At 42.8% G+C, this 226,717-nt stretch overlaps 1 protein-coding gene and 1 long non-coding RNA gene across 4 annotated transcripts; one reads left to right on the top strand and one right to left on the bottom strand.

Annotated features, from left to right (window-relative positions):
* The first annotated feature begins 5,722 nt into the window (after positions 1-5,722).
* On the top strand, positions 5,723-14,608 carry LOC135538785 (uncharacterized). The gene is made up of 4 exons (XR_010455485.1): positions 5,723-6,004; positions 11,359-11,552; positions 13,733-14,339; positions 14,473-14,608. It is a non-coding gene; the product is annotated as an uncharacterized LOC135538785 (long non-coding RNA).
* A 13,723-nt stretch (positions 14,609-28,331) lies between these two features.
* afap1l2 (actin filament associated protein 1-like 2) lies at positions 28,332-169,219 on the bottom strand. 3 transcript variants are annotated; one of them, XM_064964699.1, is made up of 19 exons: positions 168,922-169,219; positions 148,780-148,908; positions 124,017-124,100; positions 122,296-122,387; positions 98,297-98,402; positions 92,985-93,199; positions 79,229-79,408; positions 78,811-78,897; positions 76,247-76,331; positions 72,702-72,806; positions 68,800-69,011; positions 67,221-67,366; positions 66,909-67,023; positions 57,366-57,623; positions 56,532-56,886; positions 44,593-44,766; positions 37,102-37,289; positions 32,275-32,424; positions 28,332-28,910 (listed from the first exon to the last, which is right to left on the bottom strand). In XM_064964699.1, exons 1-19 carry the CDS (start codon positions 168,935-168,937, stop codon positions 28,884-28,886), a joined length of 2,724 nt encoding a protein of 907 aa, XP_064820771.1. In that variant the 5' UTR covers positions 168,938-169,219; the 3' UTR covers positions 28,332-28,883. The 3 variants fall into 3 exon arrangements, 2 of the variants coding, with proteins under 2 accessions (XP_064820771.1, XP_064820772.1); XR_010455486.1 differs by lacking the exon at positions 37,102-37,289; XM_064964700.1 differs by lacking the exons at positions 148,780-148,908; positions 168,922-169,219 and adding an exon at positions 131,571-131,648.
* Between the last annotated feature and the right edge of the window lie 57,498 nt (positions 169,220-226,717).

The raw sequence follows: 226,717 nt of genomic DNA, 5'->3' as shown, positions 1-226,717 counted from the left end.
AGAGTCTCCCATCTGTCCTGAGCTGCCAGAGTCGCCCGTCTGTCCTGAGCTGCCAGAGTCGCCCGTCTGTCCTGAGCTGCCAGAGTCGCCCGTCTGTCAGGAGCTGCCAGAGGCGCCCGTCTGTCAGGAGCTGCCAGAGCCGCCCGCCAGTCAGGAGCTGCCAGAGCCGCCGGTCAGTCAGGAGCTGCCAGAGCCGCCGGTCAGTCAGGAGCTGCCAGAGCCGCCGGTCAGTCAGGAGTTGCCGGAGTCGTCCGTTACTCCGGTGCTGCCGGAATCGCGCTTCATTCCGGATCTGCCGGAATCGCCCGTCACTCCAGCGCTGCCGTGCATTCGGGACCCGTTGCTAGGGTCCCCAGTCCGAGGTCGGTGGCAAGGGTCGTCGCTCTAAAGAGGCCACGGAGGCGGGTTAAGAGGCAGACAAAGACTATGGTGGAGTGGGGTTCACGTCCCGGGCCAGAGCCGTCACCGCGGACAGACGCCCACCCAGACCCTCCCCTACAGGTTCAGTTTTGTGGCCGGAGTCCGCACCTTTGGGGGGGGGGGGTACTGTCACGTTCTGACCTTAGTTCCTTTGTTTTGTCTTTGTTTTAGTATGGTCAGGGCGTGAGTTGGGGTGGGCAGTTTTTTTGGGGTGGGCAGTTTTCTTTTTTCTATGATTTGGGATTTCTGTGTTTGGCCTGGTATGGTCCTCAATCAAAGGCAGCTGTCAATTGTTGTTCCTGATTGAGAACCATAGTTAGGTAGCCTGTTTTCGCCCTTGAGTTGTTATTGATTGTTTTCTGTTTTGTGTCTGCACCAGACAGAACTGTTTCTGTTTCATTTCATTCTCTTTGTTGTTTTATTCTTTAGTGTTCTGAGTTATAATAACTATCATGAACACTTACCACGCTGTGCATTGGTCCTCCGATCCTTCCTACTACAACCGTTACAAACAATAAAACAATATTTTATAAATATTAGATGATGCTTACCCGGACACACTTGTCTAAATTAATGGGTCATGTGAAAGAAATGGTATAACCCCAGCCACATCTTAGAAACGATATAGCGAAATGATTACTTGCATAGTAGCAATATCAAAAATAGATAGTGTCAATGCCAGTAGAGAAAGAACAAAATAATATACAGTTTGTACTAGAACAATACGATATCAGTGATACTGTTGATAGATGAGGTAGTTATATGCATACAATCAGGGGTAGTGTCTGAGCAGCAGGATACAAATATGAATAGTAGCTGCAAAGTATGGTATGTGTGTTAGGAGAGAGTCATGTGAATAGAGGCACTGCAGATGGTGCTGATGATGGAATTTTTATGTTTGTGCTTTTCTTATAACTAATCTGGTGAGATTTGTTATTGAAGCAAGACCAAAACAAAGAAAAGAAAACAACAACAGGTTGGGCAAAACTTCAACTTCAATTCATTTGAAAGAACTATCATCCATGAACAATATCTGTTTTTTTCCTTTTACAGACAGGCATATGAAAATAAATCAATTTGCATATTAACCAAAGATACCCTGGGGGAACTGGTAATTCCCAATTTGGACACGACTCACATCGTGATTCATGCATCTGAAAATCACAATAACATTGCCTGTTAAATCAAAAATAAACAAATTAGAATAACAAATCAAATTTTCTTGAAAACTTCATAAGGAAATAATTGTATCCCATAAGGTAATGGGAAAATAGACTAGAGACAGCTCTCTCTCTGTCCTTCTCGTGGTCCGAATCACACATAGGACTATTGATAAATTCTAAACTTCTTCCTAATTATTTGTTTTGACATTTGACAACAATGTCTGCTGTCTTTCTAGGGTGATCAGGCCTCACCAGGAAGTCAGTCAGCCCTATTAAGTGAGTGTTTCTTTTCCTGTACCTGAGACATTATTTAAAGATATTTCAAACATTTTGTGTATCAGGTTTACATTACGTTTTCAGTTAATTTCTTCTAATCAACAGAATTTACACGTGTGCAACCAAAACTCTGACAATAGAAACGTTCACTTGTGTACAGCATCCGTTCTAACCTGTGAAGAACCCACTAAAACTCAGAGTTCTACTAACAAATATGAATTAATAGGTGGGTTATGTGTGGGTGCTGGCATGTGTGTGGCAAAAATTGTAGGGTAAACACAAACAAAATGACCAGGCCTTCCTTAATTTGGGAGGTCCCTAAACAGCTGGATCCAGGCACTTTTAACTGCTCTCCCAAGGCCTTGCCACAGGAAGCCTTTCAAAGTGAGAGATACAGAATCATTAATCAACATGAAAAAAAAACTTGGTAGCAGACATTCCATCAGTCTTGGAAGAAAGAATATAAACATGTACTTAGTTTTCACTATGCTACATTTGAATCAGTCCTAAAAATTCTTAATCATTAATCGAGTTTACTTCAGCTTGGGCAAGAAGTCTCAATAAACCCATGTCTATACAGAATTATATTTCAGACACATGAAAGTCCGTGTTGCCCAGCAACAGCCCCAGAACATCACTGCTCTAGGGGAGATCTGCATGGAGGAATGGGCCAAAATACCAGCAACAGTGTGTGAAAACCTTGTGAGGACTTACAGAAAACTTTTGACCTCTGTCATTGCCAACAAAGGGTATTTAACAAAGTATTGAGATATCCTTTTGTTATTGACCAAATACTTATTTTCTACCATAATTTGCAAATAAATTAATGAAAAATTCTACAAAGTGATTTTCTGGATTTTTTTTCTCATTTTGTCTGTCATTGTTGAAATGTACCTATGATGAAAATTACAGACCTCTCTCATCTTTTTAAGTGGGAGAACTTGCACAATTGGTGGCTGACTAAATACTTTTTTGCTCCACTGTATGTATGGGTGTGGGTGTGTAGGTTGTATATTATTATAATTTTTCTATTCTTAATTCATCAGATCATCATAATAACCAACTATACTCAGTATTATATTACTTTTTCTCTAGTAACCCAATATACATTTGTATTACATCACAAATTCCTCATCGAGACTAGTGTTCTATTCATACAGGGGTTTAGATATTTAAATTACCTCTATTTAACAGCATATTCGGAAATAGTTCTCTCTTCTTTCATATCTCCATACATAATAACGTTATACATCAAACTCCACTGATGAGACATGTTAACCTCATGTAATCTAAAGTCATGTTAACCTCAGAGACGTTATCATCGTTACTGATGAGACATGTTTTCCTCTTTACTAACAAGACATGTTGTCCTTGTTACTAACGTGACATGTTATCCTCTGAGGCATGTTATGAATTAGATTTCTGAGACATGTTATCCTCTACCTGTAGATCCAATGGCGGTGTTGGACAGACTCTAGATTACGTTACAGATTGAAAAACTCAGCTCACAGAACTGGAAAACTCACATTCACTCTATATTCACACTGGAGCTAGTCCCCTGACAGCTCTCATTCACTCAATACTTAATACCTTAATACCTAAATTTCAACCATCCTATTATTCACATTTCAATCTTATTATCCAAATTTCAATCTTAATAGTAATAATTTCAACCATTTATTATCCAAATTTCAATCATAATCATAGTTATCATGTCCGTGGGGTAAGCTTTAAGTTTGTAAACCATTTCTCTTTGCCACTTTGAACAGAATTAACATCTGTCATGAATAGCATGTCCGCTTCTTCATCATAATTTTGACCACTGCATGTATCCTGTTCTAGCAGATTGACAGGCTTACCAGGATATGTGAAACAGTGCAAAGTACAATTGACTGAATATTGGTGTCTGATCAATCTAAAATATCGCAGAGTGGAGTAATAGTCTATAGAATCAGTGATAATTTTATTACATTTTTATTACATTTTACAAGGAGGATTTTTAAAGATATATTTAAGTGTCACAAAACCGTTAGAATCAGAGGACTCAAAAAATACTGTGTAGAAAAGTTTAGGGAGGAAGTGGGTAAAATTGACTGGTCACCTGTGCTTGATAGTGTATGGGGTGGACAGTGCTTGGGAAGCCTTTAAATGTAGATTCCTTGATGTGGTGTCTCCCATTAGACTGGTCAGGGTAAAGCAGAGATCTAGCCCTGGGTTTAATCATGAAATTCAAGAATCTATTCAAGCAAGGCCTTTAAAACTTGTTTTGGACAGGGGGCAGTATTTTGACGTCCGGATGAAAAGCGTGCCCAAAGTAAACTGCCTGGTACTCAGGCCCAGAAGCTAGGATATGCATATCATTGGTCGATTTGGATAGAAAACACTAAAACTGTTAAAATAATGTCTGTGAGTATAACAGAACTGATATGGCAGGCGAAACCCAGAGGACAAACCATCCCCCAAAAGAAAATTCAGCTTAGCAGTTAAGTTCAGTGGCTATCACTTTAATCATAAGGCGAAGACCTCCCAGATTGCAGTGCCCAGGGATTCCAATAGACAGTCTTTAGAAAGATTTTCAGGCTCTTTTTTGTAAAAAATGACCCAGAAATTGTATTTTTTCTAGGTGGCTCCCATTTTGGCTGTAGTGTTTCCAAGCGCTTGGAAGGGAGCGCGTTCTTTGGTATTTTTCTCCGGTATAGACAATAATGATTCTCTGTCTTAAATGTATTGTTTATTTACATATTAGGGTACCTAAGGTTTGATTACAAACGTTGTTTGACTTGTTTGGAAAAGTTTATTAGTAACGTTTGGGATTCATTTTGTATGCATTTTGAAGGAGGGAAACTGGAGGTATTATTGACTGAAGCATGCCAGCTAAACTGAGTTTTTATGGATATAAAGAAGGACATTATCGAACAAAAGGACCATTTGTGATGTAAATGGGACCTTTTGGAGTGCCAACAGAAGAAGATCATCAAAAGGTAAGGCTTTTATTATATCGCTATTTCTGAGTTTCGTGTCGCACCTGCCTGGTTAAAATATGTTTTCAATGGTTTTGTAAGCGGGGCGCTGTCCTCAGATAATCACATGGTTTGCTTTTGCTGTAAAGCCTTTTGAAATCTGACACAGCGACTGGATTAACAAGAAGTTAGCTATATTTTGATGTATTACAGTTGTGATTTTATGAAAGTTAAATGTTTATGATACTGTCGTTTGAATTTCGCGCTCTTCACCGGATGTTTTCGAGGTGTCCTGTTAGCCTTTCCCAAACAGGTTTTAAAACATGTAAGAACTCTCAAGAGCAGCATGATTTGGCCCTATGTAAACGTCACAGAAATGAAGCACAGAGGAGGATGGATGAAGCTAAGAGGGGTTACTTTGCTGAGGAAATCATTGAAAATAATTCTGCAGAGCTGGACTTTGGGTTAATTTCTGAATAACTCACGTCAGAGAATTCGGTAAAAGTTCAAGCATAATCCTTTACTCAGGTATAACATGTTACAGGTTACAACATCCTAATCAGACACTCACAATGGACCTGTTTATATATCCTAGATAGGTGCCCCATCTCTGGGTTGGCATTATGCCCATTATCTTAACTTCTTATAAATAGCGTGCCCAATTTCAATTTCCTGCTACTCATGCCAAGAATATAAGATATGCATATTATTAGTAGATTTGGATAGAAAACACTGAAGTTTCTAAAAACTGTTTGAATCGTGTCTGTGAATATAACAGAACTTATGTAGCAGGCAAAACCCCGAGGACTAACCGTTCAGAATGCTTTTTTTAGGTCTGTCTGTTCAGTGAGTTCTCATTGGGAAACAATATTTCTTAGGCACTTGTTCCTCTCGTCCTCTATTGAAAACATATAGACCCGTCTTCAATTTGATCGATTATTAACATTTAAAAATACCTAAAGTTGTATTACAAAAGTAGTTTGAAATTTTTAGGCAAAGTTTTACAGGCAACTTTTGAAATATTTTGCAGTGACTTTGTCCAATTTGGAAGCTGTTTTTTTCTGGATCAAACACACCAAATAAATTGACATTTTAGATATATATGGACGGAATTAATCGAAGAAAAGGACAAATTGTGATGTTTATGGGACATATTGGAGTGCCAACAAAAGAAGCTGGTCAAAGGTAAGGCGAGTTTTATATTTTATTTCTGCGTTTTGTGTAGCGCCTGCAGGGTTGAAATATGCTACTCTTTGTTTACTGTTGTGCTATCATCAGATAATAGCTTCTTATGCTGTCGCCAAAAAGCCTTTTTAAAATCTGACATGTTGGCTGGATTCACAACGAGTGTAGCTTTAATTTAGTATCTTACATGTGTGATTTAATGAAAGTTTGATTTTTATATCATTTTATCTGAATTTGCCGCACTGCATTTTCCCTGGCTTTTGTCCCAGTGGGAAGCAAGCGTCCCCTATACCATAAGAAGTTAAAGACCGAGTTTATGTGGTCAAGTCCACTAGATCAAGAGTCCAAGGGCCCTTTCTTCAATTGTAAGGAACTCAAGTAGAGTAACCTTGAGGACAATATAGTACAGTAAAGCACAGTTCAATAGAGCACAGTACAGTAGAGTGCATTAGAGCACAGTAGGGTACAGTACAGTACATGCAGTACAGTAGGGTACAATACAGGAGAGTACATTACAGTAGGGTATAGTACACTGCCCTACAAAGGCAAAACACAGTATCGAAGTATTTGGTAAAAAATCTTTGGCCAGGTATATCTTATTAATGTGGTACTTTTTTTCTGACACAAGAGCACGCCAGTTGATCAGAATACAGTGCATTCGGAAAGTATTCAGACCCCTTGACTTTTTCCACATTTTATTACTTTACAGCCTTATTCTAAAATTGATTAAATTGATATTTCCCCCCTTCATCAATCTACACACAGTACACCATAATGACAAAGCCACATTATTTTAGCAAATTTAGGACAAACGAAATCTGAAATATTACATTTACATAAGTATTCAGACCCTTTGATCAGTACTTTTTTGGTAGTGATTACAGCATCGAATCTTCAAGGTATGGACGCTACAAGCTTGGCACACCTGTATTTGGGGAATTTCTCTCATTCTTCTCTGCAGATCCTCTCAAGCTCTGTCAGGTTGGATCGGGAGCGTCGCTGCACAGCTATTTTCAGGTCTCTCCAGAGATGTTCGATCGGGTCCGAGCTCTGGCTTGGCCACTCAAGGACATTCAGAGACTTCTCCCTTATCCACTCATGCATTGTCTTGGCTGTGTGCTTAGGGTCATTGTTCTGTTGGAAGGTAAAACTTCGTCCCAGTCTGAGGTCCTGAGCACTCTGGAGCAGGTTTTCATCAAGGATCTCTGTGTACTTTGCTCTGTTCATCTTTCCCTCCATCCTGACTAGTCTCCCAGTCCCTGCTGCTGAGAAACATTCCTACAGCATGATGCTGCCACAACCATGCTTCACCGTAGGGATGGTGCCAGGTTTCCTCCAGACCTGACGTTTGGCATTCAGGCCAAAAAGTTCAATCTTGGTGTCATCAGACCAGAGAATCTTCTTTCTCATGGTCTGAGTCCTTTAGAAGAGTGTTGTGCCTCGACACAATCCTGTCTTGGAGCTCTACGGACAATTCCTTCGACCTAATGGCTTGGTTTTTGCCCTGACATGCACAGTCAACTGTGGGACCTTATAGACAGGTGCATGCCTTTCCAAATCATGTCCAATCAATTGAATTTACCACAGGTGGACTCCAATCAAGTTTTAGAAACATCTCAAGGATGATCAATGGAAACAGGATGCACCTGACCTCAATTTCAAGTCTCATAGCAAAGGGCCTGAATAGTTATGTGCACAAAAAAACAAAAACCTGTTTTCACTTTGTCATTATGGGATATTATGTGTAGATTGATGAGACATTTTTTAAAATAAAACCCCCCACTTAGAATAAGGCTGTATACAATGCACTGAGTGCATACATGACCAAAAGTATGTGGACAACTGCTCGTCGAACATTTCATTCCCTAATCATGGGCATTAATATGGAGTTGGTCCCCCCTTTGCTGCTATGACAGCCTCCACTCTTCTGGGAAGGCTTTCCACTAGAACATTGCTATGGGAACTTGCGGTTGGGGTTGGGCACTGATGTTGGGCGATTAGGCCTGGTTCAATGCCAGTCAAGGTCTTCCACACGGATCTCGACGACCCATTTTTGTATGGACCTCGCTTTTGCACGGGGGCATTGTCATGCTGAAACTTTTGTTACCACAAAGTTGGAAGCACAGAATTGTCTAGAATGTCATTGTTTGCTGTAGTGTTTAGATTTCCCTTCACTGGAACTAAGGGGCCTAGCCGGAAACCATGAAAAACAGCCCCGGACTCCAATGGCGGCAAGCTCTACACCACTCCTGGTGTAAATCATTGTGCATGGTGATCTAAGGCTTGTGTGCGGATGCTCGGCTATGTAAATGCATTTCATGAAGCTCCCGAACAGTTCTTGTTGCTTACTGAGGCAGTTTGGAACTCCATAGTGAGTGTTGCAACAGAGGACAGACGATTTTTACACACAACGCTCTTCAAAACTCAGCGGGCCTGTTCTGTGAGCTTGTGTGTATGTGTCCTACCCCCTTCGTGGCTGAGCCGGTGTTGGACCTAGACGTTTCCACTTCCCAATAACAGTACTTACAGTTGACCGGGGCAGCTCTAGCAGGGCAGAAATTTGTCGAACTGACTTGTTGGAAAGGTGGTATCCTATGATGGTACCAAGTTGAAAGTCAATGATGGTGCCAAGTCGAAAATGACTTCGGCGGAAGTTGTGACATTGGGCTCGACAGACTTTCTTACGCTTTGATGTAAGCACTTCTCAGTAGTTGGTACTCAGACTTAATGTATGCAAGTGAGTAACACGCTCTGGGGTGAGGCTCTCTTGCATGCACTGAATACATTTAATTAAATCCCAGAAAACACACCCACTGGGTGGAAGACCAATTTGATCATGGAGTTCAATAGTGTTTTCAGTACATTTATCTAAAGCCATACCTTTGAATACGGTGTTTAATTTGAATTTTCAACAGATTCAATGGAATATATCAAGAGAAGGGGTCCAGAATATTAGGGATCAATGAAAGAAATCCATTAATAAATCAACTCTGCAATAAAGGGAATCTGATGCCTGGGCCCAATGGCAAAAATGGGTTCATCAACAGTTCACATAAAAGCAATTTAACAATGGGTCAATTACTTTAACCATCAATTAAACATTTTTAGACACAATAATAAACAGTTATGGTCCCCCAAGTGGCGTAGTGGTCTAAGGCACGACAACGCAGTTGCTAGCTGTGCCACTAGAGATTTTGGTTCGAGTCCAGGCTCTGTCGCAGCCGGCTGCAACCGGGAGACCTATGGGGTGGTGCACAATCGGCTCAGCGTCGTCCAGGTTATAGGGGAGGGTTTGGCCCGGCAGGGATGTCTCGTCCCATCACGCTCTAGTGACTCCTGTGGCGGGCCGGGTGCATGCACCCTGACACGGTCACCAGGTGTATGGTGTTTCCTCTGACACATTGGTGTGGCTGGCTTTCAGGGTAAGTGCGCATTGTGTCAAGAAGCAGTGCGGCTTGGTTGGATTGTGTTTCGGAGGACACATGGCTCTTGATCTTTGCCTCTCCCGAGTCTGTACAGGATTTGCAGCGATGAGACAAGACTGTAACTACCAATTGGATACCACAAAATTGGGGAGAAGAAGGGGGAAAAGTAAAAAATATATAAAATACATATTTTTTGTGAGACAGTAATTTGTGCTTGCCAAATTGTACACCTATTAAGCTTGGTTGAATTATGGTTTAAAAATGTATTTCAAATTATCATAAGGCAAACTCTTATTCCATCATGTAACATTGCAAGTGTTTCACTGTTGAGCAACATTTTGCATAGTGCCAACTGTCAAATTTGGTGGAGGAGGAATAATGGTCGAGGGCTGTCTTTTATGATTCTGGCAAGGCCCCTTAGTTCCAGTGAAGGGAAATCTTAACACAACAGCATACAATGACATTCTAGATGATGACATTCTGTGCTTCTAACTTTGTGGCAACAGATTGGGGAAGGCCCTTTCCTGTTTCAGCATGACAATGCCCCTGTGCACAAAGCGAGGTCCATACAGAAATGGTTTGTCAAGATCGGAGTGGAAGTAGGCCTATTTCTCAATCTTGCTGTATTTTTGAAGGCACTTTACTACACTTGTGGAAATATTTCATAGATATATTTACCTTGTTTGGCACAGATTTGCTTTTTGAGATCAAATATTTCCAGCACTGTGTAAACACTGTATTGGTGACTCTCCAATAAGGAGAGTGCTGATTCAGATGACCTGGTCTCCACAATCACCCGACCTCAACCCAATTGAAATGGTTTGGGATGAGTATGACCGCAGAGTGAAGGAAAAGCAGCCAACAAGTGCTCAGCAGATGGGAATTCCTTCAAGACTGTTGGAATAGCATTCCAGGTGAAGCTGGTTGAGAGAATGCCAAGCATATGCAAAGCTGCCATCAAGGCAAATAGTGACTATTTGAAGAACCTCAATACAAAATATATTTTGATTTGTGTAACACTTTCTGGGTTACTACATGATTCCATATGTGTTATTTCATAGTTTTGATGTCTTCACTATTATTCTACGATGTAGGCAACAGTACAAATAAAACTGAAAAAACTTGAATGAGTAGGCGTGTCCAAACTTTTGACTTGTACTGTATCTTCTAGTAATTGTCTTGGGGTTTTATATGACTTTTAAAAACAATATCAAACCTATTTATCAAACCTGTTTTCTTTTGTATAGGTTACATTTTCAGAACATACACATTTATTATAATACTCATCTGGGCCATATATTGTCTAAGATATGTTATACCATATCTTTGTAGGAATTTTTTATTTTACCTTTATTTAACTAGGCAAGTCAGTGAAGAACAAATTCTTAACTTCAATGACAGCCTAGGAACAGTGGGTTAACTGCCTGTTCAGGGGCAGAATGACAGATTTGTACCTTGTCTGCTCGGGGGTTTGAACTTGCAACCTTTCGGTTACTAGTCTAACACTCTAACCACTAGGCTACCCTGCTGCCCCAATCATGTATTTAATTGTGTTTGCCACATAAGGAATATAAGTCAACACTGACATATGCCAAAACAAGCTACAAAACATGCAAAGAGACAATGTTTTCTTTTTTTCAAGGTTAGACTACCAGAGGTGTCAAACATGTGGCCCCTTTGGGTTTATATTTATTTTATGTTCCTGAATACCATCATGGTGATTTTGCATTTATACGTTTATCAGTAATGTGGTCATTAGTATTATTACAATTCGCTTTCTATTGATTGTAATTTTCTCATTTGTATTCCTAATAAATTATGAATAATTTAGCATTGTTTATTTATATGTATTCACCCTAGAAACCCAGAAGCCAGTGTTTAAATTGGAACATAGTTGCCAGCTAACCAATCGTTGCATTTTTTTTGCAGGAACTTGAACACATGCAATGTAAATTCTGCAAATTTGTCCACTTCAATCAAGAGGTCCTTCTGAAACACTGTCAAATAGGAGGAGCAAACTGGCCCCGTCTTTACTCTGATTGTGTCTGTACCTTTAACTACGGGATTGGTGTCCCTAAACCGGGACGGTTGTTGCTATGGTGGGCTGATGTGACTACAATGACGTAAGTAACAGCCAACTTTCCAGGACATAGACATGTCTTATATGGGTAGAAAGCTTAAATTCTTGTTAAAATAACTGCAGTGTCCAATTGAATGTAGCTATTAGGGTGAAAAAATACCATGCTATTTTTTTAAGAGAGTGCACAACCACAAAACACTTTTATCACATCAACTGGTTTGGTACATTCACCTCTGAAGGTAAATAATGTACTTACAGTGGGGCAAAAAAGTATTTAGTCAGCCACCAATTGTGCAAGTTCTCCCACTTAAAAGATGAGAGAGGCCTGTAATTTTCATCATAGGTACACTTCAACTATGACAGACAAAATTAGAAAAACAATCCAGAAAATCACATTGTAGGATTTTTTATGAATTTATTTGCAAACTATAGTGGAAAATAAGTATTTGGTCACCTTCAAACAAGTAAGATTTCTGGCTCTCACAGACCTGTAACTTCTTCTTTAAGAGGCTCCTCTGTCCTCCACTAATTACCTGTATTAATGGCACCTGTTTGAACTTGTTATCAGTATAAAAGACACCTGTCCACAACCTCAAACAGTCACACTCCAAACTCCACTATGGCCAAGACCAAAGAGCTGTCAAAGGACACCAGAAATGAAATTGTAGACCTGCACCAGGCTGGGAAGACTGAATCTGCAATAGGTATGCAGCTTGGTTTGAAGAAATCAATTGTGGGAGCAATTATTAGGAAACGGAAGACATACAAGACCACTGATCATCTCCCTCGATATGGGGCTCCACGCAAGATCTCACCCCGTGGGGTCAAAATGATCACAGTGAGCAAAAATCCCAGAACCACACGGGGGGACCTAGTGAATGACCTGCAGAGAGCTGGGACCAAAGGAACAAAGCCTACCATCAGTAACACACTACGCCGCCAGGGACTCAAATCCTGCAGTGCCAGACGTGTCCCCCTGCTTAAGCCAGTACACGTCCAGGCCTGTCTGAAGGTTGCTAGAGAGCATTTGGATGATCCAGAAGAAGATTGGGAGAATGTCAGATGAAACCAAAATAGAACTTTTTGGTAAAAACTCAGCTCGTCGTGTTTGGAGAGCAAAGAATGCTGAGTTGCATCCAAAGAACACCATACCTACTGTGAAGCATGGGGGTATAACATCATGTTTTGGGGCTGTTTTTCTGCAAAGGGACCAGGACGACTGATCCATGTAAAGGAAAGAATGAATGGGCCATGTATCATGAGATTGAGTGAAAACCTCCTTCCATCAGCAAGGGCATTGAAGATGAAACGTGGCTGGGTCTTTCAGCATGACAATGATCCCAAACACACCGCCCGGGCAACGAAAGAGTGGCTTCGTAAGAAGCATTTCAAATTCCTGGAGTGGCCGAGCCAGTCTCCAGATCTCAACCCCATAGAAAATCTTTGGAGGGAGTTGAAAGTCCGTCTTGCCCAGAAACAGCCCCAAAACATCACTGCTCTGGAGGAGATCTGCATGGAGGAATGGGCCAAAATACCAGCAACATTGTGTGAAAACCTTGTGAAGACTTACAGAAAATGTTTGACCTCTGTCATTGCCAACAAAGGGTATATAACAAAGTATTGAGATAAACTTGTTATTGACCAAATTCTTATTTTCCACCATAATCTGCAAATAAATTCATTAAAAAGCCTACAATGTGATTTTCTGGATTTTCTTTTCTCATTTTGTCTGTCATAGTTGAAGTGTACCTACGATGACAATTACAGGCCTCTCTCATTTTTTGAAGTGGGAGAACTTGCACAATTAGTGGCTGACTAAATACGTTTTTGCACCACTGTACATTCAGTAATATTGCTCTGATTTGTCATGTCTGAGGGTCCCAGAGATAAAATGTAGCATAGTTATGTTTGAAAAAATACATTTTTATATTCAACTGTATGAACTGCGTTCTACAGTTTGAACCCTTGCTGTCTCTGTTTTTATATATACAGACAGTATTAAACGTTTCTAAAAGTGCAACACAGAATATATTATTTTTGTTATTGTTGATATTTTGCACTTTTCCATATTTCATATGCTTCAATATGTACTTAACTCAGAGATAATTACTAAACATAACATAAAAATCAATGGTATTGTTCAAGAACTTATTGATGCAATATTCTAAACAAATCCTTTCAGCTAAGGCCTTTGATTAGGTTTCTCTTTGTTGCCATCAACAGATCTGTGTTGAAATTAAGTGCATCACCAACGTGAAACTGCTGGAGACATTCAGAGCATCTTTAAACCAGCACTCGCCTCAAACTGTACCGAGCCAGAAGGGGAGCTCTTGGACAGGAGATCCAAGATGTTGTATATTAACACCTGACTGCCCTTGCTTAGAGCCTAGTCTAACCTTGCCATTTTAGAACACAGGTATATCATATCCTGGTGAAAGCCAGACACAACTCTATTTATAGGACAGGAAAATCTTCCGGGCATGATTTTCAACCCCAAAAATTACTGATCCATTTCACTTCCCTCTCAGAATTGACACTAGCTGTGGTTTGTTCTGGACTCAGTCTGCCAATTTAAATGTGCGGGTGGTGTATGGTAGGTCTAGGGAGTACCTCAAAATGCTTAATCTTTCAGCAACGTATCACGTTTTAGCAATATCTGCATTTAAGGTATCATAAATGCCACAAATTACTCACAAATAAATCATATTGTTTTCTTTTGCGTATTGTTTTTCCGACCTCAAACATTGTGGCACAGAGGAAGATAATAGTCCTGGAAGGCCTCCCCTTGTTTGTTCGCGAAAATCCAGCAAAGCTACTGAAGACATGCGTGGTGAGTGTTTCATTAAAAGCACCTCTGAATATTTGAAACAGAACTTCATTATAAAGCAGAATTCATTGCTTGGGAAATGTAGATTTTACACTCATTTGGAATGCTTCGCACCCTTTGTCCTTGTTTTAACCAGGACACTGCTCCAGAGAAGAGCCAGACCAGAGGCGTCGAAGCTGGCATCCTCACGGTTATTGTGCTGGAAGAGGCTGTTGTCTTAAAAATATCTTCCAGACCTGCCATCTGCATTTGTTTACCTGTTTGGCCTCAACTTCGCCTTGAAGATACGTTTTTTTGGGTACTCTAAGTACACTTTTGAGGTAATTGAGAATGTTTTCGTGGACCTGGGCATTCAGTGCTCTGCAAGGGTTAGGTTCCTCCAAACCAAGTTCTTCCTGTGACTAAGCGGGTGATTTGTGATCAAAGCAACGGTCTTTGAAACTCAAGAAACCCATTTGTGCAGTTGAGATCTTCCTATTCTTCTGCTAAAAGACTGGGTCTGTTCAAGACTGGGACTACCTGCTTGACATGTTTTAACTAGCTAGGTGAACACCTTTTAAGAGTTTTCAGTTACATTGACAGAATGTTTGCCCTACAACCTGTTGGAATAAAAAAACTAAGGGTTTTGTTCAGTGAGGTTGACAGAATATTTGCACTACAAACAAGATTCCTGAATGTTTCATATATGCAACATTGGGCTTAAGGAGTATGACTTTGATCTGGTTTGAAATGCATTCTTAGGAGTGTAGTGTGTTACCACTGAAGTCCAGCATTGTATATTTGCTACATTTCCAGAAAAACAACAAAAGTTTTTATTGTGAAAACTGCACTGTTTTGTGCACTGCGCTTTTGATTTGTGAAATTTATGGGTGTGGTTTTGGAAAAATCAAATGGTTCAAAACTACTTATTATGTGCATTGGTTGCTCAGTGGATTGTGGTTATGCATATAATTGGTACCATTGGAAAGAAAACACTGAAGTTTGTAGAAATTTTTAAATAATGTAGGAGAATATAACACAATAGATATGGTAGGAGAAAATCCAAAGAAAAACAAACCAGAATTTATTTTATTTGAGAGCCCATGCTCTTTCAATGGAACGTATAGGGAAATTAAATCTAGCTCCCAGTATGCAATTCCTATGGCTTCCACAGGGTGTCAGTAGTCTTTGTTCAAGGTTTCAGGCTTGTATCTTCCAAACGAGTAAGAAATTAGTTTTACTACAGGGACGCAGACTTGGAAATTCTTTAATGTGCGCGCGATGAAGAGGACGCGCACCTGCTAATATCGCTCTCCTATTGAACATACTTCTTTCCGTATGAAATATTATAGTTTAATTACAATTTAGGATATCTGAGGATTGTATAGAAATGTATTTTGACTTGTTTAAACAAGGTTATGGGGTACATTTTCGGATCCCTATCTTGCCATGTTGAACAAGTGGATTACTCAAATCGATGGCGCCAACTAAACAGACTTTTTGGGATATAAAGAAGGATTTTATCTAACAAAACAACACTACATGTTATAGCTGGGACCTTTTGAATGACCAATCAGAGGAAGATTTTCAAAAAGTATGTGAATATTTAATCGCTAATTGTAAATTTATGAAACCTGTGCCGGTGGAAAAATATTTTGATGTGGGCCACTATCCTCAATCGCATGGCATGCTTTCGCTGTAAAGCCTACTGTAAATCGGACAGTGCAGTTAGATTATCAAGAATGAGCTTTTAACCCTTTCATGCGTTAGTTCCAAATAATTTTAACGGTCGCGCTAGCGTGAGATTCTCTATGCAGGTGATAATAGAACGTTCTCTCCATTACAGAATGTGATTGTTACGCAACTGTACATTTAATCCGTGCTGCCGTCAAACCAAAGCAAACAGTGTGTTTTTATTTATAGACTATTTTCAACTTGTCCATTTCAAATTAGTGTTTTATTTTTTAAGAACAGTTTGAATTGAGGTGTGTTCCGCCTCATTCATTAACATAAGTAGTCATTTTTACTTTTGCGGACCAATACATTTATTTTTACATTTCTGACCCAGACAAAATTCCTCAAACACTTCCCAATTCTTTGTGCAGTTGAATGCACACACGTGTTCACATTTTCCGTCTGTTGCCTGCATCGCAGTCATAGTTGTTTTCTTATCAATAATAACTTTGGAAATGTGTGCGCTTATATCAAAGTAAGTGCCTTATTACGTTATAATAGTTTATGCATGTCGTGTTATGTCTTTTCTACTGTAGCATAATATTTGTGTATATTCCTTATAACTGTGGACACGCGAGGTAATGTTACTCATTTCATAACCTTTATGGTGTTATACTCAATGCTTAGGTAGCTAGCTACATTATTCTATTAGCTCTTGGAAACAATGCTAATTGCGTCAGAGAAGTATTAGCATGTGTTGTATTTTGAAGCTACCCTGGCCTCATGACTCCCAAGTGGCGCAGTTGTCTAAGGCACAGCATCTTAGTGCTAGAGGCGTCACTACAGACACCCAGGTTCAAATCCAAACGGTGTTTCTATCAAAGTAAGTGCCTTATTACATTATTATAGTTTATGTATGTTGTGTTATACCATTTCTACTGTAGCTCACTGTGTATGGAGCACAATTGGAAGCTTCCGGCGCCGACAGAGATGGCCGCCTCGCTTCGCGTTCCTAGTAAACTATGCAGCTTTTTTTAACGTGTTATTTCTTACATTAGTACCCCAGGTCATCTTAGGTTTCATTACATACAATCGAGAAGAACTACTGAATATAAGATCAGCGTCAACTCACCATCGGTACGACCAAGAATATGTTTTTCGCGACGCGGATCCTGTGTTCTGCCTTACAAACAGGACAACGGAATGGATCGCATGCAGCGACCCAAAAAAACGACTCCGAAAAAGAGGGAAACGAGGCGGTCTTCTGGTCAGACTCCGGAGACGGGGGCGGTGTTGCACTCTACTGCAAAGATAGCATGCAGAGTTCTGTCCTACTATCCAGGTCTGTACCCATACAATTTGAACTTCTACTTTTAAAAATCCAACCTCTCTAAAAACAAGTCTCTCCCCGTTGCAGTCTGCTATAGACCACCCTCTGCCCCCAGTTGTGCTCTGGACACCATATGTGTGTCAGGACCCGGTTTAGAACCTGGGTCTCCGGAGTGAGAAACAGTCACTTAACCAACTGAGCCACGAATAGACAGCAGAACCCAGAAGATGAGGCAGACACAGCAGTACTTAAGACGGTGTATTTAATAAAGAAAAAATCCTAAAATACAAAAATGGCAAATCCAAAAGGTGGTAGGTAAAACACAAAAGAACTCAAAAGAAACTCACCAAAAATAAACAAAAACAAAAAACAGAATACCACAAGAACGTCACCCGGAATCGACAAGAGCACACAGAACACTAGGGCAGGGTGCTAACATACAAACACAGAGCACAGAACTGAGGGAAACAAAGGGTTTAAATACAATCAGGGGAAACGAGACACAGGTGCAAACAATAATGGGGATCAAGGGAAAAACACAGGGACAAAAAGCACAATGGGGACATCTACTGACAAAAACCCGGAACAACCCTGGCCAAATCCTGACAGAATCCCCCTAGGAACGGCTCCTGACGTTCCTACCAGCTCTCTCAGGGTGGAGGACCCTGAACTGACGAATGAGGTCAGGGTCCAGGATGTCTTTGGCAGGAACCCAGGAGCGCTCCTCAGGACCGTAGCCTTCCCAGTCCACCAGATACTGCCAGGACCGCTGCACCCGGCGGGAATCCAGTATCCGGTGGACGGTATAAGCCGGCTGGCCTCCAATGACACGAGGCGGAGGGGGAGGTCTGTCTGCCGGGACAAGGGGAGAAAAAACAACAGGTTTTAACAATGACACATGAAATGTGGGATTAATCTTAAGGGATCTGGGTAAGTGTAGGCGATAAGAAACTGGGTTAACTCTCCTGGCAACCTTGAAGGGACCGATGTATTTTTGGGACAGCTTGCGAGACTCCACCCGTAGAGGTAAGTCTCTTGTGGAAAGCCAGACTCTCTGGCCGGGGCGCAGGGTAGGCCCGGGACGGCGACGTCTGTTGGCTTGTTGTTGATACCTCTGTGAGGAACGTATCAGATTAAGACGGGTCTTCCTCCACATAAGCCGACAGTGTCTGACGAACCTCAAGGCTGAAGGCACTCTGACTTCTGCCTCCTGGTCCGGGAACAATGGAGGAGCATAGCCAAACTGACACTCGTGCGGGGACATACCAGTGGAGGAGGAGCGCAAGGTGTTGTGCGCGTATTCGGCCAAAACAATAAAGGATGACCATGTGGACGGGTTGTCACGAGTCATACATCGGAGGGTGGTTTCCAGCTCTTGATTCATCCTCTCTGTTTGGCCGTTGGACTCCGGATGATACCCTGAAGATAGACTGGCAGAAGGCCTTCCAAAACCTTGAGGCGAACTGGGGACCTCTGTCAGAAACCACATCTTGAGGAATGCCGAAGACTCGAACACATGATTAATTACCAACTCAGCCGTTTCCTTGGCAGAAGGTAACTTAGTCAGAGGGACGAACCTGGCCGCCTTAGAAAACCTGTCGATTATGACTAGGATAGTAGTATTGCCATGGGATGGAGGAAGTCCAGTAATAAAGTCCAATGAGATATGGGACCAGGGTCTGTGGGGAACAGGTAAAGGATGAAGGAGTCCTTGAGGGCGGAGGTGAGAAGATTTGCCCTGGCAGCACACGGGGCAGGCATTGACGAAAGTGGCAACGTCTTCTCTTATGGTAGGCCACCAGAACTTACGCTGGATGAACTCCAAGGTGCGACCTACGCCCGGATGACAGGTGAGGCGAGAGGAGTGCCCCCACAGAAGGACCTGAGTCCTCACTGCCTTGGGGACAAACAACCGATTGGCAGGGCCTCCTTTAGGGTCCGGTTCGCTAGCTTGAGCACGTCTCACGGTATCCTCAACTTGCCACGAGATCGGAGCCACAATCTTAGCAGCAGGAAGGACAGGCATGTCCGTGTCATCTCGAATGGCAGGAGCGTAGACTCGGGACAGGGCATCCGGTTTGAGATTCTTCGACCCGGGCCGATAGGTGAGGATAAACTGGAATCGATTGAAGAAAAGAGACCATCTAGCTTGTCTAGAGTTCAATCGCTTCGCCTGCTGGATATACTCCAGATTTTTGTGGTCCGTAAGCACTTGAAACGGGTGAGAAGCCCCTCGAGCCAGTGTCTCCATTCCTTCAATGCCATCTTAACCGCTAGGAGTTCACGATCCCCACATCGTAGTTCCTCTCAGTCGGGGTAAGCCGGTGTGAGAAGAAAGCGCACGGATGAAGCTTCTTGTCTTCACCCCTCTGAGACAGGACAGCTCCAACACCAACCTCTGATGCGTCTACCTCCACCACAAATGGTTCATCCGTAGTCGGTAGTATCAGGATGGGAGCAGAGAGGATGCGCTGCTTGAGTCCTTGGAAGGCCGTCTCAGCTTCTCTTCCCAAAAAACCTTGCATTGCCACCTTTGGTTAAAGCTGAGAGAGGAGCTGCCACCAAACTGAAGTTCTTGATGAACTTGCGGTAAAAGTTTGTGAAGCCCAGGAAACGCTGAACATCCTTAACGGATTTGGGGGTGGGCCAATCCGCTACCGCCCCTACCTTCCTAGGGTCCATTTGGATTCGACCGGGTTCCACTACAAATCCCAGGAATTGTACTCGGGATGAATGGAATTCACATTTTTCCGGCTTAACGTACAGATGGCTGTCCAGGAGGTGTTTGAGTACTTGTCTGACATGCTTAGTGTGTTCTTGAAGGGAGCTTGAAAAGATGAGGATGTCATCCAAGTAAACAAACACAAATATGTTAAGCATATCCCTAAGCACATCGTTTATGAGCGCTTGGAACACCGCTGGGGCGTTGGTCAGGCCGAAGGGCATCACCAAGTATTCATAGTGACCAGTATGCGTGTTGAAAGCGGTCTTCCACTCGTCACCAGGTCTGATCCGCACAAGATGGTATGCGTTCCGCAGGTCAAGCTTAGTGAAAACAACTGCTTCCTGGAGCAGCTCGAAGGCTGTGGCCATAAGGGGTAGCGGGTAACGGTTACGGACGGTTATGTCATTGAGTCCCCGGTAGTCGATGCAAGGACGTAACCCACCATCTTTCTTGGCCACAAAGAAAAACCCTGCTCCCGCCGGGAGGTTGATGGACGCATGAGGCCTGCTTCCAGAGAGTCCTTGATGTAGGTATCCATAGCAGCTCGTTCGGGTGGAGATAGGGAAAAGATCCGACCCCTGGGGGGCAAGTGCCCGGAAACAGGTCGATGGGGCAATCGTAAGGTCTATGGGGTGGTAGCATGGTGGCCCTCTGTTTGCTAAACACCAGTTTGAGGTCATGGTAACACTCGGGAACTCGGGTCAGGTCGATGGATTCTAAAGACTCGGGAGTAGAACTCGGGGAATTCTGGAAAATACAAGTAGCTTGGCACGTAGGACCCCACTGCTTGATAGTGCCCACAGACCAGTCGATGTGAGGGTTATGGCTGTGAAGCCAGGGGTATCCAAGGACGAGAGGGAACTCGGAACAGGAGATCAAATGAAAGTTCATCAATTCCTGGTGTTGTGAAACTGAAAGTCTCAAGGAGGTAGTGACATGAGTGACAAGTCCAGATCCCAAAGGGCTTCCATCCAATGTAGTAACCCTCATGGGGTCACTTAGAAGTTCAGAGGGAACGCCATTCTCCTTCGCCCAGACACCATCCATGAAGTTACCTGCGGCTCCAGAGTCTACCAAGGCTTGAAGGTGAAGCTTGTGGTTGTCCCAGGAGAGGGTGACTGGAATGAGCAGACGGGAGTTGGACGGATGGGAGGAGGTTATGTTTCCCGTTACAGTTCCCCCGGTCTGTACGGGACAGAGCGTTTCCCTGGAGCCCGGGACACGTGGAACGGAAATGGCCCGGTTTGCCGCAATATAGACAGCGTCGCTCCCTCATCCGGCGGTCTCTCTCAGCCTGGGAGATGCGTCCAATCTGCATGGGTTCCGGTGGAGCCAGTGATGATAAAGGTGGGGACTCGGAGCTGGGACTGATAGGAGCTAGAGGTCTACGGTTGAGTTCTTCTCTCTCAGACGCTGGTCAATGCGTGAGGCCAACTTGATCAGGGACTCGAGATTGTCCGGTGGTTCACGAGTGGCCAGTTCATCTTGGATAGTGTCGGAAAGGCCTTTCAGAAAGCACACCGTGAGCGCCTCGTTGTTCCAGCCACTCGCTGCTGCCACCGTGCGGAACTGGATGGCATAGTCCGTCACGCTGCGCCAACCTTGATGGAGAGTCAGGAGCTGTTTGGCTGAGTCAGAACCACTGCTTGGGCCTTGAAACACTCGTTTGAATTCCTCAGCAAAGGCAGAGTAGCTGGCACAGCAGGAACTATGGGCATCCCACACAGCAGTAGCCCAGGCCAGGGCTTTTTCCGACAGCAGGGTGATGATATATGCGATCTTAGACCGGTCGGTGGGAAACGACGAGGGTTGCAGCTCAAAGGAGAGAGAACATTGAGTGAGAAACCCTTTACAAGCACTTGGATCACCTGAGAACCGTTGGGGAGGTGGAAGACGAGGTTCAGCCAGGGGGTTAACTGCCATGGGTACGTGAACTTGAGGTACTGGGACGGGAACTGTTGCCGGGGTAAGTCGATCAGATATTTGCTTAATGGAAGTCAGCATCTCCGACAGAAGATGAGAATGTCTAGCCATTAAGGCCTCTTGCTGAACCAGGGCGGCTTCGTGGCGTTGGACAGTCTCCTGGTGGTGGGACAGCGTGGCAAAAAGGTCCTGGGAACTGGCTGCCTCTGGGTTCATTTTTGGCTCTGTGTTTCTGTCAGGACCCGGTTTAGAACCTGGGTCTCCGGAGTGAGAAACAGTCACTTAACCAACTGAGCCACGAATAGACAGCAGAACCCAGAAGATGAGGCAGACACAGCAGTACTTAAGACGGTGTATTTAATAAAGAAAAAATCCTAAAATACAAAAATGGCAAATCCAAAAGGTGGTAGGTAAAACACAAAAGAACTCAAAAGAAACTCACCAAAAATAAACAAAAACAAAAAACAGAATACCACAAGAACGTCACCCGGAATCGACAAGAGCACACAGAACACTAGAGCAGGGTGCTAACATACAAACACAGAGCACAGAACTGAGGGAAACAAAGGGTTTAAATACAATCAGGGAAAACGAGACACAGGTGCAAACAATAATGGGGATCAAGGGAAAAACACAGGGACAAAAAGCACAATGGGGACATCTACTGACAAAAACCCGGAACAACCCTGGCCAAATCCTGACAATGTGAACTGATTGCCCCCCATCTATCTTCAGAGCTCGTGCTGCTAGGCGACCTAAACTGGAACATGCTTAACACCCCAGCCATCCTACAATCTAAACTTGATGCCTTCAATCTCACACAAATTATCAATGAACCTACCAGGTACCTCCCCAAAGCCTTAAACACGAGCACCCTCATAGATATCATCTGAACCAACTTGCCCTCTAAATACACCTCTGCTGTCTTCAACCAAGACCTCAGCGATCACTGCCTCATTGCCTGCATCCGTAATGGGTCAGCGGTCAAACGACCCCCACTCATCACTGTAAAATGCTCCCTGAAACACTTCAGCGAGCAGGCCTTTCTAATCGACCTGGCCGGGGTATCCTGGAAGGATATTGATCTCATCCCGTCAGAAGAGGATGCCTGGATATTTTTTTTAAATGCCTTCCTAACCATCTTAAATAAACATGCCCCATTCATGAAGAACCAGGAACAGATATAGCCCTTGGTTCTCCCCAGACCTGACTGCCCTTAACAAACACAAAAACATCCTATGGCGTTCTGCATTAGCATCGAACAGCCCCCGTGATATGCAGCTGTTCAGGGAAGCTAGAAACCATTATACACAGGCAGTTAGAAAAGCCAAGGCTAGCTTTTTCAAGCAGAAATTTGCTTCCTGCAACACTAACTCAAAAAAGTTCTAGGACACTGTAAAGTCCATGGAGAATAAGAACACCTCCTCCCAGCTGCCCACTGCACTGAAGATAGGAAACACTGTCACCACTGATAAATCCACCATAATTGAGAATTTCAATAAGCATTTTTCTACGGCTAGCCATGCTTTCCACCTGGCTACTCCTACCCCGGTAAACAGCACTGCAACCCCCCACAGCAACTCGCCCAAGCCTTCCCCATTTCTCCTTCTCCCAAATCCGTTCAGCTGATGTTCTGAAAGAGCTGCAAAATCTGGACCCCTACAAATCAGCCGGGCTAGACAATCTGGACCCTTTCTTTCTAAAATTATCTGCCGAAATTGTTGCCACCCCTATTACTAGCCTGTTCAACCTCTCTTTCGTGTCGTCTGAGATCCCCAAAGATTGGAAAGCAGCTGCGGTCATCCCCCTCTTCAAAGGGGGGGACACTCTTGACCCAAACTATATATAGTCACCCCCAAAACCAATTCTTTCTTTGGCCGCCTCTCCTTCCAGTTCTCTGCTGCCAATGACTGGAATGAACTACAAAAAGCACTGAAACTGGAAACACTTATCTCCCTCACTAGCTTTAAGCACCAACTGTCAGAGCAGCTCACAGATTACTGCATCTGTACATAGCCCACCTATATTTTAGCCCAAACAACTACCTCTTTCCCTACTGTATTTAATTTATTTATTTTGCTCCTTTGCACCCCATTATTTGTATTTCTACTTTACACATTCTTCCATTGCAAATCTACCATTCCAGTGTTTTACTTGCTATATTGCATTTACTTTGCCACCATGGCCTTTTTTTGCCTTTACCTCCCTTATCTCATCTCATTTGCTAACATCGTTATTAGACTTGTTTATACTGTATTATTGACTGTATGTTTGTTTTGCTCCATGTGTAACTCTGTGTCGTTGTATGTGTCGAACTGCTTTGCTTTATCTTGGCCAGGTCGCAATTGTAAATGAGAACTTGTTCTCAACTTGCCTACCTGGTTAAATAAAGGTGAAATAAATAAAATAAATAAATAAAATGTACATATTCTTTATCCCCCTACACCTGTGTGTATAAGACAGTAGTTTTGGAATTGTTAGTTAGATTACTTGTTGGTTATTACTGCATTGTCGGAACTAGAAGCACAAGCCCTGCCCTGCCTTTCTAAAGTCTTCAAAGGCCAAGTTAATAAACAGATCACCGACCATTTCGAATCCCACAGTACCTTCTCCGCTGTGCCATCCAGTTTCCGAGCTGGTCAAGGGTGCACCTCAGCCACGTTTAAGGTACTAAACGATATCATAACCGCCATCGATAAGACAGTACTGTGCAGCCGTCTTCAGCGACCAAGGCTTGGCCAAGGCTTTCGACTCTGTCAATCACTGTATTCTTATCGGCAGACTTTCTCAAATGACTGCCTCGCCTGGTTCACCAACTAGTTCTCAAATCAGAGGGCCTGTTGTCTGGACCTCTGGCAGTCTTTATGGGGGTACTACCTGGCTCAATTCCCGGGCAGACTCTTTTCTCTGTATGTATCAACAATGTCGCTTTTGCTGCGGGTGAATCCCTGATCCACCTCTACGCAGACGACACCATTCTGTATACATCCCTTCTTTGGACACTGTGTTAACAAACCTTCCGGGTGGCGCAGTGGTGAAGGGTGCTGTACTGCAGCGCCAGCTGCGCCACCAGAGGCTCTGGGTTCATGCCTAGGCTCTGTCGTAACCGGCCGTGACCGGGAGGTTTGTTTGACAACTACAAATACCTAGGTGTCTGGCTACACTGTAAACTCTCCTTCCAGAGTCATATTAAACATCTCTAATCCTAGAATCGGTTTATTCTATTTCGCAACAAATCCACCTTCACTCACGCCACCAAACATACCCCCGTAAAACTGACTATCCTACCGATCCTTGACTTCGGCGATGTCATTTACAGAATAGCATCCAACACTCTACTTAGCAGACTATCACAGTGCCATCCGTTTTGTCACCAATGCTCCATATACCACCCACCACTGCGACCTGTTTTATGGATCAAGCCTTAGCAGTCATTCTGATCTCATATCCAATAACCAGTGCTCTCGTTTATGTTGCTGTCTAGCGGTTCTACATTTGCGATGCACCCACTCGACTGTCCACGTTTTTATGTGCAATGGTCTTTTGAGTTGAACATTTGGTGTGTGTATTTTTAAATTTAATTTATATGTTACAGCACTTTGGTTTCAATAATAAATATATTGAAATGGAACCAAATTATCTGTTTGTGTTAAGCCTATTTAAATCGGATAGATGGTCTACTACGGTATTGTTCGTATGTGATAGTCTGCCTGTAACCAGCCTGAGTATTCCTATTGTATTCAGAGTAGAGAAATTAATCAAATTGGAAAGGAGCTATTATCAGGCTGGTTAATGCGATGCATGTCTGTTGAATTTGGAAAATTCCACCCGCACTCGGCCCCGCCCCACCTACTCAGTCAATCAGGTGTTGCGGACGTGGAAAATGGCATACTTTTAAATAAATGGTATGTGCTAAATAGTATGCGACGATGAGTATATAGAATGCAGTTTAAGTATGTAGTACGCTAGTATGGGTATTCAAACACATTTTTAAAAACTTTTAAACTCGGGCATAACAGAGATGCTAGTTTTAGGTCCCAAGAAACAAAGAGATCTGCTGTTGGATCAGACAATTAATCTCGATGGTTGTACAGTCTCCTCAAATAAAACTGTGAAGGACCTCGGCGTTACACTGGACCCTGCTCTCTCTTTTGACGAACATATCAAGAATATTTCAAAGACAGATTTTTTCCATCTTCGTAATATTGCAAAATCCTGAAGCTTTTTGTTTAAAAAATTATGCATAAACGCTAATCCATGCTTTTGTCACTTCTGGGTTAGACTACTGCAATCCGCTACTCTCAGGCTCCCCGGATAAATCACTAAATAAGCTTAATTTAGTGCTAAACACGCCTACTAGAATCCTGTCTAGAACTCCAAAAATGAATCATATGACTCCAGTGCTAGCCTCTCTACATTGGCTTCCTGTTAAGCTAGGGCTGATTTTAAGTGTTACTGCTAACCTACAAAGCATTACATGGGCTTGTTACTACCTATCTCTCCGATTTGGTCCTGCCATACATACCTACGTATGCTACGGTTACAAGACACAGGCCTCCTTATTGTCCCTAAGCAAACAGCTGGAGGCAGGGCTTTCTCCTATAGAGCTAGATTTTTTTATGGAAGGATCTGCCTTTCCATGTGAGAGACGCAGACTCGGTCTCAACCTTTAAGACTTTACTGAAGACTCATCTCTTCAGTAGGTTCTATGATTGAGTGTAGTCTGGCCCAGGGGCGCAAAGGTGAACGGCAAGGCACTGGAGCAACGAACTGCCCTTGCTATCGCTCTCCAGAGATTCTCTGCCTCTTACCCTATTACAGGGACTGGGTCACTGGCTTACTAGTGCTCTTCCATGCCGTCCCTAGGAGGGGTGCGTCACTTGAGTGGGTTGAATCAAAGACGTGATCTTCCTGTCCGGTTTTGCGCCACCTTGGGTTTGTGCGGTGGAGAAGATTTTCATGGGCTATACCCCTCTAGTGGTGTGGGAGCTGTGCTTTGACAAAGTGGGTGGTTTTATATCCTGCCTGGTTGGCCCTGTCCGGGGTATTGTTGGAAGGGGCCACAGTGTCCCCCGACCCACCCGTCTCAGTTTCCAGTATCTATGCTGCAATAGTCTGTGCTGGGGGACAAGGTTCAGTCTGGTGTAATATCTGGTGTAATTCTCCTGTCTTATCTGGTGTCCTGTGTGAATTTAAGTATACTCGCTCTAACTCCGCTCTCTCCCTCCCAGAGGACCCGAGGCCTAGGATCATGTCTCAGGACCTCCTGGCCTGATTAAATCAAATGTATTTATATAGCCCTTCTTACATCAGCTGATATCTCAAAGTGCTGTACAGAAACCCAGCCTAAAACCCCAAACAGCAAGCAATGCAGGTGTAGAAGCACGGTGGCTAGGAAAAACTCCCTCGAAAGACCAAAACCTAGGAAGAAACCTAGAGAGGAACCAGGCTATGAGGGGAGGCCAGTCCTCATCTGGCTGTGCCGGGTTGAGATTATAACAGAACATGGCCAAGATGTTAAATTTCATAAATGACCAGCATGGTCAAAAAAAATCAGTCGTTGTCGAGGGTGCAGAAAGTCAGCACCTCAGGAGTAAATGTCAGTTGGATGAATCCTGGCCGTCCCCAATCCACCTGGTCACCCTGCTGCTACAATTTCAACGATTCCGCCATGCGGCTAGGGAACCCTGACCTGGTCACTGGACGTGCTACCTTGTCCCAGACCTGCTGTTTTCAACTCTCTCTCTCTCTCTACCGCACCTGCTGACTTGACCTCTGAATGCTCGGCTATGAAAAGCCAACTGACCTGTTGCACCTCTACAAGCACTGTGATTATTATTGACCCTGCTGGTCATCTATAAACGTCTGAACTGCTTGAACATTCTGGCCTTAAATGGCCATGTGCTCTTATAATCTCCACCAGGCACAAAGAGAAAAAGACTGGCCACCCATCAGAGCCTGGTTCCTCTCCAGGATTCTTACTTGTTTCCTGCCTTTCTAGGGTGCTTGCAAAGCCACCATGCTTCTACATCTGCATTGCTTGCTATTTGGGGTTTTAGGCTGGGTTTGATTGAATGCATCTTCTTTCTGGAAAGAATTAGACTTGAGTATTTTTTGACTGAAACAAATATATATATTCGTAGCTACAGTATGCAAATATAAAAATGACTTGTTTATATACAGAGAAATGTGTTTGTCAACATGATTATGATACGATGTATGAATTGTTTGTCTTTTTAAATCTGATTTACGTTATGAATTTATAAATAGAGGAGTATTCATGAAGACCCATTTGACTGTGCTGGCAACTTGAAATTAAATTACATTATGAAATGCATATAAAATGTATCAGCAAGCCAGTATATGTCAGTACTAAGTTTTTTTTATTTTAATAAAAGTGCAAGTTTTAGCTAGCATACAAGTAAAAAAGTAAACAGAACAGTGTAATATGTATTTACATCTTGGCTATCAGCCTGTACCAAATGGTAGACATGGTAGGGGGGTCGTCCCCTTGTGGCATGCTGGTGTAAGAGGAAAGTGGCTCCATATTTCCAAAAATAATACTGTATATTATTAAAAAACCTCTTTAAACATATTTTTAAATGTGACTATATGAAAATGTGACTTTATGGAAAAAAACAACTTCAATCGTTTTTCAAATCTAGAAATGTCCAGTGGCATTGGTTTTCCAGTAGACAGGTGTGCCTGGTCTCTAATTGGCTTTCTGTGGAGCCATTAGTTTCTGTCCTATTCTCTGGTTGGACAGAGGCAGGTGTAGGGGCAGGGAGGTGGTGAGGGTGGTGTCCTTTCCTTCCTAGCCCCCCAGTGCAGCCAAAGCATAGCACCTGACCTGGCCATGGGTCATAATGATGACCTCAAATGTCATCAGAGATCAAAGGGAAAGTCTTGCTCACCCCTAGGTGGTGGATTTCTTCTCCCATTCCTGTGTGTGCAGAGAGAACAGCATTAATACCAACCATGATAGTTTCTGTATGTTACATTGTTTGAAGCTATTAAGTTGTTATCATGGCTCTTCATATAGCTCCAATTATTTAATTTGAGACGTTACATTTCTTCAGCCATATCCCTGAAAACAGGCCCCATACAAAAATAATTGTGCCTTTAAAGTGGTGGTCACCAACCTTTTCTGAGTCAAGATCACTTTCAGAGTCAAAATGCAAGCCGAAGTCTTACCGCTCAGATAAAAAAAATCATGACTTAAAAAATGTAAACCTATGCAGCATTAACCTAATAAAAACAGTTCTGCAATGAGGTTTGTGCAGTAGGCCTAATACATTATCACAGCATATTGGCTATGCTTGCCCTTCTCAGACTATATTATATTTCAAAACTTGAGCTACATGATAACAAAATTTATCAGTTTTATTACTTGCGAAGCACTGCTGAGCATACATTTAAATAATGTACTTTATTTTACCAGACTACTGGTACCTGCATGCAGCCGATGGTCAGTCTCAGCAGAGGGAAGGAGAGAACAGCAGAGGGTTCGCCTCTCAAAGTCCCTGCTCTCTCCCACCGGTGAGATTGACCAGAAAGAAGGGACAATGTCTTCCGCATGATGACGAAACTTGAGAAGAACCACATTATTTCTGTCTCAGCCACAAATGAATGTTGTTGTTCCTTTGAAGTTAAATATTCCTCAATATTAAAATAGACACGACGAGCCGCTAATAATAAAAATGCAGGCCTATCAATATACTTGGCTACTCATTCAATGCAGCTGTAGTGCTGGTTGTAGGGAGAAGCACATTTGTAAAGGTGTTGGAAAAAAACAGTGTTGACAGTGCTGAATAAAAACTTAAACACAAACTCACTCTTTGCTGTTTTCTTTGACTGTCTCTCTCTGGTCATGGTTTAAAAAAGTTATGAAATCTCACGAAGGCGAGTAGCAACTTTGCTGTGGGTGGGGTTGTGGAAGCTGCAGGCACAGTGATTTGAGCTATCCAATTGGTCAGTAGTAGGTGTTTTGATTTAGCTCTCCATGTCCAAATCATATGGTTCAAAATGGGGACACTTTGCCTACCCGGCGTGTAGGGCAGTTGATTCAAGTACACCTACCGCCAACAGCCCAAGACGAGAAAAAAAAAGAGAAGCTCAAGGCTTTAATCGTTGGATTTCCACAGAAATGTTTGTAGATTGACTGATTGGTGACCACTGATTTAAAGTACTGGTTCTCAAACCTCTCCTCAGGGACCTCCAGACGTTTTCACACTTGTTGTAGCTCCGAACTAGCTCACCTGATTCACTCAACTAGTCAAGAGCTTGATAAGTTGAATCAGATGTGCTAGCTCAGGAATAAATCAAATACATGGAATGGCTGGGGGTCCCTGAGGAGAGGTTTGAGAACCACTGCTTTAAAGGATGTCAATCTCAGAGGCAGTCTTGCATTTTGCCTCCTTTCCTCTGGCCAGTGTAAGAATAGTACTGAGTCAGAGTAAATGTACAGTGGCAAGGAAAAGTATGTGAACCCTTATGAAATAGTTGGATTTCTGCATAAATTGGTCATAGAATTGGATCTGATCTTCATCTAGGTCAGAACAATAGCCAAACACAATCTTCTTCAACTAATAACAAACAGTTATACGTTTTCAAGACTTTATTGAACACACCGTGTAAACATTCACAGTGCAGGGTGGAAAAAGTGAACCCTTGGATTTAATAACTGGTTGACCCTCCTTTGGCAGCAGTAACCTCAACCAAACGTTTTCTATAGTTGCGGATCAGACCTGCACAACGGTCAGGAGGGAATTTGGACCATTCCTCTTTACAAAACTGTTTCAGTTCAGCAATATTCTTGTGATGTCTGGTGTGAACGGCTCTCGAGGTCATGCCACAGCATCTCAATCGTGTTGAGGTCAGGACTCTGACTGGGCCACTCCAGAAGGCCATCTGTTGTTGATTTACTTCTGTGTTTTGAGTCATGGTTCTGTTGCATCACCCAACTTCTGTTGAGCTTCAATTGGCGGACCGATAGCCAAACATTCTCCTGCAAAATGTCTTGATAAACTTGGGATTTTTTCCCGTTGATAATAGCAAGCTGTCCAGGCCCTGAGGCAGCAAATCAGCACCAAACCATGATGCTCCCTCCACTATACTTTTAATGTTGGTGGGCTGTGCCTTTTTTTCTCCACACAGTGTTGTGTGTTCTTTCCAAACAACTCAACTGTAGTTTAATCTGTCCACAGAATATTTGGCAAGTAGTGCATGGAACATCCAGGTGCACATTTGCAAACTGCAAACGTGAAGCAATGTTATTTTTATTTTTTTATTCTTCTTCCGTGGTGTCTTCCCATGAACACCATTCTTTTTTAGTGTGTTACGTATCGTAGACTCGTCAACAAAGATGTTAGCATGTTCCAGAGAATTCTGCAAGTCTTTAGCTGACACTAGGATTCTTCTTAACCTCATTGAGCATTCTGCGCTGTACTCTTGCAGTCCTCTTCGCAGGGCGGCCACTCCTAAGGAGAGTAGCAACAGTGCTGAACTTTCTCCATTTATAGACCCTTTGTCTTACCTTGGACTGATGAACATCAAGGCTTTTAGAGATACTTTTGTAACCCTTTCTAGCTTTATGCAAGTCAACAATTCTTACACTTAGGTCTTATGAGATTTCTTTTGTTCGAAGCATGGTTGATACCAGGCAATGCTTCTCGTGAATAGCAAACTCAATTTTTTTGAGTGATTTTACAGGGCAAGGCAGCTCTAACCAACATCTCCAATCTCATCTCATTGATTGGACTCCAGGTTAGCAGACTCCTTAATCCAATAAGTATTTGGAGAAGTCATTAACCTAGGGGTTCACATACTTTTTTCAACCTGCACTGAATGTTTAAATGATGTATTCAATATGGAAAAATTAAATAACTTCTTGTTTGTCTATTGTTGTGACTTAGATGAAGATCAGATAAAATTTGATGACAAATTTATGCAGACATCCAGGTAATTCCAAAGGGTTCACATACTTTTTCTTGCCACTGTATGTGTGTGAGTAAATTAGTAAAAATGTGTGTTTGTGTGTGATCATATCAACAACATACAATACATTAAGAACACCTGTTTTTTCCATGACTGATTGACCAGGTGATTCCAGGTCAAAGCTATGGTTCCTTATTGATGTCACTTGTTAAATCCACTTCAATCAGTGTATGGTCCACCAACCAAAGGACATCCATCCAACTCAAAAAGTACATACATCAATGACCTTTAAAATGTGGGTTCCCCTTCATTATAGATCCAAATAAAGTACTCAAATGTCTGTGTGGGGGGGACGGACAATAACCTCTGACCTTAGCCTTCTGCAGGACGTTGCCTTTGCTGGATGCCATGATTGACAGGGGTCTATTCTTTAGCGCGGTGGCGGAGTTGACAGGAGAGGAGTCCCCATAGTTTGTGGGGGGAGAGGGAGTCTGTGGGGGACCCATGGATACCGCTTTCGCCTGTAACAAGAAAGTCAAGAACTGAATGCTTATTCTGAATGTTAGCTAGTTGACTTAGTGATGCTGAGGGGCATACTTCAATGCAAGCTAGATCTACTCAGGGTTCTCTCAAGATTCCTAGCTTCAGTTAGCTTCATATTCCAGCTCAGGCTTCATCCGTATTACGACATTGGATATTGCTTGTCTGCCAGCCGCTAACTCCAGTTGGCTTGTAAATGCACGTGCATGTCGCATGTGGCTAGTCGAACGCCAAACTCTTCATTGAGACTAGAGGTCGATTGATTATGATTTTTCAACGCCGATACCGATTATTGGAGGACCAAAAAAAGCTGATAATGACAATTACAACAATACTGAATTAACACTTATTTTAACTTAATATGATACATCCATAAAATCTATTTAGCCTCAAATAAATAATGAAACATGTTCAATTTGGTTTAAATAATGCAAAAACAAAGTGTTGGAGAAGAAAGTAAAAGTGCAATATGTGCCATGTAAGAAAACTAACGTTTAAGTTCCTTGCAGAGAACATGAGAACATTTGAAAGCTGGTGGTTCCTTTTAACATGAGTCTTCAATATTCCCAGGTAATTAGTTTTAGGTTGTAGTTATTATAGGACTATTTCTCTCTATACCATTTGTATTTCATTAACCTTTGACTATTGGATGTTCTTATAGGCACTTTAGTATAGCCCGTGTATAGCTTCCGTCCCTCTCCACGCTCCCCTACCTGGGCTCGAACAAGGAACACTTCGACAACAGCCACCCTCGAAGCAGCATTACCCATGCAGAGCAAGGGGAACAACCACTCCAAGTCTCAGAGCGAGTGACGTTTGAAACGCTATTAGCGCGCACCCCGCTAACTAGCTAGCCATTTCACATCGGTTACACCAGCCTAATCTCGGGAGTTGATAGGCTTGAAGTCATAAACAGCGCAATGCTTGAAGCATTGTGAAGAGCTGCTGGCAAAACGCACACAATTGCTGTTTGAATGAATGCTTACGAGCCTGCTGCTGCCTACCATTGCTCAGTCAGACTGCTCTATCAAATCATAGACTTAATTATGTCATAATAACACACAAAAATACAAGCCTTTAGGTCATTAATTTGGTCCAATCCAGAAACTCTCATCTCGAAAACAAAACATTTATTCTTTCAGTGAAATACGGAACCGTTACGTATTTCATCTAACGGTTGCATCCATAAGTCTAAATATTCCTGTTACATTGCACAACCATCAATGTTATGTTATAATTACGTAAAATTCTGGCAAACTAGTTCGCAATGAGCCAGGCGGCCCAAACTGTTGCATATACCCTGACTCTGCGTGCAACGAACACAAGAGAAGTGACACAATTTCGCTTGGTTAATATTGCCTGCTAACCTGGATTTCTTTTAGCTAACTATGCAGGTTTAAAAATATATACTTCTGTGTATTGATTTTAAGAAAGGCATTGATGTTTATGGTTAGGTGCAGTCGTGCAAAGATTGTGCTTTTTTCGCAAATGCGCTTTTGTTAAATCATCCCCCTTTTGGTGAAGTTGGCTGTCTTTGTTAGGAATAAAGTCTTCACACAGTTTGCAATGAGCTAGGCGGCCCAAACTGCTGCATATACCCTGACTCTGTTGCAAGAGAAGTGACACCATTTTTCCTAGTTAAAAGAAATTCATGTTAGCAGGCAATATTAACTATATATTTTTAAACCTGCATTTTTACTTTGTGTATTGATTTTTTAGAAAGGCATTGATGTTTATGGTTAGGTACACGTTAGAGCTACGACAGTCCTTTTTCGCAAATGCCACCGCATCGATTATATGCAACGCAGGACACGCTAGATAAACTAGTAATATCGTCAACCATGTGTAGTTAACTAGTGATTATGATTGATTGTTTTTTATAAGATATGTTTAATGCTAGCTAGCAACTTACCTTGGCTTCGTACTGTATTCGCCTAACAATGTAATCAGGTGGTTAGAGCGTTGGACAAGTTAACCATAAGGTTGCAAGATTGAATCCCGAGCTGACAAGGTAAAAATATGTCGTTCTGCCCCTGAATAAGGCAGTTAACCCACCGTTTCTAGGCCGTCATTGTAAATAAGAATTTGTTCTTAACTGACTTGCCTAGTTAAATATCGGCCAAATCAGTGTCCAAAAATACAGATTTCCGATTGTTATGAAAACTTGAAATCGGCCCTAATTAATCGGCCATTCCGATTAATCGGTCGACCTCTAATTGAGACAATGCTGAAACATCAATACATGGGAGTTTCTTTGCCACATTTGGCTTTTAGAAGTGCCATCATTATTTGATTACTTATTGTTAACCTCTCCTTTTTTAAATTTTTGCCTAAAATGACATGCCAAAAACTAATTGCCTGTAGCAAGGATATGCATATTCTTGGTACCATTTGAAAGGAAACACTATGAAGTTTGTGTAAATGTGAAAGGAATGTAGAAGAATATAACACAATCGATATGGTAAAAGATAATACAAAGAAAAAAACAACTGTTCTTTTGTAATTTTTTGTACCATCATCTTTAAAATGTAAGAGAAAGGCTTACATTTTCAAGTTTCAAATGCATTCTGTCATTACTGAATGTTTGTGATAGGTATTAAAACTTCTTGTGACTCCCCATCCCGGGTCCGGGAACGTAATCGTCGCCTGACACTAATTAGCATAACGCAACGGACATAAATATTCCTAGAAAAACTTCCTATTCATGAAAATCACAAGTGAAATATATTTGAACACAGCTTAGCCTTTTGTTAATCACCCTGTCATCTCAGATTTTCCAAATATGCTTTACAGCCAAAGCTAGACAAGCATTTGTGTAAGTTTATCATAGACTAGCATAGCATTATGCCTTGCTAGCAGCAGGCAACCTTGTCACGAAAATCAGAAAAGCAATCAAATTAAATTGTTTACCTTTGATGAACTTCGGATTTTTTCACTCACGAGACTCCCAGGTAGATAGCCAAAGTTAATTTTTTCCCAAAATATTATTTTTTTAGGTGAAATAGCTCTGTTTGTTCTTCACGTTGGGCTGAGAAATCGCCCGGAAATTGCAGTCACGAAAACTGCGAAAAATATTCCAAATTAACTCCATAATATCGACAGAAACATGGCAAACATTGTTTATAATCAATCCTCAAGGTGTTTTTCTAATATCTATTCGATAATATATCAGTCGGGACAATTCGTTTTTCAGTAGGACCGATTGGAGTAATGGCTACTATTTTACACAAGAGTCACCCTGGGAGCCATCATGTGACCACTGACGCAATGTTGCCGCCTACGGCTATTCTTCAACATAAATGCGTAAAACTACGTCACAATACTGTAGACACCTTGGGAAATACGTAGAAAGCGTACGCTGGTTGATAGCACATTCACAGCTCAATAGGGACTCATTGGAACGCAGCGCTTTCAAAATATGGGGCACTTCCGGATTGGATTTTTCTCAGGCCTTCGCCTGCAACATCAGTTCTGTTATACTCACAGACAATATCTTTATAGTTTTGGAAATGTTAGAGTGTTTTCTATCCAAAGCTGTCAATTATATGCATATTCTAGCATCTTGTCCTGACAAAATATCCCGTTTAAAACGGGAACGTATTTTTTTCCAAAAATGAAAATACTGCCCCTAGAGTCGCAACAGGTTAACATGACTATTTTTTAACACATTTGATTAATAAAATATTTAAAATCAGTCGTCTACCTCAAATGAAGGGGATGATGACAATATATGCGAGAGGGAGGGAATCTGATTTCACTGGTCCTCACCTCAGGCACTTCATTCAGGATAAATGGATTTATTCCTGAATTAGCCTACCCCGGAGCAGGTTACAGGTAGTTCTGAAGGATTTGTTGCATTAGAAATTTACCTGGCTAAAAGGTGAGCCACTTTCGTGGTACAGGTTATCCCAAGTTGAACGTAGAGTTGACCAAAGTTACCGCGATAACTCCTCAAAACAGGTATGTAGTATAGGGCTCTGCTTTGTGACACACTCTTTGGTATATGCAGGATCCAGGGTAAAGTTTGCCCTGGGTAAAGTTTGCCCTAGGTACAGTTCTAGGATCAGCTTCCCCTCCTCCATTCCTAATCTTAAAGCCAGGCACCACAGGCAAAAATTGTGATTTTGCTTCCATCTGTCAATTTTCTAATTTTGGGATATTTTGCAACTGTAACTTGCAATAATGTAACTGTAACTTCACCCATTCGAGTGTTTGAACTTGTAACACGGCTGCAACGTCTATATGCAAAATATGCATACATGTGAATAGTGTTTTTTTTAAATAATTCCATAAAATTACAACATTTTGATAAGCTGTTCTGCAAAAGTCTGACCATTGACTGTCTTATCACAATAAAACAAAAAATATTCTGCCCTGAAGCAATGTGTTGAAAAACTGATTATTGTAACATGCAAATAAGGGCATATGTTGGCTCATTTGCATATTTTTATTTTAAATAACTAAAACATTTAATACAAAAATATTGTTTTTATGTATACTTCCAACTGGTAAAGTTTCAGTCTGATTAGAGTAAATCAAAAAATATATAACTATTAGCCTGTGGTGCCTGTCCTTAACCATAAGTGGGGGAAATGCGAAATTTACCCAAGATCAGCATCCAGGGGCAAATTTCTTATAGGCAGTGTTAACCTACACACCATGGGTGTGTCCAGGAGGCTGCTGTCCAATGTGGTGCCCAGAACGAAAGGCCCCGCCTCTGCTTTTCTCAGACTCTCCTTCACATCCATCAATCGTAGCTCCACCTCCACCCGACAATGCTCCGCCTCCCGGCACGCCTCCTCCTTCTGCTTCAGACATGCATCCAGGGAGGCCTGCTGCTCCGGGTCTGAGTAACATGGACATGTGTCAATCAGAACGTCAAACCTGACATAATTACATGTGGATGCCAATCATGATCTCAGTGATTGAGAATGTTTTTAAGTGACATGCTTGTTTACTTTACAGCTTACATATGGCATATGCAGAGGGAAAGTCATGAAACAAGCATCATGTTAAACCATGTTAACTGTTTCTTACTAAAGGCTAGAATAATTAAGAATTTGATAAAATGTGCACCTTTTTAGTATGGGACAAAAACACACAAAACAAAGATTACACATGAAGTTGTCTTTTATACTTGAATGTTTTAAAAAACAGCATAGACACTAAGTAAATGCTTAATTCAATCAGATCCTCTTTAGCTGACATTTTGCATAGCGGGTGTTTTGAGTGTCGGAGGTGGAATTGCGTTAGAGCTGTCAAATCCACAAGCGGCTCCCGGTGTTATACCTATTGCGGACATTGCCATTCGATGCAACAAAACCACACCGACTTTATCATCCGGCAAATCCCATGCAGCCGCGTTAGACGTTGCAGCCGTGTTACAAGTTCAAACACTCGAATGGTGAAGTTTTATTGGGCACTTTCGTGCGGATCCATTTTGTCAAGTCGGTAACCAAAGTTGGTCACTGCCTTTCAAAGTGTGTTACATTTGTGCCTACATGTTGACTGCATTAACTTTACAATGTGATCAAAGGTCATGCAGTTTTTGGACGAAGTCGCCTTCAAGTCGCTGTACTTGCTTCTCACCAACTGCAACATGCAGCCATTGCCTGGCTAGTGAGGAGATACTATATGTCAACTAATCAATAGGGTGTTTTTGGTTGACCCAAACAGGAACCAATTTTGCTACGATTCTACAAATTAGAGATAATCCATTTGTTTTTTACACTGCTGCTACTTGCTGTTTATTATCAATGCATTGTCACTTCACCCCTACCTACATGTATAAATCACCTTGACTAACCTGTACCCCCGCACATTGACTCGGTACCATTACCCCCTGTATATAGCCTTGTTATTGTTATTTTATTGTGTTACTTTTATTAACTTTTCTTGAACTGCACTGTTATGCTAATATTTACATATGGTAACACCCTGATATTTAGTCCTGCAGTTATGACTGTAACCATCGACAGACATCATAGTAAGTATTTCCCCCCCACTTTAGTTGCAGAGATACAGAGAGGACTATAGTCAATGGAGAGTGCTACAAAGCTAATTAGAAGAGCATAATATGATGCTGTCAGACGGTGACAGTACTGCATACAAGGCAGTTGTCAAATTAGATTGCTTCCCAGGCATTGAGTTAGGGAAACTAGAATGCATCAATCATGCCCACAAGAGGATGAGAACAGTGCTTCGTAAACTTAAGGAGGAGGAATATGGGGGAGTGGCACTGATTCACTTTAGATGAGTGTCTTATTATTTATTACATTCGAGTCATTCGATCAGCGACACAGTCTACACTGTATACCGCCGTTTTTAACTTATAACGCAATAGGGATAATAAGAAAGGGAGTGGTTTGTGACACTCGATAGCAGCCGCTCACTGATATGTCAGCTCATACTGCAGTTACACCTCCGACACTGCCAAAACATCAGCTTTGCAGATGTCCAAGGTCCCTGCCCTCAGGCCTTCCTCTCCAATGCGTTTTGAGGAGCCCACTGGGAACACACTGGTTAATTCAACGTTGTTTCAACATAAATTGTCAACAGTTTTTGGAATCAACGTGGAAAATACATTCAATTTTTTTTTTAAAGTCTTCCATCAGTACTGTTTTCATTTCAGCCAGCATTGTAAACATTGAAATTAGGCTAAAACTTCAACTTAAATCCATTGATTTAACAACTTGTTAGTCAAGTTAAGTCAATCTAATTTCAACATAATAATTATGTATACATTGAAATTGTATTGAAAATTACACATAGAAACATAAAAAATATTTTTCATCCTATATTCAACTGAGTATACAAAACATTAAGAACTTTCCATGACAGACTGACCAGGTGAATTCAGTTGAAAACTATGATCCCTTATTGATATCAATTGTTAAATCCACTTCAATCCGTGTAGATGAAGGATTTTAAAGAAGGATTTTTAAACTTTGAGACAATTGAGAAATGGATTGTGTGTGTGCCATTCACAGGGTGAATGGTCAAGTCAAAAAATGTTAGTGCCTTTGAACGGGTATGGTAGTAAGGTGCCAGGCGGAACGGTTTGTGTCAAGACCTGCAATGCTGCTGGATTTTTCACACACAACAGTTTCCTGTGTGTATCAACAATGTCCACCACCCAAACCATATGTGTTATAGCTTTACACCCCCTGCTATTTTGTGGATAAAGAGTTACCTGTATAACAGAAAACAGAGGTTATTTAATGGAAGCCTCTCCAACATAATCCAGGTAGAATCCGGAATTCCTCTGGGCAGCTATCTAGGCCCCTTACTTTTTTCAATATTTACTAACGACACGGCACTGGCTTTGAGATAAACCAGGTCATAGTTGTCTCACCTGGACTACTGTTCAGTCATGTGGTCAGATGCCACAAAGAGGGACTTAGAGGGAAAATTTCAATTGGCTCAGAACAGGGCAGCAACGCTGGCCCTTGCATGAACACAGAGAGCTAACATTAATAATATAACTCAATCAAATCAAACCTTATTTGAAGTGCATTTAAAGTTTGATTTGATTTAGTGGTATTCTTTAGCTTTGATTTTCGGTTGAGATGGAGATGTGTATCCAACATATCAATTATGAATTTGTAGACAAACTGGACATTGAATTGTGAACTCAACAAAATATCAACATTTGAAGGAGATGTATCTTCTGCTTGAATAGTATATTTACAGTCTTGTGATGCACTGATATGAATTTCATGTAACAGCGATTTATCGATACGTACGCTATGACGCTGGTAAAGTTGCCTAGAGCACCTATAGTGCTGGTCATTAAAGAAAGCTAGCTACCTCATGGATGCAAACAATGTTCTTCCCCAAAAACATAGCGAAATAATCTGTTTCACTTGCTATACTTAGCTAGCTAACTATATAGCTAGGTGTCATCTAAAATAACCCTAAGTCAGTTAAGTCAGTTAAGAACAAATTCTTATTTTCAATGATGGCCTAGGAACAGTGGGTTAACTGCCTGCTCAGGGGCAGAACAACAGATTTGTACCTTGTCAGCTCGGGGATTTGAACGTGCAACCTCTCGGTTACTTGTCCAACGCTCTAACCACTAGGCTACCCTGCAGCCCCACATCTGCTATGTGACCAATACAATTTGATTTGATTTAAATGTTGGCTGGAGTGGTGTAAAACTCGCCGACATTGGACTCTGGAGCAGTGGAAACAAGTTTTCACCATCTGGCAGTCCGACGGATGAATCTGGGTTTGACGTATATCAGGAGAACGCTACCTGCCCAAAAGCATAGGCAAAATGGTAAAGTTTCGTGGAGGAGGAATAATGGTCTCGGCTGTTTTTCATGGTTCAGGCTCCTTAGTTCTAGTGAAGGGAAATATTAACGCCACAGCATACAATGACATTCTAGACAATTCTGTGCTTCCAACTTTGTGGCAACAGTCTGGGGAAGGCCTTTTCCTGTTTCAGCATGACAAATCCCCCATGCACAAAGTGAAGTCCATGCCCATGATTTTGGAATGAGATGTTCGACGAACCGGTGTCCACATACATTTGGGAGCCAGGCCCACCCACTGGGAAGCCAGGCTCAACCAAACAGAATGAGTTTTACCCCACAAAAATAATTTATTACAGACAGAAATACTCCTCACTTTCATTAGCTTTCCAGGTGGCATGTCTCAGATGATTCCGCAGGTGAAGAAGCCGGATGTGGAGGTCCTGTGCTGACGTAGTTACACGTGGTCTGCTGTTGGACATACAGCCAAATTCTCAAAAAATTATATTGGAGGCAGCTTATGGTAGAGAAAAGAACATTCAATTCTCTGGCAACAATTCTCTGGCAGCAGGTGGACATTCCTGTAGTCAGCATGCCTATTGCACGTTCCCTCAAAAATGTAGACATCTGTGGCACCTGTGTAATGATCATGCTGTTTACCATAATTTCCGGACTATAAGCCGCTACTTATTTTCCAAGCATTGAACCTCACGGTTTATACAATGACGCGGCTAATTTATGGATTTTTTCCGCTTTCACAAGATTCATGCCGCCAAAAAGCTGAGCACCGTCACATAATGTGACGTAAATCGAGCGCGCTAAAACTTCCCATCATTCTGATTACGGTAGTCATTTTGTCACCCCCATCATGGCAAAGACACGGAGAAATGCATATGATGCAGCTTTCAAGTTGAAGGCGATCGATCTGGCTGTTGGAAAAGGAAATAGAGCTGCTGACAGCGTGGAGCATTGTCAACAAATCCACTATCATCAACGGGTTTCGAAAGGCTGGACTGCTGCGTGTTGAAGAGGGCAGCAATCCAACATCGGATGAAGCAATTCTGAGGCTATTCAACTCCGACACCAAAGGAGATGACTTCAGTGGTTTCAGTGCACAGGAGGAGGAAGATAGTGACCATTGACTTTCTCGGTAGGCTACTGTTTAATTTTTGTTACAAGCCGTGTTTCGTTAAAGCCTATTTATTTTTGTTACAACCCGTGTTTCGTTTAAAGGCTGTGTATAGTTAATTTGTTTCAATGTACCACCGGTAGGCACCTGCGGCTTATAGACATGTGCGGCTTATTTTTGTACAAAATACATATTTTTTAAATAATTCAGTGGGTGCGGTTTATATTCAGGTGCACTTAACCTCTTGAAACTCTAGGGGCGCTATATAATTTTTGGATAAAAAGACGTGCCCGTTTTAAGCGCAATATTTTGTCACAAAAAGATGCTCGACTATGCATATAATTGATAGCTTTGGAAAGAAAACACGCTGACGTTTCCAGAACTGCAAAGATATTCTCTGTGCGTGCCCTAGAACGGGAGCTACAGGCAAAACCAAGATGAAACGGCATCCAGGAAATCAGCAGGATTTTTGAGGCTCCGTTTTCCATTGTCTCCTTATATGGCTGTGAATGCGAGAGGAATGAGCCTGCCCTTTCTGTCGTTTCCCCAAGGTGTCTGCAGCATTGTGACGTATTTGTAGGGATATCATTGGAAGATTGACCATAAGAGACCACATTTACCAGGTGTTCGCCCGGTGTCCTGCGCCGAAATTGGTGCGCAAACCTCAGCTGCAAGTATTTTTCCATGGAATTCAGAGAAGAAAGCAGGCTTCCACGAACGATATATCAATGAAGAGATATGTGAAAAAACACCTTGAGGAATGATTCCAAACAATGTTTGCCATGTTTCGGTCGATATTATGGAGTTAATTCGGAAAAAGTTTGACGTTGTTGGTGACTGAATTTTCGTTTTGTTTCGGTAGCCAAATGTGATGTACAAAACGGAGCGATTTCTCCTACAAAAAGATTCTTTCAGGAAAAACTGAACATTTGCTATGTAACTGAGTCTCCTCATTGAAAACATCCGAAGCTCTTCAAAGGTAAATTATTTTATTTATTTGGTTATCTGTTTTTTTGTGAAAATGTTGCGTGCTAAATGCTACTCAAAATGCTAAACTAGCTTAGCATACTCTTACACAAATTAGTGATTTGCTATGGTTCAAAAGCATATTTTGAAAATCTGAGATGACAGTGTTGTTAAGAAAAGGCTAAGCTTGAGAGCAGGCGCATTATTTTCATTTTATTTGCGATTTTCAGAAATCGTTAACGTTACGTTATGCTAATGAGCTTGAGGCTATAACTGGATACAGTTTTTTTTTCATAGCCAAACGTGAACAAAACGGAGCGATTTGTCCTACACAAATAATATTTTTTTGAAAAACTGAACATTTGCTATCTAACTGAGAGTCTCCTCATTGAAAACATCTGAAGTTCTTCAAAGGTAAATTATTTTATTTGAATGATTTTCTTGTTTTTGTGAAAATGTTGCTGGCTGAATTCTAGGCTTATAGCTATGTTAGCAATCAATACTCTTACACAAATGCTTGTTTAGCTATGGTTGAAAAGCATATTTTGAAAATCTGAGATGACAGTGTTGTTAACAAAAGTCTAAGCTTGAGAGCAAATATATTTATTTCATTTCATTTGCGATTTTCATGAATAGTTAACGTTGCGTTATGCTAATGAGCTTGAGGCTATAAATAGAATCCCGGATCCGGGATTGCGCGACGCAACAGGTTAATAGTCCAGCAATTACGGTAATCAGTTTCTTGATATGCCACACCTGTCAGGTGAATGGATTATCTTGGCAAAGGAGGAATGCTCACCTAGGGGCATAAACAAATTTGTGCACAACATTTGAGAGAAATATGCTTTTTGTGTGTATGGAAAATGTCTGGGATCTTTTATTTCAGCTCATGAAACATGGCATCAACACTTTACATGTTGCGTTTATATTTATTTTCTGTGTATTATGAATTTAGCTATTTATAGGGCTAATGGTAACTACTTTTAAACTTCTAATGATCCAATCAACCATGAACGATTGACAGTATGCCTAGCTTCAAGTTGAAATGGTGTCCTTTGGGCAAATCAGATGCCAATGTCGCCTCCATAAACCCAACCTCACTCCAAATGTTCTTTCACATAAAGCTTGTGTAACAAAAGTTAGTTACTTTAAACTATTCTATGTTATTAGGTAGTCTACGCAAATGAGTATGGAAGCTGCTCAATGTCTAAATATGATGGTTCAGCACAATCAAACTCAGATTGTTTCCAATGCTAAGCAGGATACATAGAAGTAGGCATCTGGATGGTAGACTGTTCCCACTGAAGTGCATTACTCCTCATATACCAGTAAGAGTCACTGTTCATTTGTTGGACTGTGGTGTCACATTTTATTTCAATATACCCTTCTATATTTAGGTTGATGGCATGACGTTGATTCAAACGTACCATTGAATTTAACGCAAATTCCACGTATACATAGTTTTGATGATTATGTTGAAATTAGATTGATGCAACAACCTGTTAATCACATTTAGTCAATGTAATTAAGTTGAAGTTTTACCCTAATTTCAATGTTTACAATGCTGGTTGAAATTAGATGAAAACAATACTGGTCGATTACTTTTTTCAAATCCAATGTATTTTCCACGTTGATATGTTAACAAATTAGGTTGAAAAAACGTTGATTAAAACCAATGTGTGCACAGTGGGAGGTGCGGAGAAAGGAGGCAAGCAATGGAGGAAAGATGAATTGAGAAAGGGACCTTGTGTAAAGGCTAACTATGTGTTGTGCTCCAGCACAAGGGGTTGATGGTGTACCTTGGCAGGTGCTGAGTTCCTCCTTGGTCTCCCTCCTCTCCTTCTTCAGGTTGACTAGGCTGCTCCGTATCTCTTCCTTCTCTCTCTCCAGCCGGTCACGCTCTTCCGTGAAGAGCCGCATGTCCGCCTCCGTTCTGTTCTTCCCCAGTTTCACCTCGATGGCCCCAGGGGTGGCTAGGAACCAAGAGGAAGAAAAGGAAACATTTTACATGTACACTGCATGCACAATTAATAGGCTTAATAGGCAAATTGTATTCCTCAGGATTAATTTTATTGTTGAACAAACAATGCTCTCAGTCAATCCAAATGCTGTTGAACCTCTAACCTGAATATTTAACAAAGGAAATGTTTTGTCTTTCTCAGGGAAATATATACGTGTGCACAATTATTAGGCAACTAAACGACAAAAATAATTTATCCCAACTCACTTCAGTGACCAATATAGCCACCCTTCTTTTCAATAACTGCCATGATCCTTCGGTCTAGGGAGTCTGTCAGTTTCTTGATCTGTTCACGATGAACTTTCACTGAAGCAGCAACCACAGCCTCCCAAATGCTGTTCAAAGAGGTGTATTGTCTTCCCTCAATGTAAATCTCACATCTGAGAAGGGCCCACAAGTTCTCAATAGGATTTAAGTCAGGTGAGGAAGGGGGAAAGGTCATTATTCGGGTATCTTTGAGGCCCTTGCTGGCTAGCCAAGCAGGGGAGTACTTGGATGAATGTGATGGAGCATTGTCCTGCATAAAGATCATGGCCTTCTTGAATGCTGAGGACTTCTTCCTGTACCATTGCTTGTAAGATACTGCTCGTAAGATACCACTGGAAGCATCTTCCAGAAACTGGCAGTAGGTTTGAGAGTTAAGTTTCAGTCCATCTTCACCCCGAAAAGGTCCATCCTTAATGATAGCAGCCCATACCAGTACCCATCCTCCGCCTTGCTGGCGCCTGATTTGAAGTGCCCTGTGTCCATTACTGATCCAGCCATGGGCCCATCTATCTGGTCCATCAAGAGTCACTCATTTCATCTGTCCATAAAACCGTTAAAAAAATCTGTCTTCAGGTATTTCTTTGCCCAATCTTGACGCTTCAGCACTTAACACCTTGTACTTCTGGACACTCCAGGCAGGTTGCAGTTCTGGAATATGGTGGCACTGGAGGATAATGGATTCCTGGTAGCTTGACGTTTAATTCCTCTCAAGCCTTTTGCAGTTCATTTGCGTCTTTTCTTCTCCATGGGTTTTTTGCACCCCAGTTGACTATTGACAACAAAACGTTTGATTGGCCGGTGGTCACGCCTCAATAGCTTAACTATTTCAAGGATGTTGCATCCATGTGAAAGGCATTTTACAATTTTTGACTTTTCAGTGTCAGTTAAATCTCTTTTTTGGCCCATTTTACCTGAGGTAATGAAGCTGCCTAATAATTATGCACACCTGATATACATATCATCTGAAAATGATTACATCTGATGAGCATTCAAGTTTATATGTTTTGGAGTTAGAAAATGTCCATAGAAATAATGATAAGATCAGAATACTCACTTGCCTAATAATTGTGCATGCAGTGTATGTAAATTGTGTACGCAAAATGTGTATGTATATGTAGCAAAAAAGCTGTAAAGAAAAACTAAGATATTTGTCCTCCAAAGAGGGGGGGTGGTGGAGGGAATAAAAAAAAGATATGCCTGAATAACCAATTGACCTCAGAATATCCATATTGCTTTCACCAACATTTGACAAATGATATTGACTTTTGCACACTGATAGATAGATCCATAGGTGCATAGTTCAGGTAAAACATTCCAGATGGGATGAATAGTGTATGATAAAAAAAGTCTGTCTCAAGTTTATTGCCTGTCAGTTTGCACACACTTTTTTAACTGTGTGTATAGACTATCCTAGCCTATACTAACAAAATAAACATGAATTCACTTTGATCGTAATGGGATCAACCTTGGGATTTTGTATTTATTTTTCATTTCTCCTTTATTTCATCAGGTAGGCCAGTTGAGAACTGTCACGGTTCATGAATCCACTGCCTCCGTCTCTCTCTCTCTCTCTCTCTCTCCAGTGTTTGTGTGGGCGTGGTTTCCCAATCTCGGCCTGATTGTCTGCGCCAGCTGGAACCACTTATCTTCCCTTTATATGTTCTGTTACCAGTGTTTCTTGTTGTCAGATCGTTGTTTCTTCTCTGAGGTTGTGTCGTGTGTCCGTGCTCTTCTCTTGTGTGGATTCTCTGCTGTGCTCCTTCCTACTCATCCGGACACACTCCCCTGGTTTTCTCAGCACGTTATGATCGGAAGATGCGCCCGAGTTCCTGGGTCGGATTCCTTCTGAGTACAGTCTGTTTGTCATGTTGCTGCTGTGAACTACATTCATTAAAACCATCGTTGCTTGCATCTTGCATCCGCCTCTGTGTTGTAACAGAACGATCTGACCAGACCATGGATGCAGCGAGTTCAACGAGTCTGACCGAATTCCTTTCCCGCAGTATCACGAGAATGGATCAACAAGAGGAGAACATCTCCAGCACAGGTCGGGCAGTACAAGCCCTTTCGACGCAGGTATCCCAGCTGACCCAACAATTGCAACATCTGAGGGGTTCCGCTGCGACACCTACACCGGCAGTTCAACCCGCCCCGCCAGAGCCGGATTCCCAGCTAGAGCCACGGCTACCGACACCAGAGGGTTATTCAGGTGATCCTGACTATTGCAGAGCCTTTCTTACGAGATGTTCCATGCATTTCTCGTTGCAGCCACGGACCTTCAACCGTGAACAGTCTAAGGTAGCATTCGTACTCACACTGCTATCAGGCAAAGCGTCTCTCTGGGGAACGGCGGTGTGGGCGAACCAGGACCCATGCTGCACCTCTTTCCAGACACTCTCCGAGGAGATGAGAAGGGTCTTCGATCGGGCCGTGGCGGGTAGGGAGACGGCCAGACTACTCGCTGACCTTCGCCAAGGAGACCATTCAGTATCGGAATACTCCATCCAATTCCGCACTCTGGCTGCTGAGTGTCAGTGGAACGAGGAGGCGCAGTGGGACATGTTCCTGCATGGGCTGGAGGACCGGATCCAGAAGGAGATTTATGTTCTGGACCTTCCCAGGAGTTTAAATGGACTAGTGGAACTAGCCCTGAGGGTCGACGCTCGTCTGAGTCGTATTGGCCGCCGAGCATGCCCTAACAGACCGTATAACGACACGGAGGGCTGGCATGCCAGCGTCGGGAACACGGCCAGTTCAGCTTCCGCTCACGAACCCATGCAGCTGGGGAGAGCTCGCCTCTCCCGGGAAGAGAGGGAGAGGCGGAGATCCCAAGGACTCTGTCTCTACTGTGGTAGAGCGGGCCACTTTATCCACTCCTGCCCGGTAAAAGATCAGGCCCGGTAGTAAACATGAGGCTACTATCGGGTGGTGTCACCACAGAGAAGACCTCATCATCTACTCTCCTCCCGGTAAGACTAAGATGGACCACCCACACGCACGACACCCAAGCCTTACTGGACTCAGGAGCAGAGGGTAACTTCATGGACTTCAAGCTCGCTCACAAACTCCAGATCCCTATCACCTCACTCACGCACAAGATATCCGTCAACGCTCTCAATGGTCAAGAACTCCCCAACATTTCTCACACCACTGAACCTATCACACTCATCACTTCTGGCAATCACACTGAGACACTATCATTCCTACTCATGGACTCACCCCTTGCACCATTAGTTCTCGGCCACCCTTGGCTCACCCAACACAACCCCAGAGTTGACTGGGGTCATAACTCTATATCTATGTGGAGTAACAAGTGTCTTGAGTCCTGTTTAGTGTCTGCTTGTTCGTCTGTGTCTGATTCTGTGTTTCTAGAGGAGGCAGTGGATTTGTCTAACGTGCCCGTTGAATACCTCGACCTGAAGGAGGTGTTCAGTAAGTCCCGTGCTGCTTCCCTTCCTCCGCATCGTCCCTATGACTGTGCAATAGAATTATTGCCAGGTGAGTCTCCGCCTAAAGGCAAGTTATATTCACTTTCTGTTCCTGAGAGGGAGGCTATGGAGAGATACATCTCTGGTTCTCTGGCATCTAAATTCATTCGTCCTTCCTCTTCTCCAGCGGGGCGGGGTTCTTCTTTGTGGGGAAGAAGGACGGATCTCTGCGTCCTTGCATTGATTACCGTGGGTTGAATAACATCACAGTGAAGAATACCTATCCCTTACCGTTGATGTCCTCCGCCTTTGAAAGGTTACAGGGAGCATCCGTGTTCACTAAGTTGGATTTACGTAATGCATATCATTTGGTTCGCATAAGGGAGGGGGACGAATGGAAGACCGCGTTTAACACCCCCAGAGGGCACTTCGAATATTTGGTCATGCCTTTTGGGCTATCCAACTCCCCAGCGGTTTTCCAGGCACTCGTCAATGACGTGCTGAGAGATATGATTGATCAGTTCATATATGTTTACCTGGATGACATACTGATTTTTTCTTCTTCTCTCCAGGAACACGCTCAACACGTCAGACGAGTGCTTCAGAGGTTGTTGGAGAATGGACTTTTTGTCAAGGCGGAGAAATGCATTTTTCATGCACAATCCGTTCCATTCCTAGGTTACATCGTCTCGACTGAAGGTATTCGCATGGATCCCGACAAGGTTAAGGCTGTGGTGGATTGGCCAAGCCCAGATTCCCGTAAGGCCCTACAGAGGTTTCTGGGATTCGCCAATTTCTACCGGCGTTTCGTTCGCAACTTTAGCCAGATAGTCGCTCCTCTTACCGCCTTAACCTCTCCCAGAGTGACGTTCAGGTGGTCCGATACAGCCGAGGCTGCATTCGCCAAACTCAAGAGCCGCTTTGTTTCGGCTCCTATCCTCATAGCTCCCGATCCCTCGCGTCAGTTCGTGGTGGAGGTGGACGCTTCAGAGGTGGGGGTAGGTGCGGTACTTTCCCAACGTTCCTCTTCTGACGACAATATGCACCCTTGCGCGTTCCTTTCCCATCGGTTATCACCTGCGGAACGCAACTACGACATTGGCAACAGAGAGTTGTTGGCAGTGAAGTTAGCACTGGAGGAGTGGCGCCATTGGTTAGAGGGTTCGGGGGTACCTTTTATAGTTTGGACCGATCACAAGAATTTGGAGTATATCAGAACCGCCAAGCGACTCAACTCCAGGCAGGCGCGGTGGGCACTCTTTTCGGACGTTTTGACTTCTCTCTCTCGTACGCCCGGGTTCCAAGAATGTCAAACCCGATTCCCTTTCTCGCATTTTTGACCATTCCGAACGCCCATCCACTCCCGAGTGCATCCTACCCGGGACCCTAGTGGTCTCCACACTCACATGGGAGGTTGAATCGAGGGTCAAAACGGCCTTAGAGGGGGTCACGCTTCCGCCCGGTTGCCCGCCTAATCGGTTGTTTGTGCCGGAGGGGTGTCGGTCCGATGTTATTCGGTGGGGGCACTGCTCCAACGTAGCGTGTCATCCAGGAGTCAGCCGCACTAGCTTTTTGGTTAAGCAACGCTTTTGGTGGCCACTGATGGCTCGTGACATTCACAGTTTTGTCTTGGCCTGCTCGGTTTGTGCCACTGGGAAGACTTCTAATCGACCCCCAGATGGGTTACTCCAACCGCTGTCGGTCCCTTCGAGACCCTGGTCCCACATCGCGCTAGATTTTGTTACCGGCCTCCCGCCCTCCCAGGGCAAGACGGTTGTTTTGACCGTGGTGGACCGGTTCTCGAAGGCGGCTCATTTTATTCCCTTGCCTAAATTACCATCTGCCAAGGAGACAGCGGTAACTGTCGTGGATCACGTCTTTCGCTTACATGGCCTGCCGATGGACGTAGTTTCTGACCGGGGCCCCAATTTGTGTCCAAGTTTTGGCAAGAGTTTTGTAGGTTACTGGGAGCGAGTGTCAGCCTGTCTTCAGGGTTTCATCCCCAGAGCAACGGTCAAACGGAAAGGGCCAACCAAGATTTGGAGAGAGTGTTGCGATGTTTGGTTTCTAAGAATCCCTCTTCCTGGAGTCAACAACTCTCTATGGTTGAGTACGCTCACAATTCGTTGCCAGTGGCAGCCACGGGTCTCTCTCCGTTTGAGTGTAGTTTAGGTTACCAGCCACCTATCTTTCCCAGTACGGAGTCCGAGGTCACTGTTCCCTCCGCTCACGCTTTCATCCAGAGGTGCCGTCACGCATGGAGCAGAGCCCGTGAGACTCTTCTCCGGGTGGGGCGCGCACCAAGGCTAAGGCCGATCGCCACCGGTCGAAGCCTCCGGTATACGTCGTTGGCCAAAGAGTGTGGCTTTCTACTAAGAACATTCCACTCCGATCCGTTTCGAACAAGCTTGCCCCAAAATTTATCGGCCCGTTCAGAGTCACCAGGATCATTAGTCCGGTGGCGGTCCGGCTCAAGCTTCCTCCGGCGTATAGGAGAATTCATCCTACCTTTCATGTGTCTAAAATAAAACCTGTGTTTCAGGCACGCATTAACCCGCCGGTCCCGGTTCCCCCGCCGCCACGACTTGTTGATGGGGAAACCACCTTTTCTGTCAATCGTATTTTGGACTCTAGAAGGAGGGGACGCGGATTCCAGTACCTGGTGGACTGGGAGGGTTACGGCCCGGAGGAGAGAAGTTGGGTACCTGCTAGGGACATTCTGGATCACTCCCTTATCGATGATTTCAATCGACAGGTAAATTCGCCTGGGAACGCCAAGAGGCGTTCCTAGGGGGTATTGTCACGGTTCATGAATCCACTGCCTCCGTCTCTCTCTCTCTCTCTCTCCAGTGTTTGTGTGGGCGTGGTTTCCCAATCTCGGCCTGATTGTCTGCGCCAGCTGGAACCACTTATCTTCCCTTTATATGTTCTGTTACCAGTGTTTCTTGTTGTCAGATCGTTGTTTCTTCTCTGAGGTTGTGTCGTGTGTCCGTGCTCTTCTCTTGTGTGGATTCTCTGCTGTGCTCCTTCCTACTCATCCGGACACACTCCCCTGGTTTTCTCAGCACGTTATGATCGGAAGATGCGCCCGAGTTCCTGGGTCGGATTCCTTCTGAGTACAGTCTGTTTGTCATGTTGCTGCTGTGAACTACATTCATTAAAACCATCGTTGCTTGCATCTTGCATCCGCCTCTGTGTTGTAACAAGAACAAATTCTCATTTACAACTGCGACCAGGCCAAGAAAAAGCAAAGCAGTGCGACACAAACAACACAGAGTTACACATGGGATTAACAAACGTAGTCAAAAGCACAATTGAAAAATTCTCAAAAAGTTTTGAGAATGAAACAACTATTACTTTTCACAAAGTCTGCTGCCTCAGTTTGTATGATGGCAATTTGCATATACTCCAGAATGTTATGAAGAGTGACCAGATAAATTGCAATTAATTGCAAAGTCCCTCTTTGCCATGCAAATTAACTGAATCCCCCAAAAACATTTCCACTGCATTTCAGCCATGCCACAAAAGGACCAGCTGACATGTCAGGACAAGGCTCTGTCATGCTGATTGAGTTCGAATAACACACTGGGAGCTTCAAAAGGAGGGTGGTGCTTGGAATCATTGTTCTTCCTCTGTCAATCATGGTTACCTGCAAGGAAACATGTGCAATCATCATTGTTTTGCACAAACAGGGCTTCACAGGCAAGGATATTGCACCTAAATCAACCATTTATCAGATCATCAAGAACTTCAAGGAGTGCGGTTCAATTGTTGTGAAGAAGGGTTCAGGGCACCCAAGAAAGTCCAGCAAGTGCCACCAGTACAGAGCTTGCTCAGGAATTGCAGCAGAAAGGTGTGGGTGCATCTGCACACACAGTGAGGCGGAGACTTTTGGAGGATGGCCTGGTGTTAAGAAGGGCAGCAAAGAAGCCACTTCTTTCCAGGAAAAACATCAGGGTCAGACTGATATTCTGCAAAGGGTACAGGGATTGGACTGCTGAGAACTTGGGTAAAGTCATTTTCTCTGATGAATCCCCTTTCCGATTGTTTGGGGCATCTGGGAAAAAAAGCTTGTCTGGAGAAGACAAGGTGAGCGCTACCATCAGTCCTGTGTCATGCCAACAGTAAAGCATCCTGAGACCATTCATGTGTGGGGTTGCTTCTTAGGCAAGGAAGTGGGCTCACTCACAATTCTGCCTAAGAACATAGCCATGAAAAAGAATGGTACCAACACATCCTCCGAGAGCAAGAATGGGCTGCCATCAGTCAGGATGTGGCCCAGAAGACAATTGACAGTAGGCCAGGGTGGATTGCAGAGGTCTTGAAAAAGAAGGGTCAACAGTGCAAATATTGACTCTTTGCATCAACTTCATGTAATTGTAAATAAAAGCCTTTGACACTTATGAAATGCTTGTAATTATACTTCAGTATTCCAGAGTAACATCTGACAAAAAAATATCTAAAGATGCTGCAGCAGCAAACTCTGTGAAAAGTAATATTTGTGTCATTCTCAAAACCTTTGGCCAGGACTGTACAGTGTGTGTAAATGTAGTAAGATCGGGGAGGTAAGGCAAAAATAGGTCATAGTGGCAACATAATTACAATTTAGCATTACCACTGGAGTGATAGATGTGTATATGATGATGTGCACGTAGAGACACTGGGGTGAAAAAGATAAAAAATATTTTAAATAAATAACAATATGGGGATGAGGTAGTTGGGTGGGCTATTTACAGATGGGCTGTTTACAGGTGCAGTGATCGGTAAGCTTCTTTGACAGCTGATGCTTAAAGTTAGTGAGGGAGATATAAGTCGCCAGCTTCGGTGTTTTTTTGCAGTTTGTTCCAGTCATTGGCAGCAGAGAACTGGAAGGAAAGGCGGCCAAAGGAGGTGTTGGCTTTGGAGATGACCAGTGAAATATACCGTCTGGAGCGTGTGCTATGGGTGGCTGTTGCTATGGTGAACAGTGAGCTGAGATAAGGTGGAGCTTTACCTAGCAGAGACTTATAGATGACCTGGAGCCAGTGGGTTTGGAGACTAATATGTAGCGAGGGCCAGCCAACGAGAGCATACAGGTCGTAGTGGTGGGTAGTATATGGGGCTTTGGTGACAAAACGGATGGCACTGTGATAGACTACATCCAATTTTCTGAGTAGAGTGTTGGAGGCTATTTTGTAAATGCCATCGCCGAAGTCAAGAATAGATCGGTAGGATAGTCAGTTTTACGAGGGTATGTTTGGCAGCATGAGAGAAGGAGGCTTTGTTGCGAAATAGGAAGCCGATTCTAGATTTAATTTTGGATTGGAGATGCTTAATGTGAGTCTGGAATGAGAGTTTACAGTCTAACCACACACCTAGGTATTTGTAGTTATCCACATATTCTAAGTCAGAACAGTCCAGAGTACTGATGCTCGTCGGGCGTGTGGGTGCGGGCAGCAATCGGTTGAAGAGCATGCATTTAGTTTAACAAGAATTTAAGAGCAGTTGGAGGCCACGGAAGGAGTGTTGTATGGCATTGAAACTCGTTTGGAGGTTAGTTAACACAGTGTCCAAAGAAGGGCCAGATGTATACAGAATGGTGTCGTCTGTGTAGAGGTGGATCAGAGAATCACCAGCAGCAAGAGAGACATCATTGAAATATACAGAGAAAAAAGAGTCGGCCCGAGAATTGAACCCTGTGGTACCCCCATAGAGACTACCAGAGGTCCGGACAACAGAACCTCCGATATGACACACTGAACTCTATCTGAGAAGTAGTTGGTGAACCAGGTGAGGCAGTAATTTGAGAAGCCAAGGCTATTGAGTCTGCCGATAAGAATGCGGTGATTGACAGAGTCTAAATCTTTGGCCACATCGATGAAGACGGCTGCACACTAACTATTGTCTTTTATCGATGGCGGTTATGATATCATTTAGGACTTCAGCGTGGCTGAGGTGCACCCATGGAAAGTTGCTGCGGGAGGTGCAGAGCTGTTAGCCGGGGTAGGGGTAGCTTGGCCAGTCGTAGATAAATGCTAATTGAAATTCTCGATTATCGTAGATTTACTGGTGGTGATGGTGTTTCCTAGCCTCAGTGCAGCGGGCAGCTGGGAGGAGGTGCTCTTATTCTCCATGGACTTTACAGTGTCCCAAAACTTTTGGGAATTAGTGCTACAGGTTGCAAATTTCTGTTTGAAAAAGCTAGCCTTTGCTTTACTGACTGACTGTGTATATTGGTTCCTGACTTCCCTGAAAAGTAACATATCGCGGGGGCTATTCGATGCTAATGCAATACGCCACTGGATGTTTTTGTGCTGGTCGAGGGCAGTCAAGTCTGGAGTGAATCAAGGGCTACAACAGTTCTTAGTTCTACATTTTTTGATGCTCATGAGGCATGCTCATTTAAGATGGTGAGGAAAGCACTTTTAAAGAATAACCAAGCATCCTCTCCAGACAGGATGAGGTCAACTGTTTGGGCACAGACCTGGATAGTATGATAAAACTCTGCACGCTTTTTGCAGTAGATTTCAACTCCACCGTTGGGGATGGAAATTTCAAAATTTTTGGTGGCTTTCCTAAGTCAGGATTCAGACACGGCTAGCACATCAGGGTTTGCAGAGTGTGCTAAAGCAGTGAATAAAACAAACTTATGGAGGAGGCTTCTGATGTTAAAAGAATGAAACCAAGGCTTTTACGGTTACAGATGTCAATAAATGAGAGCGCCTGGGGAATAGGTGTAGTACTGGGGGCTACATGGCCTGGGTTAACCTCTACATCACCAGAGGAACAGAGGAGGAGTAGGATAAGGGTACGGCTAAAGGCTACAAGAACTGGTTGTCTAGAATAAAATGAGCAATTTTCTGGGCGAGGTAGAATAGATTCAGGGCATAATGTACAGACAAGTGTATGGTAGGATGTGAGTATAGTGGAGGTAAACCTAGGCATTGAGTGACGATGAGAGAGGTTGCATCTCTGGAGGCACCAGTTAAGCCATGTGAGGTCTCTGCATGTCTGGGGGTGGGACAAAATAGCTATCTAAGGCATGTTGAGCGGGACTGGGGGCTCTACAGTGAAATAAAACAATAAGAACTAACCGAAAAGCAGTAGACAAGGCATATTGACATTAGAGAGAGGCATAAAGCAATCTCAGGTGTTGATCGGGAGAGCTAAGACAACAACGGGTAAATGGAGATGAATGGGCAGAGAGGGTCAGTTAGGTTCACACAGAACCTGAGTTCGAGGCTGGGGCAAACAGATAAACAAAATGAGATACCGTGTTAGTGAACAGTCCAGCAGACATCAGCTGGATCGGCGGGGATCCGTGTCGACAATAAAGGGTCCGGGCCAATTGACAAAATAGGTATTGTAGCCCAAGAATTAGCTGGTATACTTTGCCGGCTAACCGGGAGATGGGCCTAGCTCGAGGCAAGCTCAAGGCTAACTGGTGCTTGCGTCGGGACAGAGGCGTTAGCCAACAATATCCACTCGGTTGCAGCTAGCTAGCTGCGATGATACGGTGTAATGGTCCAGAGCTTGCAGCAGGAATCCAGTGATGTGGTAGAGAAAAGTAGTCTGATATGCTCTGGGTTGATATCGCTCTGTGCAGACTGGCAGGTATTGACCGAGCTAAAGCTGGCTGGTGTCCGAGCTAAAGGTGAATACCGCTAGCAGTGGCTAACAATGACTAATAGCTAGTTAGCTGGCTAGCTGCTGATGGAGGTTCCAGTTCTAAAGTATAAATATAGCAGGTCTGTACCACATTGGGTGAGGCGGGTTGCAGGAAGGTATATTTAGTTCGTAGATGGAAAGTGAGATTAAAATATACATGAAAAAAATGAAGAAACAGACTATTTACACACTATTTACACGGTACAAGACAAACACACGTCCAACTGCTACGCCATCTTGGATAGGAAAAACAAGTAGATATATTTATAGTGTGCCGGTTTCCATTCACTCTGTGTAAAAAGTTTCTACTTGATTAGAGTGACTGTTCAATTACATTGCTCTCCAATATCCTCTGTGTCTGTGGTTCATTTCTCACCTGTGGATAAGACTTTGGTCCTTTGGTCTCCACTGCTGGCACTCCGGCCTCTGAGAGGTTGGGGACTGTGAGGGGGAAGGCTGAATGCAAGAGTGGTAGCTGCAGGACTCTGAGGGGTTTTGGGGGGCTGTGTGTTAAGGGTGGTTGTACTGGGGGCCTGGGGGTGCTGTATGCCTGGACTGGCCCTTTTCTGGATGTCTTGGCTGAGGAGAGAGGCCTTTTGAGCCTGGGTATAGGGCTGTAGAGGGCTGGGAGACAGGGGGCGCTCCTGCTCAGGTCTGTTGGTGTTAGCAGTGGGTTCCACTCCATTGTGGGATGGTGGAAGCTCTGATTCGGATATGATGCTAGAATCAACCTAGGAATGTAGACATGCATTACATTTAATGAATTATGTTATCTACACGTACAAACATTTCTCGTTTTATTCTAACATCCATACCAATATTATTTATAGCACAAGATACAAAACAATGGTATTGATTGTTCAAACCTTTGTATTAAAATCAGGGTTAAGCTTAATTCAATACAGATAATGAATTGATGCTCACTGAATTTACTTAAGATATATATTTTTTATTTATTTAACCAGGCAAGTCAGTTAAGAACACATTCTTATTTTCAATGACGGCCTGGGAACAGTGGGTTACCTGCCTGTTCAGGGGCAGAACGACAGATTTGTACCTTGTCAGCTCGGGGGTTTGAACTTGCAACCTTCCGGTTACTAGTCCAACGCTCTAACCACTAGGCTTCCCTGCCGCCCCAGGCATTCTTACATGATTACAATGGATACAGTATTAGCCTTGGGTTTAGATCCTGAACGATTTGGTTCCATACCTGGCTAGGGAGGTCCTGCTGCTCCTCAGTGGGGGCGGGTGAAGAGCGGGGGGGTTCTTTGTTTGGGGACCCTATGCCACAGGACGTGTGCAGGAACGATCGTACAGGAATGAGGTCCAAGTAAACCCTGTCTGCTGCGTCCTGCCCTGCATTGTCCACCACCACCACATCGCCATCTTGACCACACGGTCCAGTGCTGTCTTGACGACATTGACCACTGCTCTCCTGATCATCCAGAAGGCCGCTCTCCTCTGCATCCTGTCATGGCAGAAACAAAGGAAAACCCAGCACTGAGATACTGCTTTTCCAGTCTCCCTACATAATTATGAGTGATGAGAGGTGTTTCAGACATAATTATGCACCAAAGTTGCATTTTTGTACTTGTTTCTACAGGTTCATGGGAGCAATTTTACCATGCACTGTCTATCCAAGATAATTAAATAATTAAAATGGCTGATTCTGATGATTCATGAAGATTAATTGATGAGAAGCGTGCTTGAGAAGTTTTCGTTTTTTTCTGTAAAAAGCACTCTTTTTACATGAAGCAGTGTTGTTCAGTACAGTACAATTTATTTGATTCGGCCATAACAGGGCTTGCAAGGACCACTACAAGTCAAGCTAGGAAAATTGAGCTAGCTAGTATGTATATAATGGAGTTTGATCAAATATTTTATATAATATTTTTTTTTTACAAGTCTACGACAAGTGACTAAATGATTCAAGCTGCATCAGAAAACAATCATGAGGACTTCAAGTGAATTATAAGTGGAATTGTAACTGTTTTCTTGAGGTGAAGGAGAGGCGGACCAAAACGCAGCGTGGTGGTTATTCATGTTTAATATATAAAGACACTATACATGAATAAACTAACAAAACAAGAAACGTGAAAACTCAAAACAACCCTATCTGGTGCAAACACAGAGACAGGAACAATCACCCACAAACACACAGTGAAACCCAGGCTACCTTAGTATGATTCTCAATCAGAGACAACTAATGACACCTGCCTCTGATTGAGAACCATACTAGGCCGAAACATAGAAATACCCAAACATAGAAAAACAAACATAGACTGCCCACCCCAACTCACGCCCTGACCATAATAAATAATGACAAAACAAAGGAAATAAAGGTCAGAACGTGACAGGAATATTCTGTCTGTAAACACAAAGTAGATGTCTTAACCAACTGCCAAAACTATAGTTTGTTAACAAGAAATTTGTGGAGTGGTTGAAAAACAAGTTTTAATGACTCGAAGCTAAGTGTATGTAAATCTCCGACTTCAACTGTACGTACGTACGTACGTACCCAACCCTACCCCCACAAACAACCACAAGCTCAGATGTTCAACTGTTGTTCCATCCCCGAGCCCAACTAAAGAAAGGACTTGATGTGCGAATGTATAGACAGTTGTAGCTGTTTGAGAAGGCATGCAAAATTTAGCAAGAATGGGGAGATTTGATTGACCAATGTCAAGTCCTAACTGATGGTGCTCAGATACACCCCCTTCCCCTGAAACACGCTGGTTGATATAAATGAAGCGCTGCCCTCGGAACAGCCTTCTCCACTCAAATCTTATCTTAACAATATAATTAATTCATAATACTGAAGACGGATCAGCTCTTAGATAGACTACACATCATGAAATTAATTGAGACAGATTACGGACAGTAGCCTACAAGTAGCAAAATATAACTCATTTGAACATGAAATGTATTTATAATTAAAATAGGCCTACAGCCTACTGTTTATATTTTAATGCAGTCATCTCAGTTATCATTTGAAGCATATTTTTATAAGTCACATGATTGTATCAATTGCAAAGACATTGGCAACTTTGTGTTTATAGTCAACTTTCTTCTGAAGTTATCGGTTGTCACAGAGAATAGATAAACCATGTGACTCATATTAGCGGAGATCTTCTGTGTATAAATCATCTAACGACTGACTTAGTTGTTATACCAGAGGTCTGAGGCAGACATTAGATTCCGAGCATTTTCAAGTGCAACATTAATAACAATGGTTTTTGGAAACAGCTGTTAACCCATGACTGCGTAACCGTGCACGACTCCAACACCATCATCAAGTTTTCTGCCGACACAACGGTGGTAGGACTGATCAACGATGATGAGGCAGCCTATAGGGTGGAGGTCTGAGACTGGCAGTGTGGTGCCAGGACAACAACATCTCCCTCAACATCAGCAAGACAATGAAGCTGATCGTGAACTACAGGAAATGGAGGGGCGAACACGCCCCTATCCACATTGATGAGGCTGTAGTGGAGCAGGTCGAGATCTTTAAGTTCCTTTGTGTTCACATCACTAAGGAAGTAACATGGTCCACACACACCCACACAGTTGTGAAGAGGGCACGTCAGCGCCTCTACCCCCACTGGAGGTTTTATATTTTTTGCATGGGCCCTCAGATCCTAATAAAGTTATAAATCAAATAAAAATTACATTTGTCACGTGGGCCGACTACAACAGGCTTTACCTTACAGTGAAATATTTACTTACAAGCACTTAACCAACAACACAGTTAAGAAAAATAAGTGTTAAGTAAATTTTTTTAATAACAAATCATTCAAGATCAGCAGTAAAATAACAGTAGTGAGGCTATATACAGGGGGTACCGCTACAGAGAGCATCTTGACTGGCTGCATCATTGCTTACTGCAAGGCACCAGACCGTAAGGCGCTACAGAGGGTGGTCATCCAGCAGTGTCAGAGGAAGGCCCCAAAAAATGTAAAAGACTCCAGCCACCCAAGTCATAGACTATTCTCTCTGCTACCGCAAGGCAAGTGGTACCAGTACACCAAGTCTGGAACCAACAGGACCCTGAACAGCTTCTACTCCCAAGCCATAAGTATGCTAAATAGCTAATCAAATGGCTTACTGCATTGAACCAACCAACTCTCTTGCACTGACTCTATGCACACACACTGGACACTACCTACACACTCACGCATACTTACACTGACGTCCCAACACACACACACGGACACTGATAACATGACGCAGATGAAGATGGCAGCATTGCAGCATTTCGTTTTTTTATGTACAATTTTTAACATTATTAGCTCAGGAAAAGTTTTGTGTCATTACATACAGCCAAGAAGAACTATTGGATACTAGTGGCGGTAACTCACCAGAAGTACCAGCATTACGACCAGGAATACGAATTCCCTGGAGCAGATCCTTTGTACACTCTCCCCAGAGCAATAGAACTTACCCCAGAGGCCAACAAAAAACATCGCCGGCGGAGGAGAGGCACTCGAGGCGGCCTGCTGGTTCGACTTAGGGGGTGCGCACACCACCCACTGCTTCCAAGTATATTACTCACACATGTTCAGTCTTTGGTTAATAAAGTTGAAGACCTTAGAGCAAGGATTCCTTCCTAGAGAGACATCGGGACCTGAAACACACTTTGTTTAATGGAATCATGGCTCTCTCGGGATACTCTGTCGGAGTCAGTAAAGCCAGCAGGATTCTCAGTACATCGCGCCGACAGGAATAAATATCTGTCTGGGAAGCAGAAGGGCGGCGGGGTGTGTTTCATGATTCATGACTCATGGTGCAATTATAGGAACATACAGGAACTCAAATAATTTTCTTCACCCAACCTAGAAGACCTCTGTACGGGTTTTCCTCCACCTCTTCGTCTGAGGAGGAGAAGCGAGAAGGATCGAAGGACCAATGCGCAGTGTGTTAAGTGTCCATGGTTGTTTATTTAAAACACATAAACTGAACATTATGAATACAAAAACAATAAACGTGAAACGAACGAAAACCGAAACAGTACCGTGTGATGAAAAACACAGACACGGAAACAAACACCCACAAACAAACAGTGAAACCCAGGCTACCTCAGTATGATGAACTAACAACACTTGCCTCTGATTGAGAACCATACTAGGCCGAAACATAGAAATCCCAAAATCATAGAAAAACAAACAGACTGCCCGCCCACCCCAACTCATGCCCTGACCATACTAAATAACGACAAAACAAAGGAAATACAGGTCAGAACGTGACAACCTCACAATTAAATGCAGACCATACTATCTACCAAGAGAATTCACCTCCGTCATCGCCACGGCCGTTTACATCTCACCTCAAGCAGAAACCTTGACAGCCCTCAAAGAACAACACTGTACTTTATGCAAACTGGAAACCACATATCCTGAGGCTGCATTTACTGTTGCTGAGGATTTTAATAAAGCAAACCTGAGGACAAGGCTGACGAAATTGACTGTCCTACTCGCGCTACTAAGACTCTCAACCATTGCTATTCAAACTTCCGGGATGTTTACAAGGCCCTCCCCCGCTCTACTTTCGGCTAATCTGACCACGATACCATCTTGCTCCTCCCGTCCTATAGGCAGAAACTCAAACAGGAAGTGCCCGTGTTTCATCCTATTCAACACTGGTCTGACCAATCGGAATCCATGCATCAGGTTTATTTTAATCATGAGGACTCTATGTTCTGGGTAGAAAAAAATCTAGATGCATACACAGATACGGTGACTGAGTTCAGAAGGAAGTGTGTAGGAGATGTAGTACCCATTATGACTATTACAACCTGACCTATTACCCTATCCAGAAACCATGGATAGATGGTAGCATTTGCGCGAAACTGAAAGTGGGAACCACCACATTAACTTGTTTGGTATGGCTGGCAGCATTTTCACTTTTGGATGAATAGCGTGCCCAGAGTGAACTGCCTCGTACTCAGTCCCAGTTGGTAATATATGCATATTATTATTAGTATTGGATAGAAAACACTCTGGAGTTTCTAAAACTGTTTGAATGATGTCTGTGAGTATAATATAACTCATATGGCAGGCCAAAACCTGAGAAAAAATCCAAACAGGAAGTGAGAAATCTGAGGTTTGTAGTTTTTGAACTCACCCCTATCGAGTACACAGTGGGATATGGGTTATTTTTTCACTTCCTAAGACTTCCACTAGATGTCAGCCGTCTTTAGAACGGGGTTTCAGGTTGCTCATGTGAAGGGGGGCCTCAGTCATCTCAGTCATGCGCTTTCACTTGAGAGGTTGCAATTCTACAGACTGGAACAGAATGGAATTCTCCGGTTGGAACATTATTGAACTTTTATGACAAAAACATCCTAAAGATTGATTCTACACTTAGTTTGACAAGTTTCTTCGACCTATAATATAACTTTTTGAACGTTTTGTCCGAATGGACATGATCGCGCTTTTGGATTGTTTACCAAACGCCCTAACAAAAGAAGCTATTTGACATAAATTATGGACATTATCGAACAAAACAAGCATTTATTGTGGAACTGCGATTTCTGGGAGTGCATTCTGATGAAGATCATCAAAGGTAAGTGCATATTTATAATGCTTTTTATGAATAATGTTGAATACCCAACAAGGCAGATATTTCTCTGGCTGGTTTGGGCTCTGAGCGCCGTTCTCAGTTTTTTAAAAATCTGACACAGCAGTTGCATTAAGGAGAAGTGTATCTAAAGTTTCATGTATAATAGCTGTATTTTCATCAACATTTATTAAGAGTATTTCTGTGAATTCATGTGCCTCTGCAATATCACTGCATGTTTTGGATTTACTGAATCTAACACGCCAGTGTTAAATAAGATTTTTGGGATATAAATATGAACTTTACCGAACAAAACATACATGTATTGTGTAACACAAAGTCCTATGAGTGTCATCCGATGAAGATCATCAAAGGTTAGTGATTAATTTTATCTGTATTTGTGCTTTTGTGACTTTTGTGAATTTTATCTTTAAAATGGTGCCTAATACTTGTATGTTTGCGAAATTTGATTTATGAGATTTCTGTTGATTTGTATTTGGAGCCCTGCAATTTTATTGGCTGTGGGCGAGGGGTTCCGCTAGCGCTAGACAGGTTATACAATGGAAAGGCGACTGGTAATATGGCAGAATATAAACAGTGTAGTTATTCACTCCGCAAGGCAAGCTAAACATCAGTATAGAGATAGTGAATTCAACGCAATTCAACGGCTCAAGACACGAGACGTATGTGGCAAGGACTACAGACAATCACAGATTGCAAACGGAAAACCAGCCACATTGCGGACAACAACGTCTTGCTTCTAGACAGGTTAAATACATTCTTTGCACACTTTCAGGATAACACAGTGCCACCGACGCGGCCCGGAAACAAGGACTGTGGGCTCTCCTTCTCCGTGGTAGACGTGAGTAAAACATTTAAACGTTATACCCCTAGCTAGGCTGCCGGTTCAGACGGCATCCCTTGGCCCTTTCTAAGAGCATGCTCACACCAGCTGGCTGCCTGTTCAACCGAGCCACTGCCTGTTCACCCCGCTATCATCCAGAAGGCGAGGTCAGTACAGGTGCATCAAAGCAGGGACCGAGAGACTGAAAAACAGCTTCTATCTCAAGGCCATCAGACTGTTAAACAGCCACCACTAGCATTGAGTGGTTGCTGCCAACATACTGACTCAACTCCAGCCACTTTAATAAGGGAATTGATAGAAATGTATGTACAAATGTATCACTAGCCACTTTAAACAATGCCACTTAATATAATGTTTACATACCCTACATTACTCATCTCATATGTACAGTATGTTAAAAACATATTAATGAACACAGAGAAAGAGCAGAAGTGAAATTTTCCTTTAAATTTAACACTGGCCCAGTGTCTATACTGGTCACAATTAGTGTAAGCTTTATTTCCCAGAGTGCCTTTCCTTTCGAGTGAATTGTAGAGTTACCACCCATGACTGTTGCATTCATCTGTTTTCAGTACATTGGCTTTCACCAACTGAAATCTTAAGTGAATAATTTATAATTCAAATTAGATTATTTAACACAATTCAACAAATATATAATAAGGCCTGATTTTGTGAAGAGGGCACAGCAAACCCTATTCCCCCTCAGGAAACTAAAAAGATTTGGCATGGGTCCTGAGATCCTCAAAAGGTTGTACAGCTGCAACATCAAGAGCATCCTGACTGGTTGCATCACTGCCTGGTACGGCAATTGCTCGGCCTCTGACCGCAAGGCACTACAGAGGGTTGTGGGAACGGCCCAGTACATCATTGGGGCTAAGCTGCCTGTCATCCAGGACCTCTACACCAGGCGGTGTCAGAGGAAGGCCCTAAAAATTGTCAAAGACCCCAGCCACCCCAGTCATAGACTGCTCTCTCTACTACCGCAAGCGGTACGGGAGTGCCAAGTCTAGGACAAAAAGGCTTCTCAACATTTTTTACCCCCAAGCCATAAGACTCCTGAACAGGTAATCGAATTGGCTACCCAGACTATTTGCATTGTGTGCCCCTCCCAACTCCTCTTTTTATGCTGCTGCTACTCTCTGTTTATCATATATGCATAGTCACTTTTAACCATATCTACATGTACATACTACCTCAATCAGCCTGGCTAACCGGTGTCTGTATGTAGCCTCACTACTTTTATAGCCTCGCTATACTCACCAATTGTTCACCTAATACCTTTTTTGAACTATTGATTAGAGCCTGTAAGTAAGCATTTCACTGTAAGGTCTACACCTGTTGTATTCGGCGCACGTGACAAATAAACTTTGATTTGATTCTGAGGGCTGAGTTTTACCCAAATACAGTGGCATGAAACTCATGTTTTTCAGGCTTGAAACTCACATTATAATGACTTACAAAGTGATGTGTAATTCCTATTGTAATGCAGCCAGTGTGGGGATATCCAACATTTTGAATTTAATTTCACCCGCAACTTGCATTCAGAATGACTTCCAGGTTGGGAAGACTAAGATTGATGTGCAGATTGTAAACAATTCGTTATTTTTGAACAACTCCTTTTACCGACTCGAGAGTCATGATACATTTTTCTTAGTGACCCGTTCATTTTAATCATTCGTTTGACCTGCTTGCCGCAATGAATTCTACAGCAGGATTAATATGCGATACTCCGGAGACATGCTTCGCCACCGTCTATCATGTGCAGCACAAAGAAGAAAAATACTCGTTTAGATCTGATAAATGATCGTATGGTCCAAGAATGAAAGCAATCAATTTATTATTGAATGGGGCGGCAGGGTAGCCTAGTGGTTAGAGCGTTGGATTAGTAACCGGAAGGTTGCAAGTTCAAACCCCCGAGCTGACAAGGGAAAAAATCTGTCATTCTGCCCCTGAACAGGCAGTTAACCCACTGTTCCTAGGCCGTCATTGAAAATAAGAATGTGTTCTTAACTGACTTGCCTGGTTAAATAAGGGTAAAAAAATAATAATATATATTATTTTTTTTATCGATGGACACTGCTTTGTAGAACTAAAACATACTCAGTCTGCCTCTGCTCAACACTCAAACTTGAGAACGAATCGTTTGGGTGGCTGATGCTGTTCGCAAACAATAGCCTATTAATTCATCAATCATGCGAAAACATAAATATTGAAATAAACAATTCTAAAAATCAACCAGCAAAAGAGCATGCTGGGAAATATGATAATGATGGCCGTGGTTTTGGTATGGCAACTGCTTGGCCTCCGACCGCAAGGCACGACAGAGGGTAGTGTGAACGGCCCAGTACATCACTGGGGCCAAGCTTCCTGCCATCCAGGACCTCTACACCAGGCGGTGTCAGAGGAAGGACCTAAAAATTGTCAAAGACTCCAGCCACCCTAGTCATAGACTGTTTTCTCTGCTACCGCACAGCAAGCGGTACCGGAGCGCCAAGTCTAGGTCCAAGAGGCTTCTAAACCGCTTATACCCCCAAGCCATAAGACTCCTGAACACCTAATAAAATGACTACACAGACTATTTGCATTGCCCCCCCCCCTTCTTTTATACCACTGCTACTCTCTGTTGTTATCATCATCTATGTATAGTCACTTTAAAAACCTCTACCTACATGTACATATTACCTCAACTAACTGGTGACCCTGCACATTGACTCTGTACCGGTACCCCCCTGTATATAGTCTCGCTATTGTTATTTTACTGCTGCTCTTTAATTACTAGTTACTTTTATTTCTTATTCTTGAGCCGTTAAAAAAAAAACTGCATTGTTGGTTAGGAGCCCATAAGTAAGCATTTCACTGTATTGTATTCGGAACATGTGACTAATAACATTTGATTTGAATCAACACTAGAAATGTTACACTAAAAAATCAACACTAGTTAACACTGGCCAATTTGCTGTGAGCAAATGTAGCACGTATCAACACACTCAGAGATACATTATGTTTCCATTAGCTCTCTGCACTCCAAACTAGAGTACAACCTGAAAGAGCAAGAAGCTATACACACTAAGTTATACACACCCCATACACACTCAGGTTATACCACTGATGTACAACACATTGGACACAGATATTTCTGTCATACAATGGTGAGTTTGTCTGCACACAAATGTTTGCACAACCATTGTGCTGTGTGTCTCACGAACGCTGTGTGACCTTTTCTGGGCAGACATTGTGCTGTTGTGTCAAATGGGTTGTGCATCAGTGGTATAAACTGTGTGTACGTGGCTGAATACTCTTGAATTTGTTGTTGTATTGATGTGGTGAGCTCACCTCCAGTTCGCCCTCTATAGAAGCCACATCGTCATAAATGTCATCTGAACCGTGGGGAGCCGAGGAAAGGCTGTCTTTGTAGGTGCTAGGCTCTGAGTACCTCCCCTGCATCAGACTGAAGAATAGACACACATATTACTGTATAAGCGCACACACACACACACACACACACACACACACACACACACACACACACACACACACACACACACACACACACACACACACACACACACACACACACACACACACACACACACACACACACACACACACACACACAAACACAAACACTGTGATGAATTAACTAACTACAAGGAGGTCTTGGCTGCATTGACTATGCTGGAGATCCTCTCAGAATTGACATAGTCATAGGTGAGTTCTTCAGGGTCGGTCTTAGTCCCAGTCTGAGATAGCAGAAGACCCAGCCAGTGACCCATATCAGCTGACGACTTGGCCTGGGAGTGGAAAGCGGCATAGAAGAGAGAACAAGGGAAGAGGGGAGGAGAGATGGGAGCGGTAAGGACAGAAGAGGAGAGGGAGAGGACAGGAAAGAGGAGAGGAGCAGAGAGCATTTTGAAACACAGCCTTGATTATAACATAGAAAATACGTAGATCAACCAACAGGTGGCAGTCATGTCAAGGCTTTCGTCTGAAGATCACCCAAAATAAAAAATCCATTCCCAGGAAATTAGTTAATTATCAATTTTCTGCAGCACATTTTTCATTTTAGTTTTTAAAGTCCATTAAATAAAACTAAAAAAGGAATTACATTGACCATAACAGCACATTTTTTAAAAATGTAACCATTATTTAAGTAGGCAAGTCAGTTTAGAACAAATTCTTATTTACAATGGCGGGCCTACTCCGGCCAAACCTTAACCAGGACGACGCTGGGCCAATTGTGCACCGCCCTATGGGACTCCGAATCACATCCGGTTGTGATACAGCCTGGAATCAAACCAGGGTCTGTAGTGACGGCTCTAGCACTGAGATGCAGTGCCTTACTTAGACCGCCACGCCACTTGGGAGCCCCAAAGCAGGGTGCTGAAGCTTAAATAAAAAAAGGGGAGTTCCTCTTGCTCACAAATCCCAGTACATCCACTACCTCCCCTACACATACACAGTTTGTTTTGCTATCCTTGTGGGTACCAAATAATTGATTCCCATCCAAAATCCTATTCTTCTTAACCCCTAACCCTAAAACTATACCTAACCCTAACCCCAATTCTAAACCTAACCCTAAACCTAACCTCCAAGCCTAAAATACTATCCTTGTGAGGAATTCTGGTACTCAAAAGGATAGTCAAACAAAAACACACACGCAAGAACACGTGTCATGTTCTTCTATCCTTGAGGGGACCTAGAATGTATTTCCAATAAAAATCCTATTTTTCCTAACCCCTATCCCTCAACCTGACCCTTAAGCTTAAACGAGGGAGAATTTTCCTTGTTTTACTATCCTTGGAGATTTTGGGGGATTTTAAGTCCCAACAAGGATAGATTGGGCACTGTTCTCAGTAAGATTTTCGGAGAGGGACAGGGGCCAGGTTCTCATATGAGGTCAGCTCCTGCTGTACTAGGGACTGAGTAAAGGGCTTTTACAAGAGCTTTCTTGATTACTGATTTCCGTAGAATTAATGCTTATATGGAATGGTACAGCATGCAATAATCCAGTGTTAAGGCTAAAGATGTGTGTTTGTGTTGTAATTTGCTATTTAACATGCAATGACTTACGTGAGTTCGTATGTGTTTTTGAGCATGCGTTTTCATTGATACGGGTCTTTTTTATGGTGATAACTGATACAACATTTTCCCAAGTTCGGAAAGGTTTCTACTTTCTTTCTATAGCGCCTACCTTCCCCCATGCCTGCCTACCTCCCCCTCCTACCTCTAGTGTGGCTAGCTGTGCCCCATCCATCTGGATCCGGAAGGAGTAGAGGTGCTCAGGGCTGGGGTCTGGCAAGACCATGCATCCCTCCAGAGGCACAGGCTGCTGGGCCACTTTAGTCTTGCCCTTGTCCTGGTAAAACCACAGCTGCCCATTTTTTATCAGACACCAGTGGCTCCTCCAATGACTGTTAACCAGCACGTTGAGGTAACCTGAGAGAGAGACCATATTGTTATATTTTTACTTTGTCAATGTAAGTTTAACTTGTTGACATATCAATTAAGTCTACTGAATTGAAATACATTGAATTATTGTGTGGTGAGGGACAGAGAGAGGGGGGAGATTGTGAGAAAGAAATGGTGAAAGAGAGAATTTGTTATCCCTGTAATTACTGTACTGTACAGTCATGGCCAAAAGTTTTGAAAATGACACAAATATTACATTTTCAAAGTCTGCTGCCCCAGTTTGTATGATGGCAATTTGCATATACTCCAGAATGTTATGAAGGGTGATCAGATAAATTGCAATTAATTGCAAAGTCCCTCTTTGCCATGCAAATTAACTGAATCCCCCAAAAACATTTCCACTGCATTTCAGCCTTGCCACAAAAGGAACAGCTGACATCATGTCAGTGATTCTCTTGTTAACACAGGTGTGAGTGTTGACGAGGACAAGGCTGGAGATCACTCGGTCATGCTGATTGAGTTCGAATAACAGACTGGAAGCTTCAAAAGGAGGGTGGTGTTTGGAATCATTGTTCTTCCTCTGTCAACCATGGTTACCTGCAAGGAAACACGTGCCGTCATCATTGCTTTGCACAAAAAGGGCGTCACAGGCAAGGATAATGCTGCCAGTAAGATTGCACCTGGTGGTGCAAAAAAATCAAACATTTATCGGATCATCAAGAACTTCAAGGAGAGCGGTTCAATTGTTGTGAAGAAGGCTTCAGGGCACCCAAGAAAGTCCAGCAAGCACCAGGACCGTCTCCTAAAGTTGATTCAGCTGCAGGATTGGGGCACCACCAGTAAAGAGCTTGCTCAGGGAATTTCAGCAGGCAGGTGTGAGTACATCTGCACACACAGTGAGGCGGAGACTTTTGGAGGATGGCCTGGTGTTAAGAAGGGCAGCAAAAAGCCACTTCTCTCCAGGAAAAACATCAGGGACAGACTGATATTCTACAAAAGGTACAGGGATTGGATTGCTGAGGACTGGGGTAAAGTCATTTTCTCTGATGAATCCCCTTTCCGATTGTTTGGGGCATCTGGGAAAAAAAGCTTGTCCGGAGATGGTGAGCGCTACCATCAGTCCTGTGTCATGCCAAGAGTAAAGCATCCTGAGACCATTCATGTGTGGGGTTGCTTCTAAGTCAAGAGAGTGGGCTCACTCACAATTTTGCCTAAGAACACAGCCATGAATAAAGAATGGTACCAACACATCCTCCGAGAGCAACTTCTCCCAAACATCCAGGAACATCAATATTTTGGGTCCATGGCAGGGAAACTCCCCAGACCTTAATCCCATTGAGAACTTGTGGCCAATCCTCAAGAGGCGGGTAGACAAACAAAAACCCACAAATTCTGACAAACTCCAAGCATTGATTATGCAAGAATGGGCTGCCATCAGTCAGGATGTGGCCCAGAAGTTAATTGACAGCACGCCACGGGTGGATTGCAGAGGTCTTGAAAAAGAAGGGTCGACATTGCAAATATTGACTCTTTGCATCAACTTCATGTAATTGTCAATAAAAGCCCTTGACACTTATGAAATGCTTGTAATTTTACTTCAGTATTACATAGTAACATCTGACAAAAATATCTAAAGACATCGAAGCAGCAAACTGTGTGGAAATTAATATTTGTGTCATTCTCAAAACCTTTGGCTACGACTGTACAACTAATGTGATCATTCATTGTATATTATACTTTCCTTTCCGTCATAACACATTTAATAAGTTCTTAAGGGCCTATTGCAACCAGCATTGGTCACCATATCATCGTTAAACCGTCAACACGCGCTAAGATCACAAAGCAAAGCTGATCTCAATTGCCACCACTATTGGCCAATGTATTACCACTCTGTAAAGCTGATGTGTTGACTTCCAAGTCCTGGTTGCTGCCAACCTTTTCCAATATACTTTCCAGCTCTGGTGGATATTATCATTGGTACAAATGAAACCTAGTCTTTGAGGAGTTTAAGAGAGAGTTATCTACAGTTGAAGTCGGAAGTTTACATACACTTAGGTTGGAGTCATTAACACTTAGGTTGGAGTCATTAAAACTTATTTTTCAACAACTCCACAAATTTCTTGTTAACAAACTACAATTATGGCAAGACAGTTAGGACATCTACTTTGTGCATGACACAAGTACTTTTTCCAACAATTGTTTACAGACAGAACATTTCACTTATAATTCACTGTATCACAATTCCAGTGGGTCAGAAGTGTACATACATTAAGTTGACTTTGCCTTTAAACAGCTTTGGAAATTCCAGAAAATTATGTCATTGCTTTAGAAGCTTCTGATAGGCTAATTGACATCATTTTAGTCAACTGAAGGTGTACCTGTGGATGTGTTTCAAGGCCTACCTTCAAACTCAGTGCCTCTTTGCTTGACATCATGGGAAAACCAAAAGAAATCAGCCAAGACCTCAGAAAAATAATTGTAGACCTCCACAAGTCTGATTCCTCCCTGGCAGTATTGATTTTGTTTCATGTCACTACTCTTGTTTCTTGTATTGTTCCATGTTTAGTTTATTATTAAACTCATTACCTGGACTTGCGCCCCAACTCCTAGCGTCTACGTTACAACCATGGCACATCTACGATGGCAATTTACCTTGCACATTTTTATGAATGGAAAACTCATATTGGTGTACTTACTTTTTCATTTCCAATTAATGTAATACATTAATAACAACTTGTCTTAATATGGTATTGTAATTTCTTATCAAGGGTTGAAAAATAAATCTCTCTGAACTGTCCACATCTAAACTTTGTAACCATAAACAGACCATCATGATTCAGTTAATATCTCTGTTTTCAGTAAATCATAGTCTGATAAAAGTATTTCAAAAGACACAAATTATATTCTAATTAAGTTTGAAATTCAAGATGAAATGTTTGTATGAAAATACAATAAGTATTTATTATGAATTGCCAGCCTTGCGATTTTCAATGTTACCTACCGATAGGTCAATACTTTTTGTGGGGCAGGAGTAGAGAATCTAGACACAGCTGTCTGGTATCAGACTCGCTTGACACGGTAACAACATGAGATCAACCGATCTGCTGGTTTAGTCTGGGATTTCAGTCACAAACAATTTTGTTTTAACATGCATGTTAGTAGTGTTTTAAGAAATCCAGCGCTTATACACAGCTGCGTGTTAAGTTCTGCGTCTTGGTTGCAAACGGGCCTCTGTTTGCTTTGACCATGTAAGATTTAGAAGAGGCTGGCGGGTAGAGGTATAGGAGGATGGGGTCATCGTAATCACTGGAATAGAATAGATGGAAGTGTATCAAACACATAAAAGACATGGTTTCCATGTGTTTGATACCGTTCCATTACTTTCTTTGCAGCCATTACATTGAGCCCATCCTCCGATATCTTCAGCAACCCCCGGTAAAATGTCATTTCATCCCAACAAACTGAAAGGAAAGAAGGATGGGAAAGGAAAGTGAAGACCATATAGAGAAGACGGAATGACAGAGACAAAGAGCAGGTGAATAAGGAAACAAGAAAAAGAAAGTGAAAAAGAGATAGGTCTGGGTTCAAACAAAACGCAATGTGCAGACATCGCACAGCATTGCGGTTTGTTTGAATCCTTTCCAGTGACTTTGGCTGTACTGTATGTTAACAGGGTAATGGCTGATTTGCCTAGCTCTGGAGGCCATCTCCACTCACCTGAGGTGTCAACACATTTCTCCGGACTGTCTAAGGAAGAGGTCTTCTTCTTGCCAATGTTCATTAAGTTACTGAACTTCAGACCTGCACTGTATTTCTTCTTCACTGTAAAGGATGAAGGCAGAAAAGGGTTCTAAACCAAGACACCCAACAAGCGATTACTTCTGTAAACAATCAAGAACAAGGTTAAGCAGAGTATTACATTATGTGGTTGGATTGATGTTAATGGGAGTGATGCAAATTCATCCACAAGACTGCTATATTCTCTAAAATCACTTACTAAGGTGATTGAAACCAATAACAACCAAATAGAAATGGACCATTCTAAAATTCCTGGACTTTAAACCCCTAGTAGTGACAGTTACTGTGTTGTCCTCAGTCTAATCATGGAAACATAACGTAAAACTTAAATTAATAGCCCGGGCATTTATTTTCTTAAATCACTGAACACAACAGGCACTAAGAGACAGGCTTCTATTTGAGCCAGTCGTCTTATTTCATTCATATAGGTAATTGTTTAATTCCAACATTCACTTCCAGGATGTTAATAAATTTCTTCATTTCCTGCCCTAACGTGTTATTATTGCCTCTACTAAAACAATAAAAAAATTAACTTTTCCTTGACAGAATAATAATTCTCCTCTAAGACAGTGCATTTTCATACGTTGGCCACTAGAGGGCGATCAGACAATTGTACTCCTGAAGTTGTAATTCTTTTATTTCACCTTTATTTAACCAGGTAGGCTAGTTGAGAACAAGTTCTCATTTGCAACTGCGACCTGGCCAAGATAAAGCATAGCAGTGTGAACAGACAACAACACAGAGTTACACATGGAGTAAACAATTAACAAGTCAATAACACAGTAGAAAAAAAAAGAAAAAAAAGAGTCTATATACATTGTGTGCAAAAGGAATGAGGAGGTAGGCAAATAATTACAATTTTGGAGATTAACACTGGAGTGATAAATGATCAGATGGTCATGTACATGTAGAGATATTGGTGTGCAAAAGAGCAGAAAAGTAAATAAATATAAACAGTATGGGGAAGAGGTAGGTAAAATTGGGTGGGCTATTTACCGATAGACTATGTACAGCTGCAGCGATCGGTTAGCTGCTCAGATAGCAGATGTTTGAAGTTGGTGAGGGAGATAAAAGTCTCCAACTTCAGCGATTTTTGCAATTCGTTTCAATCACAGGCAGCAGAGAACTGGAACGAAAGGCGGCCAAATGAGGTGTTGGCTTTAGGGATGATCAGTGAGATACACCTGCTGGAGCGTGTGCTACGGGTGGGTGTTGCCATCGTGACCAGTGAACTGAGATAAGGCAGAGCTTTACCTAGCATGAACTTGTAGATGACCCGGAGCCAGTGGGTCTGGCGACGAATATGTAGCGAGGGCCAGCCGACTAGAGCATACAGGTCGCAGTGGTGGGTGGTATAAGGTGATTTAGTAACAAAACGGATGGCACTGTGATAAACTGCATCCAGTAGGCTGAGTACAGTGTTGGAAGCTATTTTGTAGATGACATCGCCGAAGTTGAGGATCGGTAGGATAGTCAGTTTTACTAGGGTAAGTTTGGCGGCGTGAGTGAAGGAGGCTTTGTTGCAGAATAGAAAGCCGACTCTAGATTTGATTTTATAAGCAATTCATTTAGACCCTAAGATTATTTGAAACAGGTGTTTATTTGCTGAAACGTGTGCGGTTGACCGGCTATTAAAAGTGACAGCCGGCTATTTGAGACTGTGTTTAATTGAAGTTTTCCGGTAACTCAAAAGTAAAACTCATGATAACACCCCGAGTGAAACATAACTGAAAAGTAAAAAATGTCACCTACTGTTCAGCGTGTACTAGACAAAATATGCATGCTACACTGTAAATTGTGTTAAGATCATTACAAGAGTATATTTATATATTCATAATCGTCAATCTCCCAAAATCGATTAACTCAAGAAAGTACTTAGCTACTTTAATCAGGTTTACATCTAACCTTTTTATGCGAGTAAAGTAAAAAAAATGTTGCAACAGGCCTGATGGAAACAGCAAATTTGGCAGAAAACTTTCAGAACGTCGACAAAACAAAATATGCTAGACAAGGTGGGCTCTTTCTGTGTATGGAAAATCAATTAGGTGAGAAATAACCAATAACCATCATATCAAAGTAAACTTGGAGTCACACCATGATATGTTGTGTGGTCTTTTCACTGTGACTCGGGAAAGCATGCAGTTTACTAGGTTAAATAAATTATGATGAACTTCAAAGGGTGGTGAAAGTACAGGGTGATAAATATTGAGGGTCTTATGCTGGTGACATTATGATCGATGCTTGGCTACCGTTTGACAACTAAAAATCTTGCTCTTTCATTCATAATAATCTCATCATGCATTAGGCTATACCTGCACTGTATCTGAGAGCTGATGTCTAGAGCACGGTTTTCCAAACTCTGTCTTGGGGCACCCCCTGGGTGCATATTTTGATTTTTGCCCTAGCATTACACAGCTGATTCAAATAACCAACTCATCATCAAGCTTTTATTATTTGAATCAGCTGTGTAGTGCTAGGGGAAATAACTAAACGTCGGGAAATGTGTTTTTATGTGGATTTTAGAATATTCACATTACAATCTCTCACCAATTGGATGGAAACCTAGCTACTTTACTTTATAATTTACACTTGGTAACGTTATCCTTACTGTCTTCAATTTAAGAGTAAGGGTACATACATTAAAGAAAACTATGTGTTGTTTGGATGGTCCAGCTGCTGGGTAACAGGCAGTGGGTCAAATTGTTGGGTTATTTTCTTTAAAAGAGCAAGATTGGGTTGTTGAGGCTGGGTTACTGATACTGGGTTCTTGAGATATGACCCAGCAGATCAGATCAGAAGACTGGAGGCCTGGCTTACTGGGGGCGTGGCTTTCAGTTTTTGGACACCCATGATTATAAATGTCATTCTGGTTCATCTGTTCTGTTGTATTGTTTTGTATCATCTGTTGTATTGTATTGTATCACATGTTAAGGTTAAACACTGATACTTTTGTAGCTTTAATTGGTTCTTCAAGAGCCTATGCATAGCCCAATGTTGGGATATCTTTGTTGCAATAAATGTACATTTCAATGTTATTAATAATAAAAAAATGAAATATTCTATGAAAATGTATATTTGCATTGCACAAACTTAACATGATGAACAACAATGACATGTATTGTCACGGGTGGCCAAAAATAACTATATGAAACAATTCCCCTAATAGGCCACACCTCCTAAAAATAACCTATGGATTGCATTAAAAAAAGACCCAGCTGCTGGGTCAACCCAGCATGAAAGTTAATAAAAACCCAACTATGGTTAAATTAACCCATGTTTGAGTAATCCCCCCAAAAATTAACATTATTATCAGCGAACTCCTCCAGTTAGGATCACTCTGGGGGGAAGCGTTCCCTAGGTACAGATCTAGGATGGATCAGCTTCTTTTCCCCCAATCCTAACCATAAGCCTCTAGTGGCAACTTCCCCATAATTGGTGAGGATCAGAGCTGAGACGTTACTCACCATCTTTAGATTCAAGGGTCTCAGCGTGGCTGTCTGTGCTGCTGCCACTTTCAGAAGTAACTGAGTACCTCTCACTGAGCTCCCCCTGCGTATAGAGACCACCACACACACATTTACTATACACACACACACACAACTTAATCACACACACACTTACCGCACACACACAGACTCTCCTCAAACATAAACAATTGTACACGACTCTTGTGAAGCATGATTGACAATTGATTGTGGTTTTCAATCCATTGCTGCCGGACCCCCAAGGTGTGGGCATTTTTGTTCAAGCCCAGCACTAACGTCATCTGATTCAATCAGGCATTTTCTACAAGCTCCCAGCAACTAGGGAACAGAAAGCATGTCCCATGTTCCCTATTGAAACCCCATGATGAAATAGTTACTTGTACTTACACTAGTCAGATAAAACCTTGTTTGACAGCAGCTTTGGAACTTTAACATATAACCAAGTTATAACCAATCTAATCTCGGAAACCCATAACTAAAATTATGCGTAATTTAATCAGTTGCTTGATTAAGTTCTGGGGTAGACGTGTTAGAAAATATACTAGAACGTGGAGCGGAAGCAGGCTGGTAGCTCCAGCCCCCTCTATTTGCAATTCACTTGCAAGTATTCACACCCCTTGACTTTTTCCATATTTTGTTGTTACAACCTGAATTTAAAATGGATTAAATGTAGATTTTGTCATCCACTGGCCTACACACAATACCCCATAATGTGAACGTGGAATTGTCTTCACCATTTTTTTTACCAGTTAATTAAAAGTGAAAAGCTGAGTCAATAAGTATTCAACCCCTTGTCATGGCAAGACTAAATACATCCAGTAGTAAATAATTCACGTAATACGTTGCATTTACTCACTCTTTGTGCAATATAAGTGTTTAACATAATTTTTTAATGACTACCTCATCTCTGTACTCCATACATACAATTATCTGTAAGGTCCCTCAGTCAAGCAGTTAATTTCAAACACAGAATCAACCACAAAGACGATGGATATTTTTCCAAGAAAGGCACCTATTGGTAGATGGGTAAAAACAACAAACCCCAAAGGTGCCTAATTTCTACACTGTACAAAAATATAAACGCAGCATGTAAAGTGTTGGGCCAATGTTTAAAGAGCTGAAATAAAAGATTTTTAATGTGCACAAACAGCTTACGTCTCTCAAATTTAGTTTAGAGCAGCAAAAATAAATGTTTTGTCATACCTGTGGTATACGATCTGATATACCATGGCTGTCAGCCAATCAGCATTCAGGGCCTGAACCACCAAGTTTATAATATCTCTTTGCGCATGGTGAAGTTATTAATTACACTTTGGATGGTGTATCAATACACCCAGTCACTACAAAGATACTTCCTAATTCAGTTGCCGGAGAGGAAGGAAACCTCTCAGGGATTTCACATGAGGCGAATGGTGACTTTTAAACAGTTGCAATGTTTAAAGGTTGTGATAGGTGAAAACTGAGGATGGATCCACAACATTGTAGTTACTCTACAATACTAACCTAAATGAGTGAAAAGTAGGAGTGAAAAGTAGTGAAAAGTAGGAAGCCTGTACAGAATAAAAATATTTTAAAACATACAACCTGTTTGCAATAAGGCACTAAAGTAAAACTGCAAAAAACGTGGCAAAGAAATAAACTTTATGTCCTGAATAGAAAGCGTTAAATTTGGGAAAAATCCAACATAACATCACTGAGTACCAGTCCTTATGTTTTCAATTGGTGTTGGCTGCATCATGTTATTGGTATGCTTGTCATCGGCATGGACTGGGGAGTTTTTCAGGATAACAAAGAAACGGAATGGAGTTAAGCGCAGGCAAAATCCTAGAGGAAAACCTGGTTCAGTCTGTTTTCCAACAGACACAGAGACAAATTTACCTTTCAGCAGGTCAATAACCTAAAACACAAAGCCAAATATACACTGCAGTTGCTTATCAAGATGACAATGAATGTTCCTGTGTGGCCTTGACAGAACTTGAAGTGTTTAAAAAATAATAAAGTGGCAATATTGTACTATCCAGGTGTGTAAAGCTCTTAGATACTTACCCACAACTCTAATCACAACTGTAATCACTGCCAAAGGTGATTCTTATGCGTATAGACTCAGGTGTGTGAATACTTATATGAATGAGATATTTCTGTATTTCATTTTCAATACATGTGCAAACATTTCTAAAAGCATGTTTTCACTTTCTCATTATGGGGTACTGTGTAAAACGTAAATGAAACGTACGCTTTTGTCTATGGTTTCGTCCTCTTTCTTGAACTCTTTTACATTTGTTCGGCTTGATTTTATTTAATATTCTTTTGTATATAAGTGAAATGTTAAATGTTAAAGATGCGAACACCAAATGATCAGTGATGAAAAATCTGCGCATCATAACAAAGTTCCTTGTTACTCATCGCATCCCACAGTCTGTTGACATACGCTACGATACCAGTTATGTTATGTGTCTCTGTCCATGAGAGACTATAACCAATCTCACCCAATAGCCATAACTACCAGTAAATAAATGAATTGTGTTCTATTGATGGTATTCTACCTTAGTGCAAATGAGTCGTGAGGAGTCGGACACAGAGTGCTGCATCTCAGAGCCCTCTGCTGGTTTAGGGCTGATTTCCTGGATCACCTGATGGGGGCGACAAGGAAACAAGACCAATAGGTATGTGCCCCCTTCCCTTTCTGAGCATCTGGAAAAGCTATATATCAATCCAATCCATTATCCTCATTGACATTATTGTAACTATCAGGGTTGGGGATTTATTCCATTTTAATTCAGGAAATCAACAGAAATTCAAATTTTCCTCATTGAAAAGCAAATTGTGAAAATGTAAATGAGAAATTCTGTTTACTACCTGAATTGACTGAATTAAAATGGAATTGACTCAAACACTGCGGTAACAACAATACAGTCTGACTCCAACCCCCACCAATAGTCTCTCCATCTCCAGTCCCTATACCTTGAGCCACAGCTCTGTCTGCTCCTTGCTCTGCAGGCCCAGAACGATGGCCTCTCCTCCCATGGGGATGATCTTCAGCTTGTGCTCCTTCCTCTTAGGCTGCTTCGCCTTGTAGACCACGATGCATCCCAGCAGGCTCACGTCCAACAGCGGCATCTGCTCCTTGGAGCTCTTGTAGCACTATTGGAACATCAAGAGGGTACAGTGGTTGGTGATGGAAATATGGCTTAGTTGGTTGGAGCAACTCGTTCCAGGGAGGTGCATATTTTTGTCCTAGCCCAGCACTAGCATACAGTGCCTTTAGAAGGTATTCACATCCTTTGACTGTTTCCAATTTTGTTTTGTTAAAGCCTGACTTTAAAATTGATTAAATTCATTTGTTTTGTCACTGGCCTACACTCAATATGGATCAACAACATTGTAGTTACTCCACAATACAAACTTAATTGACAGAGTGAAAAGAATAAAGCCTGTACAGAATAAAAAATATTCCTAAACATGCATCCTGTTTGCAACAAGGCATTAATAAAAGTAATACCGCAAACAATCTGGCAAAGCAATACATTTTTTTCCTGAATACAAAGCGTTACGTTTGTGGCAAATCCAATACAAAACATTACTGAGTTACATATACATTACATATTTTAAATCATAGTGGTGACTGCATCATGTTATGGGTATGCTTGTAATCATTAAGGACTGGGGAGTTTTTCAGGATACAAAAGAAACTGAAGCACGGGAAAAACCCTACAGGAAACCCTGGTTCAGTCTGCTTTCCTCCACACTGGGACACACATTTGCTTTTCAGCAGGACAATAAACTAAAACAACAAGGCCTACTAACCACCGGTTCTGGCAACCATCATTACGCACACTTGGACCTCATCATCACCTGGATTACTCTCCCTTTATTTAGCCCTCAGTAGCCTCAGTCAGTATTTGTTTTGGTCACGTTACATCTCCTGTTTCGCTTATCTGCTTTATTCTTATCATTAAACTCATTTTCTGCACCTGCTTCCTGACTCGCAGTGTATTTGTTACAGAATACTGCCTCTCTATATGGAAGAAGCAGAAGAGAAAGACATCTCCCAGACCGTTGGCGAACAGGTGCACCTACTCCGCCAACACCACAATAAGCTGGCACAACTGGATGCGGCTATGGATGACACCACCCGAGAGAGGATTCACCTCCAACTAGCAGAGGGCCTCCTACCACGAGTCATCCCAGCGAGCCAGCCCCCCAGCCTACCCAGCACTTCGCCCAGGTTAACGATGCCCGACTGTCCCTCCCGGACAAATATGACAGGACTCCATCCAAATTCTTTGGCTTCCTACTCCAGTGCTCCCTCTATTTCTCACATCAGATGGGAGCCCCCACCACTGAGAGGTCCAAGGTTGCCACAGTCATTTCCCTGCTAACCGGGCGGGTGATGGAGTGGGCTACGGCCATCTGGTAGAGGAAGAGCTGGGTTCTGTTCATGGCTGTCTTCGACCATCCACCGGAGGGCAGAGAGGGAGGTGAGTGACTACTTCAACTCCGGCAGGGTGCCCAGACCGCTGCAGAGTACATCCTCACCTGCTGGACCGTAGCAGCCTCTAGGGAATGGAATGAACCAGCACTCCGCACCCTATTCCGAAGAAGACTGCGCGAGGAGGTCCAGACAGAGTTGGCGTGCCTGGACAACCTTCTTTGGGAGCGCCAGCGCCCCCCTCTTCCTGAGCCCATGTAGGTAGGGGCCACACACCTCCCAGCGGCAGAGCAGCGTAACATGAAACAGCTGGGGTTCTGATCCTATTCCGACCAGGAGGGGCACAAGCTTCAGCGGTGTCTCAACTCGGGGTCCACGGGGGCAGAGCAGAGGCCCCGTGATCATCTGTCTCCTGGAGTTGGTGTGAGTATTCCATATTCATTGCTTTCTGCCAAACTGTCCCTGGTTTCTATTTCACTGGCTGGCTGTCCCACGTGTTGTCTCTATAGCCCTAGTGGACTCCGGTGCCGCAGGGAATTTCATTGACCAGACCCTTGCCTCCTCTCTGAACATCACCTTGTGCCCACTCTGCTCTCCTCTTCAGGTCCAAGCCCTGGATAATTGAACAGTGGGATTGGTACAATAATGCATATCACAGCACCACTCACCAGCACCCATGCACCAAGAAAAGCCTTCGTTCCTCATCATCAACCCACCCATACACAAAGTCATGATGTTGGAGCCTCCCGTGGCACCAACGTCATGACCCCACCGTCTCCTAGTAAAGGATGAAAATCACCGCCTGGAAGACCTGCTTTTTCTTACCCTGTGGTTCCACTTCGATTGAGAGACCTGCGGTTGCCCTCCAGACCGACATCCTGGAGGTTTACCAGGATCTCTGGGAGGTTTTCTCCAAGAGACGCCACCCGTCTCCCTCCTCATTGCCCCTGGGACTGTGCCATTGACATGCTTGCAGGCTCTGTGCCTCCGCACAGCCGCATCTACCCTCTGTCGGTGGCTGAAACCGATGCCATGGAGGAATACATCCAGGAGGTTCTCCAACAGGGTTTCATCCACCCATCCACCTCCCTTGCGTCGGCAGGCTTCTTCTTCATGACCAAAAAGGATGGAGGTCTACGTCCGTGCATCGATTACAGAGGCCTCAATTCCACCACTACCAAGTACCGCTACCTTCTCCAGTTGGTGCCGGTCACTATCGAACAGCTTCACGGGGCATGTTTTCTTTTTACAAAACTGGACCTCTGGAGTTCCAACAAATTGATCCGGGATGAATGGAAAACGGTCTTCAGCACGATGTCTGGACACTATGAGTACCAGGTGATACCTTACAGATTACCCAATGCTCCGTCTGTGTTTCAGGCATTCGTAAACGAGGTGTTCCGGGACATGCTCGTGCGCCAAGTGGTTGTGTATAATCGACATCATCCTGGTCTACTCGGCCACCATGGAGGATCACATCGCCCACGTCCGAGTAGTCCGTGGGCGCTTCTTGGAGAACCGCCTGTATTTGAAAGCGGAAAAGTGCCATTTCCATCAGGTCGCTGTCTCCTTGGGATACCAGATCAGGCCACAGGGAGTGATGATGGGTGAAAGGAAGGTTGAGCCAGTCCCAAACACTGTAAAGGGGCTACAACGGCTTTTGGGGTTTTCCAACTTCTTTTTGTGGTTTGCCAAGAACTTCAGCTCCACTGCCTCTCCTCAAGGGCGATCCCCGTAAGGTGGTGTAGAGTCCTGCAGCCGATGAGGCCTTCCTCCTACTGAAGGGGCATTTCACCTCCGCCCGTTGCTGAAACACCCAGATCCTAAGCTGCCCTTAGTGGTGGAAGTGGATGCCTCAGAAGTGGGTGTGGGGGTCGTCTTGTCCCAGCGCCAAGGTAACCCACAGCAATTGTATCCATGTGCATACTACGCAAAGAAACTGTCCCCTGCAGAGCGGAACTATGACGTTAACGGGAGCTCCTGGCGGTGAAGTTGGCATTAGAGGAGTGGAGACACTGGCTGGAGGGCACCAAGGACACATTTCTCATCCTCACCAACCACTGGAACTCGGAGTACATACAGACCTGACTCCATTTTGCTCATCCCGTCCTATAGGCAGAAACTCAAACAGGATGTATCGGTGACAAGAACTATTCAACGCTGGTCTGACCAATCGGAATCCACGCTTAAATTTTATGTTCTGGGTAGCTTCAGAGAATAATATTGATCTATACGCTGATTTGGTGAGTGAGTTTATAAGTAAGTGATTTGGAGATGTACCCACTGTGACTATTAAAACCTACCCTAACTGGAAACCGTGGATAGATGGCAGCATTCGTGCAAAACTGAAAGCTCGAACCACCGTATTTAACCATAGAAAGATGACTGGGAATATGGTCAAATACAAACAGTGTAGTTATTCCCTCCGCAAGGCAAACAAGAGAAATGTTGGTATAGGACAAAGTGGTCGCAATTCAACGACTCCGACACGAGATGGATGTGGCAGGGTCTACGGGCAATCACGGAGTACAAGAAAACCAGCCATGTCAAGGACACCGACATCTTGCTTCCAGGCAAACTAAACTCCTTTGCCCGCTTTGAGGATAATACAGTGCCACCGACGTGGCCTGCTACCAAGGACTATGGGCTCTCCCTCTCCTTGTCCGTGGCCGACGTGAGTAAGAACATTACACGTGGACCAGAAGGCATCCCTAGCCGCATCCTCAGAGCATTTGCAGAACAGCTGGCTTGTGTTGTTATGGACATATTCAATCTCTCCCTATCCCAGTCTGCTGTCCCCAGATACTTCAAGATGGCCACCATTGTTCCTGTACCCAAGAAGGCAAAGGTAACTGAACTAAATGACTATCGCCCCGCAGCACTCACCTCTGTCAACATGAAGAACTTTGAGAGAGACTAGTCAAGGATCATATCACCTCCACCTTACCTGTCACCCTAGACCCACTTCAATATGCATACCACCCCAATAGGTTCACAGACAATGCAATCGCCATCACACTGCACATTGCCCTAGCCCATCTGGACAAGAGGAATACCCATGTAAGAATGCTGTTCATTGACTTCAGCTCAGCATTCAACACCATAGTACCATACAAGCTCATGTTTATGCTTGAGGCCCTGGGTCTGAACCCCACCCTGTGCAATGGGTCCTGGATTTCCTGAAGGGCCGCCCCCAGGTGGTAAAGGTAGGAAACAACATCTCCACTTTGCTGATTTTCAACACTGGAGCCCCACAAGGGTGCGCGCTCAGCCTCCTCATTGTACTCCCTGTTCAACCATGACTGCATGGCCATGCACGCCTCCTACTCAATTATCAAGTTTGCAGACGACACAACAATAGTAGGCTTTAACACAAACAATGACGAGACAGGTGAGGAGGTCTGGAAAACAACCTCTCACTCAACGTCAAAAAAACAAAGGAGATGATCGTGGACCTCAGGAAAAAGCAGAGGGAGCACCCCCTATCCACATCGATGGGACAGCAGCGCAGAAGGTGGAACGTTTTAAGTTCCTCGGCATACACATCACGGACAAACTGAAATGGTCCACCCACATAGATAGTGTGGTGAAGAAAGCACAACAGCGCCTCTTCAACCTCAGAAGGCTGAAGAAATTTGGCTTGTTACCTAAAATTCTTACAAACTTTTACAGATGCACAATTGAGAGAATCCTGTCGGGCTGTATTACGGCCTGGTACGGCAACTGCACCGTCCACAACCGCAGGCGCACAGCGCATCACCGGGGACAAACTACCAGCCCTTCAGGACACCTACAGCACCCGTTGTTACAGGAAAGCCAAAAAGATCATCAAAGACAACAACCACCTGAGCCACTGCCTGTTCATCCCGCTACTATCCAGAAGGCGAGGTCAGCACAGGTGCATCAAAGCTGGCACCGAGAGACTGAAAAATAGCTTCAAGGCTATCAGACTGTTAAACAGCTGTCACTAACACAGAGAGGCTGCTGACTACATACAGACTTGAAATCATTAGCCACTTTAACCTCTCTGGGCAACCCGATGCGCTAGCGTCCCACCTTGCCAATAATAAATGCAAATGCGCTGCGCCAAATGCTAATAGCACTCGTTAAACCTCAAACGTTCATTAAAACACACATTCAGGGTACTCAATTCAAGCTACACTCGTTGTGAATCTAGCCAACAAGTCAGATTTTTAAAATGCTTTTCGGCGAAAGCATGAGAAGCTATTATCTGATAGCATGCAACACCCCGAAATACCTGAAGGGGACGTAAACAAAAGAATTAGCATAGCCGGCGCTACACAAAACGCAGAAATAAAATATAAAACATTCATTACCTTTGACGAGCTTCTTTGTTGGCACTCCTATATGTCCCATAAACATCACAATTGGGTCTTTTTTTCGATTAAATCGATCCTTGTATACCCAAAATGTCCATTTATGAAGACTGTGTGATCCAGGAAAAACACAGTTTCTAAACGCAACGTTATTTTTTTAAATTAAAAAAGTTGCCTATAAACTTTGACAAAACACTTCAAACTACTTTTGTAATCCAACTTGAGGTATTAGTAAACGTTAATACGCGATCGAATTCATCACGGGGCGATATGTATTCAATAGCATTAAGTCTTGAGACGATGGTCGATATTCTCTCTACCAAAACTTCCTTTGTGATGCAGTGATGACAGGAAGTGCCTCTTCTTCGTTGAACCAAGGAATAACGTCACACCAATTGCCAAGACTGGAGACATCGTGTGGAAGCTGTAGGAATTGTCAACTGGGAGCTATCTATTTTCTCTTGCCATAGACAATACAGGCAACTGGCGCATTGATATTTTTTTTCTTTTGGGTGATCAGTTTTCCTTGGGATTTTCCCCGAGACACACGTTCTGTTATAGTCACAGCCGTGCTTTAACCAGTTTTAGAAACTTCAGAGTCTTTACTATCCACACATACTAATCATATGCATATACTATATTCCTGGCATGAGTAGCAGGACGTTGAAATGTTGCACGATTTTTAACAACATGTTGAAAAAAGTAGCCCTAGCTCTAACAGGTTTTAATAATGACACTTTAATAATGTTTACATATCTTGCATTACTCATCCCATACTGTACTTTATACCATCTATTGCATCTTGCCTATGCCACTCGCTCATCCACCACTTTACTTAGATTTGTGTGTATTAGGTAGTTGTTGTGGAATTGTTAGATTACTTGTTAAAACCTTTTTGGGATAGGGGGCAGCATTTTCACTTTTTGGATGAATAGCGTGCCCAGAGTGAACCTCATACTCTATCCCAGATGCTAATATATGCATATTATTATTAGTATTGGATAGAAAACACTCTGAAGTTTCTAAAACTGTTTGAATCATGTCTGTGAGTATAACAGAACTTATTTAGCAGGCGAAACCCGAGGACAATCCATTCAGAATTTTCAATGGCTTTTCATTGGGAATCCAGATTTCTAAGGGACCTTCTTGCAGTTCCTATCACTTCCACTGTGTAATATTTGTGTTGTGGAGAAATTACCAGGCAGGAGACGGGAGTACAGTTAGTTTTCGTTTAGTCAAAACCCCTCGTGCTCTACAGTTCCCGGCACCCTAGTGCGCATGTGCATTTCCTATTAGGTGTAGTAACGTAACACTGCCGTAATTCATTACTGCTTAGTAACAGCATTGTAACTAATATAAACAGATGTAGATCCCAGATACTACACTCCTCCCCCATAGTGTTTAACTCCCAGAGAACAAGGTAAATATGTTAGGGAACTACTAATGCAATATCTGAACAATGCATTCTTAAACATTTTCAACTACTGCAGACTTTTCAGAGCCCAGCACAAATCCAGGGGATTATTCTGCACCGAAGATAGAGTTTGTGTCCTAATAACTAACCCAGGTAATGTCCTTTTTCTTTCCTTTTATCTAGGACATATTAAAGTGTTTGTTTGTTTTACTGTCTGTTACCTCCTTAACCAGCTCAACTCATAGGTCAAGCTTTTGAGGTGCCCTTCGCTGTCGAATAGGATATCTCCGCTCCTCCTGGGCTTCCGGTGGTGGGCCAGGTTCAGGTGGAAGGTCAGGCTCGGTCTCTCCCGTACATCCACAGTTAGGAGAATAGTCATGGGGGTTGTTATTGTTCTTGTTCTCTCGGCATGTCTCTGCTGGGGCATTGGACCATAGCAGATGATCCACATGAACGTTGACCAATTTGGACTTGGTAAGTCAAAGGTCCTCTGTGTTGCAAGATCACACCTGAGTTCCAAAGGCGCTTGGGGTCTGAAATCACGTACCATCACCCTCTCTCCATCTTTGAATTCTCTGACAGTCTTTGAGTGTCTGTCATGAGCTTTCTTCTGCTGTAGCTGGTGCTTTGCCACAGTGCTTGACAAGTCTGGTTTCAACAATGTCAGGCGGGTACGTGGTTGGCGTTTCAGAAACAGTTCAGCTGGTGTACATTCCGTTACTGTGTGTGGTGTGTTACGGTAAGTAAACAGGAACTGGGGAAGCCTTTGGTGGGTGGGCACAGACTGAACCTCGAGTCTAGTCCAGGCCTTCTTAAAGGTTTGCACGGCCCTATCCGCTGCTTCGTTTGATGCCGGATGATAAGGTGGTGACAGGATGTGCCTTACTCCGTTGTTCTTGAGAAACATTTCAAAATCGTTTGACGTGAAAGGAGGGCATTGTCCGATACGAGCTCCTTGACTAGTCCAAAGGATGCGAACAGGTATCTGAGAAGATTGATGGTCTTCTCAGCTATGGTCAGTTGAGTAGGGAACACTTCCATCCACTTGGAATGGACAGACGACGACAACAATGAAATGTTGCTTGTCAATCTCAGCGTAATCCACATGGATGCGTTCCCAAGGTGGAGCAGCCCAGGACCATGGATGAAGACTTGCAGCAGCAGGCTTGTTGCGAACAGCTTCACAAGGTGAGCAGTGGCCTACATGCTGTTGAATGTCCTGATCCAGTCCAGGCCACCACAGATAACTGCGAGCGTGTGCTTTCATTCGAGTGATCCCTGGATGTCCCTCATGCAGGTCAGATAGCAGTCTCCTCTGGAATTTGTGAGGTACCACCACCCTTGATCCCCACAGAACACATCCTTGATCAGTGGACAACTGGTCTTTCTTGTCGATGAATGGACAAAGGTTATCGTCATTTACGAAGGTTGGCCAACCGCCTAATGTTAAGTCCAGTACCTTGGAAAGCACTGGGTCTTTCCTTGTTTCCTCTGCTATGTCTCAAGCAGATATGGGCAGTTCGTCAATGAGAGAGATCTGGAGGACTGCTCTATCATCTTCACTGTCGGAGTCACTATTGCATGGTAGTCTTGATAGTGCATCGGCATTTGCGTGCTCACTGGATCGTCTGTACTCAATCTCGTAGTCTAACAATATCAGAGCCCAACGTTGCATTTTAAGTGCAGCAAGGGTTGGTATAGCTGGATGGCCAACAGAGGCTTGTCAGCAGTTGGAACTTCATTCCGAAAAGGTATTTGTGAAAGTTCTTCACTCCGAATATTATGCTCAGGGCTTCCTTCTCAATTTGAGCATCATTTTTCTCACTTGGTGACAGAGTCCCTGATGCAAATGCAATAGGGTGTTCTTCACCTGACGGTAGAACATGTGAGATGACGGCTCCTACTCCGTATGGAGATGCATCACACGCGAGTCTCAGCTTCATCTGTGTTGTAGTGGGCAAGCCACTTGCTCTTTAGCAGACGCTGTTTGCAAGTCTTGAATGCTTCTTCACATTGTGGGGACCAATTCCACTTTGTATCGGCCTGCAGCAGTTGGTGAAGCAGATGCAACAATGTGCACAAGTTTGCCACAAACTTTCCGCAATAGTTCAGGAGCCCAAAAATGACCTCAGGTCTGAGATATTTGTGGGTGCTGGAGCGTTTACGATTGCTTCCACCTTGCTGTTGGTTGGGTGCAGGCCTTGTGCATCAATCTTGTATCCGAGATACTCCACTGAGTCCTGGAGGAACTCACACTTCCTGCGTTTCATCCTCACTCCGTATTTCTGCAGTCTTGACATCACTTCGTCCAGCACTACAAAGGTGCTCTCCAATGATTGGTGCTGACACGAGGATGTCATCCATGAAGCACACAATATTGTCTATACCGTCCAAGATCTGATCCATTGTGTGTTGGAATATCGCTGGAGCTGTCGAGATTCCATAGGCCAAGTGAATTAATCTGAATAGCCCCTTGTGTGTATTGATGGTCAGATACTGTTCTGACTCCGGATCCAGCTTCAGTTGCTGATAAGCGAATGCCAGGTCCAGCTTACTGAAAAACTTCCCACCAGCTAGAGTGGCAAACAGATCTTCAGCGTTTGGTAGTGGATATTCCTCTGGTAGTATGCAGCGATTTATTGTGACCTTGTAGTCACCGCACATTCTGACGGTCTTGTCTTTCTTTGGGACAACAACAATTGGAGAGGCCCAGTCGCTCCTCGCTACTTTCATGATTATGTTATTCTTCTGTTGGCGGTCCAGTTCATTCTCTACTGCTTCCTTAAGACCATAGGGAACGTGGTTTGGACATGGTTTGTGAAAGATAGGCTTGGTTCCTTCTTGCACTCTGACTTTTGCTGTGAAGTCTTGTATTTCACCATAGCCATCTTTGAAAAGTTATTTGTGCGTCTCCAGCATGTTCGTGAGTGTAGCCTGACTCACTGGTTTGTCATTTCTCTGACTGAAGATTTCTCCCCAGTTCAACTTGATCTTTTGTAGCCAGTTTCTGCCTAGCAAGGCTGATTTTTCTCCTTTAACAATGACAAGAGGTAGCGTCCACTCCTTCCACTCATACCGGACTGGTACCTGGATCTGCCCTAACACAGGAATAGTGTCACCAGTGTATGAAGAAAGGCGGATGGACGCAGGCTGAAAGAGGGCACTCTTTCAGTTTTTCTTTGTAGAGTCTCTCTGGAACCAGAGATACAGACGCTTTGGAGTCCAGCTGCATTTTTACTGGTTTTCCCGCTAACTCCATGTTGAGATAGATTCCATCTTTTTGTTGTTGAGCTGTGTACACTGAACAGTTACACTACTGTTTCAGTTGTACCTTCCTCTTCTTGTGCTGCGTCTGACACTTGTGCGCTCTTGCTGTGCGTTTCGAGGCTTTACACACTCTCTGTACATGTCCAACCTTTCCACAATTGTGGCACATTTCATTTTGAAATCGACATTCACTGTGCTGATTGTCTCCCCCACATCTGTAGCAACTTGGCTTAGACCTTTGAGATGTGACTTTTGTGAGCCTTTTTCACCACGTGCATCACTGACCTTGTGAACTCCTTTCTGACGTTCTGCATGTCCCGATAGCTCAATAGTATCCATGTGGGCAAGCTCGAGTCCAAGTGCTATATCACAGGCTTTCTTAAGGGTCAGGTACTTCTCTGACAGAAGCCTTCTGTGATAAGCTTCACCTGTGAAACCACATACAAACTTGTCTCGGAGAGCTTCATCAAGAAATTGTGCAAACTCACATGTACTTGCGAGCCTTTTCAAAGCAAGGATGTCGTCAGCCACGGTTTCCCCTTGACTCTGGTGACGTTGGTAAAATCTGAAACGTTCTCCAATGAGAATTGGCTTAAGCTTGAAATACCTTGAAAGAATTTCAGTCAGTTCTGCATAGTTCAACTCCACTGCATTTTTTTGGTTCAATGAGACCTTTCAGCAATCCATATTCAGTTGGACCAAAAACACTGAGGAATATGTCTGCTTTCTTTTCATCTTTGATTTCATTTGCAGCCAGCCAACCCTCAAAACGCTCCAAATAGGAATCAAAATGCTCTTTTGTAGCCTCAAACTCTGGTACTCAACCAATGGTTGCCATTTTCACAGTTAATTGTTCAGTTTTCTTATTCCTTGTGTTCCTTAACTTCTTCGATATAGGGGGCGCTCTTTAAATTTTTGGATAAAAAACGTTCCCGTTTAAACAAGATATTTTGTCACGAAAAGATGCTCGACTATGCATATAATTGACAGCTTTGGAAAGGAAACAATCTGATGTTTCCAAAACTGCAAAGATATTGTCTGTGAGTGCCACAGAACTAATGCTACAGGCGAAACAAAGATGAAATTTCATACAGGAAATGGCCCAGATTTTGAATGCGCTGTGTTCCAATGTCTCCTTATATGGCTGTGAATGCGCCAGGAATGAGCCTACACTTTCTGTCATTTCCCCAAGGTGTCTGCAGCATTGTGACGTATTTGTAGGCATATCATTGGAAGATTGACCATAAGAGACTACATTTACCAGTTGTCCGCTTGGTGTCCTCCGTCGAAATTATTGCGCAATCTCCAGCTGCGTGCACTTTTCCATTTGGTTCAGAGGAGAATGGCAACTGCCACGAATGATTTATCATTGAATAGATATGTGAAAAACACCTTGAGGATTGATTCTAAACAATGTTTGCCATGTTTCTGTCGATATTATAGAGTTAATTTGGAAAAAAATCCGGCGTTGTAATGACTGAATTTTTTCGGGGGTTTTCTTAGCCAAACGTGATGAACAAAACGGAGCGATTTCTCCTACACAAATAATCTTTTTGGAAAAACTGAACATTTGCTATCTAACTGAGAGTCCCCTCATTGAAAACATCTGAAGTTCTTCAAAGGTAAATTATTTTTATTTGAATGCTTTTCTTGTTTTTGTGAAAATGGTGCCTGCTGAATGCTAGGCTTAATGCTATGCTAGCTATCAATACTCTTACACAAATTCTTGTGGTTGAAAAGCATATTTTGAAAATCTGAGATGACAGTGTTGTTAACAAAAGGCTAAGCTTGTGAGCCAATATATTTATTTCATTTCATTTGCAATTTTCATGAATAGTTAACGTTGCGTTATGCTAATGAATTTTGAATTTTGCACGCTGCCTTTTCAGCGGAATGTTGTCGAGCGGAACCCCTGCGCTAGAAAGGTTAAAGAGTACTGCACTGTCGGAACTGGAAGCACAAGAATTTCGCTACACTCGCAATAACATCTGCTAACCATGTCTATGTGATTTGATTTGACAGTGAGGCAGCTTAACCCGCACCAAGCAAGGTGGGCCCTTTTCTTCAATAGATTCAACTTCACCATCTCATATCGCCCAGCTTCAAAGAACATTAAAGCTGATGCTCTGTCCCATCTCCATGATTCCCTAGAGGTTCCTGTCCCAAGTGCAACCATCATTCCGCCCTTCTGAATCATTGCCCCTGTGATTTGGGAGGTAGACGTGGACATCTGGACAGGCTCTGGAGTGGGAACCCGCGCCTACTACCTGTCCTCTGGAGTGCACTTATGTCCCCACGGGGGTAAGGGATCGGCTGTTGACCTGGGTGCACACATCCTTCACCGCTGGACACCTAGGTATCACCCGCAACATTCAATCCATCTCCGCAAAATACTGGTGCCCCACCTTGGTGCAGAATATTGCTGATATCCCAGATATCCCAGACCCCGCCCAGACCCCGCCCAATTTTTCAGTTTTTGATTTGTTAAAAAAGTTTGAAATATCCAATAAATGTCGTTCCACTTCATGATTGTGTCCCACTTGTTGATGATTCTTCACAAAAAAAATACAGTTTTATATCTTTATGTTTGAAGCCTGAAATGTGGCAAAAGGTCGCAAAGTTCAAGGTGGCCGAATACTTTCGCAAGGCACTGTATACTTTCAAGGAAGTTAGGCCAATTTAGACAACAGCCCATGCCTATGGTCCATTAGGACACCAAATTTTAATTATTGTTAATGATCGTCATGCTCCTTAACGACAGATAAATGGATGTTAAATAACCAGTATGTCCTGTCATTTCCTACACAGGAAATCACATTTTCTCAGAAATGAAGTTTCTGAACCCTGCACCTAAAATGACACTACATAAACAAATAGCTACCTCATGTCACTGTAGATAGTCTGTCAGGCACCATATTCTTACTAAAGAGAGGAGAGCACTTTCCATTTCAAAATTGGTTATGTATTTGTGTATATGTAAAAGTGGAACTATTTTCACTATAGCGTTTCACTATAACGTTGTCCACCACACCCGATAAGGCACCTCACTTGACAAGAGTGTAATGTGGATGGTTTATGAGCATGGCTGTGTGGTTAGTTGCTATAGCTCTATGTCACCCTTGTTCTCCTTTTTTTTCTCCTCTCACAGGATTTCCATGTATTAGTGTATGTGTGTGTGTGTGTGTGTGTGTGTGTGTGTGTGTGTGTGTGTGTGTGCGTGTGTGCGTGTGTGGTAGGGACAATCTAAACCGTCTAAGTCCTACAACCCACCAGGAAGCGATGTTCTCGAATGACACACAGCTGCTTGGCCCACTGGCCCAGCCACTTCTTCCTCCAGAGGAAGGCGCAGATGCGCACGTCCTTCATCAGCTCGATGGATGCCTCGGTGGACGGCCACTGGTGCTGCGCTGACAATGACGACTTCCCCTTGGTCACTTCCTCCTCATCGTAGGACTCATAGGAGCTGCTCACTGCCTCGCCGTCATCTGGGAGACACAGGGAAGGGGGGTCAGAGGTGAGGTTAGGACAAGGAGGAAGTGGAAGACGATGAGGAGGATGAATTAATGAAATTCCAATTCGAAATGCGTGTGTGATGACTTTTCGTGATCCTGTTAAGTAGGCAATTAGTTCGCACAAGGAGGTGAGGACTACACACTCATCACAGAAAGGTATGAACACATGCACAGTTGACCCCTCGCCCCCCAAGCCCACAAGCATGCACACACACACGCACACTGATAGGCAGGTACCCCATGTGATCACAGCATAGACCATATTGTCTGAGCTCTTTACTTGTGTAGATGCTCCCGAGGAGACCAAAACAACCCACATCTACAGGGAGAGGGATAAAGGAGAGAAAGAGGAAGGGAGAAGAAGACAAGAGTGCGGAAAATAAGACAGGGTTACACTATCCCAATGCTATATAGTATAAAGGAAACTATGAAAAGACAAGAGCAACTCATATATAAGTACTTAAAAATTGGAATGAAATGTATTTATTTTCTTGTATTATATATTTTATAGACCTGAAAAGCTTGGATGCATACCCTATCAGAATTAATAAGCTAGTAAACAGAAGCTAAGCTCAGTGAGATATTTTCTTTTCATGGCCACATTAATACGCATAGTCAATTAATAACCTTTAACCTACCTGTATGAAAAGATGAGTGAGAATAACCGCACACAAACCAGCATGTGTATATGCACTCATGTCGAACAGTGTTTCCAGAGCGTAGCATTTACCAATAGTATAAATTCTCATGTTGGAAACATGGCTTGCTAATTCTGATGTGTGGGTGAGCAGATGATTTAATATGGAACCTCCAGTGCATTTCCTGTGACGTGAGAAGTGGCAACTGTTAAGTTGTGGTCAAACCAAACACACAGCCTTCTAAAGAACAAAGGAGACTTGACCTGAATGACAGGGTTAACTTTCAAAGCTGGGTTACACTTTTGTAGCTTTTTAAAATGTAACCTTCATTTCACCAGCACATCTCATTGAGATAAATAATCTGTCTGTCAAGAGAGACTAAAAAGTAATCACCACAGTATAGTTACGGTAACACAGTAAAAAAAAACACATCATTCAAAGCATAAAGTAATCTTCCGCTCACTGCCAGTATGGGTGCAGGCTTTTGTTTGAATGAAACATTCTAACTGTCCACTTAAATGACCCGCAAATGTACTCTGTCCTACTTTCAACACACTAAAACTCCTTTCAGTGAAGCTGGCCGACCAGCATGGTCGAGCTGGTTATGTTGGTACACCATAATGGTCTGGCTGGTCAAGCTGATCTGACCATTATGGTCTAGCTGGTTTATCGGGGTGGCAGGGTTGGTTAGAGTGTTGGACTAGTAACCGGAAGGTTGCAAGTTCAAACACCCGAGCTGACAAGGTACAAATCTGTTTTTCTGCCCCTGAACAGGCAGTTAGCCCACTATTCCTAGGCCGTCATTGAAAATAAGAATTTGTTCTTAACTGACTTGCCTGGTTAAATAAAGGTAAAAATAAAATAAAAAATACTGGCAGACCAGCCTTTGTTGTGTTTTCGCTGGTGACCAGCTTTCATGTGATTTCGCTGGTGACCATCCATTGCTATGTTTGACACTGGTGGCCAGCATAAGCTAAAGCAAAACCAGCATCAAGTCACATGCTGGCTTGCAATGTGATGTTTAATTCCAATAGGAATCGAGGATGAATGGATTTCCACAATCTGCATTCAGAATGACTGCCAGGGTTATAATGAATGAATGAGACTACCTAAACTAACTTCTTCTTCTCTGGTATTATGGCAGTCCACAAACAAATGTAAAAGGTGCATGCCTCTACCTACTGTATAGGTGGCGGCAATCGGAAAATCGGGAAAAAAACGAACATCATATACAAAACAAAAACAAAATAAAAACATCAGTCACAGTCCAAATCACATCCCTACACAGGTGCAAGGGCCTATGAGGATGGAACACTCATCGACAGGATTTCTTGTAATGCCTCTGCTGTAAAAAAAAATGTTCAGCCACACAACAATGCCTATTTCCTCTGATTTCCTCTTTGTTTGCTTTGTGCAGTTACGAACCAATGTAATAAAAGATACAAAGTCCACCTTTTTAACATGCAACATGTGAGGTTCCTGTTGGCAAATAAGATTTACTGGTTCCTCTAATCCAACGACCATGCTTTCTTCAGTGTTACACCCTTATTTTACTCTTCTCAACGCCTCTGGATAGGAGACATGCTGGACAGCCCTTACTCTTGCCACCTCGGTCTCCTTCTCCCTAACCGTGCTCTTAATGAATTTGGGCACACGCTCGCCATCACAATTGCAGCATTTCACCTCAACTGACATACAATACTTCTCCCATCTACATTTATTTATTTATTTCACCTTTATTTAACCAGGTAGGCCAGTTGAGAACAAGTTCTTGTTTACAACTGCGACTTGGCCAAGATAAAGCAAAGCAGTGCGACAAAAACAACAACAGAGTTACACATAAATAAATGTACAGTCAATAACAATAGAAGAAAATCTATGTACAGTGTGTGCAAATGTAGAAGAGCAGGGAGGTAAGACAATAAATAGGCCAAGTAGAGATAATGGGGTGCAAAAGAGCAAGAAGATAAATAACAATATGGGGATGAGGTAGTTGGGTGTGCTATTTACAGATTGGCTGTGTGCAGGTACAGTGATCGGTAAGCTACTCTGACAGCTGATGCTTAAAGTTTGATAGAGAGATATAAATCTCCAACTTCAGTGATTTTTGCAATTCGTTCCAGCCATTGGCAGCAAAGAACTGGAAGGAAAGGCAAAGACTTATAGATGACCTGGAGCCAGTGAGTTTGGCGATGAACACGTAGCGAGGGCCAGCCAACGAGAGCATACAGGTGGCAGTGGTGGGTAGTATATGGGGCTTTGGTGACAAAACGGATGGCACGATGGCACATCCAGTTTGCTGAGTAGAGTGTTGGAGACTATTTTGTAAATGACATCGCCGAAGTCAAGGATCGGTAGGATAGTCAGGGTATGTTTGGCAGCGTGAGTGAAGGAGGCTTTGTTGCGAAATAGGAAGCCGATTCTAGATTTAAATATTTTGCATTCACTTTTTCCTGAACCTAAATATTCTGCACCACCCGCAAATTCTGAAACATTGTCTACTCTGGAAAACATTTCAACTACAGTAGGCCTACAAAACAGTGGTAACCTACACACTTCAATGCAAAAATATCAACAGTCTGTTCACCTGTTAAATTCTACTGTAATGTTATAAACCGCAATGACTGTCAAAAGCATGAAATTGCTTGAAATGATCACAGCCTATCTAGCCTAAAAGGCCCAATTAAATGAGAGCTGCATGGTAATTTGGTGTATGGCTACTTCAGGAATATGAACTCATCATTGCCAGAAAAGGTGAGGTATTTATTCTGCAATGGTTATGATATTCAGAGCCATCAGAAAGTATTCACACCCCTTTACTTTTTCCACATTTTCTTGTGTTACAGCCTGAATTTAAAATGGATTAAATAAGTATTTATTTTTCCCATCTACACATAATACCCCATAATGACAAAGTGGATCAGGTTTTTAGAAATTTTTGCAAATGTATTGAAAATGAAATAAACATAAACATCTATTTTACAGAATTATTCACACCCCTGAATCAATACGTTAGAATCACAAGTCATTGCCTCCTGAGGGGCGCAGTGATAACAGTTCCACTAAAGATCCTGGTTTGAGTCCAGGCTCTGCCGGCCGTGACCGGGAGACCCATGGGGCGGCGCACAATTGGCACAGTGTCGTCCTGGTTAGGGGAGGGTTTGGCTGGCAGGGATGTTCTTGTCCCATCGCACTCTAGCAACTCCTGTGGAGGGCTGGGGGTAGAAGGAGTTTAGGTCCTGTGTGGCTCAGTTGGTAGAGTATGGTGCTTGCAATTCCAGGGTTGTGGGTTCAATTCCAATGGGGAACCAGTATGGGGGGGGATATGAAAATGTATGCACTCACTACTGTAAGTTGCTCTGGATAAGAGTGTCTGCTAAATGACCCCCCCCCCCCCCCAAAAAAAATGGAGTACAATAAAGATCGCATCATCTGCAGATCTGTTGGGGTGGTACGAAAATTGCAATGTGTCTAGGATGTTGATGTGGGCCATGACCAGCCTTTCAAGGCATTTCATGGCTATAGATGTGGGGCGATAGGCAGGTTACCTTGGCCTTCTTGGGCACGGGACTATGGTGGTCTGCTTAAAACAAGTTTGTATTATAGACTGGGTAAGGGAAAAGTTGAAAATGTCAGTAAAGACTCTGGTCAGGTCAGCGCATGCTTTGAATATGCGTCTTGTCCGGAGGTGAATATTTGCATGTTATATTAACTTACATCGGCTACAGAGAGCAAGATGAAACAGTCGTCTGGAACAGCTGGTGCTCTCATACATGGTTCAGTGTCACTTGTCTCAAAGCTTGTCTGGTAAGCTTGAGTCGCTGGGCAGCTCACTGCTGGTTTTCCCTTTGTAATCCGTGAAAGTTTTCAAAGTCTGCCACATTCCTCTAGTGTCAGAGCCGGCGTAGTAGGATTTGATCTTAGTCCTGTATTAACGCTTTGCCTGTTTGATGGCTCGTCGGAGGTCGTAGCGGGATTTCTCATAAGGGTCCAGATTAGTGTTCCACTCCTTGAATAGCGGCAGATCTAGCCTTTAGCTCAGTGCGGATGTTGCCTGTAATCCATGGGTTCTGGTTGGGGTATGTATGTACAGTATGTGCCGGTCAGTGGGGACGACGACGTCAATGCACTTATTAATGAAGCCGTGACTTATGTGGTAAACTCCTCTATGTTATCGGATGAATCCCGGAATATATTCCAATCTGTGCTAGCGAAACAGTCCAGACAACTTCCATATTGAGCACGTCACTGGAACTTCCTGTTTGAGTTTTTGCTTGTAGGCAGGAAGATAGAGTTATGGTCTAATTTGCCAAAGGGAGGGTGAGGGAAGGCCCTGTGTGTGGAGTAAAGGTGATCTAGAGTTTTGTCTCTCTAGTTTGGTAAAAAGTAATTTAAGTTTCCCAGTATAATCAGGGACAGGGCAGAAACTCACCGTTCATGGCTGAGTCATAGGGCTGGGCCTCCTCGTAATATCCCTCCTGAAACTCCAAGCAGGCCGGGGCCGAGGGCTGGGGGAAGGGCTCTCTCCCTACAATAACCTGCGAGAGAAGGAAAGGAGGAGGCAGAGAGACAGAAGGGTAGGAGGAGAGAGAGAGAGAAAGAGGTTTCTTCTATTTTCTCTTGTACTCTATCTCAGTGTTTCCCAAATTGGGTCCTTGGGTGCGCATTTTGTTTTTTTGCGCCAGCACTAGACAGCTGATTCAAATCATCAAAGATTGATGATGAGTTGGTTATTTGAGTCAGCTGTGTGGGGGGGGGGGGGGCCTGTTTCTCCAGAAACCCTGCTGTATCTTACACAATTGAATTGCACACACACACACACACACATCCATGAAACATCTTTAAAATCTAGGGGTTCCCCTGATTGGTGATTGGTCAAAGCACCTGTCTCTCGACTTGGCTCTCCTTTCTGAGTAAAAGGGGGGAATTCCAATCCTCCTCTGACCTTAGCCTCTGCCTGGACTAGGATGGGAATTCCACATGTCTTTGCCTTGGGGAGGTAACACAGCACAGGCTGGGCTACCTAGCTTTCCCAAATCAATCAAGCATTTCACCTCTATCCCCTCGGGTCCAGTCATCTACTATTCACACTGTTACAACATCCCCTCAGGCAAGCGGTCTGCTGAGTTTCTCCACAACGTCTACTGCTTGAAACATTTACTACCTGGCAAGACTTCTCACTACACCAGGAAGAATATAAATTAAGAATTAAGCATTTCTACTACTTCTCAAGAAGACATTCCAATCTTCGGTCAAACCACATTGTTTGAAAGGTCCCAAACAGTCATTCTAATTCCCATTTAAAATAGCCTTTTGAGTGACTAAAATATCACACATACTATTTTTGGGGGATAGAAATGCCCCAAATTTGAGAAACATGTTTTTTTCTCTCATGGCTAACAACCGGGAAGTTTGAAAAGACAGGTAGACAGGTTGAGTGGGTGGAGTGCATATATTCATGCGCTCTCCTTAACTGACAGCTCTTTGAAACGCCTACTTCTGGAAACTTGAATGTAGTGAGCACTGTTGCAGTAAAATACTCTCAAACTAATGTTGCTGTTTTTAATCTTTGCTTTGCTGTAATAAAGGTTTTACACCTTTTTTGGTTTGTTAGAACAGCCTCCCTGGTATTATTTATAATTTATGTAGTGTTTACACTGTTCCAAATTGTCTGAAAAATGATATTTGTAATAATAATAATATTATTTTTTCTTGATGTCCTAATTGTTATTATTACCATTATTATTATAATAGCTTAGTATAGCAGCCTTCTATAACCACCATCGAGCTCTAGGCCTAGAAGCACATCCTGTTTAGTCTTAATACCGTAACTTACTCAGGCTTGTATTTCAATGCTTTTATAGGCGACTGCAATCAATCAATCATTCATTTGTTCTTGTCATCACACAGCTTACGAGTCATTCATTATTGAAATTATATCAAGCATTTTAGTTTTGAAATAAAATAAAGCGAGCCTTGAATAATTACCTTAAACAAAATAAAAATGAATGTAACAAAAGGCTTGACAAAAAAAGTTACAATAGACTCTCTGGTATGCTTGTACTTATTTAGTGTTGTTTACATTGTTCCAAACGGGCAGGAAAATTATATTGCAATCTATACAGCACCTGTTTGGCACACATAATATGCACTCAGCCCTTGCTCCTTACCTTTTTTTGGTCATATTTATTCCACACATCTGTCTTTCCTTTTACCTCCTGAGCAACCTATAAATATTCCTGTTTTTAATTTATTTGTCACGTCCTCTACATCCATGTTACTGTCACATGTGTTACGGTGGTCAGAGTTTGTTATAAACAAAATATTAAATGTGATGACAATATGCTATAGGCACGACCTGCCCGCTCATTAGGCAGGATTAAATGGACACTTTTTACATCATGCAGTTTCCTCTGATCAAATAGTCTAACCTAAATGGCGCTCAATCAAATAAAAAATGAGCTGTCATGTTAACAAACAACATATCCTAAAACCAGGACAGGAGCCACTAAGGCTCCAGAGTGGCCCAGCGGGAAAAGGCACTGCATCTCAGTGTAAGAGGCTTCACTACAGTCCCTGGTTCAAATCCAGGCTGTATCACATCCAGCCTTGATTGGGAGTCCCATAGGGAGGTGCACAATTGGCCCAGCGTTGGCTGGGTAGGCCATCATTGTAAATAAGAATTTGTTCTTAACTGACTTGCCCAGTTAAATCTTCTTCTTTTTTTAAATTGACAACTGTTGTCCAGGAATTTCACCCCATTGTCATGATTAGTGGTTTCAAGTTTGTATCTGTACATTTTTCTGAAAAGCTGATCATAGAGAAAAAGAAAATACTTTGCATTTCCCGCTGTGTAAACACATTACACATATGGGTAAAAAGCCTGTGATAAATCCTGCTGATAATCAATGCTGGGATTGTAGGTTAAGGGCTCATAAGTAAGCATTTCACGGTAACGTCTACACCTGTTGTATTCGGAGCATGTGACAAATAAAATATGATTTGATAAAGTTGGGTAACTGATATTCAGAGCTTAAATAGCCAAATCGATTAGACACAGGAATCAGGACTAATAAAGGCAATGCAATGGCTTGTTTTACAAACAGTAGGCTTACCGCATAGATGGGCATTCATAAAATTCTATTTCAGACAACACTGTAGGCTACACCTCAGTAAGCAAGGACCGACACCAACGCCTTTTGGATGTCTTTTTTTAGTGCCGTTCCGGACTTGATTTCAACATCCACAGACATTGGTTTTTAGTCCGGTCCGGACTAAATCTGAACCAATCATAGACTTTGATGTTTGGTCCAGATTTGGAGGGGTCCAGACCGGCTTGGATTTCGACGTACATTTTTGGTCCGGTCCGGATTAAATCTGAACCAATCATAGACGTTTGTTTGGTCTGGAACATCCTTGATTTGGTCCAAACATAGATAAGTAATCTATAGATTACTTATTTTCAAATTTCATACAGAACCAAAAATAAGCCTGATTTCAACATCTGGCTATAGGTCAGGCCCTATTGTGCCCTTGGACAGGATTAGTTTTACTGGAGGATATATGGTAATGTTATTATGTGCCAGTTGGGCCAGTAACCGAAAGGTTGCTAGATCAAATCCCTGAGCTGACAAGGTAAAATATGTATTGCTGCCCCTAAACAAGGCAGTTAAACCTCTAGTGACTTTCCATCCAGCATGAGGGAGCGTAATCATCACCTGACACTAATTAGCATAACGCAACGGACATAAATATTCCTAGAAAATATTCCTATTCATGAAAATCACAAATGAAATATATTGAGACACAGCTTAGCCTTCTGTTAATCACCCTGTCATCTCAGATTTTCAAAATATGCTTTACAGCCAAAGCTAGACAAGCATTTGTGTAAGTTTATCGATAGCCTAGCATAGCATTTTGTCTAGCTAGCAGCAGGTAACTTGGTCATGGAAATCAGAAAAGCAATCTAATTAGATTGTTTACCTTCGATGAGCTTCGGATGTTTTCACTCACGAGACTCCCAGTTAGATAGCAAATGTTCCTTTTTTCCAAAAATATTATTTTTGTAGGCGAAATAGGTCCGTTTGTTCTTCACGTTTGGCTGAGAAATTGCCGGGAAATTGCAGTCACGAAAACGGCGAAAAATATTCCAAATTAGCTCCATAATATCGACAGAAACATGGCAATCCTCAAGATGTTTTTCAAATATCTATTCGATAATATATCCATCGGGACAATTAGTTTTTCAGTAGGACCGATTGGAGTAATGGCTACCTCTGTATTTTACACGAGACTCTCTCTGGGAGCATCAGGTGACCACTTGCGCAATGTAGCCGCTTACGGGTATTCTTCAACATAAATGCGTAAAACTACGTCACAATGCTGTAGACACCTTCGGGAATACGGAGAAAGAGTAATCTGGTTGATAGCCCATTCACTGCTCAATAGGGACTCATTGGAACGCAGCGCTTTCAAAACAGGAGGCACTTCCGGATTGGATTTTTCTCAGGCTTTCGACTGCAACATCAGTTCTGTTACACTCACAGACAATATTTTTTACAGTTTTAGAAACTTTAGAGTGTTTTCTATCCTAGGTTGTCAATTATATGCATATTCTAGCATCTTGTCCTGACAAAATATCCCGTTTAAAACGGGGTTTTTTCTCCAAAAATGAAAATACTGTCCCCGAGTCACAACAGGTTCCTAGGAAATCATTGTAAATAAGAATGTGTTCTTAACTGACTTGCTATGGCTTTAGAAGCTTCTGATAGGCTAATTGACATCATTCGAGTCCATTGGAGATGTACATGTGGATGTATTTCAAGGCCGACCTTCAAATTCAGTGCCTCTTTGCTTGACATCATGGGAAAATCAAAAGAAATCAGCCAAGACCTCCACAAGTCTGGTTCATCCTTGGGAGCAATTTCCAAATGAATGAAGGTACCACGTTCATCTGTACAAACAAAAGTACCCAAGTATAAACACCATGGGACCACGCAGCCGTCATACCGCTCAGGAAGGAGACGTGTTCTGTCTCCTAGAGATTAAGGTACTTTGGTGCGAAAAGTGCATATCAATCCCAGAACAACAGCAAAGGACCTCGTGAAGATGCTGGAGAAAACAGGTACAAAAGTATCTATATCCACAGTAAAATGAGTCCTATATCAACATAACCTGAAATGCCGCTCAGCAAGGAAGAAGTCACTGCTCCACAACCGCCATGAAAAAGCCAGACTACGAGCACTTGTTGGCTGCTTTTCCCTTCACTCTGCGGTTCAAGTCATCCCAAACCATCTCAACTGGGTTGAGGTTGGGTGATTGTGGAGGCCAGGTCATCTGATGCAGCACTCCATCACTCGCCTTCTTGGTCAAATCGTCCTTACACAGCCTGGAGGTGTGTTTTGCGTTATTGTCCTGTTGAAAATGAATGATAGTCCCAACTAAGCTCCAAACCAGATGGGATGGCGTATCACTGCAGAATGCTGTGGTAGACATGCTGGTTAAGTGTGCCTTGAATTCTAAATACATCACTGACAGTATCACCAGCAAAGCACCCCCACACCATCACACCTCCTCCTCCATGCTTCACGGTGGGAACCACACATGTGGAGATCTACTCTGCGTCTCACAAAGACAGGGCGGTTGGAACCAAAAATCTCTAATTTGGACTCATCAGACAAAAGGTCAGATTTCCATTGCTCTAATGTCCATTGCTCGTGTTTGTTGGCCCAAGCAAGTCTCTTCTTATTATTGGTGTCCTTTAGTAGTGGTTTCTTTGCAGCAATTCAACCATGAAGGCTTGATTCACGCAGTGAATTGAGATGTCTGTTACTTTAACTCTGAAGCATTTCTTTGGGCTGCAATCTGAGGTGCAGTAAATTTATGAACTTATCTTCTGCAGCAGAGATAACTCTGGGTCTTCCTTTCCTGTGGCGGTCCTCATGAGAGCCAGTTTCCTCATCCATCATATGCTTGATGGTTTTTGCGACTGCACTTGAAGAAACGTTCGAAGTTTGTGAAATTTTCCTGATTGACTGACCTTAATTTTTTAAAGTAATGGACTGTCATTCCTCTTTGCTTATTTGAGCTGTTCTTGCCATCATATTGACTTGTTTTTTTTAACCAAATAGTTGAAAAGAGAGCACACAGAAGGCTGTTGTATAAAATACCTGTCTCCGGATTACATCTTGAAACAAATGCAACCATGACATCCGTGACACAGAGGGGGGAATGCCCATCCATGTATACGGACGGGCTACATTTTCAGATTTCTAATTTTGTCAGAAAGTTGTTTTCATTTCAAGTTCAATTGTAATGTTAGCTATAGTAAACTCACGTAAACTCGTACATAGCCTTGGTCCGTACAATTGCCCTTATTTTAGCGCCCCCAATACGTAATACTTCCAGATCAACTGTAATGTCAATAACATTGTAAAACACAATTTGTCCCCTTTCCAACAGAATCAATTACATGACCTAAACGCTGCCCGTTTCTCCATAATTCAGACAGGCAATGAGCCCCGTCGGGTCTTTTTTTTAAATGGCGGTTGGGGAAGCGGAACTAATGCATGATAGTGAGAAGGAGAGATGGTGTGTGGGAAAATTGCTTTTTTTCACTTGATCTGTCCAACTTATCACCTTATCGCCTCTAAAATGTAAATAAAACACTATAAAAGAGTTTACATAATGTGTCATTATATACCTATGTGAAGGTTTGAATTGGGTTTTTAGTGCGGTGCTAAAGTGATCTTAGAGGTAAACAGCAGCTTGAATGATGATTGCATGCAATGATGACGCAAAAAAATTACTAGGTATCCCTCCCTTACCCCCGTCACTGTTCATTTCTTGTTTTTAAAGAATGAGAGAAGTGCTACAACCGGTGGAGAGATTGTAAGACAGAAATAGTTGCTTTATGCGTGCTGTACATTACGACATCACACATCTCGATGTAATGGAGGGTCCGTTTTTTCAATTTTTCTCCAATACTATAGAGCCATTACCATGACGATCAACGCTTGAATAGAAACCTAGTTCACACCCCCGATTTTAAAGTCAACACAGTCGCTACAGTCCCATTAGTTTCCTTTGTAGCCTCGTTTGAATATCGCGGTTACGCACATTTGTACAGAATGGGGTGAGTTTACGTTAATGTTACTAGTTAATGTTTACTGGCTGGCTCGCAAGCTAGCTAACGTTACTTGTATGATCTGTGTAGTAAATATGATTCCTGTCTTAGAGCCATTTGCATTGCTAGTTATAGCCTAATGTTAGCTAGCTAACATTGAACCTGGTTGGTTAGCTTCCTGTAGATTCATGCAGGGTTATAATGTTATGAGTTGGGATTATGGTTTATTGTTTAGCTCGCTACATGTCTAAACAAAAGACTCCACTATGCAAGTAATCATTTCAATAGAATGTTCATGGTGTCACTGTGACAACTGATGATAGACGTAGCTGGTAAATTCGCTCGGGCTATCTACTCCGATTTCAGCACACTCGTCTGATTGTGCCAGAGCGCAGAATGACTGACAAATTTACGGACGCTCAACGTCTGTTGAATATGGCTGGTGTCAGTAAACGTTGGCAAAAAAGCATCATTAAATTGTTCCCAGCAGCACAGTTGCATTCACCAACGCTCTGGATAACATAACAGCCTAACCAGCTCTGCTAGGACTTCACCCTCCTAAGTCCAAACAGTCTCACTTCCCACGGCGACCAGATCCCCCTCCCCCCACCTACCCCACACGCATAGGATGCATCCCAAATAGCAAACTATTCCCTGTATAGTGCACTCGCTACTTTTACCAGAACCCTATGGGCCCTGGTCAAAAGTAGTGAACTGCATAGGGAATAGGTTGCCATTTGGGATTCAACCATACACACACACAATAACCCCTGCCTCATCACCACGGAAACGGCAGGCCAGGGTAGCGGTTCAGGAGTCAGGGAAAAAATAACAGTCGCGAGGGAAAGAATAGGGGGGAGTGTTTTGAGAAAGAGTGGGAAAAAAACAAAATGAACACCCAGAACATGGAAAGTCCCTCGTTCCTATGCCAAGAATTCAGCACAGCAAAAACACTCACTCTGGGCTGGGAAAGAGGGAGAAGATAGTGATACAAATCAGAAGGGCTGCTGTGTTGTTAATCCTGGGTCCAGGGCTCTGATAATGTCCCTGTCTATCTCCCTGCTCTTTCCCTCACTTAGAGGGAAAGTTGTGACACAACTATGGACACTTTGGTCCCAACTTTTATACTGGTTAGTATAGGGAACCAAATTGAATTGCTCAATCATCAAACACAATGAAAATTAATTAGAGTTGTTAGCACAATAAAAGTCATTATAATAGAATACAAAAATGTATTTGACCATATTGTTATTGTCATCATAATTTAAAGTGAAAGCAGTTTTTACTGGTGGTGGTAGCCTAAAATTACTGTATATTAGCAATAGTAGTAAAACGGTATTTTCTGTTTGTACCTCCTTCATTATTCATAATGTAAATCGGGTCGTTCTTGAAATGTGGTGGCATTTGCGCCCCTTTGCAACCATGAAAAACACTTTAAAAATACAAAGTTACACATCATACATGTTTTTGTTTACATAGAACTGTTTATCGATGATAAAAATCATGCAAATCCTTTATACTGCAAAACTCTGTTTATGCATTATTACAAGTATTTAAGGAAAGCAAATTGGCTTGTCCCAGTAGTGATGTTTAGAGTTATAGTGACATGTTTTGGAGATTTAGAGATAGCATCCCGTCTGGAGAAAACCTGGCACAATCCCTATGGAAAGTATTCAGACCCCTTAACTTTTTCCACATATTGTTATGTTACAGCCTTATTCTAAAATGGATAAAAACATTTTTTTTTACAATAACCCATAATGAAGAAGCGAAAAAGTGTAAGTATTCAGACTATTTGCTATGATACTCCAAATTGAGCTCAGGTGCATCCTGTTTTCATTGATCATATTTGAGATGCTTCTACAACTTGATTGGAGTCCACCCGTGGTAAATTCAATTTATTGGACATGATTTGGAAAGGGACACACCTGTCTACCTGCCCACAGTTGACAGTGCATGTCAGAGAAAAAAACCAAGCCATGAGGTCAAAAAAATGGAACGTAGAGCGCCAAGACAGGATTATGTCGAGGCACTGATCTGGGCAAAGGAATAAAAAAAAATCAGTATCATTGAAGGTCACCAAGAACACAGTTCATTCTTAAATGGAAAAAGTTTGGAACCACCAAGACTCTTCCTAGAGCTGGATGCCTGGCCAAACTGAGCAATTGGGAGAGAAGGGCCTTGGTCAGGGAGGTGATCAAGAACCTGATGGTCACTCTGACAGAGCGCCAGAGTTCCTCTGTGGAGATGGAAGAACCTTCCAAAAGGACAACCATCTGTTGAACACTCCACCAAATCAGGCCATTATGGTAGAGTGGCCAGACGGAAGCCACTCCTCAATAAAAGTCACATGACAGCTCGCTTGGAGTCATCCAAAGGGCACCTAGAGAAATCATGAGAAACAAGATTCTCTGGTCTGATGAAACCAAGATTGAACTCCATGGCCTGAATGCCAATCATCCTGTCTGGAGAAAACCTGGCACAATCCCTATGGGGAAGCATGGTGGTGGCAGCATCATGCTGTGGGGATGTCTTTCAGAGGCAGACACTGGTGGACAAGTCAGGATGGAGGGAAAGATGAACGGAGCAAAGCACAGAGAGATCCTTGATGAATCCAGAGCGCTCATATCAAATCAAATTTTATTTGTCACATACACATGGTTAGCAGATGTTAATTCGAGTGAAGCGAAATGCTTGTGCTTCTAGTTCCGACAATGCAGTAATAACCAACAAGTAATCTAACTAACAATTCCAAAACTACTGTCTTATACACACAAGTGTAAAGGGATAAAGAATATGTACATAAAGATATATGAATGAGTGATGGTACAGAGCAGCATAGGCAAGATACAGTAGATGGTATCGAGTACAGTATATACATATGAGATGAGTATGTAAACAAGGTGGCATAGTTAAAGTGGCTAGTGATACATGTGTTACATAAAGATGCAGTAGATGATATAGAATACAGTATATACGTATACATATGAGATTAATAATGTAGGGTATGTAAACATTATATTAGGTAGCATTGTTTAAAGTGGCTAGTGATATATTTTACATCATTTCCCATCAATTCCCATTATTAAAGTGGCTGGAGTTGAGTCAGTGTGTTGGCAGCAGCCACTCAATGTTAGTGGTTGCTGTTTAACAGTCTGATGGCCTTGAGATAGAAGCTGTTTTTCAGTCTCTCGGTCCCAGCTTTGATGCACCTGTACTGACCTCACCTTCTGGATGGTAGCGGGGTGAACAGGCAGTGGCTTGGGTGGTTGTTGTCCTTGATGATCTTTATGGCCTTCCTGCAACATCGGGTGGTGTAGGTGTCCTGGAGGGCAGGTAGTTTGCCCCCGTGATGCGTTGTGCAGACCTCACTACCCTCTGGAGAGCCTTACGGTTGTGGGCGGAGCAGTTGCCGTACCAGGCAGTGATACAGCCCGCCAGGGTGCTTTCGATTGTGCATCTGTAGAAGTTTGTGAGTGCTTTTGGTGACAAGCCTAATTTCTTCAGCCCCCTGAGGTTGAAGAGGCGCTGCTGCGCCTTCTTCACGATGCTGTCTGTGTGGGTGGACCAATTCAGTTTGTCTGTGATGTGTATGCCGAGGAACTTAAAACTTACTACCCTCTCCACTACTGTTCCATCGATGTGGATAGGGGGGTGTTCCCTCTGCTGTTTCCTGAAGTCCAAAATCATCTCCTTAGTTTTGTTGACGTTGAGTGTGAGGTTATTTTCCTGACACCACACTCCGAGGGCCCTCACCTCCTCCCTGTAGGCCGTCTCGTCGTTGTTGGTAATCAAGCCTACCACTGTTGTGTCGTCCGCAAACTTGATGATTGAGTTGGAGGCGTGCGTGGCCACGCAGTCGTGGGTGAACAGGGAGTACAGGAGAGGGCTCAGAACGCACGCTTGTGGGGCCCCAGTGTTGAGGATCAGCAGGGTGGAGATGTTGTTGCCTACCCTCACCACCTGGGGGCGGCCCGTCAGGAAGTCCAGTACCCAGTTGCACAGGGCGGGGTCGAGACCCAGGGTCTCGAGCGTGATGACGAGCTTGGAGGGTACTATGGTGTTAAACAGCATTCAGCATTCTCACATAGGTATTCCTCTTGTCCAGATGGGTTAGGGCAGTGTGCAGTGTGGTTGAGATTGCATCGTCTGTGGACCTATTTGGGTGGTAAGCAAATTGGAGTGGATCTAGGGTGTCAGGTAGGGTGGAGGTGATATGGTCCTTGACTAGTCTCTCAAAGCACTTCATGATGACTGAAGTGAGTGCTACGGGGCGGAAGTCGTTTAGCTCAGTTACCTTAGCTTTCTTGGGAACAAGAACAATGTTGGCCCTCTTGAAGCATGTGGGAACAGCAGACTGGGATAGGGATTGATTGAATATGTCCGTAAACACACCAGCCAGCTGGTCTGCGCATGCTCTGAGGGTGCGGCTGGGGTTGCCGTCTTGGCCTGCAGCCTTGCGAGGGTTAACACGTTTAAATGTTTTACTCACCTCGGCTGCAGTGAAGGAGAGTCCACATGTTTTCGTTGCAGGCCGTGTCAGTGGCACTGTATTGTCCTCAAAGTGGGCAAAAAAGTTATTTAGTCTGCCTGGGAGCAAGACATCCTGGTCCGTGACTGGGCTGGTTTTCTTTTTGTAATCCGTGATTGACTGTAGACCCTGCCACATACCTCTTTTGTCTGAGCCGTTGAATTGAGATTCTACTTTGTCTCTATACTTGACTCTTAGCTTGTTTGATTGCCTTGCAGAGGGAATAGCTGCACTGTTTGTATTCGGTCATGTTTCCAGTCACCTTGCCCTGATTAAAAGCAGAGGTTCGCGCTTTCAGTTTCACGCGAATGCTGCCATCAATCCACGGTTTCTGGTTTGGGAATGTTTTAATCGTTGCTATGGGAACGACATCTTCAATGCACGTTCTAATGAACTCGCACACCGAATCAGCGTATTCGTCAATGTTGTTATCAGACGCAATACGAAACATATCCCAGTCCACGTGATGGAAGCAGTCTTGGAGTGTGGAATCAGATTGGTCAGACCAGCGTTGGACAGACCTCAGCGTGGGAGCTTCTTGTTTTAGTTTCTGTCTGTAGGCAGGGATCAACAAAATGGAGTCGTGGTCAGCTTTTCCGAAAGGAGGGCGGGGCATGGCCTTATATGCGTCGCGGAAGTTAGAATAACAATGATCCAAGGTTTTGCCAGCCCTGGTTTTGCCCCAGGACCTCAGCCTGGGGCAAAAGTTCACCTTCCAACAGGACAATAGCCCTGAGCACACAGCCAAGACAACACAGGAGAGGATTTGGGAAAAGTCTCTGAATGTCCTTGAGTGGCCCGGCCAATGCCTGGACTTGAACCCAATCTCTGGAGAGACCTGAAAATGGCTGTGCAGCAACACTCCCCACCCAACCTAACAGAGCTTGCGAATATCTGCAGAGAAGAATGGGAGAAACTCCCAAATACAGATGTGCCAGAGCATGTAGCGTCATTACCTGAAAAGACTCAAGGCTGTAATCACTGCCAAACATCCTTCAACAAAGTACTGAGTAAAGGGTCTGAATACTTATGTGAATATGATATTAGGTTATTTTTTATTTGTCAACATTTCTAAAAACCTGTTTTTGCTTTGTCATTAAGGGGTAATGCATGCAGATTAATGAGGGGAAAAAAACAATTTAATACATTTTAGAATAAGGGTGTAACGTAATAAAATGTAATAAATGTAAGAAAATGAATACTTTCCAAATGCACTGTATCTATTATTTTGAATGCTAGAAAGTAAACAAAATGATGTAATATATTGTATAGATCAATAAAAACAAAAGGCGACTAATAAAATGCATATTTTTATCACAAGTATAAAGCATGTCCCTTAGTTTTAGATCATTGGTGTTACCGCCTTGAAAGTCACTCATTTCAAAGGACCTTGAGCATTCTCTTCAGAGTCAAAAGTATCTACATTTTAAAAAAGTTATTAGCTAATCCCACCCCCCCACCCCCACCCCCGTTTTAATATGTTAAACATTTGAGGATTCCATTGATCATTTTGTGTGTCTAAATCCAAAGTGTCACTTGGTGTTATTCGATTTAAATGAAGGGAAATAGCATTGTGAGCTAAATAATGAATCATATCGCTTAAGTTAATTATTTTCTAAGGGTTAATTGCCTTAGATTTGGGCATCTGTGGCCTCCACAATCTGTGGCCTCCAAAATCCTCAATAACTCCAAATGTCACATTGGTGTTACCATCATTCAGTGTTTTCCATAAGTACATGGAGTAGCCAAACAAATAGAAAAAGTAGCCAGCCCCAGGGTGTTCCGGGCGGGTATGGTCACAGAATTTTTTGGGGGGCCAGAATGAGCTCTATTTGGGTATCCTCTGGTATGGTCTAATGCCTGGATTCCATCCGAAATGCACAGCTAAATTATTAATGCCTGAATCCCTTTTATACTTACTTAGTCAGTGTGGAGAACCAAATTGAATAGCTCAATCATTTTCAAACATGATGAAAATGATTTAGAGTTGTTAGCATAATAACAGTCATTATAATATAATCCAAAAATGTATTTGATCACATTGTTATTGTCATCATAATTTAAAGTGAAAGCAGTTTTTACTGGAACACAGCTAAATTATTAATGCCAGGATTCCATCTGAAATACAAATCAAACCAATATTTTATTTGTCAAATTCGCCAAAAACAACAGGTGTAGATCTTACTTACAATGCAGTTTTAAGAAAAATACCTAAAAAAAGTAAGAAACCAAAGTAGCAAATAACTAAAGAGCAGCAGAAAAATAACAAAAGCGAGGCTATATACAGGGGATACGGTACAGAGTCAATGTGTGGGGGCACCGGTTAGTCGAGGTAATTGAGGTAATATGTACATGTAGGTAGAGTTAAAGTGACTATGCATGGATAATAAACAGAGAGTAGCAGCAGTGTAAAAGAGGCAATGCAAATAGTCTGAGTAGCCATTTGATTGGCTGTTCAGGAGTCTTATTGCTTGGGGGTAGAAGCTGTTAAGAAGCCTTTTGGACTTAGACTTGGTGCTCCGGTACCACTTGCCATGAGGTAGCAGAGAGAACAGTCTATGACTAGGGTGGCTGGAGTCATTGACAATTTTTAGGGCCTTCCTCTGACACCGCCTGGTACAGAGGTCCTGGATGGCAGGAATCTTGACCCCGGTGATGTACTGGGCCGAGTAGTTGCCATACCAGGCAGTGATGCAACCTGTCAGGATGCTCTCGATGGTGCAGCTGTAGAACCTTTTGAAGATCTGAGGACCCATGCCAAATCCTTTCAGTCTTCTGAGGGGGAATAGGTTTTGTCGTGCCCTCTTCACAATGGTCTTGATGTGCTTGGACCATGTTAGTTTGTTGGTGATGTGGACACCAAGGAACTTGAAGCTCTCAACCTGCTCCACTACAACCCTGTCGATGAGAACATGGTCATGCTCGGTCCTGCTTTTCCTGTAGTCCACACTCATCTTCTTTATCTTGATCACGTTGAGGGAGAGATTGTTGTCCTTGCACCACACGGTCAGGTCTCTGACCTCCTTCCCATAGGCTGTCTCGTCTTTGTCGGTGATCAGACCTACCATTGTTGTGTCATCGGCAAACTTAATGACGGTGTTGTATTCGTGCTTGGCCATGCAGTCATGAGTGAACAGGTAGTACAGGAGGGGACTGAGAACGCACCCCTGAGGGGCCCCCGTATGAGGATCAGCGTGGCGGATGTGTTGTTACCTACCCTTAGCACCTGGGTGTGGCCCGTCAGGAAGTCCAGGATCCAGTTGCAGAGGAAGGTGTTTAGTCCCAGGGTCCTTAGCTTAGTGATGAGCTTTGAGGACACTATTGTGTTGAACGCTGAGCTGTAGTCTATGAATAGCATTCTCACATAGGTGTTCCTTTTGTCCAGGTGTGAAAGAGCAGTGTGGAGTGCAGTAGATTTTGCATCATATGTGGATCTGTTGGGGCGGTATGCAAATTGGAGTGGGTCTAGAGTTTCTGGGATAATGGTGTTGAAGTGAGCCATGACCCGCCTTTCAAAGCACTTCATGGCTACAGACGTTATTGAATACTTTAACGACTTTACCTCCCAGATTGGTAAAATTTGTTTTGGTATCGAGTAGAAAGACATGACTTTACAATTAGATTTACCGAAAATGTATGAATTCAGTGTGATGTTAGTTGTTTTGGATATCGTCTAGGCCTATATGATCAGGACTATTTTCTAAGTAAGATAACCTTTTTTAACATTAAACCGGTCTTCTCTTGGAAGGACAAAATGGCGCCGTAGAGTGAGCACCGTGTTTCAGTGAGCTCCTGTGGCATTTGTTAATTTCTCTCTTTATATTCATTTCTGAGATTGAAAAAGTAGTACAATTTGTGACATAAATTACTCTACGGGTATTGATGATTATTTCTCAAAGGATTCCGTCAACATGCCTTGCAGAACTACTAAGAACTTGACCAAAACTAAGAACTTGACCAACACCCCTGTACGGTCGTGCCCAAAAGTTATGAGAATGACACAAATATTACATTTTCACAAAGTCTGCTGCCTCAGTTTGTATGATGGCAATTTGCATATACTTCAGTATGTTATGAAGAGGGATCAGATGAAATGCAATTAATTGCAAAGTTCCTCTCTGCCATGCAAATTAACTGAATCCCCCCAAAATCTTTCCATTGCATTTCAGCCCTGCCACAAAAGAACCAGCTGACATCATGTCAGTGATTCTCTCATTAACACAGGTGAGTGTTGACGAGGACAAGGATGGATATCACTCTGTCATGCTGATTGAGTTTTAATAACAAACTGTAATCTTCAAAAGGATGGTAGTGCTTGGAATCATTGTTCTTCCTCTGTCAAACATGGTTACCTGCAAGGAAACACATGCCGTCACCATTGCTTTGCACAAAAAGGGCTTCACAGGCAAGGATATTGCTGCCAGTATGATTGCACCTAAATCAACAATTTATTGGATCATCAAGCACTTCAAGGAGAGCGGTTCAATTGTTGTGAAGAAGGCTTCAGGGCGCCGAAGAAAGTCCAGCAAGCGCCAGGACCATCTCCTAAAGTTGATTCAGCTGCGGGATCGGGGCACCACCAGTACAGAGCTTGCTAAGGAATGGCAGCAGGCAGGTGTGAGTGCATCTGCACGCTTTTGCAGGATAGCCTGGTGTCAAGAAGGGCAGCAAAGAAGCCACTTCTCTCCAGGAAAAACATCAGAGACAGACCGATATTCTGCAAAAGGTACAGTGATTGGACTGCTGAGGACTGGGGTAAAGTCATTTTATCTGATGAATCCCCATTCCGATTGTTTTGGAAATCCAGAAAAAAGCTTGTCTGGAGAAGACAAGGTGAACGCTACCATCAGTCCTGTGTCATGCCAACAGTAAAGCATCCTGAGACCATTCATGTGTGGGGTTGCTTCTCAGCCAAGGGAGCGGGCTCACTCACAATTTTGCCTAAGAACACAGCCATGAATAAAGAATGGTACCAACACATCCCCCGAGAGCAACTTCTCCCAACCATCCAGGAACAGTTTGGTGACGAACAATGCCTTTCCCAGCATGATGGAGTACCTTGCCATAAGGCAAAAGTGATAACTAAGTGGCTCGGGGAACAAAACATCGATATTTTGGGTCCATGGCCAGGAAACTCTCCAGACCTTAATCCCATTGAGAACTTATGGTCAATCGGGTGGACAAAAAAAAAAAGTTCTGACAAACTCGAAGCATTGATTATGCAAGAATGGGCTGCCATCAGTCAGGATGTGGTCCAGAAGTTAATTGGCAGCATGCCAAGGTGGATTGCAGAGGTCTTGAAAAAGAAGGGTCAACACTGCAAATATTGACTCTGCATCAAATTCATGTAATTGTTCATAAAAGCCTTTGACACTTAGTAACATCTGACAAAAAATATCTAAAGACACTGAAGCAGCAAACTTTGTTGAAATTAATATTTGTGTCATTCTCAAAACCTTTGGCCACGACTGTAGATGTCCAGGATGAGCTAGCTAGCGAGGTTGACAGAATTGTGGAGCTAGGCACAATGGCTCAAGTGAATTAAAAGATGACTGACAACATTATTAAGGTGATTGATGTCAAAGATAGCAACTGTCTTGGAAGCAATAGTAGGCCATTCAGCCAAACTACAGGTTGCAAGTATGTTGGTAAGGTGGAAGGAAGAATTGTTACTATGGAAACCTCGGCTACATCAATGGACACTAAAATAAAAGGCACTTGAGGAAAAAAGTACTCTTAAAAACATTGATATTGGTCTGTTGCAAGAAATTCATTTGGATAAGGAGCATCTGAAATTGCAACAAGGGGTGTTTAACACATGAGAGTCTAAGCCCTGTCTAAACGGGGGGCGGGGGCGGGGGGGTCTACTAAGCTATGTGGAATTGTTTAATGAAATTCATACCAAGGATCTTTTAGCTATTTGATTTTGTATTTTTGGAGCAGTTAAAAGTTTGGCAACCTCTACTCATTCGAGGGTTTTTCTTTATTGTTATTATTATTATTAACAGTGGAGACATCAAAACTATGAAATGACACATAGAATCATGTAGTAACCAAAAAAGTGTTAAACAAATCAAAATATATTTTATATTTGAGATTCTTCAAAGTAGCCACCCTTTGCCTTGATAACAGCCTTGCACAAACTTGGCATTCTCTCAACCAGCTTCATGAGGTATTCACCTGGAATGTATTTCAATTAACAGGTGTGCCTTGTTAAAAATTAATGTGTTTATGCGTTTGAGACAATCAGTTGTGTTGTGACAATGTAGGGGTGGTATACAGAAGCTAGCCCTATTTGGTAAAAGACCAAATCCATAAGGCAAGAACAGCTCAAATAAGCAAAGAGAAACGACAGTCCATCATTACTTTAAGAAATGAAGTTCAGTCAACGCAAAACATTTGAAGAACTTTGAACGTTTCTTCAAGTGCAGTCACAAAAACCGTGAAGTTCTACGATGAAACTTGCTCTCATTTGGACTGCCACAGGAAAGGAAGAACCAGAGTTACATCTGCTGCAGAGGATAAGTTCATTAGAGTTACCAGCCTCAGAAATTGAAGGCAAAATAAATGGTTCGCAGAGTTTAAGTAACAGACACATCTCAACATCAACTGTTCAGATGAGACTGCGTGAATAAGGCCTTCATGGTCAAATTGCTGCAAAGAAGCCACTAGTTAAGGACAGCAATAATAAGAAGAGACTTGCTTGGGCCAAGAAACACGATCAATGGACATTACCAGGTGCAGATCTGTCCTTTAGTCTGATTAGTCCAAATTTGTGATTTGTCTTTGTGAGACACCGAGAAGGTGAGAGGATGATCTCTGCATGTGTGGTTCCCACAGTGAAGCATGGGGTGCTTTGCTGGTGACATTGTCAGTGATTTATTTAGAATTCAAGGCACACTTAACCAGCATAGCCTACACAGCATTCTACAGCGATACTAAATCCCATTTGTATTGCTCTTAGTGGGACTGTCATTTGTTTTTCAACCGGACAATGACCCAACACACCTCCAGGCTGTGTAAGGGCTATTTGACCAAGAAGGTGAGTGATTGAGTGCTGCATCAGATGACCTGGCCTCCACAATCACCCAACTTCAACCCAATTGAGATGGTTTGGGATGACTTGGACCGCAGAGTGAAAGAAAGCAGCCAACAAGTGCTCAGCATATGTGGGAACTCCTTAAAAAAATCTTCAGGATTGGTGGGTCCCCTGCGGGACGGTTGAGCTGAAGTATTCTAATGCAATTAGCATGAGGTTGTAAGTAACAAGAAGATTTCCCAGGACATAGACATATCTGATATTGTCAGAAATATTAAATTCTTGTTAATCTAACTGCACTGTTCAATTTACAGTAGCTATTACAATGAAATAATACCATGTTATTTTTATTTTTAAAAATTATTTCACCTTTATTTAACCAGGTAGTCAAGTTGAGAACAAGTTCTCAATAACAATTGCTACCTGGCCTAGATAATGCAAAGCAGTTCGACACATACAACGACACAGAGTTACACATCGAGTAAAACAAACATACAGTCAATAATACAGTAGAAACAAGTCTATATACGATGTGAGCAAATGAGGTGAGATAAGGGAGGTAAAGGCAAAAAAAGGCCATGGTGGCAAAGCAAATACAATAAAGCAAGTAAAACACTGGAATGGTAGATTTGCAGTGGAAGAATGTGCAAAGTAGAAATAAAAATAATGGGGTGCAAAGAAGCAAAATAAATAAATACAGTAGGGAAAGAGGTAGTTGTTTGGGCTAAATTATAGGTGGGCTATGTACAGGTGCAGTAATCTGTGAGCTGATCTGTGAGCTGGTGCTTAAAGCTAGTGAGGGAGATAAGTGTTTCCAGTTTCAGAGATTTTTGTAGTTCGTTCCAGTCATTGGCAGCAGAGAACTGGAAGGAGAGGCAGCCAAAGGAGGAATTGGTTTTGGGGGTGACCAGAGAGATATACCTGCTGGAGCGCGTGCTACAGGTGGGTGATGCTATGGTGACCAGCGAGCTGAGACAAGGGGGGGACTTTACCTAGCAGGGTCTTGTAGATGACATGGACCCAGTGGGTTTGGAGACGAGTATGAAGCGAGGGGCAGCCAATGAGAGCCTACAGGTCCCAATGGTGGGTAGTATATGGGGCTTTGGTGACAAAACGGATGGCACTGTGGTAGACTGCATCCAATTTGTTGAGTAGGGTATTTGGAGGCTATTTTCTAAATGACATCGCCTCAGTCGAGGATTGGTAGGATGGTCAGTTTTACAAGGGCATGTTTGGCAGCATGAGTGAAGGATGCTTTGTTGCGAAATAGGAAGCCAATTCTAGATTTAACTTTGGATTGGAGATGTTTGATGTGGGTCTGGAAGGAGAGTTTACAGTCTAACCAGACACCTAGGGATTTGTATTTGTCCACTTATTCTAAGTCAGAGCCGTCCAGAGTAGTGATGTTGGACAGGCGGGCAGGTGCAGGCAGCGATTGGTTGAAGAGCATAGATTTAGTTTTACTTGTATTTAAGAGCAATTGGAGGCCACGGAAGGAGAGTTGTATGGTATTGAAGCTTGCCTGGAGGGTTGTTAACACAGTGTCCAAAGAAGGGCCAGAAGTATACAGAATGGTGTCGTCTGCGTAGAGGTGGATCAGAGACTCACCAGCAGCAAGAGCGACATCATTGATGTATACAGAGAAGAGAGTCGGTCCAAGAATTGAACTCTGTCACACCCTCCGAGACTGCCAGAGGTCCGGACAGCAGACCCTCCGATTTGACACACTGAAGTCTATCAGAGAAGTAGTTGGTGAACCAGGCGAGGAAATCATTTGTGAAACCAAGGCTGTCGAGTCTACCGATGAGGATGTGGTGATTGACAGAGTCGAAAGCCTTGGCCAGATCAATGAATACGGCTGCAAAGTAATGTTTCTTATCGATGGTGGTTAAGATATCGAGGAGAGTGCACAGTTGTGAACATCTAGTGGCCAAAATCTAAATTGCACCTGAGCTGGAATAATACATTATGACCTTTCTCTTGCATTTCAAAGATGGTACAAAAGAATAATCAAAAAGTTATTTCTTTGTATTATCTTTTACCAGATCTAATGTGCAATATTCTGCTACATTCCTTTCACATTTCCACAAACTGCAAAGTGTTTTCTTTCAAATGGTACCAGGAATATTCATATCCTTGCTTCAAGGCCTGAGCTACAGGCAATTAGATTTGGGTATGACATTTTAGGTGAAAATTGAAAACAAGGGCCCAATCCTTGTTTTAAAGGTTTTAAAGACTGTTAGAAAAACATTCCAGGTGAAGCTGGTTGAGAGAATGCCATGAGTGTGCAAAGCTGTCATCATGGAAAGGGTGGCTACTTTGAAGAATCTCAAATATATTTAGATTTGTTAAACACTTTTTTGGAAGCTGTTTTTCAGTCTCTCGGTCCCAGCTTTGATTCACCTGTACTGACCTTGCCTTTCGGATGACAGCGGGGTGAACAGGCAGTGGCTCGGGTGGTTGTTGTCCTTGATGATATTTTTGGCCTTCCTGTGACATCAGGTACTGTAGGTGTCCTGTAGGTCAGGTAGATTGCCCCCAGTAATGCTTCGGGCAGACTGCACCACCCTCTGGAGAGCCCTGCGGTTGCAGGTTACCGTACCAGGCAGTGATCGACAGGGTCCTCTCAACTGTGCATCTGTAAAAGTGGGTGAGGGTTTTAGGTGCCAAGCCACAAATCTTCAGCCTCCTAAGGTTGAAGAAACACTGTTGCACCTTCTTCACCACACTGTCTGTGTGGGTAGACCATTTCAGATCGTCCGTGATGTGTACTGCGAGGAACTTGAAGCTTTCCACCTGCTCCACTGCGGTCCCGTTGATGTGGATAGGGGTGTGCTCCATCTGCTGTTTCTGGAAGTCCACGATTAGCTCCTTTGTTTTGTCAATATAAACCCTAGGTAAAAGTGGCCAATTTGCAGTGTACCATACACTGCTGGTTCACCCAGCCCTGTACGGTACACTGCTGGTTCACGCATTCTCTCTTCTGAATAAAATCACAACATTCGAAAGACAGAAATCATGACAAAGATATTAACTATGTCAGTACTGTATATGTTAAATGGAATTAAGGGAAAACCAGATACATGCACAAATATTCCCACACACCTATCTTTTTAGACATATCAGATTCCACAAACACCTCATGTTAAAGTTTAAATGCTGAGGTAAACACAGATTGTCAGACTCTTTAAAATAAATTGAAATAATTACAAAAAAAGCGTATTCTTTTTTATTTCACCTTTATTTAACCAGGTAGGCTAGTTGAGAACAAGTTCTCATTTACAACTGTGACCTGGCCAAGATAAAGCAAAGCAGTGAAACACAAACAACAACACAGGAGTTACACATGGAATAAACAAACATATAGTCTATAATAAAATAGAAAAGGTCTATATACAGTGTGTGCAAATGAGGTAGGATAAGGGAGGTAAGGCAATAAATAGGCCATAGTGGCAAAATAATTACAATATAGCAATTAAACAATTAAACATGGCAATTAAACACTCTTATTCAGAAGGGTTCTATGTAGAACCACTCTTGCCTTCCAAAGAATCTTCAAATAACCATTTCTTCCAAAAAGGTTTCTTCAGATGAAAACGGTAGAAAAAAAATGGTAGAACCCTATCCCTCTGCAAGTAATCCTTTCTAAGAGTGTACACACACCCATGAGACAGCCAGTGGTTGTATCATATTTTCACTTACAGTTCAGCAGCAGCCCAACTGTTTTATGTCCCCCATCATCAAAAATAACTAGCTAGCCAGCCAGCCAGCCAGCCAGCCAGCCAGCAAGCCAGCCAGCAAGCCAGAAGATTGCAAAAAGAAGGTAAGTTGACAGCGTAGGCAGGGAATTTCACGACAGTTGGGAGATCGAGTACTTGTTTGTGGACCATCGTTTGCCAAAAGACTGTGGCAGTAATGAAAGAATTTAACATAAGGTGCAATTATGGGACAAAACACTGACTTGAATAGACATCAGAGGCTACAGAAAGTGGCAGAGTTAAATAAGGGCCTTGTACAACAGCAGACTGTTTTCAAATCACAGAGTGATGCAGCAGTATAGGCCAGATTCTACCTAGAATGAAATAGCTAAATCAGGCTGACCATACCAAAGGTGATTATATGAAGCAGTGCATGGATAAAGTTAGCAAAGTAGTGGGCACAGAAAAAAACGCAAGCATCTGCAAATGTCAGCCTTAGGAGAAATACAGTGGCAGATTGCGTGGATGAGCTAGCCAACAATCTACAAGAGCAGCTCGCTGAAAAAGCTAAATACTATGTAGCTTACAACATTGCTGTTGACGAGAGCATGGTTGCTACAGACACTGCTCAGAATGTCAATTTTCATGCCTGGGAGGGATTCGTTAGTGAAGAGCTTTTGGGTGTTAAATCAATGCATGGCACGACCATAGGAAATAATTTTTCAATAAGTTGAGAAATGTGTAAATGACCAAGTTACAATGGGATAAACTTACTGGACTGACAACAGATGCGGAACCTTATATGTGCGGTGGGAGGAGCGGATTGGTTGGGAGGATGTGAGAGAAGATGCAGGAGGAGAATTGCCCCGACGAGCTGACAACATATTACTACTGTATTATACATCAGGAGGCACTTTGTGGTAAAGTACTAAGGACGGGGAACTGTAACAAAAACAGTAAACTTCATCAAGGCTAAGGGCTTGAACCACCATTCAGTTTCAGTCATTTCTTGGCGAGGTTCATTCAAAACATCAAGATGTGCCCTTCCACACAGCGGTGCGTTGGCCAAGTTGGGGTAAAGTGCTGAAGAGATTTTTTTTGAGCTGTGTGAGGATATTTGTTGTTTCATGGAGAACAAGGGGAAAAACATTACTGAGCTCCTATCCAGCCACTAAAACAGCTCTCAAACCACAGCAAGCAGATGTTGCTAATAAGAAAACTGTGCTGGGTGTGTCTCTCTCTCTCTCTGTGTGTGTGTGTGTGTGTGTGTGTGTGTGTGTGTGTGTGTGTGTGTGTGTGTGTGTGTGTGTGTGTGTGTGTGTGTGTGTGTGTGTGTGTGTGTGTGTGTGTGTGTGTGTGTGTGTGTGTGTGTGTGTGTGTGTGTGTGTGTGGAGTTCAAAGACTCAGAAGGAAAGCTATAATCCCACCCTACTGTCTGTCTGTGACCCTTCCAATCTCACACAGCGCTAATTCAGGAGACCCCTAGCCTCCCCAGTCAACATTAAACACATCAGTCCTCTCAAGTCTCACACACTCATTTCCACACAAATTTTCCAATTGTATAAGGATAAAATACCTGTTTCTGTGGGTGATTACAACACATATTAAAGCCTTGATTAATAATGGTACCGCCGGCCTGGGATTTATAGTTACGGGAAAAAACATGGCTGTGCTACAACGACCAAATGAATGTGAGAAAAACCAGGCTAGAAATGGATGAGGCCAAAGATGCTTAACAGTTATGCTAGCAAGTGAGTTACGTTAGTATTTGATGTTAATCGTAGTCCTACACAAGGTAAAACACATGGTGTGTATATTATTACTTTTAAAAGTTGTATTATATTCTATGTAAAAAAAAAATATATATATATATATATAACTGAAATGTATCATCAAAAGATAAGAGTCTTGCGGCACACCCCATTAAAGTCTGCATGGTTCAATATGCAAAGAACGATTTCTCAATACTCATGGATGTCCTAGCATGGATGTTAGGTGTAATTTGGAAAGGTTAGTAAGATAAATGAACATCACTCACTGCTCTAGGTGGTGGCAAGTCTGGAAGACTCTTCTGTGGGGCAGGGACATGTTTTCCTGCTCTCCCATTGGCCAGGGCATCTGGTGTGTTGTCTGGTCATTTTGACACAAAAGAAGAAGGACATTAGATGAAAATCAACAATGGCCATCAAAAGGAAGATAGGCAGTATTCTTCTTTGCATTTGTGAAATGACTAAGAGAAACATAATATTAAAATCAGGATAAAAACAGCATGCCTTTTGTAAGGCCTTAATCTTTTTCACTAGGTCTTAAAGGACTTTACTTTATATATGGGATTGTCTTCCCCTTTGTAATTTATATTGAACTATATAACCTTCCTTCTTAAAACACCAATGTGTCGCATACACCTGGGTGATGCATGCTGGTTACATTAGCCTTCTAGCCAAAATAACAATGTTAACATTTTGCCTCACGTTTGCCTAATAGTTATTTGCCTATTTCTCTGTTCATTATGACAGTGAGTCCTTGTCTCTAAGCTACTGTATGCACATGCCAAAACAGCAGTCTTCCCCTCTCGACAGACATTCCACCTCTCAGCATGTAGACATCTGGGTTGTCATAGGAACCCAAGCAGAGTGCTTTATACTGGACACCTCTCGTCGTAAATTCACAGAGTCACTGAAAGTTACAGAAATTACATTTAAACAACTCTGCAGAGCTCACAAATTCAATACATCTGGCTGTTATCACTAAATCACTATGCTGTTGACATAAACACATTCAAACCCTCATATTGAGTTTCAAAACAGTTGGTTGAAAGAAAGGCTTTCTGTCTCGCCATGTGGGTACATGAGATGCAAGTTAGACAAGACACCCAACATGACAGGTATTCCCTTTTGTGTCCTTCAAAAAAAAGGATCTCAATGTTTCCATACATATGCAGTCTTTAGTCTATGTTATAATAAACACCCTTCCCAACCCCTCCATTCAAATAAAGAAAATGGTCTAGATGTTTGACATCTTTTTGATCTGAGAACACCCTTGTACTTGGGGTGGCTATAAAAAAAGCCTGTGGCTTTACTGGCCTTCGGTGTGGTAGATGTGTGTTAAGTCTAGTGTTTAGTCTGCTCATTTTTTATCACAGTCCAAACGAAATGGCTCGCCTCAGGTGGTGGGTTTGAGAGGGGGGACAAAGAAAGAACTACTGAGAAATACACAGGAAACGAGTGTGTGTGGGGGAGGGGGAATGGTGTGGAAATGATGTTTTCACACTCCTAAACACCACTGACAGCTACTGTTGGAAACTTTGTTTAGTCTCACCTGTGGAAAGTGTGATGTAGCCTATCAAGCACATAAAACCTGTGATTGAATGGTGAACCTGATAGGAGCAGCAATACAATTTTCCAGTGGTTTAAGAAGAGCACAGTCCCAACAAAACAACCGTGACTGTGTTTTACGTGCATAATTCTGGGTTTTCACAGCGAAACTTGGTTTATTGATTGACATTAAGCAATTTTATTCTATGTTACTCTTATTTGTGAGGGACTGTGACTTGAGTTAAAGCCAGACCTGGGTTCAAATACGTAGGTCAAATACCAAAAGTGCAAAATTCAAGCTAAATTAAGTGCACCTCAAATATTGGATTATGAAAGTATGTAAAGCCTCATAAATACTAATTTACGATGTATGAACCAAACAAGTACAGAGTGCTACACCATCAAGCAGGTTCCACCTTGTAGGAAACAACCTTTGAACTCTCACCTCTGTCAGCTTTGTCCTGACCCTGCCCAGTCACAATGACTTTGTTCATGTAGATGTACTCCTCATCACCACCACCACCACCACCTGAAACATAGCAGTTGAGAGAAAACAGTAACATCAAATCAACATGAGAAATATACTTCATTATGAATGCTGCTGATACAACCTACTTCAGAATAAATTTTTGAATGAACAGAATCATGCTATGATACTGTACATTGTGGCAGCCCAGGGAAGTCAGCAGTGAAACTCAAAATAAAATAAGATTCACAACAAAGTTTTAATCAATTACTGAGATTAATAAATTACTATTGAGATTAATACACTGATAGTCTATCAACATTTCTACTATATGACAACATTCCAAAATTCACCCTGAACAAATATACATTCTAGTGAGATCAAAACCTATGGATAAACAGAGATAAAAAAAAATGTTTTTAAAGGTTATTATTCCCATGCACGTTCATGGTGCATTTATCAGACATGAGTCAGAAACTTCCCCTCTTTTTGAAGGTTGTAAAGATCACAGGCCTGACTTACACTTTCTGATCCTACTATATCTGTTTGGATCAAGGGTTACACATCATGTAAAGACTACACTATGGCCCTGTACACACTCAAGTTGTACAATTGAAGTACAACAGATTTGGCAAACATGTAGTGATACAACAAGATAGTTGTTCTGCCCAAACAAATAACTACAAAAGTTTTGTGGGGAGACAGTTGTGGAAGTATTTCTGTATCAGCCACCACACCAGCGGTCACGAGTCATGAAGGCAGTCAAATTCAACATGACCGTTTAGTACCACAGTAATTAGACGTCTCCGAGCTCTGATGCTGCTGCTGGTCATTAGTAGCCTACCAAACTTGCTAACTGCTTGGTACTCAGCACTATATTGTCCTTCTAAATCACTCTGACATCAATGCAAATGTATACAGAAAACTAATCAAACACCATACGAGAGCCCAATGAGCTCCTGATGCGCAACATTTCTATAGGCTATGCAATTGTGGGAGAAAACAGAGTGATGGCATCTATTAAAAAGAGGAGGATGCCATCAGCTTTCTATAGGCTAGGCCTACTATATTTATTTCTCAACTTTCCTAATATTAAGCGCATTGCTCATATTTACAACAGGAGAACAGCCTACCTGGCTGGCATGAAAATAAACTCTGGGAAAAAGCATCCTCCATTCGCTATTTAAATGCATAGATGGCATGGATTTTTCCCACTGCCCCTGTTACAATACAGGTGCATGATAATGGTAAATTCTAAATCAAAACAAATTTCACACATATATTTTTTAGTAAATGGAAAGACAAGATTAAATCAAACATAGGATAATATTGTCACCCATCAGACTATCACTTGTGAATGACATATTAACACTTGTGAATGATGCCCAGCATAAGAAACCATGCCTTTTTGTTGGAATCATAGTCGCACACCTCATGTAGCCTAAACCATAGGTCTGTATGTTTTAATAAGGTTTGTATCGCAACTAAAGTGGCCAAATAACTTCTTAAAATTAAACACATTAATCTACTTTACAAGGGATGTAGAGCCTAACTGGCATATATAAGCAGCGCGTGAGTTTCTAGTTTGGGGAAGATCACTATCAAATGCACCTTTATAATGAAAGCATTACATGCATAATTGCATTTGCGGTAACTTTTGATAATGGTGTTTTCCTCTAATGGAATATTTGTGCCTAAAGCCTACTACCATGTGTGCATTGCTGCGCTTATAATGTGAGGAAATAGCCTAAGAATTTATCAACGTTTTAAGCTAAACTTTCTGATCTGCTTTTTTTATGCTAGTGGTTGTATTCATTTGGGATCTATCGCATCCCACAACTGTCCCAGACTATGTTTGGAATATTTATTTCTCGCACAGAATAGAACATGTCAACTTTTGTACTATGGGGGATACAGTGCCTTGCGAAAGTATTCGCCCCCCTTGAACTTTGCGACCTTTTGCCAAATTTCAGGCTTCAAACATAAAGATATAAAACTGTATTTTTTTGTGAAGAATCAACAACAAGTGGGACACAATCATGAAGTGGAACGACATTTATTGGATATTTCAAACTTTTTTAACAAATCAAAAACTGAAGAATTGGGCGTGCAAAATTATTCAGCCCCTTTACTTTCAGTGCAGCAAACTCTCTCCAGAAGTTCAGTGAGGATCTCTGAATGATCCAATGTTGACCTAAATGACTAATGATGATAAATACAATCCACCTGTGTGTAATCAAGTCTCCGTATAAATGCACCTGCACTGTGATAGTCTCAGAGGTCCGCTAAAAGCGCAGAGAGCATCATGAAGAACAAGGAACACACCAGGCAGGTCCGAGATACTGTTGTGAAGAAGTTTAAAGCCGGATTTGGATACAAAAAGATTTCCCAAGCTTTAAACATCCCAAGGAGCACTGTGCAAGCAATAATATTGAAATGGAAGGAGTATCAGACCACTGCAAATCTACCAAGACCTGGCCGTCCCTCTAAACTTTCAGCTCATACAAGGAGAAGACTGATCAGAGATGCAGCCAAGAGGCCCATGATCACTCTGGATGAACTGCAGAGATCTACAGCTGAGGTGGGATACTCTGTCCATAGGACAACAATCAGTCGTATATTGCACAAATCTGGCCTTTATGGAAGAGTGGCAAGAAGAAAGCCATTTCTTAAAGATATCTATAAAAAGTGTCGTTTAAAGTTTGCCACAAGCCACCTGGGAGACACACCAAACATGTGGAAGAAGGTGCTCTGGTCAGATGAAACCAAAATTGAACTTTTTGGCAACAATGCAAAACGTTATGTTTGACGTAAAAGCAACACAGCTCATCACCCTGACCACACCATCCCCACTGTCAAACATGGTGGTGGCAGCATCATGGTTTGGGCCTGCTTTTCTTCAGCAGGGACAGGGAAGATGGTTAAAATTGATGGGAAGATGGATGGAGCCAAATACAGGACCATTCTGGAAGAAAACCTGATGGAGTCTGCAAAAGACCTGAGAATGGGACGGAGATTTGTCTTCCAACAAGACAATGATCCAAAACATAAAGCAAAATCTACAATGGAATGGTTCAAAAATAAACATATCCAGGTGTTAGAATGGCCAAGTCAAAGTCCAGACCTGAATCCAATCGAGAATCTGTGGAAAGAACTGAAAACTGCTGTTCACAAATGCTCTCCATCCAACCTCACTGAGCTCGAGCTGTTTTGCAAGGAGGAATGGGAAAAAATTTCAGTCACTCGATGTGCAAAACTGATAGACATACCCCAAGGGACTTACAGCTGTAATCGCAGCAAAAGGTGGCGCTACAAAGTATTAACTTAAGGGGGCTGAATAATTTTGCACGCCCAATTTTTCAGTTTTTGATTTGTTAAAAAAGGTTTGAAATATCCAATAAATGTCGTTCCACTTCATGATTGTGTCCCACTTGTTGTTGATTCTTCACAAAAAAAATACAGTTTTATATCTTTATGTTTGAAGCCTGAAATGTGGCAAAAGGTCGCAAAGTTCAAGGGGGCCGAATACTTTCGCAAGGCACTGTAAGTGAAATAATTTCTTTGTTAACCACTCAACACAGAATAGCCGCATCTGCTTGCTCCCTCAAATCGTTTGGAGAAAATATTTATATTATTTGTTCAATTGTATTCTTCATACTATAAAATAATAAAATAATATAAAATAATGCCATGGAATTATAAGCTAATCTTGTCAGCTAAATGAACTAGTGTAGCCCACAGCTAGTGTAGCCCACAGCCATTTGACATTGCCACATCAGGACAACTCAAGAGTATACTATTATTTTCTTCTGAAATAGACTACATTTTCTTCAAATCATGCTTCTTCAGACCTGTCTAAAATAATGGATTTATTGTGAAGGTGTAGGCTATATTACATAGATTTATTCAACTTTTTAAAATAGCTTGTAGGCTATGTGTGGAAGCCTGGAGATGCTAAATGTTTTTATGTTAATAAAAGTTCAAATTACAGTGAGATCAACAGTTATTTGCTTGACAATCACCAGCTAACAAAATTGTGTGACCGCCACAGCCCTAATCACAATCAATGTCAAATGCATTGTACATCAGTTGTCAAATGCTTTGTACAACACGAGTGTCTGCGGGGGCTCTGAGGAGAAAGAGTCACATACAAAGTATACGATAAGGGTTTTTTGAGACGGGGATAGTCGGTTTTGGCTATTGCAGTGTATACTCTGAGAAGAAAAGGAGTCTCGAAGAACCTTTTGGGATTCAAAATGATGATGTCACTGTGGGTGAACCTTTTCGAATCAAAAAGGTTCCTCGAGGGACCCCTCTAGAAAAAGTTCACATTTGTAAAGGTTCAAACAGGAACTTCTTTTGTGAGGAAAGAGGTTCAAATTTGAACCTTGATTGTAATATATTATTACTGTCATTGACATGGTTATTATTGTTATTATTATAGTAAATGCATTACATTAGTATTTTAATATCATAATAACTATCAATATATTGTAACAAAATGGTGACTATTGTAATGGAATACTACTTTGCCCTTTAAGTTCACATTATGTCAGCCTTTAACCTTTAAGTAGTATGTAGCTTGGTCTTGGTGGGACAGCTCTCTTCTATCCATTGCTTCCGTCTTTGATTGGTCGACTTTGTGGAGGGGAGGAGCGTGGTTGGCAAAGCATTTGTTTATAGGAGTAGTGAATAGATATTTTTCTGTTGAATTTCAAGTCAGCAGGCAGATAAATAGAGGTGGAAATATGTCAATCATAGATATATCAATGATTGTAACCTTTAATGACTATACAACTGCACACATGAACAGGAAAGACAATTACTCTCACGGATGGCCTAAATTAAGTTCTTGAAAGCCATGCCCCCAATTAGCCACGCCTTCAGTCTTCTGACATGTACAATATATACACTTTATTATAAATAAACATCAACTGCTAATAATAAGCCAGGAAAATCCATTTAGAAATTCAATTTAATTACAGTTAGACAAGCTACTTCAGTCCTTGACTCCATTGCTGAGTCTGACAGGCAAATCCAAAATGAATCCAAAATGCTATTAAAGCGCCACCGAAAATGTTCCTCCAAGAACCCTTTGCTACATTGAACCATTAAATGATCCTCCAAGAACCCTCAACTAACCAAAGGTGCAAATATGATGTCATTGACTAGCAATGGTTCCTTGAGAAAGTCCAGGGCTCCTTGAGGATCTCCAGGGATCCTCAAGTCAACCTTAATTCTAAGAGTGTAGCCTGTTTTGTGAATGTTCTAGAAAATCAAATTGTACTTATCACATGCGCCGAATACAACAGGTGTAGACCTTACAGTGAAATGCTCACTTACAAGTCCTTAACCAACAATGCAGTTAATAAACATAAATGTGAAGTAAAAAATAGATAAGTAACAAATAATTAAAGAGCAGCAGTAAAATAACAATAGCAAGGCTATATACAGGGGGTACCGGTACAGAGTCAATGTACAGGTTAGTCGAGGTAATTGGATCGCAGGAAGATTGGCTCCAGTAATGTACTGGGCCGTACGCACTACCCTCTGTAGTGCCTTGCGATCGGAGGCCAAGCAGTTGCCACATCAGGCATTGATGGAACACGTCAGGATGCTCTTGATGGTGCAGCTGTAGAACTTTTTGAGGATCTGAGGACCCATTCCAAATCTTTTCAGTCTCCTGAGGGGGAATAGGCTTTGTCGTGACCTCTTCACAACTGTCTTGGTGTGTTTGGACCATGTTAGTTTGTTGGTGATGTGGACACCAATGAACTTGAAGCCCTCAACCTGTTCCACTTCAGCCCCGTCGATGAGAATGGGGGCGTGCTCTGTTCTCCTGTAGTCCACAATCATTTCCTTTGACTTGATGAAGTTGAGAGAGAGGTTGTTGTCCTGGCACTACACGGCCACGTCTCTGACCTCCTCCCTATAGGCTGTTTCATCGTTGTCGGTGATCAGGCCTACCACTGTTGTGTCATTGTCAAACTTAATGATGGTGTTGGAGTCGTGCCTGGCCATGCAGTCATGAGTGACCAGGGAATACAGGAGGGGACTGAGTCCACACCCCTGAGGGGCCCCCCATGTTGAGGATCAGCGTGGGAGGTGTTTCTGTCCCAGGATCCTTAGCTTATTGATGAGTTTTGAGGGCACTATGGTGTTGAACGCTGAGCTGCAGTTAATGAATAGCATTATCACGTGTTCCTTTTGCAGTGTGGAATGCAATAGAGATTGGATCTGTTGGGGCGGTATGCAAAATGGATTGGGGCTAAGGTTTCTGGGATAATGGTGTTTGATGTGAGCCATGACCCCCATTTCAAAGCACTTCATGGCTACAGACGTAAGTGCTATGGGCCGGTAGCCATTTAAGCAGGTTACCTTTGTGTTCTTGGGCACAGGGACTATGGTGGTCTGCTTGAAACATGTTTGTATTACAGACTCAGTCAGGGACAGGTTGAAAATGTCAATGAAGACACTTGCTAGTTGTTCAGCGCATGCTCAGTGTCCACATCCTGGTAATCCGTCTGGCCATGTGGCCTTGTGAATGTTGACCTGTTTAAAAGGTCTTACTCACATAAACTATGGCGAGTTGGTGATCACACAGTTGTCCAGAACAGCTGATGCTCTCATGCATGTTTCAATATCACTTAACTTGAAGCGAGCATAGAAGTAATTTAGCTCATCTGGTAGGCTCATGTCACTGGGCAGCTTGCGGCTGTGCTTCCCTTTGTAGTCTGTAATAGTTTGAAAACCCTTCCATATCCAATGAGCATCATAGCCGGTGTAGTACGATTCAATCTTAGTCCTGTGTTGACTCTGCCTGTTTGATGGTTTGTCAGAGGGCATAGCGGGATTTCTTATAAGCTTCCGGGTTATCGACAGCTTGACATTGACAGCTCTACCCTTTAGCTCAGTGCGGATATTGCCTGTAATTCATGGCTTCTGGTTGGGGTATGTACGTACAGTCACTGTGGGGACGACGCCATCGATGCACTTATTGATGAAGCCAGTGACTGATGTGGTGTACTCCTCAATGCTATCGGAAGAATCCCGGAACATATTCCAGTCTGTGCTAGCAAAACAGCCCTGTAGCTTAGCATTTGCTTCATCTGACCACTTTTTTATTGACTGTGTCACTGGTGCTCCCTGCTTTAATTTTTGCTTGTAAGCAAGAATCAGGAGGATAGAATTATGGTGAGATTTGCCAAACGGAGGCGAGAGAGTGCTTTGTATTCATCTATGTGTGTGGAGTGAAGGTGGTCTAGAGATTTTATTCCCTCTGGTTGCACATTTAACATGCTGGTAGAAATGAGGAAATATGGATTTTAGGTTCCTTGCATTAAAGTCCTTGGCCACTAGGCGCGCCGCCTCTGGATGAGCGTTTTACTGTTTGCTTATGGCCGTATACAGCTCATTGAGGGCGGTCCTAGTGCCAGCATCAGTTTGTGGTGGTAAATAGACAGCTATGAAGAATATAGATGAAAACTCTCTTGGTAAATAGTGTGGTCTACAGCTTATCATGAGATACACTACCTCAGGCAAGAAAAAAACTTGAGACTTCTTTAGATTTCGTGCACCAGCTGTTGTTTCCAAATATACACAGACCACCACCCATTTCTTCCCGGAGGCAGCTGTATGTTATTCAGGTCGTCGTTCAGCCACAACTCTGTGAAACACAAGATATTACAGTTTTTAATGTCCCATTGGTAGGATATGTGTGCTCGTAGTTCATCCATTTCATTATCCAATGATTGTAAGTTGGCTAATAGGACCGATGGTAAAGGCAGGTAACCACTCGCTGTCGGTTCCTTACAAGGCACCCAGACCTACGTCCCGATATCCCCATCTCTTTCTCCTGCGAATGACGGGGATGAGGGCCTTGTCGGGCGTCTGAAGTAAATTGTTCATGTTCGACATGTGAAAGAAAAAATCTTCCAAGTACGGTGTCGCTGCCCTGATACCAAGTAGCTCCTTTCAGTAATAAGAGACAGGGGCAGAGACATTTTGAAAAAACAAGTTACAAATCACGCAAAAAAACACACACAATATCACAATTGGTTAGGGGACCGTAAACGGCAGCCACTCCTCTGGCGCCATTATTATTAACTATTAGAACTGTTATGCTTGATGATTTTGATATCAGGATATTGGTTATTGATTAAAATATCTCAAATGTAATTCGTACTCAACCTGGTTAGTGAGTTGGGTAACAATTCTCATTTGCAATGATGATCTGGCCAAAATAACAAACAACATATAAAAGATAATACAAATGCACAAGTTTGGGTCATTATCCAGAAGATATCATATAAAAAGGGGATAATGAGTTGAGCCATAGAACTATAATTATTAATGGCTAACAAGTTCAAAAAAACACTGTTTATTTTTCCAAAATGATCCCATTCTCAAATATATATTTGACAATGATCTGACTGAGGCTGTACCAAGAGAATCACAGAGAAAAACCTAGGACTATGATTTTGGTGTAACTCCAGTAATACATACTCTAGTATATATAAATATCAGGAGAGAAATATAACAGCAGCAGAATTAGACTATGTTTTCCTGGTACAGTGAAAACAGATTTGGAGGATGGAAATGAATGCTATTTATAAGCAGCTACTCAAAGGAAGTGAAAGTCCCAGGAGGATAAAAGCAGCCTTGGAAAATGATAGTTTGGAGCCAGGGGAGGAAGTAAGGAGAAGCCCAAGACCAGAACATGGAAACACACCACTCTGTGAGAGATACAAACTACTGAGGAGAAAAAAACTATGGGTTACAGTATGAAACCCCAGTTCTCTGAAAGACATGAGGGAAACATCTCACTATGGGACACGCCCCTTTTGTGTCCTATTTACTGAAACTTTATTCAAATCATGCCTAACAGACGCTTTGTGGGTGTGAGCCCCGCATGTATATATTGCACCCACAATGCTCTTGTTTCCTCATTCAACAAACTACCTCTTCTACGAGTCGTGCAAGAGAGGCAATCTGGTAAAATGTTTCCCTAATCTCCTTCACAGAACCTGGATTGCATACCGTAACTCATAGTTCTCTAACAGTCGACTCAATTTGACATCTCACTACGGGACACTTGCAAAACGTCCCGATTGCCATTAGCCCTTTTCCTGAGAAGTCTGTGTTGGTGTACTTGCTAGTGAACCTGATTCATCCTACTCAGCTCCAGCACCAATGACTGTGTGCACCAGGGATGGCACAGTGACACCCAGGCAATAGAACCTCACAAAGGTGTGAGGGAAAGCCCAACTAGCCTGCACACAAATTTCTGAGACGGAGATATCAGTGGCTCGACTAGGCTATTATGAGTCATGGAAATGACAAGGAATGAACGCGGAATTAGGACGTATCATAACCTTGGAATAGTTGGAGGCAAACTGAGTGCATGAAGGTTGAACCGAGAGCACATGAAGGTCGCTAACGCGCTTGGCATTGGCCAAGGCAAGCAACTGTCCATTTTATAAATAAAACAACAAACGAAAGGGGTGAGCCCCAATCGTCGTCTCACCTAATCCTACATGGCAGGCTGAGATTGCTGCCAAGTAGACCTTAACACTGGCAGGGCTATCAGGATAAGGGCAAGATTGTTTGCTTTCACTGTCAAGAGTGGTGGGAATCAGGTCCAAGGGAGGGAAGGCGTACAGAAGCCCGTCTGACCTCTAGTGGGTTAGCGTGAGGGATGTTGTGATCTCTCATTGCAAGGAATAGGCAATCCTTGTGGTTTACTGTCCTTCAGACGCTTGTTGAGGTGCCGTAAATCCTTAGGCTATGCTAAAACCCTACATCCCATCCCAAGATCTCCGTTCCACCACCTCAAGTCTCTTGGCCTTCCCACCCTTACGATGGCCCTCCCACCCCTACCTCCTCTCAGCTCAGTCCAGAGGTTTCTAGCCAGAACCGCATGCAGCGCTGTTAAGCAACGGGCTAGTTAAAAAAACTCACCAGATCAGCTAGCTAACTACGGGGGGGACCGACAGACAGCTAATGACCATGAGTAGAAGTAGTGAAAACTAGTGGAAACCTGCTATTAGTGGGATGCTAAAATAGGGCTGGGAAATATTTCCAAAATATCATATCACGGTATACATTTTTTTGAAAATATGATGGTATTTGACAGTATTTAATGTTTTTGAATAATACAAGTTAAACATGTACTGAATGAATTCTGTGTTACTCTAAATACATACAATCTAAGTGATTTCAATGAGTCTTCTCCATTCTGATTGTTTTATACTAATTTCGAATCTACCATGCAGGGCTAAACTATATGGGCAAACAATCTAGGCCTTATACATATATATATATTTCCTTTTTACCCCTTTTTCGTGGTATCCAATTGGTAGTTACAGTCTTACAGGTACAGACAGTGTCAGAGTGCATGCACCAGGCCCGCCACAGGAGTCGCTAGTAAGCATAGGACAAGGACATCCCGGCCAGACAAACCCTCCCCTAACCCGGAGGGCACTAGGCCAATTGTGCACCACCCCATAGCTCTCCCGGTCACGGCTGGCTGCGACAGAGCCTGTACTCAAACCATGATCTCTAGTGGCACAGCTAGCACTGCGATGCAGTGCCTTAGACCACTGTGCCACTCGGAAGACCCCGAGGCCTTATTTTTTACCAAATGTTGCAATTGCAATTTCACTTGCAATTTAGAGCAAAACATTTGGGTGAACTGTTGGAACCATGGAAATATAATGATTAATCTAATTCTACAGTTAGAAAATAATAGTGGGCACTTTGAATACAGTGTTGTTTAACATGACAATAAAATAAAATGCCAGGGAGGAGATCTTGTGACAGGGTAGGAACCAAAGTGTTGATAAGTGTTTCCTAGGGGACCCTATAATCTTCAATTGAATGTTCATATTCATGCTTCGCAAATTCCTCTTTGATTTAGAAGATTCTGTTGCACAAACAACATGCTGATTTCAGTCTACACAAATACTGGTATTATCAAGCTGTATAGCTAATTATGCTTGTGCTGACTCAGTACATATATTAGCTAGCTAGCTAGCTAGCCAGCCAGACAGCTAACTAGTGATTAGCATAGAGGCTCCACTTGCTAAGAATAGACATACTAGCTGTTTGCAGATGTAAGAAACACAAACTAATAGTATAATTATAGAACCCTACTGGATTTATATTAAGAAGCAATGTGAAAACAGCATCATTGTTATCAACATTGTTGCATGTGCTGCATTGACCATGATAAGTACCTGAAATGTAGCGTCTGTAGCGCTACATTTTGTAGCGTCCGAACGTTTTGACCTGCAAACTATGGAAAGGGGAGACTCACGATGGTGTTCTCTGTTTTGCTGTACAATCCCCACAAGTGTCAAGAGACTTGTTTGTAGTCGGTACAGTCAGTGTGGCAACTTCTGTTTGATAGCTTCCGAACCGTTTGGGCTAAAAACTAATAGGAACCTCTGTGGAAAGGGGATATTATCAAGAACACGATGGTTTTCTATGCTCTATGACCCCCCACAAGTGTCATGGGACTCGTATGAAGGTAACCGGAACCGGATCATAAAAAGCAATATGAAAGTATGAAGGTAGTTTTGTGCCTATCCCCAAAAAAGGGGTTACAGTAAATGTGCAATATATATATATATATATATATATATACATACAGTGCCTTGCGAAAGTATTCGGCCCCCTTGAACTTTGTGACCTTTTGCCACATTTCAGGCTTCAAACATAAAGATATAAAACTGTATTTTTTTGTGAAGAATCAACAACAAGTGGGACACAATCATGAAGTGGAACGACATGTATTGGATATTTCAAACTTTTTTAACAAATCAAAAACTGAAAAATTGGGCGTGCAAAATTATTCAGCCCCTTTACTTTCAGTGCAGCAAACTCTCTCCAGAAGTTCAGTGAGGATCTCTGAATGATCCAATGTTAACCTAAATGACTAATGATGATAAATACAATCCACCTGTGTGTAATCAAGTCTCCGTATAAATGCACCTGCACTGTGATAGAGGTCCGTTAAAAGCGCAGAGAACATCATGAAGAACAAGGAACACACCAGGCAGGTCCGAGATACTGTTGTGAAGAAGTTTAAAGCTGGATTTGGATACAAAAAGATTTCCCAAGCTTTAAACATCCCAAGGAGCACTGTGCAAGCGATAATATTGAAATGGAAGGAGTATCAGACCACTGCAAATCTACCAAGACCTGGCCGTCCCTCTAAACTTTCAGCTCATACAAGGAGAAGACTGATCAGAGATGCAGCCAAGAGGCCCATGATCACTCTGGATGAACTGCAGAGATCTACAGCTGAGGTGGGAGACTCTGTCCATAGGACAACAATCAGTCGTATATTGCACAAATCTGGCCTTTATGGAAGTGGCAAGAAGAAAGCCATTTCTTAAAGATATCCATAAAAAGTGTCGTTTAAAGTTTGCCACAAGCCACCTGGGAGACACACCAAACATGTGGAAGAAGGTGCTCTGGTCAGATGGCAACAATGCAAAATGTTATGTTTGGCGTAAAAGCAACACAACCCATAACCCTGAACACACCATCCCCACTGTCAAACATGGTGGTGGGAGCATCATGGTTTGGGCCTGCTTTTCTTCAGCAGGGACCGGGAAGATGGTTAAAATTGATGGGAAGATGGATGGAGCCAAATACAGGACCATTCTGGAAGAAAACCTGATGGAGTCTGCAAAAGACCTGAGACTGGGACGGAGATTTGTCTTCCAACAAGACAATGATCAAAAACATAAAGCAAAATCTACAATGGAATGGTTCAAAAATAAACATATCCAGGTGTTAGAATGGCCAAGTCAAAGTCCAGACCTGAATCCAATCGAGAATCTGTGGAAAGAACTGAAAACTCCTGTTCACAAATGCTCTCCATCCAACCTCACTGAGCTCGAGCTGATTTGCAAGGAGGAATGGGAAAAATGTTCAGTCTCTCGATGTGCAAAACTGATAGACATACCAAGCGACTTACAGCTATAATCGCAGCAAAAGGTGGCGCTACAAAGTATTAACTTAAGGGGGCTGAATAATTTCACGCCCAGTTTTTCAGTTTTTGATTTGTTAAAAAAGTTTGAAATATCCAATAAATGTCGTTCCACTTCATGATTGTGTCCCACTTGTTGATTCTTCACAAAAAAATACAGTTTTATATCTTTATGTTTGAAGCCTGAAATGTGGCAAAAGGTCGCAAAGTTCAAGGGGGCCGAAGACTTTCGCAAGGCACTGTATATGAGTATCAGTCAAAAGTTGACACACCTACTCATTCCAGAATTTGTCTTTATTTTTACTATTTTCTATATTGTAGTATAATAGTGAAGACATAAAAACTATGAAATAACACATATTGAATCATGTAGAAACCAAAAAAAGTGTTAAACAAATCAAAATATATTTTATATTTGAGATTCTTCAAATGACCACCCTTTGCCTTGATGACAGCTTTGCACACTCTTGGCATTCTCTCAACCAGCTTCATGGGGTAGTCACCTGGAATGCATTTCAATTAACAGATACAGTACATTTTTGTAATGTCTTTCCCACTTAATGTGTTTGAGCCAATCAGTTTTGTTGTGAGAAGGTAGGGGTGGTATACAGAAGATAGCCCTATTTGGAAAAATAACATTTCAAGAACTTTGAAAGTTTCTTAAAATGCAATCGCAAAAACCATCAAGCACTATGATGAAACTGGCTCTCATGAGGACCGCCACAGGAAAGGAAGACCCAAAGTTACCTCTGTTGCAGAAGATAAGTTATTTAGAGAACCAGCCTCAGAAATTGCAGCCCAAATAAATGTTTCAGTGGTATGACTTAAGAATTCCTGTACACTAGCAGAACCCATCCAACTTGAAGGAGCAGAAGCAGTTGTCTTGAGGAAAGGGCAAAACTCCCAGTGGCTAGATGTGCCAAGCTTATAGAGACATACCCCAAGAGACTTGCAGCTGTAATTGCTGCAAAAGGTGAGTCTACAAAGTATTGACTTTGGGGGGGGGGTGAATAGTTATGCACGCTCAAGTTCCCGCTTTTTGTCTTATTTCCTGTTTGTTTCACAATAAACCATATTTTGCATCTTCAAAGTGGTAGGCATGTTGTTTAAATCAAATGATACAAAATCTATTTTAATTCTAGGTTGTGAGGCAACAAAATAGGAAAAATGACAAATCCAGCCATATCCAGGGCAGCAGGAAGCATTAAGTCCTCCACAATAGTATGGGGCTTAATCAAATCAAAATAATTTATAAAACCCTTCTTACATCAGCTGATATCTCAAAGTGCTGTACAGAAACCCAGCCTAAAACCCCAAACAGCAAGCAATGCAGGTGTAGAAGCACGATGGCTAGTAAAAACTCCCTAGAAAGGCCAGAACCGAGGAAGAAAGCTAGAGAGGAACCAGGCAATGAGGGGTGGCCAGTCCTCTTCTGGCTGTGCCGGGTGGAGATTATAACAGAACATGGCCAAGATGTTCAAATGTTCATAGATGACCAGCAGGGTCAAATAATAAAAATCACAGTGATTGTCGAGGGTGCAACAGGTCAGAACCTCAGGTGTAAATGTCAGTTGGCTTTTCATAGCCGATCATTCAGAGTATCTCTACTGCTCCTGCTGTCTCTAGAGAGTTGAAAACAGCAGGTCTGAGACAGGTAGCACGTCCGGTGAATAGGTCAGGGTTCCAAAGCCGCAGGCAGAACATTTGAAACTGGAGCAGCAGCACGGCTTAACTGTCCTAGCCACTCAGCAGCTCACTATATAAGACACTCCTAGCCCCTTCTTATTAATCTGTTGCTTTTATACATGTCTTACTACTCGAAAGTCGTCTTAATTCTCGCTCAAAAACACCCGTGGCTTATTTTTTCAAATTGGCATGTTTTGTTTCTCAATGTCTGCGCAAGAGTAAAGGTTTCATCGAGTTGTGAGATAGTACTTTAGCACATATAACACACTGTGGCTGAGGAAAGGCACTACTCCCAATATAAGTGAACCCCAAATCAATGTAGTTCTCATCATATTTGCACCTCTTCGATGGTCCATCGTCCCTGTCGGTTGTTCTGTGCTTTCCCGGGTAAGGGGGCAGTAGCTCTTTGGCTGCATCAGATTCACAACTGTGAGTGTCCATGCTAGCTGGGCTAACAACAAATGTAGAATTACTGATGGTAGCATTGGATGTGCTCATGGAAGCAGAACAATTTGTGTCGTCGACAGGTGCAGGTGTAGTACTGCTGGTAGTAGCAGTACCACCAGTAGAGCTGGTATGTGTCTCTATGCACGCCGGCCTTACATTTTTACTAAATGGACAGTTTTTGTATACGAATATATATATATATTTAATGTGATTCACATTTTTATCTGGCGTACCCCCGATGGCATTGCGTGTACCCCTGATTTAGACAAATCAGGATTTCGCAGGGGTGGGCATCTTTCAACCTTTGGAAGGGGAGGGGTTAATTTGGCCGATAGACTACCGAGAGGATTTCAGGGGAGGCGGTGTGGTCTTCGCAACTTGCACTAGGCCAAAAATCTCAACAATCCCCCAGAACCAAATCCAGTAAATCACGTGACAATCTGGTTCTGGATTTCGAGATTAGCAGGAGACCCCCTAGCAAGCATGACCCCATTGGCCCCATGTGGGTATTCAGTGGCCATGGGCTAGCTCACACCACCCCAACACAGGTGAGCCTACACCAGCCCAACACAGGCTAGCCCACACCAAGCCCACATCAACCCAACATGGGCTAGCCATTCACAAATTGTGGGCACGCGAGTTAAAGTGCCTCCTAAAGACACGATTGACATCTGGAAAAGAGGGTAAAACAAAAAATGTTTTATGTATTATTGTGATTTTTCTTGCTCTTACTTCATAATATAGCCTAATATTCATAATCTTCTAACTCAGGATATATGGCTGGCTGGCTAGTGGCTTGTGTGAATATTTTAGTATATGGTGGTTAGCTAGAGTCTAGAGTACAGTGTTCAGTGCTTAATTTGTAAATCGGGAGGTGACGAAACAAAAAGTGAGCACGAGAAGGGACTGACCTGGGGAGCTTTGAGGTAATAAAGCATTGCATGCATATCATTGCATTTGCATTATTTTTTTATTTCACCTTTATTTAACCAGGTAGGCTAGTTGAGAGCAAGTTCTCACTGCGACATGGCCAAGATAAAGCATAGCAGTGTGAACAGACAACAACACAGAGTTACACATGGAGTAAACAATAAACAAGTCAATAACACAGTAGAAAAAAAAGAAAGAGTCTATATACATTGTGTGCAAAAGGAATGAGGAGGTAGGCGAATAATTACAATTTAGCAGATTAACACTGGAATGATAAATGATCAGATGGTCATGTGCATGTAGAGATACTGGCGTGCAAAAGAGATTGCATAGAGCATTAGAGTAGAAGAGCTTACAGAAGTTGCATACATTGGGCAATGTTTCAGTAGCCTAGGGTCCGGGAAATATTTCTCTTTCAAAATGCTTTTCATGCAATTCTACATCATTTTACACCTTTACTGTTTTAATACTGAACAAATGATTGAAAGAACAAGCTACTTTAACACTGACAAACTGAGAATCTGAGATCAATAAAAACGACCTCATCTTGAATCCATCAATAGCCTAGGCCTAGTTGAGCGGAAACATATTGTACAAGTCCTAAAAAAGCTTTCCAGTTTCACTGACACCCAATGATGCGCGGCTCCGGCTGAAAAAAATAAGACTATAATCTGTCTGCTGCAGACTACCAAATAATAGTTTCAGCTTCCAACAGGCCTATTTTTTGAAGGACTTATACAGGATACTAACCTCAACATCAAAACCTTCTTCCAATTCAGATGGTCAGATGAAGCAGATGCTAAACTACAGGACTGTTTTGCTATCACAGACTGGAACAAGTTCCGGGGTTCTTCCGATGGCATTGAGGAGTACACCACATCAGTCACGGGCTTTATCAAAAAGTGCATCGAGAACGTTGTCCCCACAATGACTACATACCCCAACCAGAAGCCATGGATTGCAGGCAACATTCGCACTGAGCAAAAAGGGTAGAGCTGTGGAGTGCAATCTCTATTGCACTCCACACTGTCCTTTCCCACCTGGACAAAAGGAACACCTATGTGAGAATGCTATTCATTGACTACAGCTCAGCGTTCAACACCATAGTACCCTCAAAGCTCATCACTAAGCTAAGGATCCTGGGACTAAGCTCCTCCCTCTGCAACTGGATCCTGGACTTTCTGACGGGCTGCCCCCAAGTGGTGAGGGTAGGTAGCAACACATCTGCCACGCTGATCCTCAACACAGGGGCCCCTCAGTGGTGCGTGCTCAGTCCCCTCCTGTACTCCCTGTTCACCCACGACTGCATGGCCAGGCACGACTCCAACACCATCATTAAGTTTCCAGACGACACAACAGATCACCAATAACGCCAGATCACCAATAACGACGAGACAGCCTATAGGGAGGAGGTCAGAGACCTGGTCCGGGTGGTGCCAGAATAACAACCAATCCCTCAACGTAACTAAGACTAAGGAAATGATTGTGGACTACAGGAAAAGGAGGACCGAGCATGTCCCCATTCTCATTGACGGGGCTGTAGTGGAGCAGGTTGAGAGCTTCAAGTTCCTTGGTGTCCACATCACCAACAAAATAGAATGGTCCAAACACACCAAGACAGTCGTGAAGAGGGCACGACAAAGCCTATTCCCCCACAGCTGCAACATCAAGAGCACTGGTTGCATCACTGCCTGGTACGGCAATGGCTCGGCCTCCGACTGCAAGGCACTACAGAGGGTAGTGCGATCGGCCCAGTACATCACTGGAGTTAAGCTGCCTGCTATCCAGGACCTCTACACCAGGCGGTGTCAGAGGAAGGCCCTAAAAATTGTCAAAGACCCCAGCCACCCCAGTCATAGACTGCTCTCTCTACTACGGCATGGCAAGCGGTACCGGAGTGCCAAGTCTAGGACAAAAAAAGCTTCTCAACAGTTTTTACCCCCAAGCCATAAGACTCCTGAACAGGTAATCAAATGGCTACCCAGACTATTTGCATTTTGTGCCCCCCCAACCCCTCTTTTACGCTGCTGCTACTCTCTGTTTATCATATATGCATAGTCACTTTAGCTTTACATTCATATACATACTACCTCAATTGGCCCGACCAACCAGTGCTCCCGCACATTGGCTAACCGGGCTATCTGCATTGTGTCCTTAATAAATAAGGCTACCAAACTGCTAGGAAAGAATCTGACAGAAACTAGCACTGAAGTGTGAAGTGAAAGGTGTGAAAACTCTTGAGCCTAACAATGGCAAGAGTTTCACAGCCCCTCCCAACCCAAATGCAGAGGCTTTTGAAGCCCCCTCCATCTGCGCAGAGAAGATATCCTCCTCAGAATCCCCAAAATACAACAGCCATAGGACAACTTTGTTTGGACGTTGTAAAGGACCATTTGCAGACACTGAAAGGATATAGCTAGCTAACAACCTCCTTTTCCACGTGGAAAAGATGGACAAAGACTTGCTATCATGGCCGTCATTGAAAATAAGAATTTGTTCTTAACTGACTTGCCTGGTTAAATAAAGGTAAAATAAAATAAAAAAATCTATATTAGTTAGCTAGATGGGATTTTCTACAAGGAATCTGCCTCCTGAAAAAAAAGCTTCTCTCAAGTGGGTGTGACAGCTACTCCAGTTGCCTGTTGTACTGCTGCTTGGATTCCACCTGGCAATCTGTTCATTGACTGCTCTGGCCTGTCTCCCCCTGTCTGGTATAGGTACCCTCGCCACACTCCCCTTTCTGTCCCGAGCTTTCGCTCGCCTCCAGCACACATGCACTGTTGAGGCGAGTGACTCTGAACTTACAATGGCTAGCCCCAAGTTGTTATATGGCTTGTTTACCCAACCGTGGGACAGTCTATGTTTGTTCATACACTCAAGACTGTCTATTGGTTACACAAACTCTTGGCCTCCCATCCTACTCTAACCACCTCTCGCCAGGTTTGTATTCATGTTACCTGATGAAATTGCTGTGCAATATGATCTTGTTGCCATCTAATGCACATGCACATTTTAGAAATCAACACTGCAGAGCTCTCCCTGTCCTCTGCCGTGCCCTGATTTGTATTACTGCTGATTATATCTGGAAATGTACATGTACACCCTGGCCCATCTACTGTTGCTAGCCCCAATTCTGATTTATGCTCTGATATCTGCTTCACTGATCCCTGTTCTTGTAAAAGCCTGGCTTTCTTAACATTAACACTAGAAGCTTATTACCTAAAATGCATCAATTGAAAGTGTGGGTTCACAGCTCCAATCCAGATATGTTGGTCATTGCTGAGACTAATGAGACTGATTAAGAAAGAGTGTTTTGAACACTGATGTTAACCTTTCTGGTTTTAACCTTTTTTGGCAAGACGGATCTTCCAAAGTTGGTGAAGTGGCAATCTTTACAAAGGAACACCTTCAGTGCTCAGTTGTCTCCACCAAGTCTGTCCCCAAACAATTTGATTTGCTGGTTTTACACATTAAACTTTCAAATAACTCTTTGTTGACTGTTGCTGGGTGTTATCAGCCACCCGAAATGCCCTAGCTCTCCTGGTCCCTTACACTAAGTCTGAATTTGTCCTGCTAGGTGACCTAAACTGGGACATGCTTAAACCACCAGGCCAATTCCTAAAGCAATAATGGGACTCCCTACATCTTTCTCAGATTATTACCAATCTCACAAAGTATGACTCCAAACACCCAGAAAAGGCAACTCCCCTTGATGTTATCCTTACAAATAATCCTTACAAATAATCCTGATAGATATCAGTCTGGTGTTTTTCTATAATGACCTAAGTGATCACTGTTTTACAACCTATGTTCATAAAGGCTACTCAATGAAACAATCTGTCCTGACTTGTCCTAAATGTTTTCTAAAAAACTTTAATGAGCAAGCCTTCCTTTATGATCTGTCCTCTGTAAATTGGTATAAAATCAGATGAATCCCCTCTGTCGAAGATGCTTGGACCTTCTTTTTTGATATTTCCAGTGGTATCGTTAACAAATACGTGTCCATAAAGAATTGAGAATTAAAAACAAGTTCAGTCCCTGGTTCGACTGTGATCTGGCAGAGTTACAACACCTCAAGTATTCCATTTGGCAAATCACTCGACACACGCATACTCAGGCTGATTGGCTCTCGTTCAGGCAAATTAGAAATAAGTGCACTCAAGCTATCCAGAAGGCCAAAGTTAGTTACGTTAAGGAGCAGTACTCTCCTTATGGGTCTAATCCCAAGAAGTTCTGGAAAACAGTTAAAGAACTGGAGAATAAACCCTCCTCACAGCTGCTCATGTCCCTTAACGTTGATGATGTGGTTGTTACTGACAAGGAGCATATGGCTGAGCTCTTTAATTACCACTTCATTAAGTCAGGATTCCTATTTGACTCTGTCATGCCTCCTTGCCCATCATCTCCCACCCCTTCTAATGGGACTATCCCCGATGCTCCTCCTTCTTTTCCCCCTCCCACACTACAAAGTTTCTCCCTGCAGACGGTCACTGAGTTCGAGGTGCTAAAGGAGCTCCTTAAACTTGACCCCAAACAAAACATCTGGTTCAGATGGTTTAGACCCTTTCTTCTTTAAGGTTGCTGCCCCCATCATTGCCAAACCTATCTCTGAGTTTCCCCATTACTTGGAAGGCAGCCACGGTGTATCCTTTATCTAAAGGGGGAGATAAAGCTGATCCTACTGTTATAGGCCAATTTCTATTTTGCCCTGTTTATCAAAAGTGTTGGAAAATTTTTGTCAATAATCAACTGACTGACTTTCTTGATGTCTATAGTATTCTCTCGGGTATGCAATCTGGTTTCCGCTTAGGTTATGGATGTGTCACTGCAACCTTAATGGTCCTAAATGATGTCATTCTATGTTGTGCTGCTATTTTTATTGACTTGGCCAAAGCTTTTGATAGGGTAGACCATTCCATTCTTGTGGGCCGGCTAAGGAGTATTAGTGTCTCTGAAGGGTCTGTGGACTGATTTGCTTACTACCTCTCTCAGAGAGTGCAGTGTATAAAGTCAGAACATCTGCTGTCTCAGCCACTGCCTGTCACCAAGGGAGTACCCTAAGGCTCAATCCTAGGCCCCACGCTCTTCTCAATTTACATCAACAACATAGCTCAAGCAGTAGGAATCTCCCTAATCCATTGCATACTACATGCACGTTGTACATTCAGATTCACAGAACCAAACACTCAGCTTGTGAACAGGCAAGGCAGGCAACTGCTTGTGGCCCCAGGCTGTTAGGGGGCTCCTTGTGGGCTGACAAACTTTACTCCACAGCAATGTCTCAAAATGTGGCAACCGCAGTGACTGCAACCCCCTCCCCATTAAAAAGTCAATGGACGATTTGCAATGACATCTCAGTAGGAAACCTTCCTAAAGGGGAACATGAAGAGAAGGGAAACTAAAAACAAATATTCTCTCAGCTCCAACGTGACAATGGTGTACGCTAGTGAAGAGGCGAGGGTAAGAAGACCGTAAACAAACCAAGTACAGTCTGCAAGCATTGCTTTGCCACTGTCGGCTACTCTAGTGGAAACACTTCTAACATGATGTGTCATTTACGTCACCATCACCCAGCCATATCCCTTTCAGGTGCAGCTGGAGCAAGGAGAGTCCACTCGTTAGCGAAAACACAACAAATCTCTCACTGTTGCCTTCTAACAACAATTTGAGACAAATTCAGAAAATCATAAAGAAATAACGAAAGCAGTGGGAGTATTCATAGCCAAAGATTTGCAGCCCTATTCTATTCGGTGGTTACTGACTCAGGATTTCGTCAGCTGATAAAAAAAAAAAATGTTTTACCGCGTAACAATGTCCCCTCCTGCACACATTTCAGCAGCAACGTAATTCCCAAACTCTATGAAACATCACGGAGAGAAATTGAAAATGAATTGACAGACACCCTATCTAACTCTCTCCACTGATAGTTGGACCGCCAGAGCAACTCAAAGCTACCTCACTGTGACGGTTAACTACGTACTGGATTGGGAGATGAAGAGCTACGTGCAAACTCGTCCCCTGTATGAGAGTCATACAAGCACACACTCAGCCCTAGAATGAATGAATGATGTCACTGAGTGGAAGCTAGAGAGACCAAATATCACAATCCTAGCCACTACAGACTACACACAAAACATTGTGAATGCCATCCATGAAGCTGATGGGTTTGGTCCCCACATTGGATGTTTTGCACACATCCTGAACCTCGCAGCCAAGAGGGCAGTCTCTCTCAAGGAAGTGTCCCGCATCCTGGGGAAGGTCAGAAAAACAGGTGACTTTTCTTCAGAAAGCAGAAGTGCTCACCAAGTTGACAGTCAAGCAAGAGATGCTAGATATACCAAAGCACAAATTAATCCATGATGTCACAACCCGTTGGAGCACCATACATGACATGCTGGAACGTCATGTGGATCAGCAACCGGCCATCTACTCTGCAGTAAGGGACAGGCTGTGAAGAATTCGGTTAAAGACATAGCCAGCCTCCTCCCTACCAGCCTGCTGTGACAGAGTCTACAAGGATCTCATCAAAGAAATTGTGGAGCATGAACATCAGGTATTACCTATTTTTTAAATTATTTTTCATGATATTGTTTTTATCATGTGCGTTAAAATGTGATGTGCCTCAGTGTCCCGGGAACCTCTGTTGCAAGTGAGAGTTTTCTCCACTGCAGGGGACAATGTCAGTGCAAGCCGTTCTCGTCTTGCTTCAGAGAATGTTGACGTGTTTATATTTTTAAAGAAGAACCTCAACATAAAGGAATAGATATCTCATATAGGGTACCAACTTGATGTTTCAATTCAAGTTATTTTTTACATTTAATATTGCCTATACAAGTATGTACCATGTTTATTTAAACTAGAGAAGGCAAAGCACCTACAGGTTGTCCAAGCTAAGAAGCACTTTTAATTTTAATGTTTTTTTCCCCTTGATTTCATACACTTTTCTGAATGGAAAAAGTTGTATTTGTCTCTTGGCAAAATAAAGAGTTCAATGTTTAAAGGGAGATGTGTTTTTATTTTTTTCTTAAATATAAAGATACCGAAACCGTACCGTTACCCACAAACCGCGATACATACCGAACCATGGACCCACTGTACCATTGCATACCTAGTTGCTACCATGATGTGTTTTCGTGTGTTGCTGCCATGCTGTTGTCTTAGCTCTTTCTTTATGGAGTGTTATGTTGTCTCTCTTGTCGTGATGTGTGTTTTGTCCTATATCTATTTTATATTATTCATTTTTTATCCCATCCCCACAGGAGGCCTTTTTAAAAAATAAATAAAATAAATAAATTGTGAGCAAACATTGTTTTACAAAGTAGTGCCAAAAGCCGTGCTCTCTATTGTTTTAGCCTACTTTGCAATTGGCCTACTAGATGTTGATAGCACACAGATTACGATCTTCTTTTTTCAGCAAGAGCCATTTGCACGCGATTGTATTAGAAATATTGTTTTGTCTGACAGATTAACAGTGCATTCCCCACTGTAGGCTATCCTTTGTTATTGGGCTACACACAATCCACAGCTAGGCAATGTTTTAAAATAAGCTATTGATCCTCTGTGGCTAAATTCTATATATTTTCACCTTTATTTAACTAGGCAAGTCAGTTAAGAACAAATTCTTATTTTCAATGACGGCCTAGGAACAGTGGATTAACTGCCTTGTTCAGGGGCAGAACAACAGACTTTTCACCTTGTCAGCTCGGGGTTCGATCTTGCAACCTTTCAGTTACTAGTCCAACACTCTAACCACTAGGCTACCTGCCACCCCTGCTGTGTCTACTCATGGTGTAGAATTATCCAATTTCTTTCTGAACTGACAGAAGTAATTCTATAACTTTGGCAAATGTATTTAAATTCACCAGGCTTTCCGCAGCTTTGATTCTATAAGGAAATAAATTAAATGCTGCTGCAAAGCCAAACCGAATATTGATGATGATATAAATCAAGTGTTAATCAAATGTTATGCTGCTGTGGCAGTAGTCTACTGTTGATTTTTAAACTGGGTAGCTCGCTACACACATGACCAGTGACCACATCTCAGGCCATGCATGTTTGGAGACCCGGCCCACACAATCTCTGTACAGGACGGACTGAGAAAAAGGCAACCCGGGCGCACGTGAGCTCTGTACAGGGCTAACCACTGGACAGGGTAAGGGGTGGCGAACTTGACGACATCACAACATCTTGGGGGCAGTGGGTTTAGAACAATGACAAAAACAGTACACAACAACAAAAATTATACCACCACCCAAAAGGGCACTTGGTGAGTGGAAGGGCAAAGGGGCATGTGCTCGGCACAGGTATAACCCTATCTGTGCACGTGCCTGGTGGGCCATACAAACATACAATACATATATTATTTTACCTTAATTTAACTAGGCAAGTCAGTTAAGAACAAATTCTTATTGAAAATGACAGCCTACCCCAGCCAAACCCTAACCCAGACGACACTGGGCCTATTGTGCACCGCCATATGGGACTCCCAATTATAGTTGGTTGTTATGGCTTTTCTTGGAGCCACCGACCTTGGGGCCAATGTGGAGCCGATGAGCAAGGCGCATCGGCCCAATGTGGGAAACCTACATGGGGCCAATATATTTGCCCGCTTTGGGCCCAGCTCATGCCAATGTGGACATGTTTGCTGGGCCATGTCAGATTTCCACTGGTTACACATACCGTTGGAGCATCTGTAGGACTGCAGCAGGTCAGACAGCATGCCTTTCTGCACAGTGGCATTCCCACTCAGGTTTTCCCGATCCAGGATCAGGAGGAAGCACTGCAGCTCCTCCAGGAGTTGATCCAGCACTAGAATAGGACACACAGAGAACAAACATTGTCAGTTTTGGACAGTGTTAGGAACTTAACTTATCTGTGAGTAAAGCCTAAAGAAGAAAAGGTGGATGCTGCTACACATTGGCAGTGGGTAAGATGAGTTCCCCTCCCCATACAATGTAGAGTGCTCTGACCAACTGTTACTATTACTGTCTTGTTTCAAGTTGTGGTTCATTACTTTCTGCTACATGCGAACATAAGCAAGCATTTTAAGCAAGTTAAACCGGTTCTCACACACAAGATGCACATCAGACAATTAAACATTTTTGATTTACTTGCATGTGACAGAAAGCAAAATTGTAGAAGGTCCCATCAGATCACATGACACACATTAGCCCTTTGCTAACCTCACAAGGTGGCAGTGATTACATCCTGGCACAACTTCTGCAGCCAATTAAAATCGTAGATTTCGTTGGACGTGCTCCAACACTTGTTTGTGGAAGCGCCCTTAACATACCAACAGCACGCTCTGATCATCAAAGCAACTAGGCTATTATGTGTATTTGACTGACTGGTGAAATTGCTCTCTGTGTAAAGTGCCTGGTCCATGTAATTGTCGCAGATTGTGACAAGAGTTCAAATCTCACATTTAAAATGTAGATTTACATGTAGCCTATTGGGTTAGTGTGTTGAAAAGAGACTCCTTTAAAAGTTGCGTCAATCTGTGGCACACCTTGGGTGCTGGTGCAGCATTCTGTGGCACGTCATTTAACTCTCAGCCATTTTTTCTGTTACTGCAAGTTATTGCTAGTTTGACCACCAGAGGGCATCTTTGAGAAGCATTTGATAGTATTCCGTATTGGCATTACCAGATAATTTAAAACCTGTTTTATAATAACATTGTATAGGGGATTGATTTTAAGAAATTAGCTACCTAACATTATGCTATAACTAGCAATGCAAATGGCTCTGAGATACGAATAATATTCCTACACAGATCATACACGTAACGTTAGCTAGCTAGCTAAAAGTACACTTTAACTTTAAATAAAAACGACTTTATGACCAAATTAGAAACATATAATATCTGAAAATGTAGCTTGCTAGACTATCTTACCCCAATACATGGATGGACGCTTCTCCCTATTTGTCACGGATGCCATGGTTACCCTTAGTTTGAAGATGTAATCCAGAAACAGGTGTTTTACACAACAGCATTCTGTGTGTTCTCTTTCTGACTTGCAATCAAACCCTGAATTTTCTCCATCTCCTTAGATATCATATTCTAATTCCACTGATTTCAAAACTCAGTCCTCCAGAAATTGGAGAACAACACTTATGCAGTTCTACAATGTGATATCTTTATTTTTTAAAGCAGTGTTAGAAAGGATTACCTACACATACTGACCAGTTCATGTTATAGACAGAAGCGTACTCCATGGCAGACCAATCCGAACTCATCTCTCTGAAGGTTACTGCCTTTTTCGGTGGCGAAACCAACTAGGCTCATAATTTAACAACTGTATTTGTATTTATAGATGGCATACAATCATCTACATCCAAGATGGCGTAGCAGTAAGACGTGTTTGTTTTTGTCCCGTGTAAATATTCAGTTTTTTTCCGTTTTCTTCATTATACATTTTAATATATTCAATCCCTTTTTTTCAATTTTCCAATTACATATACCTTCCTGCAACAACCCGCCTCACCCAATGTGGTACGGATCTCCTATTTTTTAGACTGGAACCTCCATCTGAACTGGAACCTCCATCTGAAGCAAGCCATCAGAAACTAGCCAGCTAATTAGCTACTAGCTATTTAGTCACTGTTAGCCACTGCTAGCACTTCACCTTTAGCGCAGACACCAGCCGCTTCAGCTTGGATAGCCCACATAATACCTGCCAGTCTGCACAACGCAATATCCGCGCTGAGCATATCAGACCACATTTTTTTCAAACTACATTACCGGATTCCTGCCGCAAGCTCTTGACCATCACACCAGATCATCGCAGCTACCTAGCTGCTACCGAGTGGCTATTGTGGCTAACACCCTTGACTAGAAGCAAGCACCAGTTAGCCTCGAGTTAGCCTCGAGCTAGGCCAATCTCCCGGCTAGCAAACTAAGTACACCAACTACAATACCTCTCTTGCCAATACCCATTGTCGACACGGAGCCCCGCCGATCCATCACGACTGGTCTGCTGGAATTCGGGCTGATGTGCTCTCAACCGGCCACTGCGTCGTGGATGTTGGTGAAGACCCATCTGCTAGCCCAGGCACGCTAGCTTTCTGAACTCCCGCTCACCCAGCATAGTAACGACTACCGAACTGCTCCCTGTTTCATCTATTGCTGCTCATTGGACCCTATGATCACTCGGCCACACAGCTGATGCCTGCTGGGCTGTTCATTAACACACTACTTCATTTTGTTTATCTGTCGGCCCCAGCCTCGAACTCAAGCCCTGTGTGTAGCTAAATTACCCTCTCTGCACATTCATCTCCATTTACCCGTTGTTGTCGCCCTAGTTGTTTACCCGTTGTTGTCTTACCCATTGTTGTCTTAGCTCTCCCAATAAACACCTGTGATTGCTTTATGCCTCCCTCTAATGTCAATATGCCTTGTATACTGTACTTTAGGGTAGCTCTCATTGTTTATTTTACTGAGGAGCCCCTAGTCCTGCTCAACATGTCACAGGTAGCTCCTTTGTCCCAGCCCCCACACATGCGGAGACCGCACATAACTTAACTAGAGCCTCCAGAGATGCAAACTCTCTCATCGTCACTCAATGCCTAGGTTTACCTACACTGTACTTGCACCCTACCATACCTTTCTCTGTACATTATGCCCTGAATCTATTCTACCACGTCCAGAAATTTGCTCCTTTTATTCTCTGTTCCCTACGCACTAGACGACCAGTTCTTATAGCCTTTAACCGTACCCTCATCCTACTCCTCCTCTGTTCCTCTGGTGATGTAGAGGTTAACCCAGGCCCTGCGTGTCCCCGGGCGCTCTCATTTGCATGTCAAGATCAGAAGCCTACTCCCTAAGTTTGCTTTATTCAATGCTTTAGCACACTCTGCCAACCCTGATGTCCTAACCGTGTCTGAATCCTGGTTTAAGGCCACCAAAAAAATCTGAAATTTCCTTCCCCAAATACAACATTGTTTGTCAAGATCGAACTGCTAAAGGGGGCGGTGTTGCAATCTACTGTAAAGATAGCCTGCAGAGTTCTGTCATACTATCCAGGTCTATACCCAAACAGCTTGGGCTTCAACTGTTAAAAATCCATCTCTCCAGGAATAAGTCCATCACTGTTGCTGCTTGTTATAGACCCACCTCAGCTCCCAGCTGTGTCCTGGACCCATATGTGAATTGATTGCCCCCCCATCTACAGTTGAAGTCGGAAGTTTACATACGCTTAGGTAGGAGTTATTAAAACCCGTAGTTAAACCACTCCACAAATTTCTTGCTAACAAACTATAGTTTTGGCAAGTAGGTTAGGACATCTACTTTGTGCATGACACAAGAATTGTTTACAGACAGATTATTTCACTTATAATTCACTGTATCACAATTTCAGTGGGTCAGAAGTTTACATACAGTAAGTTTAATGTGCTTTTAAACAGCTTGGAAAATTCCAGAAAATGATGTCTTGACTTCAGAAGCTTATGATAGGCTAATTGAAATAATTTGAGTCCATTGGAGGAATACCTGTGGTTGTATATCAAGGCCTACCTTCAAACTCAGTGCCTCTTTGCTTGACATCATGGGAAAATGAAAAGAAATCAGCCAAGACCTCAGAAAAAAAAACTGTAGACCTCCACAAGTCTGGTTCATACTTGGGAGCAATTTCCAAACGCCTGAAGGTACCATGTTCATGTGTGCAAACAAACAAGTATAAACACCATGGGACCAGCAGCCGTCATACCGCTCAGGAAGGAGACGAGTTCTGCCTCCTAGAGATTAATGGACTTTGGTGCGAAAAGTGTAAATCAATCCCAGAACAGCAGCAAAGTACCTTGTGAAGATGCTGGACGAAACAGGTACAAAGTATCGACATAACCTGAAAGGCCGCTCAGCAAGGAAGAAGTCACTGCTCCAAAACCGCCATAAAAGAGCCAGACTACAGTTCGCAACTGCACATGGGGAAGAAGATTGTACTTTTTGGAGAAATGTCCTCTGGTCTGATAATACAAAAATAAAATGGTTTGGCCATAATGACCATTGTCATGTTTGGAGGAAAAAGGGGGAGGCTTGCAAGCCGAAGAAGTCCATCCCAACTGTGAAGCACGCGGGTGGCAGCATCATGTTGTGGGGTTGCTTTGCTGCAGAAATAGATGGCAGCATGAGAAAATAAAATTATATGGATAGATTGAAGCAACATCTCAAGACATTATTCAGGAAGTTAAAGATTGGTCGCAAATGTGTCTTCCAAATGGACATTGACCCCAAGCATACTTCCAAAGTTGTGGCAAAATGGCTTAAGGACGACAAAGTCAAGGTATTGGAGTGGCCATCACAAAGCCCTGTCCTCAAACCTATTGAAGATTTGTGGGCAGAACTGAAAAAGTGTGTGAGAGCAAGGAGGCCTACAAACCTGACTCAGTTACACCAGCTCTGTCAGGAGGAATGGTTCAAATTTCCCCCAACTTATTGTGGGAAGCTTGTGGAAGGCTACCCGAAACGTTTGACCCAAGTGAAACAATTTCAAGGCAATGCTACCAAATACTAATTGAGTGCATGTAAACTTCTGACCCACTGGTCGCCAAAATGGTCCGCAAATACGACATATAAATAGTTAGAAAGAATAAGATTAAGCTCCGGTAATATGGATAACTATTGAAAGATAGCTAATATCCATTTTTTTATTGTAATGGACACTGTGCAACCTTTGGTAGGTAGGCTGCTGGCAGGCTTCAGCTGTGGTAGAAGTCAGCCTGTGCTGATGGTTCTCACACGGGAAGTAAAATGATAGGCTACAATTACTTTTCTCATGATAATGCATGCTGCAAATGACAAGTTCCTTGAATTTTCCTTCTTGGGTGCCTTTTCATTATCTGAATAGACACTTTTGGTTTCTCGCTAACAATTCACCAATCAAAGCAGTGACGTAAAACTTTATGGGTCAAAACCATTCACCTTGGGGCGACGGGGGGAGCGGGTTTGCAAAATGCTATCATACCACGCAATTAAAATGTTCAGATATATATTTTCTATACAGACTAGTTAAAAAAATAAGTGAAAATGTACCAATTATCCAATTATGGGTTACGACAAATGTCTGGCACCTCCTATTTCAATTTGCTCCATGGCTCAGGCGGCCAAGTGGACACAAGGCTGTTTGGCTCATATCAGTCGCAAAGAGGAATAACTTTGCAGCTGTTTCTGATTAATAAACAATGCCATGTTGGTGATTGGTAACATTCAAATAAAACCCTGCCCTGAATCAAAATGTAGTCTGAAAATAATTTGTACATCATATCATAGGGAAAGACACTGCAGTCACACAGATTTGCACAATGGGCAGTTCGAAATTGTCACTACAAATCATACTTTGACTAAAACGATTGACGCAACATCATGGGTAAGCTCAGATCATCGGCTAGAAAAATATAATTTCTACTGATGTGGGCGTTTAATACATCTCGCCCTACCATAGAAATATTTTTAGACAGCTGAAGAAAGCACACACATTTTCTTCAGGAAATGTACCTTTTCTAGTTTAGTCATATTTATCTTACCTTAGAGGTGTTTACTTTGCAGGTTGACTTGCATCTCGAGTTGCAATGTCCCATAAATTGAATGCCCAGATCAACTTCAGGTATCTACAAAACAAGTTTTCCAGCTACATAATCCAAAAGGAAGACTACAGCTAATATTTATTCCAAAAATTGCTGTTCGCAATTCACAAAATATTATTTTGATTCACATGATTCGATTCACTGCAATTGAAATGAATCCCAACTACTTCAATGGCAAAGTGAATCGTTCATTTTGTCAAAAATAATTGTTTAAAAGAATAGATTCATATGAATAAAACAATTATTTAAAAAAGAGGGGGGTGGAAATGTGAAGCAGGTCATCCATTAAACGTAAATCAACTTTGTTAAGCCTAAATTAGTAACACACAGGGTTCTAGAACATAAAAATCAACTAGTCACATCAAATGTGCTATGTGAGACACAAATATCATGGCGCAATTCCATTTTGTTGTTTTAGATCTTCAGGAAATGGGCTCTCTGATACTTTGAAGATATGACCCATTTTATAAATTGACTTTATAGGCTATTATCCAATCAAAGCCCTCCTTTAGGTTTGCACATTCAGCAAATCACCAGCAGAGGGAGTTCCCTTTGAATCCATTTTCACATTCACTGTGTTGGTGGTGCTCATAAAAATGTATTATAACTTCAAAAGTAGCAGAGACCCAATTTGATGTACTTGTGGAGTTAACTGTTTAAAACAATATGTCTAAAAGTTAACAAAATCAGAATATTTACATAATAAATGTGTAAAGGTGTATTCTCCTTTCTAAACACTATTCATATTTTAGAGCACATGGTTAAGGTTTCAGATGAAACCAACACGGGCTTCCTTCCCTCAAAGTACCATTTTATGGATTTCATTTCAGGAAGATCCAAAACATCATAAATATATTTGGGGCACTCTGTCACTCTGGGAATTGCCCAAATGTTAAATAGGAAGTGGACAGCAGAGCCCCAGAACGTAGAGCCATTGCATCTCAATGACCGATTCACAGTTCTATGCCACTGATGCAGTTCTTCCAACAAACGGATCTACACAGTGGTGAAAAATATGTCACCCCCACACTGTTGATTCAATTAAGCTGACTGTACCCGATGCCACCTCTTTAACGCATCCTGCTCTGCCTCTATCTCTCCCTCACTCCCTTCTTCCCTGCCTTATCTTACAAAAACAAAACTCCTCATGGCATAGGGCCTTAAGGCAGCCTCTGACCACAATCATGAGTGTGAAGGGACACGATGACATGAGTAATGTATCCGTCTTTCATGCAAGTCAAATAGATATGGTTATGTACAGTGCCTTGCGAAAGTATTCGGCCCCCTTGAACTTCGGACCTTTTGCCACATTTCAAACATAAAGATATAAAACTGTATTTTTTTGAGAAGAATAAACAACAAGTGGGACACAATCATGAAGTGGAACGACATTTATTGGATATTTCAAACTTTTTTAACAAATCAAAAACTGAAAAATTGGGCGTGCAAAATTATTCAGCCCCTTTACCTTCAGTGCAGCAAACACTCCCCAGAAGTTCAGTGAGGATCTCTGAATGATCCAATGTTGACCTAAATAACTAATGATGATAAATACAATCCACCTGTGTGTAATCAAGTCTCCGTATAAATGCACCTGCACTGTGATAGTCTCAGAGGTCCGTTAAAAGCGCAGAGAGCATCATGACGAACAAGGAACACACCAGGCAGGTCCGAGATACTGTTGTGAAGAAGTTTAAAGCCGGATTTGGATAAAAAAAGATTTCCCAAGCTTTAAACATCCCAAGGAGCACTGTGCAAGCGATAATATTGAAATGGAAGGAGTATCAGACCACTGCAAATCTACCAAGACCTGGCCGTCCCTCTAAACTTTCAGCTCATACAAGGAAAATACTGATCAGAGATGCAGCCAAGAGGCCCATGATCACTCTGGATGAACTGCAGAGATCTACAGCTGAAGTGTGAGACTCTGTCCATAGGACAACAATCAGTCGTATAGTGCACAAATCTGGCCTTTATGGAAGAGTGGCAAGAAGAAAGACATTTCTTAAAGATATCCATAAAAAGTGTCGTTTAAAGTTTGCCACAAGCCAACTGGGAGACACACCAAACATGTGGAAGAAGGTGCTCTGGTCAGATGAAACCAAAATTGAACTTTTTGGCAACAATGCAAAACGTTATGTTTGGCGTAAAAGCAACACAGCTCATCACCCTGAACACACCTATTCCCACTGTCAAACATGGTGGTGGCAGCATCATGGTTTGGGCCTGCTTTTCTTCAGCAGGGACAGGGAAGATGGTTAAAATTGATGGGAAGATGGATGGAGCCAAATACAGGACCATTCTGGAAGAAAACCTGATGGAGTCTGCAAAAGACCTGAGACTGGGACGGAGATTTGTCTTCCAACAAGACAATGATCCAAAACATAAAGCAAAATCTACAATGGAATGGTTCAAAAATAAACATATCCAGGTGTTAGAATGGCCAAGTCAAAGTCCAGACCTGAATCCAATCGAGAATCTGTGGAAAGAACTGAAAACTGCTGTTCACAAATGCTCTCCATCCAACCTCACTGAGCTCGAGCTGTTTTGCAAGGAGGAATGGGAAAAAATGTCAGTCTCTCGATGTGCAAAACTGATAGACATACCCCAAGCGACTTACAGCTGTTTGTAAGTCGTAGCAAAAAAATTGTAATCGCAGCAAAAGGTGGCGCTACAAAGTATTAACTTAAGGGGGCTGAATAAATTTGCACGCCCAATTTTTCAGTTTTTGATTTGTTAAAAAAGTTGGAAATATCCAATAAATGTCGTTCCACTTCATGATTGTGTCCCACTTGTTGTTGATTCTTCACAAAAAAATACAGTTTTATATCTTTATGTTTGAAGCCTGAAATGTGACAAAAGGTCGCAAAGTTCAAGGGGGCCGAATACTTTCACAAGGCACTGTATGTGTAGTTTGTATGTTTGTGAGTTGAAGTAGGATACCGCCTCACAGCTTATACTACAGCACGCATGCAGGCACACATACGCAAATGTGAGTGAGCAAAAATGACAAACACACAACACATTTGTAGGCCTACACATCTGACCTACCCACATGAAAAAATACTAGTTTACTATAGAATACTACAGTACTTGCTACAGAACTCTGTTGTAAACTGTAGTAGACTATACTACATACTGCAGTATTCCATTATCATGTGTATTAGTTACTATATAATTTTGCAGTATACTGTAGAATACTATAGTAAATACTACACTATTATCCGGAAAAGAAACACTGTACAAAACACTACTGTGATGTCCGCAATAACACAAAAGTGTCTTAACTATAGTAATACTACTACAGTATTTCATTTGCATACACCCTGCCCATTCTCCTACCCCACTGGTTCTCAATCCTGGTCCTAGGAACCCAAAGGGCTGCACATTTTGTTTTTGCTCTAGCACTACACACCTGATTCAAATTATCAAAGCCTCATGATGAGTTGATAATTTGAATCAGCTGTGTAGTGCTAGAGCAAAAATTCAAATGTGCACCCCTTTGGGTCCCCAGGACCAACATTGAGAACCACTGCCCTACCCCATATCCCCATTTTTGCTACCCATAATTGAGAAACCTGCATGCCAAGAAGAGACCATATATTATTTTCCCTACAGGTTATAGAAACGAGCTGAAGCTTTGAACTATCCACTCAGAACCTACCTACCTACAGTTTATGGAAAACATGCTCTTTTTGTCCAGTAGGCTTCCACAAGGAGAAAGCCCCCACTTCTATGTCAAAGATAATCAAACAAAAACATTATAACTATAAATATAACAATAAATACTACTATAATGTTTTTTAATAACCATAGTAAACTGTAAATACTACAGTATACTACAATCATATCCGCAAAAACACTACAGTGAATATTACAGTAAAGTGAGCAAAATGTTACTATTCTGCCCTTGAGTTGCGTTCCCATGCAAAACTAGACAGATAGCTAACAACTAAGTCTTCAATAAAACTCCCAAGTCGTGACTTTTCTTGAATGAATATATTGAAAACGTTTATGTTGTGAAACTGCAAAATACAGAAAAGAATATACTTTAGTATTCAATTCACACCGACATACTGTAGCTGTACATTAAACATTTGAAGTTGCATAAATACAAAGCACGCGCTAAGGTACCATGCATCTGGCATGATGCCAAACCACATAGCTAATTGTTAACCATATGGTAATTGGCTCCTTTCATTACTCTAATGTATAACCATCTATGTAGAATAACAAAGCATATTACACTAGAAACAGTAACAAAACTACAGTATTGTATATTTTACAATTCGTTTGCATGACGCATGAGCAAAGTAATACAGCTAACGACATACATTAAAGGCATTGCAATTTGTGAGTAAATGCAACCAACATTGATATGTAAGCAATTCTATCAATAACAAGATTATCATCATTAGCTAAATGCTTGAATCGAACTTCCAAACAAATATTTTTCCAAGGCTGAAGCGTGACAAGAAATAACTACATTGAAAGACCTGCACCGTAGCGTTGTTTGTAGCTGCTTCTATGCGTGCAAAACAAATTCTGTACTTCCTGATTGCGTCGTCTTTCTAAGTACCAGAAAGCGCCACGAGGGGGCAAATAACACCATTGAACAATGAAAATCCAATTTAACCATTGTAATAAAACAATCTGTTACCTTCTAACAGGATGGCAGCACAGTTACAGTGAATACTATAGTATTTTTACCATAGTATTCTATAGTATTTTTTTTACATGAAATGACCATTATCTTGCTGTATATTCTGTGCAATGTGTAACTGTGGTTTAGACCTCTCTAAGCCACAGTTACACACTGCACAGCATACACAGCAAGACAAATAACAGTTTTACAAGCTTATGAAGCCTGGTGAGAGGGAGAAACCAGGGGCATCAGTTGGATATTTCAGAGTATGGCCTAGTTCAAAACCAAAAAATGTAATAGTAGGGTACAAAAAAAGTAGACTAAAATCTTTCCAATCCCGATTCAAATGCAGCGACTGTTTAGCGTAACGGATGGCTTTAGGATCATGTGGAGCATCGCTTGGAGAGAAGCTGCCAGCCTGCGTGTCTTTCTCTCAGAGAGAACAGACAGCGCGCTAATCGGTATCGGTATCAGCGTTGACAAATCATGATCGGTCGACCTCTAGTCTTTATTGTTGGATCAGTACCACTGGAAAGTTTCTTGGAACAATAATTTCTTCCAGGCTAGATGGATGTTACAGTTAAAGTCGGAATTTTACATACACTTAGGTTGGAGTCACTAAAACTCGTTTTTCAACCACTCCACAAATTTATTCTACTATCTTCTACTGACATCTTCTGTGTGCATGACACAAGTCATTTGTTCAACAATTCTTTACAGACAGATTATTACACTTATAATTCACTGTATCACAATTCCAGTGGGTCAGAAGTGTACATACACTAACTGACTGTGATTTAAATTCCAGAAAATGATGTCATGGCTTTAGCTTCTAATAGGCTAATTGACATAATTTGAGTCAATTGGAGGTGTACCTGTGGATGTATTTCAAGGCCTACCTTCAAACTCAGTGCCTCTTTGCTTGACATCATGGGGAAATCAAAAGTAATCAGCCAAGACCTCAGAAAAATAATTGTAGACCTCCACATGTCTGGCTCATCCTTGGGAGAAACTTCCAAACGCTTAAAAGGTCCCACGTTCATCTGTACAAATAGTAGTACGCAACTATAAACACCATGGGACCACGCAGCTGTCATACCGCTCAGGAAGGAGACGCGTTCTGTCTCCTAGAGATGAACGTACTTTTGTGCGAAAAGTGCAAATCAATCCCAGAACAACAGCAAAGGACCTTTGTAGATGCTGGAGGAAACAGGTACAAAAGTATCTATATCCACAGTAAAACGAGTCCTATATCGACATAACTTGAAATGACGCTCAGCAAGGTAGAAGCCACTGCTTCAAAAAAGCCAGACTACGGTTTGCAACTGCACATGGGGACAAGGATTGTACTTCTTGGAGAAATGTCCTCTGGTCTGATGAAATAAAAATAGAACTGTTGGCCGTAACGACCATCATTATGGTTGGAGGAAAAAGGGGAGGCTTGTCAGCCGAAGAAGACCATCCCAACCGTGAGGCACGGGGGTGGCAGCATCATGTTTTGGGGTGCTTTGCTGCAGGAGCGACTGGTGCACTTCACAAAATAGATGGCATCATGAGGTAGGAAAATTATGTGGATATATTGAAGCAACATCTGAAGACATCAGTCAGGAACTTAAAGCTTGGTCGCAAATGGGTCTGCCAAATGGACAATGACCCCAAGCATACTTCCAAAGTTGTGGCAAAATGGCTTAAGGACAACAAAGTCAAGGTATTGGAGTGGCCATCACAATGCCCTGACCTCAATCCCATGGAACATTTGTGGGCAGAACTGAAAAAGCGTGTGCGAGCAAGAAGGCCTACAGACCTGACTCAGTTACACCAGCTCTGTCAGGAGGTCCAAAATTCACCCAACTTATTGTGGGAAGCTTGTGGAAGGCTACCCAAAACATTTGACCCAAGTTAAACAATTTAAAGGCAATGCTACTAAATACTAATTGAGTGTATGTAAACTTCTGACCCACTGGGAATGTGATGAAATAAATAAAAGCCGATATAAATCATTCTCTCTACTATTATTCTGACATTTCACATTCTTAAAAATTGTATTTTATTTATTTAACCTTTATTTAACGAGGAAGGGCTCATTGAGATTAAAATCTCTTTTTCAAGAGCGCCCTGGCCAAGATAGGCAGCACCAAGTCATTACAGAAAAAGTACAGACAGCATGAAAAACTACAAGTAATCTAGTAAAAAGCATTGAATTCACAAGAGTATAAAACAGCAAATTAAAAACATTGACAGGTCAGGGAATCAGCCTCAAAATCCTTCATCAGTGATTGAAAAACACCAATCGGGACAAGTTCTTCCAGTTTAAAAGTATTTTATAAGGTGTTCCAAGACGATGGCACAGAGTACATAAAAGCCCTTTTACCAAATTCAGTTCGGACATTTGGAATAGTTAGCAGGATAAAGTCCAGCGAACAAAGAGAGTACCCACCACATTTCTGAACAATACAAATGCACAAAAAAGGTAGTAAACCCAAAATGGCTTTGTAAATAAAAGTATACCAGTGATTGAGCCTACAAGTGACTAGAGAAGGCCAGCCAACCCTTGCCATGGTAAAGAGTGTCAATTGATCTCAAACACTGAGTGGAAGCATTCATATATAAAATATCCCCATAGTCTAGTAAAGGCATAAATGTAGCTGATACTATCCTCCTTCTGGCTTCAAAAGAAAAACACGCCTTATTCCTAAAATAAAATCCCAATTTCAGCTTCAATTTTTTTGTAAGTTGTTGAACATGCAATTTAAAAGAGGCCGTCATCAATTAAAATTCCAAGATATTTATATGAGGTTACAACCTCAATCTCCTTGCCCTGACAGATAGTAATAGGTGAAAGCTTCAGAGGTCTATTTCTTGCATTAGAAAACACCATTAGTTTAGTTTTGTCAGTATTGAGGATAAGCTTCAATTGACACAAGGTATGTTGAACAGTATAAAAAGCTGTTCTGGAAAGCTTTTGAAAGAGACGAGGCATAACAGTAAATAACAGTATCATCAGCATAAAAATGAAGTTGTGCATTTTGGACATTTGTGTCTAAATCATTTATATAAATAGTGAATAAGAGAGGACCAAGTACAGAGCCTTGGGGCACACCATTCAAGACAGACAATTTAACAGACATAAGCCCATCAAATTGAGTGCACTGAGTTCTATCAGACAGATAGTTAGCAAACCATGCAACTGCATGCTCCGAAAGACCAACACTCGACAATCTCTGCCTTAGTATAGCATGATCAACTGTATCAAAAGCCTTAGAGAGATCAATAAAAAGTGAGACACAGTGCTTTTTTGTCAATGGCTTCAGTGATATCATTTAAAACCTTCATGGCTGCTGTAATTGTGCTATGCTTCTTCCTGAAGCCATTGACAAATAAAGTGGTGATCCTAACAGACCGAAGATAGGGAATTTTTACTAGGATTAAATGTCAGGAATTGTGAAAAACTATGTATTTGGCTAAGGTGTATGTAAACTTCTGAGTTCAACTGTATATTGTACAATTTGTGTCCCCTTTTCGTAGTCCTAGATTAGATGGTTGCATTCAAGGCAAGGTACATTTTACTAATCTATTCAACAGTGTCTGAAGAGTAGGCTACTAATTTGTAGTGATGGGAAACCAAGGCTTTCTGAAGGCATTGCTCTGAGATTAATTATCTGTTCACAATGCACATTAATGACTGCTGTCCAGCAATGAATAGCAACATGTGGTTTTTAAATAGACACATTTTTTTATCTACTGTTTCTATCAAGACTCCATGGCACAGTGGTAAGTTGTTAGCTTTAGTAGCCTATAATCCATTGGAATACCAGGTCCGGGGTCTTGGTGGCGCAGTGGTTAAGGGCGCTGTACTGCTGCGCTAGCTGTGCCACCAGAGACTCTGGGTTTGCGCCCAGGCTCTGTCGTAACCGGCCGCGACCGGGAGGTCCCTGGGGCGATGCACAATTGGCCAAACCTCGTCCGGGTTATCGTGCACGCTAACCAAGGTTGCACTGTGTTTCCTCCGACACATTGGTATGGCTGGCTTCCGGGTTGGATGCGCGCTGTGTTAAGAAGCCCATACTGGAGTTGCAGAGATGAGACAAGAGAGTAGCTACTAAACAATTGGATACCACGAAATTGGGGAGAAAAAGGGGCAACATCTTACATCATGCTTTACTTTTTTGCCTTCAAATTAGAAACTCAAACTAAATCTGACATTAGTTAGGATACTTAAGACAGAAGCTTATATACTAAAACAAAAAATTATTTGAACAACATTGCTGAAAGTGTGGTTTTCACATAGAACATAATAACATTTAAAAAATGGTTTTATGTGTTTGGCCTGATATGGTTCCCAATCAGAGGCAGCTGTCAATCAGTCTCTGATTGAGAACCATTGATTGAGAACCATACTTGGGTAGCCTGTTTTCTGTCTCTGTCCCAGACAGGACTGTTTCGTTTGTTCCGTTTTGTTCTTTTTGTTCTCGTGTTCAGTATTATTTAAAGATCATGAACACGTACAACGCTGCACCATGCTCGTGCGGCAGAGTCGATTTCTGTGCTTATAAACCCAGGGTCGTTACATATTGTTGAAAATAATCTACTCTACAGGCGTATCAAAGTTTCAGAGTGGGATCTCCGTCACTTTTAGAGTTATGATCCAATTTGTAAGCATTACCAACAGAGTGAATGTCAAAATGGATTACAAATGGTTGACCTCTGCTTGTGATTTGCTGGATGTGCAATGATACAAGTAAAAGGGGGGCTGTGATTGGTTAGATTGCCTACAATGCCGATTTTGTCTGTAGGGGAGAGAGGGGTATGTTGAGCCATTTTTCACATTCAGCATCAGTACGTCATGGGACATATAGTATTCTTTCTAGGTTTGGGCGGTATCCAGATTTTCATATTGTCATACCGTCCTTCCCTCATCCTGGGATGTACGGTATTACCGGCATAGCACACAAAGGGGTGCTAAAATGCACCAGAATGCTAACAAAATTAGCACAAAACCACATAGACCGTGTCAGCTAAATGCTAACGAACGAAAACAAAAATAAACTAATTGCAAAGACATGCAAACCCAGCTCCTAAAGTTATACAAGCATAGCTAGTAGCTACTGAATGTCCAGTGAGTGTGGATATTTACAAGCTAAAGTGAATGAGAGAAACTGTGCAAATGATCAAAGTTTTGATGAATGCTTTTCTGAAGAAAGAGCTGCATGTGTACACGAAGCAGCGGGGAGAAGAACGGATGAGAAAAAAAAATTGTAGGAAGCACAGGGAAAAAATGGCAACTGTACAGATAACTCATCCAGAGCTCTTTGACTTCTGACAAAAAGACATAAGATATCTGATGGCAAATATTTGCTTGTGAATTACATACAAGTGTGACTTCATCACCTCATGTGCTGCACAACAGAGAGATATAGAACATTTACAAACAAACACATTTGTATGAGGCTCAACTGTTCTGGTGAACTACGGTAAGCTTCATAATGTACAATCATTTAACTAGGAAAGTCGGTTAAGAACAAATTCTTATTTTACAATGACGGCCTACCCCGGCCAAATCCTTCCTTAATGCGGACAATGCTGGGCCGATTGTGCACCGCACAATCTCATATCCCAGTTTAACCTCATATGCCAAGGATAATGCCTTGCATTACACCTGGGAAGTAAACACTTCAATTGTGGCCTGGAGCAGGGCGAACACAATTGAGGAAGGCAATTTTCATAATTTGAAATTGAGTAAATCACACGAATGCAAGGTGTCTTCAAAATACTATGCATATTGGAGGGGAATTCTGACCCCGAGTTAAGTGCACGTAAATGGAACATAATTCTCTTTTTATGCGTATTCTGACATTGAACTTAGTGATGAGAGTAGCATGCTATTCACCTGCTATTTGTTTGGGAGGGAGATCAAAGAATTGTAGGTGTGGCTTATAGCTAGAAAGAAGCTTGTGCAGGCCACTTTTCTCTCTGTAATTGATTATGGTGACGTGTTGTATATGCATGCAGCCTCCTCTGTCTTGCAGAGACTGGACTCTGTTTATCATGCATCCTTGCGCTTCATTACAAGTGCCAAGTCACTCACCCACCATTGCACCTTGTACCAAATGGTAGGTTGGACCTCACTTTATATGCACAGAAAGATACATGTGTATGTGTTCATCTACAAAGCCCTTTTGGGTAAACTCCCTCTTTACCTTTGTAGTCTGGTCTCCTTCACAACCAGCAGTTACCATACCCAGTCTGCTAGGTGGTTGCTACTTAAAGTCCCAAGGACATTCACAGTATTAGGCAAGACTGCCTTCTCTTCTCATGCACCAGAGGCATGGAAAAGTCTAAAATCCATGCTTCATCTAGATATGTTAGTGCCACTGAATTAATATAAAATATTAATGGGACTCGGAGTGTACGGAGGAGTGTAAATTATTTTTTTAGGCTGGATCATGTGGTATGTTTTAATTATGTAATGTATTGATTGTTGCTGCTGCCTTGGCCAGGTTTCCCTTGAAAAATAGACTCTGGGTCTCAATGGGCATTTCCTGGTTAAATAAAGGCAGGCAGAAAGAGAGAAAGAGAGAAAGAAAGAAAAATTGACTACTCCAAAATGGAGATTGCCTCAATGGCGCAAAAAAATTCAAACCAACTACAACAATTCATATACAAATATTTAAAGCATTTAATGAGACAACTAAAATATGTGCAACATGAAGATAATTGTCCCATTTATATTGTGTAATTTATTGACTGTCCCTAACTAACCCCAAAGATTGGATAGCCTATGTCAAACCAACATTTCCACTGGTCGCACACCAGCCTAGGCGACACAAGTCCTGGTTAGACTGTTTGAAGTTATCGAGAAGTTTGAGCGACTGCAACTGTGTACTGTTTTGGCAGAGTGAATGTACAAAGGCTTGCCGCGTGCGAACACACACACATGAGGAATCACCCAAAAGCATGTTTCAATGTGTGAAACACACAGGGTAACACAGCACACACACAACCCCCAAAGAAACTCAGCGCCCTACCGCTGCTGAGCAGGAAGAGAGCCTTCTTTTCATCATTTTTATAGTCCTGTTCGGCTTCCTGAATTACCCACGCACCACTTTCCCAGTTAGAACTTATAGCCAGCCTCCTCTACATCCCAACACCAGGCAAACCCACTGAGCCTTAAACCCAAAAAAGCAGGTTACAGGTTCAAAGCCCATCCAGTGTTCAAATGTTCGGGGTAATTGCACATGTAAATGGACACGTTCGACATTGCAGCTGGCTTTACAGGCGGGTCGGGTCGAGACTGACTGATCACCTTTTATCATAAATAACTACTCAATATTATTTGTAGGTCAGTCAGTCAGTCACAATTGACCCATGATACATCACGATGTTGATGCTCTTGAACACAGCCAATAACTTTGAGGTTTAGATGACGTACCTGGTGACATAGATGCCCTAAAAGAGGGTTCTCGATCCACCAGAAGGTGCACATCTTTGTTCTACCCGAACACTAAAATGACAAGCCCTTGATTAGTTGAATGAGTTGTTTGTTAAATGAGCCTTTTTCACTAATTGGTCGTTTGACCAATCAGATCAGCTCTGAAAAATTTCTGACGTGAAAAGTTTGGAAGTGATTGGTGGTAATAAAATTACAGAATTGGGCTGCCTGTCTAAATGCAGCCTTTGACATGTAGGTTGTGTACATGGATATAAATCCTGCTTACATTGGCTTACATCACATAGCATAGATGTTCAGTTTTCTCAAGAGGAAGACAAATAATGAAGTGAAAGAGAACTGCGTCAAAACTCTCACAACTACATTGTTCTGAGGCCAATGCCTCCCACACAGTGAGGTATGTGAATAATACACAAGGGGTTTTCACAGCATCTAGGACCTCGAGATGAGTACCACTTTTGTTTTACCTGTTGCCTAGGTCTGAGGCACTAAATTAACCATTTGATGAAAAGAGTTTCAAATCAATATTTCCCACTGGGCTAAATTTAACGATAATGATGACAGCCATATATGAAGCACCATTCTACTTTGGTTGGGGTCCTGAAGTAAAACGAATCCTATGTAGATAACTTATAAGCCATGTGTGTTTTCTTGATCTGTGTCTGTAATGCAATTACATGCAGTCATAGTAGTCAAGGTGGTCATGTATTCCATAAACACCCACGTTTCAGGGTCTATCAGTGAGTAATAATAAAGCATTAACCGCTGCACACATTCTCAGAGAGGAAAGTAACCGCAGGAATCTGCGGAATCTTGGGAGAACAATTGCTGCTACTGGAATTCATCTCCAGTGACTGCTGTGGATGAACTTGTGTTTATTTACGAGAGAGAAACCATTAATGGAGGGTTGGGAATGGAGGGATGAAACATATACATTGTTCCTCCCAGAGGAAGCAGAGAGAACAGAATTATGCCAGGACAGATATTTACTTGTCAAAACAGTTTACAATAGAATACTCCAGTACTTACTATAGAAGTATGTAGTAAACTGTAGAATACTATACTACACACTGTAGTATCCCTCTATCAAATGTAGTACTTGCTATATAATTTTATAGTATACTGTAGAATACTATAGTAGAATACTAGTAAATATTATAAATATCTGCAAATGTCTGCAAAAATGCTAGTATGCAAAAACACTTTTTTACTGTAGTAAATACTATAGAAATACTACAGTATTTAATTTACATATACTGTACCCTGCCTATTCCCCTCCCCCATATCCAATGTGTGCCACCCATAAGTGAGAAGCCTACATAACATGTATAGACCATTTTGTTTCCCCAACAGGTTATAGAAAATAGCAGAAGTGCTGAATTTTCGGTTCAGAGTAGAGACCCATCTACCTGTTCTGGACAATTTGCTCTTTTAGCATTTCTCCAGTAGATTTTGTCATGGAGAAAGTCTCCACTTCTATGTCAAAGATAATAAAATAAAAACACTATAGTAAGTACTACAGTGATGTCTGCAAAAAACATTACAGTATGCTACTACAGTCTGCAAAAACACTACAGTAAATACTACAGTATACTACTACAATCTGCAAAAAAACTAAAGTAAATACTACAGTATACTACAACCCGAAAAAAAACCACATGAATTACTATTGTATATACTACTACAGTTTGTTTACTACAGTATTTATACTATAGTTAACTGTAAATAATACAGTATACTAAAATAAACAATAGCGTTCACTGTAGTGTTTTTGCAGACTTTAGAGGGGATACTACAGAAAAATCTGCAAAAACACTACAGTGAATACTTTAGTATTTTTTCATGTGGGTTAACACTGTCGGACCAAGGGAATCTCATTCTAATCTGATTGCGTTCCTGTCCTTACAAAAAAACATTGCAGTTTTGAAACTGCACTCCACTGTGGTATTTTGGACGCAGTAATTGCAGAATAACTGCAGTTGAACTGCAGTTCAACTGCACTCTAACTGTCGTTACACTGCAAAAGGACTGCCAATCCAAGATATTGAGTAAGGTCCAGAAGGCTACAGGACCAGGCGCTTAGAAAAACAACACAGACTCATACGTTGTTTCCTCAGTTCACTTTGGAAGTTTAGATACATTATGCCCATACCTTTGTGCTTTTCCATTCTCAACGCACGACCAAGCCTCTCGGTTATCACGGTTTCGTCTCGGAGAAGACAATCCCAGGCTGTAGTAGCCGGTCAGTGAATGTCAACACTAGCTCGTGAAGGGACGCTTGATAGATAGATACCGGAGCTCCGATGCAGTTTTCAAAGACCTACTGATCCGATATAATGTACTGATGCTTGTTTCAAAGTAAGATTACCACGTGATCAATGATGTCCGATGCTTCTTTTGATCACATGCTTTTTTGAAACGTGTGCTGCAAAATGCGAGTTCCCACTGATTTCGACATGGGTTCGGTTCTTTCGATTCCGAGTTGCTTTCAAACATCGACCTCTACTGGTATTAGCTGATATTGGTAGACTTTCGTGCCTTTGTTCAGTAGGCTGTTTCTAGTATAGGGCTACTGATGGGTTGCCTACAGGATCTGATGTCCTAGGACTAGGCTATAGGCACCACTGAATAAGGAACAGGTGAGCTACTAAATGAGAATAGCATTATCAAACATTCTCAAAAAACATTGTTGTGAACTATTTTGCAGACCATTTCTCCCTTCTGCCTATTTTTGTTTCCTCATTGGAGGCAACTTTGCCCCATACAATTTCTATATAGTCAAAATATTGAAACGACCCTGGGTTTATAAGCGCGGAAATCGACTCTGCTGCACGAGCATGCTTTTGTGACAAAATCGATAGCGCGCCGGACCTCGGGCTCGAAGATCGAGGGTTCGAGATCTGCTCCCTGCTGTTTCATTACAATATGTTACTGTTGACTAGCTTTCGATGCCGATTTGCTGTGCACCATCACTTTTTCAATTTGAGAATAAACGGAGCTAGTAAAACAATTTCTGGAAAATGTATTCAGATACATTCGAAATAAATTGTATTTAATTACCACAAAAATACCATAAAAAACGATCGGCGCTCCAATCGCTTAAAATTACATCTTATCAAGATCTGTTTCCTAAGCCCAAAGCATACTCATTATCATTACAAATTATTATTATTTCCAATTACAAATAGAATATTATCACTTCTAACAATGGTTCTCGTTTAGTAACGTTATATCAAAGCTGAATCAATGATTCACATAATGATTCATTAGCATTTTACATAACATAACGAACTATAATACCATAGCGTAGTAGGCATATAATTTACTATTACACCCAACATTTCTAATGAGTAGGTATGTAACATTACTATTACACCAAAAATGTCTCATTTCTAATGAGATTTTAAGATGGTTCGCTGAAGCTGAATATAGAAATTATTTTCTCATGCACCAAAACTCCAGGCAGGATATGCTTTGATTGAAACAAAATACAATAAAGTATAATAGTTTGTTAACACCATGTACTCTAATTCACTCATAAAACAGTAATTCAAGATGATCTAAATGCATATTCCCATTAAACTGATTGAGGTCAATCAAATGATTGGCATGGAGATGCAGTTTTGACATTTCTTCAGTAAAACCTGAAGAATGATCATTCATGATTGATAGTGATGATGGCTATTTTGAAATTAGGTAGCATATGCCTAACTTGGTGTTTGAGGGTTTTAATGTTTTTTTTTTAATGTTCTTTAGACAATATGTGTGGGCATAGGCAGACGTTGCAATTGGAGAATGCGTTTTATGCATATTCAACTGGCTACATCTGTTGGTACAAACTTTGATTGAGGAAATTAAGAGGCGTTTGAAAAAAACTTTCTGAGTTGAATGATAGCTCAGCAGGAACTCTGAGACATATAGACAAGGGGTTGAGTCCCAACCAAGTTATGGGCCTACTAATAAGACTTTTTTTTCTTTGTAACCACACTAGCTGCACATTGATGTTCAAATAATTCGTTTTATTTAGTATTTTACATGAAAGCTTTTGTCCTATGTATAAGTGATACCGTAGATTCATATTGTTTTGTAAAATAGTAAACTTGGGAGGCAAAAAAGGGATGCAGAATGTAAAATCCAGTATGAGTATTAGATTTCAAAGCCTTCAACTAACCGTGAATCCAAAAAAATAGGAACGCAAAGCTTTATCGTTGTTTTTTTTTTAAATACATTTTTGGTGATCAACAAGGAATGACTTTGAGATTCGTGACCACTAGTCTAGCTAGTTCTGGTCAGTCAGTTGCTGATAAGCAAACGACAGGTCCAGCTTACTGAAAACCTTACCACCGACTAGAGTGGCAAACAGATTTGAAGCATTCAGCAGTGTATATTCCTCTGGTAGTATGCAGCGATTGACTGTGAACCCTCCACTTTCATTGACTATCTCATTATTCTGTAGGGGCTCCAGTTCTTTCTCTACTGGTAGAGCATGTGGTTTGTGAAAGATAGGCTCGGTTCCATCTTGCACTCTGACTTTTGACGTGAAGTTTCGTATCTCGCAATAGCCATCTTTGAAAAGTTATTTGTGTTTCTCCAGCATGTTTGTAAGCAAAGCCTGACTCACTGGTTTGTAATTTCTCAGACTAATGTTTCCGCAGTTCAGCTTGATTTTCTTCTCTTCTTTGACAATGATAAGTGGTAGCGTCCACTCCTTCCCCTTATACCGGACTGCAGTGGAGGCTGCTGAGGGGAGGACGGCTGTAACGGCTTTCCTCCGTCGAAGGAGAGGAGGACCAAAATGCAGCTTAGTTCGTGTTCAACATGTTTAATGAAAGACGATAACGTGAATACTGCACAAATACAAAATAACAAACGTGGCAAAACCCGAAACAGTCCTATCTGGTGCAGAGAACACAAAGACAGGAAACACCCACCCACAAACCCCAACACTAAAACAAGCTACCTAAATATGGTTCCCAATCAGAGACAATGACTAACACCTGCCTCTGATTGAGAACCATATCAGGCCATACATAGAAACGGACAAACTAGACACACAGCATAGAACGCCCACCCAGCTCACATCCTGACCAACACTAACACAAGGAAAACACAAAAGAACTATGGTCAGAACGTGACAGTACCCCCCCCCCCCCCCGGACTATGACCGCACAACCTAAACCTATAGGGGAGGGTCTGGGTGGGCATCTGTCCGCGGTGGCGGCTCTGGCGCTGGACGTGGACCCCACTCCACCATTGTCTTTGTCCACCTCCTTAGCGTCCACCTCCTTAGCGTCCTTTGGGCCGACCTTGTCCTAGGAACCCTAACAAAGGGCCCCACTGGACTGAGGAGCGCCTCTGGACTGAGGGGTGCCTCATGACTGAGGAAACTCCTCCGGACTGAGGTACAGCTCCGGACTGAAGGGCAGCTCATGACTGAGGAGGTAGCTCATGACTGAGAGGTAGCTCATGACTGAGAGGTAGCTCATGATCAAGGGGTAGCTCATGACCGAGGGGTAGCTCATGACTGAGAGGTAGCTCATGACCGAGGGGTAGCTCATGACTGAGGGGTAGCTCATGACTGAGGGGTAGCTCATGACTGAGGGTTAGCGCATGACCGAGGGGTAGCTCATGACCGAGGGGTAGCTCATGACCGAGGGGTAGCTCATGACCGAGGGGTAGCTCAGGACCGAGGGGTAGATCAGGACCGAGGGGTAGCTCAGGACTGAGAGGTAGCTCAGGACTGAGAGGTAGCTCAGGCTGGTTGACGGCTCTGGTAGCTCTTGGCTGACTGACGGCTCTGGCAGCTCCTGGCTGACTGACGGCTCTGGCCGCTCCTGGCTGACTGACGGCTCTGGCAGATCCTGGCTGAATGGCGGCTCTGAAAGATCCTGGCTGAATGGCGGTTCTGAAAGATCCTGGCTGAATGGCGGCTCTGGCAGATCCTGGCTGAATGGCGGCTCTGGAAGATCCTGGCTGAATGGCGGCTCTGGAAGATCCTGGCTGAATGGCGGCTCTGGAAGATCCTGGCTGAATGGTGGTTCTGGAAGATCCTGGCTGACTGTCGGATCCTGGCTGATTGGCGGCTCTGGCAGATCCTGGCTGACTGGCGGATCCTGGCTGACTGGCGGCTCTGGCGGCTCCTTGCAGACTGGCGGCTCTGGCGGATCCTGGCTGAATGGTGGATCCTGGCTGAATGGCGGATCCTGGCTGAATGGCGGATCCTGGCTGACTGATGGCTCTGGTCGCTCCTGGCTGACTGACTGCTCTGGCAGATCCTGGCTGAATGGCGGCTCTGGCAGATCCTGGCTGAATGGCGGCTCTGGAAGATCCTGGCTGAATGGCGGCTCTGGAAGATCCTGGCTGACTGGTGCCTCTGGCGGATCCTGGCTGACTGGCGGCTCTGGCGGATCCTGGCTGACTGGCTGCTCTGGCGGCTCCTTGCAGACTGGCGGCTCCTTGCAGACTGGCGTCTCCTTGCAGACTGGCGGCTCCCTGCAGACTGGCGGCTCTGGCGGCTCAGGACAGACGGGAGACTCTAGCAGCTCTGGACAGGCGGGAGACTCTAGCAGCTCTGGACAGGCAGGAGACTCTAGCAGCTCTGGACAGGCGGGAGACTCTAGCAGCTCTGGAGAGGAGGTTCCCAATCAGAGACAATGACTAACACCTGCTTCTGATTGAGAACCATGTCAGGCCATACTTAGAAACGGACAAACTTGCCACACAACATAGAATGCCCACCCAGCTCACGTCCTGACCAACACTAAAACAAGGAAAACACAAAAGAACTATGGTCAGAACGTGACAACGGCTCATAATAATGGCTGGAACTGAGCAAATTAAATGGCATCAAGCACATGGAATCCATCTTTTTAATGTATTTGATACCATTCCACTAATTCCACTCCAGCCATTACCATTAGCCCATTTTCCCCAGTTAAGGTGCCACCAACCTCCTGTGCCCGACTGGTACCTGGATCTGTCCTAACACAGGAATAGTGTCAACAGTGTATGATGAAAGGTGGATGGATGCTGCTGAAGAGGGCATTATTTTTCTTCGTAGATTCGCTCTGGAACAAGAGATACAGAAGCTCTGATGTCCAAATGCATGTTTACTGGTTTTCCAGATAACTCCATGTTGAGGTAGATTCCATCTTTCCATTGTCGAGCTGTGTCTATTGTGAACAGTTCCAGTACTGTTTCAACTGTACCTTCCTCTTCTTGTGTTGTGTTTGTGACACATTGTGAGCTCTCGCTGTGCATTTTGGAGCTTCACATACTGCCACATCTTCTCCTACCCCCCTCCCCCAGCATACGACGGCGTCAGAATACTAACCACCGGTCCTGGGATTCATCATTATGTACACCTGGCACTCATTATTATGCTTCCCGATTCACAGCTCCGTTATTACACATACTCTCTATAAATGTTCAACTTTCCACAGTTGTGCCATGAACCAACATGTACTGTGGTGATTTATATCCTTCACATCTGTAGCAACTTGAATTTGTCATTTCTGATGTGGGCTGCTGTTTTTTTGGTGTAGCCTTGAGTGAGAAAAGTGTGACTTGTGAGTGTTGTCCTCCACGTGTGTCACTGACAATGTAAACTCCTTTCTAAAGTTCAGCATCTCCCGATAGCTCAATGGTATCGCTGTGGGCAAGCTCGAGTCCACAGCGATATCACAGGCTTTCTAGAAAGTCAGGTCCTTCTCTGACAGAAGCTGTCTGTCATAAGCTTCTTCTGTGAGACCACTGATGGTTTCTGACTACAAAACTTGAAACATTGTTAATTATCAGGTATTCTATGGAATTATTTAGTGACATAGACTGGTTTCTAAACCTAAAGTTAATGGTTATCTGTAGCGGGAATGTATATGGTGGAGGCAATTAAGCTTGGAATGTATCAATGAAGGGCAATCACATAGTTGCAGGCACTGATAAGGGTGGAGAGATGTGGTTTAGTGAAGAATGGCGGCTGAGGTCAGGTCACATTAAGGGAGAAGGAACAGTTTATTGCCCGCATCACTTAACCTGCCTTGCAATAAAGATGTCATGTTTAAAGAGAAGGAGGATACGCCACACAAATTCGGGTATATGTCAAACATGTCTTTGGGTGAATGAACTTGGTTTGAGTCTGTGAGTCTAATCGTCTGTGAGTTTTACACGGTTCATTTAGAACCTAACAGTTGGCACTGCAAGCAGGGTTCACCACGATTTACAGTCGCACTAGAGAGTCTGAATCAGTGAACAGGAACCAGGTAGGAATACAATGCCTTGCAAAAGTATTCATCCTCCTTGGTGTTTTTTCTATTTTGTTGCATTACAACCTGTAATTTAAATAGATTTTTATTTGGATTTAATTTAATGGACATACACAAAATAGTCCAAATTGGTGAAGTGAAATGAAAAGAATAACATGGTTAAAAATTTACTAAAGAATAAAGACAGGAAAACTGGTGCGTGCATATGTATTCACCCCCTTTGCTATGAAGCCCCGAAATAAGATCTGGTGCAACCAATTACCTTCAGAAGTCACATAATTAGTTAAATAAAGTCCACCTGTGTGCCACATGATCTGTCACATGATCGCAGAATATATACACCTGTTCTGAAAGGCCCCTGTCTGCAACACCACTAAGCAAAGGGCACCACCCAGCAAGATGCACCATGAAGACCAAGGAGCTCTCCAAACAGGTCAGGGACAAAGTTGTGAAGAAGTACAGATCAGGGTTGGGTTACAAAAAAAATATCCAAAACTTTGAACATACCACGGAGCACCATTAAATCTATTATTAAAAAATGGAAAGAATATGGCACCACAACAAACCTGCCAAGAGGGTGCCGCCCACCAAAACTCATGGACCAGGCAAGGAGGGCATTAATCAGAGAGCCAAAAAAGAGACTAAAGACAACCCTGAAGGAGCTGCAGAGTATCTGTCCGTAAGATCACTTTAAGCCGTACACTCCACAGAGCTGGGCTTTACGGAAGATTGGCCAGGAAAAAGCCATTGCTTAAAGAAAGAAAATAAGGTAAAACACGTGTGGTGTTTGCCAAAAGGCATGTGGGAGACTCCCCAAATATATGGAAGAAGGTACTCGGGTCAGATGGGACAAAAATGTAGCTTTTTGGCCATCAAGAAAAACACTATGTCTGGCGCAAACCCAACACCTCTCATCACCCTGAGAATACCGTTTTTCATCAGCAGGTGTCAGGATTTGGCCAGGGTTGTTCCGGGTTTTGGTCACTAGATGCCCCCATTGTGCTTTTTGACCTTATGTTTTTTCCCTTGTTCCCCATTATTATTTGCACCTGTGCCTCGTTTCCCCTGATTGTATTTAAACCCTTAGTTTCCCTCAGTTCTGTGCTCTGTGTTTGTATGTTAGCACCCAGCCCTAGTGTTCTGTGTATTCTTGTCGATTCCGGTGGATGCTCTTGTGGAATTCTGTTTTTGTTTTTGAGTTTCGCTCTTGTGGAATTCTGTTTTTGGTTTTGAGTATCTCTTGAGGCTTTTTTGTGCTATTCCTACCACCTTTTGGATTTGCCATTTTTGTATTGAAGGACTTCTCCTTTTTACTTTATTAAATACACCGTCTTAAGTACTGCTGTGTCTGCCTCATCTTCTGGGTTCTGCTGACTATTCGTGGCTCAGTTGGTTAAGTGACTGTTTCTCACTCCGGAGACCCAGGTTCGTAACCGGGTCCTGACAGCAGGGACTAGGAATACTGGCACTAAATACAGGGAAATTCTTGAGGGAAACCTGTTTCAGTCTTACAGAGATTTGAGACTGGGAATGAGGTTCACCTTCCAGCAGGACAATGAACCTAAGCATACTGCTAAAGAAACACTCGAGTGGTTTAAGGGGAAACATTTAAATGTCTTGGAATTGCCTCGTCAAAGCCCAGACCTTAATCCATTTGAGAATCTGTGGTATGACTTAAAGATTGCTGTACACCAGTGGAACCCATCCAACTTGAAGGAGCTGGAGCAGTTTTTCCTTGAAAAATGGGCAACAATCCCAGTGGCTAGATGTACCAAGCTTAGAGACATACCCCTAGAGACTTGCAGCTGTAATTGCTGCAAAGGGTGGCTCGACAAAGTATTGACTTTGGGGTGTGAATAGTTATGCATGCTCAAGTTTTCTGTTTTTTTGTCTTATTTTTTGTTTGCTTCACAATTGAGGATTCAAAATATTTTACAAGTGTAAAGCATGTTGTGTAAATCAAATAATACAAAACCCCCAAAAAATTCATTTTCATTTTTGTAAGTTTGTAAGGCAACAAAATAGGAAACATGCCAAGGGGGTGAATATTTTCGCAAGCCACTGTAGTTCCTACACCTGCTATCATTCATTCTGACATCTTGGGGAGATGAAAGTCATAGGCCGAATCAATTATAGGACACAGACCTAGAAATCCTGAGCTTATTCAGTTGTCCCATTGTATTATGACTGGTCGTAGTTTTAGAGAGAGGGTAAGTCCCGTGCAGGATCATTCGTGTGGAGGGTAAGTCTCGTAAAGAGAGGTAAAGTTCCGAGCAGGATAGTTCCTGTGGAGGGTAAATCTCATAGAGAGGGGGTAAGTCCTGAACAGGGTGGTCCTGTGGAGGGTAAATCCCTAGTGTAGTGGTTTATCAGCCAGACCCATAAGGAGGGTGAACATCTCAGCCATATTAGCTGTGAGGCAGTATAGTGTGTGTGGATGGATATAGTGTCATACTTGGGTACTAGGATAAAAGGTTGCCTAAATGTTCTGGAGGAGAGCCTCATCCATGGTTAGAAAATAAAAAATATTTTCAAATGTTTGAACATGATTCGAGTATATTAGCAGTAGCAACAACGAGAGAGGTTGGTTTATCCCCTATTGGGGCAGGAAACCGTGACAGATTATGTGGAAATAAGAAGACAACTGTGAATAATTTTGGTCATGTCTGTTGTCAACAACAGTGATATTTTAGGCGTAACACTGGAATAAGACATTAGGTAATCCGTATTCTCCAGTAATACATTTGCAATAGTGTGGGTTCTAATACAAGGTATTAAGTGCTGTGACCAATTAATAGGCACAAATACCATTACTATTCTCCGGGTAAGTGGGTAGCGCTACCTTGGAAAATAGTTAATAGAAGGTGTGTATTAGAGCCGGGAGTGAAGAAATCTAAAGATCCTGGACACGTCCGGAGAAGTGTCAGAATACTAATTATTGAAAAGGTGACCGGTGGACCCAGTTCTCCCTGTAAAGCTGGGCTAGAGGAAGAAAAGTTCAATAAAGCCATAGGGGAGCTAAAAGAGGTGCACAAGCATTCTACCAATTCGGCTCGAATATGGGAATTATTTTGCAAACTGGATAAAATTGATAAGCATTTCCCTGCTAACGGAAAATTCCAATTTAATAGATATTTCCGGGATGCAATTGTGACATGGCACAATGACATAAAAGAAAGAAAAAAAATAAGCAAAAAAAACACCAGCGTTTTTTACATTTTTTATCCCCTTTTTTCTCCACAATTTCGTGGTATCCAATTGGTAGTAGTTACAGGCTTGTCTCATCGCTGCAACTCCCGTACGGACTTGGGAGAGGCAAAGGTCGAAAGCCATATGTGTCCTCTGAAACACAACCCAACCCAACCAAGCCGCGCTGCTTCTTAACACAGCGCGTCCAACCCGGAAGCCAGCCGCACCAATGTGTCGGAGGAAACACTGTGCACCTGGCAACCTGGCAGCGTGCATTGCGCCCGGCCCGACACAATGGCTTGAGGGGGCCAGGCACCCTTTTTTCATTTGGACCTACCACCACAATCTGGAGTGCATTCGAGCAGCGAGGAGACTGAACCCTCGCCAGGCAAGGTGGGCCATGTTTTTCACCTGCTTTTCTATCACACTCTCCTACAGACCAGGTTCTCAGAATCTTAAGGCAGAAGCACTGTCCCGGATGTATGACACAGAGGAGTGGTCCGCAGATCCCGCTCCCATTATTCCAGCTTCTTGCCTGGTGGCACCAGTGGTGTGGGAGGTGAACGCAGACATCAAACGGGCATCAGGTTCAGAGCCCACTCCTACCCTGTGTCCGGTTGGGCGTAAGTATGTTCCGTTCGATGTCCGCGATCACTTGATCTGTTGGGCCCACACTTCACTCTGGTCATCCTGGCATCGGTTCGGACAGTGCGCTGCCTTGCTGGGAAGTACCGCTGGCCCACGTTAGCCAAGGACGTGAGGGTTTATGTGTCCTCCTGTTCGGTGTGCGCACAGTGCAAGGCACCTGGACACCTGCCCAGAGGGAAATTACAACCCCTTCCCATTCCACAACGACCGTGGTCACACCTCTCTATGGATTTCCTGACGGATCTTCCACCCTCGCGGGGTAACACCACGATCCTAGTCATTGTGGATCGGTTTTCTAAGTCCTGCCGTCTCCTTCCTTTGCCCGGTCTCCCTACAGACTGCGGAGGCCCTGTTCACCCGTGTATTCCGGCACTACGGGGTGCCTGAGGATATAGTTTCTTTTCGGGGTCCCCAATTAACATCTAAAGTCTGGAGGGCGTTTTTGGAGCGCCTGGGGGTCTCGGTCAGCCTTATCTCAGGTTTTTACCCCGAGAGCAACGGGCAGGTGAAGAGAGTCAACCAGGAGGTGGGTAGGTTTCTGCGGTCCTATTGCCAGGACCGGCCGGGGGAGTGGGCGGTGTTTCTCCCCTGTACAGAGATGGCTCAAAACTCCCTCCGCCACTCCTCCACTAACCTGTCACCTTTTCAGTGTGTGCTTGGTTACCAGCCGGTCCTGGCACCATGGCATCAGAGCCAGATCGAGGCTCCTGCGGTGGATGAATGGTTTCGGCACTCGGAGTAGACATGGGACGCTGCCCATGTGCGTCTGCAAAGGGGCATCAGGCGGCAGAAGATGAGTGCCGACCGTCACCGCAGTGATGCCCCGGTGTATGCACCAGGGGATTGGGTTTGGCTCTCGACCCGAAACCTGCCCATTCACCTGACCTTAAGTACCTCATGGAGTGGGAGGAGTATGGCTCGGAGGAGAGATGCTGGGTACCGGTGGGGGACATCCTGGACCCTCGTTACTACAGGAATTTCACCGACTCCATCCGGATCACCCTGCTTCTCGTCCCCCGGGTCGTCCCCTCATGATTATGATCCTTATTTAACCCTCTGGTTTCCCTTTCTGTTTTGTGAGTGATTGTCTTTCGTGTGTTGGAGTTCATATCCTGTTTTGTATTTGTTTTATAACGGGATTTCTGTTCCGTTCTCGGATGGAGTAAATACAGTGGTTTTACTCTTAGCTGTGTCCTGTGCCTGACTCCTTCGCTATCCTCTAGATAGACTCTTACACAATTTGGAAAATAGTTTCAACGGTGTGTTGTTATGCTCTTTGACATTTGACATTGATATTTTGGTATTAAGAAAATTGGGAATGTAATAATCCGTCATATGGTGAATAAATTGTCTTTATTTCCAGATTCAGAAGTGTCTTAAACTATTGTTTTGCTCTGTCCTCTCTCGAGTTATGGCAAAGGTGACCATAGATGGTGTCTTGATGCATGGAAGGGATAATTTAACCATGAACAGTGTGTGAACCTCAAAACCCTCCCTAACTGGCTGAAGAAGTGACACAGGCGGTCAATACGACCGTGTCTTTTATCTCTCCTACCTGAGTCAGAGCCATCAACCTTGGTAAGAGCAGCAGGAGAGCGGCATGAGTCCTGAGACTGTGCAAATGGAGTGAGCATGGAGAGAGATCACGTTCAAACTTATCTCGTGCTGCTGGTGTACTGGTGGGAAGAACGGACTGTACAGAATGGTGGTGGCGGCTCAGGTGAGAGGCTTGTGTACTTGGGAAAACTGATTAATTTCTTTGGATATTGAAATCGGGACATTATCCAGTGCAATCAACTGTGATAGGCATGAGTTACCTATGTGCCGTTGTGAAGATGAACTGTGAAGCTATGAAGAAGTGTCACGTTCTGACCTTAGTTCTGTTGTTATTTCTTTGTTAAGAATGGTCAGGGTGTGAGTTGAGTGGGTCGTCTATGTTCCTTTTTCTATGATTTGGGATTTCTGTGTTTGGCCTGGTATGTTTCTCAATCAGAGGCAGCTGTCAATCAATACCGATCTGTCATTACCTTGCCAATCCCGACAGTAAAACAGGGACAAACGGAGATTTTTAATGAGAAAAGTTAATACCGGTAATATATGGTCCCGTTTGTAAATGTACATTCTAACCGTGACAATGTGTGCTGGGTTGAGGGGCTTGAATTTGCGTGATTGACAGTCCTTAGTGATTTACTTTGAGTCTTTCTAAATTTGGGTTGGATATTTATCAAATGTTTTAAAATTATGATTCGGTAAGGAGAGAGAGAAAGAGAGAGAGCACAGCTCCTAAGACATGAGAGGTGGGTGCACTGCTTAAATTTATTGGGTCTAGGGAGGGTTTTTATCCCTAGAAACCATATCTTTTGGGTCCTCCGAGAGGGAGGTTATTAGAGAACCCACTAGATGATAGCTTAGGTCAACCATGAAGGGGTTTTGTTTTACAACTTCATCAGAATCCTAATGTTAAAGAGCATCAATACATATGGATTGCTGGATGATACTGTACAATTAATTATATACAAGGCTCATAGTCTGTGTCTTGTATTAACACCCAAGGAGACGGGCATGGAGACAAGCATCCCATGGGCATATAACAGAACAAATGGACGGTTCTTACCACAGTCTTAGTCGCATCAAGATTGGTTTGAAATTATTAAACGTGTTCTCTCTCTTCCCTGTTCAAGTCATGGTGTTGTGGAACATAAGAGTGATCTTTGTTCCAGAGTAGTGATTGGTTCTGGGGATGATACCACTTCTCTATGTATATTGTTACAGGAGATAGGAGAGGGACGACAGCTAACCGTGCACAAAATAGATACTACTATGAAGTTGAATTGAACGTCACACGTACCCACATCATGGTGAGAGTAGCAGAGATAGTGTTGTCATTTCAGACACTATTGTCAACTTTCAAGAAACCTGTGATTGAGTTTTGTTCGGTTGGATATTCTTCCAACGTCACTAATCTCTTCCCCATTTCTAACAGCCAGCAAACACTTGACATACAGTGCCTTGCGAAAGTATTCGGCCCCCTTGAACTTTGCGACCTTTTGCCACATTTCAGGCTTCAAACATAAAGATATAAAACTGTATTTTTTTTGTCAAGAATCAACAACAAGTGGGACACAATCATGAAGTGGAACGACATTTATTGGATATTTCAAACTTTTTTAACAAATCAAAAACTGAAGAATTGGGCGTGCAAAATTATTCAGCCCCTTTACTTTCAGTGCAGCAAACTCTCTCCAGAAGTTCAGTGAGGATCTCTGAATGATCCAATGTTAACCTAAATGACTAATGATGATAAATACAATCCACCTGTGTGTAATCAAGTCTCCGTATAAATGCACCTGCACTGTGATAGTCTCAGAGGTCCGTGGATTAAAAGCGCAGAGAGCATCATGAAGAACAAGGAACACACCAGGCAGGTCCGAGATACTGTTGTGAAGAAGTTTAAAGCCGGATTTGGATACAAAAAGATTTCCCAAGCTTTAAACATCCCAAGGAGCACTGTGCAAGCGATAATATTGAAATGGAAGGAGTATCAGACCACTGCAAATCTACCAAGACCTGGCCGTCCCTCTAAACTTTCAGCTCATACACGGATAAGACTGATCAGAGATGCAGCCAAGAGGCCCATGATCACTCTGGATGAACTGCAGAGATCTACAGCTGAGGTGGGAGACTCTGTCCATAGGACAACAATCAGTCGTATATTGCACAAATCTGGCCTTTATGGAAGAGTGGCAAGAAGAAAGCCATTTCTTAAAGATATCCATAAAAAGTGTTGTTTAAAGTTTGCCACAAGCCACCTGGGAGACATACCAAACATGTGGAAGAAGGTGATCTGGTCAGATGAAACCAAAATTGAACTTTTTGGCAACAATGCAAAACGTTATATTTGGCGTAAAAGCAACACAGCCCATAACCCTGAACACACCATCCCCACTGTCAAACATGGTGGTGGAGGCATCATGGTTTGGGCCTGCTTTTCTTCGGCAGGGACAGGGAAGATGGTTAAAATTGATGGGAAGATGGATGGAGCCAAATACAGGACCATTCTGGAAGAAAACCTGATGGAGTCTGCAAAAGACCAAAACATGAAGCAAAATCTACAATGGAATGGTTCAAAAATAAACATATTGTCACGCCCTGGTCTATATTTATTATGTTTATCTTCATTTATTGGGTCAGGCCAGGGTGTGACATGGGTTTATTTGTGGTGTGTTTCGTCTTGGGGTTGTGTGGGGTGTATAGCATAGTCATTGGCTGCCTGAGGCGGTTCTCAATCAGAGTCAGGTGATTATCGTTGTCTCTGATTGGGAACCATATTTAGGTAGCCATATTCTTTGTGTGTTTCGTGGGTGATTGTCCTTAGTGTCCTTGTTCCTGTCTCTATGTTAGTTTTACACTAGCTATAGGCTGTTTCGGTTTTCGCTACATTCTTTATTAGTATTGATTCGTGTTTTACTTTTTTTCATTAAACATGGATGCAATCTACATGCTGCATTTTGGTCCGACTCTCCTTCGCCTACAGAAAACCGTAACACATATCCAGGTGTTAGAATGGCCAAGTCAAAGTCCAGACCTGAATCCAATCGAGAATATGTCGAAAGAACTGAAAACTACTGTTCACAAATGCTCTACATCCAACCTCACTGAGCTCGAGCTGTTTTGCAAGGAGGAATGGGAAAAAAATTCAGTCTCTCGATGTGCAAAACTGATAGAGACACACCCCAAGCGACTTACAGCTGTAATCGCAGCAAAAGGTGGCGCTACAAAGTATTAACTTAAGGGGGCTGAATAATTTTGCACGCCCAATTTTTCAGTTTTTGATTTGTTAAAAAAGTTTGAAATATCCAATAAATGTCGTTCCACTTCATGATTGTGTCCCACTTTGTTGTTGATTCTTCACAAAAAATACAGTTTTATATCGTTATGGTTGAAGCCTGAAATGTGGCAAAAGGTCGCAAAGTTCAAGGGGGCTGAATACTTTTGCAAGGCACTGTAACTCCCAGAAGATTGGGACCAATCTTACCTGAGCACAAGATAGTATTATCCACATGTACAGACTGTAGCAGAACACAGGAGGTCATTGGAGATGTTGGTGGCAAGGGGATCGGGTATGAGTTGGGAACCAGGTAGGGAGTATCTGAAAGGTTCAGTCATAGACATAGCAGTAAACCACGAAGATAATAGGAGAGCAGGAGACAGATTTCATGCAATAGCTTTTCTCACGGCAGTCACTGTAGGGACAGTATCTGAAGGATGCTGTAGCAACAGCATTGAATTGGACTACGGCTCAAATTGGGGATTTTGAGGTATGCGTCATGGGCAGTGTTAGTAGTAGCAGGGGTTACATTGTTGGGATATCATCTTCTGAGGGCATTGATGTTGAATCGTATATACAGTGCTGAGTTATCTCAAGATGAGGTAAAGTGATTAAGGCTACCGCACATATATATTGGGTGGCTATGGATGAAGGAGATGTGAGAATGACATGGATTGGGAACACTTTTTGGAATATGTGGCCGGAGGGGGAAGACTGGGTGAAAACATGAGGAGGTTTTTCACAGCCTTCATTTTTGTGGAACCCAGTAGTAAAGTATTCTGAAGCCATATAGTCAGGTGAAGAGAAAGTGGGAATGTTATCAAACTTTGTTTTTTCTTTGCATATATAATTATGCATAGCTTAACACCTCTTCTCCGCCGGCGATGTTTTGGATCAGCCTCTGTAATCAGTTCAATTGCCCTGGGGGTACGGACAAAGGATCCGATTCGGGAAGGTCGTATTCCTGGTCGTAATGCTGATAATGCTGGTAATGGTGGTGAGTTCCCACTGCTCTGGTAACCCATAAAAAAATAAAAAATACTGCAAAGTTGTCAAGGAACTAGTAGCACGGATGTCCTCTCTTTCGGTACCATCTTGTTATCTTTAATTGGTTGGTACTGTACCATGATACAGCGAAGGGAATATGCAAAGACACATCCGCTCTTATATAATCACTGGGAGCATGCTTATAAAAATGTATATCACATAATTACAATGATTAGAATAATACAATATATAAAAAATCACTCTCGAAAGGTCAAAGGTCTGTACTTACATGTGAACATGTAGCAAATGCGGTCACATGAGTCAAATCAAATCAAATTGTATATGTCAAATGCGCCGAATACAACAGTAAAATGCTTACTTACAAGCCCTTATCCAACAATGCAGTTTTAATAAAATACCTTTAAAAAAAGTAAGCGATAAGAATAACAAATGATTAAATACCAGTATTTAACAATAGCGGGGCTATATGCAGGGGGTACCGGTACCGAGTCAGTCTCAATGGCACTGGTGTCGAGGTAATTGAGAAGTTGTTGTCCTTGCACCACACGATCAGGTCTCTGACCTCCTCCCTATAGGCTGTCTCATCGTTGTCGTTGATCAGGCCTACAACTGTTGTGTCATCAGCAAACTTAATGATGGTGTTGGAGTCGTGCCTGGCCGTGCAGTCATGAGTGAACAAGGAGTACAGGAGGGGCTGAGCAAACACCCCTGAGGGGTCCCCGTGTTGAGGATCAGCGTGGCGGTTGTGTTGTTACCTACCCTTAACACCTGGGGACGGCCTGTCAGGAAGTCCAGGATCCAGTTGCAGAAAGAGTTGTTTAATCCTTAGCTTAGTGATGAGCTTTAAGGGCACTATGGTGTTGAACGCTGAGCTGTAGTCAATGAATAGCATTCTCACATAGGTGTTCCTTTTGTCCTGGTGTGAAAGGGCAGTGTGGAGTGCAATAGAGATTGCATCATCTGTGGATCTGTTGGTGCGGTATGCAAATTGGAGTGGGTCTAGGGTTTCTGGGATAATGGTGTTAATGTGAGCCATGACCAGCCTTTCAAAACATTTCATGGCTACAGTCGTGAGTGCTACAGGTAGGTAGCCATTTAGGCACGTTACCTTAGTGTTTTTGGGCACAGGGACTATGGCGTTCTCGCTTGAAACATGTTGGTATTACAGACTCAGACAGGGAGAGGTTGAAAATGTCAGTGAAGATACTTGCCAGTTGGTCAGCGCACCCTCGGAGTACACGTCCTGGTAATCCGTCTGGTCCTGCGGCCTTATGAATGTTGACCTATTTGAGGGTCTTACTCACATCAGCTGCAGAGAGCATGATCACACAGTCGTCCGGAACAGCTGATACTCTCATGCATGTTTCATTGTTACTTGCCTCGAAGCGAGCATAGAAGTTACTTAGCTCGCCTGGTAGGCTTGTGTAAACTGGGCAGCTCTCGGCTGTGCTTTGCTTTGTAGTCTGTAATATTTTACAAGCCCTGCCACATCCGACGAGCGTCGGAGCCGGTGTAGTATGATTTGATCTTAATTCTGTATTGACGCTTTGCCTGTTTGTTGGTTCGTCGGAAGGCATAGAGAGATTTCTTATAAGCTTCTTGTTTAGAGTCCCGCACCTTGAAAGTGGGAGCTCTACCCTTTAGCTCAGTGCAAATGTTGCCTGTAATCCATGGCTTCTGGTTGGGGTATACAGTCACTTTTTTTTCTTTAAATTTTGTGGTATCCATCTGTTTAGTAGCTACTATCTTGTCTCATCGCCTCAAATCCTGTATGGGCTCGGGAGAGACAAAGGTTGAAAGTCATGCGTCCACCTATACACAACCCAACCAAGCCGCACTGCTTCTTAACACAGCGCACATCCAACCCGGAAGCCAGCCGCACCAATGTGTCGGAGGAAACACCGTGCACCTGGCAACCTTGGTTGGTGCGCACTGCGCCCGGCCCGCCACAGGGGTCGCTGGTGCGCGATGAGACAAGGATATCCCTAACGACCAACCCCTCCCTAACCCGGACGACGCTTGGCCAATTGTGTGTCGCCCCACGGACCTCCCGTTCACGGCCGGTTACGACAGAGCCTGGGTGTACCCAGAGTCTCTGGTGGCACAGCTGTGCCAGCAGTACAGCGCCCTTAACCACTGCGCCACCCGGGAGGCCCCTTGGGGGGGGGACATCCTCTATTCACTTATTGATTAAGCCAGTGACTGATGTGGTGTACTCCTCAATTCCATCGGTAGAATCCCGGAACATATTCCAGTCTGTGCTAGCAATGCAGTCCTTTCATTTAGCATCTGCTTCATCTGACCACTTTTTTATAGACCGAGTCACTGGTGCTTCCAATGTTAATATTTGCTTCTAAGCAGGAATCTGGAGGATAGAATTATGGTCAGAGTTGCCAAATTGAGGGCGAGGGAGACGTCTCTGTGTAAAGGTGGTCTAGATTTTTTTTCTCGATGGTTGCACATTTAACATGCTGATAGAGATTAGGTAAAACTGATTTAAGTTTCCCTGCCTTAAGTCCCCGGCCAGTAGGAGCGCCACCTCTGGATGAGTGTTTTCCTGTTTGCTTATGGCCGTATACAGCTCATTGGGCGTGGTTTTAGTGCCAGCATTGGTCTGTGGTGGTATGTAGACTGCCAAGAAAAATACAGATGAAAACTTTCTAGTGTGGTCTACAGCTTATCATGAGATACTCTAACTCAGACGAGCAAAACCTTGAGACTAGATATCGTGCACCAGCTGTTGTTCACATATTTGCATAGGCCCCTGCCCCGTGTCTTACCAGAGGCTGATGTTCTGTCCTGCCGATGGAGTGTATAACCTGTATGTTCTTATTGACGTTCTGCCACGACTCAGTGAAACATTAAATATTACAGTTTTTAATGTCCTGTTGGTAAGATATACGTGCTTTCAGCTCGTCCCATTATTTTCCATCGATTGGACATTAGCTTATAGGACAGAAGGCAAGAGCAGATTAGCCACTCGTTGCCTGATCTTCGCAAGGCACCCTGATCTTCTTCCACGAAATCTCAGTTTTCTTTTCCAGCGAATCACAGGGATCTGGGCCTGGTCAGGTTTCTGTAGTAATATATCCCTCCGACTCATTAAAAAAGAACTCTTCGTCAATTTTGAGGTGAGCAATTGCAGTTCTGATGCCCAGAAGCTCTTTTCGGTCATAAGAGATGGTAGCAGCAACGTTATGTACAAAACACGTTACGAACAACGTGAAAAAACAAACAAAATAGCATGGTTGGTTAAGAGCCGATAAGTCGGCAGCCCTCCCCTCCGGCACCATCGTAACAAGCAAAGTTAATGGGATGATGGATGATGAACAGATGGGATATGGTGGTCAAAGAATGCACACACAAACAACACACAAAAACGTCACTTTCAAGGTCGGCATTACTAATCAGACTAAGGTATTTTGCATCGTAACATCTACCTAAGTCCAGCAATGACATAGAGTGCCTTCAGAAAGTATTCATACCTCTTGACTTATTCCACATTTTGTTGTGTTACAGCCTGAATTCAAAATGTATTACATATGCTATCTTCACACAGTACCCCATAGTGACATAGTCACAAAGTGAAAACACGTTTTTTGAAATATTTGCTAATGTGTTGAAAATGAAATACAGATATATCTAATTTATATAAGTCAATACATGTTAGAATCACCTTTGGCAGTGATGACAGCTATGAGTCCTTCTGGGTAAGTCTCTAAGAGCTTTTCACACCTTTATTGTACTATATTTGCACCTTATTCTTCTCAAAATTCTTCATGCTCTGTCAAGTTGGTTGTTGATCATTGCAAGACAACCATTTTCAAGTCTTGCCATAGATTTTCAAGCTGATTTAATTCAAAACTGTAAATAGGCCACTTAGAAACATTCTATGTCGTATTGGCAAGCAACTCTAGTGTATATTCAGCCTTCTGTTTTAGGTTATTGTCCTGCTGAAAGTTGAATTTGTCTCTCAGTGTGTTTTGAAAAACAGACTGAACCAGGTTTTCCTCTAGGATTTTGCCTCTGCTTAGCTCTATTCCGTTTTATCCTAAAAACTCCCTAGTCCTTGCCGATGACCAGCATGCCCTTAACATGATGCAGGCACCACCATGCTTGAAAATATGTAGAGTGGTACTCAGTGATGTGTTTCGTTGGACTTGCTCCAAACATAACGCATTGTATTCAGGACATAAAGTACATTTCTTTGCCACATTTTGTGAAGGTTTACTTTAGTGTCTTATTTCAAACAGTATGCATGTTTTGGACAATGTTTATTCTGTACATGCTTCCTTCTTTTCACTCTGTGATTTAGGTTAGTATTGTGGAGTAACTACAATGTTGTTCATCCATCCTCAGTTTTTTCCTATCACAGCTATTAAACTGTAATTGTTTTAAAGTCACCTTTGGGCTCATGATGAAATCCCTGAGCAGTTTCCTTCCTCTCCAGCAACTGAGTTAGGAAGGACGCCTATATCTCTGTAGTGACTGGGTGTATTGATACACCAAAGTGTAATTAATAACACTATGCTCAAAGAGATATTCAATGTCTGCTTTTTTGAACCCATCTACCAATAGGTGCCCTTATTTGCGAGGCATTGGACAAACTCACTGGTCTTTGTGGTTGAATCTGTGTTTGAAATTCACTGCTTTTGCAACAGCTAATGGGGATCCTTATAAGATACCAAATACCAAATAGGTAGCCTACAATATGTGCGCTCCTGAGGGTGCACTGAGGCTGTGTCTAGACTAATAGGCTGACCACGACCCGAGTGTTGCAAAATCAATTTAGGAATATATGTTATTCAATTATTGCACCCACTGCTTGCGCGCACCAATTAGCGTCTGTGTTGCCAAGGGCTAAAATAGAAGTCATTCCTATTTCTGACGCAGATCGGGCTCCAAGTCCTGCCTCTCCCATCTCCTCATTGGTTTATAGAAGCAGGTACCCACGTGCCATCTCTTCATTGGTTAAAACCCACATGGGTGATTGAAAGACAAACTGTTTTGCCGGTTGTCGTGGTAATACTATGAAAATGTAGTTGCCAATCACCATATACAGTTGGGCAACAAAGTATTTAGTCAGCCATCAATTGTGCAAGTTCTACCACTTAAAAAGATGCGAGAGGCCTGTAATTTCCATCATAGGTACACTTCAACTATGACAGACAAAATTAGAAAAAAAATCCTGAAAATCACATTGTAGGATTTTTAATGAATTTATTTGCAAATTATGGTGGAAAATAAGTATTTGGTCACCTACAAACAAACAGGATTTCTGGCTCTCACAGACCTGTAACTTCTTCTTTAAGAGGCTCCTCTGTCCTCCACTCGTTACCTGTATTAATGGCACCTGTTTGAACTTGTTATCAGTATAAAAGACACCTGTCCACAACCTCAAACAGTCACACTCCAAACTCCACTATGGCCAAGACCAAAGAGCTGTCAAAGGACAACGTCTGAAGTTTGCTAGAGAGCATTTGGATGATCCAGAAGAAGATTAGGAGAATGTCAAATGGTCAGATGAAACCAAAAATATAACTTTTTGGTAAAAACTCAACTCATCATGTTTGGAGGACAAAGAATGCTGAGTTGCATCCAAAGAACACCATACCTACTGTGAAGCATGGGGGTGCAAAGGGACCAGGACGACAGATCCGTGTTAAGGAAAGAATGAATGGAGCCATGTATCGTGAGATTTTGAGTGAAAACCTCCTTCCACCAGCAAGGGCATTGAAGATGAAACGTGGCTGGGTCTTTCAGCATGACAATGATCCCAAACACACCGCCCGGGCAACGAAGGAGTGGCTTCGTAAGAAGCATTTCAAGGTCCTGGTGTGGCCTAGCCAGTCTCCAGATTTCAACCCCATAGAAAATCTTTGGGGGGTGTTGAAAGTCTGTGTTGCCCAGCAACAGCCCCAAAACATCACTGCTCTAGAGGAGATCTGCATGGAGGAATGGGCCAAAAAAACAGCAACAGTGTGTGAAAACCTTGTGAAGACTTACAGAAAACATTTGACCTCTGTCATTGCCAACAAAGGGTATATAACAAAATATTGAGATAAACTTTTGTTATTGACCAAATACTTATTTTCCACCATAATTTGCAAATAAATGCATTAAAAATCCTACAATGTGATTTTCTGGATTTTTTTTCTCATTTTGTCTGTCATAGTTGAAGTGTACCTATGATGAAAATTACAGGCCTCTCTCATCTTTTTTAAGTGGGAGAACTTGCACAATTGGTGACTGACGAAATACTTTTTTCCCCACTGTAAGTTCAAAGTTGAAAAAGCCGGGAAGGAGGAGTGATGACTAGAAAATATTCGGTTGGCCGTTTTATGTGTGGATTGATTGATTGTTATTTCAGGTAAAATAACAACTCAATGTTTATATTCCAGGACATATTAGCTAGCAACAGCAAGCTAGCTAAATATGACAAATTAGCTAGCAAGTGCAAGCTATCTAGTTAAATAGCCAAACATTAATGCTTTTCGACCTGTCCCCAAATTAATGTCATTGGTTCAGAATTTGTTTTGGTATTTTAACCTGCGTGTCATGATCGTGTTTGGTGTAGGGGGACAAAATACATTTATGCACGATAGCGCACGCGCGCAGCCGGTTTGGGTTCCGTGTTAGAGTTCTGATCATGGAATACCAAACATGTCATGCTTCTAAACCTACATTTAAATGTGTCTACCCTGTCCACAGTGTGTCCAGATTCCCTTTTCCAGCACTATATTCAAATGTCAGTATGCATTCTACAAACGGTGGAATAGGCAAAATATGATAAAAACACAACAACTGATGGCAGTAGCTAACTACTGTAGCTAACTACTGTAGCTAACTAGCCAGCTGACCTCTGTAGCTCTGTTGATGGCTAGCAGGCAATTCTAAAAGGATTGCAAACGGGTTAGCATAACTAGCCAAACAAACCAATCCTATTTTTTTTCATATTAGCTAGCTGGCTAGCATTTATGAGGCCAGCAAACACATTCCTCACACTAGGAACATATTTCCTCCAATGGTATAATGAAAAAGTGGCTTTTCTGTCCCAAATCACAAGCTGTCTGGAGACTTGTGGGAGGAGTGCTGATGACGCTTTCCGTAGCCTGATTGTGTCCAGACTGAGGAGAAATCCAGCACACAATGCATCCTGAAGTGGAAGTGGTCAGCCAGATCAGAACACCTTTCCTTTCAATGTGTTATTCATATTCTGATAGCAGAAGTCATGTGTAAGTGTTAAGTGTAGACACGACCTGAGTGCGCCCCCTCCCACTCCCCATGTACCATCTCGAAAAGCTACCCTATTGTTTCAGTTTCTTAGGAACAAGAAATGTATCCTACCGAAGCTAAAACAACACAATGTAATAAAGAAAGTTATTATTGTTTCCAAGCCTGAAAAACTCTAATGTTGCTGTAAACTGCAGTGAATAGCCTATGTCATTTGAATAACCACTCAAAAGCCTGATGTTTTGAATGCATATTCATTTTGAAATAACTGCATCTAGCCTGCCTGATTGGGCAACCATTTGGATCAGTTATGGGGGGTTTTATCGGCTGTTTAGCCTACAAGATCCAGGCACATTAGGGTCTTTCTATAATGTAGAGTACCAGTGAGGATTTCCTACAATGGACAATGTTCTACAGCTGTTGATAAGCAATTGATGATAATAATCAGAAAAAAATTATTTTGTGATTACATTAATATGTAAGGGGGTCATAGCTACAGTGGCTTGTGAAAGTATTCACCCCCTTGGCATTTTTCCTATTTTGTTGCCTTACAACCTGGAATTAATATACATTTTTGGGGGTTTATATCATTTGATTTACACAACATGCCTACCACTTTGACGATGCACAATATTTTTTATTGTGAAACAAACAAGGAATAAGACAAAATAATTAAACTTGACCGTACATAACTATTCACCCCCCCCCAAAAAAAAATAGAGTCAATACTTTGTAGAGCCACCTTTTGCAGAAATTGCAGCTGCAAGTCTCTTGGAGTATGTCTCTGTAAGCTTGGCACATCTAGCCACTGGGATTTTTGGCAAAACTGCTCCAGCTCCTTCAATTTGGATGGGTTCTGCTGGTGTACAGCAATCTTTAAGTCATACCACAGATTTTCAATTGGATTGAGATCTGGGCTTTGACTGGGCCATTCCAAGACATTTCAATGTTTCCCCTTAAACCACTCAAGTGTTGCTTTAGCAGTATGCTTAGGTTGATTGTCTTGATGGAAGGTTAACCTCCTTCCTATTCTCAAATCTCTGGAAGACTGAAACAGGTTTCCCTCGGGTTTCCCTCAAAAATGTTTTTTATTTATTTCACCTTTATTTAACCAGGTAGGCAAGTTGAGAACAAGTTCTCATTTACAATTGCAACCTGGCCAAGATAAAGCAAAGCAGTTCGACACATACAACAACACAGAGTTACACATGGAGTAAAACAAACAAACAGTCAATAATACAGTAGAAAAATAAGCATATATACAATGTGAGCAAATGAGGTGAGATAAGGGAGGTAAAGGCAAAAAAGGCCATGGTGGCGAAGTAAATACAATATAGCAAGTAAAACACTGGAATTGTAGATTTGCAGTGGAAGAATGTGCAAGGTCAAGATAGAAATAATGGGGTGCAAAGGAACAAAATAAATAAATAAATACAGCAGGGGGAGAGGTAGTTGTTTGGGGTAAATTATAGATGGGCTATGTACAGGTGCAGTAATCTGTGAGCTGCTCTGACAGCTGGTGCTTAAAGCTAGTGAGGGAGATAAGTGTTTCCAGTTTCAGAGATGTTTGTAGTTCGTTCCAGTCATTGGCAGCAGAGAACTGGAAGGAGAGGCAGCCAAAGGAGGAATTGGTTTTGGGGGTGACCAGAGAGATATACCTGCTGGAGAGCGTGCTACAGGTGGATGCTGCTATGGTGACCAGCGAGCTGAGATAAGGGGGGACTTTACCTAGCAGGGTCTTGTAGATGACCTGGATCCAGTGGGTTTGGCGATGCGTATGAAGCGAGGGCCAGCAAACGAGAGCGTACAGGTCGCAGTGGTGGGTAGTATATGGGGCTTTGGTGACAAAACGGATGGCACTATGATAGACTGCATACAATTTATTGAGTAGGGTATTGGAGGCTATTTTGTAAGTGACATCGCCGAAGTCGAGGATCGGTAGGATGGTCAGTTTTACAAGGGTATGTTTGGCAGCATGAGTGAAGGATGCTTTGTTGCAAAATAGGAAGCCAATTCTAGATTTAACTTTGGATTGGATATGTTTGATGTGAGTCTGGAAGGAGAGTTTACAGTCTTACCATACACCTAGGTATTTGTAGTTGTCCACATATTCTAAGTCGGATCCGTCCAGAGTAGTGATGTTTGACAGGTGGGCAGGTGCAGGCAGCGATCGGTTGAAGAGCATGCATTTAGTTTTACTTGTATTTAAGAGCAATTGGAGGCCACGGAAGGAGAGTTATATGGCATTGAAGCTCACCTGGAGGGTTGTTTACACAGTGTCCAAAGAAGGGCCAGAAGTATACAGAATGGTGTCGTCTGCGTAGAGCTGAATCAGAGACTCACCAGCAGCAAGAGCGACATCATTGATGTATACAGAGAAGAGAGTCGGCCCAAGAATTGAACCCTGTGGTAACCCCGTAGAGACTGCCAGAGGCCCGGACAACAAACCTTCTGATTTTTCACACTGAACTCTTTCAGAGAAGTAGTTGGTGAGGCAATTGCGAGGCAATCATTTGAGAAACCAAGGCTATCGAGTCTGCCGATGAGGATGTGGTGATTGACAGAGTCGAAAGCCTTGGCCAGGTCAATGAACACGGCTGCACAGAATTGTTTCTTGTCGATGGTGGTTAAGATATCGTTTAGGACCTTGAGCGTGGCTGAGGTGCACCCATGTCCAGCTCTGAAACCAGATTACATAGCGGAGAAGGTATGGTGGGATTAGAAATGGTTGGTAATCTGTTTGTTGACTTGGCTTTCGAAGATCTTAGAAAGGCAGGGGAGGATAGATATAGGTCTGTAGCAGTTTGGGTCAAGAGTGTCCTCCCCTTTGAAGAGGGGGATGACCGCAGCTGCTTTCCAATCTTTGGGAATCTTAGACGACACGAAAGAGAGGTTGAACAGGCTAGTATTAGGGGTGGCAACCATTTCGGCAGATAATTTTAGAAAGAAAGGGTCCAGACTGTCTAGCACGGCTGATTTGTAAGGGTCCAGATTTTGCAGCTCTTTCAGAATATCAGCTGACTGGATTTGGGAGAAGGAGAAATGGGGAAGACTTGGGCGAGTTGCTGTGGGGGGTGCAGTGCTGTTGACCACGGTAGGGGTAGCCAGATGGAAAGCATGGCCAGCCGTAGAGAAATTCTTATTGAAATTCTCAATTATAGTCGATTTATCAGTGGTGACAGTGTTTCCTATCTTCAGTGAAGTGGGCAGCTGGGAGGAGGTATTCTTATCCTCCAAGGACTTTACAGTGTCCCAGAACGTTTTTGAGTTTGTGTTGCAGGAAGCAAATTTCTTCTTGAAAAAGCCTGCCTTGGCTTTCCTAACTGCCTGTGCATATTGGTTTCTAGCGTCCCTGAAAAGTTGCATATCACAGGGGCTGTTCGATGCTAATGCAGAATGCCATATGATGTTTTTGTGTTGGTTAAGGGCAGTCAGGTCGAGAGAACCAAGGGCTATATCTGTTCCTGGTTCTAAATTTCTTGAATGGGGCATGCTTATTTTAGATGGTGAGGAAGGCATTTTTTTAAATAACCAGTGAAAAACATCCACACAGGATGATGCCGCCACCATGCTTCACTGTGGCGATGATATTTTCTGGGTGATGGGAGGTGTTGGGTTTGCACCAGACATAGCGTATTCCTGATGGCCAAAAAGCTACATTTTAGTCTCACCTGACCAGATTATCTTCTCCCATATGTGCCGCTTGCTTGGTAGTGTCCCTTGCTTAGTGGTGTTGCAGACTCTGGGGCCTTTCAGAACAGGTGTATATATTGAGATCATGTGACAGATCATGTGACACTTAGATTGCACACAGGTGGACTTTATTTAACTAATTATGTTACTTCTGAAGGTAATTGGTTGCACCAGATCTTATTTAGGGACTTCATAGCAAAGGGGGTGAATACGTATGCACGCACCACTTTTCCATTTTTTGTTGTTTTGAATTTTTGGAAACAAGTAATTGTAATTTTTTTTACTATTTTGTGTATGTCCATAAAAATACATTTAAATTACAGGTTGAAATGCAACAAAATAGGAAAAACACCAAGGGGGGTGAATAGTTTTGCAAGGCACTTGTCACGACTCCAGTCGAAGGTGGCTCCCCTTCCCGTTCGGGTGGCGCTCGGCGTCACCGGCCTACTAGTTGCCACTGATTCTTTCCTCCCCCCCTTGTCTGTTTATTGGTTACATCTGTTGTTTATTTGGTGATTAGATGGGCTTTATTAGCCAGCCGGCCTGCCTGCTCTTTGTGCAGGATTGTTTGTGTGACTAGTGTGCACGTTTGAGGTTTACGTGTTTGCTGTTCGTGGGTTTTTGCTGGACTGTTTTAGTCCACGTGTTTGGGGCATTTGTTTTGTGTGCGGCCTGTGTTTTCGTGGGGTGGCTTAAGTTCGCCGTTTGTGCATTAAATAGCACTACCCTGAACTCTCTGCTTCCTGCGCCTGGCTTCGCACCCACTACACCCAGATCGTTACAGCACTGCATATTCAATACAATTCCCGAATTGATTTAAAACGTATCTTTAACCCTTCATCATGGTTGGTGTCTTGACAGATTTGGCCAAAATCATGTGACATGAAGGTGAAAAGCTTCAAGTTCTTCAGCAACAGCGTCTCTTCAACCTCAGGAGGCTGAAGAAATTCAGCTTGGCCTCTAAGACCCTCAAAAACTTTTACAGATAAACCATTGAGAGCATCCTGTCGGGCTGCATCACCGCTTGGTATGGCAATTGCACTGCTCTCAACCGCAGGGCTCTCCAGAGGGTGGTGCGTTCTGCCCAGCTCATCTCCGGGGGCACATTGCCTGACCTCCATGACACCTAGAGCACCCGATGTCACAGGAAGGTCAAAAAGATCATCAAGGACATCAACCACCCGAGCCACGGCCTGTTCACCCCACTATCATCCAGAAGGCGAGGTCAGTACAGGTGCATCAAAGCTGGGACCGAGAGACTAAAAACCAGTTTCTATCTCAAGGCCATCAGACTGTTAAATAGCCATCACTAGCCAGCCTCCACCCAGTACCCTGCCCTTCACCAGCTGGCTACCACCCGGGTACTCATTCCTGGACCTTAGAGGCTGCTGCTCTATGGACATAGACATAAAATTACTGGTCACTTTTGTAATGGAACATTGGTCACTTTAATAATGTTTACATCATGTTTTACTCATGCCATCCTATTCAACAATTGCTTTATATATAGTATGCTATTCTATCCTACATATTCTGCAGATATTCTAATTAGCTTACACTGCACCAAGAGCCCAGCGTCAAGCCTTCTTGTGAGCAAACTCATGTCTTTAAAGATACATTTTCTAGCGAACTGGTTCAATTGAAAGGATGGCAAGGCTGTTCAACCTGTCTTGGCAGATTGTAGATCTTAGGTAGTTCTTTATAAGTTTCAGCTTACTGAAGGTACGTTCACCTCCAGACCATCTGAAAAAGTGGCATCATATATCGTCTTTACTTTTTTTTAAACTTAATTTTCAAATCCATCTGTGAGATCTTTGGAGTACTTGTTTCTCAATTTGTGGCAAGATACATTTAGAAAAATTACTGAAAATTAAATTTGTGTAAGTATTGGATGAAAGCTCCTTGCATATAGCTGCAATCGTGTGGAACCGCATGTCCAAATGACTGATTATACTATCCAGAGCCACATAAAACACTGTGTTGCGAAATCCAGTGTCTGACTTTTTTTCTGGCGGCTCCTCTGTTCACTATGAAACTGAGTAGTTACACCCATTTAATTTGCCACCATGGAGGCTTCTGCCAGAAGAGTGTCCCATTGATTACGCAGAGCCTGTATTTCTTCCTGTATTGTTTTAATGTGAGCTGCCTCAGTGTCCAGACTAAGGAATTAGGCTTCTATTCTCAAAACACTGCAACATTTTTACCCAGAAAGTGAGCAGGAAAGACATTAAGTAGCTTTTCAGACCTTTTGGCTCAGATTTGGTTTCGTTTGTCAGGCGTTATGGAGCAAGAAGCATGTCTACGGCCTTGATGATAGACGGTAAATTAGTTGTCACTGGTTGGATCGCAGCAATAAGTACACTCCATCGTGTGTCTGAAAGGCAGAAGACAGCAGCCAGTCTTTCCTTGAGAATGGTCTATCGCTCTGGGCTGGCACTGAACAGATTGTAAAGACGATTCACACAGCCAAAAAAGGTTGATACTTCTGGGCACGAATGAGATGCATGTACACCCACAAGATTAATAGTATGGGATGCACAAGGTGAGTATGTGGCCAGTGGATTATTTTGCAGTATGTGTGCTTGAACTCCCTTCACTTTCCCTGACATATTTGCACCATTATCACAGCCTTGAACACATCAATCTGCTGTGTCAATACCATGCCCTTCCAATGCACTCAAAATCATTTCAGAAGATTCACTGCCTGCTTTTCTAGCAAAGTCATTAAATTCAAAAAAACGTTCACCATTCACCTATTTCCTGAACACTATCTTTGTGTACATATCTCACCAATAATACATTTTGTTCAGTATGGGAAATGTCTGGAGTTGCATCACATATTACCGAGTAATAGATTGCATCTTCTCTTTCATAAAGTATTGTTTTCAAAAACCCTTTCACCACATATTCCTTTTAGCTAATTTTGTTGCTCAGGGCTGAAGTAATGAGTCAGTCGTGCTCCTTTCTTTTTGACCCTGACTTTCTGTAGGTGCTCATGTAATAGCAGGTCAAAATTTAACAACAGTTCACATAAGCCTAGGTAATGTCCATTATGCACATCAGGAAGATTTAGTTATTTCCCCTGTAATGGCAGATTCCTAGATGCTAAGTATAGTGTCACATCCAAAATTCTAGAAGTGCTCTGTTTTTATACATTTCTGACTGGATTTATTTCTGCAGCTGACTGTCTATACAGTACCTGTAGCTGTTGTTACGCTATGCTGCAAATTTTTACAATTCTAGTAACAGTTCTTGTGAGACACACCATCCTCATGCTCTGGTAGTTTGTCAGACATTCTACGCCATGTCACTGATGCAGTAGTGTGCCGTGGTTCTGGGGCCTGGGCCTTCAGTGAAGTCCTACACAGTCCCACCCGAATGAATCCACCTCTTATTACCATCATTATGATGCCATGGCTCTAGACACTATACATTTAGACAGAAACGCAGTATAACCAGGCGTTGCGTCACCTTGAAATTGACATTTTTATTCAGAGAATTGCAGGGGAAGAGTACAATACCTTTTCATTGTGCAGCTTCGTTGCCCTGCGCGCTTGTTCGTTGAGCTGTAGATCCACTCGGGTGTCCCCAAAAGTTTTCAAAAGCACCATTGTTTGTAAGTGCCCAGCCGTACTTTGGTGTCTCGTTGCTGCCTTGGTTAAACAACTCAGGTTTGCAAAGCCAGTGTGGCTCCAGACACCAAATCGATCACTTGCAAATAATAGGCATTCCCAGCAGTACAGTTTGCAGTGCTTCTCGGAGCCTGTGAGTCATTGATAGCGCCCATAATTGAAAGTGGTGAACGAACCCCTTACCCGCCTGTGACAGGTTTTGCAGCATCGGCGTCTACCTCTCCTGACAATGTCTAACTTTTCTTGAAAAGTTTGTCTTGAGAATGCCGTTATAATTATATCCTCGACCAAATCGATATCTTCTCCTTCCGCCATTGTGGGTTGAAAAAACAGCTTAGTAGTACGCGTTGATCAATTTCAGTTTCCTAGTTCTGAGACCTGCCCATATAGGACCTGCCTCTCAATATTGGTAATCCAATCAAAAGACGTGCAGGCACTACGCCTGCTAGCTGGCTCCTGTGTAACACTGGAGCCAGCCAGCAGGCGTACAATAGCCAACTCTAAAGCTGATTGGTTGACACTAAATTTTAATTTCCATTAATTTTAAGCTACAAGCGCCCGCACTGTTGATTCTGAAGGCCTGAGGGCAGATTTTAGACCCCTGGCAACACATGATGGCTGAATATGATTGGATAAAATATCTAACATAAAGACCAGCCCTCCAAATCTCAACCTGGGGCTGGAAGCAGTGCAACCAAGAGGAATGTTATGAAATGAAGAGTGTAACTCTTACATTGGGGAATAATTTAATACATATTTGTGGGAAAATATATTTAAAAAAAATTATATTCTGATGATGTTTAGGCCAGCAGAGAAGGCCTTGCTGGCCCTGACGGCCCACCACTGCACTGATGATATCTTATAGCCATCCTTACTATTCAGAGAGCTGGGTGATGGTTTGCTTTTCTCATGAGGAAAAAGAACACATGGAATGCAATATAATGCCTTTACACTATAAGCCAGTCTCTCTGCACATTTTCTCTTACATTTGCTGTCTTAATGTACTGTAAATAGTTGGGGAGTGGCTTGCGGGCATGATTTTGAGTCTGGGGGCATCATTTTATACAGTTCTGTCTCCTCTTTCATGGTCTTGTACTTTCTCTGGCCACAGTGCTGGATCATCTAAAACCTCATCTTCCTCACTTCGAATCTATCCATACTCTTCCTTTCCCTTATTACTTGCTTGTACTCCTTCACTGGCACTGCTGCTAATCTTTAACTCTTCCTCCTCCCTGCTCTCCTCTGCATCAGTCTGTCTGACAGCTTTCTGCTGAGATTCTGCCTACCTGGGGCTCTCTAGGCACTAGGAAGTGAGTAAACAAAGGAAATTTTAGGTTTAATGTTCGCTCCTACAAAGGTTACCATACTAAAAATCTACTACTGAAAGAAAACACTTTTTAATAGTATACATATCAAATAGAATACGTATTTAAGTCCTCATATGCCAAACTTTACAATTTAAAAATGGTCTAGGTATGCTGCTGCAGCCACAAAACAACTGCCTCACTTCCAAGGTCCTATAATGATTCTCGTGGGTTGAAGAAGGAGACCAAGGTTACAGCGTTGTAGGTGTTCAAAATTTTTAATAAACTGAACACCACAACAAAATAACAAAGTAGAAAAAACGAAAGTGCTTTGTCTACAGCAGTAGTTGTAGAAGTAACATCTACAGTGTAGATAGGTATATCACGTATGAAGGTACGACGCAGATGCAGACCACGTCGAATAAACAATAGTTTAATATTCCAACAGGGGCAGGCAATAAACAGATCAAGGTAGGCAGGGGTCAGTAAACCAGAGGTGGGGCAACGGTACCGGGCGGCAGTCAGGGTAAGGCAGAGGTCGGTGGTCCAGAGGGGGGCAAATGTACAGGTTGGCAGGCAGGCTCAGGGGCAGGCAGAAAGGTCAGGCAGGCCTTAAAAAAGTGAATCGGTGGCGGCTAGAAAACAGGTGACGTCGACCGCCCAACGCCGCCCGAACAAGGAGAGAGGGACCAACTTCGGCGGAAGTCATGACAAAGAGTAAAAACCAGGAGGGCGAGAATAGAGAGACTGGAAAAGCAGGAGCTGAGACACAAAATGCTGGTTGACTTGAACAAACACAATGAACTGGCAACAGACAAACACAGAACACAGGTATAAATACACAGGGGATAATGGGGAAGATGGGCAACACCTGGAGGGGATTGAAGACAATCACAAAGACAGGTGAAACAGATCAGGGTGTGACAAGGTTGGCTACATGTTAGGTTTTAATTTTAGTCTATCTAGTCAGCTAACAAATATCACGCAAGTATTGGGGAATACAGTTAAAATAATAGCTAAATAATAGCTAATTAGCTAGCCATAGCGGGTAGTGGTAGGGAATCATCATCTTGTTAATAATTACTGCTCTGACCGAGCCGATTGAGTCCACAGTAGGAAGCTACCTGTAGCTAGCAAGCTATCAACTAGCTATATTGGATAGCTAGACTACTTAGTTCGGCAGGCCGTCTGCACTTACTTACCACTCAAATCCTTCTCCTTGCTTCTTTTTTTTCGACGCCCTTGACTGTGGTTGAAGAGGGTGCAACAGGTCAGCACCGCAGGAGTAAATGTCTGTTGGCTTTTCATAGCCGAGCATTCAGAGTTTGAGGCAGCAGGTGCAGTAGAGAGAGAGAGAGTCGATGGAACTGGTCAGGGTTCCATAGCGGCAGGCAAAACAGTTGAAACTGGACCAACAGCACGACCTGGTGGACTGTGGACAGCAAGGAGTCATCAGGCCAGGTAGTCCTGAGGCATGGTCCTAGGACGTAGGTCTCCGGGAGGGGAGGGAGAGCGAGAGAGAGAGAATCACACAGGACACAGGAGAATTACACCAGTTTTATTGGACTGACCCTAGCCAACCGACACATAAACTATTTCAGAATAGCTACTGGAGGCTGAAACAGGAGGGGTCAGGAGACACTGTGGCCTCGTCCAATGATACTCCCGGACAGGGCCAACCAGGCAGGATATAACCCCACCCACTTTGCCAAAGCACAGCTCTCTACACCAGGGATATCCTCATACCACCAACTTACTCCCCTGAGACAAGGCCAGGTATAGCCCAAGAAGATCTCCCCCAACGGCACAAACCCGAGATGGCGCCAACTCGGACAGGAAGATTACGTAGCCTACTTGAACTTGAATTTGGAGCTCAGAAATTCAAGTACTAGAATAGACCTGAAATGAAAAGCAGAAATTTCCTCAATTTAGTGCTTGAAATGTCCTTGTAATTATTGTAGCCAATTTCTAAGTTCTCCTGCTCCCTTATAATTATCTGTGATTTCATTTTTGATCTGTTTTCCACCACTGTGTGCTACTCAGTTGCGGTAAAACCATGTGAGGTTATTATGACGACAACATATTATGTGAGGTTATTATGACGACAACATAGAAATTGTGACATTAATGCTTCCGCTATTCATCTCTTTTATGTGTACCTGCGTCGGCCACATAGGCCACAGAAGAATTGCAATGCATATGCATCCAATCTATTTTGTAAGGCAATGTCCACATTTGTCATGCATAGGTGTAATAGGTGGCAGGGAAGTCAGGCGCAGGAGAGTCAAACTGAGTGTAAAATGGAGTCTTTTAATTAAGTTCCACGATTATGCTCCATAACAATAAATGAACAAACAAACCAAACATGAATACGAGGACCCAACACGCACCTATGTAACAATCACACTATACTGACAATAAAACAATCTCTGACAAAGACATGAGGGGAAACAGAGGGTTAAATACACAACAGGTAATGAATGGGATTGAAAACAGGTGTGTGGGAAGACAAGACAAAACCAATGGAAAATGAAAAATGGATCAATGATGGCTAGAAGACCGGTGACGTCGAACACCGAGCACCGCCCGAACAAGGAGAGGCAACGACCTCGGCAGAAGTCGTGACAGTACCCCCCCCCCCGACGCGCGGCTCCAGCTGCGCGTCGACACCGGCCTCGGGGACGACCCGGAGGGCGAGTTGCAGGGCGATCTGGATGGAGACGGTGGAATTCTGATAACATGGAAGGATCTAACACGTCCTCCACCGGAACCCAGCATCTCTCCTCCGGCCCGTACCCCTCCCAGTCCACGAGGTACTGAAGGCCCCTCGCCCGACGTCTCAAATCCAAAATGGATCGAACAGAGTACGCCGGAACCCCCTCGATGTCTAGAGGAGGCGGAGGAACATCACGCACTTCAGCCTCCTGGAGCGGGCCAGCCAACGAGGGGTTAATACGGTAATGAGTGGGTAGTTGTAACCTATAACATACCTCGTTCACTCTCCTCAGGACTTTAAACGGCCCCACAAACCGCGGACCCAGCTTTTGACAGAGCAGGCGAAGGGGCAGGTTTTGGGTCGAGAGCCAGACCCTGTCCCCTGGTGCGAACACTGGGGCCTCACTGCGGCAATGGTCTGCGCCAATTTTCTGGCGCCTTATGGCACGCTGAAGGTGGATGTGGGCTGCCTCCCAGGTTTCCTCAGCGTGCCGAAACCAATTGTCCACCGCAGGGGCCTCGGTCTGGCTCTGATGCCAAGGAGCCAGAACCGGCTGATACTCCCTTTCAATGTGTATTAGGGTAAGGTTAGTGGAGGAGTGACGTAGCGAGTTCTGAGCCATCTCTGCCCAGGGCACGAACTTCGCCCACTCCCCCGGCCGATCCTGGCAATAAGACCGCAGAAACCTACCCACATCCTGGTTAACTCTCTCCACCTGCCCATTACTCTCGGGGTGAAAACCTGAGGTAAGACTAACCGAGATCCCCAGACGCTCCATAAACGCCTTCCAGACCCTTGATGTGAACTGGGGACCCCGATCAGACACTATATCCTCAGGCACCCCATAGTGCCGGAAAACGTGTGTAAACAGGGCCTCTGCAGTTTGTAAGGCTGTAGAGAGACCGGGCAAAGGGAGGAGACGACAGGACTTTGAAAACCGATCCACAACGACCAGGATCGTGGTGTAACCCTGTGAAGGTGGAAGATCAGTCAAAAAATCCACCGACAGGTGCGACCGTTGAGGAACGGGTAGAGGTTGTAGCTTACCTCTGAGCAGGTGTCTAGGAGCCTTGCACTGGGCGCACACCGAACAGGAAGAAACATAAATCCTCACGTCCTTAGCTAAAGTGGGCCACCAGTACCTTCCTTCAAGACAGCGCATCGTCCGACCTATCCCAGGATGACCAAAGGAGGGTGACGTGTGAGCCCAATATATCAATCGGTCGCGGACAGCAGACGGAACATACAGACGACCAGCTGGACACTCAGGGGGAGAAGGCTCTGCATGTGAGGCCCGCTCAATGTCCGCGTCCAGCTCCCACACTACAGGCGCCACCAGACACGAAGCTGGGAGTATGGGAGTGGGATCCATGGATCTCTCCTCTGTGTCATACAGCCGAGACAATGAGTCTGCCTTAACGTTCTGGGAGCCTGGTCTGTAAGAAAGAGTAAACACAAAACGAGTGAAAAACATGGCCCACCTTGCCTGGCGAGGATTCAATCTCTTCGCCTGCCGGATGTACTCCAGATTGCGGTGGTCAGTCCAGATGAGAAAAGGGTGTTTAGCCCCCTCAAGCCAATGCCTCCACACCTTCAAGGCTTCTACGACAGCTAACAGCTCTCGGTTCCCCACATCATAGTTTCGCTCCGCCGGGCTGAGTTTCTTCGAAAAGAAAGCACAGGGGCGAAGCTTCAGTGGCGTACCCAGACGCTGAGAGAGCACTGCTCCTATCCCAGCTTCGGATGCGTCCACCTCCACTATGAATGGCAAAGAGGGATCCGGATGAGCCAGCACAGGCACCGGGGTAAACAGAGTCTTCAGGTGCTCAAAAGCCCTGTTCGCCTCAGCCGACCACTGCAAGTGCACCGGGCCCCCCTTTAGCAGTGAGGTAACGGGAGCTGCCACCTGACCAAAACCCCGGATAAACCTCCGGTAGTAATTGGAAAACCCCAAAAAACGCTGCAACTTCTTTACCGTGGTTGGAGTCGGCCAATTACGCACGGCTGTAATGCGGTCGCTCTCCATCTCCACTCCTGAAGTGGAAATCCGATGCCTTAGGAAGGAGATGGATTGTTGGAAAAACAAGCATTTCTCAGCCTTGACATATAGATCATGCTCCAACAGGCGACCAAGCACCCTGCGCACCAGGGAGACATGCTCGGCGCGCGTAGCAGAGTATATCAGAATATCATCGATATACACCACTACACCCTGCCCGTGCAGGTCCCTGAAGATCTCATCTACAAATGATTGGAAAACTGATGGAGCATTCATCAACCCATATGGCATGACCAGGTACTCATAATGACCTGAGGTAGTGCTAAATGCCGTCTTCCACTCATCACCCCTCTTAATACGTACCAGATTGTACGCACTCCTGAGATCCAATTTTGTGAAAAAACGTGCCCCGTGCATTAACTCAATAACCGTATTGATCAGAGGTAGCGGGTAACTATATTTCACTGTGATTTTATTAAGACCTCGATAATCAATGCACGGGCGTAAACCGCCATCCTTTTTTTTCACAAAAAAAGAAACTCGAAGAGACGGGTGAAATGGATGGCTGAATGAACCCCTGATGCAGGGATTCAGAGACATATGTCTCCATAGCCTCCGTCTCCGCTTGCGACAGGGGATACACGTGACTCTTGGGATATGCAGCATCTACCAGGAGATCTATCGCACAATCCCCCCCGTCGATGGGGTGGTAATTGAGTCGCCTTCTTTTTACAGAAGGCGAGAGCCAAATCGGCATATTCGGGGGGAATGCGCACGGTGGAGACCTGGTCTGGACTTTCCACCGTAGTAGCACCAACGGAAACCCCTAAACACCTACCTGAGCATTCTCGCGACCACCCCGTGAGAGCCCTCTGTGGCAAAGAAACAGTGGGGTTATGACAAACTAACCAGGGTAGACCTAGCACCACAGAATACGCAGGAGAATCAATAAGGAAAAGACTAATCTTCTCCTTGTGACCCTCCTGCGTTATCATACACAAAGGTGCGGTTACCTCCCTGATAAACCCTGACCATAATGGTCGACTATCTAAGGCATGAATAGGGAAAGGCATATCCACAGGAACAATAGGGATCCCTAAACTATGAGCTAGACTTTTATTAATGAAATTCCCAGCCGCACCTGAATCTACTAGTGCCTTATACTGGGAATGCAGTGAAAAAAAATCAGGAAAAGAGACAGAGACAAACATTAGTGCATCAGAGGGCTCTGGATGAGAATGGTGCCTACTCACCTGGGGTGACGCCAGAATGCCCTGCCTGCCCTCTCTATTCCCAGAGGAACCAACCCGGCACCGATCAGCAGTGTGCCCTCTGCGACCATGAATGGTGCTCGAGCGGGAACCCCTCCGGTCTCCCTGCGCACCATCCCTCCCAATTCCATAGGTTCGGGAGAGAGGGTGCGGGAGGATGGAACAACCAGACCCCGATCTAGACGTCCACGAGTAGCCAGCATGTTGTCCAGCTTGATGGACATGTCCACCAGCTGGTCGAAGGTGAGGGTGGTGTCTCTACAGGCCAGCTCCCGACGGACGTCCTCGCGTAGACTACAACGGTAATGGTCGATCAGGGCCCTGTCGCTCCATCCAGCGGCGGCAGCCAAGGTCCGAAACTCCAAAGCAAAACTGAGTGTAAAATGGAGTCTTTTAATAAAGTTCCACGATTATGCTCCATAACAATAAATTAACAAACAAACCAAACCAAACCAAACATGGGTACGAGGACCCAACGCGCACCTATGTAACAATCACACTATACTAACAATAAAACAATCTCTGACAAAGACATGAGGGGAAACAGAGGGTTAAATACACAACAGGTAATGAATGGGATTGAAAACAGGTGTGTGGGAAGACAAGACAAAACCAATGGAAAATGAAAAAAGGATCAATGATGGCTAGAAGACCGGTGACGTCGAACGCCGAGCACCGCCCGAACAAGGAGAGGCAACGACCTCGGCAGAAGTCGTGACAACATTATTCTCACATATTTTAGAATGTAATAATAATTTGATTATCAAGGCCTAAAAAATGCATTTTTCCTAAAGTGGTAATGGCGTACCTTTTCTTTTGCAACTGTGACCAGTTTCAGGAAACTAGGCGTATGTCGCGGGTCACTACTTCATAGGAGAGCCGTTTGAACGTAAACTTTTTTTTAAATCAAAATGTTTTTTGGGGGCAGAAATGCCTTCTCAAGCATGTGAACTTTGATGTGCCTTAATATCAAACTTGTATGCAATCTGTAAATACAAATACAATTGTTAAATTACAAGCCTAGTTGGTTTAGATAATGAATGGGCTGGACCTGCCAAGAGATGAGTTTGGGTCGATCTTCCAAACACCACCATTCTGTCTATTTGAGCTGGCCCGTGGCTTTTTTCAAATGTATTGTGTATTAAAACTGCATATGTGTTGCTCTCCACTATCTGGAGGATGGGGTTTTGAAATCAGTGGAATTCAAGTATGATAGCTAAGGAGATGGAGAAAACACATGTCTCCAGATTACAGCCCACAATGACTGACCACAACCACACAACTGCTGACCACAATCACATACCTACTTACCACAACTACTGACCACACAACTACTGAACCCCAAAACTACTGACCACAACCATATAACTACAGACCACAACTACTGACGACAAACACAAAACTACTGGAACAATAGGTAAATTACTGACCAGAATTATTGACCACAACTACTGACCTAACCTACTGACCACAACTAAACAACTAATGGTCACAACGGCCCAACTACTGACCACACAACAACTGACCACTACTAATGTGAACAACAACACAATTACAGAACATGACTACTGACCACAACAACACAACTTGACCATAACACTACTTTCCACACCTACTGACCAAAACAAAACAACTAAAGACCATACCTCCTGACCACAACTACTGACCAAAACCAAACATCTACTGATCACAACTACTGACCAACACCAAAACAACACAACCACAGACCACAACTACTGACCACAACTACTGACGTCAACTACTGAGCACTACAACAGAGAGCAACAACAAAATTACATACCATGATTAATGACCACCAGTGACCACAACAACTGACCAAAACTACTGACCACAACCACACACCAGTTCACTGAACCACAAAACTACTGATCCAAACTCCAGACCACAAACACAACTACTGACCACAAGCACATAACTACTTACCACAACCACTGACCAAACAACACAACTAAATACAATAACTCCTGACCGCAACTACACATCAACTGATCAAAACTACTAACCAAAACCACACTGGGGGAAGAAAGGTTACTCCCGTGTAGCTGGGGACGGTTCAAGAGGTAAAAGGAGGTAGTTCAGTTGACCTCAATTACTGACCACAACCACACAATAATTGACCACACAACAACTGACTACAACCACACAACTACTAATCACGGGTCTCTTGGTGAGTAATCAAGGGCTGATTGCTCACCAGATGGACGGGTCCCATAAAGCTGCCAAAAGGGCAGCAGAGGGGAGGAGGGACTGGGGGAAGAAAGGTTAATCTCGTATAGCTGGGGATGGTTCCAGAGGTAAAAGGAGGGAGTTGAGTTTTTGTTCCCCACAGGATACAGCAAGACCCGGAGCCCAGAAAATGGTATCCCGGAGAGGGTCTCATTCTTCTCTTTTGGTTTGTTATTCAAATAAACACCCTTGAAACCGAACTAATCCTACTCTGTCCGTGTCTGATCTGTTTAAACGTTTTGACCAAACACCCTGGTTTGCCACAGGACATAATAATGACCACACAACTACAGTCCATAACACAAATCCTGACCACAACCAATGATCATAACTACTGACCAAAACAACACAACTAAAGACAATAACTCCTGACCATAACTGCTGACCAAAACCACACCACTACTGACGACACAATTACTGACCACAACTAAATAACTACTGGCCACATCCATGCAACTACTGACCCCACAACTACTGACCACTACTACTGAGAACAACAACACAATTACAGAACATAAATACTGATCACATCGACTGACCACAACCACAAAATGACTAACCACAACTACTGACATCAAATTATGACCACAACTAATGACACAAATTTATGACGACAACCACACAACTACAGACCACAATGACTGACTACAACCACACTACTACTGACCACAACCACATAACTACTTACCACCACTACGGACCAAAACAACATAACTAAAGACAATACCTCCTGACCACAACTGCTGACCACAACACAACTAATGGCAAAAATGAATGACATCAACCACACAACTACAGACCACAATGACTGACTACAACCACACTACTACTGACCACAACCACATAACTATTTACCACCACTACGGACCAAACAACACAACTAAAGACCATAACTCCTGACCACAACTGCTGACCTAAACCAAACATCTACTCATCACAACTACTGAACAAAACCACTCAACTACTGACCACAACTACTGACCACAACAACACAACTACAGACCATTACTACCAACCACAACTACTGACCACAACAACACAACTACAGACCACAACTACTGATGTAAACTACTGACCACAACGACACAGCTACTGACCACAACTACTGACCTCAATTACTGCCCAACACTGTATAACTACTGAGCTCACAACTACTGTCCGCTACTTTCGAAAACAACAACACAACTAATTCACACAACTCCTGAAGACAACTATTGATCACAACTACTGACCACAAACACAAATGACTAACCACAACTAATGACAAAAAACGAATGACTACAACCACACAACCACAGACCACAGTGACTGACCACAACAACACAACTACAGACCATAACTTCCGAACACTACTTACCACCACTACCGACTAAAACAACACAACAAAAGACCATAACTCCTGACCACAACTACTGACCAAAACCAAACATCTACTGATTACAACTACTGACCACAACAACACAACTGCAGACCATAACTGCTGAATACAACTCATGGCCACAGCCACACAACTACTGACCATACAACTTCTGATTATTACCACTAAGAACAACAACACAATTACAGAACATGACTACTGACCACATCTAATTCACACAACTCCTGAACACAACTACTGACCACAACAACAAAACGATGAACCACAACTACTGGCATCAAATACTGACCACAACTAATGACAACAACCAAACAACTACTGACCACAATGACTTACCACAACCACAACCACACAACTACTGACCACAACCACATAATTACTTACCACAACTACAGACAAAAACAACACAACTAAAGACAATAATTCCTGACCACAACCACAAATCTATGGATCAGAACTACTGACCAAAAACACACCACTACTGACAACACAACTACTGACCTCAATTACTGACAACACGCACACAATAATTGACCACACCAACTGACCACAACAACACAACTACAGACCGTAGCAGTCAGACATCTTTGTCCTTCATCTTGTCGTGTCCCATGAATATATATTTTTATATATTTTTCTTCGGATATATTTTTACATTTTTCTAAACCTCAACTTCAAAATACTCTCCTGCAACCCGCCTCACCAATGTGGTGTGGATATGTTTTTTCTAAAGTTTTTTTTTTTTACCTTGGAACCGGAATCCCCCAACAGAAGCCAGCCAGCTCACTAGCTACTAGCTAGTAGTCAGCTAACACTGCTAGCGATCATTAGCTAAACTTTAGCTCGGAAAGCTCTGGCGACTCAAACCAGAGCATACCGGACCTATTTTCTCTCCATGTCCCCGGGTTCCTATCGCAAGCTCTGGACCTTTTCGCCTGGATCAGCTGCTATCCAAGTGACTACTCCTGGCTAACGTCTGTCCCAGAGCAAGCACCAATTAGCCTGGAGCTCGCCCATGCTAGGCCCATTCTCCCGGTTTGCTGAAGAGGCCCATCAGCCTGTCTGTACCTGTCTGTATACTTCCTGGGCTACAATACCCGGACCCCTTCTACTGCCGGTGCGGGGCATGGAACCTTGCGGATCCTTCACAACTGGACTACGACGTAATCTGCTCGAGGGGGTACTCAACTGGCACCTACATTGCGACGTCCCCTGAATGACAATCTGTTAGCCGCAATATTGTCTAATTTAACTGTAGAGCCTCTAGCCCTGCTCAACATGCCTTAACCAACCATTTAGTTCCACCTCCCACATATGCAGTGATATCACCTGATTTAAACGTCTCTAAAGACAATATCTCTCCTATCATTACTCAATGCCTAGGTTTACCTCCAATGTACTCACATCCTACAATACCTTTGTCTGTACATTATGCCTTGAATCTATTCTATCGCGCCCAGAAACCTGCTCCTTTTAGTCTCTGTTCCGAACATACTAGACAACCAGTTCTGATAGCCTTTATCCGTACCCTTATCCTATTCCTCCTCTGTTCCTCTTGTAATGTAGAGGTTAATCCAGGTCCTGCAATGCCTAGCTCCACTCTTACTCACCAGGTGCTCTCATTTGTTTACTTCTGCAACTGTGAAAGCCTTGGTTTCATGCATGTTAACATTACAAGCCTCCTCCCTAAGTTGTTTTTATTCACTGCTTTAGCACACTCTGCCAACACGGATGTCCTAGCCGTGTCTGAATCCTGGCTTAGGAAGACAACCAAAAACCCAGAAATTTCCATCCCTAACTATAACATTTTCCGACAAGATAGAACTGCCAAAGTGGTGGTGTTGCAATCTACTGCAGGCCTGCAGAGTTCTGTCATACTATCCACATCTGTACCCAAACAATTCGAGCTTCTACTTTTAATAATCCACCGTTCCAGAAACAAGTCTCTCACCGTTGCCGCTTGCTATAGATCACCTTCTGCCCCCAGCTGTGCCCTGGACACCATATGTGAATTGATTGCCCCCCATCTATCTTCAGAGCTCGTGCTGCTAGGTGACCTAAACTGGGACATACTTAATAACACCCCGGCCATCCTAAAATCTAAGCTTGATGCCCTCAATCTCACACAAATTATCAATGAACCCACTAGGTACAACCCCCACTAGGTACACTCCATTAGATATCATCCTAACCAATTTGCCCTCCAAATACACCTCTGCCTTTTTCAACCAAGATCTCAGCGATCACTGCCTCATTGCCTGCATCCGTAATGGGTCTGCGGTCAAGCGACCACCCCTCATCACTGTCAAACGCTACCGAAATCACTTCTGCGAGCAGGCCTTTATAATCGACCTGGCCCGGGTATCCTGGAAGGATATTGACCTCATTCCATCAATAGAGGATGCCTGGTTATTCTTTAAAAGTGCCTTCCTCACCATCTTAAACAAGCATGCCCCAATCAATATTTTTTAACCAGGACCAGATATAGCCATTGGTTCTCTCCAGACCTGACTGCCCTTGATCAGCACAAAAACATCCTGTGGCGTTCTGCATTGGCATCGAATAGCCCCCGTGATATGCAACCTTTCAGGGAAGTTAGGAACCAATACACACAGGCAGTTAGGAAAGCTACGGCTAGCTTTTTAAGCAGAAATTTGCACCCTGTAGCACAAACTCAAAAAAGTTCTGGGACAATAATAGTCCATGGAGAATAAGAGCACCTCCTCACAGCTGCCCACTGCACTGAGGCTAGGAAACACTGTCACCACTGATAAATCCACTATAATTGAGAATTTCAATAAGCATTTTTCTACGACTGGCTATGCTTTCCACCTGGCTACCACTACCCCGATCAACAGCCCTCCACCATCCACAGCAACTCGCCCAATCCTCCCCCATTTCTCCTTCACCCAAATCCAGAGAGCTAATGTTCTGAAAGAACTGCAAAATCTTGACCCCTACAAATCAGCCGGGCAAGACAAGGAAAATACAGTAACCTTCCCGCTAGCCATGATTGGCTGAGATAATGAGTGGGCCAGAGATACCGCGAGATAAGTTTGGATTGGTCTGCCATATAGTACGCTTCTGTATATTTTAGCTGATCAGTATGTCTAGGTAATCCTGTCTAAAGCTACATCTCAGAGATCAATTTGTAAACTCTGATTTACCACCTAAAAATATCCTTAAACAATGTCTATTTGCGCCTCTACCGGATGGAAACGGCTACGCTCAATGCAATGGCACTTACAAATGTAGATCCTTCAAACAACCCCAAACAGGGAAACCGGCCCCAATCAAAGGTGTTATCACGTGCTCCACTAAGGCATTTATTTATCCTATAACTTGTTCTTGTAGTGAAAAATGTGAGTAAAACAAAGCTCAAATTAAAAGTATGATTCTCGGAGCATCGTAGCACCATTAGGTGCAAAACGTTATATCGGCAACGAACATGTCTCCTTTCCTAGGAGAGGGGGTGACCTCGACAATTTATTGTTAAAACGAGAGGCTGCCTGAATCTTTTATTTAAAGACCATTGCTCCCTTCGGTCTCAATGTAGACTTTGATGTAAAGCCATTCTTGTTATTATTGTGATTTTGCTATTCATGTAGCCAAATTATATCTATGATCATATGCTAACCATTCATGCTTTTTGTATGTTCTGTTTATATCTGAGAATAAACCAATGCTATCAGGCCACACCCGGCCATGATTACAGACACCTGTGTGTGTCCTTTGACACTGTATAAACTAGTGACCCGCAGTGTTTGTCATTATACCCTGTTGAAGACAGTTTGTCTGTCGAAACGTTGGTTATTAGGTTATTAAATTATTGCATCTAAGCTCTTAGAGTGTGTGGCTCTCTTTCGGCAACACCTCGCCTAAACAGGTGTGCGTTTCTTTTGCCTCCAGATTAATCCTGTTTAACGCTGCTTTAACAAAAATGTATTGTGTAGTAAAAGAGCGTAAGTGTTACTCTCCACTTTCTGGTGGATCGAGTTTTGAAATCAGTGGAATTCGAGGGTGATTGCTAAGGTGATGCAGAAAACACCTGTCTCCAGATTAAATCTTCAAACTAAGGGCAACCATGGCATCCGACCCGAGTGGCGCTGTGCCACTAGAGATCCTGGTTCGAATCCAGGCTGTCGCGGTCTGGAGACCCATGGGGCAGCACACAATTGGCCCAGCGTCATCCGGGTTAGAGGAGGGTTTAGTCGGCAGGGATATTCTTGTCCCATCGCGCTCTAGCGACTCCTGAGGCGGGCTGGGTGCAATGAACGCTGACACGGTCACCAGGTGTATGGTGTTGTCTACCTAGCTATAATGACAAACACTGTTTTCTCGCTTAACCTGGAAGCGGCTGGCTTCCGGGTTAAGTGGGCATTGTGTCAAGAAGCAGTGCGGATTGATTGTGTTTTGGAGGATGCACGGCTCTCGATCTTCGCCTCTCCCAAGTCTGTACAGGAGTTGCAGCGATGAGACAAGACTGTAACTACCAATTGGAAACAACAATATTGGGGAGAAAAAGCAGTAAAAAAAAATATATATAGATAGATAGTCTAGCTATTTACAATTTCAGTTATTACACATTTCTAATTTTGACAGAAAGTTAAAGTTAAAGTGTACTGTTAGCTAACTAGCTAACGTTAGCTGGCTGGCTCGCTAGCTAACGTTACATGTACAATCTTATTACTTGTATCTCAGAGCCATTTGCTTGGCTAGCTATAGTATAATGTTTGGCCAGCTAACTTTGAATCTGGTTGGTTAGCTACCTGCAGATTCATGCAGGGTAGTAACGGATTATAATTAATTGTTTACCGCGTTAACTGTATGATCTTGTTATTCGTATCTCAAGGCCATTTGCTTGGCTAGCTATAGCCATAGAACCTGGTTGGTTAGCTACCTGCAGATTAATGCAGGGTAGTAAACATCATGAGTTGGAATTATGGTTCATTGTCTACCTAGCTAGCTATATAATGTTAGCTGGCTGGCTCGCTAGCTAATGTTATGTGTATGATCTTATTATTCATATCTCTGAGCCATTTGTTAGGTAGCTAACATTGAACCTATTTGGTTAACTACCTGCAGATTCATGCAGGGTAGTAATGTCATGAGTTGGGGTTATGGTTAATTGTTTACCTAGCAAGCCAGCTAGCTAGCTAACGTAAATTCAGTCTGGCCATCTATTCCAATTTCAGAGCACTCTCATCTGAGTGTGCCAGAGCACAAAATAAATGATGAATTTACGAATGCACAACACCCGCTGAATATGGCCGGTGTCAGTAAACGTCAGCAAAAAAGCATGATTAAATTGTTGCCAGCAGCACAGTTACTCTGGATAACATGAAAAAAGCCTAACCAGCTCTGCTAGGGTGAGTAAAATGGTCAGAGTGGGGTGTTCTCTTGTTTGTCCAGAAATAGCCATCCAATGTTAACCATGTAGCTTGGGTGCTTGACTGCCGTTGTGAGGGCAGAACGTTTGGATGCGTCCAATGTGCACTCTGAATGCTCTGAGAGCAAAACCTATTTGGATATGAACAAACAATCTGACAGCACAGTTGCAGTCACCAACGCTCTGAATAACATAACTGCCTAACCAGCTCTACTAGGGTGAGTAATGTTCAGTCGCTGTTCTCTCATTTGTGTCTGGAAGTAGGTAGCAAGTTAGCTTGGGTGCTTGACTGCTGTTGTTAATACAGAACGCTTGGATCAACCCTTAAAGAGATTCTTCTTCTTCTTCAGTGGGGTTCATCGGCGGTTGGCATCCAACGTTATAGTGCATTACCGCCACCTACTGTACTGGAGTGTGGGCCAGAGACAGGGTGAAACTAAATCCTACCTGCCAACCCTGTTGCTCTTAAAAAAGATCGCAAAATATTTGGTACTATATCTAATGACTTTCTACTTAATATACTCTTTAAACTTATTTCCTGTATCACCTTCTCCCTCATACTAAATCTCAGCCTCCCTCTTTCCCTCTGACTCTGCTCACACTGTAGTAATACATGCTCCACGGTCTCTGTTTCCTGGCAATAATCACACTTTTTATTTAAGGACTTATTCAACTGGCTGTGTCCCACCCTTAATCTCTCTTCTGTCCCTTCCTGCCGTCTTCCCCGACTTCCCTCTGTACTTGAAATAAATGCCTGCCCGTAGTATCGCTATTCCCCCTTAAAGAGATGGGTGTGGCTTAAGCTTAAGAGGGCGTGAATGATGCTGAATGGGGTTTAGACAAAAAAGGGCTCTGCTGTAGTAGTGCCATTTTCTCAAAAGTAAGTTTACAAGTTTATCTTTCAAAGCAGAATTACTTTCCCATTGTTCCTCAACTGTAGTGTATGAAACACCATTTTGTAGCTCTGAGTCTCTACCTTTATCCACTGTAAAAAAAAAACACAGTTTCAAATTTTGCTACTTAAGACCGATTTGAGCCGGTCAGTCACATTTGAGAAAAACGCTACCGAAGTTCTATGAACACATTGCCTATAGTACTCGCATTGTTATTATCCCTTCCGCGATGGCTACAAGGCTCTCCCCCGCCCTACCTTTGGCAAATCACAACTCCATTCTGTTCCTCTCTTCCAATAGGCAGAAACTCAAACAGGAAGTACCCGTGCTCAGGTCTATTCAATGCTGGTCTGACCAATCAGAATCCATGCTTCAAGATTGTTTTGATCACGAGGACTGGGATATGTTCCGGGTCGCCTCTGAGAATAACATTGACACAGACACGGACACGGTGACTGAGTTAATCAGGAAGTGTACTTGTTTACATGTTGCTGTGCGTTTGTTGCGAACCTTACTTTGCTACCTGACAACTTTACGGTTTTTACTTTTTAATTACCGTTTATATTTTTGGTTTTTCCCTCAACTTTTTTTTCATTCAACTTTTTCACTCCGGACACTTGATCTGGACATGGTTCGTCAGGACCTCCAACAGCCGAAGCTAAGTAGTAATATTAACATGATGTCTTCTAATTGCAGTCGCTGTACTCATAATATATACAGGAGAACGATCGCCTTACGGCGAGGATAGCTGTGCTACAAGCCCAGCTTCAGACGCAATCGTTAGGCAAGGGTAATTTCAGTGTAGGAAAGGATGAAACAGCGTCTGTGCCACCAGTAAGTACAGATAGTAATGTTAGTATAAATCCCCTCGCACGGTCCCCGCAGCCAGACAACTTTCTCAACTTTCTCACGGTTTCTGGAGGGAAATGCTGTAGGAATGCTCAACCGGTGTCGCTCATTCAGCAGACAGAAACTTTCAACCGGTTTTCCCCATTAAGCAAAGAGTTGGAGTCAGAGGCCGAGCCTTCTCTTGTCTCTACTCCTTCCTTTATGGGGTCTGAGACGCCGAAGCTTCCCACCATTTGCTCTGACAAATTGAAAACTCTAGTCATTGGCGACTCCATTACCCGCAGTATTAGACTTAAAATGAATCATTCAGCGATGGGTCACTGTTTATCACTGTTTATCATACACTGTTTATCAGGGGGCAGGGCTACCGACGTTAAGGCTAGTCTGAAGATGGTAAATGGTAAGAATTTGTTCTTAACTGACTTGTCTAGTAAAATAAAGGTTTAAAAAAATGGTGCTGGCTAAAGCTAAAACTGGCGAGTGTAGAGAGTATAGAGATATTGTTATCCACGTCGGCACCAACGATGGTAGGATGAAACAGTCAAAGATCACCAAGCACAACATAGCTTCAGCGTGTAAATCAGCTAGAAAGATGTGTCGGCATCGAGTAATTGTCTCTGGCCCCTTCCCAGTTAGGGGGAGTGATGAGCTCTACAGCAGAGTCTCACACCTCAATCGCTGGTTGAAAACTGTTTTCTACCCCTCCCAAAAGATAGAATTTGTAGATAATTGGCCCTCTTTCTGGGACTCACCCACAAACAGGACCAAACCAGACCTGCTGTGGAGTGACGGACTCCATCCTAGCTGGAGGGGTGCTCTCATCTTATCTACCAATATAGAAAGGGCTCTAACTCCTCTAGCTCCACAATGAAATAGGGTGCAGGCCAGGCAGCAAGCTGTTAGCCAGCCTGCCAGCATAGTGGAGTCTGCCACTAGCTCAGTCAGTGTAGTCAGCTCAGCTATGCCCATTGGGACCGTGTCTGTGCCTCGACCTAGTTTGGGCAAAACTAAACATGGCGGTGTTCGCCTTAGCAATCTCACTAGGATAAAGACCTCCTCCATTCCTGTCATTATTGAAAGAGATCATGATACCTCACATCTCAAAATAGGGGTTAAAGTTAGATCCCTTACTTCAATACTCTAATCTTTGGTGACTTTAAAATTCACATGGAAACGTCCACAGACCCACTCCAAAGGGCTTTCGGAGCCATCATCGACTCAGTGCGTTTTGTCCAACATGTCTCTGGACCTACTCACTGTCACAGTCATACTCTGGACCTAGTTTTGTCCCATGGAATAAATGTTGTGGAGACCACCATTTTATTACGTTTACAATTGCAACAAATAATCTGCTCAGACCCCAACCAAGGAACATCAAAAGTCGTGCTATAAATTCACAGACAACACAAAGATTCCTTGATGTCCTTCCAGACTCCCTCTGTCTACCCAAGGGCGTCAAATCAGTTAACCACCTAACTGAGGAACTCAATTTAACCTTGCGCAATACCCTAGATGCAGTTGCACCCCTAAAAACTAAAAACGTTTCTCATAAGAAACTAGCTCCCTGGTATACAGAAAATACCCGAGCTCTGAAGCAAGCTTACAGAAAATTGGAACGGAAATTGTGCCACACCAAACTGGAAGTCTTCCAACTAGCTTGGAAAGACAGTACCGTGCAGTATCAAAGAGCCCTTACAGCTGCTCAATCATCCTATTTTTCCAACTTAATTGAGGAAAATAAGAACAATCCGAAATTTCTTTTTGATACTGTCGCAAAGCTAACTAAAAAGCAGCATTCCCCAAGAGAGGATGGCTTTCACTTCAGCAGTAATAAATTCATTAACTTCTTTGAGGAAAAGATCATGACTATTAGAAAGCAAGTTACGTATTTGCGTATTCCTTCAAAGCTCAGTTGTCTTGAGTCTGCACAACTCTGCCAGGACCTGGGATCAAGAGAGACACTCAAGTGTTTTAGTACTATATCTCGACACAATGATGAAAATGATCATGGCTTCTAAACCTTCAAGCTGCATACTGGACCCTATTCCAACTAAACTACTGAAAGAGCTGCTTCCTGTGCTTGGCCCTCCTATGTTGAACATAATAAATGGCTCTCTATCCACCGGATGTGTACCAAATTCACTAAAAGTGGCAGTAATAAAGCCTCTCTTGAAAAAGCCAAACCTTGACCCAGAAAATATAAAAAACTATCGGCCTATATCGAATATTCCATTCCTCTCAAAATTTTTAGAAAAGGCTGTTGCGCAGCAACCCACTGCCTTCCTGAAGACAAACAATGTATACGAAATGCTTCAGTCTGGCTTCAGAACCCATCATAGAACTGAGACTGCACTTGTGAAGGTGGTAAATTACCTTATAATGGCATCAGACCGAGGCTCTGCATCTGTCCTTGTGCTCCTAGACCCTAGTGCTGCTTTTGATACCATCAATCACCACATTCTTTTGGAAAGATTGGAAACCCAAAGTGGTCTACATGGACAAATTCTGGCCTGGTTTAGATCTTATCTGTCGGAAAGATATCAGTTTGTCTCTGTGAATGGTTTGTCCTCTGACAAATCAACTGTAAATTTCGGTGTTCCTCAAGGTTCCATTTTAGGACAACTAATGTTTTCACTATATATTTTACCTCTTGGGGATGTCAAGAGGACAGCTTTTTTCCATCTGCATAATATTGCAAAAATCAGAAACTTTCTGTCCAAAAATGATGCAGAAAAATGTATCCATGCTTTTGTTACTTCTAGGTTAGATTACTGCAATGCTCTACTTTCCGGCTACCCGGATATAGCACTAAATAAACTTCAGTTAGTGCTAAATACGGCTGCTAGAATCCTGACTAGAACCAAAAAATTTGATCATATTACTCCAGTGCTAGCCTCCCTACACTGGCTTCTTGTCAAGGCAAGGGCTGATTTCAAGGTTTTACTGCTAACATACAAGGCATTTCATGGGCTTGCTCCTACCTATGTCTCTGATTTGGTCCTGCCGTACATACCTACACGTACGCTGCGGTCACAAGACGCAGGCCTCCTAATTGTCCCTAGAATTTCTAAGCAAACAGCTGGAGGCAGGGCTTTCTCCTATAGATCTCAATTTTTATGGAATGGTCTGCCTACCCATGTGAGAGACGCAAACTTGGTCTCAACCTTTAAGTCTTTACTGAAGACTCATCTCTTCAGTGGGTCATATGATTGAGTGTAGTCTGGCCCAGGAGTGTGAAGGTGAACGGAAAGGCTCTGGAGATAAGAACCGCCCTTGCTGTCTCTGCCTGGCTGGTTCCTCTCTTTCCACGGGGATTCTCCGCCTCTAACCCTATTACAGGGGATGAGTCACTGGCTTACTGGTGCTCTTTCATGCCGTCCCTAAGAGGGGTGCATCACTTGAGTGTTTTGAGTCACTGATGTAATCTTCCTGTCTGGGTTGGAGCCCCCCCTTGGGTTGTGCCGTGGTAGAGATCTTTGTGGGCTATACTGAGCCTCGTCTCAGGATGGTAAGTTGGTGGTTGAAGATATCCCTCTAGTGTTGTGGGGGCTGTGCTTTGGCAAAGTGGGTGGGGTTATATCCTTCCTGTTTGGCCCTGTCCGGGGGTATCATCGGATGGGGCCACAGTGTCACCTGACCCCTCCTGTCTCAGCCTCCAGTACTTATGCTGCAGTAGCTTTTGTGTCGGGGGGATTAGGGTCAGTTTGTTATATCTGGAGTACTTCTCCTGTCTTATCCGGTGTCCTGTGTGAATTTAAGTATGCTCTCTCTAATTCTCTCTTTCTCTCTCTCGGAGGACCTGAGCGCTAGGACCATGCATCAGGACTACCTGGCATGATGACTCCTTGCTGTCCCCAGTCTACCTGGCCGTGCTGCTGCTCCAGTTTCAACTGTTCTGCCTGTGATTATTATTATTTGACCATGCTGGTCATTTATGAACATTTTAACATCTTGGCCATGTTCTCTTATAATCTCCACCCGGCACAGCCAGAAGAGGACTGGCCACCCCACATAACCTGGTTCCTCTCTAGGTTTCTTCCTAGGTTTTGGCCATTCTAGGGAGTTTTTCCTAGCCACCGTGCTTCTACACCCGCATTGCTTGCTGTTTGGGGTTTTAGGCTGGGTTTCTGTACAGCACTTTGACATATCAGCTGATGTACGAAGGGCGATGTAAATACATTTGATTTGATTTGATTTGAGATGTTGTTCCCAAAGTGACTATTAAAACATACCCAAACCAAAAACGTGGATAGATGGCAGCATTCGTGCAAAACTGAAAGAACGAACCACCGCATTTAACAACGGCAAGGTGACTGGGAATATGGTGGACTACAAACAGTGTAATTATTCACACCGTAAGGCAATCAAACAGGAAAGACATCAGAACGTAGAGAAAGTGGTGTTGCAATTTAACAGCTCAGACACGAGCCATATGTGGCAGGGTTTACAGACAATCACGCACTACAAAGGGAAAACCAGCTACGTCGCGGACGTCGACGTCCTGCTTCCATACAAGCTAAACACCTTCTTCGCTCGCTCCCGATGTGGTCCGCTCCCAGGGACTGTGGGCTCTTGTTCTCCGTGACCGACATGAGTAAGACATTTAAGTGTGTTAACTCTTTCAAGGCAGATTGTGAAGGTACAAAACAACACCTCCACTACGCTGATCCTCAACACAGGGGCCCCACAAGGGTTTGTGCTCAGCCCCCTCCTGTACTCCCTGTTCACCCATGACTGCGTGGCTATGCAAGTTTAAAGATGACACAACAGTAGCAGGCCTGATTATCAACAATGACAACCCTACACCAACAAAATGAAGGAGCTGATTGTGGACGTCAGGAGCCAACAGAGAGAGCACGACCCTATTCACAATGAAGGGACCGCAGTGGAGAAGGTAAAAAGCTTAAAATTCCTCGGCTTACACATCACTGACAATCTGAAATGGTCCACCCGCACAGACAGTATGGTGAAGAAGGCGCAATAGCGCCTCTTCAACCTCAGGAGGCTAAAGAAATTAGGCTCGGCCCCTAAGACCCTCACAAACTTTTACAGATTGAGAGCATCCTGTCGGGCTGTATCACCGCCTGGTACAGCAACTGCACTGTCCGCAACTGCAGGGTCTGCCCAACGCATCACCGGGGACACACTGCCTGCCCTCACCCGATGTCACAGGAAGGCCAAAAAGATCCTCAAGGACATCAACTATCCGAGCCATGGCCTGTTCACCCCACTATCATCCAGAAAGCGAGGTCAGTACTGATGCATCAAAGCTGGGACCGAGAGACTCAAGGCCATCAGACCCGGTTACGTAACCTTTCACCTTAGAGGCTGCTGCCTTTATACATAGACTTAGAATCACTGGCCACTTAAATCATATTTAAATCATTTTTCCATACTGCTTTACTCATCTCATATGTATATACTGTATTCTATTCTACTGTAGTCAATGCCACTCAAACATTGCTCGTCCTAATATTTATGTATTTCTTAATTCCATTCTTTTACTTTTAGATTTGTGTGTATTGTTGTGAATCGTTAAATACTACTGCACAGGAGTTTTGAACACAAGCATTTCGCTAAACCCGCAATAACTTCTGCTAAATATGTGTATGTGACCAATAAAATTTGATTTGATGTAGAGTTGCAAGCTATTTCGATCTAAGGTGTCCATAGAGCGATTTATATAAGCGAAATTGTCTCTCGTGACCAATACCAGAAACACGCAGGTCCCCTAAACAGGGGACCTTACATCTAAGGTATTCGTCTCCAGCTATTATAAGCCATACATTTGTGTATATTTGTATTTTTCTAAGTTCAGCTACCCAGCTTACTAGCTCAGTGTAGTTTTTTCAATATATTATTTTATTGCTGTAATTTTATGCAAAATGTTCAATTCAGTGCACTAAATGCCAGGGGCTTACGAGATATAACTAAATTAAACATGTTTTATTTATTTTGTAAACACACGAATGCAGATATAATTTTTCTTGTTGATAAGCTTACTGAGCTGCAGAACAAGTATGACTCATCATGGTGCCTTTCAGCTCTGTAGGCTACTAGGAAGGGTTAAGTGTCGTTATAACACCATTGAAATAATGGCATTATTATTTTGGGAAACAGACGTAATTGAGAACACCGCTGGCCTCTGAATCTTCTCTTCGTATGCATTTGCCTCTTCTAAATCAGTTGGAGCGCATGGAAAAGGCTTTTAACATGTAATCCATATTTATCTGTGTTAGAACACAAAAAATACTGTATATAATGACGAAATGTTCTCCGCCCTAACAATGGGAGTCGTTGTCTGGCGGTCTGCTTTTATTGTGGGAAGATTGAGGGGAATAAACCCTCTCATTTCGCCTCTTCCTCTCTGCCAACACCAACCTCAGACAGTCAGAATAACTGAGCTATAATAAGAATGTCAGAAACGAAGTACCCAGATGGTGACATGCAGCAACCGAAGGATAAAGTTGTAACGATAGAAGAGAAGCATGGAGAGGCCAGAGACTTGTAAATTGGGATTAGGAAGAGAAGTTGGGTTTTGGAGAAACACCATCAGTGCCTGCTCTGCAACCAATAGAGTGGATGAAGGCGCAGCAAGAGCGTGGTGAGTGGATAGATGTGGTTATGGACAGCGGGGAAGAAGGAGAAGAGCCGAGTACAGTCGGAAGATGTGTGTTGAGGAAGAATGGCGGCAAGTACAAATCGTATTCTGCTTTCTCTGATGGCACAGATATTTAACCTAACGAGAGTGAGGTTGAATTACCTGTGGTGGCAGATGTGGTGAAGACCTCTGAGTCCGAGCCTCACCCCGAGAAGATGGATGATTTGGGCCCAGTGGGAGTGTCATTTTTGTAGAAAGTGGATCCCGGCCTTTAGGCTGATCCATATGTAGTTGTAAACTGGTTAGAAAATAAGTTTGGCACTGTTAAATCGGTAGCTTGAAGTGTGTTTCTTCTGTTTCTTCTGTTCAGAGGGAGTAGGTGCTTCGCGTCACTCGACAAGGGACAAGACCTGTGACTTGCTTTGCTCTCTGGAGCAGGGTGCCTTTGAAAATAATGAATACTAGGTTGGCGTTAAGTTTTGATGTGGAGCAACTGAAATGGAAAATTCCTTGTGTCTGTGATGCCCGACATTTGGTGCGACGCATACCCTGTGGAGAGCGTTGTGAAGCTGCGTTTTGAAGCATAATCTTTACCTGATAAAGTCATGTTAGGATATGTCAGTTATCCACTGAGAGCTTTTGTGCCGAACCCACTAAGGCAGCGGTCACCAACCTTTTCTGAGTCAAAATGCAAGCCGAGATCCACAGATATTTTGGAACATGACTTAAAAAATGTAAGCCTATGCAACATTAACCAATTCATAAATCCTCTTAAGGATTGGACCCTTTTTTTCAATTTTTACCTAAAATCACATACTCAAATCTGACTGCTTGTAGCTCAGGATATGCATATGCCTGATACCATTCGAAAGGAACACTTTGAAGTTTGTGAAAATGTGAAATTAATGTAGGAGAATATAACACATTAGATCTGGGAAAAGATAATACGAACAAAAAACATGAGTTTTCAAAAAAACATGCAAGAGAAAGGCCATAATATAATATTTCAGTTTATGCGCAATTTAGATTTTGGCCACTACATGGCAGCAGTGTGTGCATAAAGTTTCAGATTAAGCCAGTGAAGCATTACAATACTGGACAATATTTTGTATCAAGTCTGCCCAAATGTGCCTAATTGGTCAATTGATACATTTTCAAGTACATAACTATAGAGAACATACAAAAATTATATGGTAATACAAAATGTAAGTTTACACATTCCCAGGAATGTCATACACGATGGATCATTAGCTTATACACTCAATTTCACACATCTAGATGGCCGGGAGGGGTGGGTGTGAAGACAGAGACAGCTGGGATTCAAACTGTAGAATCCAGTTCCAACATTTGAATATAAAAATTGATTTTATCAAACAAAACTATGCGACATTTTTTGGGGGACCCTCAGGATGACAAATCAGAGCAAGATTACTGAATTTAAGGACATTATTTACCTTCAGAGGTGAATGTATTAAACCAGCTGCCATGGTAAAAGTATTTTGTTGTTGTGCACTCTCCTCAAACAATAGCATGGTATTTTTTCACTGTAATAGCTACTGTAAATTGGACAGTGCAATTAGATGAACAAGAATTTAAACTTTCTGCCCTTTTAAGATATGTCTAAATCCTGGAAAGATTGCTGTTAGTTACAACATCATGCTCCTCACATTAGCTCAACCGTCCCAGTATAGGGACACCGATCCCGTAGAGATAAACAGTTCTGTAGCAATCAGGTTTGTGCAGTAGGATATAGGCCTAATATATTATAACTGCATATTGTCTATGCTTGAATTGCCCTGTCAATGTTGTTCTCCTCAGACCATTTTCAAATTATATTACAACATTTTAGGTATATGATCACACTGGTAATAGATGATTTGCTGTGTTACTTGTGAGGCACAACTGAGTGAGCATAATATATACACTATATACACAAAAGTATGTGGACACCCCTTCAAATTAATGGATTTGGCAATTTCAGCCACACCTTTTGTTGACAGGTGTATAAAATTGAGCACACAGCCATGCAACTTCCATAGACAAACATTGGCAGCAGAATGGCCTTACTGAAGAGCTCAGTGACTTTCAACTTGGAACCTTCATAGGATGCCACCTTTCCAACTTGTCAGTTCGTCAAATTTCTGCCCAGCTAGAGCTGCCCTGTTCAACTGTAAGTGCTGTTATTGTAAAGTGGAAAAATCTAGGAGCAACAACGGCACAGCCGTGAAGAGATAGGCCACACAAGCTCACAGAATGGGACCGCCAAGTGATGAAGCTCATAGCGCGTAAAAATCGTCTCTCCCCGGTTGCAACACTCACTACCAAGTTCCAAACTGCCTCTGGAAGCAACGTCAGCACAAGAACTGTTCCTCGGGAGCTTCATGAAATGGGTTTCCATGGCAGAGCAGCCACACACAAGCCAAAGTTCAACATGCGCAATGCCAAGTGTTGGCTGTAGTGGTGTAAAGCTCGCCGCCATTGGGCTCTTGTGGCTGAATGGAAGCAAGTCCATGCATCAATGTTCCAAAATCTAGTGGAAAACCTTCCCAGATGAGTGGAGGCTGTTATATCAGCAAAGGGGGGATCCCCTCCATATAAATACCCATGATTTTGGAATGAGAAGTTCGACGAGCAGGTGTCCACATACCTTTGGTCATGTAGTGACTTCAGAAAGTATTCAGACCCCTTGACTTTTTCCACATTTTATTATGTTACAGCCCTATTCTAAAATGTATGAAACATTTGTATTTCTTCATCAATCTACACAATATACCCTATAATGACAAAGCAAAAACAGGTTTGATTTGTT

This window comes from Oncorhynchus masou, unplaced genomic scaffold (assembly GCF_036934945.1).
Source record: "Oncorhynchus masou masou isolate Uvic2021 unplaced genomic scaffold, UVic_Omas_1.1 unplaced_scaffold_24___fragment_4___debris, whole genome shotgun sequence".
Lineage (NCBI taxonomy): Eukaryota > Metazoa > Chordata > Actinopteri > Salmoniformes > Salmonidae > Oncorhynchus > Oncorhynchus masou.
The sequence above is the reverse complement of the archived record's forward strand: the minus strand, read 5'-3'. Positions and strand labels throughout refer to the sequence as shown.

Coding starts and splice junctions, on each gene's coding strand:
- afap1l2 (XM_064964699.1), bottom strand. Junction 78,898..79,228: donor AGACAGAGCTGTGGCTCAAG/GTATAGGGACTG, acceptor CGCCCCCATCAG/GTGATCCAGGAAATCAGCCC. Junction 57,624..66,908: donor CTATAGAGGGCGAACTGGAG/GTGAGCTCACCA, acceptor CTGCCATGACAG/GATGCAGAGGAGAGCGGCCT.